General features: G+C 35.6%; 25 protein-coding genes, 2 long non-coding RNA genes and 1 pseudogene across 38 annotated transcripts; 12 read left to right on the top strand and 16 right to left on the bottom strand.

Annotated features, from left to right (window-relative positions):
- Positions 1-3693: 3693 nt before the first annotated feature.
- Positions 3694-7623, top strand: MKP2 (MAPK phosphatase 2). Of its 3 annotated transcripts, none has more exons than XM_059605224.2 (6): positions 3694-3793; positions 4386-4544; positions 4683-4818; positions 5224-5341; positions 5661-5806; positions 7309-7622. In XM_059605224.2, exons 2-6 carry the CDS (start codon positions 4437-4439, stop codon positions 7326-7328), a joined length of 528 nt encoding a protein of 175 aa, XP_059461207.1. In that variant the 5' UTR covers positions 3694-3793; positions 4386-4436; the 3' UTR covers positions 7329-7622. The 3 variants fall into 3 exon arrangements, with proteins under 3 accessions (XP_059461207.1, XP_059461215.1, XP_088369607.1); XM_059605232.2 differs by having other exon boundaries at positions 3726-3778; positions 7309-7623; XM_088513481.1 differs by lacking the exon at positions 3694-3793 and adding an exon at positions 3848-3863 and having other exon boundaries at positions 7309-7623.
- Positions 7624-9417: 1794 nt separating this feature from the next.
- On the top strand, positions 9418-10425 carry MUTE (basic helix-loop-helix (bHLH) DNA-binding superfamily protein). The gene is made up of 3 exons (XM_059578797.2): positions 9418-9527; positions 9624-10019; positions 10333-10425. The coding sequence occupies exons 1-3, from the start codon at positions 9432-9434 to the stop codon at positions 10423-10425; spliced, it is 585 nt and encodes a 194-aa protein (XP_059434780.1). The 5' UTR covers positions 9418-9431.
- Positions 10426-34465: 24040 nt separating this feature from the next.
- Positions 34466-37280, bottom strand: LOC132188233 (heavy metal-associated isoprenylated plant protein 32). Of its 2 annotated transcripts, XM_059602650.2 has the most exons (3): positions 36791-37278; positions 36499-36574; positions 34466-36314 (listed from the first exon to the last, which is right to left on the bottom strand). In XM_059602650.2, the coding sequence occupies exons 1-3, from the start codon at positions 36818-36820 to the stop codon at positions 34873-34875; spliced, it is 1548 nt and encodes a 515-aa protein (XP_059458633.2). In that variant the 5' UTR covers positions 36821-37278; the 3' UTR covers positions 34466-34872. The 2 variants fall into 2 exon arrangements, with proteins under 2 accessions (XP_059458633.2, XP_059458641.2); XM_059602658.2 differs by lacking the exon at positions 36499-36574 and having other exon boundaries at positions 36791-37280.
- Positions 37281-40659: 3379 nt separating this feature from the next.
- Positions 40660-44572, bottom strand: LOC148587729 (uncharacterized). The gene is made up of 2 exons (XR_015911602.1): positions 44123-44572; positions 40660-41150 (listed from the first exon to the last, which is right to left on the bottom strand). It is a non-coding gene; the product is annotated as an uncharacterized LOC148587729 (long non-coding RNA).
- An 88-nt stretch (positions 44573-44660) lies between these two features.
- Positions 44661-59667, bottom strand: LOC132179247 (putative E3 ubiquitin-protein ligase LUL4). The gene is made up of 4 exons (XM_088512783.1): positions 59558-59667; positions 57978-58488; positions 44900-45049; positions 44661-44780 (listed from the first exon to the last, which is right to left on the bottom strand). The coding sequence occupies exons 1-3, from the start codon at positions 59665-59667 to the stop codon at positions 44936-44938; spliced, it is 735 nt and encodes a 244-aa protein (XP_088368909.1). The 3' UTR covers positions 44661-44780; positions 44900-44935.
- Positions 59668-61093: 1426 nt separating this feature from the next.
- Positions 61094-64204, bottom strand: LOC132189322 (uncharacterized). Of its 4 annotated transcripts, none has more exons than XM_059604009.2 (3): positions 63348-64204; positions 62391-63206; positions 61094-62255 (listed from the first exon to the last, which is right to left on the bottom strand). In XM_059604009.2, the coding sequence occupies exons 1-3, from the start codon at positions 64012-64014 to the stop codon at positions 61369-61371; spliced, it is 2370 nt and encodes a 789-aa protein (XP_059459992.2). In that variant the 5' UTR covers positions 64015-64204; the 3' UTR covers positions 61094-61368. The 4 variants fall into 4 exon arrangements, with proteins under 4 accessions (XP_059459992.2, XP_059460019.2, XP_059460010.2 ...); XM_059604036.2 differs by having other exon boundaries at positions 62391-63200; positions 63354-64204; XM_059604027.2 differs by having other exon boundaries at positions 63354-64202.
- A 3129-nt stretch (positions 64205-67333) lies between these two features.
- Positions 67334-72543, bottom strand: LOC132185177 (putative E3 ubiquitin-protein ligase LUL4). Of its 2 annotated transcripts, XM_059598989.2 has the most exons (4): positions 71812-72543; positions 68468-68978; positions 67635-67784; positions 67334-67509 (listed from the first exon to the last, which is right to left on the bottom strand). In XM_059598989.2, exons 1-3 carry the CDS (start codon positions 72351-72353, stop codon positions 67671-67673), a joined length of 1167 nt encoding a protein of 388 aa, XP_059454972.2. In that variant the 5' UTR covers positions 72354-72543; the 3' UTR covers positions 67334-67509; positions 67635-67670. The 2 variants fall into 2 exon arrangements, with proteins under 2 accessions (XP_059454972.2, XP_059454968.2); XM_059598985.2 differs by having other exon boundaries at positions 67334-67784.
- Positions 72544-76552: 4009 nt separating this feature from the next.
- Positions 76553-77420, bottom strand: LOC132185190 (RING zinc finger protein). Its single transcript, XM_059598997.2, has one exon. The coding sequence runs from the start codon at positions 77312-77314 to the stop codon at positions 76760-76762; it is 555 nt and encodes a 184-aa protein (XP_059454980.1). The 5' UTR covers positions 77315-77420; the 3' UTR covers positions 76553-76759.
- Positions 77421-79013: 1593 nt separating this feature from the next.
- LOC132167774 (SNARE associated Golgi protein family) lies at positions 79014-85671 on the bottom strand. Its single transcript, XM_059578800.2, has 9 exons — positions 85263-85671; positions 84367-84428; positions 82614-82668; positions 82400-82498; positions 82014-82100; positions 81169-81285; positions 80198-80290; positions 79949-79979; positions 79014-79448 (listed from the first exon to the last, which is right to left on the bottom strand). Exons 1-9 carry the CDS (start codon positions 85356-85358, stop codon positions 79264-79266), a joined length of 825 nt encoding a protein of 274 aa, XP_059434783.2. The 5' UTR covers positions 85359-85671; the 3' UTR covers positions 79014-79263.
- Positions 85672-90295: 4624 nt separating this feature from the next.
- LOC132167038 (uncharacterized) lies at positions 90296-93131 on the bottom strand. Of its 2 annotated transcripts, none has more exons than XM_059577933.2 (2): positions 92831-93131; positions 90296-92626 (listed from the first exon to the last, which is right to left on the bottom strand). In XM_059577933.2, the coding sequence occupies exon 2, from the start codon at positions 92538-92540 to the stop codon at positions 90708-90710; it is 1833 nt and encodes a 610-aa protein (XP_059433916.2). In that variant the 5' UTR covers positions 92541-92626; positions 92831-93131; the 3' UTR covers positions 90296-90707. The 2 variants fall into 2 exon arrangements, with proteins under 2 accessions (XP_059433916.2, XP_059433915.2); XM_059577932.2 differs by having other exon boundaries at positions 90296-92578.
- Positions 93132-97050: 3919 nt separating this feature from the next.
- Positions 97051-105096, bottom strand: LOC132183954 (alpha/beta-Hydrolases superfamily protein). Its single transcript, XM_059597434.2, has 9 exons — positions 104703-105096; positions 103824-103900; positions 103417-103522; positions 102825-102917; positions 102647-102712; positions 100518-100663; positions 98136-98244; positions 97694-97758; positions 97051-97459 (listed from the first exon to the last, which is right to left on the bottom strand). Exons 1-9 carry the CDS (start codon positions 104958-104960, stop codon positions 97312-97314), a joined length of 1068 nt encoding a protein of 355 aa, XP_059453417.2. The 5' UTR covers positions 104961-105096; the 3' UTR covers positions 97051-97311.
- A 20795-nt stretch (positions 105097-125891) lies between these two features.
- On the top strand, positions 125892-129970 carry LOC132167820 (adenylate isopentenyltransferase 5, chloroplastic). The gene is made up of 2 exons (XM_059578852.2): positions 125892-126861; positions 129633-129970. The coding sequence occupies exons 1-2, from the start codon at positions 125892-125894 to the stop codon at positions 129968-129970; spliced, it is 1308 nt and encodes a 435-aa protein (XP_059434835.2).
- A 2394-nt stretch (positions 129971-132364) lies between these two features.
- LOC148587728 (uncharacterized) lies at positions 132365-134395 on the bottom strand. Its single transcript, XM_088512782.1, has 3 exons — positions 133197-134395; positions 132807-132870; positions 132365-132703 (listed from the first exon to the last, which is right to left on the bottom strand). The coding sequence occupies exons 1-3, from the start codon at positions 134393-134395 to the stop codon at positions 132365-132367; spliced, it is 1602 nt and encodes a 533-aa protein (XP_088368908.1).
- Positions 134396-153273: 18878 nt separating this feature from the next.
- On the top strand, positions 153274-161007 carry LOC132185483 (DUF21 domain-containing protein At4g14240). Its single transcript, XM_059599253.2, has 13 exons — positions 153274-153602; positions 153718-153794; positions 156431-156514; positions 156629-156742; positions 157117-157200; positions 157344-157415; positions 157899-157966; positions 158411-158498; positions 158605-158678; positions 158765-159143; positions 159241-159287; positions 159392-159470; positions 160591-161007. Exons 1-13 carry the CDS (start codon positions 153362-153364, stop codon positions 160624-160626), a joined length of 1443 nt encoding a protein of 480 aa, XP_059455236.2. The 5' UTR covers positions 153274-153361; the 3' UTR covers positions 160627-161007.
- A 1919-nt stretch (positions 161008-162926) lies between these two features.
- LOC148587727 (small polypeptide DEVIL 14-like) lies at positions 162927-163372 on the bottom strand. Its single transcript, XM_088513065.1, has one exon. The coding sequence runs from the start codon at positions 163310-163312 to the stop codon at positions 163190-163192; it is 123 nt and encodes a 40-aa protein (XP_088369191.1). The 5' UTR covers positions 163313-163372; the 3' UTR covers positions 162927-163189.
- A 5590-nt stretch (positions 163373-168962) lies between these two features.
- On the top strand, positions 168963-173795 carry LOC132192024 (Serinc-domain containing serine and sphingolipid biosynthesis protein). The gene is made up of 6 exons (XM_059607209.2): positions 168963-169308; positions 170019-170255; positions 171117-171228; positions 171312-171486; positions 172292-172532; positions 173269-173795. Exons 1-6 carry the CDS (start codon positions 169134-169136, stop codon positions 173565-173567), a joined length of 1239 nt encoding a protein of 412 aa, XP_059463192.1. The 5' UTR covers positions 168963-169133; the 3' UTR covers positions 173568-173795.
- Positions 173796-175334: 1539 nt separating this feature from the next.
- Positions 175335-181441, top strand: LOC132164344 (uncharacterized protein At5g19025). The gene is made up of 2 exons (XM_059574845.2): positions 175335-176087; positions 181006-181441. The coding sequence occupies exons 1-2, from the start codon at positions 175483-175485 to the stop codon at positions 181052-181054; spliced, it is 654 nt and encodes a 217-aa protein (XP_059430828.2). The 5' UTR covers positions 175335-175482; the 3' UTR covers positions 181055-181441.
- Positions 181442-183118: 1677 nt separating this feature from the next.
- MEF18 (mitochondrial editing factor 18) lies at positions 183119-185526 on the top strand. The gene has a single exon (XM_059601967.2). The coding sequence runs from the start codon at positions 183171-183173 to the stop codon at positions 185268-185270; it is 2100 nt and encodes a 699-aa protein (XP_059457950.2). The 5' UTR covers positions 183119-183170; the 3' UTR covers positions 185271-185526.
- A 19-nt stretch (positions 185527-185545) lies between these two features.
- LOC132187612 (mediator of RNA polymerase II transcription subunit 33A) lies at positions 185546-196135 on the bottom strand. The gene is made up of 12 exons (XM_059601979.2): positions 195855-196135; positions 195126-195236; positions 194202-194540; positions 193311-193627; positions 193123-193214; positions 191711-192071; positions 190490-190700; positions 189140-189254; positions 188814-188975; positions 187627-188278; positions 187078-187284; positions 185546-186630 (listed from the first exon to the last, which is right to left on the bottom strand). Exons 1-12 carry the CDS (start codon positions 196133-196135, stop codon positions 185546-185548), a joined length of 3933 nt encoding a protein of 1310 aa, XP_059457962.2.
- Positions 196136-197124: 989 nt separating this feature from the next.
- On the bottom strand, positions 197125-205222 carry LOC132167397 (mediator of RNA polymerase II transcription subunit 33A-like). Its single transcript, XM_059578359.2, has 12 exons — positions 204942-205222; positions 204326-204436; positions 203072-203410; positions 202676-202992; positions 202447-202538; positions 201572-201932; positions 200704-200914; positions 199790-199904; positions 199508-199669; positions 198758-199412; positions 198411-198620; positions 197125-198245 (listed from the first exon to the last, which is right to left on the bottom strand). Exons 1-12 carry the CDS (start codon positions 205220-205222, stop codon positions 197125-197127), a joined length of 3975 nt encoding a protein of 1324 aa, XP_059434342.2.
- A 10649-nt stretch (positions 205223-215871) lies between these two features.
- RFR1 (REF4-related 1) lies at positions 215872-225627 on the bottom strand. Of its 2 annotated transcripts, XM_059593774.2 has the most exons (12): positions 225166-225627; positions 224198-224308; positions 222709-223056; positions 221966-222285; positions 221756-221847; positions 220944-221304; positions 220126-220336; positions 219395-219509; positions 219062-219223; positions 217818-218478; positions 217288-217494; positions 215872-217163 (listed from the first exon to the last, which is right to left on the bottom strand). In XM_059593774.2, exons 1-12 carry the CDS (start codon positions 225438-225440, stop codon positions 216043-216045), a joined length of 3984 nt encoding a protein of 1327 aa, XP_059449757.2. In that variant the 5' UTR covers positions 225441-225627; the 3' UTR covers positions 215872-216042. The 2 variants fall into 2 exon arrangements, with proteins under 2 accessions (XP_059449757.2, XP_059449765.2); XM_059593782.2 differs by lacking the exons at positions 224198-224308; positions 225166-225627 and adding an exon at positions 223480-223975.
- A 3618-nt stretch (positions 225628-229245) lies between these two features.
- Positions 229246-234692, bottom strand: RNR2A (ribonucleotide reductase 2A). 2 transcript variants are annotated; one of them, XM_059594894.2, is made up of 9 exons: positions 234353-234692; positions 232924-232988; positions 232192-232240; positions 231976-232102; positions 231328-231393; positions 231102-231218; positions 230758-230920; positions 230564-230634; positions 229246-229824 (listed from the first exon to the last, which is right to left on the bottom strand). In XM_059594894.2, exons 1-9 carry the CDS (start codon positions 234534-234536, stop codon positions 229710-229712), a joined length of 957 nt encoding a protein of 318 aa, XP_059450877.1. In that variant the 5' UTR covers positions 234537-234692; the 3' UTR covers positions 229246-229709. The 2 variants fall into 2 exon arrangements, with proteins under 2 accessions (XP_059450877.1, XP_059450874.1); XM_059594891.2 differs by having other exon boundaries at positions 229249-229824; positions 232924-233084; positions 234353-234687.
- A 356-nt stretch (positions 234693-235048) lies between these two features.
- LOC132167310 (uncharacterized) lies at positions 235049-235953 on the top strand. Its single transcript, XR_009438675.2, has 2 exons — positions 235049-235531; positions 235904-235953. It is a non-coding gene; the product is annotated as an uncharacterized LOC132167310 (long non-coding RNA).
- Positions 235954-237544: 1591 nt separating this feature from the next.
- Positions 237545-240454, top strand: LOC132179950 (endo-1,3;1,4-beta-D-glucanase). The gene is made up of 7 exons (XM_059592773.2): positions 237545-237762; positions 237857-237878; positions 239220-239349; positions 239591-239681; positions 239786-239875; positions 239937-240037; positions 240189-240454. The coding sequence occupies exons 1-7, from the start codon at positions 237615-237617 to the stop codon at positions 240327-240329; spliced, it is 723 nt and encodes a 240-aa protein (XP_059448756.2). The 5' UTR covers positions 237545-237614; the 3' UTR covers positions 240330-240454.
- Positions 240455-244605: 4151 nt separating this feature from the next.
- Positions 244606-256630, top strand: LOC132179959 (endo-1,3;1,4-beta-D-glucanase). 2 transcript variants are annotated; one of them, XM_088513197.1, is made up of 7 exons: positions 244606-244929; positions 245012-245033; positions 252085-252211; positions 252919-253009; positions 253115-253207; positions 254018-254109; positions 256490-256630. In XM_088513197.1, the coding sequence occupies exons 1-7, from the start codon at positions 244782-244784 to the stop codon at positions 256628-256630; spliced, it is 714 nt and encodes a 237-aa protein (XP_088369323.1). In that variant the 5' UTR covers positions 244606-244781. The 2 variants fall into 2 exon arrangements, with proteins under 2 accessions (XP_088369323.1, XP_059448769.2); XM_059592786.2 differs by lacking the exons at positions 252085-252211; positions 252919-253009; positions 253115-253207; positions 254018-254109; positions 256490-256630 and adding exons at positions 246881-247010; positions 247278-247368; positions 247497-247586; positions 247850-247950; positions 248092-248445 and having other exon boundaries at positions 244621-244929.
- A 9150-nt stretch (positions 256631-265780) lies between these two features.
- LOC132166559 (endo-1,3;1,4-beta-D-glucanase) lies at positions 265781-270902 on the top strand. The gene is made up of 7 exons (XM_059577402.2): positions 265781-265929; positions 266320-266341; positions 266545-266671; positions 268015-268105; positions 268257-268349; positions 268518-268618; positions 270518-270902. The coding sequence occupies exons 1-7, from the start codon at positions 265782-265784 to the stop codon at positions 270656-270658; spliced, it is 723 nt and encodes a 240-aa protein (XP_059433385.1). The 5' UTR covers position 265781; the 3' UTR covers positions 270659-270902.
- A 1370-nt stretch (positions 270903-272272) lies between these two features.
- Positions 272273-272707, bottom strand: LOC148587726 (secreted RxLR effector protein 161 pseudogene; annotated as a pseudogene).
- A 4732-nt stretch (positions 272708-277439) lies between these two features.
- LOC132167590 (endo-1,3;1,4-beta-D-glucanase-like) lies at positions 277440-283567 on the top strand. The gene is made up of 7 exons (XM_059578600.2): positions 277440-277588; positions 277982-278003; positions 278225-278351; positions 280550-280640; positions 280792-280884; positions 281293-281393; positions 283306-283567. The coding sequence occupies exons 1-7, from the start codon at positions 277441-277443 to the stop codon at positions 283444-283446; spliced, it is 723 nt and encodes a 240-aa protein (XP_059434583.2). The 5' UTR covers position 277440; the 3' UTR covers positions 283447-283567.
- The last annotated feature ends 784 nt before the right edge of the window (positions 283568-284351 follow it).

The raw sequence follows: 284351 nt of genomic DNA, 5'->3' as shown, positions 1-284351 counted from the left end.
TTTACAAACCAAGCTTAACAGAAAGAATAACAGTTTTAGTCTTCAGCAGCTTCATCGCGTCATCGCGCTTCAGTATTTTCAGCCTACTGCGAGTGCAATCGATCGCATTGCATGAAGGCGATCGATCACACTACCCGAGAGCTTTTGTTTCTTCTCTGTTAGTGCGATCGATCGCACTTATTAACAGTGCGAGATTGCGTTCAATCGCAGTTACAGAAACTCAAAATACTTTGAGTTCCTGATACATATCTTCCTTGTACAAGTTAATTAGGAGTAGTAGTCATCTAGCCCATCCGTCCCCTCTCTCTATTCCTTCCTGGAAGAATTTTTGGAAACTAAATCTTAATAATAGATTAAAGTTGTTTTTATGGAAAATGGTTTGGAACATTATTCCCACCAAAGATAGGCTCAGTAAGGTTTTTTGTATCCTCCTGATGAAATGTTTTGTCCTCTTTGCAAAACTGCTGTTGATTCTCTTATCTATCTTTTTTTCCAGTGCAGTTTTGTAATGATCATTTAAAGGTATTCTTTCTGGCCTCTTGATTCTTTGGTTTGGTCCAACTTTAGTTTCTGATTGGGTAAATTGTATCACTAACCCTTGTTTTGTTGTAGGAATCCCAAAGTCTGATGTGCATCTATTCCAAATATATGCTACTGTTTTGTGTGACCTTCTTATGTGGTTTGGTAGAAATCGAGCAGTTCATGATGATCGATGGAGTCTTTCCAAATGTGCTTGTTTTATCTAGCACTATAAAGAAAATCTCTCTGGATCATTTGGAAAGGCATCTCGTCTCCTTGTATGGAAAAATGGTCCCCTCTAGTGGACTCCTCCCTCAAGATAAATTTTGATACTGCTATAAGAGATTCTTTCTTGGCACAAGGAGCTGTCTGCCGTGACTCTTCGGGAAAAATCCTAAAGGTTGTTTCTCATATTAGCCCCTTGTGTGATCCCACTTACGGTGAAGCCTTAGCTGCTGCTCTAGCCATCTCTTTGGCTATCTCTTTAGGCTGTACAGATTTCTCTCTAGAAGGGGATTCTCAAGTGGTGATTATGGCGCTGCAGCATCCCTCCATAGTTCGTGACTGGAAGATTGCAGATATCATCTCTGACTCCATTGCTACCATCCCCCTGTTCTCTTCTTGGAGAGCCAAAAAATTCACAAAGTGCAAACTTCTGCGCCCATCATGTAGCGTATTGGGCCGCGACTAGAGTTCATTCTAGAGAATCATTTACCTCATCCCCTACTTTTCATATTTGTAGTGGCAAAGACCCACTTTCTTTAGTCTGATTTTTGTTTTATGTTGTCCTTTGTTCTTGTTTGTTTTTGTTTTTGATGTAATTAAAAAAAAAAAGCATAAATCATCTTGAAATGAATGGCAACAGCATTATAGCAAATACAGGTTATGGTAGGTTAGGTTAAGCAGCATTTGGGCATTGTCAGAAAAGCTCAAACTTTAAGCTAAGAGCCTCTCTATTGGTTGTTTTGTTTTTTTTTAGAGAAAGAAAGAAGGGAAAACCTTTTCTGTCTAAAAGAAAAAGGTATAAGAAATAGTGATATTATTGCACTTGGCGTCACCCCTTTTCTCACTTTATAGGTACCGAAGAAAATGGTTAATATATAATTATATTTCATGTCAATTGAAAAGAATGTTCAGTTAGTTATAGTGTATTGGTATTTTTATCCTCTCAAAAAGTAGAAAGACAAAAATATTTCTGCACTATAACTAACTGAATATTTTTCCATTTATTTCAACTGAATAGGATTCTATTCCTAAAGAATTAGTCTGCACTTAGCAGAAGTCATAATTTCCTCGGCTTTCATCTTTAATTAACCCCATTAATTGCCTTCTCCAAAGGAATCTGCAATCTCCCCTGTTGAATTTACTATATTGACTTATGTGCAATTATGGCAGTCATTCAAATGGTAACTAGGTTCGTTGCAGGGGAGTAGAGTGGAGACACTTCCCTTTGTTTTAAGGTGGAACGGCTAGTGGTTTGGTTGAGTTGTTGTTTTTGTTAGCTCCTTGCTCAACTCAGTTGGCAAGTTGCAATTGTTGTTAAGAAATTTATCCTATTTTTTTAGAATCGGTGATACTTGAAAATTAGGAAGAACGCATTTGAATGATCCCATGGAGAATATACACACAAATGCATATGTTAGTATATGTTAGTATGATCAAGATTTGTTTTTGTCCATTTCTTTTTTTAAATTCACCAATAAATTTGTTGGACTTACAGATTTAATGATGAATTTACTAATCTCTAGTATGGAGATGAACAAAAAATAGACAAAATATGAAAACTAAACATTTCTCATATTAATATATACGAACAACATGTTTTAATTATATATATAATGGCGTAGAGTTAAAGTTAATTTATTTGGTAGAAAAATTGAAATTTAACTTAAGCTCAAACTGAACTTATTTAATTATACGGTTGGGAAGTGGTTGGCCTTTTCTTTTCTTTTTTATTCTGTTAATCCATAAAGTCAATATTTCTTTATCTTCATGCTTAAGTCAATATATATATATATATATATATATATATATATATATATATATATATATATATATTATTCTTTTAGAATTTTTATGCAGATGACATTAATTATATGAGAAATGCAAGTGTTCTTCTAGTGTTCTTTTAGTGTCCTCTAAATTGTGATGTGACTTTTAAAATTACCGTTGAATTTGAAATTATCATTATTGACTTTTAATCTATTGATAATTTTAAAAGTCACATCACAGTTGGAAGGATACCAGAAGAACACTAGAATAACACTTAACATTTTCCTAATTATATTTTATATTAATTATTTAAATTAAAATAGATAGAGATATGTTTGTTTTTTTTTTTATCTTTTACTTATTTATTGATCATCTCCGTAAAAGAAATGAATAGATCTACCATTGAGGGCATGCTTAGGATTACGTTTAAGGGATTTAAAAGTACTTTTAATACTCAAAAAATCCGTTTGAAAAAAAAAATACTCGTTTGCTAAAAAAATTAAAAGCGCTTTTAAGTGTTAAAAAATTTAAAAATGGCAAAAACACACTTTTGATAAAAGTTTAAAAATGAAATTTTTGCCTAAAAGCTCTTTTTGACTTAAAAACTTTATTTCTCAAACGCAATCTCAAACATGCTCTAAATATGTCAACTCATATGTGAGTTTCACATATTCAATGGTAATTTTTTTTTTTTTTAAAAAAAAAACAGATGGAAAATAAATATATAAGAGAATGACAATAATCATATAATTAAGTGGATCTTAAATTTACAAAATTAAAAACCTGGATGTAAATATCAAAATGAGATAAGAACATGTTTTTATATATATATATATATATATATATAAACTTCACTTCATTTCATAATAGAAAAGATTACAAACAGAACAAACAAAGAGAAAAGTGGTGAGCACCTCAACAACAATCTCAAACAAAGAAGACAACTTTAAATATAGAACCGAAACAACCGAACAAACTATAGACGCATAAATGGTTCCAAATGAACCATGTTCGGTCACGAGATAAGGACATGGCTGTATATAATTTTAACAAAAAGGAAAAAAGAGAATTTTAGAATTTTAGAATTTTTTTTTTTTGAAGCGAGAGAAATTTAGAGAAGCCATTCCCGCGACAAGACATTTCACAGCACACCAAACTCTATAAAAGCCAGCTCATATAATTATTTTCGACAGATTGCGAGCGAATAGACGGAGCGAATTTTCTACTCGAATATTCAGTCTTTCACACAGACCCCATTTCCGCTACTGTCAGAGCTTCTTCTGTAAGTTTGTTTTCTTTTTCTCTTTTTTCCTTTTCAAATAATATTCTCGTAATCCATTAATTCATCTTAGGTATGTGCGATTTATCCGATCTTGGTTTTACTTTCTTCATCTACTTTGTTTTGGGTTTTTGGGGTTTACCCAGATGGTTGTTTAGCCTAATTGACGTGATCTTGATCTATCTTGGGTTGTTATTGCTGTTTTGGGTGAGATTGCTGATGTCAAGATCCTTTTTTTCAATCTTGAATTTATAAAAGATATCAATTTTCTATGTTGATTCAATGCGCTATTACTATTAAACAGTCTTCTGTGTGCAAGCGTGTGTGTTTTTGGATATGTTTGTTTATCTTGTCTTAATCAAACCAATGTTTTTCAAGAGTCTGTCTTGAAGTAAATGATAGTGAATTTGCGGTATTATGTGTGAAGGAGGAAGAACAAGTCAGTCTTTTGGTCACATTCTTACTTGTGTTGATAACTTGATAGAATGGGGAATCATTGTTGTTGTAGGAGAAGCACATAGTTCCTTAGCAATTTTATTCCTGAAACTTGTTGGAGAACCACACATCCCTTACAACTTTATTCCTGTTTTTGTAGGGGGGAAAAGAAAAAAAGAAGAAGAAGGAAGCGCTTCAAGTTTCTGTTCCAATGGATCAGTTTGACGAGTCCATCAAGAACCAAATAGCGTCCCTTCTGCGAGTTATTAACTTAACAAGATGCTTTAAAGAGGACAATGTTCCATGCGAAATTGAAGAGGTGATTGAAATTTGACTTCTTGATCCTGTTTCATGTTTTTACTGCTTATTTCCTTAGCATCTTGGTTTTGTTTTCATCCTTTCTGTTAACCTGGTGTTGCTGCTATGATCATTTTGCATTTTTTCTTCAACTTATCAGGGTCTTTTCTTGGGTTCTGTCGGAGCTGCAAATAACAAGAATGCACTGAAAAGCTTGAATATCACACACATATTGACTGTGGCTAGTTCATTGTCACCTGCACATCCAAATGATTTTGTATATAAAGTCATTAATGGTATGAAAGTCTTTCTTTCTGGTCCGTTGTTTAATCTTCAAGCATATATAAATATGTTTTCTTTTCTCTGTTTTTATATCTAATGTTTCTCCTTTAATATATTGTTTCGTAATTTGTTTCAGCTTAAACAATTTGTTAGCAGTTAGCACTATTTATGGCATTGTAAGGTGACTTTCATTTGTGTTTGTCATGTCTACTGATAAACATGCATCCCAACAGAACCTTCTTTTTTGCTGGATTTATCTCACAGGGATGCACATTTTTGTATTACTCAAACCTAATAGAGTTTAAATGCCTTTAAGATATGAGTATTTTGATGCATAAGTTGCTGATGCTTATCTTTGTTCTGAATGCTATTGAGCTTCTGGAACTGAATTTTATCTTTGCCTTTGTAATTTGATGTAGTCACTGACAGAGAAGACACAGATATAAAACAGTACTTCAATGAGTCTTTCAATTTCATTGATGAAGCTAAAAGATTGGGTGGAGTGTTGGTCCATTGCTTTGTGGGAAAATCCAGAAGGTGATTTTTCCTTCCCTATCTAGGTTATTCGCTTTCCAGGGGTCATCTTCTTGCCCATGGTCTTTGGACCAGATAGCATCTCCTCTTCCCATAAATAATATGTGGACCTTCAACTGTGTCGTGATTATACAGTTTTCTTGGTAATTATGTCATATTCTTTTCTAATTTTTAGAGTTTTTCATATATTTTGGTAGTTTTAGTTATTACAAATGATGTATATATTTTCTGATCCAAGCCTGATCTTATGCCTTAATGTGCATTGTTCAAACTTTTAAATAATTGCTTTGGACTTTGATTATTTTGCATGTTTTTCTTGCAGTGTGACCATAGTTGTTGCCTATCTGATGAAAAAGCATGGAATGAGCCTATCTCAAGCACTGGAACATGTGAAGAACAGACGGGCTCTGGCAGCTCCTAATTCTGGCTTTATATCGCAACTAAAGGACTTGGAAAAATCTCTTCAAGGTGCATCAATTTTGTATAATTAGTTTAATTTATATGCATATTTTAAGTTGCAAACTCATCTTGAATTAGCACCCACATGAAGCTTTGAATTGGTCAAGGTAATCAATGTAGTGTAGCCCCTGTAATTTCTGAGAATTCTGCTACATTCCTGAAGTTCACAAGTTCGCCCTTAACCCTTTTGAAACTTTTCAAATCAAGTTTATATAGTTACTTTGTTATTGTAAAAACATTGATGACTTGTTGCAGTGAAATAATTGTTCTATGTCAATGAATGTTATTGTATACACTGGCAAGTCTTTTGTTTTTTTGGTTTCCTTTTATTGTAAATTGTATGCTTCCTGGAACATCTATGTAACATCCTCACTCAAAGAAAATATGAAGAGTCTGTAAACTCTAATGCTTAACAGTCTGCCAACTAACAACACCCCTACTAAATCCACTCTCCAGTTGCACCTCCATGTGAGTCACCTTTTTCTTTTTGGTTATTTTTTTTCCCCAATGCTACCTGAATGGTCAAAAAATTATTCACTGGAAGTATTTATCTTGATTTGCTTTGTGTATATATATACACACACACACGCACACAGACCTGTAAGGAAGGCAACAAAACTGGGTGAGAAATTCTTACAAGGGAGAATGTGTGGATTTGGACCTTCTTTTTGTACTTTTGAGATGGTTTTACATTTGTGGTTGATTGCATAGTTCATTTCTTGTATGCTGTTCCCATAACTGAAGCCATCTGTATACCAACCTTCTTTGGCTTGTTGGTTAGTTGTGTGTTTTTCCATCCCACTATCAAAGGTGCAAAGGTTGGTGAAGGGGAAAGAAAATCTAAACCCATTCATAAAAAGTATTAAAGAGAACTTAAGTTACCCACTGTACCTCAAGAACTTTTTCTCTCAAACAATTTACTGTTTATCAATAGATTTGAAAATATAATATGCTTTACCCCGAAGAAGATAGTTCCAATTCTTGAAGAAAAACAAATGTGTTTTTATTAGATGTGTTTTGGGAATGTGGTTCTTGTGCTGCTACTTCATCACAGTAGAGTCTGCTACACATCACACAACCCAGTTCCCATCTGGAAAGTACCCAAATCTTTGGATGTGATATGTTTTTCAAGTCTTTGTATCTGAAGTCTAATAAAAGTGAAGAATGGAGTTGAGTGGAAATGTTTGTAAGGAATGTAAGATAATGTATGTTCTCATTTCTGGAATTTTTTCAGGTTTTTATGCGGATTTTGTCTATAAATGTGATAATTAAAAATGTATCGTTTTAAGTTGTTAAAAAAGGTTACAAAAGTTCAGTGAAAAATAGTTTATGTTTTGAGAAATAAGGGTAAGAATGGTCAAATTTCATGAATGCTTGAGTTAGTCTGCAACCAAACATCTGTTGTGGCCCTAAATATTCTTTTTCCTTTTCTTATTCTTGTTTATATCTTGAATTAACTCAAAATTAATCTTGTTTTGCATGACTTTCTTTCCATAATGCGTCAAATGAAGATGAGAAGAATACAAGTTGAAATGCAGAGAGTCCTAGCATTACAGATCAGATGTAATCTTCTTTGTAGAGAACTGTTCCATCTTTATAGAAATAGATGGTGTTGATTGAATATATTGCAATATTGGTACGATGTATATATGCTAGTCACTGGACATTATTATGCATGTAAACTAGAGTGAAATACTCTTTGTGCTTTATTATGAATCTCGATTTCATATATTTGGTCTCTTATCAGAATCAGATGAAACTTTGTTTGTAGAGAAATTTGTCAGTTGTTGCAATAGCAGCAGCTGAACCTTGTTTGAGTGATTAAATTATTTGGAATGCATTGGGCGCAAATGGTAGGTTTGTAATTCGAATACAGTATTAGCCATTTGAAGGTGATGCATTCAAATAGTGAGATGGGGGATATTTATTTGAAGCTGAATATTAATGGATTGTAGTTAGAGACAGTTTGCCATCAATTAGTTTCTTGGGATAAATGTGTCTTGAGGCGTAGCTGATCAGGCCAATAGCTTTCCAGCCTGTGCAGTTATTGCCAAAATGGGAAATAAAGCACACAATTTTGTTGGCCGGGCTTGAAGAAGTAGCAGCAGCCACTGCCTACAATCCTGCTCTGTTGTGGGGCTTCGTAGTCAAATCATTTGGGGACCATATGTATATTGAACCCCAGTTCAGATGCAGTTGATAAACGGCCATAAACTCTGTTTGCCGTAGGCTCTGCTTATTTGAGTGTATGTTTGCATAAACCACAATACGAGTAAATTGTTTGAACATATATTTGAGGTGGGATTAATTAATGGGGATTATTGATTGGTTGATTATAATTAAATGATTAAATTCATTTTTTCTTATCAGTTTAAGCATTTGGGATAAAGAGTGATTTAACATAGTATCTGAACAGATCTAGAACGTACTTGAGTTCAAATTCTGTTTATGTCATTCACCTCTAATTTTAATTAAAAGTTTCACATATTGGGCTTCATTAAGGTGGAGTTTGAACGCACATGTAAGGGAGGGTGTTGGAATAATATAAAGTAAATAATTAATTTTATCTTTTCTTATTAACTTAAACTTTTGAAATGAGTGATGATTCAATGACAACATTAGCATTAATAGATTTAACAAATTACAAAAAAAGGGGGAAAGAGCACAAAGTTGCCCATTGCATATGGTACATGTTTTCTTTTACACAACCCAAAGAAAAAAAAAAAAAGAAAATACAAGACCATTACTACAACTTGAAAAATGGCATGAATAGCTAGCATTCTTAAAGCAGCATACGTACCCTAACAACACAGTATTTTGAATAAATTAAGCTGCCGACAACTGCAATGTTGCAAGTTGCTGAGTTATGAGTGACATACATTTCTTTGGTCTCCATTTTTTACAAACTCATTTTCATGTTTACTTATTGCACCAACTCTATAAGCCTTGTCGCCATGGATGATCATGACCTTGTTAGTTTTTAGTTGATATTAGGACAAATTATATATGATTAAAAAAAAAAGTGTTATTACTTTTTCTTACTGTTTAAACGTCCCCTTCCAAAAGGGGACGTGTCTGTAGGGACATTTTCACTGTTTAAACGTTCATAATTTTAATTCTAGTTACTATACTAAAAAACATTTATAAAATGTCACTATTTGAGCGTTCCTACTTAAAGTTTTTTTTTTTTTTTTTTTTTGTGTAGTGGACCAACTTTTGTATGGACGTTATTGAAATCCTCAAGATTTTTGAGGGAAAAAAAAGGGGGGTAGACAAGACGAGAAAGGACTTGATTGAGTGATGAAGGGGTGGACGTGGCATGCATGATGGAGTAAAAAGGAGTATATAAATGTGCATGGGAAAGATGAGAGCAAAAATCCCTCATTTTTAACTCACACGGGGCACGTAATTGACCCCAAGATAATAAACGTGAGACGCGTAGATATGAGAGAGAGGGAGAGAGTGGTTATAAGAAAGTAACCTCACGGGAGTGCAACATGTTGCATTTAATATATATGAACCCCAAGTCATAGTTTGCTACCTCTTACATTGTATCTTATAAATAGATCGAGGGGATCGAGGCTTTGCTTTCCTCATGAACGGGGTAAAAATAGGCCAAACATAAACCATAAACATGTCTCACATAGCTGTCGAGAGAAACCGGAGAAGACAGATGAACGAGCATCTCAAGGTTTTACGGTCCTTAACCCCGTGCTTTTATATCAAAAGGGTAATATTCCTCTCGATCTCTTTCTCTCGATTGCGACACTTAGGGTTTTTATTGTTATTATTATTATTATTATTATTAAGTTTTTTGTTTTTGAAGGGAGATCAAGCATCAATAATAGGGGGTGTAATAGAATTTATAAAGGAGCTGCACCAAGTTCTTCAATCCTTGGAATCCAAGAAAAGAAGGAAGAGTGTAAGCCCTAGCCCTGGTCCTAGCCCAAGGCCAGTAGTGGTGCAGCCAAGTTGTCAAGTGGTTGACCATAGCAACTTTGGGTTTGAACATGTTAAGGAACTAGGAGCATGCTGCAACTCTCCTGTTGCAGATATAGAAGCAAAGATCTCAGGGTCTAATGTTGTGTTGAAAATCATCTCACGGCGAATACCTGGTCAAATCGCAAAGATAATCAGTGTGTTGGAAAGGCTTTCATTCGATGTTCTTCATCTCAATATCAGTAGCATGGAGGATACTGTTCTATACTCATTTGTCATTAAGGTATATCTATTGCAGACAAAGTCTATTGGAGAGTATTTGTTAAATCACCACTTATCTTAAAAACTTAAAATATATATTAGCTCAAATGGCACCCACAGCCACGCATTTCATGCATATATGCATGGCCTAGACACATCAATCAATCAACCCATAATAATAAGACATGGAGGCTGCAGCAGCAGCTATATCACCCCATCAAATATATATAAATCTTATTTGTTTTAATATTGGAAACTGTATTTGTTATTCCTAATTTCGAACTTGCAAAGTTATCATGCATAAATCTTGCTTATTTTTTGTTTTTATTTCTCAGATAGGGCTTGAATGTCAGCTGAGTGTGGAGGAACTAGCACTTGAAGTTCAACGAAGTTTCTGCTCAGACACCATTTATGCAAATGAGATTTAGTTTTTTTGTTTTTTTTTTTTTCATCAAGTGATTAACTTTCAATAAGGTCTGTTAAAATCATATATATATGCATGACATATGGGGAACCGTTTGCTCATTTCTTCAGTTCGAAGAATTTTGAAATATCTGGCGTACTATATATATATATATATATATATCCTAAAGGAAGAAATGAAATGACAGCCTACCTTTACTGCGTTTGTTACTATATATTAACTATTTAACTAGAAGTTTTCTCAGAGTTAAATTAAGCATCTCTATCTGAGTTGATTTGCTTTTGAAACTCAACTATTTGATCATTTGTGTAGCCGATTATTGCTTCTTAAGTTATAAATCACTTTGGAAACGGCATAGATAAACCCTAATTAAGCACCATTAGGGTTATTTATTCTTTCACTTAAAGCAGTGTGTACCCATTAGCTATTGAATATCTGAACCCATTGAGCTGATACTCTAGCTTCTTAAGGACTTTAGAAAAAGCTTTATTATGCATTTTTATTAATGCATTCATTTCCTCTTTTGCAAGCACCAATATTTCCCTGTTTTAGTGCTCTCTTGAATGGGAATTACAACCCATTGGCGTCAAGCTTAGAAACCCGAATTTCCTTCCTCCTTTATTATATATTTCCTAGCACATCAAGATACAGTTATAACCAAGATGGAAAGAGAGAATTGAGCTAATTTTGATTACTTTGATCACAAATGTGAAGTTGCTAATCTTGTTTCTTTCCTTGTATTAACCTTGTTTATCTTGTGATTAATTTATGTTGGGTGTGTGGGTTTAATCTAAAGATTCTAGGTTGATTTTTGAGTGAATGATAATGATCCTAGGGTTGGAGGTTGTAAATCTTGGAGAAATGTATACTATTTCGTTGCTCTATTATGTATGACTTGTTGTTTTAGTGATAATTAAGTGTAGATCCATATGTTTTGGAAAATCTTTGAGAGAGACTTGTTATGATCAGTTGATGTAAAGTTTGGATTTTATTTTTTTTTTAGGAAAAAAGATGAAGACTGTAGTGTTGAAATCTCATGATAAGGCATATTTTATCTTTGAAGTTGAGGAATAATCTCACCTTGCATGTAAACAAGATCTTAGGCATGTTTATAAGGAATGTGCAACTCTTTCTTATAGAATTGGTTTTATGAGATGAGTTAAGCCCATAAATTTTTTTATAGTATCAGAGCCTACCACAGGAGAATGGAGCCTATACTACTTACTCTGTGACAAGGATCCAGAAAAGTATTGGCCTGCACGTGAGGAGAGTGTTGAGGAATAATTTCACATTGCCCGTGCCCAAGATCTTGGGCATGTTTATAAAGGAATGAAAAACCCTCTTCTATTAAACCGGTTTTATGAGATGAATTAGGTCCATAAATTTGTTCAGAAAGTTGTATTAGAGCCCTAGAAAGTGTTAGAAGGGTTAAAGTTAGGGTTTATCATCTTAAGTCGGCAAACCTGCAGCCTTGGGTATGTATAAAGGTCTGAGTTCGGATACACTATGAAGTATGATCTTAGTATGACTAAAAAATATAATCCATCGTTCGGTCCAAAGAATAGAAAATAAAAAAGACCATTTGTAAATGGGTTTTTTTCATTGTTAATCATAATTAATTAAAAATTTAAGAGATTTTTGAAGATTTTATTCTTAATGAGTCTTTTTTTTTTTTTTTTTTTTTTTGGATGGTCAGAATTCTTGATGTGACAACACCTACATATATATATGCTTCTTCTTCTTGATCACTGAATCCCAGTAGTTGAGCCAAAGTTGAGATCGAGCAGATATGAATCGTTGATAGGACATGTCACCAAATCCAAATTTCATGATGGGTGAGCTCAATCCTAGTTCAATCCTATAAAGGCCCATGTTAGGCCCATGGACCTAACATTGGCCTTTCTTTGTTGATTAGCCCAAAGTTTCCTTCATTTCCTGCTTTACAATTTACAAACATCTGATTTTTTCTCTTGAGGTCTTTCACTACCAAAGAATAATTAAATAAACAATCCCAATAATAATAATAATAATAATAAAAAGGGAGTAGAAGGATGAAGAAGCAGAAAGTGGAAACAAAGCCGCAATTAGCTGCGCTTTTTACCAAACATTCATGGATATTGTATAAAATAAAAATAAAAAATAAAAAAGAAAGGTGGTAACATAGCACCCAGATTTTGAACCCAACATGCATGGGCCCTGTTATCTGTCAATCCTGGAGCATTATTATTTATGGTCCATGGACCCATATCCAATCAAACTGTTGCATCATCATCATCACCATCATTATTGCTAATTCACCTCAGTGTTCCATATATATCCTCTCTCTTTTGCTGTATTCACATGCATGAATATCCTAAGTAATGATTAGATGAACTTAAAACATCATTGAGTGAACAAAACCCACATGCCAAACAATTTGATTGTCAATGATTTCGACCCTTAATTTTTGTTACCAAAACTCTGTTAATTTCCTTTGACAACCCTTTTTACTTTTGAATTTTGCACCCAAATTGTTGAATTATAGCTACCAAATCCTTGAAAAATGTAATAAAATAATCCGGTTTTTTTTTTTTTCACTTCTTCTCCCACGCAACAACACCAAACCCTAACCCTCAGCATCAAGTAGGAAGAGTAGCGCTAAGATGTTTAACGTGACAGTGTTTATCTGTTCTTCGATTAATCTTTATCAACAAAAAAATAAATTACTCACGATAAAATAAAAAATTACTCTTGGATTAATGTCAGCTCTTGGATTAGTTACGTTACACCTAACTCTAACCCTACTTCCTAGTTCCTACGAACTTAGCTTCATATCTTTAAGTTGATGTTTAATGCGACAGTGTTTATCAATTTTTGAATTAATTTTTATTAAAAATAAAAATAATTCAAGAACGAATGAGTATTGCCGCATCAGTTTAGTATGATGAGAGTAGAGTATTTAAAATTATTCCGGTAAAACAACTCACACACACCAAATGTCCAAATTGCCCATCAGTAAGGTGATAATAGAGAGGGCATTTTAGGGAAAGCCTAGATGACAGTGTGAAGCACACTTGACCACACCATTGAGAGGACCAATAATGGCAGAGGGTTTGACCACCCAACCCCTATGACTTCACTCATCCAAAATAATCCCACCCATCCCTCTGACAAAAATGACCACACACCCCCCCCCCCCCCCCCCCCCCCCCCACCGGCGGTCCCGCGCGTGACTTTACCCTTATCGTCATCGCCTATTCAAGTTGTACAGAGCACGCATGACACGTGTACGAGCAATTTTTTTTCAGTTAATAAATAATAATGAGGGGCGTGGTGTGTGTAGTGGTACTGTGTACTGTGATTGTAAACGGGAAGGGACCCACACTCAAAAGATTCCTGCTAGCCTCACCCCACCCCCGTTGCAGGCTAACCGACAATTTTCGCCGTTAATTAGCTTCCGTCGTCTCTTTCGCTTCTTCCACTTCTACTGCTTTCTTTACTTTTTTATTTTTTATTATTTATTATTAATTTATCCTTTCACCGTTTTGCCTTTCTTTTTTTCTTTTTTTAACCGCTCCTCTCTCGCGGCTCCACTCGGCTCGGCTCGGCTCAACAAGCTTATTTGCCTCTTCTATTGTGTTTTCAGTTTTTTCTTCTTTTTACTTTCTTTTTCTCATAAGCTGTATTATATATTTGATTACCCTCTTTTTAAAATTAAAAAACTAATAATAAATAAGTGCTAAACCAAGAAAAAAAAAAAAAAAAAAAAGTCCATGACTGATGACTGACTCCATTAATTATGTTCCAGTTTGCAACATGGCGAAAAAGTGCAAGAAAGTGAAGAATTTAAGGATGAACAAGTACTTGGAGTTCCTTAAAAAATGAAAAAATATACCCAGGATTGATGCTATTGAAATACCCATTATGAAGAAAGTATTTGTTCAAAATACCCACCGCTAAGAAATTTATTTTCAGCCATCACAATCTGACGAGTAATTTTATAAGTCTTTTTTGTGTCCCTATTGAGTATCTTAAAAAATGATATGACTATTAAAATTACTATTTGATCAAAATTCAATAATAATCAATCACAAGTCCAATGATAATTTTAATAGACACATCATCCTTAAAAGAATTCAAGAAAAAACATAAGAAAGACTTGTAGCATTACTCTAATTTAACGCCAATTCTTCTTCTCACTTCTCACGTAACAAATATCTAATCCGTCTGTTAATGTTTTCAAAAGGTATTTTTTGTTTTAAAAAAATGTTTGATTTGACATAGAGAGTCACGCAAGTAATGTTATATATATACTTTTGTGTATTTAAAAAAAGTTTTACATTACATCCAATAATAGAAATGACTCCCTTTGAACGATTAATATAAATACATAATCTGAATTTGCAAATAATTGAGAGGTCAGAAGAGAATTAAGAATAAAAATGAGGTTAATTAGCAGATGGAAAATAAATATAAAAGAGATGGGAAAGCAAAAAGAGACAAAAAGAAAAGAGGCAGAGAATGAAAGGCTTGAATGAATTCCGTGAAGAGTAGAGTAGAGAGAGAGCAGACGGTCGTGTCCGGTGTACTTGGGTGGTGTTTGGCGTAATATCTTTTTTCTTTCGTCTGAGAGATCTCACTCATTAAAACCTCTTTGACTCTTTTGTATTTTCTGCATTGCCCACAACTAACCCTACTCTGCCTATCAATCTCTATGGTGTTTTTTTTTGTACGTATTTTGGTGGGCATTGTGGGAAAATTAAAGGATTTGTAGTACCCCCTTAGCCCCAGCTAGGGCACTACACAGCAAAGGTAGGTAGGCAGATACGTACTGGCAGTCTGGTACTGCCTCAGCAAATATTTAATTTAACTTGTGTTTTTTAATTTTATATTTCGTTTCAATACCTTTTTTTGGTGGTATTTCAAGCTTCAACACATTATTGTTGTTACTTTACCGTATCTATCTATCTATCTATAATCTATCTTCTTCTTTCTTTGCAGTTTGCAGTGTTCCAGAAATCATCAATATCTTTTTTAGAAGTCATATAATTACTTTTTTTTGGAGTTTTAACAAACAGAGAACCCCAATGGATGCCATATTTAATACTATGATCAGAATATTTTTGTGCTTTTCAATCATTTTTAATTTGATCAATTTAAGGTTTGACTTTGTCAAGTGTTATTAAATCTAAAAATTAACTTGGCAACCAACTACCCCAATAATAATAATAATAATAATAATAATAATAATGGGGCGATTATGGAATATTTTACCTCATATTAATATTTCTAGTGAGTTTAAGAATAGGTGAATTAATTAATGGATTAAAATTCATAAGCCTAACTTCTTCTTCTTCTTTTTTTAAATAAAACTATAGGAAACAAAAAAAAAAAAAAAAAAAACAAGAGCAAAACATAAAGCTAAAAAGGGGTGAATCTTTTTCATTACAAATGGAGATAGAGGAAAAATAGAGTAGGTGAGTGAGAATGCAGTCAGAGAAGAATCTTATTGCGGGCCAATAAGTCACATGGTGAGAATAAAAGTTTGCACTTTTATTTGATCACAAGATTTACTTTGAAAATGCCAAACGCCAAACAAGTCACTCTCAACTAGTCCGTGAAATTTTCAATTGAATTCATAGAGAGCTGGAGGCGTACGTTCATTGTATTAATGGTCAATAGCTAGAGGTACATTTTGATTATAATAACTTTTTGTTTTTGTTTTTGTTTGTTTGTTTTTTTTTTTTTTCTATACATATTTGAGTTGAGTCATGATTAGCAGCACGTGTCGTGCGTGGCACGCCCACGCACGACAGTGCAAAAAAAAATTTTTTTTTTTTTTAAAAAAAAAAAAAAAATTTTTTTGCACGCGGCGTGCGTCCATCTTTACCCATTTGAGTTATTTTGATTGTAAAATGATAATGCCTATTTTATAGGTTGTACGAATATACAATATAAAGAATTTAAACCACTTTTTCTTATAAAAATATCTTTATATATATATACAAAAACAATTCCACCTTATTTGGATACCAAAAAAAATGTAGAGATTCAAATTGAGTGGTTTTGAGCTCGGCGGAGTTGGGCTATAAACTCGTCGGTCCCCGCTTCCCACAATGATGTCCAAACTCTGCGTCGTCATGCAAGGGGCTGCGAGTAGAGAGAGAAATTGAGAGAGAGAAAGAGAGGAGACTGGTGTTTTTTTTTTAATTTTCTTTTTTTTTTTTTTTATAGTAAAGGGTAGTCAACAAATTTGCTTGAGCACTATTCACACTAACCAAGAGAAGTGCTAGAGAGCCAAATAAAATTGTTCAAAATTTTTTCAAACTGACGTAGCAGAATTTTAAAATAAAAATCAAGGGGTGGCTGGAGTCCTGCCACGTTAGTTTGAAAAAAATTTTGGACGATTCTCTTTAGTTTTGTAACACTTCTCTGCTAGCCAAAAGTTTTAAAAACAAATTGCTAAGAGTGATAGACCGAGGACGATTTGCAACTCTTTCAACAAATTGGCATTTTGGCTATTTTGGTGAGAATTAATCTTAAGATCTTATTTGATTAAGCTCCCATTTTTAGGCTTCTGTCGGGATCTTCATGTATATCTTTGTTAAATAAAAAAGTAATAGAAGATTGGCATCGTGCACGATGAACATTTAAAATATGGGCATGAGAAGAAGTGACAACTGATTTCACTTTGTTTTATTAGCATAGATTCGACTCTTTCAGCCAGTCATGCTAAGCCTATATATAATGCGCAGTCTAATTAATAATTAATCAACAGTTAATTAATTATCTAGCAAAAAGATAAAGTAATCGACCCTAAACACCATTCAAAAGGTAATATCAATCGCCGTATTTGTGTTAATAAACTAAAGCTTTAGTCTAATAATTAAGGAGCATGTTGTCATTTAATATTCATCCATGCATTATGCATATATACTGTGCTCATAAAGATTGAATTTGAGGGCGACTGATTATGACGTCCGCCGAATGTTCCTATAAAGGGTTTGGATCACTGAAGTGCTTGCAATTATAGTGGTGATGGATATTAATAATTTAATGAACCTAGTTTTTTATTTTCTATTAAATAATGGGACAAGGATTGCAGGGGAGAAAACAAACAAAACGGGGTGGACTCTCCAAAGATAAAACCCAAACGAAAAAAGCAATACAAAGATGTTAATGAAAACAAAAGCAGACAATTTAATATACTTAGTTGTAATGGAAGATTTCAGTTTGCAAATGGTTTGCATTTTTATATTCAACGAATTGGGTTCGATCTCATACTTAAGGTAGTGACTATTTTCGATACTAAATTATACAAGCATATTTCAAGTAGATCACTCACCCTTAAAAACTAACTTATAACGATAAATGGTAATCCATAGTTTTTCTATATTATATGTCAGACTGATTATAACTCTTATAATACTTATAATGTACAAACAAATTGATAAAGATCTCAATTTGTAAGGATTGTGATAAAGCTTGAACGACCTTCAACAGAAGGGTATATGTACCCAAAACCGACATAGGTTGGTAGGTAAAGAATACTTAAAGGCACAAGACAACTCTCTCTAAAGAGCTCAGCAAAATAGTCTTGTAACTTTGGGTGAAGGGGTGCCTCAATCACAATGACCAAGCCCAAGCGACTATTTACCAAAAACATGGGCCTCAATGAAGTCGTAGGATTGTGTATGAGGGCCGGCGCCTACCTAGTTAGTGCAGAAAGGTCAAGAAAGTTGATGACCTGATGATCACAGGAGAGTCAGTGACTGTAACCCTAGGCAGGGCCCGTAATTCATAAGCCTAAATTCATACTCAATTTTAATCAAATATTTTACTTGTAGGGCACCACTTATGAGGGAGAGTATTATATTAAAGATTTAATATACTAAATCTATAGGAAAAGGAAGGAGCAATCAACTATAAGCACCACTAGAAGTGATGGAATCACATAACTAATTGCACTATATATGTATCTATTTATATTATTATAAACATGGTTGCACTTAGCATTCAGTGTCGATCCTAAAGCCTGATGCAGATAGGCTGTATATGAAATTAAGGACCTTGTTCCCATCTTATTATTCATATATATATATATATATATATATGAACAATGTATAAGGACCATTAACTTTTCCATTTAATTAGTCTTCATCCACGAATAATATATGCCATGCATGCAAGGGCTAAAGTTTCGAGGATTATGACCTTTGTCTTCACAAGTTCCTTTCTAGGGTTTCAGATATTGTTGAGAGATTCGTTGAGAATTATTCAAAACTCTTCATATATATATATATATATATATATATATATATATATATATATATATAACTGTTAGCATCACCAATATTCAAAGTGGTGTTCAATAGCATATGGATTTTGTGGAATGTGGGTTAATAATATGATAAGAAGGTAATTATTTAATATAGGCACCAATATGGGTGCTAAAGTCACGGTTCCATTTAATTAATCAGCATGGTTTCAACTTGGTATTAAGTGATGACCAAAAGTCTAAGGCAGAGACCAAGAATTCACGGACCATGTCTCCCATTTTGTACATATATTTATTCACGAAGAATGTGTTGCATGCAAAAAATACGAGTTATATATTATAGAGGAGTATGAAATAGGTCAAAGTTCCTTTAGTAGGCGTGGGCAGTGGACTAATAAAATGGTGTCAATTATAGTGGCTGTAAAGTTTCGTAATTGGGACAACCAGCCCCCCATCTTCCCGAATTTTAAAAGGCTAAGCTCACAATGTATTGGGTGTGGTTAGGTCCATGTGTTGTGTTGTGCTATGCTAAGAGTGATGTATAAATTTTGGGTAGAATATATTCTTAAAATTGACTTGTACGGAGTTTATATACACATAGTTAAGGGGTCGTACTTAAGTCATGTGAGATACTTAAGATTGTAACATATCACCATGATCCGCAACCGACGTCTACTGCGATCCACTTTATTGACACTGACCCGATAATAGTTCTTTATCTTTTGGTGGCTCTACTCATCTATCAATATTCAATGATTTTTTTTTTTCTAATATTATTCAATGACTTAATATTGGTAGAATATTAATCAAATAATTAACTCAACCATTTTTTTTTTTATAATCGGTGATTTAACATAGTATTATAGCAAATTAAGGTTATGAGTTCAAACCTTGTTTTCGTCATTCACATCTCATTTCAATTAAATATTTCACATATTGAATCTCATTTATAAATTAAGATCGAGTTTACGTCCACACGTGTAGGAGAATGGTTAGAATAGTAATCAAATAATTAAATCAATAATTTCTTACATGCTTAACCTTTTGAGATAAATGGTAATTTAATAAATACTATGCTCATATATAATACAAAGACATTTTAATCTAACATATAGGTCGCCCCCTCTATGGCTCGACCATAAAGCCACAACTCATTCGATCCTATACTCCACATGATGACAAACACATTTTTTACTCTTAAAAATTGGTTTATAAGAAGAGAGTATCCATTATCCAAAAGACTTATACAGTTAAAATTATAAAATACTTAGAAGAGAAAGACCATAAAATAATACCCATTACCCTTTTTATATATGGTTTCCCTTCAAAGAAATTCTCCTTTATGATGCCTAAAGTTGCTGATCATGTAGAAATGGGCTGTTTATTGTTTGTTTTTGTTTCTTCAGAAGTCAAGGTAAAAATGGGAACCAAGATTCCATCTCAATGATGGGTGAGAAAGCTAGGTAGCTAGAGAGCATGAGCAGGATGTGTTTATGGGTTCTCCACGTATGGAAATTATAGCCCTATTACATGAAAGAGAAGAGACAGCAAGAGATGCACATGTTGATGTAGTACTACTCCTTGGGAAATTAAGCAAACAGAGGGAATTGTCGTGAATGTATACGTTGGAATATACAATAAAATCAGTCCCTGTCCCGCCCGGCGACCGAAATCCAAGATTAGCGTGTGAAGCCTGCCCAGCTTTGGGGCGGGGTGCCACCGGGTTTGGGCAGTGGGTGGCCAACATGGCCCCCATGTGGAGTCGTCGCTGCTCATTCCTTGGTTCTACCGTTTTCAACCTTGAATTTCTCCATTTTGACTTTTTTTCTATTTCTATTATATTTTTTTTCTAATCTCGTCTGCAAAAGTTGATTGATTTTCTAATAGGAAGTAGGTCGCATGAGTCAGCCTAAATGTGGCTGCACCTAACTCTACTGTACTAACGCATGCACGCAGTCCAATGACCGATTAGCTGGAATCTTTTCCCATACATTCTTTTTATTATTATTATTATTATTATTTTTCATTTCCCGAGCAAACGAGAACAAGAAGGGAAATAGAGCGAAACAAATAAATAATTAAGTTAAAACTTAGGGTTAAATACTAAATTAGTCCCTAGGGTTTCACAACTTTATTTTTTCCCCCCTGGGTTTTCATTTTTATCACAGGAGGTCCTTGTGGTTTTGATAAGTGACCAAATTAGTCCATCCGTTAGTTGACCGTTAGTTGACCGTTAAACTGGACACGTGGACCAATCAGACGTCGACACGTGGCACATATATTAATTTTTTTTAAAATTTTTTTTTAATTAAAAAAAATGTTTTTTTTAAAAAAAAAAATTAAAAAAAATATATAAAAAAAAAAAAAAAAAAAAAAAAGAAAAATCGGAAAAAACTGGGGGTGGCCGAGCCACCCCCTTGGCAATTTGGGGGTGGCCTTTGGCCATGGGGGTGGCCAGGCCACCCCCATCTGGCCGGATGGGGGTGGCCGAGCCACCCCCTGGGCACCAGGGGGTGGCCGAGCCACCCCCTTGGGCCCCAAGGGGGTGGCCGAAACCACCCCCGGTTCCCACTGGGGGTGGCCGAGCCACCCCCATGGAGCCTTGGGGGTGGCCGAAACCACCATTGGGGGTGGTTTCGGCCACCCCCTTGGGGCCCAAGGGGGTGGCCGAGCCACCCCCTGGTGCCCAGGGGGTGGCTCGGCCACCCCCATCCGGCCAGATGGGGGTGGCCTGGCCACCCCCATGGCCAAAGGGGGTGGCCGAGCCACCCCCAAATTGCCAAGGGGGTGGCTCGGCCACCCCCAGTTTTTTCCGATTTTTCTTTTTTTTTTTTTAATATATTTTTTTTAATTTTTTTTAAAAAAAAAAACATTTTTTTTAATTAAAAAAAATTAAAAAAAAAAATTAATATATGTGCCACGTGTCGACGTCTGATTGGTCCACGTGTCCAGTTTAACGGTCAACTAACGGTCAACTAACGGATGGACTAATTTGGTCACTTATCAAAACCACAGGGACCTCCTGTGATAAAAATGAAAACCCAGGGGGGAAAAAATAAAGTTGTGAAACCCTAGGGACTAATTTAGTATTTAACCCTAAAACTTATCAAAATTATATAGGTAAAGTCCACTTAATTCTATCAAACTATCACTCTAATGATAATTTACTCTTCAAACTATTAATTGCGATAATTTATCTCCTAAGCTATCAAAACAATGACAATGTACCCCCAATTTTAACAAAATAACGAAATTACCCTTACTAAAATAAAAACAAAAATACTTTTTTTTTTTTTTCAAAACTTTAAGGGTATTTTTGTCTTATTGAAAATTATATGAGGGTAATTTTGTCATTTTGCTAGCATTTGGGGTACATTGTCATTTTTTGATAGTTTGGAGGGTAAATTGTCGTAATTGATTGTTTATGAGGTAGATTGTCATTGGAATGGTAGTTTGAGGGGGTTAAGTGGACTTTACCCAAATTTTCAGCAGACCGCTCACTGAGCTATTGAGGTGGGGACTTAAGGCATTGAAAGTAGTAATAAATACGAGAGGAATGCAATAGTAACAATTAGAATATGTTTCGAGAAGTAGCTCAATCAGCTAGAACCACGCCTAAAAAACCAAAAATCACTAGTTTGAATTTCCTCCCCCTTATTAAAAGTGGTCATCATTATTTGAAGGAAACATATGAAATCATTAATCTCACTTTCTAATTAAACCATTCGTTTAATTTTTCTTTTATAGGAGAATTGGCATAATTGCTACAACTTTCATGATTACCAAAACCTTGAATTAATTGATTATTGTAAGAAGTATGAGCATAAACAAATCCAATTTCTTTCCCAAATTAAGGCGGGATGTCATTGATAATTCATAATTAATTTGTTGATGACATAAAATATGTGTTCAATAGCTTTTCCTTAGAATGATTGTTAGGAGCATGTTTAGAAGCTTAATTTTGGAAACTTTCCAACTTGTAGAATGCATAGGAGAAGGCTAATAACTCCGATTATTGGTCAACTACTGACCAACAAAACCTCAAACATTTGTCGTTTGCTGTGCATATATATATATGTTCCATGCATGAAACACAAAATTAATAAGAAAAAACTATAAATTTAATCACCGAATAATTTGGTAATTTTCATTTACCTATTGAGTTTTTAAATCTCATTATTAACTCTATTTTTTGTGTTTTTTATTCCACTCATTCCATCCAAAATCATCTAATCTGCTTATAATTAGTTTTTTCACCTCACTTAAAGAACATATATTAAATTTTTCTTTTTAAAAAAAAAAAAAAAAATCAAAAGAAAACAATAAGAGGGGGGGAGCCAACCCTCCATCTTCGCAAGGGGGTGGCCACTCCTAGCAAAGGGTGGCTCATGCTGCCCCCTTATAGGCTTGGATGGGTGTCTGTCTTTCTGTTTATTAATCTGTTTTAGGTAATAGATTAAGTGACGTAGCACGACTGCTTATATAACATTAACATGCAAGGCGCTAATAGTCGGATTCAAAAATTTAGAGAGTAAATTGAAGTTTTCTTTTTAATGGAAAAGAATAAGTCGGGGAGATCAATTGTGGCTATCATACCTGAAAGTGATCATAGTAGTATTTATCCATTAGGAGTCGCACAAGAGAGGCCTAGATGGTAGGAACCTCAAGCATTCCCTCAAGTCCAATTGAGCCAGAACCTAATTCAGTCCCACCAGAGCATCAATGGGAATCCAAGACGGCTAATACTAATCACTGTAATCAGGCATATGTGAGGATTCTCTATTGCGAAAATTCGAACTCATACCTTAGTACATGCCCTGATCATTTAAAAAAAATTTTAAGCCATTGAACTACCACCCTTAATGGTAGAAAGTAAATTGAAGTTGCACAATAACACAGGAAGTAAATTAATATTATCTTATCTACGCGTTAGTTCGATCTCGCCAAAACTATTAAGTGTGATTAATTGAGAAATTATCTCCGAAATTAATTGAGATGTTGAAAAATTGGCTTGAAATCGAAAACAAAGAACATTATTGAGTGAAAACCACCGACAAGATTTTCCCTAAAAATACTACAAATGCATCTTTTTCTTTTTTTTAATGGGGTGTGTCTTCATATATCCAATCTATCACACAGCTCATAGTCATAGGGAAGCTTCTCAATATGAAATTTTTTAGTACCAAAAAAGAACCTAAAAGATGTATTTTGGAGAATAATTATGATAATTGGAATATAGACAAAAGAAAAGTAAAAAAGCTATCCAACAACAATAGGTGCTCTTGTCACTCAAGCCACTCATTTTTTTTTTTTTTTTTTTTAAAGATTTTTATGATAAGGACTGATCTTATCTCTCCCACCTTGTCGCCACATTATAACACGTTATAAGTTGCAGTCCACCATGTCGGCATACCACCGACCCACCCACCTAAAAACATCTCTCTCATGCACACACATTATTTGAATTTTGGGCTTTACTTGATGATTCCTATTTGGCCCGTATTTTTTTTTAAATTTAAATTTTTATCGTTCTATCAAATCAAAATTATTGTACGGTCGGGGTCAAGCTCTTTTTAATTATGAAAAATTTTACTAAGGACTTCCAAACTTTTACCCGTTTTGAAATACCTCTTCCGAACTTCAAAATCTCTCAATTTAGTCCTCTGAACTTTCAATTACTCTCAATTTGGACCCTTCCATTAATTTTAGCCGTTAAAAATTCAAAAAAGACCAAAATATCTCTGATTTGTGTTTTTTTAAAAATAAGAAAACATTTTAGAAGTTGAAATTTTATACAAAAGTCAAAGGTATAAACGTCATGTAACGTTTAAAATCTGACGGAAGGGTCCAAATTGAAAGCAATTAAAAGTTCAGGAGACTAAATTGAGAGATTTTGAAGTTCAGAAGTATTTCAAAACGGGTAGAAATTTGAAGGTCCTTAGTGAAGTTTCCCCTTTTAATTAATATTGGGTTTTTCAAGTGAGAAATAAGAGAGTTGGAAAAAGAAATGGATAGAAGATGCAGAAACAAAATCTTGAATGTTATTCCTATCATTGAAAAAAAAAAAAAAAAAAAAAAAAGAAAAAGCTTTTATATGATAATTGCGCCATCGAAATAGAAACACGTGCCATATAATAAGACGTATTAAACGTCTCAATTGCAATAGGTTCAGTTAGTACGGCGATGTCATTGTAGAAAGATCTATAAGAGAGAAAAGAGGTTAGAAGAGTTCACTAGGACTAAATTTGGTGAGATACGCTCAAGTCACTTGGTGAGAGAGAGAGAGGAATTTTATAGAAGAGTATGGTTAAGGCAAATTATGTGTACTTGAGTGAGGGGCTGAGGGCCCTCTTCATTCTTATATAGGTTGTCATTCCTTCCCTTCCTCTTTATGGTGTTTGGGACTCCTGGCCAACAATGTTTTATTATTAATGTGGAGATTTTCTCTCTAAATCTATTAGAAAAGAAAACATGACATGAACGACAGTTAACTGAGCTAGCGAAGAGAGAACTCGATTGCTAGACATCATATTTTGGCAAGAGTGTGCCCAAATCCTTTTTGAATGTTTGGAGTACATGCCATTGGGCATTCTAGGCCTCTGGTTTGCAGGCAATCGGGTTCTCTAATTGTTCTTCACTTGTGGGCCGTCGAGCCTTTTGAACCTTTCAGTGGGTGACCACAAGTGGCTCGACCGTAATCAACGACCTCTCTAGGTTCAATTTCAACCCAAGCATTTACATATTCGCCTAACTTTCATACTCACCAATACTAATTTATAATTGTTTAGCGGTTATAGGATTAATATTGCCAATTTGTCACAAACAAGAGAATATTGAAGATCAAATAGAAACAAACAAGCATAAGTATTGAAAGTGCATAGTTTAAATCTTTAAAACTAGAAAAGCATGAATCAAATTTGAAATGATGGTGAAAATCTGCAATCCCGTGGGCTATGAGCAGAAATTGTTCTCTATTGTCACATGAGGCAAGGAATGGAGTAAGATTCAAGAATTTGACTTTTAATAGAAGCACAAAAAGATAAGTGAAAAATGCTCTATTTTTTCACGGGATATGGATTTTTATCAAATCATTCTTTACCTTTTAAAAGATCTTAATTTATTCTTTAAAGTTAAAAACGATGTCAAATAGATCATTGTGTTTACCTTTTATTAAATTTTTAATGGTAATATTGCATCATATACAATCAAAATGTGACACGTGTTTCGATCATCCTTAAAAAATTTGTTTTTGGAAATTATTTTTTCTTTTTTCTTTTTTTAAATTTTGTATTTATACTATTATTTTTGTATTTTTTATTAAAAAAAAAAAGAACACAAAAAATTACGAGTAGTTTGGTGTTAGACACTTACATTTACCACTTTAAATAGTTCCTATGATTATATTGTACTAATTGACTTGATTTGTTTACAATACATAAGTTCTTATTTATAATTGTATAAGTCGTAAGTAAACATAAATCGACCTATGCTAAAAAATATGAATTTATAATATAAAATCAGAATATATGCAACACAATCGAAACCTTAGTTTGTTATGTAAAATATGAAGTTTGAAGTGGTAAATTTAGATTGATATAAAAATATTACTTTTATCTTGGGGTCGAAAAAAGAAAAAGAAAGAAAAGAAGGAAATCAGAAAAGGAAAAAGTAGAGGTATCTGATGATTCCATTCTTGTTTAAGGGAGTTAGTTGGTAACTTTATCAAAGTAAATCATGATTGTTTTGTTTACATGGTATCTCTTGAAATTCGAAGGGCACGTGAACACACATACCCTTTTGAGATAAAGTCAATAAATGAACAGCTTATAATCATATGCTTTTCTGATTTTTTTTCCTTTGAGATTAATCAAAGTTTTAGACAACTCAAAGCAATCATTCCGTGCTACACCCCCAATCTCTACAAGGCTGCATTTTGGATTATCTCAGCTTTTTCTCATAACCCACAGTACTAAGCTCTTTTCTCTTTTTAGAGACTTAATTGAGGGACCTGATGACAACATCGGCCTATTAGGAGCCATACATGAAGAGTTTAGACAGTAAAAAAGTCTAATTAAATTATAGTTTGACATAATTTTATTAGAGCATCAGTTAGACTCAAGACAGTTAATACTAATAAGATTAAGAATTTTTATTTCGAGAGTTAAACTTTTACCCTATTACATACCCGATTACTTTGATGATTCTTTTGAGATCACTAAACTACTACCACGGATGATCACAACACTAAGCTTGTTTGGACAACTCATTCTTCATTTCTATAACCAAGATGAAATTAGTAGCATGTCCAAATAATTCTATGTCAGGATCTTAAGTATTAAATGCATGAGTCTTAATAAGAGTTACAAATTGCGTGACCGTTCACTTTATACTTATTGCGTTAGCCAGTAAAATATAAACAGTTACGAACGTTACGTAAGTCAGTCTGTTAAGGTAATAAGTGTCTTATAAACTATTATGTAACCGTCCTAACCGTTTATATAAAACTTACAGTTTCATTAAACAAGTAGACTGCATCTGCTTAGCATTCATAGTAGAATAGGAAAAGGTAAGATATATAATTATGGTAGGTCATAAAAACTTGTTAAAAATTAGATATATATCCATCTACATATATTATATCTAATTCTTTTTATATCTATAATGAGTATTTGTGAAAAGCCCTCTGCTTAAAAAAGAAAAAAGAAAAAGAAAAAAGCCGAGTGTTTGAGAAATGGGTTGGAGGTGTGTCATGAACAGGGTGTACCTATCTCCCACTTTGGTTTTGGTCTTCCATTCTGAAACACATGGAAACTAGGGCCAGCACTCAATCTATTTAATATTTATACAAATAAATAAAGGAATGAAGACGACGTGCACTAAATGTCAAGTCTTGAAAAAGCCATTCCTTTGCGTGCAAAAATAGCTAGCTATTCAATGATCCTTCAAACCGCACAAGTTAGAAAAATCAAAGGCTGATCTCATGCTTTCTCCAACTCCACGTCAAATTAAAAAAAAAAAAAAATTATTTTGTTCTCTTCAATTTTCACTCAATTTTACAAGTTTTTTTGAACTTCTAAATCTCTCATTTTGAATCTCTGAATTTTTAATTATTCTCAATATGGACCATTCCGTCAGATTTTAAACATTACATAACATTTATACCCCTAACTTTTATATAAAATTTCAATTTTCAAAACGTTTTTTTATTTAAAAAAAAATGAAAATCAAAGACATTTTAGTAATTTTTTTTGTATTTTTAACGGCTAAAATTAATGGAAGAGTTCTAATTGAGAGTAATTGAAAGTTTAAGGGTCTAAAATGAGAAATTTGAAAGTTTAATAAGAGTTTATAAAATCGGGTAAAAGTTCAGGGAGTCAAAATGAAGTTTTTCCTTACAATAACTACTAGAACAACTTCGAATCATAATGTTAACTTAAAAAATTAAAAGAAAAACCAATAAGAATTAATCAAAATATTAACCGAGAGTGTCGTGTCAGCCTTATTAAATAAATATTAGATAATATTACAGTATTCAACATTTTTCTATAGAAAATTCTAATTCCGCGATGCACGGGACTATCAATTTGGTGGCCTTACAATATCAAATCATCTTTTCAAAGTGAACTTAAGATGTGGATGGAACATGTATTTGGTGAAATAATTCACCATCATAAAAATAAAACAAATCATCTTTTCAAAGTGAACATAAGATGTGGATGGAACATGTATTTGGTGAAATAATTCACCATCATAAAAATAAAAAACTAATGTGATTTGAACAGAAGAAGTGATAGGGTTCAAACTTCTTAAGATTCACTCAAGTGTCACTCCACTACTCTAAGCCGACATGGTGCGATATCTTTGGCAATATAATGGACTTCAACTGTATCCACAGTCAACTATATATTATTTATTGGTCCTACTTAAATACCTAACCTTATGCTAGTGGGCTGCTGATCATAGTATTAATTTATATCCGCAATGCCTTCAATTATCTGATCTCTATCAAGTAAAGTGTGACTGTTTGGACCCCATAATTAATAAATGGTGCAACTAATACTGTAGAAACTTCTTGTGCTTCTTGCTTTTACGACACCTGTTGGTTTAATCATGCAAGAGTCAAGACCAATCTGGTACTGCTCATAGGTTTTTTGTCATGGTCTGGCATATGTCACTAATATCAGTATCAATACTACTGTGTATATATATATATGGCTTACACTGTCGATTATCATGCTTCTTTGAGTGACAATGAAAGGGGCATTGAAAAGTAATCTTGGGGATTCATTTGGATATTCGGAAAAGACGGAGGTGGAATGGTGGAACTCCCACTAAGATGCTCAATGGGGAGATTTTGGTGAGTGTCAAAAGTTGTTGAATTTCTAGGCTGCCTAACATTACAACCCTAGCAAAAAGCAGTGAGCCTGCGGCGGCAGGCAAGAGATAACTAGTCAAAATATTAATATGCCTATGATTTAGTGCTCACATGCTAGCATCTGATCAGGGAGGAAGGCAAAGCAATAGTAGTAGATTTGACATGAAAAATGAGATCTTCTTTGTTATTAAGGGCAAAATACCCTCGTTTTAAAGGTCCTATATAAGTCTTTCTTCGGCTTACCTTTCTATGAGGACTTCTAACAAATGGTATTGGGTGTGTATTACAAACTCGATCTATTAGTGTTGTAATCTACATTGATGTAGTTTTATGTGATCTTGTCAAAACACAACATGTTGTATTGTATTTGTGGATGATGGAGTTGACCACATGGTCGGATCTAGTCAATGGAAACTTACAAACTGAGTAAAGACAGACAAAGACTCGTAGGAGTTGGTAAAGAATTTTTTTTTGATGTTTAAGTTAACAAACGAAATGATGTATCGCTCTAAAGAAGAGAGCTTAGGTTTTTTTTAAAATAGCGTATGAGAATGGTTGTGAGGTTGTACTTGAAAAAATTGTCCCATTTTCTCATGTGGAATGTCCACTAATGGATCAAGTATGGCCTGAACCAGGTGTTGTGTCAAGTTATGCGTTTAGTTGCATGACAAGGCATTAGCCAAATTTGTGCCGGATTCTACGGTCATCGGCATGTTACATCCTTGGCTAAATTATTCGCTTAAAATCACGGGATGGTTGGACCGAAACCATGAAGTGGTTATTCTCTATGGTGCAATTCCAACGTCTTATAAGCAATTATTATGCTTACACTGCTAGTTGAGCTATTTGGATTATCCCTCATTGTCAGGTCTTATTGCTTTATATTGGACTACATAATTTGGTCGAGACTTGTTGTTCGAACTTTATCACCTCACTTACTTGAACCCTAGTCTCTTAGGCCTATTTTTCTAATCCCAATTGGTCAAGCATATATCTCATCTAACCCTAAACGGATGATTGCCACAGAGAGTGGGTGCTTGCATCCGACCAAAAACTACAACTATTCAATACATCACATTTGATCAAAAATAGGAACAACTATACTTAGGACATCACAAAGTTTGTAAACAGTTCCTAATATAAAAACAAAGGGTTTCTGTTTGGTAGGTTAAGTTCAACTGCTTGCAAAAAAACAAAGAAATGAAGTTGACAACTTTGAATCCAAGAAAGAGAAAAATAAGAACTAATGGTTATGTTTAGCAAAGGAGTGGATTTAGAAAGTGGGCTGGAACAGTAACAGATTTGATTGATGTGAAAGAAAAAAGTAATAATGTTTTATATAAAAAAGTAAAAAATTTTGTTTTCTAGTAATTTTTTTTATTTGAATAATAATAAAAAATGATTGATGTGATATAAAAAATAAGTATGTTGGGGTTAATTTTGAGAAATTTTATTTGAAATTTTGGGTCCGATCCGGCCCACTCCTTTGCCAAACACAGCCTATAAGAGTTGACATTTTTCAAATTAAATTTATATCTTATTAGAAAAAAAAAAAAAAAAATCCAAAAAGCTTGGAGAAATAGGAAAAAAGCTGTTTAGTGCTCAAAATTGATGATTCAAATTGCTCAAATATGCAAAATCTGGTGATTAAAGTCAAAATTGGTATATATATATATATATAGTCAAGATAATGGGAAAATATATATATATATATATATATATATATATATATATATATATATATATATATATTTTCCCATTATCTTGACTCATCAGAATATCTTTTCTCGATCCTCTACCAATGATCAAGGACGATTGATGGTGGAGCGCACAGCAAAAGCGTGGGCGTGCGGACAGAGAAGAATCAACTCCTTCCCGCCGTTCGATGGATGGTGGACGATTTGTTTTAATGGTTCGATGGTACGAAATTGCGACTCCATGTTTCGCTTTCCTAAGGTGTAATTATTACCAGTACCGCCTATTTTTTGCAATCGGGAGTTAACGGCGTTAGTTGATAACGACGTTAGATATTTATTTATTTCTTTTTTTTTGCTACGACAAATTTGCGGGTCCCACCCCAACTGGACGGATCATTCTGGCCAGGGGGACAGACAAAAAGAACCAGTGGGACCTACTCACCTAGACCATCGGACATTATTTGGAACCATTAGACACAAGCTAAATTACTCGTAAACCCACATATTTCTTTTTTAACTTTTACTTTTATTATTATTATTTTTTTTTCAAACTTTTCTCTGGGTTCTATTTGGATTATTGATTTTAAATACAAATAGGTAAATAATATTAACATTTTTGCAAATAAATAAAAATAATCCTATTTGGTAAACCCAAAAATATTCCCTTAAGTAGTGTGGGTTCATAGGCCCAAAAAAAGATAGACGTAATAATGCCCATCTCTTGTTCAATAGTTTTATAAGAAAGTTAGGCCATTAGGTCCTAAGTAACAGGCGTATTAGTCCTGGTATTTTGAGGAGTAATATCAGGCGCAGGGATCTTAACATCTTCATATTCTCGGGGCATGAGAAAGCAATCGCCTAACTTAGTAAAGTTTAGGAAATCAAACTGGTTATTCTTGGACCTCTTTCTCTTGAAACAATTATTAAACAAAAATCACTTCACAAAAATTAAATTTTTTTAAATAAATAAATAAATAAAGAAGAAGAGAGGAAGGGAAAAAGGGTTCATTCACAAAACACTCATCATTCTCACAAAACAGCTTTTTGAGTTTCATTCTTTTTTCGACTAAAGTAAATACTGATGATATATGATTCAGAGTGTTATTCCGTGACATATCTGTGAAACTCACATGTGCTTGTTTTCCACTTTACTACAAGTTAGGTTGACTTTGAGCACGGTGTTTGATCAATTGATTCGTTATTAATTCAAATTCAAGTAAAAATAACTAAAATATATTTATTTGGAAGTTGAAATTCAACGACATTTCCTAAACTCTTTCGGTGTACACGAAGATGATAATAGTAATTGTTTCTAAAATAAATTGCTTAAATTTGAAGTGGAGGGAGAAGTTTAATATGAAAAAGATTTGAAAGAGAAGTTTCCACAGACGTTTTATAACGTAATGCCTTCCTCCATGAATCCCATAGACATAGACATTAAACAACAACAACCGCAACAGCAATAAAGGATACGTTTCATTCAACTTTTTGGACATGTAAACAAAAACAACCCATGACGTTTTTTCATCTGGACCGGAACGGGATTTGTAACACCCAAATAAAGGTGGTCGGAAGCTAAAGGTTTTATTATATATCATTTCAAACGTAAGACTTGTGCCCTTCAATGCCCGGAAACATCAAATCAGAAAGCTCGATACTCTGTCCGATATATCAGCAGGAGTAGCACCCAGATATATATATATATATATATATATATATATATATATATATGCAGATGGCTGGCTGGCTAGGCATGCTAGCTTTTTCAGGTTGACATGCATATATGGCTTGCTAGCTTGGGGGGGATGGCAATAGTGCAAACAGTAGGGCCCGTGTGAAAACCTTTTTTCCCAATTCTTGGTCAAAATATTAAAAGGGCCCGAAAAAAGAAAAAGTGAACAAAAGGCCTGTTTTCTGTCGTCTTCCTCATCATTAACCCGCTCCCCCCGCGCTCATCTAAACGGACCGTTTTCTCCCGGATACAGGGTTAAAGCAGCTGAGAGAACAAAACCCAACAGGGAAAAACAGCAAAAGAATGGAAATTTGAAGGATAGATTGTTCATTGGTGGTGCACCAACCAAGCGCTCATTTCTCTCGTTTAATTATTTTTTACTCAAAGTTTCACCGTTTTGTTCCTTCAAAAGTTTCTGTTCCAAACGGAATTTTGTTTAAAAAGTTCACCCCCCCCAATAATTGACAGACAACTTCTTGATTTTTTTACAACATCCATGAACCATTGCTGTCACATAACTCCAAGATAGATTTTTTGTTGTTCTTGGTTCTGTAGAGAGCTTTAGAAGAAATTCTTATAGCATCATTTTTCATGTATTATGAAGTTTATATATATATATGATATAAATGTGTGCAAATTCCATATGCCTCCAAACAAAGCCCACAACCCGCAACCCCCATTCCCATGCAAACCCATGTGATTCCCTCATCACCTGCTAGTCAGTCCAACACCTACTGTTTCCACGTGGCGCCCGGCATGCCTGAAAGCTGGCGTATTTATGAAGCCATATATTCTAGGTATGGCTCGAAACCGGCATGGGAGCAAGGCTAGACTCGCGACCAAACACCCTCTGAAAATTTTTGGATCTCGAGCTGCCAACATTAAATGCCGTCTCAGCACCCGTGCAACCCTAGACTCTGAAAAAACAAGTTGGCGTAAACAAATGTCCAAACACAAAACAAAAGTCTTCCAAATCGGACGGGTCATAACAAGTGCACTAGTAAAGCTATCGTACGTCCACGATTCGCCAAATTCTTATTTTAAAAAAATATATATATGGGCTACGATACAATACAAAGTCGCAAATGTTGTTACTGTGTGTGTGTCTACCACTTATAGAGGAGGGAATCGTATAAAGGTGCGAAAACAGAGAAGTACTTTTGGGGACGTACAGGGGGGGGACCCACAACAGTCCCCATCCGATTAGACAGATGAGTCCCAATGACACATTATCATCATGATCATCTTGTGACAAAAAATCAATCACATGATGGGGCTGGTGGGGTCCCTTGTCTTTGAAGCCTGACGACAGCTATATATATATATACCAATACAACAGCCTACACAGAATTGGTGTCAAAAAAGTGTCAACGCCGTTAGATTTTTCGAAATAAAGTAGTTAGCTTGTCTTTGTCAACACGTTCTACGGCTACGGCGTGATGTTTCCCTTCCCTTCCCTTCCCTCCCTCCCTTCTTTCTGATGCACAATCCGCAATTACAGCGGATGCTTTGCTCTGACTAGCTGACTCACTGATAGTGTACAACTGAAGAGTACGTGAGCTGCAGCTGCAAACCAACAATAACAATAATACCAATAATAATAATAATAATTCTGCCACTGCACGATTAATTAAATTTCACGATGAGGGTGGTGGGTATGTCAGGCCATCAACACCAAGCACACTGTTCAGACAATGGTGGGTCCTCCACTCTCACACTCCTCCAATCAGACCCAACTCATCCTATGCAATGTGCCCCACACATCACAAACATCCATAATCTCAGTCAAATTCTGTGAATGCAAATATGCAAATGCTTGTCATCATTTCTGATTTACACTCTTTCAAATGCCAAAAAACAAGCATTGAAAATGTAAACTAAATAATTTATTATGAACCTTTTATTAAAAAAAATAAAAAACAGAAGAAAAAAGCAGAGCATTTGTAGTCATTTAGGGGGGAGAAACAGGTAGAGAGATGGGCCTTTTTTTTCTTTTTTTTTTGTTTACTCCCATTCTTCTCCTTTTTTTCTTTTTTCATCTTATTTTCGTTTGCAAAATATAAACACATATAAACATCTCATAAAGAAAAGCCCACCCACCACCCCCCACTTACATCTCCATCTCCCCTAAAAGCTTTAATATATTATATCTATCTATAAATATTAAATACTCCCTATGATAGTTCAAAACCCTAAGATTGAACCAAGGATTCATGGAAATTAAAGGAAAAAAGAAAAAAAGAAAAAGGGAAATTAAACTGAAAATTGAAACCCATTTCCAAGTATGATATGATATGGCCTCCCCAAAAGACTGAGAACCGGCAGAGCTCCACCACAAACTTACTTAGCAAATTAACCCACAGCAGCAAGCAACATTTCAAGCCGAATTTTCACATCACATTACAACTTGAGGTGTTCTCATCACTAAAGAAGTGGGTGTATTGAGGATCCGGGTGAGGCTGAGGCTGCTGGTGGTATGGGTATGGCGCCGCCATGTAATTCATCGGCGGAGGCTGCCTGGCATACATCATAGGTTGGAACCTTTCGTTCCCCATTCCTCGCTGCTGCTGCATCAATTGGTTCAAGTACTGCTGCTGTATCATTGGATTGCCAGGCATGGGCTCCGGCCCAGCCCCTTGGAAGTAGGCAGCGGCGCTACCGCCGTTCATGGCGGCCGCCGGAAGGCCTTGGACGGCCGGGATATTACCCATTTGGCCCATGGGCATGCTGGCCATTGGGATGTTCATGTTGGCCATATGATGACCCATATGATTACCTCCAGCCATAGCATGAGGATGAGGGCCACCCATGTTGTGCAACCCATTATTGTTCATAGGATGAACCCCATCACCTACAATCTTTTTACCCACGTTGCCATTACCGTTGTTTCCATTAGCACCACCGCCATGGTGAACATTTTTATTGTTATTTGCCCCACCACCACCGTTACCATTTTTAGCATCTTGGGGCAAGCCACCGCCGATTTTGCCACCATTTTTCCCACCACCGCCGCCTTGATTCTGATTGTTACCTCCACCTCCTCCTCCACCACCACCCTTCTTTCCCCCATTACCGTTTTTGCCGTCATTGTTCCCACCACCCATGCCATTCACCTGAATGGGCACAGCTCCACCACCACCTTTTTTGGCATTACCCCCAACATTCCCACCCTTCTGAGCGTTCATGAGCTGTGGATTATTTCCATTCATCATACCATTCATCATCATGATGTTAGGCTTCTGGACATTACCCATCATAGGTTTCATCTTATTGAGGGGATGATGGGGATCATCCAACTCATCCTCAAAGTCGTCATCTTCCAAATCCTCGTCATCATATTCGTCATCATAATCAAAGTCATCATCGTCCTCAGGCACGTCGAACCTCACTGTCTTCTGGCTTGGGGCCTGGTCCTTGGCGGCGGGCAATTTCATGTCCTTGAATTGGGGCAGATTCAGACCCTGGAACCCTTTCATCTGTTGTAGTTGCTGAAGTTGTTGAAGATGCTGAAGTTGCTGAAGCTGCTGAATATGTTGCTGCTGCTGCTGCTGTTGCTGTTGCTGCTGCTGCGGGTTTGGTGGTTGCCCACCTTTGGGCTGGTTATTACCACCTCCCTTGGCACCTTTGTTGTTCCCTCCTTTGCCATTGTCAATTTGCATGTTCTTGAACTGGTTAGCCATGTTGTTCTGGTTGTTATTGTTGGCCTTTGGAGCACCCCAGAGGTCTGCATGTTTACCTGATTTCGCAAGCTTCCTGATGAGAATTGCTGGGTCTACATTCCCAGTGACTGTCACCTTCCCCTGCTCTGCATCTATGTCGGTGGTGAAAACCCCTAACAAAAGGAAAAATAACCCACCAATTTTTTTAAAAAATTTTTAGAAAAAAACAAATGCAATTATGAATAGCGGAAAAGGCAACATTTTTTGTAAACACAGGACATAAATCAGGACAAGAAGAAGAATTAAGTTTACGATAGAAGAGAAAAAAAAATGCAGGGTCAGAATATGAAAAAATACCATCAATTTTTTGCAAGATTTTCTTCACTTTGTGCTTACATCCATCACAGTGTATGTTCACTTTGAGAACACATTTCTGCATGCACAAGCAACCGAAAGCACAAACATAGAGTAAAGAGAAATACCATTCAATAAGGAAAATATACCAAGCTTGTCACTAGTAAAGGGGCGAGTGTGCAACGGGAACAAACAAAAAAGAAATAAAGTCCTTTTTTTTTCAGAACTAAGCAATGTTCTTGAAGGAAAAGAACAAGTAGGTACAATGGCCGAGTGAGAGATAGAGAGAGAGTACCTGGATCTTCAAGAACTCTTCTTTACTCATAGCTTCCACTCAAATGGTACAAACAGAAGGTTACAAGAACGGAAAGAGAAAAACGGTTGCTAGTAGATCTGTGAAACAGAGGCAGCTAAAACATAAAAGAGTGGCACAAAAGGGGGTCTCCTCTGTTCTTTCTTTTGGGGTGTTTCGAAAGCAAACACAGAGAAAACAAATGGGTCTGGGTCTCTGAGCTAGCAGATAAAAGTTGAAGACCCAACAACAATGCTCAGTCTTGAAATGTGAGAGAGATGTTCAGAAGCGGTGGGTGGACATTAAAACTCCTCTGGGTGACTCTGCTTCCTCTATTTCAGGGCAAGAGAGAGAGAGAGAGAAAGAGATAGAGTGGGGGGGGTGCTATAAGCAGATAATAGGCAAATGAGACTCTGGCAGAGAGAGAGACGGATGCTCTAAGGCTATTACCTTCTTTCTTTAAGGCCCTTTTTATAAAATTGGTATATATATCTTTCACACCATTTTAGAGGGTTCAAAAACATGCCTACATTGCCATGTGAATGCATTTTGGCTTGGCTTAAAAGCCTTCTTACCTAAAGGTCAGTGTGTGGCTACTGGCTTGGCTTGCTTCACCAATGGTTTACTTTGGTAGATTCAGGAGAAAAAGTCAAAAAAAAAAAAAAAAAACTTCAGATTTGTTTCAATATCTTTTGTTAATTTATTATCAGCAGATTTGAATGAAGTGTGTCAGATATTCACCCCGAATTTGGGTGGGCATAATAAATACTGCCATTTATTGAGGCCTAGGTGCCTTGTAAATTATTCATTTACCAACATTTAGTTTTGGTATCCATTTTACCATTACTACCCCTACTTGACCCGCTCCCAAATACTTGATTTGGATTTGGCTTTCCAACCCGATGGACCCTCCTGCAATCTCTTTTTTTTTTTTTTTTTTTTTTTTTGTCGGTGGGGATGCAACCCCATACTAAATATGTAATACTAACAAAGTGAGAGTACGTAACTCGTATTCTTTAACAGCCAGTGCAAAAATAGTGGATAAACTTTCTAAATCAAATATTGATTGACAGATATTTACTGTACATATAGCAACTAATAAGGATTGGAATTTATGTGAAAGGGACAATCTCATTGAGGAATGCTTGAGAGCTTCACCTTTTTCCAATTTTTTTCAGGAAAAGTGATGTGGGATGGTTAATAAGAAAAGTAATTCTGCATTTGTTATTTACTCTTGTATATTACCATTTTGCCATCCCGCATTTCTTTTTCGAGATAAATTCCGAAAAAAAATGATGCTTCCAAGCATTACTCCAATTTATTTGCAATTATAATCCATATACGATTTAATATAGGAGAAAATAAATAAAAGAAGAAATGATTTATTGGATCAATAACTTGGAAGAAAACTAAACAACTAGAATTCATAAGTAAATAGTAGGGAAAATAATTGGAAATGTTAAAGAAAATGGAGTAATTAGAGTACAAGTGAGGTTTGTTGTTGTTGTTGTTGTTGTTGAATGGAGTAATTAGGAAGAAAGCAGAGGTGATAATTAGATGGGGGTCAATATATGCTCAATAAAGAGTAAAAGTTATCAAGTTAAAAACATTCTTTGATTCGTTCAAGTATTGCAATATGTGTCTACCACGCGTAATCATGAATTAAAGTATTTGGTAGGGTTTATAATTGTTTAAATAATAATAATAAAGAAGTAGGAAAACCCAGCAAAACCCAGCAAGTAATTAAATATAGTTATAAGTTCATCATGAAGTTTTGATATTTGGTTTTTATTAATTTATGCTTTTAAGCCCAAAATCAAATCAATCATGGGATGAACATTTTATGCTTGAATCCTACGCCTCTCTTTTCACTGATTTTTATTTGCTGTCAAATGGGAGCAAATTTCTTTTGAAAAGGAGAAGACTTGAGAGGAGGATTTGGCGAAAAAAGTTGGCTCAATTATTCAAGTTATTTGGGTAAAAAAGGAAAGAGAATGTGGCAAAACTAGGGCTAATCAGAGATATTTAGTCTCATCATTCTGGTGAAATCATGTCAAAACTAGCCCCATTGGAAGCAGATGATTAATCACGTTTGTAGGGCTGGTTTATCTTACGTTTGGACCCCCTCTTTTCTTTTCTTTTGTCTTCCTTCTCAAAAGCCTAAACCTCGACGAAACCCTTGGTGGCTTTTTTCCCCTTTACCTTTTCTTTTATCCTCCCCCCTTTGAACTGCTCACTTTACCTGTAAAAAGGCATTTTGAATGGTGACCAAGGACCTAATTAAACCAACATTGCTTTCCTGCTTCAATACAAGCCAATGGTAGCCCCGCTAGATTTGTTCATTTGCTTTTCTCAAAGCCAAAGCCTAATGAAGCTTGTTCCCTAAGATATCAATAATTAATCAAAATATGTGTGTTGGATTCAATAGTAAGAAAGCAATGGGAAATTAGGGTTGGCCAGAGTGATTTTGAGGAGGCTTTTACATCTCTTTTGTCTCTTCTTAATGTTCTTTTAGGGAATGACTTGAGCAGCTAGGCAAAGCCATTGCCATTTTCATATGGCCCTGCGACGCTGATTGATAACAGAAGAATATGCAGATTGAGGGAGGCCATTTATTAAGCCTTAACCTACATGGCTGCTAAAAAATCAGGCTCACATGGTCTCTGGCTGCAATCTTTCCTTGCTCTACATTTTTAGTGTTGCAAGGGAAAACAGTAGCAAGTTCTGACTACCAAAGAAAGCCCAGACTGTATTCTGTTTTTGCTTTGCTCATTCAATGTCATGTATAAATTTTACACTCATTCCAAAACAATTAACCCTCATTGGGTATGTCCATATTTCACAATTGCCATCCAAACCAGATGCGACCATATAAAGAATGAAACCCTTGTATGATTTTTATGAAAGCATCAACTTTAAACCACGGTAAAAAAGTTCATATTGCTTGTGAGAGGAGAGAAAAAAGGTAGTTAGGCATCAATGTTTGGACAAGATACGGCTGAGTGAATATACACGTTTACAGAACTTCAAAGATTTTTAAGTTTGAAAGAGAAGTGAATATTTATTATATAGGCAGAAAAGATAAAGCAGTCAAGTTGGAATTTTTCAGTCAGAAATTTGTACACGGTGAAATTCTTGTGGGGTTGGGGTGGAACCACAAAGTGCCTTACCCATCAACCAGTAGTGTCACGCAAAGAGGGATTTCCGAAATCCTCCAACACTGAAGAGTTGCTGCATACAAGTTATAGAAAATACTAGAAAGTACCCAATATATTTCCAGTTCCATAGGATGAACATCATACAATTTTAACATTTATCAAAAAAAAGTGTAACTATTAGCACAGTAAGGGAAACCATTTCTGTGACCCCAGCTGGCAAGCAAAAATGATCAGAGAGGTCACATACAAAAAGATGCTCAATAACATGCAATGAATTGTAGTGTTATTGCAGGCTATTTTGTTTTCATCGCTTCAAAGGTTCCTTTCATGGCCAGATTCTTGGTTTGTCCCACGTATACCTAACTTCAATGGTAAATATTCCCTCTCAGCCTCTTTTTGGCTGTTAGCCAAGAGGAAAAAGGCATTTACTCAATACCTAGAATGTTCATCCAGTTAACCTCAAAGTGTCATACTTCCTTGCTTTTTGACTCTCCAAACCACTCACTAATCCACAGATATACTGATGAATAAAAGTTCAATCAAGGAGGGGGCAGCGCTAAGAGCTTTTTTTTTTTTTTTTTTCTTTTCCCCAGAAAGGGTAAAGAACATCAAATGGAAGGGAATTTACACTTCGGAAGGATATCATATAGACCTCGAAAACTTTAAGACATCATGAAATAATGTCTGATTTTCTTTTTTTTTTTGGGGGGGGGGGGGGGGGGGGTAAAAAATTATTCCACCACTTAGTGAGATTATGTTACAATCAGAAAAAGGTTGCTCCAACTCATACAAGCTTTATTCTATAACCATGCAGTTCATAACCATACCCTTTATTATGCTTTTCAAAAAAAAAAAAAAAAAAAAAAAATCTTGCAATAACTAGACAAATGGCCTGTTGCCAAGACTGTTGAACACTTACAGATTCACAAACGCATACACTGCAAGTCAATAAAACATCAGATGAAAATTAAATTCAGTTACTATTTTTATAATGATACATGGAAAAATATATATGGAGAGATATAGTGACAACACATACAAATGAAAAAAAAGTTGACAGCCATACCATGCAATCCAACTTTAGTATGAAGAAGAGAATATCTTACTGATCACCATTTTTTATCTTGATCTCTAAAAGTTTCTCGATAGGCTGACAGCATATTGGGCACTTATTTGACTGCATCCTCAATGCTTTTGCACATTCGCTGCACATTAGCTTATAAGCTGAAGAGGCAAGTTTGGCAAGGGCAGTGTGAGAAGTTACCCACTGTGTGCAAGATATTAAGCAAGACCATGTCTGACCTTGCTTCTTTTGACAGAAACTTTTTGTCATTGTAACACCCTTTTTTTAAAAAAAAAAAAACAAAGGGCTAAAGATGGGAGATCACTACCTTCCCATTCCACAGCTGTAGGCCCAAGTGGGCACTAATTGGCTAGCTAATCTAGAGCAGCACTAGTGGTAAGATTGGAGGTAAGTAACCAGGACAAAATGGTTTCTAATTTTTGCTCCATGCCAGGCTCATTCTGAACAGTTTATTCTTTGTTCTATACTTTGCCTGACCTGCCTTGATGTCCAGAATCTATGCATTCAAATGTTCATTCCACCATCAATACTAACACCAGACACTATTATCTCACTCATATTTTAACAAATCCGATGAGTGACAAAATCAGAATTGACATATATCACTTACTGAGAACAAATATCTCTGTATTCATTCAACAGCTCTAACAGGCTCAACAAATGAGAAAATGCACCTTTCATCGTAAATGCATGAATGTGATATACCAAAAAATCTGCGGTTCCTAATGGAATAGGTAACAAAGCAACTTTTCCGCCACTGCCACTAAATCAGCACCAACCCCCCCCCCCCCCCCCCCATGTCAAACGGGTGCTTGTTGTTGCACTAGGGGCTGTTGCACCGGGTGCTATTTTGTATCCATTGAGCAAAGATGGGTTGTAATTGTATAGCGGTATTTGAAAACATATCTTGGGGATGCCCTAAAGTGCTCATGGTATAGAGGACATATTCCCACATTTAAATTATGTGGCAGATGTAATAATACCCTACCCCATCCATCTATAACTCAAAGCCCCAACTTAACAAACATACAATATAAATCCATGTAAAGTTTCAAAAGATGCAGCTTTCATATGAAGCCATCCCTATGATGACAACAGCTGACTGAATCACAATCAGTTTATAAGTTCAAGTCACATATTAATATAGTAACCAACAGTTCACTACTTAGCAGAACCTTTGTTTCACAGCATGCATACACACATGTAGGAGCCAAAATGTTCAACTATACCAATTTGTCACACTAGACAATTCAAAGGCATTTGAATTGCATATTTAAATGAAGAATAACACTTCTAGTATGATCATGGAGATAACCTTGAAATGGTGCTATAATAATCTCAAACTGAAACTGCGATTTGCGATCAAATAATTTGTTTTATTGAAATTGTGCTTTGAACACTTAAGAAAAGTGCATATAAAATGTTTGCAGATCTGATATAGCTTAATGAGTTAATGGCTCACACCAGATGGTTTAAATGGTGGATATTTTATGATAGTAATGCAACAATAGCAAGCAACAGCAAAATGGATTTTGCTGGTAAGCAGCGAAGCAATATGGTAACAACATCATTCATCCAAAAAAGAAAAAAAGAAATTGTAACACACATCCGAAAGTTCAAAGCTCTTTCTTCAAATGGGCCTGTCATAACTAAGTTTTATTCCGAACCCACCAAACACTTGAATGAAACTCCCAAATGATCACAAAGGCATAAACCATTCACACACACTCCTTTCAGAGATAAGGGGATTCCTCTAATACAAGCCTCTTCAATACAATTCAAAATCGACTTTCCTCACTGTCAATACCATGTAAATTTCAGGTAGTAACCTATTACTTGAACCCAATTTTTGCATTAGAAAACTGAATCATTTAATACATACAGCCCCATTTTATATGCACTTAAGAAAAGTGCATATAAAATGTTTGCAGATCTGATATAGCTTAATGAGTTAATGGCTCACACCAGATGGTTTAAATGGTGGATATTTTACGATAGTAATGCAACAATAGCAAGCAACAGCAAAATGGATTTTGCTGGTAAGCAGCGAAGCAATATGGTAACAACATCATTCATCCAAAAAAGAAAAAAAGAAATTGTAACACACATCCGAAAGTTCAAAGCTCTTTCTTCAAATGGGCTTGTCATAACTAAGTTTTATTCCGAACCCACCAAACACCTGAATGAAACTCCCAAATGATCACAAAGGCATAAACCATTCACACACGCTCCTTTCAGAGATAAGGGGATTCCTCTAATACAAGCCTCTTCAATACAATTCAAAATCAACTTTCCTCACTGTCAATACCATGTAAATTTCAGGTAGTAACCTATTACTTGAACCCAATTTTTGCATTAGAAAACTGAATCATTTAATACATACAGCCCCACTAGAAAATGCATGCTTTTCACTCTCTAATCGGTGACAAGCTGAGGGGAGGAATTGGAAATTCCATAGCCCGACCATAGTTTGATCGTGGCCAGCCATTTTAAATCCTTCCACTTCTCTGTGTTCAGGCAAGCCAGATTAGAAGGTTTCCCATCAACCCCTAAATTTATTATTGCATACTAGTTAATGCTTCTTCTTTTTTTCTTTTTGGTATTTTTCCTGTTTTGGGTGCCCTGGAAATGCTCCTCTTCTTTCCTGTTAATTTTCTTCTTCTTTTTTCTTTTTTCCCCTTTCTCATTCATCTTCCCTAATTAAAACACATAGCATCCATCTGGTTGGTTGGTTAGAGTACTGGAGGAAAATAAAAGATTAAAAAGACAAATTCTTAGAGTTTTGATATTTTCTATTGCTTATGTTTCTTAACGATTAACAAACATATTTCTAAACAATGACATTTGAAAGATCCAAAATTTCGTTTCCATTTTTCTCTTTTCCCATAACTTTTTCAGCAACCAAACAAAGCTAACAGTCTCTAATCTAACATATAACAAAAACCCAACTCAAGAAATCTCCTATAAACGCTCATACCAATTTACTCACTACCCTAATACGCATGCATTATGTAGCACCAAATAAAAGGGAAAACACAGTAAAATTCACGAACTTGAAGCATAACATATCTATAAGACAAAGAACTCCCTCACCTCCCATCATACATGGCATCGAAAACGAAAGTGATCTGGGTTCTGCTCATCGACCGCAATCCGCAAGGTGTCCTTATGCACATTCACATCATTCTTCACCTTCTTCGCGCTCTGATGCTCAACGTAACGCGGCGGCTCAACTGCTGGGCCCACAGGCGGCCGAGGTGCGAGCCACCCATTAGCCTTTTTGGGATGAGAAGGTTGATAGGCGAATCGAGCGGAAACAGGCATTTACTCAATACCTATGACTGTTCATCCAGTTAACTTGTCATATTTTCTTGCTTTTTGACTTTCCAAACCACTCACTAATCCACAGATATACTGATGAATAAAAGTTCAATCAAGGAGGGGGCAGCGCCAAGAGATTTTTTTTTTTTTTTGCCCAGAAAGGGTAAAGAACATCAAATGGAAGGGAATTTACACTTCGGAAGGATATCATACAGACCTCGAAAACTTTAAGACATCATGAAATAATGTTTGATTTTTTTTTTTCGGGGGGGGGGGGGGGGGGGGGAGGGAACTTAGTGGGATTATGCAGTTCATAACCATACCCTTTATTATGCTTTTCAAAAAAAAGAAACAAAAAAATCTTACAATAACTAGACAAATGGCCTGTTGCCAAGACTGTTGAATACTTACAGATTCACAAACGCAAACACTGCAAGGTAATAAAACATCAGATGAAAATTAAATTCTGTTACTATTTTACAAGGAAAAATATATATGGAGAGATATAGTGACAACACATACAAATGAAAAAAAAGTTGACAGCCATACCATGCAATCCAACTTTAGTATGAAGAAGAGAATCTCTTACTGATCACCATTTTTTATCTTGATCTCTAGAAGTTCCTCGATAGGCTGACGGCATATTGGGCACTTATTTGATTGCATCCTCAATGCTTTTGCACATTCGCTGCACATACACTGAAAAATGCCAGATATATAACTTCAGAACAAAGCAACTGAGGTTTTGAACATGCAAAGTAAAGGAAAAGAGAAAATTATACCAGCTCATGGTACATAAACAATCACAACTGGTACCAATGTCAAATTTTGCAATTCGTAACAAAAGAATGCAAAGAAGGGGGAAGAAAACTCAAAAACAGATGAAAAACAGAGAGTGAATGAATTCTCTGATGTATTCAACTTAAGTGTTTCAAGTTACATAAAGTTGTTGGAAATAATTTTGGATGGTACACAAATTCTCATTGATATAACATAATACCATTACGAAAATTAACAATAAAAATAAATACATTACAAGAGGTGAAAAGTAAAGTATAGAAAGATCTCACAATGCTATAGAATCATGCTAGAGCGTTGTCCTTAAAGGTTGATTCGTGCCTCCCAGAGTGAAAAACTCGGTGCGATCAAATCCTTTAACACGTAACCTCCCAGAATTCGATTATAGCGTCTACCTTCGTTAAGGACGTACTTTCAAGAACGAAGAGTAATAGAACAACCCAAATATTTTATTGTAGAACAACCATTCGATAATTGAAAAGATAGAAGTAATATATATATTTTATATATATATATATATATATATATATATATATTCTCAAGTGCTCTAAAATTGGCTTAATATATATATAAAGCAAACTCACACTTTTTTGTTCCTAAAGTCTTGAAAGACTTTATGATGAAACGGTCAACAATGATTGAAGAAAAACCGTAAAAGCTTATTAATGAACAATGCCATAAAACCTTGTAAATTGTCAAAACTGTTGAAGAATTAAACACATGGAATTGTTAATGACCAACGGTCATAAACAATAAAAGTGAAAAATCAATGGGTTTAACCACTCATGGTAAAAAACGTATAGAGAAACTAAATGGTATTTAATGACCAAACGGTCACAATAATAATTTCTAAGAGACTACTAGTTGAATATTAATCAAAGAATAAAAGGGCTTAAGAAGAAAGAAAAGAAAAAACAATAGTTTGTAACACATATATTACAACAATCCCCCACATGTTACAAACATTAAAATAAAATGAGATTGAAAGCATGCATCGATGTGGTACTCGAAGGTTTTAACCGCACCTAGGATAAATAAGTAGGAATTTAATGAATCGTAGTAGAGTTAAACTTTTTTAACCAAATCTACAAGTTAAACAAACTTATCATCCACGTAACTTTCTCCAATTACAAAAAATTAAATCAAATCAAATAAACAAAAAGTCAAATAAAATCAAATCAAGAAAATTGGGTTGTTCTATAGCGGGTTGGCGCCTTATACAGGCTATGCGCCTCTGGGCTTCATGAGTGCTCTAGAGACTTGCTAAAGTCTTATAGGAGGCGGCACCACCTCCACACTCACATAGGTGGTGTCCATCAAGAATGTGTGCAGAGAACATCCCATCCTAACAAGTAGGAACGATGGACCCATTAAGAGTTTTAAACTCATCCTTACTCACTCTGCATCTTTTGTTATTACACCATAAAATGGCTTTCATGAGTGCTCTAGAGACCTACCCAAGTTTCATAGGAGATAGCACCTCCATACTCATATAGGTGGTATCCATCAAGAGTGTATGCAGGGAACACTCCATCCCAACAGGTAGGGATTATGGATCCATTAAGGGCTTTAAGCTCATCCTTAATCACTCTGCATCTTGTACTGTCTTACATCATAGGGATAGACTCATCACTAATTTTCCCAACAAGATAGTTAATAAACATAAATTAACAGTACCATACCTCATTTCACTTATGACTTCGTTTCCCATTAAACCTCATTCATGGGATCTCCAATCACAGATGTTGGGTATTAATCACAGTGTCATGATTTGGGTATCAGTCCTATCCCCCTTGATGCTTCTCTCACTAGCCTTCTTGCTAGTGGCATGGTCAAAGAATCTGCAGAATTCTTTTATGACGTCACAAAGTCCATGGACATATACCGGTCTCAATAAGCTGCCTCACAATATTGTGCACTTTCTCATTATAACTTCTTTACTCGAGCTTTGGCAGCCTGACAATCGCAATAAACACATAGATCTAGCTATGTTAGCATATAAAGGCAAATTAAATAAATTAACCAATAGGTTCTTTAGCCATTCATCTTCAGTTCATGCCTTCTCCAAGGCAATTAACTCTGATTCCATAGTAAACCTTACTATGCAAGTCTTTTTAAGGACTTTCAAGAGATAGCTCATCCAGCCAGAGTAAATACATAATAGCCATTAGTAGGCTTTGCTCATCTGAATCAATAATGCAGTTGCATTCCTTTCAATATAGCAGGATAATCACAATAGGACAAACCAAAATTAATTGTGCCCTTTGAGAATCTCAACAATTTAGAGATCACATCACAATGGCTCAATATCATGATTATGAGTATATCTATTCAATTTACTAACAATATATGTAATACCAAGGCATATACAGTTTGTCCAAACATCAAGCTACCAATGATTTGTGCATATTTTTCTTGCAATAACACCATCACCATGATTCTTAACCAAGTGTATTTTTGATCATATGGTGTAGACATAGGTGGATAATAAAAATGCTCAAATCCTTTAAGCATCTTTTCAACATAATATGTATGAGATAAAATAATGCAATCATTATCCCTAATAACTTTAATGTTCAATTTGACATTAGCTTTACCTATGTCTTACATATCAAAATTAGATGCAAGAAATAATCTAACTTTATGCACAACATCAATGTTAGTTCAAAATAAGCAAGTTATCAATATATTAAAAAATAAATAATGATACATTCATTGTTGTAAAATTTGCTATGTATTTACTTGCACCATTAATCAAATATGCAATAGACAACATCACCTTGTCAAATTATTCATGCCATTGTTTAGGAGCTTGCTTTAATCCATACAAGGATTTCACTAGTTTGCACACTTTATGTTCTTGACCGGGAATTACTAGTCCCTCGAGCTACTCCATATAAATCTCTTCATCATTTAGAAAAATAACTTTGACATCCATTTGATGTACAACAAATTTATAAATATAAGCAATGGCAAATAACATTCTAAAAGATGCAATATTAGTAACCGGAAAATAAGTATCAAATAATCAACATATAAATTTACTTGTAGCTTTTATCTACCAAGTCTACCATGTGCTTATCTATTGTATCATCCGGTTAAAGCTTATTCTTAACCACCTATTTATAACCAATTGAATTGGTCTTAGGAGGTAACTTAATAAGTTGCCAAGCATGGTTAGACATAATTGATTTCAATTATTTATAGCTTCTAACCAATTAAATTAAAATAAATAAAATGCATCAAAAATAGATTTAATTGCTTCACCAAAACATATTGGATCATCATCAACAATATAAGCAATAAAATCCATACCGAGATTCCTTTTGTTTTAGCTCGCTTGCTTCTTCTCAATTCTTACACATCATCAACAATTTTATTAGAAGCACCAAAAAATCATGAAATAATTTTTTTCCTTATTTTTCAAAGGAACACATGCTCAAAGATAATAACTTTTTTTTAGATTCAATAATATTTTTGTAAGCTTATCACTCTTGATAGTAGGGAATCTATAGCATGAACTATTACATGTAAAACCATTAAAATCACAATTATAGGTTTTAAAACCAAGTTTCCTCATTTTAGGTTTGGGTAACATAACATTTGTCAAATACCCCCACACTTCGAGGTATTTCAAACAATGCTTATGAATATGACAAACAAAATAAAGGGTTCCCCCCACACTTTGGTGGATAGCCCAAAAATTGACAATCATAGCATTCATCAGTTCTTTTCATTTTCTTGGTGTCACCAAGATTTACATGTATAAATCTATCATACCGAATAAAATAAATCAAGTAATCACACGAAAATAAAATTCCATTAATAGCTCACAAGAACTTCAAGAAATAACTTCTATGAGCCCATTTTTCTAAGTATGATCTATCATTTACTCTTCTTTCTTTTCTGTCAATTGATAGTTCTAAAGATGTTTTAAAAATACTAATCACCACTTGTGATTTTTCAACATAATCCTTATATATTATATATAGGGGTTGCATATTTCAAGTTCTATCAAGATTTTAAAAATAAAATCTTTTTAACTAAAGCCCCAATAAATATGCAAAGTATCAAGCCCAGCCAAATAATAATCAACTATTATTGGCTCATTTTAATAAATATGCCAATGATATCATTCTTATGATATGATAAATTTATCATGTATCAAATGAACCTCAATAATCACATATATTTTATTTTGAACCATCATGTCAGAGAAATTTGAAAGCTGAATGATATATATAAGGAATTACCAAATAACTTAAAGTGGTTATGCTAATCTAGCATGTCATAGCTAACATAAATGCTAGATACTATTTCTTTTTTAAAATAGATGAATCAATAGAAGCCACCACTTATCATATACAAAATTCATGTAATTATAAAATTTTGCACCAGTTTTAATTCAATCAAGGAGCACCATCATAACTTCAATTTTTTTCTTCATTTTAATAAATGAAATGTATATTATGTCTTAAAAAATAAGACCTATGAATCAGAGTTTAAAACTTACAGCGGAGCCAATAGCTTTACTCCAAGATCTTCCAAAATAGATTGTCGTCACCATATACCAACTAGGTGTCGTGAGAACCAATTGACTCAATACACGCACCACATTTCTTCTTCTTACTATGTGCTTACCTGCAAAAATCTTTAGCAAAGTGGTATTCTCTGCACACAATTAGCAATACCTATGTATTTTCTCTATCACAAAAATGAGTAATCACTCACAATTATTATTATTATTAATTGACATGGATGTTTTCCAGCCAAGCTTAGCACAACATAACAAAAAAATGCTAAGTTCTTAAAAATCCATAAAAATGCTTAACTCTTTTTATTGTAAGAATAGTAACCCAACAATAAAAGATTATTTGACAATCAATAAATTGAGTTCAAATAATTGAAAACTCTTACAATCAAAATATTTTCATTTTCAACAACTACACAAGAAATTAAATTCTTTTTCTAATAAATGAATACAAAATCTTTCCACTCAAATATTTGATTTCATCTTTCTCATATGTGAATTGCATACCGCAAACTCTTATAGTATTTGCCTTCTCATAAGTTTAAATACTATTGTTATGATACTAAACAAAATATTTGTGCAACCATCACGAATCAACCTTTAAGATTGTTGAAAATAATTTTGGATGGTGCACAAATTCTCATTGACATAACATAATACCATTATGAAAATTAACAATAAAAATAAATACATTACAAGAGGTGAAAAGTAAAGTATGGAAATATCTTACAATGCTATAGAATCACGCAAGAGCGTTGTCCTTAAAAGTTGATTCGTGCCTCCCGGAGTGAATAACTCGGTGCGATCGGATCCTTTAACACGCAACCTCTCAGGATTAGACTATAGCGTCTACCTTCGTTAAGGACGCATTTCCAAGAACGAAGAATAATAGAACAACCCAAATATTTTCTTGTAGAACAACCATTCTATAATTGAAAAGATAGAAGTAATATATATATCAAGTGCTCTTTTTTTTTTGTATATCACATAGAGAAAGAAAATTGGCTTAATATATATAAAGCAAGCTCACACTTTTTTGTTCCTAAAGTCTTGAAAGACTTTATGACCAAACGGTCAACAATGATTGAAGAAAAACCATAAAAGCTTATTAATGAACAATGCCATAAAACCTTGTAAATGGTCAAAACTGTTGAAGAATTAAACACATGGAATTGTTAATGACCAACGGTCATAAACAATAAAAGTGAAAAATCAATGGGTTTAACCACTCAAGGTAAAAAACGTATAGAGAAACTAAATGGTATTTAATGACCAAACAGTCACAATAATAATTTCTAAGAGACTACTAGCTAGTTGGATATTAATCAAAGAATAAAAGGGCTTAAGAAGAAAGAAAAGAAAAAACAATACTTTGTAACACATATATTACAACAGAAGTAGTATTTATACACTTGATCATAAGCTTAACAAGTTTCTAACAACTAACAACTAACTCCAACCGATTATAACAAATCACCAACAGATTTACAACAAAGAAATACAGTTGTTCACGTGTATAAAAAACTCTTCTCTGGAATTGCGCTCGATGTGCGCTCAATCTGCGTTCGAGCGCACTCGGATATGAAAAACTCCTTGGAACTGCGCTCGATCTACATTTGAGCGCACTCAGATATAGAAAACTTCCTGGAACTGCGACTGATCTGCACTTGAGCCGCACTCTCTCTTAATACTCCCCTTCAAGGACATTTGTCAAGGATGACAAATGTCCTTGACAGACATCTTCGAGAGTAGCCTACTGAAGTCCTTAAATCCAAGGCCCTTAGTGAAAATATCCGCCAACTGATTTTGAGAAGAAACATGCAGCGTTTTAATAAGTCCCAGTTGAATTTTCTCTCTAATGAGGTAACAATCAATCTCTATGTGCTTAGTCCTTTTATGAAAAATTGGATTTGCAGCAATATGTAAAGCAGATTGACTGTTAGAAAAAAGTAATGCAGCACTTGGATGAGGAATCTGAAAATCTTTAAGTAAAGAAAACAACCACATGAGTTCACAGCAAGTTGAAGTCATGGCTTGATATTCAGCCTCAGTAGAAGATCTAGACACAGTTTGTTGCTTCTTAGATTTCCAAGAAATCAATGAATCACCAATGAAGATGCAAAACCCAATAATGGACCTTCAAGTATCAACACACCCTGCCCAATCAGAATCTAAGAAAGCCTTTAATTGAAAATCAGACTATGCTGAAAAGAAAAGACCTTGTGCAGGAGAACTCTTAACATATCTCAAAACTCTAGTAGCAGCATCTAAGTGAAATTGTCTTGGTTTATCCATAAACTGACTTAGGATTTGCACTGAGTATGCTATATCTAGCCTGGTGATGGTGAGATACAAAAGTCTTCCAACTAATCTCCTATAAGAAGTAGAATGTGATAAAAGAATACCCTCATCTTTTGACAACTTCAAATTCTGCTCAATTGGAAAACTGATTGGCTTAGAAGCAAGTAATCCTGAATCTTCAAAAATCTCTAAGGCATATTTTCGTTGACACACATAAATTCCATCAATGGATCTAGCAATTTCTAGTCCTAAAAAATATTTCAAAGGTCCTAAATCCTTCAACTTAAGGCTATCATTCAAAATAATGATGAAATCAACAACTGCTTTAGGATCATTGCTGGCTATGGCGACATCATCAACATAGATTAAAAGAGCAATGTAAGAGGAACCTTGGAGCCTTGCAAACAGAGAGTAATTTGCCTTTGACTGGGTAAAACCATGGTCTATTAATGTTGCAGAAAATTTGGAGAACCATTGTCGAGAAGCCTGCTTCAAACCATACAATGATTTTGTTAATCTGCAAACCTTATTCTCCCCCTTGTTGCCAAAACTAGGAGGCATAGTCATATAAATTTCTTCATCTAAGTCTCCATGTAGAAACACATTGTTCACATCCAACTGGTGCAAAAACCATCCTTTAGCTACTGCAAAAGCTAAGAAACACCTCACTGATGTCATCTTGGCTACAGGAGAAAAAGTTTCATTATAATCCAACCCTTCACATTGAGTGTATCCTTTGGCAACCTAGCCTTGTACCTCTCAATATTACCATCAGATTTCTGTTTGATCTTATACACCCATTTGCAGCCAATAGCAGTCTTGTTTGGAGGTAAGACAGTAACAACCCAAGTGTTATTTGCTTCCAATGCTGAAATTTCAGCCTGCATTGCCTCACACCAATTTTTATCTTTGACAACTTGGTGATAAAACTTGGGTTCAATGTTGAGTGAAGTGTTAAGGCAAAAAAGTTTATGAGAAGAAGACAGGTTATCATAAGAAAGAAAATTAGACAATGGATAAGAATTACCTGAATGAGTAGACATTGCAGTGCATTGGGATGGAGAAGATGAAACCAGTTGACAATGATAATCCTGCAAGTAACTAGGTTTGATTTTGATCCTAGTGGATTTTCTAAGGTATGGACAAGACATCTGATTAGGAACAGAAGATGGACTAAGACTAGATGAAGGATTAGGATCATGAGATGGAGAACTTAGTTCAAAATGCAATTCTGCAGAAGGTGTTGAACCTAAAGCAATAGGTTTAGAAGGTGATGAAATAAATGGTTGTGAAGATGGACTTGACAAAGCTGGTTGTGGTTGACAAATGGGAGAAGGAATGGATACAGCTGGATTAGAAGCAAATTCTGATATATCAGATGAATCAGAACTTGGAAAATGAATGGATGGAGGAATAATGTCATCATGGAGAGTAAATGATGAATGGTCTAAATGAGAAGCAAGAGGGAAAATGGTTTCATGGGAAATAGCATTTTTGGAAATGATGATAGAATGATCATGAAGACTAAAGAATTTATATACTTTCATGGCATATGGATATCCTATAAAGATGCATGGAATAGCTCTAGGATCAAATTTTGTTCTATTTCTAAACAAAGTTGATACATAAGCTAAGCATCCAAAAACTTTAAGATGAGAATATGATGGAAATATGGAATATAGCAGTTCATGAGGTGATTTGTTTGAAAGAAGGGGTGTAGGTATTTTGTTTATAAGATGAGTAGCTGTGAGTATGGAATCTCCCCAGAATTGTAGAGGAAGATGAGACTGAAACCTTAAAGCTCTTGCAACATTTAATAGGTGTTGGTGTTTTCTCTCAACTATGGCATTTTGTTGTGGGGTTTCAACACAACTAAGTTGATGAATTATGCTTTGATCAGAAAAATAATCTTTCATTTTAAATTCAGCACCATTATCTAATCTAAGACATTTGACTTTTGTTTTGAATTGAGTGAGAACAAGTTGAATGAAGGATTTGATAATAAAACTAGTTTGAGGTTTGTGTTGCATCAAATGAACCCAGGTAAACCTTGAATAATCATCCTCAATTGTAAGAAAGAAAAACAGAACAATTTATTGACTTGGTGGCCATAGGACCCCAAATATCACAATGAATGAGATCAAATGGTAACAAAGAAATAGAAGTGCTGACTGAGAAAGAAAGTTTATGTTATTTAGCCATTGGACAAATAGAACAAATGCTAGTAGATGTACAAGAAATTTCAGGAACATGCCTTTGTAATAGCCTTATTCTAGAAATGGAAGGGTGCCTTAGTCTATAGTGCCAAACATCATGTGACGGTTGTTTGATGGAATTATAGGAAGCATGTTGTTGAAATGAAGGAAATGATGCAGCTTGGGTTTGAGCAGAGACCCTGTCTTCTTGCAGCAAAACAAGTAAATCAGCTTCTTCCTTACCCACCCCAATCGTTCTCCAATGGTACAAATTCTGTATAAAATAATATCCAGCAAAGAAGATGAGACAACATCTTAGATTGTCTGAAAGTTTGACAGTACTTATGTGTGTGACAGAAGCTATAGATCCATTTGTTAACTTCACATGTGTTGAAACTATATTAGTAATTGAGGTAAAAAGGGATAGAGAGCTAGGGGTGGGCAAAAACCCGCCCCACCCCGATCCGCTCCGCCCCGCGCGGATTTTAAGTGTTTTTTTTTATGGGTATGGGTGGATTTCTCTCAACCCACGTGGGGTGGGGCGCGGATTTTAAGTGTTTTTTTTTTTATGGGTATGGGTGGATTTCTCTCAACCCACGTGGGGTGGGGCGGGTTGTGGGTTTTGAAATTTTTTCCTTATGGGTACTCACCCCGCCCCACCCAACCCCACATAAGTATAAAACAAAAAAAATCCTAACTCTAATCATTTTTTTCTTGTGCCGTTTCTCCTCTCTCTCGTCTCTCACTTCTACTCTCTCCATCTCCTGCTCTCTATCATCTCTCTTGCTCTGGTCTATTCTCTCTTTCTCGTTAGCGACTCTCTCTCCATCTCTCGTTTGCTTCTCTCTTCGTCTACGCCACCGCTCGACATCCTCAGGCCACAGGCTACTGCGCTGCTCCCACCTCTAGACCATGATCTAGGTTTTTCTCTCTCTCTCAAGATATCTCAAGTTCTTGGTCCAAATTTGAGGTTTTTTTCTCCCTCGTCTAGATTTAATTCCAAGTTCCTTAGTTTAGGTTTGATTCAAGGGTTCTGACGTAGGGGTTGTGTAACTTGTGTTTGTTTAGGAGGAGAAGAAACCTGCAGAAAAGATGAAATGAAAAAGAAAGAAAAGAAGCCGGCGGAGGAAAGAAATGAGAGGATCTGAGGAAGAGAGAACCCAACCTACACAACCCGCAAAACCCTCACAACCCACCCCGCAACACTCGAACCAGTGCGAATATTCTTCATTGTACTCAGGTGGCGGGTTGGAATTTCCAGAACCCGCATTGTGCGTGGCAGGTGAAAAAAATACCGATACCCGCCCCTCCACGACCCGTGCCCACCCCTATGGAAAGCTAATCTTGTGGTTAGTTGCACCAATATCTATAATCCAAGAAATGTGTTGTTATATGAAATGTGATACAACTTTAACAAATGAAGCAGAAAAAACAGAAAATTTTGGATTAAGAGGTTGGAGATAACCTGTTGTGCTAGCAACAAAATTTGTAGCAAAAGATTGAGGAGGATTAGAAATTCCATCAATTGCTGACACTACTCAGAGATCATGGCCAGAGGAGGATTACTCAACTGCTGAACCTTGGTCAAATCAGTTCCCTACACTTCGTTTGATGAATGTGGAGCAGGAAAATTGGGTTTGCTTCGAGTGAACTTAAACCCTAGTGGAAAACCATGAACCTTGTAACATTTTTCAATAGTATGACCTGCTATTCCACAATGAGAGCATATGGGGCAATCCTTCTTAAAGTTCTGCTTAGAAAACCTTGGCCCTGATGAAGTGGCTTTGGTCATGTAGGCAGCATGGTCATGTGAATGGTATATAGGTGAGGTAGCAGGATTAGGCATAGATGGTGCAACAGGGTTAGGCATAGATGATGCAACAGGGTTAGGTATATATGTTCTAGTCATGAGGGCAGAAGTATCATGACTAAGGGAATTGACAATGATTTCCCTTTCTTTTTTCTCTTGAATAATAAGAGAAAAAACCTTATTGATGGGTGGAAGAGGGTCTGTTAGCAAAATCTGTGCCCTAACAGTTGAAAAAGAATCATTCAGACCCATCAAAAACTGCATAACTTTTTCTTGGCTATAGAGCTCAAGTATGGACTTCATACGACCACAATGGCAACAATTGCATATAGAAATAGGTCTATAGTTATTGAGTTCTTCCCAGAGAGCCTTAATACGAGTAAAGTATTGACTTACAGAGGAATTTTCCTGAGTGACTGTGGAAATGGCTTTCTGCAACTGAAAAACACGAGGACCATTTCTTTGAGAGTATCTGTCTTTGAGATCCTGCCACATAACTTCAGAGGAAGTAATGTAGATGACAGTAGAATAAATCTCCTTGGAAACAGAATTAAGGATCCATGAAACTACAAGATCATTACAACGAACCCATGCATTGTAATAACTCTAAAAAACTGAAGGTTTAGGAAAAGAACCGTCAATGAAACACATCTTGTTCTTTGCACTCAAAGCAACAAGCATTGAACAGCTCCAGGTGCTGTAATTTTCTCCTGACAATGGCTGAGGAACTAACAAAATCCTTGGATTATCACCACTGTGGAGAAACAAAGGGCTGAAAGGATCAATGGGGCGAGTGTTTGCAAAAGGATTAAAGAAATTGTTTGGACGAGTGTGACTATTTGGAGGTTGGTTTTCCATGGAAATCGAAAATTTTGAGGGAGGACGTGGGTGAGCAGAAGACGATGGAAGGTCTACCATTGAAGATAAACTGAAAATTGCAGATGAATCACAGTTGTGATTATGGCTCTGATACCATGACAAACTTTGCAATTCGTTACAAAAGAATGCAAATAAGAGGGAAGAAAACTCAAGAACAGATGAAAAACAGAGAGTGAATGAATTCTCTGATGTATTCAACTTAAGTGTTTCAAGTTACATGAAGTAGTATTTATAGACTTGATTATAAGCTTAACAAGCTTCTAACAACTACCAACTAACTCCAACTGATTATAACAAATCACCAACAAATTTACAACAAAGAAATACAGTTGTTCACGTGTATAAAAAACTCTTTCTGGAACTGCGCTTGATGTGCACTCAATCTGCGTTCAAGCGCACTCGGGTATGAAAAACTCCCTGGAATTGCGACCGATCTACGTTCGATCTGCGTTTGAGCACACTCGGATATAGAAAGCATCCTGGAACTGCGACTGATCTGCGCTCGAGCGCAATTATCCTGCACTCTCTTAATAACCAACGAACTCAAAATATGTACAAGAAGTAGATTTTCACCCGCTGGGAAGATATCATAAGGATATTTCCATCAATAGCATGCACTATTCTCAAATTAATTTTGTATGTTTTCATCAGTAAATTACTTATTGAAAATTCTTCACTGATGGTCTGTGTGTGTCTGTGTGGTATGTTCTAACCACATACCGTTCAAGAGCTAGATCTACAACTTTGAAACAGTTCAAACAGAAAAATGGAAATGAAGGAAACAATCAAAGCCAGGGTATCATATGAATGACCCAACCTCTAATGTGAGAACTCTCTTCATGTGTTTGCAATTAACTTGACAACTCATAGCCAACATGAAATTGGTTGGTTTGCAGCAATCACAGATGGGATCCAATCAAGGGTAAACAGGTGATCAAAAGACTCAAGCTCATGCCATTGGAATCAAATCATCCACATTACTTGGCTTCCCGATCATCACTATTAACATACTATCTCATTAGCAATTATGAGTGCAGAAGAACTGGTATACAGTTTCGCTTTAATCATTGTCACGTTTTAATGTAATTAAGAAAATACAGATGTAACTCTCACCATATGTCGACAAGGTAATACAGTTGTATCCTTAGGTTCAATCATGCATATCACGCACTCTTTCCCTGGGTCACTGTCATCAAAGTCTTCCACTACTGAGCTTCCTATTCCATATATCTCACGGAGCTCATACCGAACCCCATCAATCCACAATATTTGCTTAATAACTCTCACTCGGAAAGGTTCTTCATTGTTCTTCTCTAGAATAGCTCGAGTAATCTGTGTATGAGGGTCTGCATTGGGCACAGGCTCACCAAGATGCTCTTCAGTTGAATGAGGCGGCAAACATGTTTCAGCAGATATTACTAAAGGAAATACATATTCTCCAGGCGATGGTTTTGAGAGATCATCCAACTCAAAGAAGCCTAAGTCAATGCCTGTTCCTGAAGGCTGAACAAATTTCTGGCCAAGTCCTTTCTGGAACGGGATTCTCACAGGCATAAAGACTTCAGGAAGTGCTGGAACAAACCTACAGTTCGCCTCTTCCTTGGCAAAGTAGAAAATATTGATGCTGTCAATCAGAAAATAGAACCAGAAGAAAATTAGTAACGAAAAGACATTCCATGCTGTATGCAACACTTATTTAAAACGAGTGATATTTTATTTTATTGACAAATCACTTATATAATCAATCATCATGTAAATTTTTTTTTATAAAAAACTTTAAAAATTGCTTTGAAATTGCATAAATGCACAATGACAAAAAAAACAACAAAAAAATAGGGGCAATTTGGAAAGTTTTGAATACAATTGGTCAAATTGCAAAAATTTAAAACTTTGAGAAGTGAATTGTAAAAATTGAAACTTTAGTGTTCGAATTAAAAAACGTTGTCAACTTTAGAGGGATAAACTATAATTTTTTCAACTATTAACTTAATATTATTTTTTTAAATAAAATACTTTACCGTCATTAATTAATATAAATAGTTCCCATTATAGTAATTTTTTAAAAATACTACTAAAGTTAATAATAGTTAATGGTAAATGTTGTCTTATCATTTAATGCAGGCTGTTGATGTGCCATGTGAAATGGTGGAATTCTGACCTGATCTGGTCCGTATGTCCATATACACATGGAAACAACTGGCATAATTATCCATTTTTGTGGAGGGTATTATGGGAAAAGTAATAGGTATATCATTTTTTAATAATGGAATCATTATTCCAATTTAATCAGAATAACTATTAACTTATAGCATTTTTTTTTGTTGGTAATTATATACTATATACTAAATTACTAATAGTATATTAAATGGGTGGTCCTTGCAGATCAATAAAAACAATACTAATATATTACTTAATTAGTCTAATAGCAATCAATGCATACTAAATAACTAAACGAACTCACAAAAAAAATAAAAAAAATAAAAAGTAACTAAACGGAATTAAAAAAGAAAAAGTAACTTGCTTCCCAAAAAAAAAAAAGAGAAGAAAAGAAAGAAAGAAAAAGTAACTTTAATGGTTTCTGTCGACAAAAGGCCAATTTGACGCTCACATGATCACATCTTCCCAAAAGCTTCACATGGTCACATATTCCCAAAAGGCCAATTTATCGTTAGATCTAAGCATTTCATCCTTGCCGTTCATTCTTGCATCTTATGATCTTATCTTTAGACTTTAGCACCAGTAGCTGCTTTCTCCAGTTCTGTACTTTGCTCTCAGACGGCGCAAAACCCACCCCATCGCACATCTCGTTCGCACTTGAGTCTCTTCTCCTGGACCCCTCATCGCCGAACTGCCATCGCTGTCTCACATCAAGAGTGGATTTCTTAGAAAAAAATGTTCTACCTCCTCAATGATTCGGATTTCTTCTTCTTATTTTTTTTATTTGGTAAAATTACAGTTTACCCCTCAAAGTTGACAACGTTTTTCAATTCGAACACCAAAGTTTCAATTTTTGCAATTTACCCCCCAAAGTTTTAAATTTTTGCAATTTGACCAACTTTATCCAAAACTTTCCATATTATTACTCCTAATTTTTATTTTTTTTATTTTTTATAAAAAAAATTTAAAAAAAATTCAGGGTGACTTTGTTCATCTGATCATTTTTGCACCCCCAAATTTATTTTTTTTTCATAAAAATTTTTTTTAAAAAAAAAAATCAAGGGCAATATGGAAATTTTGGGATGATATTGGTCGAATTAGAAAAAAAAAAAAAAAAATTGGAACTTTGTAAGGGTAGATTGCAAAAATTGAAACTTTGATGTTTGAATTGAAAAGCGCTGTCAACTTTGGAGGGTAAACTGTAATTTTTATTTTTTATTTTTTTAGTCATTCTGTTTTCTGTGGGGTGTTTCTGGGGGACGACATTCCAGCCTTGTCTAGTACTCGAGCCAAGCGAGCCGAGTACTCGATAAGGCACTCGGCTTAACCAATAGGCGAGCTCGAGTTCGAGTTCGAGTTCGCACACCATTTTTTTCTTTGCGGGTCGAACCGAGCTAGGATTTAGGTACCCGACTAAAGCTCGACTCGAGCTCGTGTGAATAAGCCAATCCTGAACATACCCAACTTGCCCAAACTCGGCTCGATTACAGCCCTAGTCGTGGCCAGCTAAATCCTTCCATTTTTCTGTGTTCAGGCAAGCCAGATTAGAAAGTAATAGGGGCGGGTATCTTAACGTCTTGATATTCTCGGAGCATGAGAAAGTAACAGCCTAACTTAGTAAAGTTTAGGAAATCAAATTGGTTATTCTTGGACCTCTTTCTCTTTGAAACAATCAGTAAACAAAAATCACTTCACAAAAATTAAAAAATAAAAAGAGAGAAAAGGGTTCATTCACAAAACGCTTGTAATTCTCACAAAACAGGTTTCTGAGTTTCATTCTTTTTCCGACTAAAGCAAATACTGACATAGAATTCAGAGTGTTATCCCGTGACATATCTGCGAAACTCACATGTGCTTATTTTCTACTTTACTACAAGTTAAGTTGACTTCGAGTACGGTGTTTGATCAACTGATTCAAATTTAAGTAAAAATAACTAAAATATATTTATTTGGAAGTTGAAATTAAACGACATTTCCTAAACTCTTTCGGTGTACACGAAGATGATAAGAGTAATTGTTTCTAAAATAAATTGCTTAAATTTAAAGTGGAGGAAGAAGTTTAATATGAAAAAGATTTGAAAGAGAAGTTTCCATAGACGTTTTATAAACATAGACATGAAACCAACAACTAGAGCAATAAAAGATACGTTTCATTCAACTTTCTGGACATGTAAACAAAAACAACCCTTCAAAAAAAAAAAAAACAAAACAAAACAAAACAAAAACAACCCTTCAAAAAAACAAAAACAAAAAAAAAACAAAAACAACCCATGACGTTTATTCAACTGGACCGGAACGGAATTTGTAACACCCAAATAAAGGTTTCAAACGTAAGACTTGTGCCCCTTCAATGCCCGGAAACATCAAACATTTTTAGCATCTTGGGGTAAGCCATCGCCATTTCTGCCACCATTTTTCCCACCGCCGCCGCCTTGATTCTGATTGTTTCCTCATCCTCCTCCTCCTCCTCCTCCTCCTCCACCACCCTTCTTTCCCCCATAATCCGATTACCGTTTTTGCCGTCATTGTTCCCACCACCCATGCCATTCACCTGAATCGGCACAGCTCCACCACCACCTTTTTTGGCATTACCCCCAACATTCCCACCCTTCTGAGCGTTCATGAGCTGTGGATTAGTTCCATTCATCATACCATTCATCATCATGATGTTAGGCTTCTGACCATTACCCATCATAGGTTTCATCATATTGAGGGGATGATGGGAATCATCAAACTCATCCTCAAACTCGTCATCTTCAAAATCCTCGCCATCAAATCTGTCATCATCATAATCAAAGTCATCATCGTCCTCAGGCAAGTCGAAGTTCACTGTCTTCTGGCTTGGGGCCTGGTCCTTGAATTGGGGCAGATTCAGACCCTGGAACCCTTTCATCTGTCGTAGTTGCTGAAGTTGTTGAAGCTGCTGAAGTTGCTGAAGCTGCTGAAGATGTTGCTGCTGCTGCTGCTGCTGCGGGTTTGGTGGTTGCCCACCTTTGGGCTGGTTATTACCACCTCCCTTGGCACCTTTGTTGTTCCCTCCTTTGCCATTGTCAATTTGCATGTTCTTGAACTGGTTAGCCATGTTGTTCTGGTTGTTATTGTTGGCCTTTGGACCACCCCAGAGGTCTGCATGTTTACCTGATTTCGCAAGCTTCCTGATGAGAATTGCTGGGTCTACATTCCCAGTGACTGTCACCTTCCCCTGCTCTGCATCTATGTCGGTGGTGAAAACCCCTAACAAAAGGAAAAATAACCCACCATTTTTTTTAAAAAAAAAAAATTAGAAAAAAACAAATGCAATTATAAATAGAGGAAAAGGCAACATTTTTTGTAAACACAGGACATAAATGAGGATGTTAGGCTTCTGACCATTACCCATCATAGGTTTCATCTTATTGAGGGGATGATGGGGATCATCAAACTCATCCTCAAACTCGTCATCTTCAAAATCCTCGTCATCAAATTCGTCATCATCATAATCAAAGTCATCATCGTCCTCAGGCAAGTCGAAGTTCACTGTCTTCTGGCTTGGGGCCTGGTCCTTGGCGGCGGGCAATTTCATGTCCTTGAATTGGGGCAGATTCAGACCCTGGAACCCTTTCATCTGTTGTAGTTGCTGAAGTTGTTGAAGATGCTGAAGTTGCTGAAGCTGTTGTAGTTGCTGAAGTTGTTGAAGATGTTGCTGCTGCTGCTGCGTGTTTGGTGGTTGCCCACCTTTGGGCTGGTTATTACCACCTCCCTTGGCACCTTTGTTGTTCCCTCCTTTGCTGCTGCTGCTGATGTCGAACTTCACTGTCTTCTGGCTTGGGGTCTGGTCCTTGGCGGCGGGCAATTTCATGTCCTTGAATTGGGGCAGATTCAAACTCTGGAACCCTTTCATCTGTTGTAGTTGTTGAAGTTGTTGAAGATGCTGAAGCTGCTGAAGATGTTGCTGCTGCTGCTGCGGGTTTGGTGGTTGCCCACCTTTGGGCTGGTTATTACCACCTCCCTTGGCACCTTTGTTGTTCCCTCCTTTGCCGTTGTCAATTTGCATGTTCTTGAACTGGTTAGCCATGTTGTTCTGGTTGTTATTGTTGGCCTGTGGAGCACCCCAGAGGTCTGCATGTTTACCTGATTTCGCAAGCTTCCTGATGAGAACTGCTGGGTCTACATTCCCAGTGACTGTCACCTTCCCCTGCTCTGCATCTATGTCGGTGGTGAAAAATAACCCAGCATTTTTTATTATTTTTTTAATTTTAGAAAAAAAAACAAATGCAATTATGAATAAAGGAAAAGGCAACATTTTTTGTAAACACAGGACATAAATGAGGATGTTAGGCTTCTGACCATTACCCATCATAGGTTTCATCTTATTGAGGGGATGATGGGGATCGTCAAACTCATCCTCAAACTCGTCATCTTCAAAATCCTCGTCATCAAATTCGTCATCATCGTCCTCAGGCAAGTCGAAGTTCACTGTCTTCTGGCTTGGGGCCTGGTCCTTCGCGGCGGGCAATTTCATGTCCTTGAATTGGGGCAGATTCAGACCCTGGAACCCTTTCATCTGTTGTAGTTGCTGAAGTTGTTGAAGATGCTGAAGTTGCTGAAGCTGTTGTAGTTGCTGAAGTTGTTGAAGATGTTGCTGCTGCTGCTGCGTGTTTGGTGGTTGCCCACCTTTGGGCTGGTTATTACCACCTCCCTTGGCACCTTTGTTGTTCCCTCCATTGCTGCTGCTGCTGATGTCGAACTTCACTGTCTTCTGGCTTGGGGCCTGGTCCTTGGCGGCGGGCAATTTCATGTCCTTGAATTGGGGCAGATTCAGACCCTGGAACCCTTTCATCTGTTGTAGTTGCTGAAGTTGTTGAAGATGCTGAAGTTGCTGAAGCTGCTGAAGATGTTGCTGCTGCTGCTGCTGCGGGTTTGGTGGTTGCCCACCTTTGGGCTGGTTACTAACACCTCCCTTGGCACCTTTGTTGTTCCCTCCTTTGTTGCTGCTGCTGATGTCGAATTTCATGTCCTTGAATTGGGGCAGATTCAGATTCTGCTTTCTCTATTTCAGGGCAAGAGAGAGAGAGAGAGAGAGAAAGAGATAGAGTGGGGGGGTGCTATAAGCAGATAATAGGCAAATGAGACTCTGGCACACAGAGAGACGGATGGTCTAAGGCTATACCTTCTTTCTTTAAGACCCTTTTTATAAAATTGGTATACGTCTTTCACACCATTTTAGAGGTTCAAAAACATTAAAGTGAGAGTACGTAACTCGTATTCTTTAACAGCCAGTGCAAAAATAGTGAATAAACTTTCTAAATCAAATATTGATTGACAGATACTTACTGTAAATATAGCAACTAATAAGGATTGGAATTTATGTGAAAGGGACAATCTCATTGAGGAATGCTTGAGAGCTTCACCTTTTTCCAATTTTTTTCAGAAAAAGTGACGTGGGATGGTAAAAAAAAAGAAGGGGGAACTTCACTTATCCCCCTATACTTTCGTGCTTTTTGCAGACACCTCCCCATTGTTCAAAACCTTTCACTTTGATGTATCCAACTTTCGTTTCCTTTTACTTTGCCCCTTCCGTTAGGATTTTCTGTTAAATCCTAACGGAAAGGGTGGAAAATTACAATCGTGCCCTTATTTTTTATTAAAAAATAATTTTTTTAAAAAAATAATTTAGGGGTAGAAAGGTCAAAAGTTAACGATAGGGGGTATTTGAAAGGAAACGAAAGTTTGATACACCAAAGTTAGAAGTTTTGAACAATGGGGGGTGTCTGCAAAAAGCGCGAAAGTATAAGGGAGATAAGTGAAGTTTCCCCCCAAAAAAAAGAAAGTAATTTTGCATTTATTATTTACTCTTATATATTACCATTTTGCCATCCCGCATTTTTTTTTTTTTTGAGATAAATTCCGAAAAAAGTGATGCTTCCAAGCATTACTCCAATTTATTTGCAATTGTAATCCATATACGATTTAATATAGGAGAAAATAAATAAAAGAAGAAATGATTTATTGGATCAATAACTTGGGAGAAAACTAAACAACTAGAATTCATAAGTAATTAGTCGGGAAAATAATTGGAAATGTTAAAGAAAATGGAGTAATTAGAGTACACGTGAGGTTTGTTGTTGTTGGATGGAGTAATTAGGAAGAAAGCAGAGGTGATAATTAGATGGGGTTCAATATATGCTCAATAAAGAGTAAAAGTTATAAAGTTAAAAAGATTCTTTGATTCGTTCAAGTATTGCAATATGTGTCTACCACGCGTAATCATGAATTAAAGTATTTGGTAGGGTTTATAATTGTTTAAATAATAATAAAGAAGTGGGAAACCCAGCAAAACCCAGCAAGTAATTAAATATAGTTATAAGTTCATTATGAAGTTTTGATATTTGGTTTTTATTAATTTATTCTTTTAAGCCCAAAATCAAATCAATTATGGGATACTTGAATCCTACGCCTCTCTTTTCACTGATTTTTATTTGCTGTCAAATTGGAGCAAATTTCTTTTGAAAAGGAGAAGACTTGAGAAGAGGATTTGGCGAAAAAAGTTTGCTCAATTATTCAAGTTATTTGGGTAAAAAGGAAAGAGAATGTGAACCCCCTTTCTTTTTTTGTCTTCCTTCTCAAAAGCCTAAACCTTGACGAAAACCTTGGTGGCTTTTTTCCCCTTTACCTTTTCTTTCATCCTCCCCCCTTTGAACTGCTCACTTTACCTGTAAAAAGGCATTTTGAATGGTGACCAAGGACCTAATTAAACCAACATTGCTTTCCTGCTTCAATACAAGCCAATGGTAGCCGTTAGATTTGTTCATTGCTTTTCTCAAAGCCAAAGCCAAAGCCTACTGAAGCCTGTTCACTAAGATATCAATAATTAATCAAAATATGTGTGTTGGATTCAATAGTAAGAAAGCAATGGGAAATTAGGGTTGGCCAGAGTGATTTTGAAGAGGCTTTCACATCTCTTTTGTCTCTTCTCAATGTTCTTTTAGGGAATGACTTGAGCAGCTAGGCAAGCCATTGCCATTGCCATTTTCATATGGCCCTCCGATGCTGATTGATAACAGAAGAAGATGCAGATTGAGGGAGGCCATTTATTAAGCCTTATAACTTACATGGCTGCTAAAAGAGCAGGCTCACATGTTCTCTGGCTGCAATCTTTCCTTGCTCTACATTTTTAGTGTTGCTGAGAAGAAAACAGTAGCAACTAGCAAGTTCTGACTACCAAAGAAAGCCCAGACTCTATTCTGTTTTTGCTTTGCTCATTCAATGTCATGTATAAATTTTAGACTCATTCCCCCTCATTGGGTGTGCCCATATTTCACAATTTCCATCCTAACCAGATGCCACCATATAAAGAATGAAACCCTATGTATGATTTTTATCAAAGCACCAACTTTAAACAAGAGTAAAAAAGTTCATATTGCTTGTGAGGAGAGAAAAAAGGTAGTTATGCATCAATGTTTGGACAAGTTACGGCTGAGTGAATATACACATGGTTACAGAACTTCAAAAAATTTTAGGTTTGAAAGAGAAGTGAATATTATTATACAGGCTGAAAAGATAAAGCAGTCAAGTTGGAATTTTTCAGTCAGAAATTTGTACACGGTGAAATTCTTATGGGGTTGGGGTGGAACCATAAAGTGCCTTACCCATCAACCAGTAGTGTCACGCAAAGAGGGATTTCCGAAATCCTCCAACACTGTAGAGTTGCTGCATACAAGTTATAGAAAATACTAGAAAGTACCCAATATATTTCCAGTTCCATAGGATGAACATCATACAATTTTAACATTTATCAAAAAAAAGTGTAACTATTAGCACTGTAAGGGGAACCATTTCTGTGACCCCAGCTGGCAGGCAAAAAAGATCAGAGAGGTCACGTACAAAAAGATGCTCAATAACATGCAATGAATGGTAGTGTTATTGCAGGCTATTTTGTTTTCATCGCTTCAAAGGTTCCTTTCAAGGCCAGATTCTTGGTTTGTCCCACGTATACCTAACTTCAATGGTAAATATTCCCTCTCAGCCTCTTTTTGGCTGTTAGCCAAGAGGAAGAAGGCATTTACTCAATACCTAGAATGTTCATCCAGTTAACTTCAAAGTGTCATACTTTCTTGCTTTTTGACTCTCCAAACCACTCACTAATCCACAGATATACCGATGAATAAAAGTTCAGTCAAGGAGGGGGCAGCGCTAAGAAGTTCTTTTTTTTTTTTTTTCTTTTTTTTTTCACCAGAAAGGATCATGAAATAATATCTGATTTTTTTTTTTTTTTTTTTTTGGGGGGGGGGGGGGGGGGGGGGTGGGGGGTGTTCCACCACTTAGTGAGATTATGTTACAATCAGAAAAAGGTTGCTCCAACTCATACAAGCTTTATTCTATAACCATGCAGTTCATAACCATACCCTTTATTATGCTTTTCAAAAAAAAAAAAAAAAATCTTGCAATAACTAGACAAATGGCCTGTTGCCAAGACTGTTGAACACTTACAGATTCACAAACGCATACACTGCAAGTCAACAAAACATCAGATGAAAATTAAATTCTGTTACAATTTTTATGATACAAGGAAAAATATATATGGAGAGATATAGTGACAACACATACAAATGAAAAAAAAGTTGACAGCCATACCGTGCAATCCAACTTTAGTATGAAGAAGAGAATCTCTTACTGATCACCATTTTTTATCTTGATCTCTAAAAGTTCCTCGATAGGCTGACGGCATATTGGGCACTTATTTGATTGCATCCTCAATGCTTTTGCACATTCGCTGCACATACACTGAAAAATACCAGATATATAACTTCAGAACAAAGCAACTGAGGTTTTGAATATGAAAAGTAAAGGAAAAGAGAAAATTATACTCCAGCAAATGGTACATAAACAATCACAACTGGTACCAACGAACTCAACATATGTACAAGAAGTAGATTTTCACCCTCTGGGAAGATATCATAAGGATATTTCCATAAATAGCACGCACTGTTCTCAATTTAATTTTGTATGTTTTCATCAGTAAATTGCTTATTGAAAATTCTTCACTGATGGTGTGGTATGTTCTAACCACATACCATTGAACAGCTAGATCTACAACTTTGAAACAGTTCAAACAGAAAGATGGAAATGAAGGAAACAATCAAAGCCAGGGTATCATATGAATGACCCAACCTCTAATGTGAGAACTCTCTTCATGTGTTTGCAATTAACTTGACAATTCATAGCCAACATGAAATTGGTTGGTTTGCAGCAATCACAGATGGGATCCAATCAAGGGTAAACAGGTGATCAGAAGACTCAAGCTCATGCCATTGGAATCAAATCATCCACATTACTTGGCTTCCCGATCATCACTATTAACATCCTATCTCATTAACAATTATGAGTGCAGAAGAACTGGCATACAGTTTCTCTTTAATCATTGTCACATTTTAATGTAATTGAGAAAATACAGATGTAACTCTCACCATATGTCGACAAGGTAATACAGCTGTATCCTTAGGTTCAGTCATGCATATCACGCACTCCTTCCCTGGGTCACTGTCATCAAAGTCTTCCACTACTGAGCTTCCTATTCCATATATCTCACGGAGCTCATACCGAACCCCATCAATCCACAATATTTGCTTAATAACTCTCACTCGGAAAGGTTCTTCATTGTTCTTCTCTAGAATAGCTTGAGTAATCTGTGTATGAGGGTCTGCATTGGGCACAGGCTCACCAAGATGCTCTTTAGTTGAATGAGGAGGCAAACATGTTTCAGCAGATATTACTAAAGGAAATACATCTTCTCCGGGTGATGGTTTTGAGAGATCATCCAACTCAAAGAAGCCTAAGTCAATGCCTGTTCCTGAAGGCTGAACAAATTTCTGGCCATGTCCTTTCTGGAAGGGAATTCTCACAGGCATAAAGACTTCAGGAAGTGCTGGAACAAACCTACAGTTCGCCTCTTCCTTGGCAAAGTAGAAAATAGTGATGCTGTCAATCAGAAAACAGAACCAGAAGAAAATTATTAACGAAAAGACATTCCATGGTGTATGCAACACTCATTTAAAACGGGTGATATTTTATTTTATTGACAAATCACTTATATAATCAATCATCATGTAAATGCAGCTTTACATCTACAAAATAATTGTCATTGTGCCATTTATGCAATTTCAAAGCTCATTGATTTCAACTCCAAGTGATACTTAAAGAATTAATCATATTTTGGTACTTGAAATGTCTAAACAATTCAAGGCCCAGAATCAAAACATGTCCAGTTACAGACTACCGAATTAACATTCTGATTTTTTTAGTACTTTATTTGAGGCACAAGAAACCTTACAGCTTATAAGCTGAAGAGGCAAGTTTGGCAAGGGCAGTGTGAGAAGTTACCCACTGTGTGCAAGATATTAAGCAAGACCATGTCTGACCTTGCTTCTTTTGACAGAAACTTTTGTCATTGTAACGCCTTTTTAAAAAAAGAAAAAAAAAAAGAAAAAAAAAGAAAACACGAAGGGCTAAAGATGGGAGATCACTACCTTCCCATTCCACAGCTGTAGGCCCAAGTGGGCACTAATTGGCTAGCTAATCTAGAGCAGCACTAGTGGTAAGATTGGAGGTAAGTAACCCGGACAAAATGGTTTCTAATTTTTGCTCCATGCCAGGCTCATTCTGAACAGTTTATTCTTGTTCTATACTTTGCCTGACCTGGCTTGATCTCCAGAATCTATGCAGTCAAATGTTCATTCCACCATCAATACTAACACCAGAGACTATTATCTCATATTTTAACTAATCCGATGAGTGACAAAATCAGAATTGACATATATCACTTATTGAGAACAAATATCTCTGTGTTCATTCAACAGCTCTAACAGGCTCAACAAATGAGAAAATGCACCTTTCATCGTAAATGCATGAATGTGATGTCCCAAAAAATCTGTGGTTCCTAATGGAATAGGTAACAAAGCAACTTTTCCGCCCACTACCACTAAATCAGCAACCCCCCCCCCCCCCCCCTCCCCCCAAGTCAAACAAGTGCTTGTTGTTGCACCAGGGGCTGTTGCACCGGGTGGTATTTTGTATCCATTGAGCAAAGACGGGTTGTAATTGTATAGCGGTATCTGAACATATCTTGGGGATACCCTAAAGTGCTCATGGTATAGAGGACAAATTCCCACATTTAAATTATGTGGCAGATGTACTAATACCCTGCCCCCATCCATCTATAACTCAAAGTCCCAACTTAACAAACATACAATATAAATCCATGTAAAGTTTCAAAAGATGCAGCTTTCACATGAAGCCATCCCTATGATGACAACAGCTGACAGAATCACAATCAGTTTATAAGTTCAAGTCACATATTAATATAGTAACCAACAGTTCACTACTTAGCAGAACCTTTGTTCCACAGCATGCATACACACACATGTAGGAGCCAAAATGTTCAACTATACCAATTTGTCACACTAGACAATTCAAAGGCATTTGAATTGCATATTTAAATGAAGAATAACACTTCTAGTATGATCATGGCGATAACCTTGAAATGGTGCTATAATAATCTCAAACTGATACTGCGTTTTGCGATCAAATAATTTGTTTTATTGAAATTGTGCTTTGAACACTTAAAGAAAAGTGCATATAAAATGTTTGCAGATCTGATATAGCTTAATGAGTTAATGGCTCACACCAGATGGTTTAAATGGTGGATATTTTACGATAGTAATGCAACAATAGCAAGCAACAGCAAAATGGATTTTGCTGGTAAGCAGCGAAGCAATATGGTAACAACATCATTCATCCAAAAAAGAAAAAAAGAAATTGTAACACACATCCGAAAGTTCAAAGCTCTTTCTTCAAATGGGCTTGTCATAACTAAGTTTTATTCCGAACCCACCAAACACCTGAATGAAACTCCCAAATGATCACAAAGGCATAAACCATTCACACACACTCCTTTCAGAGATAAGGGGATTCCTCTAATACAAGCCTCTTCAATACAATTCAAAATCAACTTTCCTCACTGTCAATACCATGTAAATTTCAGGTAGTAACTATTACTTGAACCCAATTTTTGCATTAGAAAACTGAATCATTTAATACATCCAGCCCCACTTGAAAATGCATGCTTTTCAGTCTCTAATCGGTGACAAGCTGAGGGGAGGAATTGGAAATTCCATAGCCCAACCATAGTTTGGTCGTGGCCAGCCATTTTAAATCCTTCCACTTCTCTGTGTTCAGGCAAGCCAGATTAGAAGGTTTCCCATCAACCCCTAAATTTATTATTGCATACTAGTTAATGCTTCTTCTTCTTTTCTTTGTTGGTATTTATCCTGTTTTGGGTGCCCTGGAAATGCTCCTCTTCTTTCCTGTTAATTTTCTTCTTCTTTTTTCTTTTTTCCCCTCTCTCATTCATCTTCCCTAATTAAAACACATAGCATCGATCTGGTTGGTTGGTTAGAGTACTGGAGGAAAGTAAAAGATTAAAAAGACAAATTCTTAGAGTTTTGATATTTTCTATTGCTTATGTTTCTTAAAGATTAACAAACATATTTCTAAACAATGACATTTGAAAGATCCAAAATTTCGCTTCCATTTTTCTCTTTTCCTATAACTTTTTCAGCAACCAAACAAAGCCAACAGTCTCTAATCTAACATATAACAAAAACCCAACTCAAGAAATCTCCTATAAACGCTCATACCAATTTACTCACTACCCTAATACGCATACATTATGTAGCACCAAATAAAAGAGAAAACACAGTAAAATTCACGAACTTGAAGCATAACATATCTATAAGACAAAGAACACCCTCACCTCCCATCATACATGGCATCGAAAACAAAAGAGACCAAGTGGTGATCTGGGTTCTGCTCATCGACCGCAATCCGCAGGGTGTCCTTATGCACATTCACATCATTCTTCACCTTCTTTGCGCTCTGATGCTCAACGTAACGCGGCGGCTCAACTGCCGGGCCCACAGGCGGCCGAGGTGCGAGCCACCCATTAGCCTGATTGGGATGATAAGGTTGATAGGAGAATCGAGCGGTGATGGGGTTGGCGTAATTGCAGGAATTGTATCCACCAGAGTAGATGTAGGAGTGAGCTGGAGGAGGGTGCGTAGGATAAGGATGGGGTTGTAGAGGATAAGGGAGATAGTTATGTGGGGGTGGTGGTGGTGGTGGTGGTTGTAGTAGTGGTGGCGGAGGTGGTGGTGGAGGTGGTGGGGGTTCTAATGGGTAATAGTGAGAAGAGGAAGAAGAAGAAGAAGAAGAAGGGGCAGAGAGGTAGTGGGGAGGTGGCGGGTGGTGGAGATAGTGGGTGTTTCGTCTTTTATTGCTACTCAGTGAAATTCCCATTTGGATTTACAGAGTGGGAGAGATCGGGTTTGTGGGGTTTGGCCGAGGAAGGAAGGGAAAGCTTAATCTTGAAACGAAGAGAATTTTCAATTCCGTGCGCGTGGAATGGAATGGTGTGAAGAAGGAAAAGTAGTCGAAGAAACAATCGCTTCGGATTCACCGCTTCTCTCTGTTGCTGTTTTCTCTCCCTTTTGACATTTCTAACCGTGTCTTATATGTCTCTTCGTATGCGCGTGGCAGCGGTTTACTTTACTTTTATCACTAGTTTTTTTTTTTCAACAGCCTATCAGAAATGGAAAAAAGGCTTCTTCTCACTGCGAATAAGAAATGAGGGAACAACAATACCACAACATAAACAACAACAACCAAAAAGTCCCCAAGAGGTAGTTCAATCGGCTAAGACCACGCCTAATGAAGTGATGATCACTAGTTCGAATTTCTCTCCCCCCTCTTGTGTGGACATGTCAAAAAAAAAAAAAAAAAAAACAACCAAAAAAAAAAAATCAAGCTAGAGAAACTATTTTTAGCTGCGTCCAAAAAGCGATAATATACACGCTAAAGTTTGCGCTTATGTTAATTTTTTTATCTTATCAAAAGAGGAAGTATGGATAGAAGAGATAATGTCCATATTAATAATGGGAGAGATTGGCCAATTTTGTGTGATGGTGGGATGTTAGAACACTAATAGCAGACTCCGTATAGCATATTCTATTTCTTATGTTTAGGAAAAATCTCAAAAAAACTATCAAAAAATACCTACATCAAAAGCCCTACATATAATCAACATCAAAAGACATCTACAGTGTTTTCCAATGCATTGAAAAACATTGTAAATGTCCAATTCATTATTAAATTATTAAAAATTGATTCTCTCTCCTTCACATGTCCCAACAATTCTCTTTCCTTTCTCTTATCTCATTGGTTGCAATAATAAAAAGAAATAATATTTAATTCATATAAGAAAAAAAATAAGGGAATCTATTGTAAATTTTTGTTATAAGGAATCAAAAAATAATTTTATTCTCTAAATTGATGAAAAATGGTTGGAAAGCTGCTGGTAGTGCTGTTATAAGAAAAAAATGACCACATGAGAGTCTCCTTCCATTGCAAAACTTCTTGGGGTGGGGGCGGGAGAGAGGCTGCTAACTTCGCAGTGAAGAGAGTTGCAAGAGCCTCGCCTGTGTTGGGATCACATGGGGACTAATAAGGGATAAAGCTTGGATAATATGGCCTTTCAGAGTTCCTGCGGATAACAACTTGGACAGAAAATGAGTTTCTAATAGCAGTGTCAAAATTGATTTTGAAGGAATCCGAGAGAGGGGAGTAAGTTTTGGATTACATAGTTACCTTCTTGACTATTCTAGTTATAGAGAGGTCGCCAGGAGAAAATGCTTTTATGGAGAGCTTTGTTCTTATGGGGACCATGATAGGTTACGAGCCACTAAGGCAAAGATTTGGATTAGCTGCGTTTCTTTTTTTTTTCTTTTTTTGTATTATAAATATTTTTTTGGTAAAAAATATTATTATTTTTTATTTTTATAAAAGAGTAGTGACACTTGAATAGCGCAAGTGTCACTTTTAGGAAGGTAAGGCGTCGTCCTAAATGTCACCTTGTAATGACGTTTTCACTGTACAAACATCGCTACTATTCAATCCAGTCACTATGTTTAGAGTCTTTTGCCAAATGTCACTAAGCAAACGTCACTACATTAATAATAACTTTTTTGGATTTAAAATGTCATCTTCCAAGAATCACCATTTGATTGTGTTTTTTAAGTGATCCAATCAGCATTGTTGTTGACGTTCAGGGCAAGGGAGTTGAAAGGCCCGAAGGATTCTCTCCAAACCAATGTGCAAAAATGCATGTGAAAAAAAAAAAAAAAAAAAAAAAAAGAGGCAAGGAATCCACATTAGATTTGCAGAGAAGGGGGAGAGAAGAGGAGTGAGATGCAGGCCTTGGTATTTACAATGTTCCAAGCAATCTTCCATAGGAAAAGTTTAAGGAAAGAAAATAATTTCTTAAAAACTATTTACGACTTTGATTCTAAATCCTAAGAGAATTGTGGACTCAATGTTGCATGGAGATTGCTTTGATACACCAAATATATAGTCAAAGAATCTGGTGTGTTTGTCAATCACATGTGATATTGTGAGAAAGCCAAGAGGGAACCCAAATATTTTGTCGGAAAACAAAGACATAAAGAATTTTCCCTTTAGATACATTTTATGGATATTATTCTCAAGACTCTGGCCAAAACATTTTGGTTGGCATACTAAAAAATATATACATGTACTTTTCACAAGTAGGAAAATAACGTAAAATTAGTGACTCAAGGATAAAGAGGTAGAGAATTAAGTATCAGTATCCTTTTAGCCTTAATTCTGCTATGAAATATTTCAAAAAATGATCATAAGTCAATATTGAGTAAATCAAATGGATTAATTGTTTAATCAAAAATATTTATTGTTTAAGTAAGTCCTGAGATCGATCATTGACTCCATCAATTCACCCCCATTTAAATTAAATATTTCACGTGTTGAGCCTCATCTATTAAAAAGGAGTTTCAGTCCACACATGAGTGAGAGTATTAAAGTATTGATTGAGTAATTAAATTGGTTAATTGATGATTTAACAGTTATAATTATTTAGTGGAATGAATTGTAATTAAAATATAGGTGCGTAACAAATGTCAGAGAGACATGATTACAGACATATTTAAGCCAATAATTATTTTTTCTTATAGGTCATTCATCAAGCTAATGTAATTTAACCATAATAAGGTTTTTTTTATTTATTGGGCTGATTGTTTTAATTATTTAAAACATGGACTAGAAATATATAGTGTAATGGTGCATATATTAGAGAATTGAGCTTAAGATAAAACTTAAAGGTCCAATAAGCTAATGAGACGCATAAGGCCAGGGAAAATTCCCTTGCTCTATGCGTTGGAGACTATAGAAGGGCCTGGGATGAAACCCAGGCCAAGTTCCCTAGGCAGAAGGGGCTCATGGACTATTTTGTTTGGCAAAGCCTTTTCCTTAGATACTGTAATTGATGTTGATTGATGTGTAGAAAAAGAAAAAAAAAAAAAGTTTGGTATAAAAAAGTGAAAATGTGAAAATGTTTTGTTTTGTAGTAATTTTTTTTATTTAAATAGTAATAAAAAGTGAATGATATGATAAAAAAATAATAATAAAAAAAAAAAAAAAGATTAAAATGTTTGAATGTTATTTTTTTTTGGAGATGATGATGAACAATAACAAATGAAAAGGAAAGCATGGCTAGGGCTGGGCTGCTCCTTGGATTGGTTTTTGCTCCTAGTCTCGCGTCGTATAAATCTCAACCTCTGCTAGTCTACTGAGCCTATAAATAGAGAAGAACTTGAACTCTCAAATGGCTCATAAAGTTCACTTAATAATTAACTTTTAGAAACACTCTGAAAATTAATAGTTTTTGTGTTAGCTCGCAAAGAACAATATTTAAAGATTTGTAACACCAGTTGGTTTTAATGCATTCTGTCAAATCCTATACCTAGAAGACTGTAGCTTAAAAAAGCACCAAGTTATAATGGTTAAGCCACTGCTGAATTATTTCATTGCTTTAGAATTTGTACCTGAATGTCCCAATTGGGTAATAATATGGTTTTTTCTTTTGTAAGAAAAAAAAAACGTCATATATATTTGGAGACTATTGTAAATATGGACATGTATTTTCACAATTAACAGATTTGGAGGAGAAGGTGAAAGAGACGCTCAAAAGGCATTGACAATGATGGGGATTCTTTGCAAAGAGGGCAGAAATGTAGTACAAGAGGAGGCCGGAGCTCATAAACAGAGTTTGGCAGAGAGATATGATCACCTGGCAAGAGAGCTGCAGGCTATGGCTCTCCTCCATTGTTCATTAACCTAAGATCCTCCTCCTCAACAATAACTCAAGTTCAATATTCACTCAACTATGGTGCCTTTCATGGATTAACCTAAAGACCCAAAAATATAAACATATTCATTCTAAACATGCCAGAGAGATCCCAGTCAGTCACAAATGTTTGGTTGAAACATTATTTTGGCCAATGCAGCATCTCACAATAACAATATATTACAAGTGCTGCTTTTGAGAGCTCCTTTTTTGTGTTTGTGTTTTCTGCATTTCTCAACCACCAAAAGAACAAAAAGGAACACCTTTTATTTTTGGGATCAAACTAAATTTGATAAGAAAACCAGATCCAACAGCTGCACTATTACATTCTGCAGAATACCTTGTGTATTCTATTCTGAGTTCTTCCAATACATTCACATAGGAAGCAAGAGAGGATCCAAAGAAGAAGAAGAAAAGAAAATCAAAGAAGCATCTTTGCTGTCATTACCAACACAAAACATTCAAACTTACAATTAGTGGATAAAAATACTTAGCAAAAATCCAGCCTAGGTTTCTTGCGAACGGATATGCAGCCTCTCTGATGGTCCCTAAAGATTCTGATCTCAGAGCAATCCCTCAGGTCTTCAAGACTAATATACTGTTGCTTGACCATCCTTAAGGAATCACCCCCAGTTTCATTTATCCAAACATAAGGGTGGCATGTTTCATCATAGTAATACAGCAAGCTCTTCATTCCTCCACCCCCACCCCCACTTTTTCCAGGCATATAAGCCTTGTATATGCTCTTGCATTTCAGTCTCTTCGAAGACCCTGGCTTTAAAGTATGAACCTTCTTCAATATTGATCCAACTCTTATTTGCAGCTCCACCGGCCGGTCGCTTAGGTTCCAGATCCTTGTGCCAAATCCTGACGCTTGAGTGTGGTCGCGGCATCCGTCGAAGCACCCACCAAGTGGAAAAATGCTGAATCCTGGCATTTTTCCACCGAGGGCCTTGAATTTTTTGGCTAGCTTTAACTTTGAAACAACATGCATATTTGTGTTACATTTCACTAATTGTAGTCTATATATAAGGCCTACACCCATAAAGTTAAGTGTTTGTACTATTATTCATGTACCAACGGCTGAGATTTTATAAGTTTTGTGGTTCTGATCAGATTAGGGTAGATGAAGATGATACATGGCATTGTACCATAGAAACTTTGGAATATTGTTAACCCTTCCTCTAAGAAATTGGTAGGGTCCACAGAGCCCCAAAAATGGACACAAGAAGTCTATGGGAAAGATAAAATGTCTTAACAAAAATCTATAAAAAAATACCTAAAGAGTGGCTTTTCTGTTGTTTCTTTGGGATGGAAAAGGCATCAGGAACCAACAGTAACCACTTCTCAATTCAAAGGCTCATGATGAGGCAGCATATGATGTTGCTTCACCTTTCATCATTAAGCTTACTTTTGATTTACTCCAACCCAAAGTTTGAAAATAGACGACTTTTCCCTCCTTCCCACAACCAATATTGCTCCAGCATTAAAGTGTCTGCAAATTGGACTGCACCATCCACCATCCAAATAAGTCATAATCTGGACCACACTGAGGGATTATGAACATACTGGCACGGTTGATGCAACCCTGTGAGTCTGTGACACTGAAAACATGGAACCAGATGCTATAAAAAAAAGGTATCAGTTTTTGTCACACACAATGTCCATCTCAAGTGGTGCTTTTTGTTATCCCCCAAACGTTGAATTTACTTCCAATCATGGCTCCTCTCAAACATACTCATTTAACTCCTTTTGTTTGTCAAAAGAAATATTAAAACACCAACATTTACAGTCCACCAAATGTTATATTATCAGGCTGCCAACATTGCAATCCTCCTCCATCATTACATATCCAACAGTCCCACTAATTCAGCGCGAAAGTTTCAATCCACTTTGATCAGGGAAGTTAATTTGATGACTGGAAGTTGATCTACGGAAAAGCGAGGAACATAAACTTTCCTACAACTCAGTCCCTAAAAGTACCATACATCTCTTAACATGTGAAAAACACACATTTTATTATTATTTTAAAAACATGCCCTTCTCACATGATTTTTTTTATTATTAGCATTAATAATAATAAATAATAATAAATAAAACCAGCTTGTCACAAGCTCATGACAAGCTCAAATGACACACGACACTTTTAGAAATTGGGTTCCAGAGAAAATTTATATCCAAAAGCAAGTGGCATATAAAACAAAGCAATAACCAATAACCATTGCAGAAGACACAGATTCCCTTCTATAACATTAAATCGTAAATAAGTTAACAAAATATTTGTTCTTATCTGTCAGGATCTCAATCCAGAATACCGTTGCCATATAAAACAGAAGCTTGCTATAGTTGTAGATTTTTAAGCTGCAGAATCAAGTTTGTGCTTGCGCGGTTGCACCTGATGACGGTCCAGACCAATCAGTACTCACCAATATGACGCAGCCACATGGGCATTTCCTGGAATCCAACAAGAATCATATCTGGCCTCTCTTATTAAGGACAGGTTAACATATTGTTTGTTTGATCTTATTATTTCTCTTGCAGAGAAATTTGAATTTCTACTCAGTTTATTTATACAAAATATAAACATGGTTTACAGTGACGGCCAATTGCAGAACCTGCTCCTTTCAAGTGAGCTGGCCAGAGAAGATGTGCTCTTCTGGGATTTGGTCTGCTGTGGTGTATTTACAAATGCGTTTGGTTAATGTTATAGAAGTACTTGACAAAGTAGAGAGAAACCAAATACATCAAAGTTAAAAGCTATAAATTTTATTGATTCCTTCAATCTTTCCTTTCCAGTTCCAAGGCATGAGCTACACCTAAATTATGCATTCTTAATCTTAAAATCAGTCATTTCTGTCCAAAACTGAAGTGCTAGAACAAGGCCTGTACATATCATGAGTAAAAAGCACCAAAAGCATCAAGTGATGAAAAGAAAAACAGATAATGACCTTTTTAAAAGAAGGTAGGGGAAGAATTTACACACAACATTTAATTTCATTTTTCATGATTGTCTTCAGAAGGGTCTATCTTGATTATGAGAGGCTGGTTGAGATCCACAGTTGGTTCGGCCACAATGGGCAGCTGGGGCGATGCTAAGATGCCTTCAATATCCTCATTTTCAGCCAAAGCTTTTTCCAAAGCAGTCTTGGCAACTTTTGTAACACAAATCATCAGAACCACTGCAGATAAGCCAAAAGAAATGACTGAATATTGGGAAGATTCAAAATAAACTTTATTATTTTATTTTTAAATTCAAACAAACAAGGAGGCTCCATAATTTGGGTTAGTCCTTTTGTCATGTACATGTGCGGGGCCCATCAGTGCTGGTAAATGCTTGCTATGACCACATGTAGACCCACTGGCTTTGTGCTCCCCACAACACATTTACTAGGAAAAGACATAACTTCAGAATGGTCATAGATTATTCATGTTGCAGATCGTATTTCTTACTCTAGTCTCTCAAAACCCTCATTTCTTGAGCACCATAGTCACTCGAAAAACAAGTTGATGATTTTATTTGGATGTGTTTACATGTGCTACTTGACAAATGTGAAGGTGAGTGCTTTTTCATAAACATGATGCAAGTAAGAGGCAAACAACATTTTCCAGTGACGAGTGAACAATAGAAAGGGTATCCCTGGCGTGTGCATATGCATGTGTTTTGATGATTGCAACTTACCAGATACTGCAAGGCCCAATATGATGAATGCCTGCATGAACACAGGGTGAAGATGTATTAGAATGGGCGATGAAGAAAGAGCTATAGCACACATCAGTGCCTGAAACCTCATTTAACATATATAAATCTGCATTGCAATTCCTTTCAATGCCCATTATGAACATATAACTCCGTGGTTTAGTTTCAGCAGTCATGTAATTTGAAAACCTTAACATGCCTAAACAGAGGAAAAGATGACAAGGTCCTTACCCAACGAGTCTTTGAAAACTCACTCCATCCATGTGTCACATCAGAAAGATCCTTGAGAGTTGTTCCAACATAAACTAATGCAAGGGTTATTGGCTGTAACAGAAACCATCTTGAAACATTAACAAACCATTTAAACTGGATAGTATTCTTCAATATCAGGACATGCAAGCCCTCCCCCCTCTTCCCAATATTCATGTACGCATGTCTCACTGTTTCATTAATATGTACAGACACTCCAAAAACCAAGCTTCAATAATAAAATCTTAGTTTCTGCAGATGAACATATGCATAAAAAGAACATATCAATGCATGTTATTCTAATTTATTCATATAACTAAACAGAAGAAAGTTTGTTTGAGACATAGGAAAGCCTGTATATGCATGCATCACTTAGTTGATTGATATGCAGCATGCATTTGGGTCCACCTATTCAGACGAGGCAGCTTTAGCTCTGTTTGATTGTCCTCATGCCAAACACCATCCTCATCAATGCATCACAGCAGTTGATTCAGACAGTACCGGGGAGGACAATCAATGGGGAGAGGCTGCATTGCCTCCGACAAAAAGCTTGCCCCACGCAACATGTTCATCAGCACCCGCATACACTCATGCGTGCACACACACACAAAGATGAGAAACAGATCCAGAGAAAGCAACGCTCCTCTCTCCCCCAACCAAAAGTTTTGTTTTATTTCACAAAAGTCTACATTAACTCCTTAAAAGATTTTCTCCCCACCACCAATATATTCTTATAAACTGTCTCTTGATTGTCATAAATCATTTGTGACTATATATAAGCTAAAATATGACAAACGATAACAGGATCGATGTTATATTCAGAACTTCTGACAATCATAAACCATGGCCAACACATAAAGATATTCATTAAAAAAAAAATGGTTAACACAAACGTCATTTGGGTTCGAGTCACTGAAAAGTGAGAAGTAACAGTTCAAGTGCAAAGGAGATACCATCATTCCCAACCAGGAAGCCAGCATGTACTCCCCCATTGGAACAGGAGTCACGGACAGGAGATAATTCAACATGTTGAATGGCAGTAAGGGAACAAGCCGAAGCAGTAAAACAATCTGTTAAGAAAAGAACAATCAGGAATGCACAACAGAGAATTTACAATGAAATGCAGAACAACAAAAGTAACTCCGGAAATGAGTTATTTTAGGCCAAGAGTGGAATGTTATCTATCAATCATGAACCAGACCTTCCTGTATGCGGTATATATTAACACCATATTAGGATTTAAAAAACGGTTTTTCCCAACTACAAAAGCATATTGTTCGATTAACTTCAGACCAAAATTTACTTCTTCTACATGTAGGGTTTGAGTATCCAATAAAACCATAAGTAAATGACACACTCTTTGATAAATCAGAGATAGTTCAGCAGCTATATCTGGAATTCAAAACTCGAAGAATAAGATTCTATAATTGAATCATTTTTTTTTTTTAAAGAAATATAATTATCACACACAAGTTACAGTCAATGCAATAACCATTAGGCCTCCACATCTTTTATCGTAAAACCAACCCAACCCCCCCCCCCCCCCCCCCCCCCCCCCCACCCACCCCGGGGTAACACCCTGGTCCTATATTGGAAAGATGAGTAGTCCATATAAAGTGGATTATTTATAAAGATAGTCATTATGTTAAGTCCCACATTGCTCTAGTTATTAGGTGAAATTGGGTTTTATAGGAAATTTTAGGAAAACTCCAAGATTAGTCATTTTAGTAGATGTGAGAAAGAAAGAAAGAAAAAAAAAAAAAAACAGTTTTCAAAGAGAAATTTGAATGTTACAAACCTTAAATCCAGATCTATTAATTGCAATTGCAACTGACCGGAACTGCGGATAATCCTTCAACTTGGAAACAACAAACGATCTCCCGATCTGTACAGGAATCAAGATAAATGTATGCAACACATATGCATAATTAAACAAATAATTTTAAAATAAATTATATACCAACTGACAAGGGAATAAAACACCACAGGAGAAAATTCTGAACATTAGAGGAAAGAAACATGCTGAAACAATTTGGCAAGATCCTTTCATTTGAACTTGTAGTATTGACAAAAAAACTGTGATTTTAATATATGAGGTGTTCTCTCTTGTAGTATGCACAAGCTACCATTCAGTGGAACTAAAATACAGGGAAGTACACACCACGTGACAGTTCAGGGACTTACTGTTCTGCCGAGAAGGAATGCAGCCCCTGCACCAATACTAGCACCAATAGAATCGGCAACAAAACCCACAGGCAACCCAAAAAGATAACCACCACCAAGCTGAAACATGGAGAGTAAGCATATGCAATTTATTCAAAAGAAATCTTAATGCTAACTTCAATAAACAAAAAACGCAAAGGGTTTACTGGAGCATTGCAATTGCATATATGCTTACAGTTAGTACTGATGCTGGAACTGCCAAGACTGTCAGAGGAACGTAGGCAACAGCCCTGCAGATTATCCAAAGAAATATGAGTTAAATGGCAAACAAAAATTAATGTTAAGCATAATTTATTTATTTTTTAGATAACCAATTTAATGTTTAAAAGAAGCAACTGGCCACACCTAAATATGTTCCTAATTGACTAAAGGGCTCAAAAATAAATCATCTTTCGCATGAAAATTGTGCATCTTACCATTTCAAACTATGGGTATTGCATACAGACCTCAACAATAGGACTCTTTTACTTCATGCCTTCCATACTAAATAATGCAAATAACAAAAAATCCATAGCTCCCTCGTTCAGTCCAGAGAAATCAAGAAGCAACATCAATGATCAAAGAAACAAATGAATAATCACTGATATATCCAGTCCATATAAACCTCAAGTTCTCAAACCTATTGAACTAAGATGGAAACTCGTTCGCACTCAGACTTGTCCAAGGAAATGTACTCAAAGAACTTAAGCTTAACCATTTTTCTTAATAATAAAAAGAACCGGTCACTCAATATTCTCTCTGTTTTCATTTCTGGATAAAAAAAGAAATAGGGAGGGGTGCAACACCCAGGTTTCGCAAGAGGTCACCCATCCTAGTACTACTCTCAAGAAAAAAATCACTAAAAAAAATCGAATTATGCAAAACTTAAGAGTAGCTTGGTTTTGTTCTACACAATTTCCTATAAAACAGGTTAGATTCAAGCTAGTGTTCTGAACATGTCCAACCAAATTAATAAATGAATTAAAAATAGATGAAGTTTAAAATATACAAAGAGATTGTGGGTGTAATATAGTTTTCTACGTTCCAGCATAATCAAATCAGCAGCATGGTTCAAGTTAGGCACATTTAAACAATCTAGTTCACAGTTGACATTTCATAAAATTATAAGTGGTCAGCTTCAGTTTGGAACATTTTGTCATATAGTAAAGCATGTGATCTAACTAGTACATAATCCAAAAACTCATTACTATTGACTGTGAATCTGCACACAGATCCATGACAATTGTGGGAGAGGAAAGCAGTATTGGTTCAATCAACCCTTTCAAAAGTTTCATATGTGCAAATTTTGTGATGTCTATGGAGGGAAATGAACAACAGAAGTTCTAAGGACTATGAGAGGACTTTTGAGGAGATTCAGTCTTTATTCTTCAATACTTTTATCTTTGGATATTTGCTTTAGTTTATCATTTGGGGATCAATTATCATGATTTCCATGTTCTTTTTGCTCCTAGCTAGGTGTTTTCTCTTGTCTACATCCTATGAACCTGGGGACGCCTTACGCTTTCAATGATATTTCGATTGATTATAAATATGTGTGCGCGTGTGTGTGTGTGCAAGTGCATTGTATTATATGTCAACTATCGTTTGGCTGGCCAGATTAGACTGTTGAACTATCAACAACACTTCAGAACAGGATTACAAATCCTGCATGTAGTGACTATTAAGGACAAAAATACAACAAAAATATACTCCAGGCCGGTCATTAAATGAACTCTGCAAACAACCCTTCTAAAATGCGTCATTTATGACATCGATTTTGGCTTAAAGCATTGCCACTAAAGCAATGACTACGGTCAAAAGGTGATTCACAATTACATCAGAGGAAAGAATCTTATTCCTGTGCACAGGAGTTAAAACCAAGACTACAACCATTTGATGCATAGTAGATCAATAAATCACAAAGCCTTAGAAAGTAGCAATTGACTTACAGCACAAGTGGACCCCAAGGTCCAAGATCCTGCTCAACCCATAATAAGAAGTCCTTCAGAATCTGCAGGAACCAGGTGATTTTATAAACACATATGTAAAGGTTTAAAAAAAACTTGATATAATTGCAACCAACAAACTATAAGAACTAAGGCTAGAGTAGGAGAAAACATACTACACAGTCACGTAACATTTTAATATGCATGACTGAATTTATAGGAAACAAAGTGTTCCATATTACCTAAGCCCCATAGATTTCCGGAAATATTAAACTTAACAACTAAAATTAGTACAAGAATATGAAGCAGGAGTAGTTGTAGCTAGTATCTTACTATCTTTTCTGTTCGCAGCCTGAAAAAACGCAGTGCCTTACGAGTTTTATGATGGAAAATGAATTTTTTGCAAATCAAAAAATCAAACATTGTTCAGCAGCTTCAAAGTGAATAGGGGCATAAAACTGGGTTTCGTTTTCTTTCTTTCAGTTCTAATTTACTTTGCAGGGACTATCAAAAACTGACCGGTGCTAAAAGTACATCAAGCGCATAAATCTAAGCTCAGATTACAAACCAATTCCAGCAAACTGATAACAAAACTAAAAATTCCCGTAATTGATTGAAACCCCAACATATCCAAACCCAAAGTCCAAAAAAAAAAACGACCCTTTAGTGAAATCAAAAAGAGAAAAAAAAGAACAGACAACCAACTCAAAAACCCCTAACAAATGTCACAAACAACAAAATTAAACAAAAGAACCCAATTGGCAATTCACACAATCCGACACAAACACAAAAACCCCAGCCCAAAGAAACCCACAAAACATAAAGCAAAAGGCAGTAAGACAAGCCAATTGAACGATCAAAAAGCGAAACTAACACAGACCCAGATGAAAAAACCGAACCTTTTCGACGGGGAGAGTGAAGCAAGCGGTGACCACGGCGGCGAGGAGGAGGAGAAGGAGGGTGATCCTGAGCGCGGAGCCCCACGTGAATGCCATAAAAAGCCTGCGACGCCAAGGCCTGCACTCCTCGTCGTCGTCGTTGTAGTCGTAGATTGCTTGCTTCAACGACAAGCGAGCCCTTAATCCGCCAAGATTTGCCAGATTTCTTGTCTCGTTTTTTTGGAGTTTGGGCACCAAACCAATCAAAATTCACCGTCGATGATTTTGCTCAATACAATCGCCCCATCAACATCCCAGTAAAAACCCAATAACGATAACACCTCAAAAAGTACTCTCTTGTCTGAATTGTGATCATATGCGGCTAGAAAATGAGTACTCTCTTAATCTCTCTTTTCGGAATTTTTTTTTTTTTTTCTTTTTAATTACTAATTTAAGTTCCAATAAAAATTATCCAAATGTGCGTTTTGGTAGTAAAGACTTGGAAGTTAAGATACCTTTGTTAATTGTGACGTGGGATTTATAACTTATAAGCACTCTGCTTGATTTCAACGACCTTTTGCGCACGAAACTTACAGTTGCAAAACTTATGCTTGACTTACGGGTCTGCTCTTTCCCATTAAATTAAACAATTGGAGAAACTTCAGAAAACCCCCCCTGAAGTTTCAGCCGATTTGAAATAACCCCCCTGAATTTTCAAAACTCTCATTTAAGCTACTTGAACTTCTATTTTCTCTCACTTTGGACCCCTTTAATATTAAACTACGTCGTTTTGAATGTTTTATACCCATTTTACCCTTCCCCAAAACTACGTCGTTTTGTGTCCTAAAATTACCCAGCCTAAAACGACGTCGTTTTAGGTATTAATTTTTATTTTTTTTAAAAAAAAAAAAATTAAAAAATTAAAAAATTAAAAAAAAAAAAAAAAAAAAAAAAAAAAGAAAGAAAGAAAAAAACTGGGGTAGCTTCAGCCACCCCCTGGCCGGTCTGGGGGTGGCCGGACCACCCCCTTGGCCAAGGGGGTGGTCCGGCCACCCCCAAAAGGGCAAAAAAAAAAAAAAAAACGGGGGGTGCATATGGGGTGGCCGGACCACCCCCTTGGCCATGGGGGTCGTTCGACCACCCCCAGATCGGCCAGGGGGTGGCTGTAGCCACCCCCTTGGCCAAAAATGGGGTGGTCCGGCCACCCCATTTTGGCCAAGGGGTGGCTTCAGCCACCCCCGGTTTTTTTTTTTTTTTTTTTTTTTTAATTTTTTTTTTTATTATATATATATATTTTACTTTTTTAATTTTTTTTTTTAAAAAAAATTATGCTTAAAACGACGTCGTTTTGGGCTGGATATGTGTTGTGATTTTAGGATACAAAACGACATAGTTTTGGGGAAGGGTAAAATGGGTATAAAACATCCAAAACGACGTAGTTTAATGTTAAAGGGGTTCAAAGTGAGAGAAAACCAAAGTTCAGGAGGTCTAAGTGAGAGCTTTGGAAATTCAGGAGAGGTTTTTCAAATCGGCTGGAACTTCAGAGGGGTTTTCTGAAGTTTCCCCTAAAAAATAAGAAATGTCAGATATTATATTACACTTTTATTTAATAAAGTTGACGTGATAATCCTAATTAATTTTTTATTATTTTTGTTAAATAAAAAAAAAAAACTATGGTTAATTTAGAATGCTAGATTAACATTATTGAATAATTGTAAGATAAAATATAATATCTAATATTGCTCAATTACAAAATGAGATATCTAATATCTAATATTGCTCAATATAATATCTATATCTATTTTTTAAGAGTAATATTAGAAATAATATTTTTATCCCATAATAATTCTACAAATTGATGTATCAGTTTCAACAAATTCTTAAATCAATGCTCGTTAAAAAAATAAAAAATCAAAAATCAAAGAGTAAATGGGACTCCCATGTCATATTTGTATGCTAAAAATATGATATATAATAAATTTACATAAAAAAAAATGGATGAGCACCATGTCTGAAAAAAATCATGGTTATTTAATTAGCATGTACAAATGGAATTGAAACTACAAGCGTACGTTTAGTACATGATGATTGATTGGGAGTACGAATATGAATGAGTATTACTGGGAATACAAGAAGTTGTAATTGAATGATCATTCATATTCATTTGTTTGATGACAACACATGAATGACCAAATTTCTTAACTGAAATAGAATCGGATTTTAACCAAATTTTATAAAATACCCTTAATTATAAAAATAACACATAATAGCACCCTCTCCTCCTAGTTGGTGCCACCTCCAACTTTCACGCGAGGGTGGTTAGACTACTCGATTTGATGATCGCAACCACTAGATCGGAGCTCACCACATGGTCCCAAGCGAACACCGACCTTACCAACCACCAACCACCGTTTAACTTAGTATATCACCAACAACCATATTTAGTAGCTCTTTGTCGTCTTTTACATCCACTCGCTATCTCTGACCCCACTGACCTCTGTCATCTCTAACTACTATCGGTCAGTCACCATCAGAGTGACTTGCAGCAAGTTAGGAGCCTTAGGGCAGATGATGGCTTGCAATGGGTTGGGGGAGACAATGGCCAGAGACAATAAAGGGTCATCGGAAACCACAACAAAGGAGTGACCCGAAACAATGGTTGAAGACAGTGGAAGACGGTCGACAGATGAAATGCAAAATTTAGACTCACTCAACCAACAGTAATGAAATAAATAAAAACAACCCTACATCAACACCCCAGATTTTCTCTTGGAGTTTTTGGCATACTGATATGGAATCTGACGAGAAAGATTTATGGTTTAAAATTATCTCTCTAAAAGCTAAATGAACAAAGGCTAAAGGGGAGTTAGCATTTCAAGTGGCTTGGGTTCAATTCAACGCAAAGGGGGGTTCAAGTGATTTTATTTTTTTATTTTTTTTAATAAAAAGCCTAAAGTAACTATTGGGTTGACGTGTAAGGCATGCCACGTGGGATCCTTATCATAGTCTCACTCACTGTTGACGTGTTCAATGGGTGGCATATGTTTTGAACTAGTAATCTCCGTTTTATGAGGTGTGATTCTCAACTAATTTAACTACCTATCGAGAATTCAATGAATGTATTCTAATTAAACCAAAAAACATACAAAATGATTCAATTGAAAATTGTGAAAAACTTAAGGTTTCAAATTTAGAATTTAAAAATCGAGGGAGTGAATTGTAGTCGCACATTTACTCTTGAGATTTATTTTATGCTTGCACTATTGTCAATTGTATTTTGTATCATGATAAATGGAGGTTTTAAAGAATTGTTCATGGGACCAGGGTGCCATCAAGTAATCCCAAAGAAAACAAAATAACATGGTAGAGGTCATAGCAGCTACTCTATTTGATTTTTTTTATTTTATTTTATTTTTTGAATAATTTTAATGAGAATGAAATAATATTATTTTCAAATCATTTTTGTTATTTAATTGAGAAAAAATAACCAGAAGTCTTATATTTAAAATCTTTGTAAACTCAAGTATTAAATCCATCAAATTAAAAATTGGGTATTTGTGAAATAAATTCCTGAGAACAAATAACACCCTCAATTTTTTTTTTTAACTCCTTAAGTTCATCGAAAAGGTATTATAAACCATTCCGTTACATTTCCTCCCAATTTCTTAGATGCCCGTCCATTTAACCCAAAACACAGCGTTATGTGTAAGATGCCTCTCTTGATTTACTGCACAGTAAAAAGATAAACACACTTGTTGTCTTTCACTATACGAGAAATAACACCCCTGTTATCGTTTACCAACATTACAAAGCACGAGACACCCGTTTTGGTTGATCGTTGCTCTCTACGGCGCAAAACAACAAGATTTTACGTTGCCGTTTACTGCAATGAGGAACGACATATTCTTTTGTTTGTCGTTTAGGGATTTTGAACGGCTTCCTTCCTATTCATTGTACCGCAAAATGACATGATTTTGATTGTCGTTTACGATCAGATTTGATGCCGTGCTAAGGTTTATTAGAATGTAAAACAACCACGACAAGCCTAGTCACTATGCCACGTTAATGAGAGTTGTACCTCTGCCTTCCAGAATGCAAGACCATAATGACCATACCAACCACATAAGAGGAAGAAAAAAAAAAAATTAATAATCAAAATAATTTAAGAAGTAGGGTAGCAAGATTGGTTGGGATGGGCCGCCAACCACCCCCTAACGCCATTTTTGTGTGGCCAATCACCCTCAAGCCAATTAGGAGGTGATCGACCACCTTTAAAAGGACGATGAAGAGGTGGTCAGCCTACCCTAGCCATGTCTTTGGGGTCGCTCACCACCCCTCAAAAAGTAAAAGAATGGTCGGCCCACTCCAAGTAGCCCAGTTCGGGTGGCATACCCATTTGTTGGCGAGTTTGAGAGACAAATGTTTTACACAACTAACACAGAATCCATTGACATTATTAAAAGCATAATGCCTAGATTTAATGAACCATATGGAAATGGAAACTTGTGTAAAGTGATGGAACTGAGAAGTTTGGAATGCTCTCTCTTGACTCAATTAGAGAGGCAGTAAGTTGTATATACAACAATATTTACATCATGAGACTGTAAACGTTATCTGATACACTGCAATTGCAGGAGTTTGAGTTTGAGTAAACTATTGTCACACGGTTTGGTTGTTTGATTGAGTTGGTTGAAGGTACATTGATGTCTGATATCTATAGCAACATAATCTTAAACTAAAGAATAAAAAATGAGAATAACTTAAACTGTTTAGAATGTTATGAGAATATTTTATAATCCATAGGGTGTGGGGTGGGGGAGGGGGGATACTGATTGCTGTTATGAACTCGCAGACCTTTTGCAATACACAAAACATAAATCATTGATGCCCTCATTAGCTCATCAATTCATCATCATAAATAGAATACTCTGTAAATTACACAGCAATCTGCCCCCAACTATAAAGATTTATCAATTAAGAAAAAAAAAACAACCAGCATAAACTATGCTAAATTTTGATGCAGTTCAAGTGGATAATAAGGTAAGAGAAAGGGCAAAGCAAGCACCAGAGATGTGCAACAGTTGTGATACCATAATAATGATATTACCAACACTGAGATTTTCTATTCCTGACACTCAAGGATCCCTCAAACTCTACAAGCGTGGAAACCAAATGTTTATCTAAATTCATATGGAAGTTTATAAAAAAATAAAGAATACCATCTAATCTAATGAAATATATGGAGCAATATAAAGAACTCACAACCTTGTACTTCTTCCTACAAGCAGCAGCGACATTGTTTATCTGCACTCTAGCAATGGCCTCCAATCCATTTTTCCTTTGGCTCAAAGATATGAACCGCCTGCAATTCGCACTCTCTTTCCGGGTGCTCCACCTCCCATGGAAGAGTGGCAAAATTCATCCACTGCACATGTAATACGTTAACATAAACCTTTCCAAAACTGGTTATCTTGCGCAAAGTGCATTAAGCAACACATGGCTTAACATGAGGTCTACAAAATACTGGTGCCCAATTTGGCCATCCCTCCACTTCATCTTTGCTGGAGCGCGGCCATAATGCACACCATCATTGCACCGGTTATCAAAATGCCAAGGAAAAGTCATATCAAAGTTATCAATCACGCCGGAAACCACCCCGGCTTCCTTCAATTTCTCCAGCAATACCCAATTAAACGCCTCCATCTTATTGGGATTAAATGCCAGTGACCGAGCATATCCACCTGTCGCCACAGTGGTCCTGTAAAAGACCTTTGGCGCAGCCAACCCCCTCCGCTTCACTGACTCCATAACCCCTGCCCAAAACGAAGCTGCATAATCTGCCCCAGCAGCGAATGCTCTTACATTTCTCCACTTCACACCGTCATGTAATCCAGAGTTCATGATCACAGAGTCTGGAACCGTGTCTTCTGAAAAGTACTTGTTTAACAAATTCCTAAATCGTTCATCCTGCAACGAATTCAAGCCTTCATAATTCCCCGTCTCGTTCCAATGCCCATTGAAAATGCTAGTAATTCTAACCGACTGAGTTGGGTCTTTCGGGTTGGAGAAGTTCATATCGAACCGCCTTGGAACTGACGGAATTGCAGGCAAATCTAAAACAAAATTGAGCATGTTTCGTATTGTGTCTACGTGATTGGAATCGCCCCAGAAAAAAATCCAGCGATTTTTCAAGCAATTCCAAGCAGAATCAGCAGAAAACAATCTAAAAGAACAATGTGCCGAGTAGACCCAACCATTACTCTCTAACAGTTCCAATGAACCGCTACACCACGGACTCCGGCATGGAAAGTCGGGCGCTAGGCACCGGTACCGACCATCGTTACCGATTTGGCAATCATCATTCTTACCAAGCCGAGTCCACCTCCCAGACCAAATGTCCCTGCTAAAATCAGATTCGTTACAAGTTTGTAGCTCATGCAACTGACCTGAGGCTTTGTAAAACCTGATTGGAATCTTGCGAAGCTCTCGGTCAAATGCAAACCGCCAAGGCGAAAACTTTAGACCCTCAAAGTGCCTATAGAGGAGGATCAGCGTGAGATTGTATTCCCCAGCAAAATCGGGATGAACCTGAAGCGAAACAGAATAAGACCCATTTCCAAAATCTTTCACTAATGGCCTGGATTTCCAAGAATCCCCTGAAAGATCAGTCTCAAAGTAATCCCCACCTAAACAGCGAGGATGGCCGGACTCATCCAGTGATTGAAAACCAAATTCATGGATTTCACCAGCTGACAAATCAACCCTGTTCCCACCATCCAAACCAGAAATTGAAATCTGCACTGTCTTGGAATCCCTACAAGGTTCACCTCCTGGAGCTAACCACCTGGCGAGAAGATTGGAGGTCAAATTTCGCTCCAGTTCAGCTGAAACCCAGCTCAAATTTCGCAAAGCTATGTTCTCCATTGGATTCTGGGCTAGTTTTTGAGGAATCCCAGTTGAAATCTCAACAGGAAACGGTTCAAGAAGGGGAGAATCAAAGTGGGTGGTATTGTTCTGTTTCTGAATCGGATTAACTAGGTTGTTCGAGGTGTTAAGTGGCAAACTTTGATGGGTTTGGGTGAGATTAACCGGTCGAGTGTTTAGTTTCATGGTAATGTAATCTCGCCTGAGCCTCCAAGCTTCAAGAAAGTTCTTTATGGTGCACCCATCCACGCTCCAAACAACAATCATCCCAACAAAAACCAGAGCCGTCAGCACCCCAAAACGCCAATGAAGCAACTGACTCGACCTCGTCATCAATGGATTCAAAGGTAGCGAATTCGCTGCCTTCTCCGGCATCTTTAACCACCACTCCCACCACCACAACGGCAAACAAACTATACAAACCCAGAAAAAAGAAACAAAAAACCAGCTCAAGATTTTTTCTGCCAAGAAAACAAAATAATAATAACAATAATAATAATGGTTATGTTCTCCAGAAAAATTGACAAGGCACATTCCCAGAAACCAAAAACAAAGAAAAAAACAACCCCTTTCTTTTTCTTGGTTAAAGCACAAGTTTTTATTTTTCTTAGAAAAATATAAGAAGAAAAAAAAAAAAGAGAGAAAAGAAACGGAGTTTTACTTACAAGATACGGTTCAATTCAAGGTAGGATACTTTTGCTTCTCTCTTTTCCTGAGCTGGATACTTTTGCTTCTTCAAAACTGTATATGAGAGCGAAAATATCTCCGAGAAAGTAAGAGAAGGACAATGCAACACTCAAATATTGACCTTTTGTCCTTCTTTTTCGTTCCAATGGTGTCAACAAGGAAAAAAGAGAGGGAGAGGGAGAGATAGATGGAGAGTTTTGTCCCTTTCTCTTCTCCTCTTTCTTTCAAATTAGAAAAGTCTTGCTTACTTGTAAAAGGAATGATGAACTTGCTTTCTGAATTTTTAATTTTTTTTTTTTTTTTAAAAAAAATAAAACCAAAAGAAAAATCTGTCTGTATTTTTGGCAAAAAGAAAAGAGAAGGTAATGGAGGAATGTAGGAGGATCCTTTTATATATTCAGGGAACAAAGCCCTAGAGGAGAACTGGGAGGCCGACAAATTCGGGGACGGGAATACCCTTGAATAATGGAGGGACTGACATTCGTTACTGTCGCATTGATCGGAGAGGTGTCGGTGAACGCGGTGGGGGCATTTATGACACTTAGCAAGATTGAGTGCATTTTTGGGCTTTGTGCATGTGCATGGTGGCTCGTCAAGCTCAGCCACACTGTTTCACGTGCGTTGTTCGATCGATCTGTGGGGGTGTGGCCGCCCAAGCTTTCTCATCACAAAAGCTTAATTAATGCGTACCAATGGTGGCGTTTTTGCATGGGGTCCAAAGGCGAACAGGAATCAAACCCTCTCATATACATTAAAGAAACGACAAGAAATATTATGAAAATTGCAAATTTTTATAATTTGATATTCTAAATTCGTAGTTCATGCATTGTAATTTTTTTATAATAATAATAAATAAAAAAAGGGTTTTTTTTATAATAATAATAAATAAAAAAAAGGGTATTTGGCCGTTGTAAAAAAATTGAGAGTTTTTGAATATTAAAAAGGTAATGTCAAAATGCACGAAAGTTTATGAGCGTTATGTGAAGTTTTCCTCTTGAAAGAACGTCAAGAAAAACCTTCAAAATGGTTCAGAAAAATCAATGCAATTGAGAATAATGGAGAAACAATGTTGTGCAAAAATAGAAAGTCTTTGGTGGAGAATGAATGTAATTTTTGTCAGATAGATGGTATTAATTCTTGTGGATATGAAGTTTGAGGGTTGAGCTGAATGGTAACTTTGACTTATCTTCCCCAAATTGTATTTTTAGGGTACCATGTTTGAGTTAAATAAGGAGTAACCATTCAAAATGAGGAATTATTTTACAGATTTAATACTATATATTTTTATTAACAGGTGATTAAGAAAAGTCTTAATTGGGTGGTTGGCAATTATTGTATTAGCTTTAAGATTGCCTGCTTATATTGATGACATTTGTTTTTTTCTTCTTGATAATTAGCTTAGGGATGTGAACTACGTTATCAGAGAGAAAATAAATGAGTAAAAAAAAAAATCAGAACCAACCGAAGTTTTAATCATATCCATTATTTGTCAATATTATAGGTGGTGCTGGAGAAAGGGACATAAAAGTTTAAGCAGTTTTTATGGCTATTTCAATGCAAATCATTATGAACTTCAGTAATGTTGTATACTGTATTTTTATTCTTATAAAACAGTCCCGACTAACTTTTGAATTATTATTATTATTTTTTATTTTTTTATAAAAATTGATGTAACGGTTGGTTGAAACGGTTCACATCAGCATCGTAAAATAATTATAAAATAAAACTATAGTTTATAGCATTACTCTTATTTATTACATCTGCCAAATATGTATTGTGTACGACGTTATACGGTTATAGTTTGAACTTTTAAATAACGTCGTTGGAATACTTTGAAACACACAGCATGTCTATTTTCTAGAGAGATGATGAACCGTTAAAGTGGGGGTGATTATTAACATTGATGAGCCATTATACTTGAATTAGCGAGAATGCAATTGTCTCAATTTCATCTGAGATGTCAAGATTTTGTTTTGTTGATTTTAAAAGAACGTGGTGATATATTTACTGTCAATGTGACAACTTATACACTATTAAACCTGTAAAATCTAATATGGACCATTGAAATGAAGAGGATCTGTAAAATGTATAAGGGACTCAAATAATTCGTTGTTCATCCATTAATTATCTCATTAAATTTTATTGAATTGAAATTATATGATTATAACACTTGATTAGACAACGATTGATACTAGAGAAAGCTACTGGGATTCTAATTTTTGGTGCCTATATATAATCCATTAATCATTTTCAGCTTTTGTCTTCGTTATACTTAAAGTTTGAAGATTCTGATTATATGTTAATCAACATGCTGCTAATGTTGATGAGGAATATCACAAATCAACGGCAATGTGCTGAAGAGGAAATATTAGAAGCATTCAAAGTTTCAAACACAAGACAAAGATGAAGAAAATTCAATGGAGAACGTTGAGGATGTGATAAGATAAATAACAAATGTAATCTTATTGTAGCTGTCAAAACAATCATACTCCACATTGAATTATATATACCAATACAGCTCCCATAACAATGTATGGGAAGCATATTAATTCCACCACTCCTTTTCAAAATATCTTTTACCATTAAAATATTCAACCTTCTGAAGTTTTTGGAGAACGATGAGAGTAGAAGAAAGATTTTATTTTTTATTTTTTTATTATTAACCTTATTTAAAGGGAAACAAATAAATAAAATATAAACACCATCAGTGATGGTGATTCAATGGTCTCACGAAAAATTTTAAATGATTAACCACCTTAGATTCCACTAATATCTTAACGAAGTTGGATCAAGTTGACTCAATCGAATTTGAATAACTGTTTGTAGTTTTCATTGTCTAAACTTCTTGTGTGCAGTTCTCCATAAATAGATATTATTATCATCGCCCACTCCCGCATTTTTTAATATATATATATATATATATATATATATGAAGGATGTGCACATTTTCTTTGAAATGAAATATAAGAAAGAAATAAATGTAAGGTAATTTCAAAATGTGGAAAAAAGGAAAGTTGACTAGTACTGAGGATGTTTATACGTACGTAGGTGCGTAATCCGGTAATCGTACGTTGTACGTACGAGTGACAGGAGAGCTGATTCATTAACTTTGCTTGTGGACAAAAATTAAATGGCACCACACATTTCAACCAAACCAACCCAACCCAGAAAAACATCATTAAATGATTCATGGCCTCATGATTGAACGTGTGGAAAGAGCACCAACACCAAGGGTAGGAGTTGTGTTTTTTTTTTTTTTTTTTTTTTTAATTTAAAAAAATAATAGAAACTCGTCTGTACGATGAAAACTAATGGCAGAAAAAAAAAACCACAAACGCTCTCTCCAGCACTATTAAGCCAAAGCCTAACACAACCCTATCAAAACATCAATATTTATGGTAATCAGGCATCCTATGTGGGAGTTGTGATTTGAATCCTGCAGGCAACAATCAAAGAAAGCAACAATGCAGTGGCATTCACTGGTTGTTGAAACAAAATGAATGGAGATGGATGGAGGCGAGGGCCGTGGACAAAATGGTGATGTTGAAGTGTGTGCGTGTGTGTGAAGATCTCAAAGGCCTATTGCTTAGAAGACAGCTGTTAGGTTTCTTTTCAAAACCCCCCATGATTTCTTTGGTTTATATGTTACTCTGGAATTTGGCTTTCTCCCAAGGAAAAACTCAAGTGTTATTGGGTCGGCACCAACTCCACCACCCGACAACCAACCTTGCACTTCCACCTGTCTACAAAACGACTTGAACGTTCTGAGGCTACAAGCCTGAACCAGAATTGTCAAAAGCGGCTGCTCATATTTATCAGAGTCCATATCATAAGATGCTTGAAAAAATGGCTTTTAGAACCATTCCAAATAGAACTTTCCTTTGCTGAGACTTGGCACTTTGATTCTATCTGCAAGTCTACACAAGAGGCTCATAAAATAAATGGGATGATTTAATTTCCATCGGATAATTTGTGTGTAAAGCAAAAGCAGTAATGGAGACAAAACAAAAATGAGCACAATTTCCCAGAAGAACATGCAATGACAAATATGGATGCCCACTCCAGTCATAACAATTTGCCATTTACAGTTGGTGTAAGCTCACAAGGGTTGACAAAGACATTATTGGGTATTACAAAGAACCAATTGGAGATGCAAACAACAAACAAAGCCCAGAGAGGGAAACGCTCAACACAGGAATGGTGGACAAGAGGCAAAATTTTTACTGATGAATTAATGCCAACACAAAGTTCTCTCCCTTGAAGAAGTCTAGTAATAATGCAAACTAAAATCATACCTTCATTAAATAGAATAAGATTAAGATTCCCTCACCCTTTAATATAGAAAAAAAGATATTGAAAAAGCTGACCTCAGCTTAAAGAAGAAATATATGAGAATAAAGGGGGGTGGAAAGAAGAAGAAGAAAATGGCAATCATAAAAGAGGACTAAAAGGCACCACGTTAGTTCCATGGATCATCCCAGCCTTTAGGTCCATCTCTTTTAACAAAATCAATAATGGCCTGGACAGCTTCGCCGATTCTGTTAGAGAGGGAGTGATTCCCATGCTCTATTTCAACTTTCTCTGCACCACCCATTGCTCTGCACAATCTGCATGAGTTCAAAATGTAATGACAAGTGCATTTAATCAAATCAAAGATCTCTCTCTCACACACGCACACACATTATAAAAGTGACAATGTTATTGTTTCAAACAAGTATATCATCAACCGAGACCAACTGTCAATGTCTCAACAACCAACTTGCAAAAATTTCGATCAAAGTGAAAAATCTATTAACAAAATTGCGAGCAAAAGTAAACAGCAGCAAGAGTTTCTGTCTTACCTTTCAACCAATGCTTTTTTGTCTACATACTCTGGCACGTATTCATCACCCATGGAATAGATAACCTGCAGAAAACCAATGACATAACTAAATTGAACAGGATAATACCATGCACTATACAAGGGCACGACATCCTTTTGGTGTTAAGGCAAACAAAACGCTCAGCATGTTGCAAGAGGTAAGGATCGTAGAGGCTGATTATATAGTCTATAGTTACTAAGTTGATTGCTTAAGATACATTTCTATGCATTTATTTATTTTGGCGTGGTATCTATCCCCAAAATATAGATCGACTAATTGCAAGAAGAAAATGTTTTATCCCAAATACAACCAAACAGTTCATTTATTTACTTTATGAAAATATTGGATGAAGTTTCTCGTCATATTAGTATACATTATAAATATCTATCTAACAAGAGAATTCAAGAAGGCACATCCATACCTGGCAAGGTGTGTTGGACATGTGGCCAAGTCTCATTCTCAGCTGGTCGTCGCTAAGGTCAGAACTGAACAAGTCATCATCTCCCATATATGCACAAAGGGAGTGATACCTACAGAGTAATTGGCTTTTTAGCAGAGGGAGGAGTATCATTTAAAATCATACGTATGCAGTAGCAATGTATTGTGCCAATTTCCTTATGAGATGGTAGAAATTGCAGCAATATACAAATATTTGAATTCCCAACTACTTGTATTCTGTTTAAGCCAATCTATAAATATATATATATTTTTTTATCTTATCAATAAATACTATCCGTGATGATATCAAACCTAACCAGCAGAGTTAGACAATTGTAGTAATAGAGCAGCAAGCAGTTAGTATGTAACATGTAGGCTCATGCAGGTTCAGGGAATCTAGCATTCACCTTCCAAAATTGATAATCAGGAGAGGATAAATGCAATGAGATATATTTGTTGTGTCAGAACAAACTGATGGGATTGTGCAAAGGTATAGACATGATTCTTACTTCTTACCTAATTAGGCTAAGATTTTCCAAACACTATTTCATGCAGAGACTTTGTCACACAGTAGAGCAGGGTTGCCAACCACAGAACAGCCATGGTCTCATTATTGCAATATCAGGAGTGCTCTTCCACATAACAGGAATCAAGATTGTGTTTTCTTTCTTCATTCTGAAATTTCAAAGCTTACAGATAAAGTCTGGCCCAATTGTTTTCCATATTAAGATTATCTATGGTACTAGTAAAATTTCACTAATTGATATAAGAAATTTGGTTAGGTTTTTAAATTATGATCAGCAGGAGATGCTATCTATGAAACTTTTGATACTTTGTAGTTAAAAAAAAAAATAAACAAAGTTCATGAAATGGAAAGACATTAACAGAAATCCTTATCAATGATCTGTAAATTTCTTTCTACTTATATTAATAATTTAAAAAACTACTCCCAAAATTGTGAATCTTAAACAAGAGTGAAACAAATAGAAAATCAAAAAGGTAGAAAACCAAAAACCAAAATTGGCGGGCACATGGTTGTATATAAGCTTGACCCTATGGTTAAAGAGATTTACTTTTATTGCTTAGCCTTGGATCCAATGATTTTATAGGTGATTGGTGCATCATGAATGGATGAGATTACAACTATGGCTTTATTAGTGGTGTGGATCACCCGGGATTTAAATCTGGTCAGATCACTAACAAAGATGGTACGCAGCAATATCCGGGACATCAATATTGTAAGGTAACACAAATTGTTTTGTAAAATCCCATGGCATTATTGGATTATTAGAGTTAAGAAATGTGAAACATTATTATAGACTTATTGTATAACCAGTTCCATAATAATTTACTTACTAAGTTACTTTTCCATTGTGAAACACCTTGGTGTTTGCATGTTAGTAAATTCATTGGACTATAGAGCTAAGCATTTCACTAGAATGAATATGTAAGGCGAATGGCTCGTATAGTAAGGTTTGCATAAATAGATGGTAGTTGTTAATGTTATAGTAATATTCATTTGGAAGCTTTGAGTTTGTATTGAATAAATGATGTTGTTTAGAGATATTTTAATTTGTCTCAGATCATTTCTTTCCACTTTCCGCTATAGTATACTTTGATAGATTAGTGTTGTGTAGTGATTTCATCTAATTACCAGTTCATTAGTATGAAGACACAACGAGAAACAATCCAAGTTAAGTATTTTAATTATTTAATTTTGGAGGCGTTACACCAAGCTTGTGACGTGATAAATGGAGATTGCATGCACTACAATGGAAATGTACATGGAGACACGAGCAGATGTGTACCTAAACAGAAAGGAGAACTTATGAGTATTGTGGGTTATTTGTGGAAAACTGGCATTGTATAAAGGTAGAGGAATTAGGAGTTATTTTGAAAACTCGTTGCTAATTTGCTCCTCTCTGCTTTCGTTCATTCTTGAGTTTTGCTGGTTTGCTTTGATTGGGACCCGTCAAATCTCTTAGACAGTTCAAAGCCTCTCCAAATTTAAGACAAGAAAAGGAAACAAAAGGGTCTTTGAAGTTTAAAATCTGAAGTAAATGTGAAGATTTCCAGGAAAGGGTCCACAAAGCCAAAATAAAATGCTGTTGACTCAGTTCAGTTCAACAGCATCACAAATATGAACACAATAAAATGCAAGAATCAAGAAGACAAACCAAATATTGCAAACATGATCGCTAATAGATGAGTGCTAAATTTCAATTGAATGGATTCACATTTTGGACTAAAATGGTAATAAAGAAAAAGAAGACATTATGAAGATAAGCATCAGCGCTAACTGACAATAACCAATTCCAATTGTATCTTGTTAGTCCGGACAGCAACAATATGGTCATATACCAACCTGGAAGCAGTAATTGGGGAGGTTGAATCTGCTTCCCTTGGCAGTAATTCTGACCCCCGGCCTTCGCTTATCATGGTAGAAGCCAAGTCAATCATAGCAGCTGTTTCTGGAAGAGTTGCTCTATATTCCCGGTCACTGACTGGAGCCTGAATATTCCAATTGCCATTATGACAAAAGCTGCATTTAAATGCACAACTTGTAGACAATGCAAGGAGTAAAACGCTGCTAAATGCAAGAATAAGTAACTCCACCTATCAATCATCATACATCAAAAGTGAAGGGTCTGTACAAGCAGAAGCCTATTAATTTTCTTTCTCTGCCAATTGGAACCCAAACATCCTTCAAAACGTATGCATAAATTATAAGTCTTTTTTTTTTTTTTTTTTTTTTTTGATAATGAGGAACCCCTCTAAGGTAGGGCCACTTCATATACCCACCCCTGTTAGGTAAACCTCGGACCTGTGTAAAACGCCTCCTCCACACAAATCGGATAATACTCTTGGCTTCACCGGCAAGTTGGTCCCAAGGAATTGTTTGCACCCAAGGGGATTCGAACCTTAGACCTTGTGGACTACCATAAAAACCAAGGCTCTTACCACTTGAGCCAACCCCTTAGGATTAAAATAAATGATAAGTCTTAAAAAATAACAAAACAATTTTTGGATAATATCATCTCAATTTCACAAGAAAATCAATTTTTAGAACTCTTTAATGGCCAAGTGATGAACGAAATTTTGTTTCTATCTTTTTCCTTCACAATCTACTTGGACTCACTATCTTCATGTATATGTTCTTCAAATTACAAATAGGCTGTTCTCAGCAGGATTTTCGCATTTAAACTAGCCAATTAATGAGCTGTCGTTCTTATAATTTTGACCAACTCCCAACAAGAGAATTGTTCTTCTCAGTCCATATAATAAGACCCCATTCTTATTATGTAGCCTGCCTGCTGTATTCTTTCCCTACTTATTAAAAGAAACAAAAAAAAATCTTCATGTGTCCTAGAAAGGTGGTAGATGAAGGTCATACTCATCACAAATTTCATCATCCACTGTGGACCCTACCCACTAGGCAATAAGGCAATAAGGCAATATCCACAGGCCAATGGATACTGGATTCTGAGATGGGAGTTCATGATTAGTACAGAAGAAAATGCTGGAAGCCAAACATACTGATGGAAAGATAGACTTCAAGTTTTTTAATTTCAGACTCAGTATTTCACTTCTAGCATCTCATATTTCATAACCTTCCACTTTTGTTTCATTTAATGTACAAATTTTCATATTATTATTAGTTTGCGGTTATATCTCACCTCCATTGGTATATAATACACATGTTTTGTTGTCAGTGCACTTGTGAATATTGTGTCTCACATTGATAAAGTATAAAAAGTGAGTAGTTAATATATCTAAGTGGATCTAAGCCCATAAGCTTAGGCTTTCGGGCAAGAGTGGTGTCCAAATATGTATATTAATGTATTATTTGTTGATTCCCTAAGTGATTCTCTCCCTAACAATTGATGTCAAAGTCATGGTTAGCTTCTACTGTTGATATGAGTGTCTTGGTTTGACTCTGGTAAAATAGTGTGGAGGCTCTTGGAGTACGTGTGACGCTCTTGGATTTGTAGAGGACTCACATGCGAGAGGGAATTGGGTCAATGTGGAATAGACTCACAAGTGAGGAGGAGATTTATTGTGAGTGTATTTGCAAGTGTTGTGTCCTATGTTGATAAAGTATAAAGAAAGTGAGTAGTTAATATACCTAAGTAGACCCAAGTCCATAGGCTTAGGCTTTTGGACTAGAGGTCCAAATATATATATATTAATGTACTCTTATTTGATTCCCTTGGTGTCTCTCTCCCAAATATGTTCTAAGCAAATTTTCCCCTATAGCTAAGAATATCTTGCAGAGACATATTAGCACCACTAACTGGAAACCGTTACCAGGTGGACAGACCCGAATCCAGATGCAAAGATTAAACAGGGTCAACAATAATAAGCCTCTGTCATCAGCTAAAAGCTACTCATTCATTGCAGAAACTCATACAAACATCAAGATGCCACAACTAATGGCTCACTTTTAGAGAAAGAGACAGAGATCTTTGAAGCTACAGTGCAATGGGTGAGTACCTGCAAAACGGCAGCACGGACTGCTCTGGAGCATGCAGCGTTTGTGCGCATATAATACACAATGTCCTACATTCATATCCAAAGAAGATGAAGGCTAGTTTAGTCTTTAAAAAGTGCTAGTGGTGAATGTTCAATAAAATTCAGATTCACTTCAGTTTATAATACAACCACAACTAACCTGACAACCAGTACTATGCCCCAGTAGTACCACACCTTCAGAATCTTCTTTGTTTATTAAGTGACTGATCAGCTGATCGAGCTCCATCGCATCCTTCAAGTGTACATGGTGCAACAGCATCATTAAATAGCAAAGAGGTAATTCCAAAAGCACATACTCAAAAAGCACCAAAAAAAAAAAAAAAGGCAGACCAAGTTCTATACATTAATTTCCAAGTTAACTCAGTCTGAAATTAAAACTCAGCTGAATATCTAAATAATCTATAATCTGAATATTTGGAATAATATGTTCCCATATCAAATATCCAAGTCAAATGTCTACACTCACTTTGAAAGGAAAATTCATATCTTTCTCTCACTTCAGGGTTTTTATTATAGTGTAAAAAATCCTTTAACATGAATTTTCACATCAGCATTTCCTCTGGATATTCGGAGTTGCATGATCTACAATTCAAATAGAAGAAACAAACCCAACAGTCCATAGGAATACTTGTAATAACCTACAACAGGTCATAATGCAGGAAATAAAACCTAACAATTAAAAATCCAATTGACCTGACATCATTAACATTAAAGAGAATAAGATAAGTTACTTGTTGCAAGCTTGAGGTGCCATATCCACTATATGAAGATGACAGAAGCAGTTGAACAAGTGACCATTTCTCCTTATCCAATGCAATTGCAAGAGGTTCCAAGTATCTGCAAATCACATTATAGAAAGACAAATCAGGAATTTCAAGCGTTTGACTTAAGTTTTGAGCATTCATAAATAGTATCAAAATAGAATGGATCATTGTAAATTAGTTTAAGAACTGGCTCTCAGTGACCATCTTGTAGAAGATATGATGTCATTTTCACCACAAAGAAAGACCGAGAGACATCAGTTCTTTAAGTATTCAGAAATATATGTACTTATAAAAAAATATATATATATTGAGAAATATATCACTTCCATCAAAGTAATTAAGTCAATGGATTAGACCAGCTATGTAAAACATACTCTGTCGCCAGAAAACCATCAGTTAATCCACCAATAAAAATTACTTGTTGCTTATAATCTCCCGTTTTAAATGCAACCTGCACAGTAAGGAAAAATATCACAAAGTCATCGTGTTGAAAACTAAATGCAAGTTCACAGAAGTTTAATTACTTCTGGGGAACACAATCATGGAAACTGAGCTGCAACACAAAACTGATGAAAAATGAGGGCACATGCACACACAAACAAATGTTTTTTTTTTATGTCATGCAAATCATGAAATCAGTGAACCACAAGATGTGCCTTCACATTGCCCTTTCGTTCTACGAGTTCTCTCTCTCTCTCTCTCTCGCTGCAAATGAACCATTTTTAAATTTTCCATTATCCCAAAACTGTTTGAAGATAACCCAAATTAAACTTTACGCCCCAAATTTCCAAGATTAGTATTTGGACAAAACTAGAATCAACAAGACATAATTAGAATTGGTAAGAATCCTAACATCCCTATCTCTCTTACCAGATATTGAACTTAACATCAAATCAAATCACCGTCAAAGAACCCCACTAAAGAAATAAAGAAAAGAATAAATTCCATATAAATTTACACTACCAGTCCCTTTTTTACTTCAAAATTTGAAAGTTTCTAACTTCTTTCATTCTTGAAGCGTTCCACAACAACAACAACCATTTTCCATCAGCTGGAAATGACCCACATCAAACAAAAAAAAAAATTATATTTTTTTGAGTCCCCAAATTCCAAAATTGCCTAAAACAATACTCACTCTGACCGAGTTCTCAAAGCAAATCATCCACTTGAACCCAAAACGAAATAGAATAAAATTTCTAATTTCTCATTCCCATCAAGTAATTAGATTCGAAAATGAAAGATTGTTCACGGACCTGAATGGGCTTGGGCCCGTACTTAAAGAGCACACCCCGCCACTGATTCTTCCGCACGACCGGACCGGTACTGTCAGCGCCACCCCCGCCGGATGCGGAGTTGCTGGCCATCTTGACGCTCGCCGACCGGTCAGTCCGGCCGCGCACAATGCCGGAGAGCCACGACGTCGTCGACGACGACGACGTCGAAGACGAAGAAGAAGAGTGGGCCGATGATAGGGACGACAAAGAAGTGGGGGAAGTGGGTGCGAGATTCATATCAACGGCTCTGATTCACCCACCATCGTTGTCCAGATTGTTTCGGATTTGCAGAGACTTAAGGATTATATGTCTGACGAGGAAAGGTCATGGTACAGAGCCACTGTAGTCTTCGCAGCTCGGGCGTAGAATATTCCAACGCGCAAAATTCCTTCAATCTTCTAATCTAACTTAATACTTAATAGAGATTAGAGACTGATTGGGTTTACTCCTTGAGAAAGTGAGAGATTTTGAAAGAGAAATATGTAATTTTTAAAAATTTAATTAAACGTTTGTTAAAATCGCATTAGAATTTCTAAATTATAATTTATCCTTCTAAAATCCTGTGTTTTAAAAATGCACGTCTTTATCTGTGAATTGTAATGTCAAATGATACATTTTTTTGGGACAAAACTTAGTTACAAACATACTTTTTTTATTAATGTTATTAAAAAAATGTAAAAATTACATGTTATTAAAAAAAACACGTGGGGTATAAACCCAATTTCAATTAGCGATTATTGGCTAAAATCACTAACCGGAACCAGGATAGGCAGTTGGTCAATTTTAAAAACCGAAATAGGTTACCTGGTTATGAAATAACTATTGGTTATTGGTTGGTAACCGGATCGTTAAAAAATTATATATTTTTGGGCCTATTTTGAGTATTAAGCTTACTTTTTAAGCTTAATTTAGCCACTTTTATAAAAAAATAATTAAAACTTTTTTGGTCCAATAAACTAGACTTTGTTGTGATTGTTAAAAAAAAAAAGAAAAAAAAAAAAACTTTAAAGTAAATGATGTTGTTTTACATTTTATATATTTATATACCCAGTTACCGATTATAACTAGTGTATATAAATACAAAAACCAGTAATCGAATCGGTAGGGTTGGTTATCGATTATTTCCAACCGCTTAAAAACGGGGTTGGCCAGTTAGCATGTTACTGGTTGATAGCGGATAACCGGTTGGTGGCCGGTTATAACCGGCCGAATTTACATCCCTACTAAAAGACTCTTGCCAATTATTAGACCGATTTGTAACAACTAAATACAAACCAGTTTATACTTTATAGCTAATTTGTGTCCCATTTTTTCCTATTTAGTTTAAAATTTGAGCTTTTAATTTATAAAATCACAATGTCAAACCCACTGTTAAAAGTGAAAGACTTCTCAATCTGCTATTTTATATTGATATTTTTCATGTTTTATCGCATATTAAAAATTATAAATACTCGCATAATAATAAGATTTTTTTTTCTCAAAAAAAAAAAATAAAAAATAGATCCAACTAAAACTATAACTACTCATTTTCTTTTTCATTTTTTATGAAAAAAAAAAAAAAAAAAAAACGATTAGAAGATATTAATGTTTCTGTATGTGTGCTTTGAGCCCACGAGAAAGGCTGTTCTAAATTATGATTATGAGCTTAATGTGACTCTATGGTATCATTGGACTTCAAAAAGAGCATCCTAATACTCTGACATTATTGTGGATGTTTCAGTGGCACATTTAAAGCCCAATTATAGGTGGGCCAAGTCCAATAACTTAGCTTTAGCTTCTCGGAGAACAAGCTTCAAGTTCCTGGATTTCTTGGGATCCATCGCACTAAATGGGTCTGGCCCATCAATTGCCACAGATAGTTTATTAAATGGGTGTAGCCACCTCCATTGCCTCTTTCTTTTTCTTTTTTTTTTCTTTTTTTTTTTTTTTTTGTTTTTTTCAAATACACTTACAACAGAAAGAACAAAAAGGGTTGGCTAGGGGTAGGTAGATCAACCACCCATTCAATTTTGTTTAAAAATAATTTTTTTAAGGGCATATTGAAAAGTTCAATTAAAAAAAAAAAACCAAGTTTGGCCTTAAGCATTTTTCCATCTATTTTAATGCCAAATGCTAATGGAGGGTATGGCGTGTAACCGGGCAAAGTGTCATATTTTAAAATTCGATGGTCTAAGTGTTAAAGAGGTGATAATTTTGATCATTTTTCTCCATGAGATCAAGATTCAAAACCTACACCCTTTGTTGTTCTTGTCAACTTGACCTAAAATGTCAATATATATACCAGTAAACTTTATAGCTATCATGATGATGAGAATAGAGTGGACTTCCTCTTCTTGGATCAGCTTTGAACTTTGGCTGCCCACCCAAATTTTACAGTTACAAGTGTTAGTAGTAGGTTAAAAGCATGAGTTGGACAGCAAATTTGGCCATTGATTCTCTTAATTTCCTCTAAATGAGTCAGGCAGTAGGCAAGTTTGGAAACAAGTCTGAGTCAATATCCAAACAAAAACTTAGTCCTAATTAATCTCTTGGGTCTGCTGCACTAATCTTGTTTAATTATATATGTCCCCCCATCATGTTCCCTTGTGATATGATAGAGGCCTAATATGCCTGCTATATTTTTATAGTTTTACTTAGTGCCTAAACCTTGTTCCTTTAGGTCTTCCTAGCTTATATTAATCAATCGCTCTCCAGGCTGACAAATTTTATGTAGTTAGGAACCTACTGATGGGCCACTCAAATTGATTATGATAATTGCTTTAAAATTAAATACAGGGCTCAATGTGAAAAGCCAATGCTTATATATTTGCAAGTTGCTAATTAATTAGTTAATTGCACTACTACTGTCTTTTGGATTGCTTTAATCTTCTTACCTGTCAAAAATAAAACATTATAATTAACTGTTTTCTGGGTCCAACAATCTTTCATAAATGGAACTGTCAAAATAAAAAAAAATAAAAAATTATTTATTTATTTCTTTGTCATACTGCTTCTAGAAATGCTGCTCAGGATCGCTGAATACTGAAATCCCTCAAACTCTTATAGTATTTATGTCGTTAAGACACTTGCAAACTACCACTTTCAATATCTAACTTTGAATTTATGTTACTTTGTGGTGGTGAGGAAATAGGTACTGGCATTTCTCGGCAAGTCATCCTTGTATTTAGCAGGAGAGCCTTGGATTTGTACGTGTGGTCAATTATATCAACAATTTGCATCATCTATATATAAGAATTTTACTAAAAATTGATGGAGCCATTTTATGACTTGAAAAATATAGAATTATCCTTTTTTTTATTTGACATTTTTTGTTTGAATGCTATCACAAGCATGTTTAATGATTCGTCTAATTTGGGAGGTTCAAGAGACATCGTGGCTTTTAATAAAAAAAAAAACCAAATAGTGATCACCCACATAGTACTGCAAAAGTGACATAAAATGTCGATTTATGACGTGGATTTTGCAGTGCTAAAAATAGTAGTTCAAGGATTTGTCTTACAAAATAGATGATAGTTTGAGGGATTAAATATAAACTTCTCTAAAACAAATCCATTATGATGTGCCGGGATTTTACTTCTTTGGGCTTGGGCTAGATAGCCCCAAAATGTTGACAAGACCAAACTGGTCTAATTGTATTAGATGAGTGCTATACATCTCAAATTTATTTCCCAAAAGTTGATTCCCAAATGATATATCACCGACCTTATCTCATGAGATTTATTATTTTGGAAAGTGTATCACCAACTTATAAGATTGTGACACATCATTTAAGAATCAATTTTTGAAAAATAAATTTAAAATGTATAACATTTTTCATAGTATTATTTTCGCAAATGCAACGTAACAGAACTAAATTGTAAAGCACCCAATGATGTTAACATTATTTCTAAAAGGCCCATGCCGGAGCCGGTGAGGAAGTACCACGCTCTTTTGGTCATGATGGTAGTGGACATTTAATGCTAACTGAGTTGTAACGGTTGGAATGCAAAAAAAAAAAAAAAAAAAAGTTGTAACGGTTGGAGAGTAATCAGTGACACCTCTTGTCAGAGCTGGTGGCTATAAGTTATGAACTAGACTGCAAAGCACCCTATCATTTCACTCATTTTAATTAGATTCTAATCTTGATGATGTCAGTAATATTTCCAAATGCCCCACGCCATAGCAGTAAGGATGCTCCTTTGTTCACGATGGTAGTTGGCATTTAATGTCATATTCATATCTTAAAAAAGTTAAATTTGAAGAAAAAAAATTAATTAATTTTTTTAAAAAAAATTTAAAAAGTCACTTTTAAAATTAATCAAATATCAAATTCACTATATATTTCTCTACTTTACTTAAATATTATTATTATTATTTTTAATTTTTTTTTAGTTCTTGGTAGATGAGAGAGAAGAAAAATGAATATATAAGATTAAAAAACTAAATAACTTTCATTTTTTGGCACTTGGTATTTTGAGAGTCTTGTTGATCAAAGTTAAATTTGACATAGAGTAGAGAATTTGTTAAATAACTATTTTTGTAAGTGTTTTTTTTTTTTTTTTTCAATTAAAAAAAAAAAACCAAATTTAAAGAGCTCAATAAGAATACTCTAAATGAAAGGTTATCAGAAACAACTCCTATTAAAGTCGGTGGTGGTAAGTCATAAACAAATCACATGCGACTCCAATCAAGAAACGATATGTAAGAGTAGCACCAAAAAAGGATGGCCTTTCAACTAAATTAAAGGAAAGAAAACTAAAGGAGGACGTGTAGTTTGATTTTCTTTTCTTTTATTTTCTTATTCTCTTTTTCAATATGGTATCAGAGCTCCGAGAACATAACTTTTTGTTATTTTTTTGGATGAATGATAATAAATTAAACAAAAAAAATAGCAATACAAGACAAGGGGTCGAACAAACCAGCCCCAAAAACCTACCAAAAGGACACCAACAGCATCATACCATAGAGCCTAGCTACCCATTACATTCTCAGAATTAAGACCTCAAGAACCAACCAACCACCTATTCTGAGGTCATTTGTATGGATTCATTCGATCAAAATTATTTTGTGGTTTCGGGTTTTCATTGTCGTCAACTCGATAGCGTACGTGGACTTGAGCATCATCACATTCCAAAGATCCAAAGCATATATTAATCATTTAAATAAATAAATTCTCCATGACAAGGAAAAAGAAAGAAAGAAAGAAAAAGTGTTGACCGTTGCGTTGACAACCAAAGACTAGAATCGATCGAAACACTAAACCCGCTAAGTAAGCAAAAGAGCACGCGAATCTGCGGAAAATGACGATGGCGTATGCTCATGATTACAATATTAAATCAAACAGTCATAAGGAATTTGGATGAATGCAATTATGAATGGAAGTGGGGTAGCAGTAGTACTACTGTGGAATCAAAACAAGGTGGGCTCAAATGAACAACTGACCCTTCAATAAATAATGCAGAAGCCCCCAGTACTGTGTCTCTTTGAAATGTATACTATATATATACATATCCTCTAGGGTTATTTAATGTAGTTATGTTGGGTTGTATGATAAATAAAGCATGATTGTGAAACCATTATTGACTTGTTCATGATTGTCTTTGGAGTCTTTTCAGCTAGCGTGGATTGTGATTATTGAAAAGATGGACGGTCTAGTTTGGTAACAGTTGACACCAAAAAAATTATTATTATTATTATTTTTCAAACTAGAACAAAAAACCATATTTGAAAACCAAATGCTAAGGAGGCGGTAGGCCTAGATAGTAAGAATCACATATGTTTTTTCAAATTCGACTGTGTCATAGTCTGACCCAACTCTATCTATTAGAGCGACCGTTAATACTAATATGATTGACGATTCTTATTTCAAAAGTCAAATTCTCGTCTTATTTAATACATGTCCAATCATTTTGAGGATTCTTTGAGACCACTGAACCACCACCACTTACAGTAGATTCCCTCTCTCATGATCATCATGCGCACGTGTAATACAATGAAACCATCTTTTAATATTGGCACCAAAACGAAATGGTAATCAAAAAGTGTTCACGCTTACAAAGTAAAAGCAATGATTAGTTTGTAGCTACAGTAAGTCATGACTTTGAATATATAGTTTGATAGAAATTGGGAAATCTTCAAGGGTTTTTCAAGGCCAAGAAAGAGAGAAAGATGTAGGATGGTGGTGGGGTGCTTTCTATCTTCTAGCTCTCTCACTGTATATATATATGGCGCCACTTTCATTCGAAATTTGACGTGAAAAGCAACAATATATCCCTGGGGCCCCAAGCCATGATAGTAAATGATAGTGGTGCATATATTATTGGGATCTCCCTGCTTCCCCCGACTTTCCATTTTCATCGAGCCTGGAAGCCATGGTTTAATTATCTAATCAGAGTATTGTTTATACAAATCTTGATTCTTGATGAACATAATAATAATATTATTATGCAGCACCAAGTTGGTACTAAATTCAGATAATCTTTTATATTTTGTCCTCCTAATGATTATTGAGTTGGTGTCATGTCAACTCGATTTCAGTGCTACATTCTTACTCATGATTTTTACTTTACTTTTCGCCATTTCCCAGGATGACTAAGTCCACCCGGGAAATAATTATAATGCAAATAAATATTTCACAATGTCTACTCACTTCTGTCAGCACCTCTCGACTCTCGTCATACTTTTTTTTTTTTTTTTTTTTAGTAATACACTCAATATATATAATTTTAAGATTAATTATTCAGTTTAACTGTGTTTAGAGTATGATCGAACTTGAATTTATGATTGAGCAAGGCAAAGAATTCAAGTTTAGTTAATTTATTTTTTGGTCTTGTTTTTCAATCCAGCGTCAAAGCTGGATTGAACTGAATTAGACTTTTGTCAAAATATGTATTGTTGGACGAGTAATTTAGCCTACTATAGAGACAACAAGAAAAGATATGGATGACTCATTGGAGGAAGCCGGTAGTGAACACACCGATGCTTAAGTCAATTTGAAAAGGATAATAAGCTAAAAGAATATATATTTGAGATTGCATTGAGAAATATAATTTTTAAAGTCAAAAAGAGTTTTTAAGGGAATATATATATATATATATATATATATATATATATATATATATATATATATATATATATAAGCTTTTTAAAAGTGTGTTTTGGTCATTTTTAGAGTGAAAAAGTCAAAGAAGTGCTCTTGAAAGAGAAAACTTTTTATCAGAACCATCATGATAACATCCCTCTTACAGCCCCCAATTAATAACCGACACATTAGCAAAAACATAAGAAGTGCACAAAAATAAGTTAGACCAAAATACACTAGATTTTAGGGTGATAAAATCCCTAAAGGGTTAACTTTCCACCTTTAGGGTTTAGTTTTGAATCCAAAAACGAGTTTTGAGGCAATAGAAATGGGTTTTGAAGCATTAGAAACGGGTTTTGAGGCATTAGAAACAATTTTTGAGACATTAGAAACGGGTTTCGAGGCATTAGAAACGAGTTTTGGGCATTAGAAACGGGTTTTTGAGGCATTAGAAACTGATTTTGAGGCGGGTCACAGCCGGCTGGATTTGAGGCGTTCACCGCCGGCCAGACCCTTGGGCCCGTAGGTCTGGCGAGACTGCGTCTAGCCAGACGGCATGGGTTCGGCCAGACCCATTGCTAGTTACGGGTTTTTTTTTTCTCTGATTTGGTGTAATTGTTCTCACTTTTATTTTTTGTATTTTTCTTAAATTGATGATGTGTCACATAGTAATTGAATGCTACAAAAAAGGTGCTATCAGGATGGACATGATAGTAGGAGCTCTTCTCTTGAAATATTTTACCAAATATGTCAACTTTTTTGGTACTACAAATACTTTTTAAACTCCCTAAAGCAATTCCACACAGAATCTAAAAGAGTGAATGGAAAAGTATTATCTTGCTTGACTTTTCTTGCTATTTCTGCATACAGGGTTTTAGTGGTGTGCGATCAACTGTAACAACATGTACTAACAACTAAGATTTATTTATAACCTAATCAAAATTGTTCTTATGCTTAACAATTGCTTTTTGAATATATACCTTATTAAGTTCAAGGAACCCCACGGGAAACATAGATATATAATGAAGAATCATTATGAGTTAGCTAATAATAAGTGCATCTATATATATATATACAATTAAGGTTATGATTAACATAGAAATAAAAAAAATATAAAAGGTTATGATTACAAGGGTGGAAAACAGAAGAATCATTTTGACTATGCTTCTCTATGTGCTGTCAACTCTTAAACATGAAGCAAGTGGTCAACGCACATCTTTTAACCGAAAGGACGAAGACTATTTTTTTTTTTGGTAATGAAAAATTGAAAAGTGTTGCATATCTTCAAAACCAGAAGAAGCACTTAAGAAATATAGAAAATAAATAAATAAATAAATCTTAAACGTAGCCTATGGCATTTTGCAGCATTTAGTTTTATTAATAATTAGTATTTACATCCAATCGTCTCCAGAATATATCTATCCATGATACATTTCCTTTAGCACGATAAGTGTATCAATATTTATTCTCCAACTTTCATGCCCATATCTATGATTTGAGAGGATAAAGTTTTCTTTTAAATTGAATTGGAAAAAATTCTTTTAATTTAATTCATTAAATTGATATGTGTTTAAAAACATCAAATACAATGGAAATGAAAACACTATATTTTTATTTCAAATCAATCTCATAGACTTTTCTATTTGTTCTAATTCAACGCTAGGGGTATCAAAAAATACTGGGGAACCGGTTGGAAAAAACCAGTAACCGGGTACTCCGGTTCCGATTTCGGTTTTTGGCACCCGGTTATAACCGAGTAACCGGGTACCAATATATATAATAATATATTTTAATATTTTCTATATATATATATATTTTGCTTTTGTTTTTACCTTAGGTTTATATTTGCTTTTGAGTTTTGATTTAGAGTGTTTATATTTGTTTGTTTGTTTCAGAGCTCCTCGTTAGTCGTTACAGTCCTCTGCCTCTCTGTCTCCTCAAAGAGAATGAAAGAAGAAATAAATAAGAATAAGAAAGAATGAATGAGATGGTGAAGACGCATTAAGCAACATGAGGGAAAAAAAATGGAGAAGATGAAAACCATGGGGTGAGATAGGGGGTAGAGAGAAAAGAAAAAGAAGAAGAAAAGAGGAGGAAGTGGCCGGGGAGCAAAAATAAGACCAAAATACAACATTTTTAAAAAACTGGTTACTTGGTCCGGATAACCAAGTACAAATTGAAACTAGCCGGTTATTGTATAACCGGTTAACCTGAAACCGGTTACCCGGTTCCGATTTTCCAAAATCAATAACCAGGGTTCCCCGGTTCCAGTTTCTGGTTTTGGCCAATAACCGAGAACCGGGACCAGGTTGAACCCCTACTCAACACCCACCACTGACCCAACCAAGACGGTGGTTCCAATAGTTTTATCAATTGGTATTTTGTCTATGATGTATTTTGTCAAGATAATGAAAATTATTTGGTGTGAAGGGTTATATTATTTTTTTGGTGTTTCAAATTAAAGTGTTTGCTTTCTATTGGAAGGTACAAAATGCCTAGTTTAAATCACAACATAATTGAAGTTATTCTCTTAAAATATAAGTAATTTTCAGATGCTTTTTTAATTCTCACATGTAGTTTTAATAAAAACATGTATTTTGAGCATGTTAATTCAATATAGATTGAGTTAAATGAACTCTGTAAATTGTAAAGCTTCTTTTTGTTGAACCCATATAATTCCTGAGGACATGCTACTTGTTTTGTTATTTTTTTAACATTATCACGTAAGGGAAAAGAGATGAGAGATTTAAATTAGTAACATTTGTTTCATGAAATATAGTTTATTACCGATTGAGTTACCCCTTAATAAAAAAACATGATGAACCCATATAAAGCTGCATGTGTTTAATGTTAAGATAATAAAAACAAGTTTAAGTTCGAATAACGTACGTGCAAAAGACAACTTGATCAGATGACGAAACAAAGTCTTGTTGATATGTGGCTTGCCTTCCGCCACGTAAGCCTAAGCCCCATTATTATTTTTTTTGGTGTGTACAAAAGTCTGCTGGTTTTGCATTTTAGAGAAAAAATAAATAAATAATGCTATATACCACGTAATTATTTCACTGATATTTTATTGTATGTACTGAAATGTCATTATCAATCAGCCGCCTAGGCGGCCTAGAACTTTTTTTTGAGCAGTCAAGATCTCACTATGCTAACTTGGTAGGGTACAGTAGCCTTTGCTTTAAAGAGTAAGGTTAAATGTTTTTTTGGTAAATTGGTTTTAAGGCCTTTATTTTATTTTATTTTTTTATTTAAGTTTTGTTTTGTATATAGATGCTACTTTTGTTATTAGTAAATATCGAGTTAGTAATTTCATCTTCATTCTATTAACGAAATTATCGGTAATCTAGGTCAAACCAATCATAATGTGCTACGTGTCATATGCTCCGATAAAAAAATTTAAAAGCTTTTAAAATGAGTAAAAAAATAATAATAATTTGAGGGGTGGCTTTTGTGCCCATTTTGGCTCATTTGCATCGAAAAGGTAATTAATGAGCATCAAATCCCATCCTCTTCAAGCTTCTTCTTCTTCACCATATATGCTCGTGCAAGTCCCAGATACAAACCTATGGTTCAATTCAAAAACCCAATGTGTTTACTCTTTTCAAAACCATTTTCACAAAGAAATGCTTTGTAAATTCAAGCCAAGCCCAAGAGAGATATTATTGCCGAGAGAGACAGAGTCCATGGAAGAGAGCAACAAATTATTACCTCCATTTCTTTTTCTTGCTTCCAGTTGCTGTGCAGAGAGAGAGACAAAATAGGCTTTTTTTAGGAAAGAAAGAAGAATTTTTCTGAGAGCAATTTTCTCTATGGAACCCGAATCTGCATTACCCTCTCTATCCTCTGTCACCACTACCCTCTGGTTTAATTTCTGAATATCCGTTTTGGTACCTATAATAAATGTACTATCTATGATATATGAAGAAACTTAAGTGAAAAAAATAAGGGTTAATTATCTTTTTACTACTTAGGTTTTCACGTTTTTATTTTTTTTAACCTAAGTTTTAATTCGTATCACAGATGGTACTTAACTTATGGGTAAATACCAATTTAATATTTCTATCACTATTTCGTCAGCCAAATTAACGGATTGCAGTTGAGTGATTTCGACCATCCTTGCAGCCCGTCTAAGAGTGGCTGAACCATTTCTAAGGCCTTTTGAGGTGGTTTGGCCACCTCCAATGACCAAAAAGTGGGTGGCCGAAACCATCTCCAAAGGCCTTCGAGGTGGCTGAGCCACCCACAGAGGCCATGGGGGTTGGTTAAGTCACCTTCAGACCGGCCGTAGGAGATGACTAAAACCACCCCCATTATAGTCCGTTAGTTTAGCTAACATAATGGTGATGGGAGTACTAAACTGGTATTTACCCATAAGTTAGGTACCATTTGTGAGGACCATGCCTTATAAAGCGGAAGTCACTAGTTGAATCCCCCATCTCCCTTATGTGTGGACATATCAAAAAAATAAATAAATGTATCATCTGTTATACAAATTGAAATATAAATGGAAAAAAATAAAAACTTGACAACCTAAGTACTAAAAAGATAATTAACCCAAAAAATAAAGGCATTAAAACCCATGTACTAAAAAGGCATTTAACTCTAAAAAATCAAATGTCCAATGACTACTAAGCCTTACCGCGTAAGCATAATAAAATAAAAATATTGTCGTGATGACTCAGCAATTTATAAGCCCATGGGTACTCTTTAAAAAAGGAGAATAAAAATATGATGTATAACATTACTCTTTTACAACCGCTCCATTTCGTGTGTGTATATATATATATATATATATTATCCAGCTAATATCCAGCTAACATCCCCTGCATAGATGAATCTTCTTCTTCTTCTGTTATCTCTTTTTCTCCTACCTCCTCCTCCACTATGTGACTGATCAGGCTTTTCAACATAACTTTTAGTCCAAATCTCTACATAAAATATGGCTTTCATCCAGTAAGCTAGCCAAAGTTGTAAATATATATATATTTGGCTTACAAATATATAGCAGTAGTGAGATTAAAGGTTATCTTGTACTGCCGCGCATGGTTTCTGGCTCTCTGCCTCCAAAAACCCTAAAGAAAAGTTGATGGTGATTTAAGCAGCGCGCTACAGGAATTTTAATTAATTTGGTCTAATTAATCATTACTCACGTGTAAATGGACTGCTAATCTAATGTAACTCATAATTAACCAATAAAGGAAAACTCAACAATGACAGCCGCACTGAAGCAGCCATTCATTCAAAACAAGCAAAGTTTTCATTGAATATCTTATTTACAATGATTATTAATTAATTGCGAGCTCCACTGCATCATAACGGGAAGCAGGAGGAGCGTAGTCGACCCTTGAAAAATAATTTTCCCCTGCTCATCGTCATTATGTTCCACTCAAATCTAAAAGTACAGCCTATGCGCATGCTTCAATTCATTAATGCTCAATGATATCCCTCACTAAACAAGAAAGGACCCTCCATAACAGATGAACATGAGACGAGCTATTTCATCGTTGGGATTTGCTGTTGTTATTGTATTTAATGGTGTAAATGATGTCACGTGATAAATATATTGACAATTCATTTGAAAAGTTTAATTGATGTGGTATTCTATATACTGTTAGATATAATAACGTTAAATTCTGACCACGAAATGACTCTTCTCTGATTCAAGTGAAGTGGTACTGTTACTTGAACACGCTTGGTGTAAATCTCTTGTCTGCGTCTTTAATATCACATCAATTAAGTTGCAACACCTGTAAGTAGTACAAAACATGTTGAGATATATGCAAATTATATTTTTCATTTATTGAAACATGAGTAAGAAATAGTCTTGGGAATGTTGAGTTAATTCCATGTCATCTCTTGTACGTTCAAACTACTATAAAAGAAAGAAGCTATGAAGGTCAAAGTAGCACAAAAAAGAAGAAGGCCAAAGCAAAAAGAAGCCCTTATGCTTTTAGTTTGTGTCCTATGTCTGTGTGCACGGAACGAAAGTTAGGGATGTCACACGTCTCTAATTACTGATATGGCATGGCACCCTCCCCTTTCGTTAGGGATGTCACACGTCTCTAATTACTGATATGGCACCCCACCCCAACTTGCGTCATATATGCACAATACATAACACGTATTTGATGATAGTATATCGACAAATATTTGTGCATATCTTTAAGACTAGTAGTGTGTATAAACTTGGGCTTACTTGTAATTGATCATTTTTTAATGAATTTTAAGCTTTTGAAATAAGTAGTCATTTAATATTTAATTAATATTCTAGTAGTACCCAAAGTTAATGAAAAAGGGGATGAGAGATAAAAACAATAGAGACGACAAGAAAAAAAAAAAATAAAAGAGAAGAAAAAAAATTAATTTAAAGATTCTTGTGTGTCTAGGGTTTTATCCATGCAGCAGGCATGAAGCCTCCCTTTTGAAGGGTTGACATTCTATAAGTCAATTGTAGTTATTTCATATGCGCTTATGGGAATTTGTAATAGAAAATATTGTTAAGATGTAATGACAATATTCTAGTTTATGTTTATAAAGATGTATTTTCAGTAGAAGCTCTAGTATGTTGGTATTATCTATCGGAAAGGAATCTCCACGTACGTGTTACTTGTGCTCATGCGTGGGAAAGGATGGATATTGTTCAAGATCGAATAAGGATTGATCGCGTTCGAACAAGACCACTTTTCACAAATTTTGTCCGAAGTTTAAAACGCAAAAGCAAAGGAAGAAATCTTCTTCCTCCGCTTCTCTTAGCCATCAAGAAAGGAGTGTGAGGGAGCTCATAAGAGAGTAGGGAGAAAGAGAGAAAGGAGGAGAGAGCTAAGGGAGAAGGAGAGAGGCTTGGGAGGAGGAAAGCTTGAAGAGAAAGCTTAAGGAGGTATATATCTTTCTAACAATTTATCTCCATTTTCTCTTTTAGTTGTTGAATGTTATTATTTAGGTTTTGTTAAATGGTAATGTTGTTAGAGTTTTGGAAGGTTTTATGTGATTGTTATTGTTGTTTGAAGTTCTAGTGTAAAGTTTGAAGTGAGGGTTGATTATTTTGGTGTTTAGTGATTTGGGTTTTGTGAAGTGAATAACCATTGGGTCCATGCTACTTGCAAAATCGTAATGGTGACCTATTCGTATATAATGCGCTTGCCAGAAATAACCATTGGATCCAATGCCAAATATAAACATAAATCTCTGTAGCTATAAGGTCAAATAATGGTAGCTCTTGACCCATTGTCATGTGACTAATGTCATACGATACAAGTATTGTTAATTTATTTAAGAAAATCATCATATGTAATAACTTGACCATTTGAAGCAGTCTTAAACATGTTATAAAAATTTGTAGGCTTATAACATAGAATAAAACTTGCTTAGTTTGCTGACATTTCGCACATTAAATATGAATAGTTTCATAATCAATTACTTACCTCAATCGTTCATCGATAATATCGGACATCTTAACTCCAAATGATTGCAATCACATTCTAATTTTAGGCATAAACACGCTAAAAGTCTTAATCCTTACATGCATAACCACAATCGAGTGATAAAACCCTAATCCTTCATTAAAATTCATATAAACCTATTCTGGACAGCAACAATCGCTCGCTCCGTTCGTTCACCAATGGGCGAACATTAGCTTGTCTAGGTTGATCGTTCGTCCCTTGGCATAAACTATAAAATTAACCTAAATACTTATTTTCATGCTATAATCAAACTTCATCAAAACACAAAAGGTTTGAACACTACATAAACCAAATATTTCATACCTCATGTGAGTCGATTCTCATTCGTCTTCCAAAAAATATTTAAAAGTGACAACTCTATCTATTTTATTTTAAAACTAACCCATTGTGAAAACATCACTAAGAGTAGTATAAAAAAAATACAGTGAAGAGGTTACTACTGTTCTTTAGGAAATGTACATCATATTATTAAACTTTCATGTTCTCATGCCAAAAAAATAAAAATAAAAATAAATAAATAAATTCTTTTTATCAAAACCACATGCCTAGACCTGAAAATTGATTGCTTCATTTTGGGACTTGTCTTCTATTAAGATTAGCCCAACCAATCTAATTAATCTAATCACGCACTTTGACTCGAAGTCTTATTTGATTCAACTAATCTAACATAGCCACTTTCTTCCTAACTCAAGCTATCTTCTTTAATAGCAATACCCCTTGAAGGAAACCCTAGCTCTCTTCCCAGAGCGCCGCACAGGTAAGGTAAACCCTGGTTTGGGGAGGAGGGATGGCCGTTGGTTGCCTCTCTCCTCCCCTCCCCCTCTCCGGAGTTAGCCTATTTACTTGATGTCCCTAGCTCTGTTGTCTCCCTCCTCCCCTTTCAGCTTGTGCGGTTTTTCCTCCTTCTCTGCCACCCCTTTCTCTTTTTTGTCCCGTTCTCTGGCGTTTGCCATTCTCCTTTTGCTGCTATGCCCGCCTTGCCGTTCTCCACCGTACCGCATTTTCCCACCGCCATTAGTCTCTGCCGCGTAGTTTCTGGGTCGGGCTTGGCTTTGGATAGTTTTGTCTTTGCTTAATCTCCATCCTCCGTCTGATCCCCTCGACGCGTGCCCCGCCATCCTGCTCTCCGTATCCGGCCATGTCCATCCCACCTTTTGATCTGGATCTGTCACTCCGGTTGTAGTTTGTTTCTATTATGTTTTGTGGTTTTTCCCTTTCCTGTTTTTGCCTGTTATTTGCCCCTTTTTTTTCTCGATGTATTTGTTATTTTTGTTTGTTTGGCACACTCTGTGGGTACTCTGTGGGTACCGCTCATGGGGGATTTACTCAAACTCTCCCCTCAGTTCTTTAAGTGCGCCGCCGATCTCCTCCATGTCTGCTTTGCCGCCCAATGTCCGCTGTCGGGTCTTTTCACGTGTCCCCCATGATGAGCTTCCAACGCCACCTTCCGCGTTGGTTTCCGGCCAACACGTGATTGGCTTCCTTCCGGCTGCCGTCATCCTCATAGTGTGCTTTTTCTGTTATTTTTTCCTTGTATTGTTGGTTTCCTTTTGTTGTATTTCCATTTTCCCTGTATTTGTTATTTTCTTTCTTGTTTTTTGCTTGTAATAAGGCTCTCTCTTTGATTTGCCCATTTGTATCTTGATGCTATGTGGGATATTTGCTTTGGTCCAAACCCTTGGGTTGTGGAAGTGAACAATATCTTAGTTTTCGGGTCGAGGAGGATGAGTTTTGGCTTGGGGATTCTTTGCTTTCAAGGCCGAGGAATAAGCGCTACCTATGCACTGGTTAGTCTGGTTTGTATCTGTTTGGTGCAGATCTGTGGTTAAACCTGTTGAATAGTCATGGATTAGTGAATGATGTGGTCTTTAATTGGCTTTGATTGGTTGATTGTAACTTTAACTTCAGCTATGATTTGCTTCAGAGCTTTTTGTTCTGTTTGTAAGAGTTCTTGCTTGCGATTTTTTATCAATGAATGAGTATGAAATGTTTTCCTTTTCAAAAAAATAAAAATAAAAAAAGCTACCATCTTTAGTTTGAGAGGGATATAATATTATGTAGACCATAGTTTACAAAAAACTATGGAATACCATGGTTTTGAATGATGTGTGCAAAAGTAATTCGAAGTGTTACTATATTTGTCTTTACATGTATATATTGTAGAGTACCCAAATATCAAAAGGTCAGGGGGCCAGCTGAGGGCCCGTCGGCCTAAAAGCAACCTCATCTCAAGGCCATAACAAAGGCTCACCACGCAGTTTACACACATGGTGCACTAAAACCCTCCTTCTCGCATACGCCCCAAATGGTAACAATTCTATAAGAAATGGGGATCAGGCTTATATGTGGTAGTTCAATGCTGTCGTCCAAAACGATCTCATTTTGGGTCGTTTTGGACAATAAAAAATATTTTTTTTCTTAAAGAAAAAGAAAAAGAAAAATATTAAAAAGCTAAAAATATAAAATAATAATAATAATAATAATAAAAGAAAAAATAAAAGAAAAAGGAAAAGAAAAATCAAAGGAGCCACCCATTTGATTTTTCTTTTAGTTTTTTAATAGTTTTAGGTTTTTAATATTTTTTATTTTTTTTAATTATTGATTTTTTAATATTTAATGAATTTTATATTAAACCTTTTTTAAAAAATATTTTTTTATTGCTCAAAACGGGGTTGTTTTGGACTACAACACCATGCACTAGTTTTGAACTACCGCATGTAAGCCTAATCCAAGAAATGGTATCCGCTCCTTTAGTGACTTGTTTATTTAAGGAAAGGAGTTGTTGGAGACACTCCCTTAAATGAAAGTAAGTTATGAGCCTTAAATGCTTTGCTCTTTTCAATTAACCCACTTGATAAGAGAGATAACTTGTTATAATCCTTGTGTCTCACGTTGGTTAATTTTAATCTTAACCATGTATGTATAAGCTCTTGGGTATCCTTCTCTTGTAAGCCGGTTTTAAAATGTGAGTTTATACCATTTGGTATTAGAACCAAACACCACGTTACAGGTTCGAGTCACGAAGAGGGCTACATATGGCCTGGATTAAAATATTGATAGGTAAGTGTCAATAGTGTGGACCGTTGTGGACGTCGACTGTGGAAGCGTGATGGTATGTTACTATCTTCGTGTTCCACATGGGTTAAGTCTAATCTTAATCATGTGTATATAAACTATTGGGCACCCTCCATTTGTAAGCCGGTTTTCAAGAGTAAGTTCTACTCCAAAGTTTGTACCATCCTGCCTAATACTCATGGAGCTAACATCCTTCTCCAAATGTTCCAATCATGGATCTGCTATGGAGGAACTTGGCTCTTATAGCAAATGGTACAAACCTTAGATATAATTCATCCTTGAAAACTTACTTACAAGGGAAGGGTGTCTAAGATCTTATATACACATAGTTAAGATTAGATTTAACCTACATAGGAACACAAAGATCATAACAAAACTATTGGAGACAGCATTCAAAGGGAAGAACATCACAAGAATGCACCACTTTTCATATGGGTCCCTTGACTTCGATACTTGCCTAATTAAGGCTATTTGCCAACTAAAGACGAAATACCTATATATGTAAAGGTAAAGCGGTTCACATTACAAGTATACAAGTTCTCTCACTCTTATTTCTTACATTATGATCATACACCCTATCAATCTTATTCTCGCTAACTTAGTCATTGGAGGTGCTTCCGTCATCACCCTCAACATGCCACTCTGACCCTTGATCTCTTTTGCAAGTCTCCTATACCAAACCTTGGTTTTTGCGGTCACTATATCAACATATTGTAATACACAATGAACAGTCAAAGTCAATATAATAACAATGTAACCCTATTAAGCATTGGAAACAGTGGACATAAAAGATAAAAGAAGGAAGACCCTGAAATATGTCTTCTCTCTAAATATTCTCCCACTTATTTTATTCTATATTTTGATAGCTAGACTAGACAATAAACGAGGTGAAGAGGCAGCAAGGTAAACTTGATAGTGATTCGAGGTGAAATATTCTCCCAATACTAATTTAGGCAAGATTCCACTCCTCAACACTCTATAAACTACGAGCATCAAAGCATTTGCTCCCTTTGTATTGTTGCTTGATTCACAAATGACAGAGCATGAACCTATGGACAGTAAGAATAAAATGACAATGACGAGGAAACTATTAGGAATCAGCTTCAAAATGTACAACCCTTTCATATGTAATTGCAGTATCTAAAAGGCTACATTACCTTGTCTTTTCAACACAAAATAAAAATAAATAAATAAAATATAATTATTTAGGTATCAGGCGGCCTAAAAGGAAAATCCTTTTTGCCCCCTGCTTTGTGACCCACCCAAATTGGTGGTCATTTGGATTCTCCAATTTTAAAACTGATAAGGACATACTAATAGACCCAAATTAAGAAATTCTTTTTTTCCTGAAAAAACAAAGGGAGCTCTCTAGGGAATCCTATCATGAACCACCACCTCCTACTAATTCTTAATTAATTACCTAATTTTAATATATAATATAAGTACCTCCTTAGTTAAGGCATTTGAATGGTGACCCTTAATATTCCCTTTCCCCCCGTTTCCATGTTTGAATAGAAAAAAGAAAAGAAAAGAATGGTGACCCTTAATTACATGAACTTTTCATTAAATATATGTACTAGGGGTGGCCCTCATTTACTATAGGTTTTTCCTTGATTTAATTTTGCATATATATTATTGGAATAATCTCCTCGTATTTGAATACACAAATTATAACCAAAGGTCTTTTGATAATACTTCTATTTATAACAAATTATAACCAATTACAAGATATACATTTGGCTTTGAAATACAAATTTTAAACTTAACAAACTCAGAGCATTTCCAATAGAAGAGCCAAATGTTATTTTTATCTAAAATAGTTTTTCAAATGTTTAAAAAAAACTCCTACATTGGATTAGCCAAAAAAAAAAAAAAAAAATGTAAAATAGATATTTGATTGGAAGAGCTAAAAAAAAAAAAGCTAAATGTAGCAGCACTTTTCAAGGGAGCTATGTTATTTTTCATTTTTATCTTACCTGTTTTCTCTTTTTCCCAAATCTTTTCCTACTTTTTCTCTGTAGGTTCTCTTTTTCCCATTTTTCCTATCAAATGGCTTAGCTAAACTAGATAAAAGTGAGTTTTGAGAAGTCATTTTACATAAAAATATGGCTCCTCCATTGAGAATGCTTTAACAAACTAAATCAATATTAGATAATATATTATCTAATATTGCATTTGACTTAGTCTTCAGCTTTATCTCTACTTGGTTTATCCTGTGTATTCAAATCTGAGGAGATTATTCCAATATATATATATACATATATGAGATACGTTGTGAATATATATCTTCTTGAGATACGTTGTGATGTGGGCATTTGAGAAGTAGCTCATTAAAGTACTATCATGCTTCGAAAAATACTCAATCTTTTTGTTGAAAGGTTAGAATCTCCCTTCTAAGTTGCCTTGTCCGATTTTCGGCACAAACAATGTGAATGAAATTAATATCGGACTTTCAGAACTAGTGAAAAAAAAAAAGAAATTTGAATTTTCGGTCATATATATATTATATATATATATATGACCAAAAATTCAAATTTTTTTTTTTTTTTTTCACTAGTTCTGAAAGTCCGATATTAATTTCATTCATATTATATATGGGGTACATATATTCATCATTAAGGTGGTCCCAAAACATTGTCCTATATGTATTCCTTATTCTTACCATTTTATAGCCCATTGTTTGTATTCGGTATGACCCAACATCAGCACCATTGTGTTGGACTACATATACACCATTAAATATTTGAAATAGAACAATTTCTCCACATAAGACCAAGATACCAGTTATTGCTAAAGAAGAGGAGCATGCAATTACAAGCACCTTTGTGTGATGGGTGGAGTCCAGGCCCATGAAAACAACCTTTTCCTGATGAGACTTTTATTTATTTATTTATTTTCTTTCTTTTTTTTTTTCTTTCCCTTTTTCTTTTTCCCACCTCGATCGTTCTATAAATTCGTCGACAGAAATTTCAAACCCTCATGTTTTGCTGCAGGTGATCACTGAGCTTCAAGAAAATGTACCTCGTGTCATAACTTCAAAAGCCCACAAGTCAATACGATTCTTTTTCCCACAGAGCAAATATATACATATATACCTAGAAGATAAATATTTTAATGCCTTCTGTTCTGTGGTGCACATAAGAGAAAGCTAGCCAAAGTAGAAGCCCTATCTTTTCATTACCAATACAAACCCATTTCCCTCACTAGATTTTCTCTCCATATCTGTCATAACTCTTTTTCTTCTCTTTTTTTCTACCTTTCCTTTACCAGGCTCTCTCTCTCTCTCCTTTTCTTTGCTTTAGTTGTGTAGAGAAAGACACAAATTGTGCACCATTTTTCCACGCAGGTCGCCGCGTTTTTTCTATTTCTCGAAGGTAAGATTGTCCTCGAAACTAACCACGTAGGGTGTTTTACTTTTCTTCTTTCTTTTTATTTTTTTTTATTTTTTTTGGTGTTGTTCATGTTGTTGGTCTGCGTCTTCTTTCTTCATTTTCTCCATAGACTTAATTAATCCTAGTTTAATTAATTAATTAATTAATATACGCTTGGTGATGCAGGTTTAATATGATCAGAATTTCTTCTATCTTTGTCTGCAAACAAGGTGGTGGTGTTTGTAATGGGAATTTACGGCCCCGTGTGGATTTTCCTGGGGGTCTAGACCATTTTATGCCGTTTCGGAAAGATAAGGTGGTGTTTGTAGTGGGAGCTACCGGCACCGGCAAGTCAAGGCTGGCCATCGACCTGGCAACCCGATTTCCGGCGGAGATTGTAAATTCCGATAAAATGCAAGTTTACAAAGGCCTTGACATAGTCACGAACAAAGTGACTGAAGAGGAGCGCCGCGGGGTGACCCACCACTTATTAGGCATAATTGATCCTAACGCCAACTTCACCACCAACGATTTTCTCCACCATGCCCCAGTAACTATGGAGTCAATCACCAACCGAGACCGACTCCCGATCATCGCCGGTGGCTCTAATTCTTATATTGCAGCTCTAGTCAATCACCATACTGAATTTCGAATGAAGTACGACTTCTGTTTCATCTGGGTCGATGTATCATTGCACGTGCTTCGTTCGTTTATATCAGACCGAGTGGACCGGATGGTGGAGGCCGGTTTAGTGGATGAGGTGAGGAAAATGTTTGACCCTAAAGCTGACTATTCGCGTGGACTTCGGCGCGCCATTGGGGTACCTGAATTGGATAAATATTTTCGAGTTGAATCAATCGTTGACGGTAGAACCCGAGCTCGGCTTCTCAAGGAGGCCATTGCAAAAATCAAGGAAAATACTTGCATGTTAGCTTGTCGACAATTGGAAAAGATCCGTCGGCTTGAGAGCCAGTGGGAATGGAATATGCATCGACTCGACGCTACGGAAGTGTTCCTAAAGCGGGGCCAAGAGGCCGATGACGCGTGGGAGAATCTCGTGGCAGGACCTAGCTCAATGATCGTCCGCCAATTCCTCTACAATGAAGATTGTATGCCCACCATTGTATCACCGGTTCCCTTGGCAGCAGTGGCTACAATTGCTCGTTAGTGGTGGCTCCGGTAGAATCTATTTCACCATCACTCCTGATGACATGTGGCAAGCTGGTACCCCATAATTGTTTAACCGTACTACAGCTTTTTTTATAAGTTTTTTTTTTTTTTTTTTAATAAATTGACGTAACAGATTATAATCGATGAAATAATTAAGAAAAAAAATTGACCGGATTTATATTCTTAATTATTTCAACATTTATAGACTAATACGTCAATTTATAAGAAACTTTGTTATAAAAACAATTATATTTTAAAAGATTTTATTTTGTTTTGGAAATTTGTATTTACAGTAAAATTGTAATAATAAAATGGGGGTGGGGGAAATGGCTTGGACTGTGAGAGAGTGCTGCCAGGTCGTTAAGTACTTGCTTTGGAGGCCGTACAATTGGGAGCATTTTAGAAATCCATGCAGGCTCTTCTGGGGTCCACCTGATTTGATAGGTGGGTATTTTACTGTATTAGTTCAATAAGCCGTGAGGGCCAACGAGGTTTGTGCACGTGAGAGTGAGGGGGGCATTTTGGTCATTTGGGTGTGAGATCTACATGAGCTGTAAATTTCTCAGTATGATTATGACATTATTATTATTATTGAAATATCTAAAGTGTCTTTTAAGTGCTTCTTGTGGTATTCTGCAAAACTTGGTAGCTTGATTAATCACCATTCATTTCAAGAAGAAGCGGTTGATTTGACAGATTTGACAGTTGATTTCGGAACCAATGGTTCTGATTGAACCTTATGAACTGTCAGGTTATTCTCTATTAATTTGATTTAATTTTTATTTTTTATTTTTTATTTTTGGGTGGGAATCTTGGAAATGGGAGAAAAGGGTACGCAGTTGTAATTGGTAGGGGCCAATTCAGGAACCATTGTTATCCTGTTGCCACATGATTCCAAGCTTCTTCCCCAACTACATAAAAAAAAAACACATATGGGGGAGCCTTTATTTTATACCCACTCACCACCCCCAATATATGTTACAAAAAAGGTCCTGACCCACCTAAGAAAAAAACATATTTTGTTTTTAACCTTCCTCCCCATTGCAAAAGAGAACGAACATGTGTGTTGTACAAAATACACAAATGGTCAACATCGCTTTTACTAAAGAATCTTGTCTCGGCTTTGCATCCGATATATATGGAACAAAAAAGTGATTTTCAAAAGCTTCTTTCTAGGGAATCTTTCTATTAATGTTTCACAAATTGCATCTACCTATACACCAAAGACATACACATACATACATATATAGATGGCGTATACATGCATAAACAAGCACAGGCCTCCTCGAAGGAAGTGATTGTTATAGTACACATTGGTGTATAGTCTTGGAGAAGAGCAATAACTCAGCAGCATCGCATTGGTGTATAGTCTTGGAGAGGAGCAATAACTCAGCAGCATCATCGCATTCATAAACACAATGTTAAATTATTAATCAAATGATTAAATTTACTTTTTATCAATTTAAATTTTTGATATGCAAGATATGAAAAGTGAATTTATGTGAGTGTTTCTTATTTTTCCTTGGCGTGTTAACACACGGATTTTTGGTGTTTAAAAAGAGCGTTAAAGCTCGCAGTTTTTGTAGTGAGGGAAACCAAAATTGGAGTAGTCGTGCATAAACCAATATCTATCTCGGTTACGGCCATGACATGAGACAAAATGATAAAATGAAAGAGACATTTGAGCATGTTTCCTACTTTTTGTCCTGTGTCGTTTGTGTTTTAGTGGTAGGAAAAATTAAGGTTCAATTCATATAGATCCAGACATTGATCTCCTTTCCTTTGACTTGATCAACGCTTAGCATCGTTGATCAAAGTGAAGACAATATAGAGATCAAAGAGTAACCTATCAATCACCATCTTAATTTACGCCGAGAAAACTCTTTGATCATATCAGTTCATGCATTTGCAGAATCTTGACTGCAACGATACGTGTATGTATATATATATATATATATAAATCACCGTTTGATCGATCAAACTTATCATTTCACTTTCTTCTTTCTAAGTGAAGACAACACACAATCAAAGAGTGGTCTGTCAATCACTATCTTTAGTCTTTATGATGAGCAAATTAAAATACATACACATTTGCACGTACAACTGCAAAATGCATAACTTCCCTCCATAGAATCTTGTGGCTTCGCGTAGTCTCATACACATGAAAGGACAGTTTATTCAACAGACAACACCAGTAAATAGTAGACGTGGTTGTAGTCATCACGTCATGTCAATCTGCTAAAATATTCTTGTGCGTTGCAGGTATTCTTCTCCATCACTGATACATTCATGAATCCTCAAAGGAGCTTCTACTAGCTAGCAAACCGTAATTAACAGCCAAGCTTAATGTTTTGCTTGTTCCAATGGTCTAGCTTGGTGGTATTTAGATTATATCATGTTTGAGCGGAAACAATTTCTTAAGATTACTCTCGCCAATGAAGTTGGAGTCTAACACGATTCATGTGGAGGTGTTTTGCACGAGTTTGGAGTACATAATGAAACGACTCATATAGCAAATTAACCAGGAAAAGAAAAAGGGACTCATAATGCATGGGATGTTGGAAATATGCTAATTTTACATGCACCATATCATTTCTCTGAAAGCTTTTGAGATTGAATAAATTGTATTACTATCAAATGTGTATATTTATACACGTATAGTGAATCAAATAATATCTAGCTATGTATACATTTGAATTTAAACTATAACAATAATATTTGAATAATTATCTTCTACACTATGTCAGCAACTGCACTATATCAGCAACTGCAGTATATAAAGTAACAGAACAGATCTTTGACTTGGTTGTTGAGATAGTGTTGGAGTCTGATGATGTGGTAGAAGATGTATATCAAGTAATAGAACAGATCTTTGACTTGGTTGTTGAGATAGTGTTGGAGTCTGATGATGTGGTAGAAGATGTATATCAAGTAACAGAACAGATCTTTGACTTGGTTGTTGAGATAGTGTTGGAGTCTGATGATGTGGTAGAAGATATATTGTTAATATTCTCTTCTTACATATATATTGCCAAACTGGTCGCTCCAATTGTCATGATCATAAAAAAACTTGCAGAGTTTGGTTCATTGAAGTTAAAGTGAAGTGATTTTCACTCTCATTTTTCCTTTTACATTCAATTGAAGCCATATAGATATATGGAGTATAGTGAGCCTTAATCCTCATTGTATGCAGGCCACACGCGATGAGAATACATACAACCAAAAGTCACGTGTGTTTGCAAAACGAAAGAATTGGAGGGTTTGCAAAAGAGCTGCTAAAGATGTCTCGGTCAGGCTTGAATCAACCTCCCACTTCAACCTTATTCAAAATCATTTTTGGCTACTTCTTGTAACTCCTTAATTTGGACAACTAGTTTCGTGGAATGTACTGACTGTTCATTTGTTTGGTCAAATTTATATACGTACGTGTCGTTGTAGTCAAGATTTTGCAAATGCATGAACGGATTTGATCAAAGAGTTTCCTTGTCGTAAATTAAGATGGTGATTGATAGGTCACTCTTTGATCTCTATATTGTCTTCACTTTGATCAACGATATTAAAGCCTACTGTTATGGCCTTTCTGTTCCTTCTAATTTAACTAGTATTAGAAGGAACAAAAGCACATCAGAATGAAGAGAGAGTAATTCACTTTGGATTCTGTGAAACCAAATGTAAGTAGGGTGGCAGCAAATTTTGTAAACCAGGTCCTAGGTGCCTGCTTGAATCCATAGATGGACTTCTGAAGCTTGCAAACATAGTATCAGAGACAAAGGTCGAATATTAACTCCGTCAATTCACCCCCATTTAAATTAAATATTTCACGTGTTAGGCCTCACCTATTAAAAAGAAGTTTGAGGCCACACGTGAGGAAGAGTGTTAAAATATTGATTACGTGATTAAATTTACGTCTTCCTATAAGCTTAAGCTTTTGAAATAACTGGTAATTTAACAGAAGTTACTCTTATGTCATTCTTGTGTCACTCTAAAAATGATATGGCTTCTAAAATTTTCATTGGACTTGTGATTGATTATTATTGAATTTTGATTAAATTGTGATTTTAAAAGCCATAATTCATATAATGATACAAAAATAACACAAGAATGACTTTTAGAATTACTCAAGATTTGTAGGAATATGAATTTGTAAGGGAGCTACCGGGGGTTGGACTTTTCTTTTAATGAAATGGGCTTAGAGATCCAGTTTGTAAGTATTGAAGAAGCATCCAAGTTGTATTCATTTTTCTTTTGAAGGCCCATGTACCTGAATGTGTTTGTAAGTCAGATGATTTTAATTTGTTAAATTACCATTTATTCTACAAACTTAAATACGAACTTTGACTCGGTCATTTACCTTTTATTCAATTAAATATTCAATGTGTTGGAATTCACCTATTAAAAATGAGTTTGAACCCACATATAAAGTGGAGTGTTAAAGTAATAATTAAGTGATTAAATTTACCTCCTTCTATCAGCTTAAGATTGTCTAACTACGAGGGATAGATTCGCTAAATGGGGTTATAAGGGTGAAATCAGTTGTATTTTTCTGCAGAAATTGAACTAAAAACAGAGTTCACCTATTTTTCAAATGTAGCTTATGTGAAAGAATCTGGCAAGAAGGAATGAGTAACATTTTACTGCTTGTCGCCAGTTTGTTTTGCTTGTTGCCAGTTTTTACTAATGGGTGCCATGTTTTTTGATGCTTTTTGTACAAGGTGCATGGTTATATAACTAGTAATTGTTAGGATGGTGGTTGTTTACTATATGTAGGGCCTGTTTGGAATTGCGTTTGAGGAGCCTAAAAGTGCGTTTAACACTCAAAAAGTCCGTTTGAATAAAAAAGTATTCGTTTGGTAAAAAAATTAAAAGCGCTTTTAAGGGTCTAAAAAGCCTAAAAATAACCAAAACGCAATTTTGGTAAAAATCGCTTTTTCCTTAAAAGCTCTATTTTTCAAACGCAATCTCAAACACGCTCATAGTCTCTTTAAATTTCAGCTGATAGGTTGAAGAGTTGTATTTGCTTGATTTGTTTAAGGAAAAGCTTAGTCATCTTAGGTGTATATAAGACTGTGTATATGGGGTATGCATGCACCAATTTAAGCACATGAAGCCAGGTTGCATGCTTGCAGTGCTCTTGTAGCACAATCAGATATGGCATTGTTTGGACATGGGTTCAGATAGCGAAGAGTACAAAATGCCTAATATATACATGCCCCATGAGGCAATTGAAGAGATTCAAAGAATCAAAGAGGGCTTTTTTTTTTTTTCTTTTTTTTTTTCTTTTCTAATTGAAAGGGGGGAAAGGATACAAGGGGGATCTTTTCCACTCTTGATTCGAATGGACGATCCTATGAGAATGCTTCCAAACACTAGGTGGAAAGCAGTCCATTTAGCCAAACAATGTGCTCTAAAGTAAGCACTCCTATAAACTTTCTCTGCATTCCAACTAAAGAAAGAATGCAAATACAAGGAAATATCTGAAACAACATTAGAAAAATTTCAACCCGCAAACAGCTGAGGCTGTTGAATAGCAAGAATAACATTGAGGGCAACCCCTTTAAGGATGAGAGAGTGAGCACCACAAGAAGCCGTAGTATGAACCGCTAAAAGGGCCGCTTGAGCTTCACCTAAGGCGACATCCTTAGTAAGAATTTTCTTAGTAGCAGCACCAATGATGTTACCATTTGAATCACTTACTACCGTGGCAGCCATTGCAAAATCTGAAGACAAAGCCACATCAAAATTTGCCTTGGTGGTACCTGGCAGAGGAGGAGACCAAATGGAAGACAAAGTGGAATCAGTCCAAGCTTTACAATGATCCGCCGTGGTAGAAGCAATCTGAAAGAGGGACTACATAGGGGAGGGATTAAGAGCATGATGGACAAGTTGGTTCCTGGAAAACCATATATGGTCCATGGTGATGGTTGTATGAAGTTGGAACTTGCGGACTTCCTGAATGGGAATAGTAAGCTTCAAATGAGGCCTCAAAATAGCCACAATCCAATCTGTAAAAGGCTGTTCACAAAAAACATCAGTAAGAAGGGGCAAAGGAGAGCTCCTCTATAAAATCTTAGCAAAGGAGCACTCAAGCATAATGTGAGAGAGAGATTCTTGAGGGCCTTTGCAGAACAGGCAACACCAAGGATCTAGATCAATAGAGTTAACAAATTTGGCCAAAGAAGCACGCACAGGAAGAATATTCCACGCCATCTTCCAAGGAAGATGTTTTAGCCTATGCTGCAATTTCAACCCCTAAAGACATGACCAATCTTCAGGAGAGAGAGTAGAAGAACAGGAAGCCAAATCCTGAAAGGCTAACTCATGAGCTCACCTAACAGAAAATAGCCCCTTCGAAGAAGCAGCCCAAGTCCACCTATCACTGGAAACTTCATGAGATAAGTGAATGTTTTGAATGTGCTGCGCTGAATTAGAGTCAAACAAATCAGCCAAGAGAGACACATTCCATGACCTGCCACCTTCAATCAACAAATCAGCAACCTCAAAATCTGGAAGATCAACTAGATTTGGATTAGGAGAAGGCTTGAAGAGCTGAATGGAAGGAATCCAAGGAGACTTCCATATATTGATATCTTGACCAGAAGAAACTGCCATACAAGCACCTAATTCCACAACTTGCCTTGCCTTTAGAATACCCTTCCATAGCCAAGAAGCCGAAGGGCGAAGAAAAGCATTGAGGAATGAGACTCCACTTTGAAGATATTTCCCAGACAAAGCTGCCACGCACAAAAGAGAAGGTTTTGTAATAATTTTCCAACCCAATTTAGCAAGCAGAGATAAGTTCAAAGTCTCCATAGTACGAATACCCAAACCACCCAGAGCCTTAGGTTTACAAATGTCCCAAGCCAAAAAGGAAAGATTGTGATTCTTGTCCTGAGGGAATCCCCACCAAAATTTCCTTAATAAAGAGTTGAGCTCTTTACAAAAACCCTTGAGCAGCAAGAACAAAGACATAATATAAGAAGGAATGGCATTGGCAACTGATTTAAGGAGAGTGGTTATAGCTGCCTGAGACAACAACTTTGATTTCCAACCAACAATCTTATATAACATCTTGTCTTTTAAATCAACCGAGGATCTCTTCTTGGTTCTATGAAAAAATAGAGGGATCCCAAGACATTTAGCCTTTGCTGAAATATGAGGAAGATCTAGCATGCTCTTAATAGAACCTCTAATCGAAGGCTTGCAATTTTTGCTAAAGAAGATAGAAGACTTGGAATAGTTTATCTTCTGCCCAGACCATCTAGAATAAGTGGAAAGACATTCTTGGATCACTCTAGCTTCAGAAACATTAGCTTTGGAGAAGATAATCAAGTCATCAGCAAATAAAAGATAGGAGACAACATGACTGCGCCTAGCTATTTTGATGCCAAGACGATTACCCAAATTCTCCTCTTTGAAGATGATCTTGGAGAAGGCTTCTGAATCCAGAATAAATAGGAAAAGAGATAGGGGATCTCCTTGCCTAAGACCTCTTGAAGGAGAAAAATTGCCATACGGGGACCCATCCATCATAATAGAAAAAGAGGAAATGGAGATGCATTGCTTGATCCAGTGAGTCCAGGTGGAATTAAAACCCAAAAGAATTAAGATCCGGATAAGAAAATCTCATTCCATACAATCAAAAGCTTTTTTCATATCCAACTTCAAGGCCATGAGGCCACCATTACCCTTTTTCTATTTCATGGAACGAAAAAGCTCATGAGCCAAAACTGTATTGTCATGAATAAATCTTCCCTTCAGAAAAGCTGATTGAGTAGGAGAAATAATCTTGTGAAGCAGGGGCTTAAATCTGTTGGAAAGTATCTTGGAAATAATTTTATAGTTGAAATTGATGAGATTGATAGGCCTGTAATGATGAACCTGAGAAGGGTTGTCAATCTTTGGAATAAGGGCAATGTTAGAATGATTAAATTCTTTCAGAAGAAAACCCCCTCTAAAGAAAGATTGAACTGAGGCAATCACAGAGAGTTTAAAAATAGGCTAGTAGGATTTGTAGAATAACCCAGTCATCCCATCAGGGCCAGGATCTTTGTTAAGCCCTAGATTCACAATGGCATCATAAATCTCTCTTTCATCTGAAATATTAGACAAGTCAGAATTTTCCTCATCAATGATAACAGGCATAAACAGATTACTCAAAGAATCATCCAAAATAGGACCAGTTGAAGTAAACAACTTAGAAAAATGATCAACAATATAAGCACCAATGTTTCCCTGCTATTAAGAACAGAACCATCATAAGCTTTAAGGAAAGTTAGGGAGTTATACCTTCTTCGACAGGCAGTAGAAGCATGAAAAAACTTTGTATTCAAATCAGTGTAGGTGAGCCAGAGCTCTCTAGACTTCTGTTTCCACAAAATTTCTTCTCTTAGAAATTGTTCTTGAAGCTTAGTTTGGAGATTATGCTATAAAGAAGCATTAGAGATGGAATGAGGCCTGCTCTGAATAACGTTAATTTAAGACATTAACTTCTTAATGCAGGACTGAATTCTTCCAAAATGATGATGGTTCCACTCTTTGAGAGCATATTTTGTGCTTTTCCATTTTATGCTAAGGGAGAAAGCCGAAGAGCCAGGAACATCCATCAAACAAGTGCTAGCAACAACTTCGTGGCTGGTATGATCTCTTGTCCAAAAGCCTCAAACCTGAAAGGCTTTGAGAGGTCTTGATAAGTGCCAGCCGTGGATAAGAGAAGGGGACAATGATCAGAGTTGGAGGCAAGGATAATGCTGATAAGAGAATTGGGGAAGAGATGCACCCAGTCCTTTTTAGCTAAACCCCTATCCAGACGCTCCCTAATATTCACATTACCTTGCGTATGATTGCTCCAGGTAAATTTGTTGCCATTGAAACCCAAATGAATCAAAGCATTCGAATGGACAAAATCTTCAAAATGCTTGTGAGAAAGAGAGCCAAACGGACGCCCACCAAATTTGTCCACAGGAGAGAGAATTGAGTTGAAATCACCCAAAAGAAGCCAAGGGCCTCCAAAAGAATTCCGCATATCTGAAAGGAAATCCCAAAAATCACTACGCCTCTGGTATGTATGAGGCGCATAAACACATGTAAGTATTCAAGGGCTATGTGGAGGATCCGAGTAAACAAGACAAGAGATATGATTTGAATCTTGCTGAATGGGCTCAATTTCCACTCCATGCTTCCAAGCTATACAGAGACCACCTTTGGAGCCAACTGGATGAATTTGTAACCAAAAAGGGAATCCAATGTGATTTAAGGCAAATCGGACTCTTTGAGCTTGCACCTTCGTCACAGACAAAAAAATAAACTCTGGCCGATGAAGCATGTTAAGAGCTCGAAGTGTGCGAATAGTCGGGGCACGAGATAACCCCCTACAATTCCATGAAAGAACTCCCATGGAGAGTTAAGGGGCTGAAGGCTTGCCGCCTTAACCAACAAAAGCACCTCCGAGGTCAAAGCAGTTGAGTCATCCACCGACTAGGAGGTGGAGGAAACCAAACGAAGAGAAGACAGGGGAAAGGGCCGGTGCTCTGTAGAACGAAAAAATCACGGGGAGAGAGAAGAATTTTTTTAGGAAATTGGAAATAGCAAGAGCGTGAAAAGATCCGTCAGTTCAATGCCTAAGTTAATTTCTTAGAGAAGAGCAATATATATTATGCACAAATCACAATATTTCAGTCTGTTTGAGTTAGTGTAAGGCCTGGATTAGGTCTCCTACTTCAATTCAACTTGGAGTAGGACTATTAGACCAGATTTGGAGTAGTTTTATTCCCAACAATATTTAACGTCATCTCCCGACTCTGCTGAATTGGCCATGAAAAAGATGAATGGAAAGGTGTTCATCTTCATATATATATATATATGTTTTCACATTCTCAGTAGATTTTTGAAAGCCAGTATCGCCCAAAAAGTCAGGGCAACAACGTACAAGTTCTAGTCTGAATAGGCAAATGGCCTTAAGCTTCGTTTGTCTAGCCCAAAAATCACTAAAAAAATAGTTTTTTTGTTCCTTTTTCTGTAAATTACTTCACATGACATGTTGAGTGTCAAAATGCACGTCAATAATTATTGTTGTGTGATATTTTGCCAAACCACTATTGTATATAATTTAAAGGGTAAAGTTCACGTACTCCCCTCAAACTACCACTTAATTGACAATGTTCCCTCCAAACTTTCAATTGTGACAATATCCCCTCTAAACTACCAAAACATTGTCAATATCCCTCCAATACTAGCAATAAGACAAAAATACCCCTATAAATTCAAAAAAAAAAAATTGATTTTTTAAAAAAACGAAAAATTTTATTTTAAAAATAATATTTAAAAAAAAAACAATTTTTTTTTTAAAAAAAATTTTTATTATTATTTTTAAACGGAAATTTTTATTTAAAAAAAAAAAGAAAACTATTTTTTTATTTAGTTTTAAAAAACAAAAAATTTCATTTTATTAAACGAAAAATTTTATTTTTTTTAAACGTAAATTTTTATTTAAATAAAATTATAAAACAAAAAAAAAAAAAACTAAAATTTTCAATTTAAAAAAAAAAATCGAAATTTTTTAAATTTTTTTTCTTATAAAATTGATTTTTTAAAAAAATGGTTTTAGTTTTTGTTAGTTTTAGGTTTTTTTCTAGAAGTTTTAGTTTTTTATTTTTATTTTACTGAGGGTAATTTCGTTATTGGGGGGAACATTGATAATTTTTGGTAATTTAGGGGGGACATTGTCACAATTGAAAGTTTAGGGGGACATTGTCAATTAAATGGTAGTTTGAGGGGGTTATGTGGACTTTCCCCTAATTTAAATATAATTTTTTTTAAAAAAATTAAATTGAATTTAAATTTAGCAACGTGGTAATTTTTGACACATTATTTATTGACGTGTGGGATGTATCATGTCACTAATTAGTGACATGGCACATTTTACCCGTTAATAAAATTTTTATTGACGTGGCACTTTTGCCATGTCACTAATTACTGACGTGGCAAAAAGTGGGTTAATGTTTGCCACCTCAAAAAAAACTTTTTTTTTTTTTTTTTTTTTGTAGTGATTACTGATAAATTCATTAAATCCCAAGTAACCATTTTGATTTTTACAATCATCTAATACATAAAATAAGTATCTAAATAACACATATCAGAATCCATAATTATAAAATTTTAAGAATTCATGCATAGATGTTAGAGAAACGTTTTTTCTCACTTGATTTTTTTGCGCTTAAGAACAAAAATTAATGGAAGTCAAGTAAATTTATAGGATTGAGAGAAGACCGATTTATATATTATTCAATTATAACTCTTATTTCCGTCAAGGAATTGTTTAATAGGAAATTATTTTCTCATTAACTAATAAAATAAAATGGGTTTAATAAGCTTATAAGTTATAATTTAGTGAAAAGGTGGTTGCGGTTAGCGGTTAGTGGTGAAAACCGCTAACCGCAACCACCTAGGCGGTTAACCACATCCAGCTAACCCTTTTTTTTGGGCTTTTTTTTTTGCCAGATTTTTTGGACCGGTTTTGAGAATTGGGGTTTTTTTTTGGCTCACTTCAAACATTTTTTATTTATTTTCATGGCCATTTAAGCATTAAAAATTGCTATATACCATTTTTTGGCTCACTATACTACAACGACTTATTGTCATATATTATAGAGTAGAGATTTTTGGCTGCCAAATTGAGCCAGCCAAGCGTCTGCCATTTTTTTTTTCTCTCTCTCTCTCTCTCTCTCTCTCTAATTGAAGAGGAAAGATGTTACAAGGGGGGAAGCGCTTGCCAAATTTAAAATCGATAATCATTTATCAGAAATTAACCAAATTATATATCAAATTCACCGACTCCCATGAATCACTGATCATAAATTGGTATCTGCAAAAGTATATAATACCGAGATAGCATTTTGAGGCATTAGCATCAAATTTAGGATGAGCGAATCCCTTTAGGGTGATACCATCCCAAAATGGTTAACCTTTCACCCCGAGATTTTAGTTTTAAATCCAGAAAAAAGTTTTGAGGCATTAGAACCCAAATATTAGCTCATAAAAATTTAGCTAATATCACTCCACTACAAAAGAAAGTGTTATTAGTGACGTGTCTATGGTACATGATTTTTTTCGCACATCACCATTTGGTGATGTGGCAGTTTCTCACATGTTACCAAAATCTTTGGTAACGTGTCAAAGTTGACACGTCACCATTTAGTAACATGTCAAATTTGACATGTTACTAAAGTTGTCACATTTTTATTTTTTTCTTTTTCAGTTTTCGAAATGGTGATGTGTCAAATTTGACATGTCACCATTTTCAAAAACTGAATAAAATAAAATAAATAACAATTTGACAACTTTAGTAACGTGTCAAAGTTGACACGTCACCATTTCAAAAACTGAACTTTGACACGATACTAAAGTTGTCAATTTTTTTTTCCTGAATTAAGATACTAATGACGTGACATAAGTGTCACGTCACCCCATTGGTGACGTGCCAGCTGGACACACGTCACCAATGGGCATTGGAAACGTGCACCAGCTGCTTCCCTCTTTTTGTGTCTTCTTCCCTCTCTTCTTTCTTCTTCTCTCTTTTGCTCTCATGCTCAGTATACCCCCCATGGCAGCTCTCTCTTCTCTCGTATGGGAATAAGAAAAAGAAAAGGAGAAGAGAAAAATAAGAGAAGATAAGAAGAAAATGAAAAAGAGAAGAGAAGATCTGATTTTTTTTATTTTTTATTTTGTTTTTTTTGCTGGGTTTGAGATTTTGATTTTTTTTTTTTTTTTTGCTGCTGGGTTTGGGTGTTTGAAATTTTTATGGGTCTAATTTTTTTTGGTTGGTTTGGTTTGGTTTGATTTTTCAGGTTAAATCCACTTGGGGAACGGACATCGTATACTCTAATGGGTAATTTTTCTAATTTTTCTGTCGTTTGTCTTAGCTTTTAAACGAATTGATTTTTGTGGTTCTTTTGTGTTGCAGGTTTTTGATTTTGGGTACTCTCCAACTCCACACAGTGAGTGAGTAGTAAAATTAGATTCAAAGTTCAAAACTTTTGAAAAATTTTGCTTAAATTAATTTTTGCTACTGGGTTTGAATCTATTGATCTATTCCATGTTCAATTAATTTTTTTTTTTTTCAATTAAATTTTGATTTGCTGTTGGGTTAGGATTTTTGAAAATCAGATTCCATGATATTATTTGAAAAAAAAAAAATTCGGAAATCAATTTGAAATTTTTTTTTTACTACTAATTTTTTAAACTTTAGTAATATGTCAAGTTTGACATGTCACCCTTTGGTGACATGTCAAACTTGACATGTTACTAAATTCCTATTAGTGACTTCCAATTTATTAACCTGCCACACATGTAACTAACGGCACATCACTAAACTTTAGTGACATGTCAACATGCTTGACACATCACTAATGGTTGGTTACTAAATTATTGATTCTTTTTGTAGTGCTCAAATATCTCAAAGTACAACCCAAAAAACTTGCTCTTTCCATGGAAATTTCATCAAATATATAGAATGCAAAAACATAAACATAAACACCAAGGACGAAAAAAAAAAAAAGCAAACCAACAAAAATCTTTCTTCTCATATACACGTGTTTTTTATATAAAAAATAATTTTTTTTTTATGAAAAAAAAAAAAAAAAACAACCGAATTTGTAGAGGCAGCCACGTCAGCATTGGATGACGCTGGGCTGCCTCTAGGATGCCGGATAGCATGACTCCTATTATATGAAATATATATATATAATATAAATATATATTATATTTTAAAAAAAGCGGTTAGTGGTTAATGGTTTTCAAAAACCTAATAACTGCTAACCGCTAACTACCTAGCGGTTAGCAGTTTTTACTAACCGCTTTTAAAAGCAGTTAGTGGTTAGTGCGGTTATAAAAGCAGTTCAAAGCGGTTAATGGTTAGTGTGGTTAAGCGGTTATAAAAGCAGTGGCATGTTTGGTCAAATTTTGAAAAGCATTTTGGATTTTCAGTTTTGAAAATGTAAAAATTGAGAGAATTGATTTGGTTGAAGTCATATTTGAGACAATTTGAAAATTGGTTTGGTAAAATTTTGAAAAAGTTTTGTAAAAAGTAAATTTGAAAATATTTTTATAAAATAAAAGAAAATAAATAAATAATTTTAAAAGTGATGCACCACGGTGATGGCACCGCCACTATGGTGTTGATTTGGTGGCCCTGGCTATAACAATGGTAGCACCACTTTTCTTAAAAAAACATAATGTGTAATGTGAATGGTACATTTTAAATGAATGGTATAGACAATGACAACAATGCAAATAAGAAGAAAAAAAAAAAGGGTGCACCGTTCGTTTGACCACCTCTAAAAAGGGTGGTTTGGGGGTGGTTCGCAAACCCCAAGGCCTTGTTTGGATGGGCCAGATTTTGTTTTTGTTTTGGATATTTTAAAAAACCCATGTAGATTTGGTGTTTGGCCCGTTCGTCACAAAACCCAACTGGAATTTAATTCCGAAATGTGATCCAGGTTCAAATTCCAAAACTGGCCCGTTCGCACACTCGAACCCCCAGCACGACCAGCCCTGATTTTAAGGCCAGTGTTCTACAGTACCTACAAGGGTTCACAAACAAGGCCTTGGTAATTACTGCCCACCGACTCACACGCACCGACATACCAACCCACTGCAGCGGATTTACTACTTGGCGTGAAGATCAACTGAAGTCAGGCGGCTCTGCAACAATGAATTAAAACCACTTGTACCCAATGTCACGCTGAACTCGGCTTGGGAGACGAGATGCATCTGTAAGAAATAAGGTGCTTTAATCCTAACCGTCAGTCGGTATTCTGTAATGCTAAGGATGACATGTGGCAGGTCCCTGTAATTCCATTCAAATCCGCGACCCACGGAATCATGCGCCACTGCTGTCAAAATACTATTAAGAAGGAACAAAATCCACTGCAAGATTTACAACGGCAACCAACGCACGTTCTCCATGCATTGGTTGCCGTGAAAGCTGGCGAATCCAACGAAAAGCAAAACTGATGTGCGGGAATTCCAACATTAGCTGAGCATCGTCTGATTTCTTTCAAACCTCATCTGACCGTCCGTTTTCAAAGTTAGAGAATTTTAGGATGGACTTGCACTCACGGTAAAGGGATGAAATTCTTGACCATCGACTCGTGGATGGACGCCACCTCACCCATCATGTAACCTGTGTCTAACAAACGTATGTGATCTATTCGCGCAGACTTTTGCCATGCACCTACACCACACCGAATCACACCTATTGTGTGAATTGCGAACCGCGTATGTCTAGTGGCATCTTGATTTGTGCATGCTCATCAGACCGTCCATTTTTTTTTGAACAAATGTGGGCCGTCCATACTTGATATGTGAGCACAACGTGCCCTTTCACTCATCGTTGATCTGTTTATTGTTTGAACCATTTTGGCTTATCTCCACAAACGAGAGCTGCGATGCATTTTTTCAATGGGCAATTACACCCGTCTTTTCCAGCGTCCTCTGCAGTACGTATGCCCTCAACTTCTTCCACCCCAAGCCACGCGCTAATGGAGTCCTCATCATTACCTAGTACACTTTCCCTGGAGCTGAGCTGATATGTGAATAGTAATCACCCGTCCATATAATCCTCCTCCACAACGACATGCAGAAGCCCATCTTCATAGACCTTTCTTCAGAGGGGTCTGTGAAATCCTCCAATAGCTACTCCGTTACAACTATTCCCCAGTCACCTCGTAAGCAACGGCGACCCTGTATCATTTCAGCATCTACGGACACGGGCACCCCTTCGAAGACACGGTCTTGGAAGGTTATAATCGCACTCCCTCTCAATTTCTATGCTCTTTTTCGTTCAATTTGTTTAGTTTCTATATCATTTACACACACTGTGACCTATATTTGTGCAGGCGTATTGGACAAGGAGTAGCAAGCGATCTCGGGATCCAGAGACACCCATCTCCTACAAAAGGCGTAAGGTATGCCTCACACGAGCTATTCGGGTTTTTTTTTTTGTTGTTTGGCAGTGAAATGCAATTCTTCATAAGATGTTGACATGAACATTTTTTTTTTTTACGTTGGTATATTTATGCATAGATGGAACCCGCTGAAGGCGAGGACCCATCACTTTGGTCTCCTGAGTTTGAACGTATGTTTGTGCAAATGTTGGTCGAATTGTCCAATACGGGGAGAATAGTGAATGGGTCAGTTAATATGAACTTGTGGTCGCCTATAGCTTCCCAGCTTTCTACAATGACCGGTCGGACCTACACTGCCGTACAGTGTCGGACTAAATTTTCCAGACTTAGGATGAACCACCGTGACTTCTTTGACCTCCTCCAGCACATAACTGGATTTCGTTGGGACCCAGTATCAAACACAGTCCAGGGGACGGAGACCCAGTGGCAGCAGTATCTTAGGGTAAAGTTCGGTAACCCTTGCCTAATATATCAGTTCCCACACTCTAATTTTAGGTCACACAGAAGCGTTCTTATTTTTTATTTTTTCGTCTGTCCTAGATCAAGCCGAAGGCTAGTCGTTTTCGAAGGAAGGGCTGTCCAAACTACGAAATTTTGGGTCTACTCTTCAATGGCTCAACAGCCACTGGGGTCCTCCGCCATTCATCCGCTAGGACACCACCGAGTAGTGACGAAGAGGACGAGTTGAATGAGCAACTCTTACGGTTTGGAATGCATGTTAGTCAAGCAACCAATGCGGCTGTTGATAACAGTGTGAGTGGGGATTTTCTTGGTTCTGTGGGTGGTTCGAGTCAGGGGTGTGGCCAACCTCCTCCTCAAAATAGGGGTATAGTCATTGGGGGTAACGGACGTGGTAAGCGTCCAGTTGATAGTTCTGGGCCTAGCACAGAAAACAAGAGGAAAGGTAAGGGTAAATCTCATATAGATTCTCTTCGAAGTGATGCATTAAAAGAGTTTACCGAGGTTAGCCGTTTGAAGAAAGAAATCTTGTTACAAGATCAACTGCGAATGAGTAGTGGGGAAGGTAGTGCAGGTGCTGGGGGTAGTGGTGCATCTTTTTCCAATGGCATGAGTAGGGCCATTGGCATGTTGGATGAGATTGCCCCCAACCTAGATGATGATAGGTATTTTAGGGCATTTGAGCTCTTTAGGTATGAGAATGTCCGTAATGGTTTTATTGCACTACCTCCACAAAGGAAGAAGGCTTGGATTGAGAAGCTGTAACTATGTTGTTGGGCTTGTGGTTTAAGTTTGTATGCATGCTGACTGCATAGTCCAGTGTTGGACCGTTTCTAATGCTACTTATGGCATTGTTTGTTTTTTCAGCATGTTTCTATGGGTTTGTCGGCTTGTTTAATTATGTTATTTTTCAAGAACAATTCGCATGTAATATTAGTGCCACTGGCACTTTTTTATATTTGCTTATTTCCAAGAACAATTGGCATGTAATATTAGTGCCACTGGCACCTTTATATTTGCTTATTTCCAAGAACAATTGGCATGTAATATTAGTGCCACTGGCACCTTTTTTATATTTGCTTGAACTTCTGGCACTTAACTAATGTGACATGTTTGATTTATCTTCTATACCCTGCTTCTTGTTTACCTCCTGTTTTATCTTCAACTTTCTGCATTTGTTATGGTTTGCTAGTTTGTCTGGTTGGAAATCCTATGATTAATGTTAATAATACTTGTATCCTTCTATCTTCTAGTACATTATATTAATATTAGAATGAACATTGTTGTCTGGTAATGATTATTTTATCCTTTGTATCTCAATTTCTAGACTTAGTTTATGCTTAAAACAATGTAAGAGTTAAGCACAAATTAGGAATAGGTCAAGTTCATAGGAATTATGCCTATTTAACAATATAAGAGCTAAACACAAATTACCACCCAAATAGTTGAAGTTCATAGGAATAGCAAAATATACTTCACTTTGTGTTTAAATTTCTCATTTTATTTTATCCCTTGTATCTCAATTTCTAGAGTTAGTTAATTTATGCTTAAAACAATATAAGAGTTATCTAAAACAATATAAGAGTTATATTAAGACTTTAGCTACGGAGTAATGTATCAATAATCTTAAGTGTATATATGTTAAAATATCTTAAATTTTATAGAAATTCTTAAAAACAGAAAAAAGAAAGATTTGCTACCTTCGTTTAAAAAACCCAAAAAAAAAAAAAATATTTGTGATTTTTAAAAACGAAAATTGACAATATATAATAAAAGATATGCAAAACACTTTAAAAAATTTATCTAATTAACACTTATTGAATATCCAAGTACCAAAATTAATATAAATACGTGGTTTGAAATTAAAAGCTTTTGATTGTAATTGTTTTGAGTTCTACTTTGCATTAAATTTTGTTGTATGCTTCTATTTTAGTAGGTAGAAATGACCACACAATAGTTGAAGTTCATAGGAGTAGGAAAAGTATACTTCACCTTGTGTTTACTTTGCCTATTTGATTTTTTAAAGTGTTTTGTATCTCAATTTCTAGAGTTAGTTAATTTATGCTTAAAACAATATAAGCGTTAGTTTAAGACTGTAGCTACGGAGTAATGTATCAATAATCTTAAGTGTATATATGTTAAAATATCTTAAATTTTATAGAAATTCTTAAAAACAGAAAAAGAAAGATTTGCTACCTTCGTTTAAAAAACCCGAAAAAAAAAAATTTGTGATTTTTAAAAACGAAAATTGACAATATATAATAAAAGATATGCAAAACACTTTAAAAAATTTATCTAATTAACACTTGTTGAATATCCAAGTACCAAAACTAATATAAATACGTGGTTTGAAATTAAAAGCTTTTGATTGTAATTGTTTTGAGTTCTACTTTGCAATAGATTTTGTTGTATGCTTCTATTTTAGTAGGTAGAAATGACCACACAATAGTTGAAGTTCATAGGAGTAGGAAAAGTATACTTCACCTTGTGTTTAAATTGCCCATTTTACAAGATGGGAAAAAAAATTATCGTCTAAACCCGTAAAGCCCAACACGTGTTAATAGCATGAAATCAATGTTCACCACCCCCCCCCCCCCCCCCCCCCCACAAAAAAAAAATACTAAACAAATAATAAATTAAGTTATTTAATTAATATTAATATTATAACAATATCAAAAAATTTATTTTGATATTCATTTGTTAGGATTACTTTTTACCTAAAAAAATTGTTCAAGAACAAAAAGTTAACGATTATATTCGCACTACAAAACCTAATTCAATTTTTTTGGTTTTTTTACTTTATTTAATTGTTGTAATTACCTTAACTCGTGTTAAAATGAGAATAGTTAAGAAATTGTGTAAAATGGGTTAAACCATCTGTACCCAATATTGAATAATCAATACTTACACTGATCATTTGACGAGCATACAACTGTTTTGTCTAAGAATTCGGTTCAAGAAATTTTTTATGTATTAATTTATTCATAAAATAATAACTTATTATATATTTTTCAAAAATTAATGTTACAAGTCACATTATGACTTACTACATATTATTATTTAATAATTTAATTTAATTGTGGGTCACTTGATAGATATAACAGTACCGACTAACACAAATCCATGACATACCACCAATCAAAAGGGAACACCGATCGTTTGTTGTATTTGAAAGAACCATACTTGCACTAATAAATTGTTCTATCTCCTTACTGTGCAGAGGGGAAAAAAAAAAACAAAAAAAGAGAGATAACAACAATATTAAAAATGGCAAAATATTTGGTAATGACCATGTAATTACAATCATTTGTGTTTGACGTTGCCATTTTATACATTTTCCAAACAGGATGAACCCAAATGTCCCAAATTTTGTTTTCTATGGTGCTGTTGACCATGTCATGGATGACGATGACTGGTTTGAGGAGATGTTCTTGAATTTGCTTCACATTGAGTCTTTGTGTGATGAAGAAAACGAAGTGGACAGGATACCCCAGCGCACGTCAGCCCTCACGGGTGCTGCATTCGTGCATGAGGTATTACATGGGCATCCGGACACTTGCTACAAGCTATTTCGCATGAAAAGAGATACTTTTATCTCCTTAGCAGATGTCCTTAAGGAGAACTACATACAAGATACTCGCACCGTTAGTGTGGAAGAATCGCTAGCCATATTTTGCTTGATAGTTGGGCACCGCCAAGGGATGAGGGTTGCGGCAGACAGGTTCCAACACTCCACCGAGACCATTTCACGCCATTTCAAGTGTGTCATGAGGGCTTTATGCAACTTGGGCAAGAGCATTATAAGGCCTAGGAATGTTGACGGTGTGCACCCATACATCCAAGAAAATCCGAAATATTACCCCTGGTTTCAGGTATGAAACAATAGTAATATGTAATTTCAATTATATGCTTGACTTTTGGGCCATACTTTATCATTACATTGATTGACAATTACTGGTATGGTAGAATTGTGTTTGAGCTATTGATGGCACCCATATCAAAGCTTGGGTCCCGGCGCAGAAACAAAATGCCTTCAGGGGGAGGAAGGGGGTCGTGTCTCAAAATGTGGTGTGCGCATGTGACTTCGACATGATGTTCACATTCGTGTATACCGGGTGGGAGGGAACCGCTAATGACTCGAGGGTCTTCTACGATGCTATAACGAGACCTGAAAATGAATTTCCTACAGCGCCTGAAGGTGAGCATTCTTCACTACACGAACCAACTCTATTAACTATGTTTATGTTTTAAACTTTGGTCTCAATCATGACACGTATTGCATGGTAATTTTCAGATCACTACTACTTGGTTGATTCGGGGTTTCCATGCTATATGGGTTATCTTCCGCCCTATCATGGGGAGAGATATCACCTACAAGATTTCCGTAATGGTGGGGACCTGTAGGGGTTCAAGGAATTGTTCAACTACCGTCATTCCTCACTCCGTATGGTGATTGAACGATGCTTTGGAGTGCTGAAAACACGCTTCCATGTTTTGAACGGCATGCCTAAGTACAAAGTCTGTCGCCAGCCCCTTGTAGTCAATGCATGCTGCACACTACACAACTTCATCCGACATGCTGACCGGAATGATATGTTCTTTGAACATGCCCCTCCTGTGATTCTTGGCGATGGTGCTGATTACCCCAACCACTATGACTTCTCTGATGCTTCTGCTTTGAACATGACAAACACTAGGGACCAAATTGCGCAGTTGATGTGGGATAATAGGCTTGGGCCGAATTGACGTGGTGTTGGGTATTGCAATGGAACTATGGTGATATAGTTCATGTTTTGTTACGGTACCTACAGTACCGTTTATTAGTTTATGGTATGTGTTGTGTAATGGGACTATTTCTTTGTATGACTCGCCATTATAGCACATTTACTTGTGCTAAACTACTTTTGTGTGTGCCAACATGCTCGCTATGGATGGCATACGTTATTTTGGTATTTGCTATGTATAATTATGTCAGCTGTGGACGCATATATGACTATGTCATTTTGGTGATTGCTATGTATAATTATCAAAACTTGTGGTCTCATACCTATATCTATGCCATTTTAATAATTGTTCTTGTATTCCGCAATCTGGTCGTACTCCTTATATTGTACATGTATGTCATTTTGGTTGGCTTTATGAATGTGTTAAATAAATTAGTTATGGAGCTTGAGATGCAATGTCCATGTGGTGCTGGACTGATGAAACTACTCGTTTCTAGGACCGACAGAAACTACATGAGGCGATTTTACAAGTGTCCCCTTTACAAGGTATGCAATGTTTTTGCTTCAACTATTAATATGCTTGTATTTATTTTTTTAATACATTGGTATTATATCCATGCTCAATTGGTGTTCTTGCAGAATCATCGAGGTAGTTTCCATTGGGAAGATGAGCTACTACAAAATTTGCCGCCACCCACGTCCCAGTAAGGGCGAGTAGATTGGGAAGATGAGTTGGAAAATGTATCAACACCGTCGGCTGATGTCTTAGAAGAGGGTGAACATGGTAATAGCGGTGCATTGGGCAACCAGTGGCTCAATACTGCAGTACGATGCTGTGTTGGTTCGATCTTGTGCTGTTTATGTTGCCTAGGAGTACTCCTAATATTAGTGCTCTTATTTGCTTGAAGTGCGTTTTGGTGGCATTGCATTAATGGGAACTGGTTGTTGCTAGTCTTTTGCTGTTAAACTTATATGTCGTTTGCTGTTAAATTTGCTGGAAGGATAATTTCTTTTTTTTTGGTAATTGATCTCTTTTTAGTAGGATCACGGTAATGCATGGTTTGATATTATATGTAGCTCGGGCGCACCATTGTTTGAAAATCTATTGAAGATGGTTGCCTATTTGTTGTATTATGTGTATATCTATTTCCACAATGTTAGCTCCTTAACGAAAAAATAAGGGGAATGGTTTTTGACCGTTAGTGTAACGTGTAGTGGGAGTCACCATGACCAAGCGCATTGTAAACTTATTTTTACTTAGAAATATTAAACAGAATAATTTATGAAATCATAAAATTTGGATTTGAAAAAGGGAAAAAAAAAAAAAAAAATGCTTGCCAAACAAGGAAGGGACCACCCCTTTGTTTTTATTTGGCTGTTTTTATAATTTAATTTTTAATTGTAATTGAAATGTGTCTCAATATGATTGATGTAGTTGTGCTACAATTGGTTTTTTTTTTTTTTGGTTGATTTTTTTTGTTTTCATTAAGCTTGCATGTAGATTTGAAAAAAATAATAATAACTATGACATTACGCCAAGCAATATGAGACATAGAAGTTTCAGATTCAATACTGAATTTATAAAAAATCAACCAACATATCAAGTTGAACAATATAATGAGGGAGGAATTATTTATTTATTTAAAATATAAGATTATGAGTTTACACATTTTCCTGCTTTTGCGGATTGTCAAGATCATCAATCAATAAAGCATTGAAGAATGTGATGAGTTTACACCAATTTGGAGAATATCAAAACCTGACGGAAGTGGAAGCTTTACCCATTAAAGACTCGAAATGGATGGCAATTTCAATGCTCCCTGCATGAAGATTTGATCTGATTTCTGGCATCAAATGGGACAATTCACAATAAATGAATCAAATCAAATCCCATCTCAGCTCAGACCAACCTTTTTTACTCCAATATTCTTTACTGTTTTACTCCAAATCTCACTTGTCAAATCTATGACCAACTTTTTTACTCCACTTGACATGGAACAATAAAACTACTGGAATGGTGGTGATAATGCAATCGAAGAAGATGACCACCTATTCAAATCTGGCTGCACAAGTAACCCCATATCCGCTCCATGCCATATCTAAGTAAAATAGGCAAAATAATTATTGAAAAAGTTACCTATTATTTAAAATAAGGGCAAAAGTGGGAAAAAAAAATTAGAATTGCACATGACTTGCACATGATTGTTGACCGTCAATTTTAACCCCTTTGACTGATGAAATAGAAATTTTTATGACGCTATAGTTAATGGGGCAAAAGGTAATTACCCCTTAGTATTTTTTTTTTTTGTTTTTTTTTTGACATGTCTTAACAAGAGGGGGGAGAAGGATTTGAACTAGTGATCTCCACTTTATTAAGTGTGGTCCCAACCGATTGAGCTACCTTTTTGGAGAGCAAAATACATGACATAGCAAAAACTTGCCTCAAAATAGATCGTTATCAAATGCAATCTTTCCTAACCTCACCCAATTGAAAGCAAAATGCATTTATTAGTCATTGTTAGAAAAAAACAAAAATATATCAAAACGTATGCATGCACATTTTATTTGCTTGATAGTTTACATTTTTGCTTAAAAAAAAAAAAAAACCAATTTCTCACTCAACAGCATGCATGAAGTAATGGTTTGCTAGTTTTTCAAAGCCGAAGTTGATCTTCGGTAATCATTTCTTTGAAACATATTAGGACAACATAATTGAACACTTGGGTGAAAATCAGGACCCAATAATTGACATTTAATGTTACCTACAATTTTGGAATTCACATAAAATGAGGATTTCAAAATGAAAATTGTACTTCATGGTCAACATGCAAATTTTTGCATTCCAGAAATTTGAACCAAAAATTTTTACAAAATCGAAAAAGCCTAATTTCAAAACAAATCCAAAAAAAGTGTCATCCAAACAAGCATCAAACCTCCCAACTCCCTTTTTTTTTTTCTTTTTTTTTTTTTTTTTAATATCTTCTAAGTAAAATAAGAAAAATGGTTTCATGTTGTCTTATAAAAGTCTTTTTTTTTTTTTATATATATAATTTTTAAAATAGAATGTTTTAAATATCAATTAAGACTATAGTTGATATTTTATTAATATAATATTTATTATATTTCCAAAACAATAAATTAAAATTAAAGAAATTCTACACATAAATTTTTGTATTACAAATTAATTTATTTCGTACAACCCGTAGTCATTATAAACATCATCTGATCAAGACACCCTGTATATTATTTTTGACAATAAGATTGTTGGCGATTTGACTTTTTGTTGCTAAGGTTTGTTTTATATTATAAATGATATAAAGAGAATTAAATTTTTTTTAAGGTATTTTAAAATGTGATGTGACATTTTTTTGGAAGCAAATAACTAATAGATTGCGAAGAAATTATCAAACACCGGAAGAATTTGTCATTCATGATGACAGAGAAAGTGAAGAGGATTGCGATTGAGAACGCATTTTGGAAATGGAAAATAAAGATAATCATTGTCTAGTTGAGAAAGTTTTAATGAATCGAGTAGTGGAGACTGGAGAGGGACGTGATTTGTCAGAATATAGTGTGGATCTGAAAATTGATTAGGACAATAACATTCAAAGAGTTACATATGAACCATTTCCTCAAGTAGTTAGATATGAGTGTGTTTAATTCTATCATCTTCCCTTCGCTTGTATGACTTGTGATGTGGGGTCTTGCAGAAAATGCTTCTTTTTTTGGTTCAATGTGAAGAGAGCGAAGAGGGAAATTACAAGAAAACAAACGACAAATGCAACAGAAATTTCCTAAAAACAGTCGAAAATGAATCAAATAAATGACTTGACCCATCAAGCTAACTGAAAAGGCCAAAGGAGGCTGTTAAATATGGCAACCTTCCATAAACGGAACAAAACCCCAAACGACCATCAGTAGTTGGTAAAAAAGAACAAAGTCAACCATCAATAGTCGGAAAGGAGAAGAAACACTATGTCAGAAATGGAAAAGGAGGCTAGTACAAAAAACTAGCAAAAAAATGAAACACAAAGAACATAAATATATAGGGAAAAATAAAGAGACAAAAAATAAAATAACAGGACAACACCACCAGCACTAGACAAGGAGGAGGAAGGCAGCCTGGCCTGGTGCATGGAAGCCACTCGTAGGCACGTGAGGGCCACGCGTTGGCAGTGGTTGACGGGGGAACGTCAAAAGAGGTCGGCGGCAATGGTGATGGGTAGAGGAAGGTGGCATGTGCTATGTAGGGCGCTCCACGCGTCGACGCCTATGAGATCTACTGTCGGGCATGTGGAGGTTGGATGGAGGCATGACTGGTGGCCGCTGGCAATGGAGGGACCCATGATCATGGTAGAGTGGTGAGTCTATGTGTGTGGCTTCCTAAAATTGACAGATCTAATTTTAAAAAAAAAATTCAAATCCGAAAACCTCAAAAAGATTGAGGATCTAGGGCTGAGAACAACAAAAGTTGGAAGGAGGCTACAATTGGATGACTAGTGGTGGAGGAGGGGCTGAAAGTACTAGTGGACAAAGATAAGGTCCAAAAAGAGGCAAATAGGACCTCCACAGAGACGAATATGACCTCCAAAAAGGTCAAAAAATGAGGAGAAAAGAGGAAGGATGAGGGAATCGTAACTCCCCCCCCCGCGACTCAAAGGAAGGGAAAAAGGTTTTGTTTGAGGAGAGAAAAGAGAGATTTCGAGAGGGAAAAAAGAATGCAAGGTCCCTACCAATTACTATTGCAATTTGCAGCGGCACTGCTTTAGTTCAATTTGTTTCTATGCAATGCAGATTGTACCTTGCAAACAATTTTTTTTCCTTTAAAAAAAAAAAAGAAATGTTAGGAGTTAATAAATTCTTTATATTTTATTATAATTAATCATTAAATTTGTGGGATCCATTATTAACTTACATGAAATTTACATAAATCTACATATTTAATAGTCAATTATAAAAAAAAATTGACAAAATATAAAAAATTTATTGAACCCTCCTGACATTTCTCTTAAACAAAATTTGCTTTACATAACTAACTTTCCACGGCATTTTGTGCCAGAATCCCATATCACTATTAATTGGGCTCATACCTGTTCAGTACGGACAAACATACAAACAGCCGCACATCACTCCAGGAGCCTTAATAGACTCGACTCGTGTACACCACCCCGCCGTCGGATCCTGGTGTAAGCTTTCCTGATCCCGCCACGTGTACATATCACGGTAACTTATTTAGACCAGTCAATTACCATTCAATGATGCAAACAACTGACGATTACATACTCTGAACTCTGAAGAAGAAGATCATCAGGAAGAGCAGAGAGAGAGAGAGAGAGCAAGCGGGCGCGATGCACCTGTTAAATGCCGTGATGGCGACCCGGATGCTCACCCGAAACCACGAATCGGAGGCGGTCGGGTCCAGCATAGCTTTTGGATCGGTGTGGTTTTTCGTGTACGCGGGGATATCGTGCTTCCTGGTCCTATTCGCCGGAATCATGTCCGGGCTCACCCTCGGCCTCATGTCCCTCGGCCGCGTCGACCTCGAGATCCTCGAGCGCAGCGGCACCTCCTCCGAGAAAAAGCAGGCCGGTATGGTCCCCTATTCCACCATTTCTAACTTTCGCTCCGATTCCAGGTCGTACTGGTTTCGTTTCGGTTTTGGATTTCTTTATACGTGTGTTTGTTGTTTCGGGATTGTGTGCAGCTACTATACTTCCGGTGGTACAGAAGCAGCACCAGCTCCTCGTCACTTTGCTTTTGTGCAATGCCGTTTCCATGGAGGTAACTGGATTGATGAATTTGGTTTTGAATTGGAATTTCTCTATTTGGAATTACAGTGAATATGATTCAAGTTTTGAAAATGCGATAGCATGTTTGAATATACTTTGTACCCGTGTATGTCATATTTGTGCACATTTGTCACTGTAATATGTTCAATCATCAATTAACTTTTTTTTTGATAAGTGACAATCATCAGTTAACTTTAACTCATAAGAAGTCAATTATTCATTCAATTGATATTCTAACATCTTTTCTCACATTAAATTATTTAATTGATATTCTAACATCTTTCCTCGCATGTAGGCCTAAACTCTCCTTCAATTAGTGAAGTTAAATTCGTAAGTTATTTAAGTGAAATGGGAGGTATAGCGTGGAGTTAGGGTTTGAACTTAATACCACTGTTTTTTACCTTGTCAAATCACTAGTTGTTCCAAAATTTTAAGTTTTAACTTATCAAAAAAAGGGTTAAGTTTTATAGGAGCTAATGAATTTAATCATTTAATTAATAGTCTAACATTATCTAGCAAGAAATACTTGACATCATGGGAAGTTAAGTTTCATATCGGGTGGATAGATTGTGAAGGTGTTGCATGACTGCTAAGTCTCATATTGGTTTCTTACTGGCTGAGCTTGGGCTGTATAAGTGACTAAGGAGCTTCAATTTTAATTTTGATTAGTTCTTTTGGGTTTTAGCGCAATTGTGACTACCGCTTTCCTTGAGTTGTAGCAAATGGAATCAGAGTCAATCTAGTAACATCACATGGAGTTATTTTAATTTAGTGTGACGTGGACCTTGATGAAGACGCCAGGGATTTGAAAGGAAAAATTGTGACATCCTACAAAGTTAGTCCCACATTATATGAGTGGATTATCAAGGCATCGCATGGGTACTAAGTCTCACGTTAGTTTCTTACTATTTAAGATTATGCTATATAAGTGACTCTTGAGAGCTCCAATTGTAATATTGACTAGTTCTTTTAGAGTAGTAACATAGATATGTCTAATTCTTTCTTAGGTCGTGACAAAGTATTTGGATAAGTTGGGAAATTATTGAACATTGATAAGCATGTGATTTTAAGGAGGAAATTATACCGGGAGTACGAGAACTTTATATTAATAAAGGAGAATAATTAAAGAAAAAAAAAGCTTTGGTGTTTACATCAATGGTGGAGCATTGAAGATAATGATATTGTTATTTTTTGTTTTTTTGATAAGTAATCGACATATATTATTAAAAGCATAATGTGCCTCTAAGTACACAAAATATACTTGTCCAACGGAGATAGGGTTACCCTTATTAAGAGCATCCTTGCCAATTTGTCAACGTATTTGATGTCCTTCTTTCCTCTCCCGATGAGTGTTGCAAACTATATTGAGAAGCTCCAATTTGATTTCTTATGGGATGAGCTAGGTGAAGAGTTCAAATATCACTTGGTGAGTTGGTCTAAGGTTTGTTTGCCGCTCTCGTAGGGACGGTTGGGTATTCAGAACTTGCAGATGTTCAATCATGCTTTCTTAGATAAATGACTGTGGCGCTATGGGCATGAAAGAGAGTTTTGGTGAAGAGTGGTGATGGACTCTAAATTTGAGAATTCATGGGGTTGGTGGTGTTCTTCTGGGCCTTCTGGAGTGTTTGGGGTAGGGTTATGGAAGAATATAAGAAAGGTTTAGGGGAAATTTTCGTGTCATACTAGATTTAAGGTAGGAGATGGCTCCAAGATTATATTTTGCCATGATCAGTGGTGTGGAGATGTGGCCCTAAAGGAGGCATTTCCAGTTTATTTGGTATTGCTTGTGCAAAGGATGGCTCTATTGTGGCTTACTTGGAGTTTTATGATGATTCCAATTAATGGAACGTGAACTTTGCTAGAGCGGCTCATGATTGGATGGTGGACTTTTTACCTCATTCTTCTAGGTGTTGTATTCAGGTAGAGTGAGACGAGGAAGAGAAAAAAAACTATAGTGGGTACAAAAGAGGGTTGTTCAAGGTTAAATCATTTTATTGCTCCTTGGTATGTAGTGAAGGATGCCGCTTCCCTTGGAAGAGTGTGTAGCGGACTAAGGCTCCTTTGAGGGCGGCCTTTTTTTGTTTGGTTGGCGGCTCTAGTTAAGAACTTACCGTGGATAACCTTAGGAAGTGGCATGTCATTGTGGTGGATATATGTTGCATGTGTAAGAGAAATGAGGAGTTCGTGGACTATCTTCTTCTTCATTGTGACGTGGCTTTTGTTATTTGGATTGCCTTTTTCAATCGTTATGAATTGTCTTGGGTTATGCCTAGACGTGTAGTCGATTTGTATGCTTGTTGGTGGACATTTGGTAGTTCACAGTGTCGCCGTGTGAAAGATGGTGCCTACGTGCCTTTTATGGTGTTTATGAAGAGAGAAAAATGGCGGAAGTTTTGAGGACCGGGAGAGGACATTGGAGGAGATTAAATCCTTATTCTTCAAAACTTTGTATCCATGGGCAGCTGCTTAGTGTCTCCTTTGATGATTAGTTATAGTGATTTGCTTATTTTTTTGCTCTTTCTAGCTAGATATTTCCTTCTTGAGATAGATGTTAGTCAACTTCATTTTGCTATTTGGACTATGCTTAGTTCTGTAAAAGTTACTGGCTTTGATATTTGTAATCTGCAGGCCCTTCCTATATACCTGGATAAACTTTTCAATCAGTATGTCGCGATAATTCTCTCCGTAACTTTTGTTCTGGCTTTTGGAGAGGTATGTATGCTGTTCTACTAAGTGTCCTGCTTTCACTGGTTTAGCTGCGATGTTTAAATCTACATTTTATTGCTTTAAATGTGATTGATTATTCTGTTTTGTTTCACTTGTCAGGTCATTCCGCAAGCTATATGCACGAGATATGGACTTGCTGTAGGGGCCAATTTCGTATGGCTTGTGAGAATTTTGATGATAATTTGCTATCCAATTGCCTATCCCATTGGAAAGGTAACATTGAAGACAGAATTTTTATCATGTTTTGTGAACATGGGATTTACGTGGTTGTTGCACACTAGGGGTGGTTCACAAGAAACGTGCGGGTCCTTAGTTTTTTCTCTACAAGTAGGAAAAGTTGTCTCACAATTTATTTAAAACCGAGTTTCAGAATGAAGCTTTAGTATAATTAGCTTCCTTCGTTTTATGCGTCACGAAATAGTGGTGTATTTATGCATCATGAAATGGGCTAATTGTGGTGTACATATTCCATATAATATCTAGCACCCTTTCACTGAAATTACAGCTAAAATCATCTTCTTAATTCTCTACGGCTGCAGTTTGTTCATTGATGTTACTCCTTAACACTTTAAATATGTGCGTTTCAGGTTCTGGATTGGGTATTGGGACATAATGAAGCGTTATTTAGGCGGGCTCAGCTAAAAGCCCTTGTCTCGATCCACGGCATGGAGGTAAAGCTCTTTGGAGTTAATATACGTAAAGCACTGCGATCACTTGGTAAAACCATGATATTGTGTCTAAGAGTGCTGAAACTTCCTAAATATGTCTTGGCTTTCTTCTTCATACTATATCATGTTTTTCTTGTTATGCTTAGGCCGGGAAGGGAGGTGAACTTACACACGATGAGACGACAATTATTAGTGGAGCACTAGACTTAACTGAAAAGGTAAACAATGTGACTTGAACTGGTATTTTAGAAGCTGTTTATCTATTGCTATTTTGCTTGTCTTTTGAGCATTTTTAGAAGTTTCTGGCTTCAACAAATAATTTTCAGAACATGAAAGGTTCTGGAATGCAGATGACAAAATTTCTTGCATTAACCTTTTATCTCTTATTAATTTTTGTATTCAAGTTATTGGGGCGCAGGGGGGAGGGATTGCATGCTTTAATGGTTAAGAGTACTTTGCAGTGTTATGTACACTTTTTTAAAATGCATCTATATACTTCACTCTCTTCATTCAAATATGACCATCTAGCTATGACTTCACAGAAATTATCATTTCTGAGTTCTTCAAAGTTCATCTCTGTGCACATATTCTCCAATGGCTTTGGTTTGTTGTTTCTATATAATGTCTTTTATATAACCTAGACCCTTGATATTATTTGTGGTCAGCGTCTCAAAGTCACTCTTTTTTTTTTTTTTAATCAGACTGCTGAGGAGGCTATGACACCCATTGAATCAACCTTTTCCTTGGATGTGAATTCAAAGTTGGATTGGTAACTTCTACACCTGACTAAGTTTTGTTGTGATTAGTTTTCTTCTTCTAGATCCATCTTCACTTTTGAGACGCCAAGAGTACAATTTACTTTCTAAATTTCTTTTTCACATTACTGCCAAGAGTTAAATTCATTCTTTTATAATTAGTTTCCTGCTTCAGAAACTTGTTAGAACATGTCAACATTTATTTTGATGGAGATCATTGTTCTGCGTTCTGTAAAAAAAAACAAAGATTGTGATAAATGCATATGACTGAGACTCGTTGAAGTTGGTTTAACGCATTACTTGTACTATTTAAGCTTTGGTATATGTTGGGAAAATTTGAAATTCCAGTCATTACCACTACATTAATTTGTCCATGCTTAGTGGAAATTTTAGAATACTAGTACACAATTTATTCTTTAAATATATTTGTATTTTCTTTTCTCAATTTTATAACCCAGGGAAGCAATGGGAAAAGTTCTTGCCCGTGGTCATAGTCGAGTTCCTGTCTATTCTGGGAGTCCAAAGAATGTAATTGGACTTCTACTGGTGGGTTGGAAATTTAAGCTGTTGACAAAATTTCTCGTTACATATTTAATTCCCAATTTTGAGGTTTGCTGATTTCTCTCTTCTTGCTTTTTTACTTTGGGATTAGGTGAAGAGTCTACTCACTGTACGACCTGAAACAGAGACCCCTGTTAGTGCTGTTTCCATCCGCAGAATCCCACGGTGCTTATTTATATTTAGATATGTTTATAATCTCTCTTTCAGAACTAAGTATGGATATTAACTGTTGATGTGCGGGATGTCCCCAGGGTTCCAGCAGATATGCCTCTGTATGATATATTGAATGAATTTCAAAAAGGTAGCAGTCATATGGCAGCTGTAGTGAAAGCTAAGGGGAAAGGCAAGACTCTTCCTCCAACAGTTGAGGGAGAAAAATCTGAAGCAAACAAAGCCAGTGGTGAGAACTCCCAACTGACAACTCCTTTGCTATCAAAGCAGGACGAAGCATTAGACCGTGTCATTATTGAGATTGACCGGCCTTCGAGGCCTACCAAGTTGAATAGGCCACCCTCTTTACAACATAATGGCACAGCAACAACTGGTTTGCCTCATTCATTTGATGATATCGAAGATGGTGAAGTCATTGGTATAATCACCCTTGAAGATGTATTTGAAGAACTTCTGCAGGTAAAGCACATCCCCTCATTTATCTATTCCTTTTCAGTTGGCGCATTTCTTCAGTTGGCAATAGACTCAATGGTGATGATTTCGTCAATCAATGCAGGAGGAAATTGTGGATGAGACAGATGAATATGTTGATGTGCATAAACGGTAGTATAGAGTTTTTGACTACAAAGATTCAATTGCAGTAAGATACAGGATTGTCAAAAAGAAATTGAAAATGATTTGATGTCTTCCTGACTTCCCTTTTGCAGAATCCGTGTGGCTGCAGCTGCAGCTGCTTCATCAGTGGCACGAGCTCCATCATCTCGGAGGCTAATAAATAAGGGATTAGTAAGTGCTTATTACTCCCATTTTGGTCTTTTTTCATATTGCGCTTCTTATCTATCAGCTTAGTAAAATAAAATAAGCTATGCCCGATGTAAAGAAGTCAACATAAATTTAGAACATTTAAGTGTTTAGACCCAGGTTTCTATTAAGATGGTACTTGCAGAAAATAAGGGGAAAAAAAGAAAAAAAATATCCCATAACGCATGTTTTCAGCACAAGCAATTCATAAACACTTCTTCGAATCATATTATGCATCCAGCTGGAGTGTATTATGGTAGACCGATGGGTTGAAATGATGAACTAGTTATCTGGGTTGCTGTAATGGCTTTAAGACAGCTGAGGCGTGCTTGTTATAGTGTAGTGATTTTTTTAACCATATTTTTGAAATATTTGAACTGTAATTTTCAACTGATCAAATATTATATAAATAAATGAGTTTCTTAACTTGAAAAGAAGAAGTTAATACCTTTATAATGGGCTGCGGGTTGTTAGCCATTATAGACCTTATAATGTGCTATTAATTTGTGGTATACACCCAAGTGGTATACACCCAAGGAGTTGGCTCGAGTAATAAGTTACTTGGCCTTGGTGCCTCATGAATCTATGATGCATCAGGTCTAAGCTTTGACCCCTTTAAGTGCAAACAATTCCTTGGGGCTACGTCTGTAGGCGAAAGCTCAAGCTTTACCCGACCTGTGTAGAGAGGGCGCTTTGCACAATGTCTTGGAGATCTAGTCAGAGCAAAGTCCTAGATACCCCGATTATCAGAAGAAGAAAAAAAATTGTGGTTTAGCTCCAACAAACATGTTAATGGCTGATTAAAAGGAAACTGTCACTAAGTAGATTTTCTCTTTACATTCATGAAACAAAGAGTGCACTTGATGCAAAAAATACAGAACTTCACTTTCAAATAATTGTATAATGTGCCTATAAATGTATAAGAGTTGGCATTGAACTCTTTGCAAAGTTTTTGTACTAACTGTTTAAACAGAAATATTAAGAAGTTTTAATTTTGTTTACTTCTGCAACATAGTGATTGCAAAACATCATTACTTTCCCCATACCCAAGTTTTCTCAGTTTTGAAGCTAAATCTTATCGTCTTTTCTTGCTATAATTCCCCAGGGAAGCCAAAGCAAGCAAGGCCAAACCCCGAAGTAATCAGCGGAGGATGTTTTAATTTTCAGAAGGTCACAAGGGACTTCTGGTGAACTCTCTTCATCGGAATAAGAGATGGACACTGCAATAAGAGACGAACTGTATACTAGTCCCACAGAAAAAGGAAAAGATGGCGTTGCTGGTTGGTGGGAAGGAGGGAGGGAGAGAGGGAGAACAATAAAATGGTGCAATATTTTGTAGATTTGTTTGTTTAATCAGAAGATGCTATGTGGTTCTCTGCTAATATCCACATTGGCTGATATTAGTATGTGTACACAGAGATGAATCTACTTGATATCAGGACTATGAACCTCTTGGGCAAAGGTTCAATTTAGTTTTGAGACGATCGATGCGGGAAAAAATTTCTATCGTTGTTGTTCTCTTCTTTCTTTCTTTCTTGGAGAAAGTTCACATACCTCCCTCAAACTACCACCCAATTGACAATGTCCCCCCCAAACTTTAAATTGCGACAATGTACCCCCAAAACTACCAAAACATTGTCAATGTCCCCCTCATTGGCGAAACTACCCTTAGTAAATTTTAAAAAAAAAAATACTAAAATTTCTGGAAAAATCTAAAATAAAAAAAAAAATCTTTTTATTAGAAAAAAAATTAAAAAATTTCGATTTTTTTTTTTATAAAAATTGAAAATTTTTCTTTTTCTTTTTTTTTTTTTTTTAAAAAGTTTTCTTTTATAATTTTTAAGTAAAAAATTTCCGTTTTAAAAAAAAATTAAAATATTTTAGTTTTAAAAAAATAAAATTTTCGTTTTTTTTAAAACATATTTTAAAAAAATCTAAAAAAATAAAAATTGATTTTTTTAAAAAAATAAAATTTTCGGTTTTTTTTTTAAAAAAAGTTTAAAAATTAAAATTTTCGTTTTATTTTTATTTTTTTCGAATTTTAGGGGTATTTTTGTCATATTGATAAATATATAGGGGCATTTTGATCTTTTTGCTAGCTTTGGGGGGGATATTGACAATATTTTAGTAGTTTGGGGGGTACATTGTTGCAATTGAAAGTTTGGGGGGGACATTGTCAGTTGGGTGGTAGTTTGAGGGGGTATGTTGACTTTACCCTTCTTTCTTTTTTCGGGAGCATATGATATTTTATTGTTGAGCTTTGACTTCATTGTGCTTTGTCTTCGAAGTATGTGTTATATACTAAATGCCCAATGGGAGCCACTCTATTGACTGAAAATTGGAATAAGCGAAAAGGCGAGCAGGGAATTTTGTGGAAGAAGGGAAACCATATGGAAATTTGTTATTTAAAGAAGGAGAAAGCTGTGGGTGCTATTAAAGATATTTTGAATATGGAACTTGGTTTTCATTGATGTCCTAATGGACTGAATTAGGCTATGATTTAGTTGGACTTAAAGGAATGATTGCAATTTTCATGTCTATGCCCCTCATCTGTAACTTCCGGGAAATAGGTGCTAATAGTATACACAAGTGAAATAGTCGTAGTTGGTTTCTCTTGCTTGCCTTTTTAATTTGAAAAAAAATAAAAGATGCTTTGAATAGATTCTCTGTTGTTAAGATAGTGTGCAATCAACACAAAATAACTTATTTTTCTTTTCTTCTGATTTGGTTGAATGAGTGCCTATGGTGTATGACTATGTGAAAGAGAGGGATTGACCAGGTGACCAGGATACATATCCCCAAGCCTCTGGTAATCATGGAATGGTATTGTGGTTGTAAGTTTGATCGAGCCATTAAGGTGCCAAAAAAATTGAAAAAAAAAACTAAAAAAAGAGGAAAATATATTTTAGTTTCCTGAACTATCCACACATTTGCACTTTGACCTTCAATGTTTAAAAAATACACTTGACTCCCAAAACTTTCAAATTGTTGCAATTCGATCATTTTAACTTTTTCTTTTATTTTGAGTTGTTTGAACGAGAGCCCATGGTGTACGACTCTGTGAGAGATAAGGGATTAACCATGTGCCCAGGATACATATCCCCAAGCCTCCGGCAAGCATGGAATGGATTAGGGTCGTAAGTTTGATCGAGCCATTAAGATACCAAAAAAATTGAAAAAAAAAAAAAAAAAAAGACTTAATCATTTAAATTATATTATAACATTTTCCCTCACACTCAAACTCTCATTCAACAAATAAGATTTAACAAGTAGAATTTCTAACTGAAATTGAAAATGAATAACAAAGGCAATATTCGGGATCAAGACCTAATACTATGTTGAATTATACTTAAGCAGATAATTTTTTTTTTTTTTTTTTTAAAGTTTAACTTAATGGTTTAAATTATATTGCCAACCCTTAATTAAAAATAAAGAAGAAAGTAAGTGGAAAATAAACTATATATTATGCATTTGCTAAAACACAATAATTGATCATCCTGTACATATTTCTTACACGAATATCTAGTACTGATCATTCCGGCCATAAATAAACCTCCTTCTAGCTCCTGCATGCACAATTTCAAGTCGCTTTTGAGTTCATGATCAGCCCAGCATTTGAAAAACGTACAGCTGCTGCAGAAGCAGAACTTAGCCTCAAAAGCTCAACTCCCAAAAACTCTTTTCCTGGTTACAATTATCGCGCATCAATGACGCCCGTCCCAGCTCAGAAGAATCACGGTGCACTTCCATATAATATACAGCCGTGCCCGCTGCTCCCGGATTTGCCGCGAACACCGCTGCCACGACCGGAGCTTCGGGAGTCGCATTGAATGTATATAGATCCCGACGACGACGTCTTCGACAGAAAAATTAAGAAAAGCTAAAACTTTGGTAACTAGAAAGCATACGAAAACATAGGCTTTTAAAGACGGAGAGAAAGTGAAATGTGGGTGACAGGTGTTGAGCCCTGAGTGGGGTTGACATGGCAGGGTCCCAGCTAAGCAAAGATGACAAAGCAAACCCATCAGCTTGTCTCCCCTGCCAATTCACCTGGAAAAGGACTCGTCATAATTTATCCTATTTTGATTTGAAGGCCATCCCTGTCTCTACAGGGCTTTATTTTGTCCCCCACTGTACATCTATATATATAGCGAGTGTATATATATATATATACCCAAACGAAACCCACTGCAGCAGTGCTGCCTGCATTTCCGGATGCCTTCGGATGCTATGAACATGTTAAAAGCTACCAAACAAACAGCCACGAATAATTCTGCTACATGTCACTTTTTCCATCTAGTTTTAAGCCTTATTCCTCGTTCACTGCCACAAAAATATATCTTTCTTGTACACCACATCTATATCATATCATATCATATCATATCATATATATATATATATATATATATATAGAAGATGAATGAATGCATGCATGCAGGGATCAAGGATGGTACATAGGATTCATCAGCAAGTCATTTTATATATATAAATATGCTCTATTTACCCTTTACATGATCGATCTGAGGATTTTAGACAAAAATAGCTAAAAAAGAAAAAAGAAAAAAGCAAAAAATGTAATTAATGCTAGCTAGCTTCCTTAAAACGATCGACAAGATGATGCGCTTGAGGGTCTAAGAGTACTTGTGCCAACCAAGTAGCATGGAGATGCAGACCCGCATGATATAGAGCTTCCCCCTCTGCTGTCTCACCATTCTCTTCCACTTGGCAAATCTCGGCCTTCCCATTGTTTGATACTAATTATAATTTGTCTGCTGATCAGACTTGGTGCGAATATTTATTGAGATTGATCATCCCATGTGGCATGCATAGGATTCTACCAAAACAGAGAGATTGGGGCCACATGTGCACTTCAATTAAGGCCACGTCATAGCTAGGGTCCACTTGTACCTACATAGTGCATGGATGTCACGTGCACTTCCTCTCTCAAGAGTCAAGACTCAGCGAGCTTAAGCGTCTTCTTAAAATCAATCCTGCCGGCCATTGACCATTGTGGCCCTCGCTAAAGCAGTTCCAAAGTACAAAAACATGAATCTTATCTAGTTATCTTCAATCTTCATCAACAGTTGCATGATTAGCCTTTTATAGAGATCATTGTCTTTTCCCTTCAACTAAATGACACAAAGAAGCAACCTTTATTAGCTTCACCGCACTGTTACATTTACAATAACTTCACATGACCTCTACAATATCGGATGTCGGATATCGGCCATGTACTTGTTGAGCCCTCTTTGGCTTCAAATTAATGGGTCGACAATTAATGCAACACATTGCTTTGCCAAGTGATCGTGAAACATGGTTTTGTTATTTAATTGCAGACCAATGTTACTATTTGTTGTAGTACGTATGACATGCATATATTGTGTGACATTAATTCGTTTATCGGGTCATTTGAAAATGTTAGTTCTTGTGTTGGTTTAATTCAGTTCCAAAATGCAGAAGCTACTGTTTATGGGCTTAAACATTGGTATAGAATGCTTAGAATCCAATCTCCACCGTTCATAATGTAGATTCATGTGTTATGAACGTCCCTGCAAAATTTCAGCTCAATCGGACCACAAAAACCCATCGATCGGAGCTATTGATCAAGACTGGACAGCATTTCCAGAATGCTGTTTCACCCATTGCATGCCCTGTCCGGACAACCCATTAACTTGTCCGGACACCCCGTAAGTTTTAGGCCCAAAAACGTGATTTTAAGTGGGTTAGGTCTATGGTTTTGTCGGGGGTATATATACATCATTATAGAAGAGAGAATAACAAATTTTCACCCCCAGAGAGTTCATGTGAGGCTGTGCTTGAGTGATTATTTTGTTGTGAGGCAAATTGATTCCTCTTAGAGGATTTTTGTTAGTTTTGATTGTGTGCTTAATTGAAGTCTATCGGAAGGGTCCGATAAAGGAAAATCACGTTGAAGAAGATTGTGAGCGAGGAGATAAGTTGGAGGCTTGTCGATCTTACAGAGTCAAGGTCTTGCAAAGGGTTGTAAGTGTTCTTAGTATCTCTAATCTCTGGATAATCTTTTAATAGTGATTTCCTAAGTTTGGCTGCTCCGGAAATGTTTTACTTTTAGAACGTTTTCTAAAAGGTTTCCTCTTCATCACCAAAATCTTTATGTTTGATTTTACTTGTTTTTTGTGGTTGTTTGCTTAGATTTAAATATTCATTAATTCCGCATAAAATTGTGATATTTATCTGTTTAGAGTTTTTCAGTAAATATTGTGACGTCCCAAAAAGTTAGTACCTACGTGCGTAGGTGAGTGAAGTTAAGAGTGAATAGGAAATTAAAGACTCCATATATACTACTAAATATATGATTATGATATATTCAATGTTAATTTTGTGTCGGGTACGTGATGTCGTGGGTGCCAAGAACAAGAAGAATAGATAAATATCGCTTAGATCTCAAGAAATCTTTTCAAAACACTATAGTTTATATAAGGTTTGAAGGAAAATAATGAAGAAACTCAACTCTGAACATACTTATTGAAAAAAAAACTGAATAATAATCAAAAGTTACTGGACGCTATAAACATGTATTTATAGCCCCAAACTCCTAACCCTAGTAGTAAGAAGAGATTAAGTCGGTTTAGACCTCTACGATGACCATCCAAACGGAACATACCTCTGTCTGGACGGTTACTAAATAATTGAAATTAAAGTACATAAAAACCACTGGTCGTCCAGGCGAGGTACAGGCTCGTTAGGACAAAACTAGGTTAAAACCACTAAACCCTAATTCTCTAGCATGGCGCGTCCGGACGGCTTGCAGACGAGACTTCAGATGAAGCTCTTTGAAATTTGTGTGACTAATCTCATCCGGACGGCTGCAGACAACATTGTAAACGAAGCTCTTGGGAAGTCAAATCAGTCTTCTCTCATCCGTACGGTTTCAGATGAACCTCTCTAGAATTCAACTCGATGCATTGGGAATTACTATGGTGACTTCCTGGGATTGTCTCTTCCTCTTTAGAAATCCCTAGCTTTCTGGTCTACATTAGCTCGTGTAAAAAAATGGAAACCCTAATGTTACGTGTCGGGTTTTAGGTCGTGTCAAAGTATGTGTATAAGACTATATAAAAAAACCTTAGCTCAATCTATTTAATTAAATGAGTTATACTCTTCAACCCTAGCCTATTGAGTTTGTGTTGATTTCGTAGGTAATGTCAAAAATTACTAGCCTTTATATTGCATGTAAGGATCAAATTGTGTCGAAATATGTGTATAAAATATTAAAACTGTATAATAAATCAATCCTAATTAACCCGACTCATTTTTCAATCCTACAAAAATATGATGAGAAAAATACTACGGATATGCAGACAATAAACATGGTGAGAAATCCCGAGGGTACGATGATATTCTGGAGATATTTTAACAAGTACTGGAATTACGTGATAAGGTGATAAAATGGAAGTATCTGGATATGTAACTCACTAGTTATGTCAGTCACAGTCCATATATATATATATATATCAAATTACAGTAAAGTTATATAATTAAATAAAAGATTTTTCTTTTTTGAAAAAAAACTAAACGTGTGTGTCGCCTTCCCCTGTCCAATCATGTTGAATCGCCATGTAGAAGATTGGCATGGAAAGGCTCTCAAACCTTATCTTCCAAGCACAAAAAAAGAAAAAGAAAAGAAAAGGTATATATGAAGATAAGATTATATGGCACGATAAAATCAATGTGGACCTGTTGGATTAATGTGCTGATATCCAGCTAATCTTGTTCCTCTCGATGACCGAGTCTTAGTCCAGATTATGGGAGCTAGGTTTAAAGCCAGCTTGGACCGTTACAAATGTTGTGCTTTTCCAAGCTTAAATGGTGGGGAGCCATTTCTTTTGTTGGGTCATGTTCGGGGCGTTTGGGAAAGTACAATTATATATGTGGAAGTTGCTGATCAGTGCAGTTCAAGATGTGACTAACTGAGACACCACAGTCACAACATTCCCTGTAAAGGAACATCATGGAGAGATTTGTGTAAAGTAAAACTATATAATGGGGGCCCTTTTAGCACAAATCATGCCCCTTTTGAGCATAAATCATGTACAGGATGACAACTCCAACCAAATAATGTTTGGCAGGGTGATCAGTATCACAAAGTTGGACCCAAAAAAATGGAGCCCTTGTAACATGTGTTATACTCTTGCCACCTAGCCTAGAGACTCTGCGATTTGGGTTTATGCGGGTCAGTCGGTGTAAGATCGAGCATCTCCGGTAGATGCTATAAAATCTATAAATTGGGTATATTTTAGCTAGTATGAGGCAAAAATCACTTTATAACGTACTTATCTAAAAAAATTTATTTTACTTTTTAATTAACTACTTTTGAGTAAGCACTATAGCTTATGTATTCTTTTTTCAATTATTCCTGCCTATTCTCTTTCTTTTGCTACAATCATTTCTCTTTCTTCTCTCTTGGTGATGTAAGAAAACAATAAAAACAAAAAAATACTAAAAAAAATTACAAATTCCGTAGAGTTTATATTGAAAAAGTAGTAAGTATATATATATATATATATATATATATAATTTTTAAATTTTAATTAGCTAAAAATGCACTTACATTTTACATCGTTACATAATTTTACTTGTGGGAAGTATATTCAAAGTGCTCATCATATTGGGTTAAAATGGATGTTTATTAGTATTTGATACCCATTGGGCCACAAACAAAAAGCCTACAAGCCTTTTGGTTTGGCAACCGAGCTCAAAAAACAATAAACGGGGCCTACCTACCAAGCTAGACCAACAGCCACTACTGGGCTTATTCTTCTGGAGAGAAATGTTTTCACATCTTCTTAATCCGAAATAGTTGGAGAGGGAAACTGTTTTTTATTAAACACGGGGCTACGAACGATGATGTCGAGCCCTAAGCCACCATCGGCTTAATGGGTGGCATGGACAAGAATTCATACCAAGATCCGTTACGGCCCTCCTCAAAGTTTAAGGAACTTTCTCAACTATTATGTTGAAGAGTAATTTTAAATACTCATCTCTCATTTCACTCTTATACTCAGTCCTTATTTTTATTATTATTGTTTTTTTTTAAATAAAAGTTGATGGACGCTGTCACATCAATAATATAGAAATGAGATATAAGATGACTATGTAATATTATTCAACGCTAAAAGCCTAAAACCATGGTATTAAATCTTAATGTCATCGTGACAAAAAAAAAAAAAAAAAAAAAATCCTAAAAAAAATTTAGAAAACCAATTGAGTAGCCGTGGCCGTGGGTTTTTTTTTTTTATATTATTTTTTTTTATTTATTTTAATAATTTAATTTGTTAATATTTTTGTTATTTTTGAGACATTTTTATCTCGATAATAGAAAGATTAGAATTTAGACATTGGATCATTGGATGAATAGACGGGAGGTTTCGACTTTCTTCTATACCCAAAACGACAGGGAAGGCAAGACAAAATTTCAGTTTTGGCCCAAACTACACAGGTTGCATACTGATAAACCTGATCAGATTCAGATCAAACGCTAAAGAGAGAGAGAGAGAAATTACCATTCAAATCTTAAGTTACGTACGCAGGACACAACACCAACGACTTTCACCAGTCACAAGAGCATAAACCCGAGAGGTTTCGAGAGAGAGAGGGAGAGAGTAGGAGATGTCGTGCTTGGCGTCGTGCTGTGCAACTTTGACCTGCGGACTCTGCTCCTCAGTGGCCTCTGGGATCACCAAGCGCTCGGCCAGGCTTGCTTACTGTGGTCTCTTCGGTCTATCGCTAATCGTTTCCTGGATTCTCCGGGAAGTCGCAGCTCCTCTCTTGGAGAAAATCCCATGTGAGTTCGAATCTCCACAGCCCATTTCCGTTTTCGAGCTTATTTTCATTTGGGTATGTAAAATTGTTGAATATACGAATTGGGTTTGCCCGGTTTCGAACGTTGTTTCCTAGTGGGGCATGTTATGTAACAAATTGGGTTTGCCAGTTGGGTTGGTTGTTGCTTAGTTGAGACTTGAGATGTTCTTATTGGTTTTTTTTTTTTTTTTTTTTTTTTTTGACTTTGATTTGCTATGGTGGGTTAGCTCTTGTATTGTAAGTATGTTGGTAGTTCGTGGTTCTTATGATGGGACTGCCATGTTTTAGTTCCTTTGCATTTAATTTTAAATTTCCTAAATTGGGTTTGTTTTGCTTTCATTTATTATTGAAGCATGTCTAATAAGGTGCATGTTTTTCAGATTTTGTGACTAGTCGAAACGACCAAGCTTAATTGATTGTTTTTTTTTTCTGCATTATATTGGAAATCCAGTAGAAGTTTGGTGAGTTTGACTGATAATGAGTAAGTTGAAGACATACAGGGTTTGAGAAGATTGGTTGTAGGTTTACCAATTTATGCATGGTACAATGGGGCCAAAGGGAGCTTTTCTGATGACACTAGTAGTGTCACTAAATGGAGATTTATTTTCGAATTTAAAGATTGGCTTACTTGAGCAATGACAAAAATATCTGTTCTGATTTTTTAGAACTTTTTCCCGACTTTTGTGTTAACAGGGATAAACACTTCTGCCACTGAATCAAAGGAATGGTTTCAAATACAAGCAGTTCTTCGTGTGAGCTTTGGGAATTTCCTGTTTTTTGCAGTATTTGCTGTTATAATGATCGGTGTAAAGGACCAAAATGACAGACGTGATTCATGGCACCATGGTGGATGGGTTGCCAAGATGGTAATCTGGCTTTTGCTTGTAGTCCTCATGTTTTTTCTTCCTAATGTCGTCATTTCAATCTATGGTAAGTTTTTATTTCACATTAAATGGATTGTTATCTTATGCTGCTTTTGTTTAGCCAAGGTTGATGGAGGATTGTATAAACCTCGTCTTGGAATATTTGTATGCTTCAGATATGCCATACGGAGGACAATTGTCACAGGTTTTTTTGGCTACTTTTAGCAATTTTTGGAGTGAGATAGTTGAATGAGTGTCAATAAATTGCTTGCATAGCAGCTAAAATTAACCTGGCAAGAGTCTTTTTTCTGCTATGTATGAAATGTCTGTAAAAGCTAGAAAATTAAGGAATTTTTCACGCTTGGGTTTTATGACTTTCATGCATGCTGTAAAGTCATTATACTACTTTTCAGCCTGTACAACATACGTGGGATGCATGGGTTTCTTGACATTACCATTCCCATATTTACCTAGGGATCTCTCATAGTTCTAGGCTCTAGGTTGATTAGAATTCCACTAAAGCGAATGAAAAATTGCTTTCCTCCTTGAGCTGTAAGATGGCCCGGTAATGTGATACTGTGTTGTGATAAAGAAGAAATGTGGATCCATCTGATGATGTTGAAAAATTGTTGTACATGGATTACTTTTCCCGGCTTTGATGGGATTAATTAAGTGGCTATATGTTGGCGAATTGTGCACCACATATGTTGACTTGAGAGTGGAGGTAGCACACAAGTGGTAAAAAGGAGAGCGGGAAGGGGGCTGAGGGCGTTACATGTCTACTTTCATTCTGTAGTCATAATGGTGTTCCCCAGGGTTGCTTGATTTGCCTCCATTTCTCTACTTTAATTTATAATGATTCAGACTGTTCATTCTTTTCTGAGAGATGGTGCCTCAATTTCTCTGTGCAAACTTTCTGTACTTGCAGGAATTGTATCAAAATTTGGAGCAGGGTTATTTTTATTGGTTCAAGTGATTATCTTACTAGACTGTACACACTCATGGAATGACGCATGGGTTGAGAAAGACGAGCAGAAGTGGTCGGTTCAAGTTTTTAGATCTTATCAAACTTTCTTTCACTGCTTTCTTTTGGCTTCTAACCTTATATTTGGCATGTTTTTAGGTATATTGCTTTACTTTCGGTGTCAGTTGTATGCTACATTGCAGCATTTGCATTCTCAGGAATTCTGTTCATTTGGTTCAATCCTTCTGGCGATGACTGTGGCCTCAATGTCTTCTTCATTGTCATGACCATGATTCTGGCGTTTGTATTTGGTATTATTGCATTGCATCCTACGGTAAGCATAATATTTATATTTTTACTTGGGGGTAGCACTCCCTTTCTCACAGATAGAAGATGATTCCTCCTCATATGGTTTTATGCCTTTGATGTAATTGTGTTCATCATCCTCATTTTGTCATCAGGCATTACTTGCATCCTCTATACTTGGTGAATTCTCTAAATAAGATGGCTGTCCTATTGCATGTGCAGGAATTAACTATTATTTATGATTTAAATAATCACACCATTGGCAACCATCTTTCTGTGTGATTTATAGAAAATTTTAAAATGTCAAACTTCTCTCAGCTATCTTCCAGACAATGAAAGGGATCTACATTGATATGGGTATGAGACAGATAAAAATGAAACTAAATTTCCAATCTGTACAGCCTAAATGGATAAGCTGGCGTCTCTAACAGTATACCCATTTAATTAGACTTTACAAATAGAAATTTGCAGTACTAAGGATTTCTATATTGTGAGTTTGGCTTCAGAGTGGAGCTATGTTCATTATGTTTTGTAGTATTAGATTGGCATCCAGTGGTTGCAATCTTCAAGCCATGAAAGTATTGTAGGCACATGTCTACTATAGTAGACCTGTCATATGGAGAGTCCATGATTATTTTTCGATGCTAACTAGCAATATTCCCTCGTTAGCGGAATCGCACAGATACCTATTGCCGTGCACTGTAATTCATGTCTTGACAAACTCGAAACTTGGTAGGCATGTACCAGAGGGTGTGACCCCTTTACTGAATGTTAACAGTAGAAAATTGCTTTTTTCAACTTGCAATAGGATATTGATTAGATATTTCAAACAGGTGAATGGCAGTCTCTTGCCTGCTTCTGTGATATCTCTTTATTGTGCTTACGTGTGCTACACGGGTCTCGCCAGTGAACCTCGTGACTATGTATGCAATGGTCTGCATAGTAAATCAAAAGCCGTCACCACAAGCACTCTTATACTCGGGATGCTCACAACAGTTCTGTCTGTTCTATACTCTGCTCTTCGTGCTGGATCTTCGACAACATTTCTATCACCACCATCTTCACCCAAGTCAGGTGCTCATAGTTATATGGAATCCTTTTTAGTTTTTTTTACCTTTTCAATGCAAATTTTAATATTGTTTCCTTAGCAACTTGAAAAAATGGATGTTCACAAAGGAAAATCCAATTATAGTAAATCTTTGTTCTACCTCATTGTAGAATAAAGTTTTGGATGTTTCCTGCCTTTAGACAAGGTTCATATTGAGATTACTAAATTGGAACCATTCTGGTATAGTTGTCACCATTATTTAAATGTGCTCTATGTACTTAAGTATGCACTTTGCTCCTCTGGCCATCCATAGCATGTGTCTGATAGGGTAGTAAAGGCCAAAACATTCTTGTATGGTATTAGGATTTTGAAGGTCTTGATCCTGTAGCTTTTGGTCTCACCTCCTGCTGCACGTTTTGAATGCTGGCTACGTTGAAACATGTTGAGCAGAGAGTTTTTTTTTTTTTTTTTTTTTGAATTCCCTATTACCTACCTTTGCTGGTAACTCTTCAAATTGAATGACAGGCACACAGAAACGAGAAGTGTCTCATAGTACATTTTACAACTGATAATGAATTCCCCCATGTTCCTAGAAGTGTCTCTTAGTACATTTTACATTATCTATCACTTACAGGATGACTTATAAAATTCTTGTGAACTTTAATGAAAATTATGATAAGATATTGTCCTTGAGTTAGTATTCTAATAGTACCTATTTATTACATGTGGTGGGCTTTCTATTATTGTTTAATCCTGTTGCAGGTGAGAAGAAACCTCTTCTCGAAGCAGAAGAGTTGGAAGAAGGAAAGGAAAAGAAGAAGGAAACAGAAGCACGTCCAGTTAGTTATTCCTATACCTTTTTCCATCTGATATTTGCTTTAGCCAGCATGTACTCAGCTATGCTTCTCTCTGGGTGGACCGACTCATCTGAGAGCTCTGACCTGATAGATGTTGGCTGGACATCAGTTTGGGTTCGGATCTGCACAGAGTGGGTTACCGCCGTGCTATATATCTGGTCTCTTGTTGCTCCTCTGGTTTGCCATGATCGCGAGTTCTTTTAGTCTTCCTGTTCATGATATATCTAGCATCCAGTATCTGATTTTTTTTCCTTTTTGGGGGTTGGAAAATGAATAAAGAGACGAGGAGAGGGAGAAGTGGTGCTAGGGATGTCAAGTGTTGTATCTTTATTGTACTTAGGTTTGCATATATGATATACACAATTATGGAACACATTTTGCTGAGAAATCAGTGTCTGCCATGCGAATTCTAGTGTCAAAACTTCTTTTTTCCTTCTTCTTCTTCTTCTTCTTCTTCTTCTTCTTCTTTAAACTTGGTTCCAGTGTCAAGTTTGAAATGATTGAATAACCCTTCATTTCACATCATATGTAAAAGGTTATATTGATGTTTCCTTTGTTATGGTTGGTACTATAAATCAGTGGATTTAATGGGTCTCCTGCAAAGCTATCATCCTGTTTAACAATTGACAATTCATCAGATTGAATGGACCAAATTCATTCTATTTTACATCGATTCCCAGTCAATTTTGTGGGCCATTCAACCAACACAGGCTGCAATACGCGGAGAAATTCGAGTCACCATCAACCGACTTGAGAATAACATGTGAGGCTCCTAGTTATGGCACGATTAAAACTACCTCTCCATGGCAGAATATGATTTCTATATGAACCCCAACTTGCATTTTTCCTCTTTTTTTTTTTTTTTTTTTTTTAAACCGACACATTTTAAACACGTATCAATTTAACAGACACATTTTAAACACATATCAATTTAATATACACATATAATCGGTCCGATTACGTCGATCGATGATGGCAGGAATGTAATTATTAAACTCTTCTCCCTTGGGATTAATAGTTATCAACTTTTGAATTTGTGGAATAGATAGCCGACACGACATAATCCTATCTCTCAGAAATCAAAATGTCGAAAAAAACCATGACCCGCATGTGTTGGCTTTGAGCTCCTAGATTTTCTATTGATGTCATTTTCATTTTTTCTTTTTTTCCGTTTTTGGGTCAATGTTGTAAATCATTACGTAATCTTGTGTTAATCAGGAAGTTCAAACATCGCTTATCCATTTAGGAGTCGTGAATTCCACGCTCTTGTTGTCAATGGGGTTCATTAATTTGGCTTCTTCATTTACCCATCGATTAGATTAGATTAGATCTTCTTGTCACTTCTTTCAAAAATAAATTAGATCATGTTTTAAAGGAATTGCCTTTTTTTTTTCTTTTCTTTTTTTTTTCCTTGTATATATGAATTAGAATAGGGTTCTTTTTATTTTAAGTAAAATGAAAATAGTCATAAAATTATGGTTATATTTAACTGAATAGATGATGTCACGTGATAAATATGTTGACACCTCATTTAAAAAATTTAAATGATCTGGCATAATTTACACAATTCGATGCAACACCAATAAAATGACTTATCTTCATTACAAGTATGGTAAACAATAGTTAATTTACGAGATTTACAACAAGGCACAGTACTGAATTTTGTCAAGAAAATTATTACGAGGTCTCTTGTGTACTCTAAAATATCTCCATCAAGATTAAAATAGATTTGTAAGTTTATTTAAAAACACAACACCCCTCTTCCATGATAAAAAAAATTTCACAAAATAAATTTATTAATTATGAATAATTATTTTTGTTGATTTGTTGAAAAATTAATTATCAATCCCTAAATTCTATTCCGTCCAACTCAGCTTCAATCTTGCTAATTATAAAATGAATTATTATTATATTCAAGAAAAAACAACACGCGCGCGCGCGAGATGCAATTAAACTCCAAGCCCCGAAGAAAAGAACCTTGAAGCTCTCCCACTCGCATCCGAGGCGCGTGCACCATCGACGAACAATCTGCCCCCTCTTTGCCTCTCCTCCCACTACCACCCTTCCACCTCTGCCATCACGGCAAACACGCACTCACTCTCTCACATTCCTCTCTAACATGTGCCACCTCCTCTTCTCCTCCACCACCACCGCCATGCCCTCATTGCCCAAACCCCCCAAATCCTCCTCAAACCCTAACCCTAACCCCACCCTCTGCAAGCACAGCCCCTCCGCCACTCTCGACCTCCTTATCCTAATCCTCGTCCTCTTCGCCGGCTCCTTCCTCGTCTCTTCCTACCTCTCATACCTCTCTCTCCTCCTCTCCCATTCCTCTCCTCTCCTCCTCCGCCACCTCTCCCTCCCCTACCTTCTGTCCTTCATTCTCTTCTTCGCCGCATCTGCCGCTTTCGCAGACCTATGTTGCGGCGCGCGCTCGCGCCGCTGCAGGAATCCGGGCTGCAAGGGCTTGAAGAAGGCCATGGAGTTTGATCTGCAGGTGCAGACCGAGGAATGCGTCAAGTCCGCTTCGAAGTCCAAGGAGATCGACGGCTTGCCGTGGAAGGGAGGGAGCGAGGCCAACCCTGACTACGAGTGCCTCCGATCGGAACTCAGAAAGATGGCGCCGCCGAACGGCCGCGCCGTGCTGCTCTTCCGCGCGCGGTGCGGGTGCCCCGTCGCGAAGCTCGAGGGCTGGGGGCCCAAGCGTGGGAAGCGCCATAAGAAGTGAGTGTGTTTGTCTTTCTGTTTGCTTTTGGATTCGTTGGAATTGAAGTGGAAGTTGAATGCGATTCGATGGAATGCGGTTTTGTTTGTGTGGTGTATGAATGTGGAGTTTTCTTCTTTCTTATACATGCATTGATCATTGATTGTGGAAATGAGTAAACTCCAATGCGTGTGTAGTTTGTGTTGGTCTCGGAAGATTGAGGATTGTTCCATTTGAAAATATTGAAATGGAGGGTTTGATATGGATCTTGATCTGTTATTTTAACTCAGTTGAATGGCCAATTCCTGTTGCTGAATGTGTTTCTATTTACTTTTTATTTCCCTCTTTTGATCCATAATAATCCTACAGAAATCTCCATTTGAGTTTAGCAGACAGAATTTAATTCTTAGAGTTGGGTCCAAGTTCTAGTCGATAAGATAAGTGAACCGTTTAGAAAAAGAGGGATAGTTGAAGGCAAGCAGGTAAGGAAACTTTGTCACAAGAGGTTGAAGCTGGGTGGCAGAATACGCACCCACCTCCCACAAAACAGTCATAAGCAGTTACTAAAGGAACGTATTTTTGTTGCCATAATATATCTATTGCATCTTGGATGTGGCATTTTCTATGCAAAATAGGTTGCAAGAAGCTTTGTTTGTATTTGGGGAATCAATGTTAAATTAGTGCACACACATTGTCAAAAGAGGTTCCTCAGTATTGATGGCGATCTCCCAAAATGTGAGGAAATGGGACAATAATTTGGCATATTATCAATGATTTTGAACCTCGTAAGGACTGCATAAGATGTGATTATATGCTTAAGTCAAAGCAATGATGTTCTGAAGCACAAAACGCTTGTAGGTTCTTCTTTTAGTTAAATGGTTATTGTTTATCAGAGTGTATCAGAGTGCCATCTCTTGTACTTTGGTCTTATGTAATTTTTTTAAAAGTCAATATTTTGCTTCAATTTCTGATGCTTAGTTGTGAGATTTGCATGCAATACCTTTAATGCAATCATAACATGGAACTAGTTTTTGAGCTCATGCATTACCGCCTTAGGAACTTAAAATATATATCCTTTTACTTGGTTCTCCCTAGATCTCCTGTGGAGATACCACTTCATGTTTTTTTTTTTTTTTTTTTTTTTTTTTTTGTAAGGTTTATATGGAAATCTGCATGTATCTTCCAAAAAGTGTCATATTTATAGCTGTTGGAATCAGGAGCTTCATCATTCCTGTATGATCTATATTATGTTGTTGCTTGCAGCTACATAAAACTTAGGTAGATTTTGTTTTTATAAGTAAAAGAAATTCATTAAAAAGCGCAAAGGTGCAACTCAAGTACGCATGAAGTATATAAAATAAACACCTAACTAGAAAAAGAACAAAAGTCTAAAAAATCATGAAAGCTAGAAAAATGAAAACAATCAATGGCATTTGTCCAGTGATAGGGGGTATTGAGGATAAAAGAAAGCTTTTAATTCCATCACTGTTCTCTTATGGTCTTCAAAGTTACGATCGTTTCTTTCTCTCCAAATACATCACATCAAGTGGTCCGAAACCATCTTCCACAAGATATGCAGGTAGAGCCACATGCAAATAATTTGTGCAGTGAAAGATTAAGGAGTCAAAACTCAAGTAACTTCTGAATTAAGTTGATTCCCAATGCTTGCATATAATATTGGTGTCAGCAAGTAAATGTCAAAATTTTTTATCAGTTAATCTAGTGGAACACATCTCTCTCTCTCTCTCTCAACTTTGTTTGATTTAGAATTGGAACTAATGTTTTCCATGAGCTCCTCCTATCTAACTTCAGTTTATTGAAATTACTTGGAGGTCCTTGAAGACTAGTCATGGTAGTTCTAAGTGTTACCACTTTTTTTTTTTTTGAAGTGTTTAAATCCTTTTAATGACTACTTCTCATTTCTTAGTTCATACCAAATTGACCTTTAACCTTTATGAAAACCTGAACTTTTTCTATGGTGCCTCTTGATTTTCTTGTGCCTCAATCTATGACAATCTTCAAGTTATTTATTTAGGGTCCCAACATTCCTTTTATGGCTGAGGAATCTAAACTTCCTAATTGAATATAATTCCCCAACTTTAGTGGCTAGTGGCCTTATCGTGCTGCTGTACCTTTGACTTTGTTTGATCACGTAGTTATTACATATCTGATCTTCAATTTTTATGACATGCATGTCTAGTCTAAGCAATGTTTGTACAAGGGCAAGTTGTGATAATAGAGTTCGATAATATTGTGTATTATGTCGTATACATGTAAAATCATCCAGCTTCCTGGATTTGTTTTGGGCAGTATGATTTTACAACATATAATCATGCACTAGATCTTTGCACATTTAATTAACTAATTGACTCTTCTATTGCATGTTTTTTGATTTATTTGTTTTATTTATATATATAAGTAAAATGTGACTGTTATAAAGTATCCTAAGAATATATATATATATATATATATATATATATATATATATATATATATATATATATAAGTAAAATGTGACTGTTATAAAGTATCCTAAGAAGTTTTGAATTATGTGATTTCCAAGAGCCCAATTTAAATTTTTTTTGTGGTAACTCTTCTGAGAGCTCCACTGTTGTATCCTACAAAATGCCAATTTTTGTGAGCTATTTGAAAAAGAAAAAGGGATGTTCCTCAAGTGTTTTGGAACATACATACAAATTGGAGCCAAGTATATCCTTGATGGTTATAGATAATTGCATATGCTCAAACTTTATCATCCACCAAAACTTGATATATGAGGCCTGTATTTGAAGCTAATGAGGATGTGTGGCCTTTACGTAGCTCCACCCTGATGTTATTGACAGTGTCAACTTTACAAAAAAAAGTAAGAAATTGGGGAAATCCCACATAAAGTCCCCAAACCACTGCAGGTTCTAGTTCTTTCTTTGAGCAACCAGTAGTATTTGGCACCAGCACAGGAGGGAACTCTCATATAATATATTCCTAATGCATTTGGGGATTGATAATGGGAATTAATTTCTGCCTTGTTAAACACTTGACCAACGAGTGCCAAGAGTGTCAAGTGAGGTTGAGAGTTGGAACTTCACCCAAAGTGCGACATCCATTCAAAATTTTATGTAGTCCAGTGTCTCAAGAATGGCTAAGGGTGTTTGTGTATCATGCATGTGTGTGCTTATAAATTAAAGCACCTGTAATGTAAGGAGTAGCTTGAGATGGTGGTCTGGAGGTGACACATTGAAACTCTATGGAGGGCGTTTGAATCACCTCCTGCGCATAACCTTTGGATTTCTATTAAAGGGGAAAATGGAGAATGTTTTCATATAATGGTCAAATCTGCTGTTTATTTATTTATTTATTTATTTTTTTATAAGTAATGTTGTATATACCAAAAAGCGCATAGAGGCGCAACCTTAGTACACATAAAGTATAACTAGAAAGAGAAAAGAGAGCAAGAAAATCAGAAAAGCTAATAACTAATGGAGCTAAACAAGTACCAGTCCAAGTAAAGAGAGAAAAAAAAAAAAAAAAAACAAGGACAAGAGTTCCTCTAAAGTCCTCTCTAGGTCATTGAAGATCCTATCATTTCTTTCCCTCCATAGGCTCCACATAAGGCAAAGAGGAACCATCTTCCACACCATCGCCCTCTGAGAGCGACCCCCTGACCACCAGCATGAGAACAAGTCCATCATGCTATAAGGCATAACCCAAGATAGTCCAAAGCGATTGAAAATGGCGTTCCATAAGGCTCTGGCGGTCTCACAGTGGAGGAGGAGGTGATCGACAGACTCCCCAATCAGTTTACACAAGCAGCACCTATTGACTACGATGAGATGTCTTCTCCTAAGATTGTCCATGGTGAGAATCTTTCCCATTGCTGACGATCAGGCAAAGAAAGCCACTTTTGAGGGGGCCTTGGTCTGCCAAATACTCTTCCAAGAGAAAGGAGGGTCAAATGTGCAAATTTGCTGTTTGACTTAGTGAATTTATAGATTGATCTGGATGCCTGGACATTGATCAAACACTAGATTGTAGGAAATTTTCCATCGTTATGTGTCCGAGCTCCTATCTACTATGCTTATATTGGCCATCAAGTCCCAGTTGCGAATTCCATATTCTAGCACTAGGATAATGTGGTTAGCAGTGTGTGCAAATGTCTCTATGTTTTGGTTTTGTTGTGGAAAGGTTGGGTTATGCCTATATGTATGATTCAGCCACTTTCTAAAGACCAGGTTCACAGTTGGAAAAGATGAAAACTTATTGGCTGTTTTGCTTCATTTCATCGTGTCTCCGCATTCAGGATAGGTCCAATTTCTAAAAGCCGTGTTTAATGCCCTCACATGGTGTTTAGTCCCTTCTTGGATCTTAGAAAGATACAGCAATTACCCTGATTACTAGGTTCACTGGTTTGGTTGTGTGTGCTTAGCTTTGATCCTTTTTTCCATAATTTTTTTGCTTTCTAAATTAAGTTTTATTTGGCTAGTATTCAGTTGATTAATAGAAACTGCTGCCCTTCCCCTTCCCCATCCCCTTACAATTTAGGTTCTTTGCTATGTTTTTGCTGATTAAAATTGAAGTTGCTTTTGGCTATTTTGCCAGTTGATTAATGAAGATGGAAAGCCCTTTTCCATTCTAGTCCTTTTGTAATATGGAACTCTGCTTGCTAAATATTTATGCCATATTGTTGCGTTCTGCTCATATTTCAACTTCATTGCTGCATCAATTAATTCTCTAGGCCAATGGTCTTTGGAACAAGGTGTTGAGGTCATGGGTTGCCCTATCAAAAAGAATTTAGTCAGTTCTCTAGCAAATAACTCCTTTCAATGTCTAAATGATATTTTCTATTCAGGACAACTTCTACTTTATGCTCTCTATGACATGTGGAATATCAAAATTTTATTTTGTTAATGATCTAATCTCTAGATTTGCCGGTTCTTGCAGGGCTTTGGCCAGTCTGGCAGTTAATGGGGGAGGAGGTGATCATCGCTGATTGTTTATGATGACTGATGCGTCATCGAGATCGACCTTATATATTTACCTTTCTCCTAAGATTTGTATGTTCTTTCTCAAAGACTTTTAACTCACTATGGAAACAATATATTTTTTTTTTTAGTCCTATAATCCGATGGCCCTGCTAAATAGGTCTGAAACAACCTTTCTACCTTGGAAGATTGTCTCTGATTTGTGGAAGGATATACCAAATTTAATGCAAATAAATATATGAAAAATGGCAAATGGATATTTTTCTCACTTTAAATGGTAGCTTGGGTAGTTTTGGTGTCCGTTGCTGTTAAACCAGTTTGGCTTGAAATTTCAAACCACCATCCGCCTTTTATATAAATCGGATTGGTTTACAGATTGGTCTGGTGTGAGTACAGAAACTGGACAGAGTAGAAGAACAAAGAGAAAAAAGAAAAAAATATATATATTTTTACTTGGCATTTTCCCAAAACAAAACTTTTATTACTTGTCGCATAGTTGATAACTGTTGTGCCACATGACTTGATATTTTGTGCAATTAAACAATTCAATTTAGAATTAAAGCAAAAAACGTTATTGCCAAAGCTCAAATTGATGCAGGTCGAGTGCTGAAACTCATATGTGACAATTTAGTGATTATCTATTGGTGTTGTAATTTTTTTATTATTATTATTCTTATTACAATCTGACTAGATTATGTCAATAAGATGATACTGGTGATCAATGTGGTATTTTTTTGTTCATCAAAATAATGATTAATGTTACATAATGCGCAAAGTCAAGTTAGTCAATTTATGATTTTATTACAATATTCGCAATATGAGATCATTTCGACTGATAAATGACTAAATAAGTATACTCTCCACATTGTTGATTCAGAATTGAATTCTTGGATTGTTCAAACACCGAGTTGATTATGTGTACAGGATTTTCCCTTGTTTGTTTGTTGATAAGTATGACCGTAAATGAACTGAAATGTTTGTAAACTTCTCAAAAAACCTCTTTCATTCGGTCACCGAGCAGACGACTCTTTAGTAGGGGTGAGTATCGGTTCAGTCAGTGTCACTAGGAACATTTTCACATACCGATTCATGAAAGTCAGTTAAGTTGGTTAATTAACTAACTTCATATTGATAATGAATAGTTTTGACTTTTTCGGTTAGTCGGTTAATATGTGGTTGGTTAAGTCAGCTAATTGTTGGTTACAAGTTTTTATGTTAAAATTTATCAATTTCTTTGTAACTATAGAATCAGTAATATGCTTTATAAATGAAAAAATAATAATAAATTCATGAAACATAGACCAAAAAGACAACTACAAATTAGCTAGACAAACCCAATAAGCAAACCTACCCGATAAAATTCAAAAGTCACTTGAAAAATTGGTTAAGTCGGTTAATTATTGGTTAAGCGACAAAAAAAAAATGTATACCACTTACCGAACCGATTCAATGTTGAAATAATATTTTTATTCCACCTACCGACCGCTGAAAGTCAGTTGTCGGTCGGTGACAATTTGGTAGTGGTTAGTAGGTGGTAAACAGTTAATCTGTCCACCACCTCCATCCTTCAGAGGTACTTCAACTCTTCATCTCCAATTGCGTCTCTTCAATTTTGAAATGCCCAACAATATTTCAGTATTATTTAAATTTGATTCGACTCATGTAAGCTCATACATCTTTATTTGTTTATAGTATTATTTATCTTCCTAATGTGATAAATATAGTTTACATTATTGTGATTGCGAGTTTTGATATAGATATTAATATATTTGTGTGTAAAATAATGTTTAATATTCAAGTTAATTTATTTAATTAATTAAAATGACAAAATCTTAATAATAATTAAGTAATTAATTATTAGTGTGGATTTTAAAAACACAATATAAACAATCACAATATTTAAATAAATAAATTGATTAAATAAGTTCAAGTTCGTTTGAAAAATAAATAAAATGAGTTTAAACAAGTTGATTATAAGCTCAAATTCACTAAATTAACTCAGCTTCCCCTCTGTTACCGCCCTATAAATATACGGACGTGTTACAAAGACAAGCCCAGGAGTAACAAATAGAACGCAACTTTTGCGAGTTCTTTTGCATGCGTTGGGTCTCATGATCTCGTCTCATGATCATTTCTCTCCGACCCAAATCACTCTCTGTTCGATTTCCAACCCCAAATCTCAAATGGGTCTCCACCATAACCTCCAAAAGGGCTCAGCTTCCCCAAGACCATCCAGAAGGTCATGCTGGTCTCTTCTTCGATGCCAAAACCAATCACAACAACTCGGACTACGAGCTCTCGTTGGTCTCGGCGTTAAAGTCTTGTTCGTCCCTTTTGGCCATCTCTCAAGGCCAACAAATCCATTGTTTGGTCTTGAAATCGGGGCTCGGTTCCAACAATTTTATCCGGAATAGTTTGATCAACATGTATGCGAAATGTGGGTTTGTCTATGATGCACGATCTTTGTTTGATTCTTTGTCTAAGCTGGATCCCGTGTCTTGTAATATTATGATTGCTGGGTATGTGAAAATCGGGCAGTTGGATAATGCTCGCCGGCTGTTTGAGAAAATGCCCCGTAAAGGTTGTATCTCGTACACGACTATGATAATGGGTCTGGCCCAAAATGGTTGTTGGCGTGAGGCTGTTGAGGTTTTTAAGGATATGAGGGTTGCAGGCGTGGTCCCGACTGATGTTACAATGGCAAGTGTCATATCGGCTTGTGCGCATTTAGGTGGGATTTGGAATTGCCGGATGCTTCATGTCTTGGTAATTAAGCTGCAGCTTGCGGGTTTGGTTCTTATTTCAACAAATTTGTTGCACATGTATTGCCTTTGTTTGAGTGTAGCAGAGGCTATAAATTTGTTTGAGGAGATGCCTGAGCGGAATACAGTGTCGTGGAATGTAATGTTAAATGGGTATGCAAAAGCAGGACTTGTTGACCGGGCCAGGGAATTGTTCGAGAGGATTCCTGCAAAAGATGTGGTTTCGTGGGGTACGATGATTGATGGCTATGTGCAAGTAGAATTGTTAGGTGAAGCTTTGATGATTTATCGCGCAATGTTACGTACTGGAGTAAGACCCAATGATGTTATGATTGTGGATTTGATTTCAGCATGTGGGCGATTAATGGCATTAGGGGAAGGTCAGCAGTTTCATGGTATAACTGTAAAGACAAGTTTCGACTCTCATGATTTTATGCAGGCAACAATTATTCATTTTTATGCAGCTTGCGGCAGGATGACTCTTGCTCGTTTGCAGTTTGAAGTGGGCATCAAAGATCATCTTGCATCTTGGAATGCCCTCATTGCAGGATTTATAAGAAATGAGATGATTGATGAGGCGAGGCAGATATTCAATGAGATGCCGGAAAGGGATGTTTATTCATGTAGCGCCATGATTTCTGGTTATGCACAGAGCGAGCAACCTACTATGGCTTTAGAGCTCTTCCATCGAATGGTAGCTTGTGGGATCCAACCGAATGAAATTACTATGGTGAGCGTTTTCTCTGCAATTGCCACTTTAGGCTCATTGAAGGAAGGAAGATGGGCCCATGAATATATATACAATAACTCCATCCCTCTCAATGACAATTTAAGTGCAGCTGTCATTGACATGTATGCCAAATGTGGGAGCATCGATAGTGCCTTTAGAGTGTTCTATCAAATTCAAGAAAAAACCTCTAATGTCTCCCCATGGAACGCAATCATATGCGGGTTGGCAATGCATGGACATGCCAATTTGTCTCTTGAAGTATTTTCTGACCTTCAAATCCGTCGAATTAAGCTTAATTCAATTACATTCATTGGAGTCCTAACTGCGTGTTGCCATGCTGGATTGGTGGAGCTAGGGAAGAGATATTTCAAGATAATGAAGAATGTGTATAATCTAGAACCAAATATCAAGCATTATGGTTGTATGGTTGATCTCCTCGGCAGAGCTGGGCGATTAGAAGAGGCTGAGGAATTAGTAAGAGGCATGCCCATGAAGGCAGATATTGTGATATGGGGCACATTATTGGCAGCATGTAGGACTCACGGGAACGTGGAAATAGGAGAGAGGGCTGCAAAGAGTTTGGCAATGTTGGAACCATCTCACGGGGCTGGTAGGGTTCTTCTGTCCAACATATATGCAGATGCAGGAAGGTGGGAGGATGCATTTTCGATAAGGAGAGCAATGCAAATCCAGAGAATGAAGAAATCGCCAGGGTGCAGTGGTGTTGTATGATATTATAACTTGTCAAAAATGTTGAGAAGATGACATTGTCTAAAATGAGCCATTTTGGTATCTATGTATCCTCTTCCAGAGTGAAACTCTTTCATTCAAACAAAATTCAGAATATTCACTAATAGCAAAAGCTTATTACTGCTGAACTTTGCTGCATGGGAAGTAGTATGTCACTGCATTCTCTGTTATACAACTCTCTTCTTAAAACAATTTTAGATGAAAGAGGGAAGGAAAAACAAACGAATAAATAATAATAATAAAAAATTATATGGAAATTACAACTCGTTTTCAATTATCAGCTCAGCAACTGCACCCATAGTACCAAACCCACGAATACTAAGCAAAGCCAGTGCAAGCTCTCCCTTGTTCCACCGCCCCAAACCCCTGCTTAGTCTCTTCAGGACATCTACATCTGCCTCCCGCATCCAAGTTGGTGCACAATCTATCATCAAGCTCAGAAACCGTGAAACATAGGCACGCCAAGTCGCCGAATCGCAACAGAGTGATATCTTCCCATCAAGTGCTCCTGCTATGAATTCCATGTGGCCCGAAAGGATTTTTCGATGACAGCTTGATGCCATTGATGATGAGTCAACTCCCCAAACAAAAGCTCCACATTGTAAGGCAAAGTATGCGAGAGCATATCCCTGTAGCATTTCAACCTTCCCTTCTGACCTTCCTTCCAACTTTGAACTGTGAGAAATAAACAAAGAAGGCAAAAGTTCTTCGAACAATGACCGAACCAAACCTAAGCCTCCGCATAACCATACTAAAGAAGCCCCAAGGGAAGCCACTAGATTCACCTGTGGCAATGCTACAGCAAGTGAAACCTCTCCAGATCTCACTGTGTTCTTGGTTGTCTTCAACTTCTCCAATCTCTCATTAGGAAGTCCTCTACTTGCTATCTCTCTCACAGAATCCATCAAGAGGGACATAATATTTTCTGTCATGAAGATAGCTCCTTTGAAGTACCGGTACACGTGTAGAAAGAGAATTCCAGGGGCACCAGGGGATCTAAGTCCATGGCCAAAAAGGACCCCAACACCACCATTGCTTGAGATAGGGGTGGCATTTAAGCCAAGTGTGGCAGTAAAGCAGCTTTGGAGAAGTTTAAACAAAGCATTATGGTTTTGGAGAAAGACAGTACGAGATGCAGAGAATACAAAGTAGTCACTCCAACGTTTTGCCTTTTGGGTCCAAAGGGAAGCCACAATTGGCATGCAAGGCCATAAGCATCCTGCAGCAAGGTATTCCAAGGCCGGGGTAGCCAAACGGAGAAAACACTCAGAGGCTTTATAGGTTAAGGTAAGGCTTACAAAGGCAGCCAGGGGCAGTGGAAGTGTAGCTGTAGAGCTTCCACCTGTGGGAATCACAAGACAGTCAGAATATGAAGTACCAATTTCAAGAAAAATGTAAGAGAAACCATTGATAACAATTTAATGCTGATGCTCATTTCTGAACGTTTACTAAACATTTATGAGAAGAATTCTGATTCATAAAACTTGAGCCAAAGTATACAACATAGACGTGATGGTAGTGTCTGGTTTTGCAAATGAGTCTTATAAAGCTTTCGACTCTAGACACCATCAACCAGAACCACATCTTTTTGGGTAAATACCGCTAATTGGGCAATACAATTTATTTATTTTTCTTGCTTATACATGTATAATACCCGTGGAGAAGGTCCCAGGATCAAATGACTTGTATAATTCAAGGTTTGGGAAGTTTAGTTGAAAGTTGGAGGCCTAACAATGTGGCCTAAGGTTGTTTTCAAACACACGTATAAGCACATAGTGTTAAAACGAACCTGAAGCAATGCTTGGGATGTCAACACCAGTGGCAGCTATGATTTTCTTCATCTGTTCTTCAACCTTAGATAGATTTGCATTAGGGCTGGGCCAATCTGTTCCATTCATAGAAACTGGTTTCCAAATACCCCTGGTTACTTCAGCAGAGAAGTAGCTTATAACGGATGCAAAAGACGCAGGAAGAATATCAGATAAATTTTTAAGCCCTGAAATATAAAAAGATTTAGGTTACAACACTACATATTTGGTTCAAGCTATACTGAATAGTAATTCTTTCAACCAAAATTGGTTGTCACATCAACTTATTGGGAAAAAAGTACATTTAACTAATTTGAATTCCAAGGTAAAATGAATAACAGCGGATTCTGAAAGTCTAAGAATATCCCATCAGATAGGCTTTCAATGAGATTGCTGACAGCGGCATAGATTATCAGGGGAAGGTTTTCAAAGAAGTAAATCTATAACCAGTTAACTTGTTCACCTGTAGCACCTATATAAAAAGATGAACTCACCAACACAAATCGAACAAGGACATGCATCAGACTGACCTGTAGCTAGTTCACGTGGTGAAAGTTTTCCATTATCACAGGCTGTTAAAACAGCATCAACTACAAAAGGAACAGCTTCAAGTATATCCCATGCGGGTAATTTGGGTGTCAGTAAGGCATCTTTATTTTTAGTTCCAGAGAAACCACTACTTCCAGAAGTAACAGAGTGCACAGACTGACTTCCTTTGCAAATATTTGAAAACATAATTTTAAGAAGCTCATCAACAGTCTGATGTACAGGGGTCTCTTCAAGTCTGGAGAGGGGTGAAGCTATGCATGCAAGATGCCGCTGATACCAAACTCTTAGTTTTGGAAATGAATCAACAAATATGGGGTGTAGAGTAGATGAACTTGCAATTGCTGAGAGTCTCCTTTTATTTTGACCCTGGTGGACATTTCTAGGAGATTCCAGGTGGGAATTACGGAATAGTAGGAGGTATTCCGGAGTTGGTCGGGATTCGACTGCATCTCCTACTCGCCTTTCAAGAGGAGGATGATTAAACCTCCATAGCCTCAAAAGAACAGTAAATGCATTTGAAAACACATTGTGAGCAGAGATTCTTTCCTCTGTTGCAATAGTCCACAACACATTGGGCATACATGACCCAAAAACCTCACAGATTGACATCAATGAACATGCAAGTTGTGGAATCTGGCAATAGAAGTGGAAAAACAAAACAACCTTAGTTCACAGCTCTTTCCTTTTTCTTCTTAATAAAGCTACTGGGTTAAAGCTCAAAATATATTCAACTCCATCATTTCTTATCCGGTAGTGAAAGATGCTCATTTCAAACAAAACCCTTATAAACATTATTTCAACCGTCTGGCTGCAAGAACAGCTTGCAACTATTCTGCTTCACCAGGAAGCTAGAATCGAGTTAAAGCATGACCCTCTTGTTTTCTATCAGTTTTTTAATCTACATTTTTTCTGGCTGTCTGGCTATCCCTAAAGCACCATCAAGCCATATCACATTGGTGCATCCATTGATACTCGTACATGACAGCATCTTCGCAGCAAAGTTTAGCATTTAGGGTAGTATTCTTTGAAGACAGAATATGAGGAGAGATAAATTAACTGTTTAGGTAGTATTCATTTTGTACTTAATCAAAAAATCTATTAAACCAACATTAGTTTCATTTCTTATCCATGTGATGAAGATGTTTGGGTCAGAGGGAGTGGAATTTACCAAGCCATGTAGTGAAAAAATCAGAAGATTATCCGAGGATGCTATTCCAAGAACAAGTTCATTCAGCAATGGAGCATAAGCTATCAAATGACTTTCACTACCAGAGTACTCTGCAGGAGCTGGAGGAGACAATAATCTAATAATAAAATCAGCAGTGTGCTCCTGCATGACATGTAGACCTTTCATGTAAATATGTAAATGGAGACACTCTTAATCCAGTGAAAACTAAAATTATGAAGTGAAAACAAAAAGATAACCAAATAATTAGGAAGAACCAACAGTTCTAAAGAACATGAATTTAAAAGTTGTTTAATTTGATACCATACCTGTAGATTCCAACCCCAAATTAGTGAGGCCCCACAAAGAATCATCGCTACTGATATCTTCTCATCGTTTGATCCATTGATAGCAATCTCGAATATTTTCTTGAGTTCTGCTAAGCTTCCACCAAACCCATGAGCCTAAATTCAGTTGCTTTACCCTGGGTAGATTTACTAAAAATAGCATTTTATATACCTGGCTTCAGGAAAGAAAATGGTGTAACTGAAGACCAGGCCATATTTGTAGAAACTAGGTAATCTAATAGTTATGCATCCATATACTGAACAGAAACACCATTAATGTATTGCGTGTCACAGTGTCAACAGCCAAAGGAAAAACAATTGAGATTTGTTTTTGTTTTGACTTCACAAATTATAAGGTCCAACCTCCATAACTACCATTGTCTTTTACATGTTCAAGACCACAAAAGTTGGATGGAGCATTTGTTGGAGCCCCCCCTAAATGTCACATCCAAGTTGGCCTTGTCAATCAATCCTATGCTCCTGACCTCCAAGATCTCTGCTGGAACAATAAGATTCTAGAATCAATTAACCCTGACCTTATCAGTCTGTGTTCTGCTATTCCACCTTAAACATGTTGTGAGTGTATTTGTGAGGTTTGTATCCCACATTGGTAAAGTATAAAAAGAGTGAGTGGTCAACATACCTAAGTGGACCTAAGCCCATTAGCTTAGACTTTTGGGCTAGAAGTGGTGCCGTAATATGTATATTAACTTACTCTTGTTTAACTCCCTTAACAATTGGTATCAGATTCATGGTTAGCTTCTGCTGCTAGCTTCCGCTGCTAATATATGTGTCTTGATTTGAATCCAGTAAAAAGTGTGTGATGGCACTTGAAGTACGTGTGACACTCGTGTAATCACAAGTGAAGCAGAGATTTGTTGTGAGTACACTTATGAGGTTTGTGTCCTATATTAGTAAAGTATAAAGAGAGTTAGTGGTTAATATAGCTAAGTGAACCCAAGCCTATTAGCTTAGGCTTTTGGGCTAAAAGTGTTGTCCTAATATGTATATTAACTTACTCTTGTTTGACTCCCTTGGTGCTTCTCTCCATAACAAAACCAATTGGTGTTAAGGGAGACAAACTCAAGTCTTTTATTGACCTCGACATTGCGTCCAACCAACCAGTTTTTAAAGCAGTCGCAGTAGGTTGATGGCCAGAAAAAAGACTTTGTCACATCTTATGAGAATCAATTGTTTAGAGAAATGAATCGGGGAGTTCTCTTTCATGCAGAGGACCAAATAAGTTGGATAAAGAAATCATGTAGCAAATTTCAATTATTTGTGTTAATTTCATTTTGGTTGAGATGAACTTAGGAATAAGTGTGAATATACCTTGAAGCAGGCCTTGAAACCAATGCATTTATCATTACTGGCGTAAGCGATGCTCCCTGCATCAATGATGACCAACCAGGTACCTCAGTAGGCACACTATGAGGTATTTGAATGATGTTTCCGTTCACATAACCTGGCCAGAAATATGCTGATGTGTCCAGTAGATTTCTAGCTATACAAGCCTCAACTATTAGATGGTGCATGTTTCCAGCTGAAACCAAGGGCATGTGACTAATATTAGAAACCATTACATATATAATACAAAGACAAACAGAGGTCCCACAGGAAAAATAGAATTGAGCACTATGTTCAAGCTATAATTTGTAGAACACTGTTACACGAAAAGTGATGGGTAGCTATAATCTGTAGAATACTTTTTAAAAAAACTGACGTGTTGAACACTTGATGACATAACACTCATGTCCCTTTGTCTTGAACAATGAGAATTATAAATGGATTGAAATTCATTCACACAGGAAATTCAGAGAACTCAAGGATGTGTTACACATTATCTGTCAAGTAATACCCAATTCTTAAATTTTTTACTATCTATGGTTGTTTTGCATTTGTATGACACTCAAATATGTAATTTGACAAAGACACAAAATAGCCATGTCCTTGCATGTAGATTTTTTGGAGTGGTCAGGTCCAAATTTGCATCTTTGTGTCAAAACATTACACTTTTATCTGCATTTACAAATCATAAGTTTCAAGCTTAGGGAATTAAGGAGGCATTTTAGTTAAAAAAAAAAAGGAATGTCGGCAACATAAAAATACAAAAAGAACTACATTTTGAAATATTTTTGCTCTCTAGAAATCAATTGCTGTTAAGTGTGACTGTGATGCATCAAAATAACTGTCTAATTTTACTGTAACTGTATAGTTTGACTGCCTGAGATTTTCTCTCTCTTGCTCTTGATATATTGGCAACAAAAAAACTAGGAGTAGGTTTAGTCGGGTTTTACACCACTGCAAGGCAAACCTTGGCTATCTTCCTCTATTCCTTTTTTCATTGAGACCACTTTCATCAAATCACCAGATATCAAACACATCATACAAGAATATGACTGAACATAAGCATAGGTATATTTTTCAGACGAGTGAGTTAACTACTGTGCCCCTATACCAAAAGTATCACAATGCTACGCCAATTTGAAATTTACATCTATGGAAAGCTTTGTAAAAATCTTAGATAAATGATGCGAATTTGTTAAAACTTACAACAATTAGTTGGCGTATCTTTCACACTAATGCATTCTAAGTATGCATTTCCATCATCGATGCCTGAAATAAAGAACATCGCTTTTGCAGCAGCCTGGTTTGCTGCAGAAACAATGGATTGGGGTGGAATCAGCAAGCCCTTGTAATCGGCCAGCATCTGTAAGCTGAAGACCAAATCAATGCGACACTTTCCTGGAACTCTTTTCTCTTCCCAGGGATTGGAGGAGCCATATTCTGTTTCATCAAATGTAGCACTTTCTTCTTCCTCAATAAGATCAGCAACCACTAGAGTTGCGATAGACAGTAACAAGCATAAGCGAGAATCAAGACGAGGCATGGGGGCCTCAATGGGATCCCTTTCCTAGCAATTCATGAAAAATTAAAATGGAAATAAAAATTAGTGTAGTTTTTAGAAAGGTAAAAATCTATATGATGCCCATTTGAAATGCAAAAAATAAACTCTCTTTACCGACTCTGGTGCTCCAGTTGATCAATTCAGTAACAAGAAACTTTGATGGTTCAATGGTAATAGAATATAATTCAGACCAATAGGAAACTTTTTTTTTAATAGATAATGTATATTCAAACAACGCGCAAAGTGCTGTATGTGTAAGCATTGTGGAAAATCTATCAACCATTTATTCATGCATTGTGAGGTTGCAACAAAGATATGTAGTGCACTTCTTCAGCTTTTTAGTGTGGCTTGGGTTATGCCTCACAGGGTGAGCAAGTGTTTGGGAAGTTGGAGGGGACAGTTGGGCAACCTTCTTGCGTTGCACATTTGGAGGATGGCTCAGTTGTGTGTGATGTGGTGTCTTCGGCGAGAGTGAAATGCTTGAAGTTTTGGTGATTGTGAAAAACTCATTGGAATGTTTTGTATATTTGACATGTGCATGATGGGGAAGTGGACTAGGTCTCTTGATTCTTTGAGTTTTTGTACTCCCAAAAAGTTAGGTATGGAGGCAAGGATACAATTTGTTGCATTCCATCAAAAAGGAAGACATTTGAAGTGAAGTCTTCTATCAGGTATTGTCTACTCCGGCACAGTCCACTTGTCCTTGGAAGAATATTTGGAAAGTTAAGGTTTCCTCGAGAGTAACATTCATTGTGTGGACAGCAACTCTAGGGAAAATATTAACATTGGACAATCTTCTTCCCCAAAAGTTGAAGCATCCACCATAAAAAGGAGTTATTCTGTTGTTGTTGTTGTTATCATCATCATCACCATTTTAAAAGGAATTACCCCATTGTTGGTTTTCCCAAACTAAAATTATTGAACATCATAAGGCATTAGGATCCCCAAAATGAATGCTTCATTTTTCTGGTTCCAGAGAGTTGAGGGAAAAGCTTAAAAAGCCAAAAAAATTCCTAGACAAAAGAGAAATTGGAGTTTAACCACAACAACTTCTCACCCTTTGAACAAGACGAAGAGCTGCAATCCACAGGTGCAAAAAGGTGTTGTGCCAGGTGGTGCAATTTATGGCTCGAAGGACCTTAATGAAACCTGCACAAAATGACACCTCAATACCTCACAAATACCAGCTTTATAAGCACAAAATTATACCATTTTTAAAAAATTATTTGGAGTAATATTCTTTACCGGTGATAGTTTCAATAGCACTTTTGGCATTAATCTCTGTTGAATCCACAGCATCTTCTAAAACCACATCAAGAGGGAGCCAAAGAGAAGAATGACTAGCCTCATTGCACAGAACATCAGAAGAAGCTAAAGGTCCAATAGCTACAGTGTCATGGAACTTTTGCATTGACTTTAATTTGCATTTTCGAGAGACCATGTGAGTACAAGAAGCAAACTGCAGAAGTGCCTCTGGAGTTATAACTTTTGTATCTCTCAATGCTGATGAGTTTGCTGCAAGCATCTGTAAGCACTTTGTAAAACCTTCCCAATGCTTGGACCTGACAAAGTGGCAGTCAATGTTAAAGCAAAAATCACGCATTCAAGACTATGTCCAAGCAAGAAACTAAGTAATCTACTTGTGAAAAGACGTGTTTTTTTATTTTATTTTATTTTTCTCTTTTGGAAATAATATGGGGTTTCTTCAATAGAATCTGAATCTGTACTTAAATAAATTCTCCCAAAGAACTTAATGATAATTGAATGGTGATCCCTGCTATCATCATCATACAAGGGATTTCAGATATCATATGTTAATTTTGTTCAAAAAATCAATCTGAAATTTCATACATGGATCAAATTATAGCAGATCAATCTTATGGGCTTAAGGAGGGATAGAACGCAATGAGTAGAAAAAGAAAATATATGGAAAATAATATAGAAAGAGCTGTGATCCTAAATGATGTAAAATCGAAATATCTAATTTATGTAGCTGACACAAATAAGTAGGAGAAAACTGTGTCCATGGTGAACTTCTGTTGGACTTTTGTCTGCTTTTTTCACTCACACAAAATAGCCAAATCACAGTAAATCAAGTGTGGAGAACCCCGATTACAAAGAGAAGAAATCATGTACATGTTTTGGCGCGCCAAGTCAAGAATCCCAGAAGTTACTTTATTTTGCAGAAATTGCCCAATTAGCTCAATAGCCATCACAGTGTTAAATTTCTGCATCCTCTCATGATGTTCGGTCTGCTTCTCGCCATAGTTATGTATTTCCATATCATGAGGATTAGTTACCCATCTAGGCTTCTTCTCAGAGGTATTTGCCAGCAACCCTTCATCATCTAATGATGCATCAAGCAACTGCCACACAGTTGCAAAAATGAACTCAACCACAATAGCCCCAGCTTCACTTGTTTGCATACCAAATATCTGGGAAAGCTGAAGAACAGTATCTATTGATTGCATAACCCTGTGTAAAGAAGATACACTAGCTATTGTCAATGAAAACCCACATTAAGTGGGAATAATTTATGGAATCTCAACAAGATCAACTTCACTTTAGCAATTCTAGTAGAGAAATAGAGAGAGGAGAAAACTACACTAAATAACATTAGGATTTTTATGGGCACATGAAGTATTTTCAAGAAACTTATTCTTAATCTGGGAGCCATATCTAAGAAGTTAAATTCCAACGAGATGATCTTAAGCTGAAGAACAGTGTCAAATGAAATCCAGCCTAATTTGGTAAACTTTGACAGAATTTATAATTATTCAAAAGAGGGCATCCTCTGGTTTTCTTAGTAGAACTTGACCAACATTTCTTACTTTACTGGAAAATCTTCATATATATATATATATCCCATATCCTTGAAAGTTTTAAGCATTTTGTGTTTCCTATCTTCAGAATTGTTCCATAAAGCAAGATACAAGCAACATAACACTAACTTATACATTATTTAAAAAAAATAATAATAAAAAAAATAAAAAAAAATAAAAAAACCATAAAAAACTCAGTTAGTCTCACATGGTATACAAAACAAAAATTATATCATACCTTTGATAATTCATCCCATTTAATTGGGATTTAAGAGAAAAAACATGTCTCTTGAGGAGCTCCATGAAAAGCCTATACGCTGCTGGCTGGACAAGTCGACTTGGAATAACCCTGTAAATGAATTACCAGGACTATGACATGAAACTGCAGAATTAATCCACTAGGAAACAACAATTCTTTTAAGATAGAATTAAATTATGTCGGCAAATAAAAAAGAAGCAAAAAACAAAATGTGAAATTTGGGCAGAATGAGCTGCTACTTTACAATAATTACGGCCGAAAATTAACAATTTCACATTAGCTGGCAAGCTACATAAAAGTATCAGGTTCTTTTCTTTTTCAGCAGTCAATTATAAATATTTAAATAGACCATTTTCTTCCCGGTGTTACATTTACATTAAATAGCAAGGAATTTAAAGTTCAAGTTAATTAAAGAGATTTCCATTGAATTTCATATTCAAACAACCTAGTAGTACAACTTTCATGAATGTATGATTTACAAATATAAGAAACAACTTGCTTGATATAATACAACCCTTTTCACCATAATTTCCAAATACCCAGATTTAAAGGTCAAAAAGTTACTTCTGATAGAGATAGATGTTTTCTACTCTGCAAAAACAACACCACACAACCAAGTGAGCATTCCACAAAGACCCACTTCCAAGAACCCAAGAAGGCAAGATTTGGAAAGCATCCAAAACAAAATAAAAACAGAAAAGTTCAAACCTTGTAGAAAGCAAAGCAAGAACAAGCATAGGCGGCACAATGTTGAGCACCAAGGCCCTGTCTAGGAACTTCCACATGATGGGAACGTTGTTGTCCCAGCAAATATAGGAAACCAACACATCCGCCAGCTCTATAGAGGGAAGACTTACACACACTTCCTTCGAGTTCAAGTACGAGGACAACTGCATTGCCCAGAGAAGAGGGTCGCTACCCTTTTCTTGGGCCTCTTTGGTCAGCTCTATCACGCTCCCCCATATACTTCTTTGTGCGGCCTCGGCCATTTTCCGGTGATACAATGCCAAGTTCTTGGTTTCAAAGAAAACAGAGAAAACAGAGTGTCTTTTTCTTTCTTTTCATATATATATATATATTCTTGGTTTTGACGTGAAATTTGGAGTATAATCGGTGAGAGAAGAAATGGTCAAATGGGTTAATTGTAGTGTGATCAAATTTAGAACATAACTTCATTGGTTTATTTACTCTGAATTTGGCAAGCATGCCATTCCAGTCACGTTACATGTATATATCCACGTGATATTTACTTACATCCTTGTTTGTTGGACCCGTACCATAACATATAGAATTAAATCTGATGATTGAAAAAGCTACAGTAAATCTCTTCTCCCATAATTTTTTTTTTTTTTTTTAATAGCACCTAAGACAAATTCGTTTCTTTGAATCAGTATGTTCTAGAGTTTTTAAGGTTTTCTAATACATATAAATTTCTTTAAATCTCAAAAGTTTTTTTTTTTTTATTATTCTTATTGATGTCAGAGATCACTTCACAACATTAAGTTATGGTTGAAGAGTTTTGTTAATATATTTTACATTATTCTCTAGAGTTTATTGTATTTCTTATTAGGGTTTATTTCTTACCTTAATTAGTTTAGGATTACTTACTAATTACTCATAACGTCTTTGTAATACTTCATATATATATATATATATAACATGTAGTCCTTGCATATGCTTCTCCCTCTCTCTTCACTCTCTTTTAACATAATTTTCAATATATTTAACAAAGACAAACATAGAGTCAACCTCTTTTGGATAATATTCCCCAGTCGGCCAGTCTTGAGGGTAAAGTTTTCCATTATCCAAATTAACTTGAGAACCTTTTGCTATAGAAATGGAAGTTTCTTACTGCAAATTAAAGCTTCCCTACGAGACGAGGGATTAATGCACAGTTAAATTGTATATATATATATATATATATATAGTAGAGCTAAAAGAGTAGTGAATAATGAAAAGAGAGGAAGAAGTAATTAATTTACACGTCATTTTCAATTATGAGCTCGGCAGCCGCACCCATGGTACCAACCCCACCAATCCCCAGCAAAGCCACAGCAAGCTCCTCCTCGTTCCATTGTCTCAGCCTGTTACTTACTCTCTTCAACACATGTACATCAACCTCTAGCACCCAATTTGGCGTGCAAGCCACCATTATGGTGAGGAATCCAGAGACATAAGCACGCCAAGTAGACCAATCACAACCAAGTGATATTTTCCCATCAAGTGCACTTGCAAGAAAGTCCATGTGGATTCCAAGGATTTTTGGACGCCATATTGATGTAGACGATGTTGAGTCAACACCCCAAGCAAAAGCTCCACAAAGTAGTGCAAAGTAGGCAAGGGCATACCCCCCAAGCATTGCAACCATCCCTTCAGAATCAGAACCTTCCTTGTGCTCAGATATAAACCAAGAAGGCAAAGTCTCTTTTATCAAGGATTGAACCAGACTGAAGCCGCCGGATAACCATACGAAAGAAGCCCCAAGGGTGGCTGCGAGTTTGACACGAGTCATTGCTGCAGCAAGCGAAAGCTGTGTGTATCTCACCATTCCAATCCTACTCATCCTTAACTTCTTGTTTAATCTCTCTCTAGGAATTAGCCCACTAGTACTAGATGCTATTTCTCTGACAGAATGCATCAAGAGAGAAACAATCTCTTTTGTTATGAACACAATATCTTTAATGGATCGATAAACGCGTAGATAATGAATACCCGGGGCAACAGGAGAAATCCCACCACACAAATGGGATCCAAGTCCATGCCCAAGAAGTGCTCCAACACCACCACCACTGCTTGAGATAGACATAGCATTCAGACCAAGTGTGGCTGCAAAGCAGCTTTTAAGGAGCTGAATCACTGCATCATTGTTCTGGAGGAAGGCAGTTCGAGATGCAGAAAAGATAAGGAAGTCACTCCAGCGCTTTGCCTTTTGGGTCCACAGGGAAGCCACAATTAGCATGCAAGGCCACGGACAACCTGCTGCAAGGGACTCCAAGGCGGGGCCAGCTAAATTGAGAAAATGTTCAGAGGCTTTATAGGTTATGGTAAGGCTTACAAAGGCAGCCAGGGGCAGTGGAAGTGTATCTGTAGAGCTTCCACCTGTACGTGGAAGTCAGAATATATATGATCATCAATTAGATAAATCAAAATGTAAGAAATTAAAAACCATTGATAATAACCATTTATTGCTGATGCTCATTTCAGAATTCTGATATATTCCTAAAGCTTTCAACTTATCTTTTTTGGTAAATACTACTAATTTACCTGAAGCAATATTGCTTGGGAAGTCAACACCAGTGGTAGCTATGATTTTCTTCATCTTTTCTTCAACCTTAGATAGATTTGCATCAGGGCTGGGCCAATCCGTTCCATTCATACAAACTGGTTTCCAAATACCCCTGGTTACTTCAGCAGAGAAGTAGCTTATAACGGATGCCAAAGACGCAAGGAGAATATCAGATAAATTTTTAAGCCCTGAGATATTAAAAGATTTATATATGTTACAACGTACACTACATATATATTTGGTTCAATAATATAATATCCCATCAGATGGGGTTTCAAAGAGATTGCTGACAGGAGCATAGATTATCAGGAACAAGTAAATTCACCTGTAGCTACTTCACGCGGTGAAAGTTTTCCATTATCACAAGCTGTTAAAACAACATCAACTACAAAAGGAACGGCTTCAAGTATATCCCATGCGGGTAATTTGAGTCTTAGTAAGGCATCTTCATCTTTAGTTCCAGAGAAATCACTACTTCCAGAAGTAACAGAGTGCACAGAAGACTGACTTCCTTTGCAAATATTTGAAAACATAATTTTAAGAAGCTCATCAACAATCTGATGAAGAGGGGTCTCTTCAAGTCTGGAGAGGGGGGAAGCTACGCATGCAAGATGCTGCTGATACCAAGCTTTTAGTTTTGGAAATGAATAAAAAAATATGGGGTGTACACTTGATGAACTTGCAACTGCTGAGAGCCTCCTTTTATTTCGACCCTGGTGGACATTTCCAGGAGATTCCAGGTGGGAATTATGGCATAGTAGGAGATATTCGGGAGTTGGTCTCAATGCAGCTGGGTCTCCAACTCGCCTTTCAAGAGGACGATGATCAAACTTCCATAGCCTCAATAGAACAATAAATGCATTTGAAAACACATTACGAGCAGAGATTATTTCCCCTGTTGCAATAGTGCACAGCACACTGGACACACATGACCCAAAAACCTCACAGATTGACATCAATGAACACGCTAGTGTTGGAACCTGGCAATATAAGTGGAAAAACAAAACAACCTTAATTAGTTTCATTTCTTATCCATGTGATGAAGAGGTTTGGGGTCAGAGCAAGCCACATTTACCAAGCCATGTAGTGAGAAAATCTCAAGATTATCGGAGGTTGCTATTCCGAGAATAAGTCCATTCAGCAATGGAGCATAAGCTATCAAATGGCTTTCACTCCCAGAGTACTCTGCAGGAGCTGGAGGAGACAGTAATCTAACAATCAAATCAGCAGTGTGCTCCTGCATGAAAACAAAAATTATGAAGTGAAAACGAAAAGATAACCAAATAATTAGGAAGAACCAACAGTTCTAAAGAAAATGAATGTGATTTTCTTTTTTTAATTTGATAAATATCCATACCTGTAGATTCCAACCCCGAATTAGTGAGGCCCCACAAAGAATCATCGCTACTGATATCTTCTCTTCATTTGATCCATTGACAGCAATCTCGAATATTTTCTCGAGCTCCATTAAGCTTCCACCAAACCCATGAGCCTAAATTCAGTTCAACCTCCATAAATACCTTTGTCTTCTACATGTTCAAGACCACAGAAGTTGGATGGACCATTTGTTGCCCCCCCTCCCCCTCTAAATGTAACATCAAAGTTGGACTACTCAAACAATCCTATGCTCCTAACCTCCAAGATCTCTACTGGAACAATAAGATTCTAGAATCCTACACTAACATTATGGCAATACTAAGACGGCAAAACAAACTAATTGTGATAGGGTTATTTTGATGGTAACTATACCAAGAAAGAGCAGATGAGTTGTAACACCCCACCCTATTGACACACAATATTGTCCGCTTTTGGCTCTCCCGAACCAGACTTCTTAGGAGATCACCTATTCTGGTACTACTCTTGCAGAAGCACACTTAACTGCAGAGTTATGATAGGTTCATTGTCATCATGACTTTAAAACGCATTGTTGTTATGAACGGTGAAAGTGTGGAATGTCACATGAGTCAAGTGGGATGAATCTTGTTTAGGGTGTCAAAACTCAAAGGTTCCCAAGATCATTTCTTGGACTGCCCCCATTACTAAATACACTTAAGCAAAATTTAAAAGAATAGGGCTGCAGTAGGTTGATGCCAGAAAAAGACTTTGTCACATCTTATGAGAATAAATTGTTTAGAGAAACGAATCAGGGAGTTCTCTTTCATACAGAGGACCAAATAAGTTGGATAAAGGAAGGAATCATGTAGCTAATTACAATTATTCGTGTTAATTTCATTTTGGTTGAGTTGAACTTAGGAATAAGCGTGAATATACCTTGAAGCAGGACTTGAAACCAGTGCATTTATCATTACTGGAGTAAGCGAAGCCCCCTGCATTAATGATGACCAACCAGGCACCTCAGCAGGCACACTATGAGGTATATGATTGATTTTTCCGTTCACATAACCTGGCCAGAAATATGCTGATGTGTCCAGTAGATTTCTAGCTATACAAGCCTCAACTATTAGATGGTGCATGTTTCCAGCTGAAACCAAGGGCGCGCATGTAACTAATATTAGAAAGCATTACATATATAATACAAAGACAAACAGAGGTCCCACAGGAAAAATAGAAATGAACATGTTCAAGCAATAATTTGCAGAACATAAAGACACAAAATAGCCATGTCCTTGGACCATGGATGTAGATTTCTTGGTAAATTGGAATTAAGGCTGCAGTTTAGTCAAAAAGGAATGCTGCCAACACAAAAATACATAAAGATGTACATTGGGAAATATTTTTGGTCTCTACTAATCAATTGTTGTTAAGTGGATGCATCAAACTATAACTTTGTCTAATTTAACTGTAAACATATAGTTTGACTACCTGAGATTTTCTCTCTTGTTCTTGATATATCGGTAACAAAAAAATACGAGTAGGTTTAGTAGGTTTTTACACCACTGCAAAGCAAACCATAGCTATCTTCCTTCATTCCTTTTTTCCTTGAGATCACTTTCATGAAATCATCAGATATCAAACACTTCATACAAGAATATGATAGAAGATGAGAAGCATAGATATATCTTTTGGATGACTTCAATAGGAATGCGGAGTATCACAATGCTACACAAGTTTGAAATTTAGCCCTACAGAAAGCTTTGCAAAAATCTTAGACAATGGATGAGAATCTGTTAAAACTCACAACAATTAGTTGGCATATCTTTCACACTGACGCATTCTAAGTAGGCATTTCCAGCATTGATGCCTGAAATAAAGAACATCGCTTTTGCAGCAGCCTGGTTTGCTGCAGAAGCAGTGGATTGGGGTGGAATCAGCAAGCCCTTGTAATCACCCAGCAATTGTAAGCTGGAGACCAAATCAATCCGACACTTTCCTGGAACTCTTTTCTCTTCCCAGTGATTGGTGGAGCCATATTCTGTTTCGTCAAGTGCTGCACTTTCCTCGTCCTCAATAAGATCGGCAACCACTAGAGTTGTGATAGACAGTAACATGGATAAGCGAGAATCTAGACGAGGCCTAGGGGCCTCAGTGGGATTCCTTTCCTAACAATTCATGAAAAATTAAAATGGAAAAAGGAATTAGTGAAGTTTTTAGAAAGGCAAAAAACTATATGACGACACCCATTCGAAATGCAAAATATAAAACTCTGTTCACCGACACCGGTGCTCCACTTGATCAATTCAGTAACAAGAAACTTTAACAGTTCAATGCTAATAAAATATAATTCAGACTACTAGGAAACTTATCACCCAAGCATGAACTTCTTCACCAAAAGTCAAAACATCTACCACATAAAGGAGTTATTCGGCTGCTGATGTTGCTATTGCTGTTATTATTATTATCATCATCATTACCATTTTAAAAGGAATTACCCCATTGTTGGTCCTCCCAAACTAAAATTGTTGAGCATCATAAGGTGTTAGGATCCCCAAAATGAATGCTTCAAGAAAGCTTCATTTTTCTGGTTCCAGAGAGTTGAGGGAAAAACTTAAAAAGCCAAAAAAACAAAATCCTAGACAAAAGAGAAATTGGAGTTCAACCACAAAAACTTCTAACCCTTTGAACAAGACGAAGAGCTGCAATCCACAGGAGCAAAAAGGTGTTGTGCCAGGTGGTGCAATGTATGGCTCGAAGGACCTTAATGAAACCTGCACAAAATGACACCTCAATATCTTACAGATACATACCAGATTTATAAGCACAAAATTATACCATTTTTTTAAAAAAAAAAAAAAAAAAAAAAAAACCAAAAACAAAAATTTGTTTAGAGTAACATATTCTTTACAGGTGATAGTTTCAATAGCACTTCTGGAATTGATCTCTGATGAATCCATAGCATCTTCTAAAACCAGATCAAGAGGGAGCCAAAGAGAAGAATGACTAGCCACATTGCACAGAGCAGCAGAAGAAGCCAAAGGTCCAATAGCTACAGTGTCATGGAACTTTTGCATTGACTTTAATTTGCATTTTCGAGAGACCATGAGAGTACAAGAAGCAAACTGCAGAAGTGCCTCGGGAGTTACAACTTTTGTATCTCTCAATGCTGATGAGTTTGTTGCAAGCAGCTGTAATAACTGGGTAAAACCCTCCCAATGCGTGGACCTGACAAAGTGGCAGTGAATCTCAACCAAAAATCTGCTATCAAGCCAAAATCACACATTGAAGTGAAGAAATCATGTACATGTTTTGGCGCGCCAAGTTGAGAATCCCGGAAGTTACTTTATTTTGCAGAAATTGGCCAATTAGTTCAATTGCCATTACAGTGTTAAATTTCTGCATCCTCTCATGATGTTCAGTCTGCTTCTCGCCATAGTTATCTATTTCCATATCATGAGGATTAGTTACCCATCTAGGCTTCTTTTCTGAGGTATTTGCCAGCAACCCTTCATCATCTAATGATGCATCAAGCAACTGCCACACAATTGCAAAGATGAACTCAACCACAATAGCCCCAGATTGACTTGTTTGCATACCAAATATCTGGGAAAGCTGAAGAACAGTATCTATTGATTGCATAACCCTGTGTATACACGAGCAATTGTCAATGAGAACCACAATAAGTGGAATAATTTATGGAATGGAACAACAGCAATCATCTCAACAAGATCAACTTCATATTAAAGCAATTCTAGTAGAGAATAGAGAGAGGAGAAAAATATACTAATTAATTGCAAACAAGTTTATTTACACGGAAATAATTGCTTGTATGTTAATCTAGACTAGGTTGTAGAGTACTTTATTTTAAATAACATTAAAATTTTTATGAAATCCATATTTAAGAAGAAGATGAATTGTTCGAGAAACTTGATTAATCCATATTTAAGAAGAGGTTAAATTGCAATGAGATGATCTTTAGTGCTGGTGGCATGCAAAATACATTGTCCTTAGGTGTAAAATGAAATCCAGCCTAATTTGGTAAACTTTGATATCCTCTTAGTCATTGTTGCTACCTCTTCAGTTGTTATTTGGCAGATATTATTAAATCACCACTTATTTCAAAAACTTAAACCGATAAGAAGAGGTAAATTAAATCGTTTAATCAACACTTCCCTTCATATGTGGGCTCAAAGTTCCATTAAATAGGTGATACCCAATACGTATAATATTTAATTAAAATGGAGGAGTAAATGACGGAGTTAAATTTAATCATTTAATCAACACTTTTAACATATATGGCCTTTAATCATTTATAATTATTCAAAAGATGGCAGCCTCTGGTGGTTTTTTTAGCAGAACTCTATCAACATTTCTTACTATACTGTAAAATCTTCATATTAGATATATATCCTTGAAGGATTCAAGCATTTTGTGTTTCCTCTCTTCAGAATTGTTCTATAAAGCAAGATACAAGCAACATAACACTAACTTAGACACTATTTAAAATAACCCGGCCAGTCATTCTCACATGGTATACAAAACAAAAATTATATCCAACCTTTGATAATTCATCCCATTTAATTGGGATTTAAGAGAAAAAACATGTCTCTTGAGGAGCTCCATGAAAAGCCTATACGCTGCTGGCTGGACAAGTCGACTTGGGATAACCCTGTAAATGAATGACCAGGACTTTGACATGAAACTGTACGTGCAATTAATCCACTAGGAAACAACAAAGATAAAAAATTAAAAAAAAAAACAAAGAGTGAAGTTTTTGGCAGAATGAGCTGCCACTTTACAAAAATTACGCCAGAAAATAACAGTTTTACATTAGCTGACAAGCGACATAAATTATCAGGTTCTATTTTTCACATGCAGCAGTCATTTTTAAATTTTAAAAAGGACCATTTTTTACATTTACATTTACATCAAATAGCTAAGAACTTAGAGTTTCAAGTTAATTAATAAAGATTTCCATTGAATTTCATATTCCAACAACCTAGTAATTAATAGAACTTTGGAGGATATATATTGTATGATTTACGAAAACAAGAAACAACTTGCTTGATATAATTTCCAATCAATGCGATTTCCACAAAGACCCACTTCCAAGAACCCAAGAAGGCAAGATTTGGATGGCATCCAAAACAAAATAAAAACAGAAAAGTTCAAACCTTGAAGAAAGCAAAGCAAGAACAAGCATAGGCGGCACAATGTTGAGCACCAAGGCCCTGTCTAGGAACTTCCACACGATGGGAACGTTGTTGTCCCAGCAAATATAGGAAACCAACACATCCGCCAGCTCTATAGAGGGAAGACTTACACACACTTCCGCCGAGTTCAAGTATGAAGACAACTGCATTGCCCAGAGAAGAGGGTCGCTACCCTTTTCTTGAGCCTCTTTGGTCAGTTCTATCACTCTGTCCCATATATTTCTTTGTGCGGAGTCAGCCATCTTCTGGTGATACAATGCCAAGTTCTTGGTTTCTAAGAAAACAGAGAGAACAGAGTTTTTTTTTGTTTTTTGTTTTTTTTTCTTCTTCTTGCTATATATATATTATAGTTTTGACGTGAAAATTGGAGTATAATCGGTCAGAGAAGAAATAGTCAAATGGGTTAATTGTAGTGTAATCAATTCTTGAACATCTGTAACCTCATTCCAATCACGTTGCATTAATGCGTGTACACATCCACGTGATATTTACATGCATGCCTGCATGTTCGAACTATACGAAATCTAAGAATATCTAAAATTAATTAATATCGACCATTCAAAATATTATTATTATTATTATTTTGAAGCAGCAGCAGCTAATTAAGCCAAATTCTTTTCTTTGAATCAGTGTCTTCTTGAATTTTTAAGGTTTTTCTATTATATAAACTAGCTCATAACATTTGCACTGTGCACAAGATTTTTCATTATAATTTAATTTTAAAATTTAAATGCATCTTTATTAATAAAAAAATACATATAAAAATATATCTCACATCCGATAATAAAAAAAGACATATAAAGTCTCCAAGATGTAGCTCAATCGGCTGGGACCACGCCTAATGAAGCAGAGGTCACTAGTGTTAAATTAATGATTAAGTGATTAAATTTATCTCTTCCTATAAGCTTAAGCTTTTAGGACAACTGATAACTTAGCATGGTATCTAAGTGATTACTAGTTTGAATTCCTTTCCCCCCTTCTTGCACACAAGAGAAGATCCATTTAGTTACTTTTAAGGGTATTTTTGTCCAAAAAAATATAAAATGACAAAATTGCCCCCCTAAAAATAACTAAATGGATCCCCTCCATTTCAAATTAAATTTGAAAGGGAAGGGATCCAAGTCCCTTGTGTGCGGGCACGTAAAAACAAAAACAAAAAAAGATCTCTAAATAAAAAAACGTTATATATATATATACACACACACACATGTATTTGAATTGTCATGGAATCGCATTACTAATTAAATATTGATCTTATACATTTACAAATGTTACTGTCAATAATGCATAAGAGTGTTAACACTCTTATGCATTAACTAGTGACAAGTTTTGCTCCAACTAGCCGGATTTGGGTAATTAGATGATTTAAAAAAATTTGAGAAATATTTCGTTTACATTTTTTGTCATTCTCTTGTCTATCTCGGTGCACAAGATGGGCAATTAATCCACCATTGAATATGTGGGACTCTGCATGTGAGTCTTATAGATTAAATGGTGAATTTGCAAAAAGATAGACATTAATAGATGTGCAAGAGCATGCATGTATTGTAATTATTTCAACACCTAAGCTAAATTCCTACCCTAGATGTGAAAGGTCTAAATAAGTAGGATTTTGTTTAAGTGTTGGTTGTAGTTTTTTCAACTGACTAGATTTGAATTTGCTATATCACTCTTTTTTTCATAAGAAACTTGGTATTAAGTCGGAACATATCGTTGAACAAATTAAAGCACGTGTTGTAATCCAAATAAATAAACAAAAATCATATTCAATATTGGTTAATGGGTTTGAATATATCTCTTACAGAAAAACCCTATATATATGACATTTAATTCGAATTAAAATAGCTTAGAAAAAAAAATCTAATTAAAATAATCATTATATATAGAGAGAGAGAAAAAAACCCCTAAACTACAATATTAATTAATTAGTAATTAATATTACTAATTAATTAATTTTTGACATGTGAATAATGGCACGTCAATAACGGGTTAACGCGTCATTTTCACACGTCAACAATTATTGACATGTCAAAATGACATGTTACTCTTTATTGATGTGCCATTTTGATCCGTCAATAATTATTGACATGTTAAAATGACACATCACTTTTTTATTGATGTGTCAAAAAATTGATGTGTCATTTTGACACGTCAATAATTTTTGACATGGCATAATTTGCCACGTCACTAATGTATATAATTTAAATATATATTTTTAAAATTAAATTGAATTTAAATTTAGCAACGTGACAATCTTTGACACGTTGCTATTTATTGATGTGTGTAATTTGCCATATCACTAATTTTGACGTGGCAAATTCAACACGTCAATAAAGTTTTTATTGATGTGACACTAATTAGTGACGTGGCAAAAAGTGGGTTACTGTAGACACGTCAAAATTTATTATTATTATTTTTTTTTTTGTAGTGAACATTTAAATTTATACACCAATGTGTATATTACTAAACATAGCGACACAAAGTTACACAAATCATTGCATCAATGTATAAATCATAAAAAAATATTACTATCATAAGACACTTAATTTTATTTTAATCCATAAAAATTAAAACATATTAAAATATTTGTTCACATATGTGTAATTTATAATGAAAGAAGTATAAAGAAAAAAATAGCAAGGGAATTTGAATTCTGATGAATAAAACATTAATAGGAAATTAGAAGAAATTTGTGATGATATTTTTGTGATACCTATTATATTTCAATACAAATAAAATTCATATAATTTTGAACATTTAAAAAATAATACATAGCAAAAAAACAAATCTTTTTTTTATATATAAATAAAAAAAATAAAACAGAATCTTTCACTCAATATTTAATGCAATCAAATAAATCATATCACATCATGTTTAATGCTTAATTATCTCTTTCGTATCTTGAAAGGATTTCTATTCCTTTTCTAGACAACAATCAGGGAATTCATCTCTGACAACTTGATGCCACTAGGACTGGATAGCTAAGGCGATTTCTCTCTAGAAACACCTAGAGGAGAAGGAAAAGTTTTTCCAGGCGATTGCAACTGTGAAAGGAGAAGTTGTAACTGTGGAGAATTTTCAGAAGAGTGGCGGATGATCTATCCAATCTATTGGAAAACTTCTCATTCACGAAGGATGAAGATGCAGAAATAGAGATTCCTATTGGGGAATTCCAAGAAGTTGTGTCTTATGGCAAACCTGTATTGTGGCGAAATTGGTAGCAAATCGGATGGCAAGCAAGGAGACGATCAAAACAACTCTCAGGAGGTGGTGAAAACTCTATGGGAACCTGTCATTTAAGGTCTTCAGAGAGAACTTGTTTTTTACTGAGTTCACAAATATGCGGGATAAGGAGTGAGTGTTGGAGGGTAAACCGTGGGTTTTCGAAGGGAATCTTTTTCTCGTTGAAGACTTTGATGGTACTACCACTCCATCCAAATATACGTTTGATAAGGCTGCTTTCTGGGTGAGAACGATTAATCTGCCACTGGGTTGTATGGGGCAAGCTATTGGACGTAGGATTGGAGAAACCATTGGTATGGTGGAGGTTGTGGATACGGATGCAAATGGGATTGGGTGGGGTGAATTCCTAAGAGTTAAGATTCTTCTTGACTTGACAAAACCTCTGCCAAGAGGTAGGAAAATCAACATCCAAGGGAAATCAGAATGGATTACATTCCAATACGAACGTCTTCCCAAAGTCCGTTTCACTTGCAGGATCATCTGTCATGGGAAGGTGGGGTGTTCTCAAAAAAGGTCATTACGACATCGAGATACCAATCAATATGGCCCATGGTTACGAGCTGCTTCCCCTACACGGAGGGTGGACAAAAACCAAAGCAGGCTTAATCTGACGAAAGGTCATGCTAAGGAAACACATTGGGAAGGGGGAAGGAGAGCAATTGAAGAGAACATAACTGGCGGTAGGTTGGATACGATGAGCGGCGAAGCAGTCGTTTCGTCGGAAGCAAGGAACCCTAAAGCCCAAAACAGAAATTTCGGTGATTTAGGAGTGAATCATGGTGGATTGGGCGGGTTTGTTTTTGGAAAGAATCCGTTTGTACGTGATGATGCTCTAAAAGGGGAAGGGCGTGTGCAAGCTAGCGAATCTTATGCGAGGAGTAATTCCAGGTCAACAAAAAATGATATTTATTTGAAAAAAATTGGAAAAGGAAAGTTGTCAAACATAACCGATGCAGATACATCATTAGGGTCTCCTGGTAATGGGCTTTATTCGGCTGAGGGGTGGAAGGATATGGATGCCATAGGCCAAGGGGGCCTACCTCAAAGCCCCATAAAGTTAAATATGTACACGGGCCCGTTGTTTTTTGATGTGGAGAGGACCCTGCTGGACAAACATGTGGGAGGAAGAGGACGTGGGGGAACTGTTTCAGGGGGTGATGAGAAGACTATGGTTTCTTGGAAGAGAAATGCCACTGGGGACATTGAACACACTAATGAATGGAACCAATCACAGGGGCAACAGAAAAAAAAAAAAAAAAAAAAAAAAAAAAAAAAAAAAGGAAACCAGTAGGGATGTTAACATGCGGGAGGAAGAGGACGTGGGGGAACTGTTTCAGGGGGTGATGAGAAGACTATGGTTTCTTGGAGGAGAAAGGCCACTGGGGACATTGAACACACTGATGAATGGAACCAATCACAGGGGCAACAGAAAAAAAAAAAAAAAAAAAAAAAAAGAAAAAAAAAAGGAACCAATGGGGATGTCCAAAATGGTGGTCCAAGTCCTAGGGGCCACTCGTTGAAGAATGTAGTTGACAATATTAATGGATCGGGGATGGTGTAGGCTGCGGAGGACCGCAATGAATATAATTAGTTGGAACTGCCGAGGGCTTAGAAACCTTCAGACAGTTAGAGAGCTTGGCAGGTTGGTTAAGCAAAATAAGCCCATTTTGATTTTCTTAATGGAGACCAAATTACGTAAGGAAAAGATGGAGAATATACGATGCAAGCTTGGTTTTTCAAACATGCTTGTGGTTGATAGTGTGGGGAAAAGTGGAGGCATGGCGCTATTTTGGGGGGAAGAAATATGTGTTACTTTCCAGAATTTTAAACGCCATATCAATGACGTGGTGAAAGTTTCAGAAAGTGATATGCCATGGAAATTTACTTGTTTCTATGGTCACCCCGACGTTGCGAAAAGAAATGAAGCTTAGGCTTTACTCCAACATCTGGCACATTTAACCCCGGTTCCATGGGTTTGCATCGGAGATTTTAACGAAATAGTCGAAGGTTCAGAAAAATGGGGTGGAGGGCGATGGCCGGATAGCCAAATGCTTGCTTTCCCGCAAGCTATAGAAATTTGTGAATTGTCGGATCTCGGGTTTCGGGGCCCAAAGTTTACTTGAAGTAATTGTCATGATGAGTTGGATTTTACAAAGGAACGTTTAGATCGGGGTATGGCTAATTCGGAATGGAAAGGGTTATTCCCGGAGATGGAAGTGGTGGTAGAAGCAACAACTTGTTCAGATCATACTCCTTTAGTTCTGCATTTATTAGGTGATGGTGCATCCGGGCGTGGGTACAAAAGATTCAGATATGAGGCTAAGTGGCATTGTGATGAAGGCTACGAGGATGTCTTGAAGCAGGCCTGGCTGCAAAGGAATGATGCAGAGAGTGAGTGGTGGGTGATCGGCTCCAACTTATCCAGATGCAAAGATGCTTTTGTGAAGTGGCAGCAAGGATGTGATGAAGCCATTCCGGGGACTATTACCCAACTACATAGATGACTTCTCATTTTGCAGGGAAGTGAAAATGAAGGAGTGGGTGAAGAGACAAAAATTGTTCAACAGGAGTTGGAGCTTTTGTTGGAAAAATCCGATCTCAACTGGCGGCAGAGAGCAAAAATTAACTAGTTACGATGCAGGGATCGAAACACGAAATTCTATCATGCTTGTGCAAATTATCGCAGAAAATCCAACACTATTTATGCCATCTCCGATGCCAATGGGAGACTTTTTTCTTCGGAGGAAGAGGTACAATTGGCTTTTGTCAATTATTTTGTTGGCTTGTTTACTTCTGAAAGTGCAGGAAATATGATGTCGTGCTTACAACCGTTGAATTGCCAAGTTACTACGGCTATGAATAGTTCACTGATGCAGCCCTTCACAGCGGAGGAGCTGCAGTTCGCACTTCATAATATGGCGCCCTTAAAAGCCCCGAGTCTTGATAGGTTCCTTACAGCATTTTTTCAAAAAAATTGAAACATAGTGGGAGAGGATATTTGCAAAGCAATTATTGGGTCGCTCAATTCTAGTATTATGCTTGAATTTTTAATTATGACTCATATTGCTCTTATTCCGAAGGTGAAAAATCCCATTAGTGTGTCTGACTATAGGCCTATCAATCTCTGCAATGTCGTTTATAAGCTGATTTCTAAAGTACTCGCGAATAGACTGAAGAAAATCCTGCCTCACATTATTTCTCCTGTACGAAGTGCTTTTGTTCAAGGGAGATTGATTACTGACAATGTGCTTGCGGCATATGAGACACTCCATACAATGCACATTAGGATGAAGGGGAAGAAATGATTTATAGGGGTAAAATTAGACATAAGTAAAGCCTATGATAGGGTGGAGTGGTGTTTCCTTGAGGAGGTCATGAGACGATTGGGGTTTGATTCACGATTGATAAATCTCACAATGATGTGTGTCACTTCAGTTCAATATGTTGTGGTGGTAAATGGGAAACCATGTGGCCATATAAAATTGCAAAGGGGACTGAGGCAAGAGGATCCTATCTCTCCATACCTTTTTCTTATTTGTGCAGAGGCTTTGGGGGCATTGTTGGCAAAAGCAAATGAGGATAGGGCATTGACCGGGGTTCCTACGTCAAAGAGGGGTCCTCGAATCAGTCACTTATTTTTTGCGGACGATAGTCACCTTTTTTATAGGGCTACTATAGCTCAATGAGATTATCTTACAAATGTTTTGCAGCTTTATAAAATAGTGTCAGGCCAATGACTCAACTTTAATAAGACCTTTATATTTTTTAGCAAGAATACTCTTTGGAGGATAAGGGGGCAATTTTGGAGGCTTCGGGCATTCCATCTACTTAACAGTTTGATACTTATTTAGGACTTCCAGCCTTGGTTGGAAGATCCCGATTGGCAGCTTTCAAGGGTATCAGTGATAGAGTATGAAAGAGGCTTTAGGATTGGAAGCTGAAGTTTCTATCTCAGGCCGGTAAGGAAATTCTTCTTAAGGCAGTGGTTCAAGCAATCCCTACCTATTATATGAGCCTTTTTCTTCTACCACGGGCTCTTTGTTAAGGAGATAAATTCCCAAATGCGTAAATTTTGATGGGGCCAAAAAGAGAATAAATTCCAGGTGAATTGGATGAGTTGGGAGTGTATGGGCTTGTCAAAACAGGTTGGGGGGATGGGGTTTCACGACTTTAAAATTTTTAATAAGGCTCTTTTGGCAAAACAAAGTTGGAGGCTTTGGCACCAACAGGACAGCCTAGTTGCCCGGATTATGAAGGAGAAATATTATCTGGGATGTTCTATTTTAGAGGCAACTATTGGAAGGCGACCCTCTTTTGCATGGAGAAGTATCCAAGGCTCTTGTGACCTAATTAAAGAAGGGTTAGTGTGGAAAGTGGGTAATGATTGCACGGCTAGGATTTGGAAGGATAGGTAGTTTCCGAACCCATCTACTTTCAAAATTGTTTCCCCACAAGCCCTTTTGGACCCGGAGGCAAAGGTTTGTAACCTTATTGATATAAACTCCAAGTGGTGGAATATTCCTCTTTTGGAGTCCCTATTTTCCAGTGATGAGGTACAAAAGATTAAAGAGATTCCTCTAAGCTCTACCAGTCAAGAGGACATTCTTATATGGAGGGGTACTAAGAACGGGGTTTTCTCGGTAAAGAGTGCATATCACTTGCTAAAGGAGGTGGAAATCTGGACAGCGGCAGCTGGGTCATCCTCTAACGGCAGCAGTGAATTTTGGAAGCAGTTATGGGCTTTGCCGGTGCCTCCTGTGGAGAAAAACTTCTTATGGCGGGCTTGTCATCATATCCTTTCGACTCGAGAAAATCTTCACAAAAGAAAAGTTCTCTCAGATCCTCTTTGCTCGGTGTGTGGTTTAGAGGTGGAAACCAGTCTCCATATATTATAGCAGTGTGCTTCAGCGATGGATGTATGGTCGTTGGGGAACGCAAAACTCCAAAAATGCTCTTTTAAGGGACCTGGATTTATGCAGTTGATGGAGTGTCTGTTTGAGAAATGTGACCAAGAGGAACTCAAACAATTCTCTGGAATGGCTAGACGTAAATGGCTACGAAGGAATGATTTAATACATGGGGGTGTTTTTACACATCCGAGAGTAATTCTGCAGCAGACAAATAAGGCCATGCTAGAGTTCAACTTGGCCAACGAAAAAGGAGAGCAGGACCAGTCTTCACGAATGGAGGAAGTACCTACATGCTGGAGAGTCCCGGAGATGGAATGGGTTAAAGCCAATTGTGATGCAGCACTTGATAGGCATCAGGGTCGGATGGGGATTGGAGTGGTGGTCCGCAATTCTTAAGGTACCATGCTGGTGGCAAGGTGTGTGGTTTGAGATGGGTGTCTTGCTCCGGCAATAGTTGAGGCGATGGCGCTCCTACTGGCCATTCGTTTATGCCGTGAGATAGGATTTACACAGGTGCATTTTGAAGGGGAAGCAAAGTTTGTTATAGACTCTGTAAAATCAGATATGATGGACAGCAGCAGAATGGGACATATTATTGATGATATTAAATTGGAGATTCAGGCGTTTCAACAATGGCAGCTTACGTTTATTAAGAGGGGGGGGGGGGGTGTTGGAAATCATGTAGCTCATTTACTTGCTAAATATGCCGTGAAGCATACTCAGGATTGTGAATGGAGAAATGGGCCTCCTGATTGTATTCGTGATGCGTTGTTGGTAGAGCAATTTGCTCTAGCTCTTTGATTTTAATGAAATGCCAACTATTCTATCAAAAAAAAAATAGACAAGAATCAAATACATTTGTGTCTTTTTTTTTTTTTGACATGTCCGCACAAGAGGGGGGGAGGGGGAATACATTTGTGTCTTATTTTGCTTTCAAAAGCAAAAAATTCCAAAAAATGTTCAAATAAATCATACAAATGAAAAAATAAATTCCATAAAACCATTCAAATGAATTAAAAAATAAGACTCTAAATTTTAATTTATTCCATATAAATTAAAAAATAATGTTAAAATATTTGTTCTCGTGTGAGTAGTTTAAAATGAAAATAATAGCAAGAAGAAAACATACGGATTTTGATTATCAAAGCATTAGTATCTAATATTATTGGTGTGATAACTATTATATTTCAATGAAAATTAAAATTCATATAATTCTAAACATTCTAAAAAAATACAAAGCAAACTAAACAAAATATTTTTTTATGAATACAAAATAAAACAAAATCTTTCACTAAAACTTTAACGTAATCAAATCAATCCTTACATAAGGTGCAATGCTTAATATTTCTTTGGTGTTTCAAAAGTATTTATGTTCAATTTATGCTTATTAATCAAATAAATATTTGCCTTGTTTTGCTTTCAAAAGCATAAAAAACACTTTGTCAAAAAAAAAAAAAGAAGAGAGAGAGAGAGAGAGCATAAAAATACTTTCAAAAATGGTTGAAAATCGACTAAATCACATAAACAAAACAAAAAATCCCGTAAAACATAGCCTTTATTTTAGTTTAATTCCTATATATTAAAACATGTTTGAATCTTTGTTTGTATAAGTATATATGATTTAAAATGAAAAGTACAAAAAAATAATAAATAAATAAAGCAAGAAGAATACATGAATTATAATATAGAAAATTAGCAAGAATATTTAATATTTTTAGTGTGATATCTATAATATTTCAATACAAATCAAACGCATATAAATTTGAACATTAATATATATATATATATATATATATATATATATAGTGATCCTCTTCATGCATTTGGTAATCCGTTAATCCGTTTCCAATATCCTAGCACCAAATCACATCAACAACAAAAAAACATATCAGCACTTTGGTAAACCGTTTCCAATTTCGTAGCACCAAATCCTATATATTGTTAAAAAAATTTAAAAAATAAATCCTATAGATGGCTTTTTATATATATTATATACTACGATTTTTTTTTTAAAAAAAAAAATAGCAAGAAGAATGAATACATAAATTATAATATAGAAAATTAGCAGGCATATTTAATATTTTTAGTGTGATATTTATAATATTATACAAATCAAACACATACAATTTTGAACATTTGGAAAAAAATACAGAGGAAAATAAACAATTTTTTTTTTTTTTTAATGAAAATTTGTTCCTATAGGTATATATGGTTTAAAATGAAAAGTATAAAGAAAAGAAAAATAGCCTTTTAAAAAAATGGGCTAATGGCTGATTTTTTATTTATTTATTTATTTATTTTTATGACTTATATATGGCTTAATGTAGTATGTTTTAAAATTTTAAATGTTGTCTTTATATAGTTTTGGAGAGTAATAAATTTTGAGAAAATAATATCGTACATTAAAGTTTAGAACCTAATGAAATCACAAAAGGAAAATTATTGAAATATAATTAAATGCTCTTAATTAAGCTAATTTAATGATCGGTTCACTCTTAAAACTGGTTAAAAAATTATGTCTTAAAAAATGGTTTAGCCTTTAGAAAAAGAGAAATGCTTAAATCTAATAAAAACTCCACATTTTGCCCATAAAAGTCCAAATGGCAAGATGCAACATCATTTTTTTTTTTTTTTTTTTTTGTGGAGGGAAAGGAGATATGCTAGAATCTAATAAAAAGTCCATACTCAGTGAAGACATATGCTTAGCTTTAGCTTCTTTTGGACAAAATTCCCCAGTCTTGAGGGTAAAGTTTTTCCATTAACCAAAGTTCAAAACCTTCTGCTATACAAATGGAAGTTTCTTACTGCAAAAATTTCCTATGAGGGATTAATGTACTGTTAAATTCTATAAAGCAGACCTAAAAGAGTGAATAATGAAAAGAGAGGCCATGCCAGAAAAAGTAAATAATTTACATGTGGTCATTTTCAATTATGAGCTCGGCAGCCGCACCCATTGTACCAACCCCACCAATCCCCAGCAAAGCCAGAGCAAGCTCCTCCTCGTTCCACTGTCTCAGCCCGTTACTAAGTCTCTTCAACACATCTACATCAACCTCTAGCACCCAATTGGGTGTGCAGCCCACCATTAATGTCACGAATCCCGAGACATAAGCACGCCAAGTAGCCCAATCACAGCCAAGTGATATTTTCCCATCAAGTGCACTCGCCAGAAATTCCATGTGGGTGCCAAGGATTTTTGGACGCCGTTTTGATGCAGATGATGTTGAGTCAACACCCCATGCAAAAGCTCCACAAAGTACTGCAAAGTAGGCAAGAGCATATCCCCCAAGCATTGCAACCATCCCTTCTGACCCTTCTTCTTGCTCAGACCTGTGAACTGATATAAACCAAGAAGGCAAAGTCTCTTTTATCAAGGATTGAACCAGACCCAAGCCCCCAGATAACCATACCAAAGAAGCCCCAAGGGCAGCCGCGAGTTTCACCCGAGTCATTGCTGCAGCAAGTGAAATCTGTCTGTATCTCATTCCAATCTTACTCATCCTTAACTTCTCTAATCTCTCTCTAGGAAGTCCACTAGATGCTATTTCTCTGACAGAATGCATCAAGAGAGAAACAATCTCTTCTGTTATGAACACAATATCTCTAATGGATCGATAAACACGCAGATAAAGAATACCCGGGGCAACAGGAGAAATCCCACCACAGAAATGGGATCCAAAGCCATGGCCAAGAAGTGCTCCAACAGCACCACTGCTTGAGATAGGCGTAGCATTCAGACCAAGTGTGGCGGCGAAGCAGCTTTTAAGGAGCTGAACCACTGCATCACTGTTGTGGAGGAAAACAGTTCGAGATGCAGAAAAGACAAGAAAATCACTCCAGCGCTTTGCCTTTTGGGTCCACAGGGAAGCAACAATTGGCATGCAAGGCCACGGACAACCTGCTGCAAGAGACTCCAAGGCTGGGCCAGCTAAATTGAGAAATCGTTCCGAGGCTCTGTCAATTTTATAGGTTATAGTAAGGCTTACAAATGCAGCCAGGGGCAGCGGAAGTGTAGATGGAGAGTTTCCACCTGAGGGAACCATTTCTCAATCAAAACACTGAAAAGAACTATCTCTATATGAAAAGGTCTAGACATGCAAACTCCTTAAAACAAACCTAATTACTAAGAAGTTAAGATGGTAGCAAGAGAAAACCTGCAGCAAGACTTGGGACATCAACACCAGTAGCAGCTAGGATTTTCTTAATCTGTTCCTCGACATTGGAAAGGTTTGCAGCAGGACTGGGCCAATCTGTTCCATTCATGAAAACTGGTTTCCAAACACCTCTAGTTACTTCGGCAGAGAAGTAGCTCACAATGGTTGCCAAAGATGCAGGAAGAAAATCAGCTAAATCTTTAAGACCTGAAAGTAATTAAAACTTATAAATTGCAGTATTACATATCTGAAAAAGACTAACTGTTTTGATCAACAATTGGATGCTACATCAAATCAAACAAAGAACTAGTTTTTATCATTTATTAACGAATCAAATCAAAGATGGCAATTTGAGAATATATTAAATACACCATTGGATAAACTTCAGTTAGTGTTGCAAAGAGCATCTTGGAGTCTAAGGCAAAATTTAAAAAAATGGAAAAATAAAAATGATTTGATTTATTCCCCTGGAATGAGCCTGTATAACTAGCGAAAACCAACAGCAAATCAAAAACGGACACCAGACCAACCTGTTGCCAGTTCACGAGGAGAAAGTTTTCCATGAGCACAGGCTGTTAAAGCAGCATCAACCACAAAGGGAACAGCTTTCAGAATGTCCCAGGCGGGCAATTTAGGTCTTAGAGAGGTATCTTCATTTCCAGGTCCAGAAGAACTACTACTCCCAGATGTAACTGATGTTAAGGATTGGCTCCCTCGACAAATCTTCCGGAACATCATATTAAGAAGCCCATCAACAATCTGATGAACTGGGGTTCCATGAACAAGACCAGATAGGGTTGAAGCTATACATGCTTGATGCTGCCGATTCCACACTTTTAATTTTGGAAATGAGTCCACAAAAATGTGTTCTGGAGATGATGAACTTGCAAGTGCTGAGAGTCTTCTCCTATTTCGATTCTTGTTGACATTCCCAGAAGATACTAGGTAGGAGTTTCGTAATAATAGGAGGTATTCAGGAGTTAGTTTGGATCCAACTGTGGGTGTATCTCCTACTCCATGTTCAAGAGGAGGATGATTAAACCTCCATAGCTTCAAAAGAAGAATAAATGCACTTGAAAACAAAGCATGAGCAGAAATTTCCTCCCCATTTGTAAGAGTCCATGAGACATTGGGCACGCATGAACCAAAAACCTCACAGATTGGCATCAGTGAACAAGCAAGTTGTGGAACCTAGGAAGAAATTTAGAAAAGCAAAAAACATTATTTTATGGCTGACATGGAGTTCTTAGTCACTAACACCCTCTTTTGACTTGAATTGCTCAGTTTGAAAATAAATACAAACCAATTCCAATTCAATTTAATTAAAGACTCAACACTTGGCTAGATATAATAAAAAAATAGTAATGTCGGACAACCGACTTTGTTCCTTGAGCCCCTACCCCTGCTTCCTCTTTTAATTTGATAATTATAATCCATTTCATAGCAAAAGAAGACGCTCAAATGACCTCTTCAATCCTGTGCAAGCAAACCTAGTTGCGGTAAAGCACCAGGCAACATTATGTCTCGCGTCACAGTTTTAGTTTAAATTCTGTTGGCCTTTCCTGATTCTACCTCCTAGTTGAATGATATCACTCACATTGTAGCAACCATTGACTGATTTTCATTGAACATGAAAAAACCATCTGAAAACCAAGCAAAGCACTAAGGGAAAGAGAAATAACTACGCACAAAGTGTCATTCCTCATCTTTGCCAAACCGATAACGAAATCATCTTTTTTCAGAGACTATTTGGATGAGTGAAAACTAAACATACCAAGCCATGTAGAGAGAAAATGTGAGCACAATCAACAGATGCTATTCCGACAATTAGTACATTTAGCATTGGAGCGTAACTGATCAAATGGCTGTCAGTCCCAGAATATTCTGGAGGAACTGGAGGAGACAATAATCTTGCAATGAAATGAACAGTGTGTTCCTGCATGAAATGCAGACCTCAAAGGAATTAGAGTAGTTGAGTGGTTCCGATATCACCAAAAGGCAAATGAAAAAGTAGGAAGGAATGCTAGGTATCAATAGTATGCAAGGGTAATGAGACTACTTATGTTACTATTGAGGAACAAATGGAATGCAATAAATTCAACTTTACCTGTATATTCCAACCCCGAATTAAGGAGGCCCCACAAAGTATTGTAGCAGCAGATATCTTCTCATCACCTGATCCATTGACTGCAATCTCAAATATTTTCTCGAGCTCTGCTAAGCTTCCATCAAATCCATGAGCTTAAATTCAGTGGATTTACCCTTGGCAAAATTTACAAAAAAAGAGCATTTGATATACCTGGCTTCAGGAAAGAAAAACGAGTAACTGAAGACCAGGCCAGTGTCAAAGAAATTAAAAAGTAATCTAAAAGCTGAGCACATAGACATCATCTACATATCTTTTGTATATTGAAACCAATATTTATAAAGTGAATGACTCGTAATTATTAATGGTTGAAAGAATTATACATATTTTGAAAAATTCACGAGTTTAGCAAATTGGAATGTCCATCAACCATTTGACTAGTTATTGAGCGTGTGTTTCAAGACAGAATATGGAATTTACCATTTAAGGCACCCCTCTAGAACAGGCAAATTTCAGAACCCAAATCATATCAATACAATGTTTCCAAATAAAATTGTATTGAGAGGGGACATTGTATGTCAACTGTGGGCTTCAAGAGCTAGCAGAGGAGCAGAGAAAAACCTCTAATCAGAATAACTCAACAGGCTGAATCGTAGATAAATAAATACCTTGCTATAGAAAGTTTCAAAGAGAAAAAAACATGATATAGATTCATTAACTAAAATAAGATTAAGAAGCACAAGCACTTGTACCTTGAAGCAGGAGTTGAAACCAAAGCATTTATCAATACTGGAGTAAGTAGAGCGCCCTTCATAAATGATGACCAACTAGGTGCTTGAGCAGGCACACTATGAGGTATTTGATTGATGCGTCCATTCACATAGCCTGGCCAGCGATATGCAGATGTGTCCAGTAGATTTCTCGCAATACAAGCCTCAACTATCAAGTGACGCATGTTTCCAGCTGAAATAATAGTATAAAACTACAATTAGAGAAACGTAGAGGACATATCACAAAGACTAACAATGGCACCATCAAAAGAATACAGCAGACAGAAACTAGAAGGTACACATGGATTGAGGAATACTGGAGTAAGGAAAGCACTTAGCCAAAAACTAAAACAATTAGTAATAATGGGGAAAGAGTCTGGATGTTCAACTAGAATGCTAGAACAGACTACAGATAGAACAATGGATGGAGTTGCCCTAAAAAGTTCCAAGGGTCCAACCTAAGGAAAATGTTTAGTTCAACTATTCTTTTACTTATTTTTTCCTAAATATCATTTCATTAAATCATTTGAGCAATTGGATACATCATAAATTCATTTTCACAGTAAAGAAAGTATGCTGAAAAAAGAGGTGTTCACAGTACCATTCACAGTGAATTACAAGTACTTTCAGCAGGCACCATGAGTAGGCTTCTCTAGTCACTACCATATGCACCTAGACCATATCTGCAACATTGCTATGCTGGTCCACACTTTTCCACTAATTTTAATTAATCATTGATGGTTTTTTTTTTTTTTTCCTGAGCTCTCATTGATGGTTAATAAGAACCAAAAATTACTTACAACAGTTGATAGGCATGTCTTTCACACTGATGCACTCAAAGTATGCACTCCCCACATTGATGCCTGAAACAAAAAACATTGCCTTTGCAGCGGCCTGATTGGCTGCTTCAACAACTGATTGAGGTGGAGTCAACAAGCCCTGATAATCCCCTAGCATCTGTAGGCTGGAGACCAAATCATTGCGGGTCATCCCTGAATCCTTTTTGTCTTTCCAATGATTAGTGGAGCCACATTCTGTTTCATCAACTGGTGCACTTTCCTCCTCCTCGATGAGATCAGCAACCACAAGCGGTGTGATCGACAATAGAATGCATAGGCGAGTATCAAGGCGAGGCATAGGACCCTCAATGGGATCCCTTTCCTAACAAGAACAAATACTTTTAAGAAAAAGAAATAAATAAGAAATCACAATCAATATAACATGTTTAGAATAAAATACATATGATATCCACTGAAAATCTAGATAGAGATACTCCCTTCACTCTAAAGATTGAACATGGTACTTCACTGAACCAAGACACTTTTTACCCAAACATGTTGCTTAGAAAGTGGAATAAAATTTCTTATTAAAAGTTTTCAGATTGATGATCATTTAGACACAAACTTCTAAAACCATTACCATTTGATTCGGGTCTAATGCTAAGGAGAACAAAGACAAATCAAGGAGCAGGAAGCCATAGTTAGATGCTACAAGAAATCATCGTGTGGAAACAAAAAAGGATTGAAATAATCTCATAGCTTATGTCTAAAATATTTGGCATGCACCCAAAGAAAGAAAAAAAAAATTGAGTACAACTATGATTAATTCTAACCCTTTGAACAAGACGAAGAGCTGCTATCCAAAGACCTAAAAAGGTGTCATGCCAGGTGGTGCCATTTATTGCTTGAAGGGTTTTAATCAAACCTGCAAATATGAAACCCCAAAACTTTTAATTCTTGCAGAGATTGGATTTGTAAGAATGGATGTAACATAATTTCAATTAAAATTACATGCCAAGGACTATGAACAAGATCTGACTTACCAGTAATTATTTCAATAGCACTTGTTGCATCAATTTGATATCCATCCATGAAATCTTCCAATAACAGATCAAGAGGAAGCCAAAGAGCAGAACAGCTAGCTCCTTGGCATAGACTAGAAGAGGAAGATAGAGATCCAAAAGCCATAACTGCATGGAACTTTTGTAATGAGCTTGTTTTGCATTCTCGGGACAAGACTATTCGAGTATCTGAAGTCAACTGCTGAAGAGCCTCAGGAGTTAGGGCTTTGGAAATTCTTAATGCTGATGAATTTGCTTCAAGCAACCTTAATCGCCGAACGAAATCTACCCAATGTGTGGACCTGACAAAGCGGCAGGGGTGTATTAATCAAATATCTTCCATTTAAGTTTTTTTTTTTTTTTTAAAAAAAAAAGAACAGTCTTCCATTTAAGTTGCCAAATTGAAAATTGATTTAAGCTAGTTATGAACAGACACGATAGTTGTGACTTCATGTACTAGTGTTACAACAAATGAAATTGAATGGAATAACAAAGCAGGATTCATGAAACTGATACCAAAGACATAGGACTCTTTTCAAAACTCCTCTAATAGAATATATAGCTATGTCCAAAAAGAATCACATAAAGGTCAATTAATAACACTTCCTATCAAATGCTTGACTAACCAAGCATGATAGTGATCCACTGTGATTATATTTACACGCAATTAAAGTAAAATGCACAACGGTTGAGAGGCAATTTATTAAAGGGAACAATGTACATACATGTTCCGACGAGCCAAGTAAATAATTCTTGAAGTTACTTTATTTTGCAGAAATTGCCCTATTAACTCGATGGCCATCGCAGTATTTACATTCTGCAATCTCTCTTGAAGTTCTGCCCTCTTCTCATCATAACTATCACGAGGATCTATTTCCATTTCTTGAGATTTAGCTGCCCATGTGGACTTCTTCTCTGGGGTAAGTTCTAGCAAACCTTCATCATCTAATGTTGCATCAAGCAACTGCCACACAATTGAAAAGATAAACTCAACCACAAGAATCCCAGGTTCATTCGGGGGAATGCCAAATCTCTGTGAAAGATGAAGGACAGCATCTATTGATTTCATGACCCTGCATGAAAAAAATAGGTTAGAAACTACAAATGAAAAGATGACCCAACATTTCAATGAATAGCAAGCTTTATGATACAATGAGAACAATTCCATTCATACTTGAATTGTGGAGTTCTAATATTGTTATTATGAGATTCATGTGAAAACATATAAATAAACATGTCATAAAAAGTTGTTAAAGAGTTGTGAACTAATTTTTTTATAAGTAAAAAGTTGTGAACTAAATAACGGATAGAAACCTAAAACAAAACCAGAACAACTTCATCACACTTGAATTGTCAAGTTCTTCTATTATTATTATTATTTTTATAGAATCCACGTGTAACGCAAAAAATTGAAATGCCATATAAACATTAAAAATTTGCGATTCTTTTTTTCAAGTGATAAAATTTGTGAATTAAGACATAATGAAATAACGGACCTGCAGTTTCCTCATTTTTATCTTTCCATTTCTGTTATGTACCTTCAGCTTTATATCTCATAAACCAGAACTGTTTACAACGTCAGAGCAGACATGAAGGGATGAAACAATGAGGCCTTGCTGGCTTTTGAATCAAGTAGGTCAAGCACCCATTTAACTGACTGTTAATTGAAAATAACCACAAGAGCAAAAAGGCTTGCTAGCAATAGCAAAGATAATGTTGGCATGGTTTCCTAAATGACAAGAATGTACAATGAGTTTGGCATCTCAAATTCTAGTTTTTTCTTTCCACAGCCATCTTTGGCAATGTTCCGGGGCTAGGTATCCTGGCAGGGGAAAGCAGTGACCGGGTGTTTCCAACGGACACCCTTTTAAGTACTTCTACACTGTTTTGAGTATGAAAGTTCAATGATTATCCAGCATGTAATTTTCAAATAGGAGGTGACTGTCAGTCCTCACTCTTCATGGTGGAAACTGGAACAGCACTAAAAAAAGAGTTGAAAATCTTCAGTTGATATACGACAATAAACTTCAAAGTTTCAAGTATTTAGCTTTTCCTATATTTGACTTTGTTATGTGATGGAAGATGAAATATAGCATTATTCATTGCAACACAATACAAGCATAATGATATTGACAATGTGAAACAAGCAGAAAATAAATGGCTCTGTTCTTCTCATGAACCCAAAACATAAATATGTAAGTAAATATAACTCACTTCCCATAATTCAGCCCATTTATCTGATATTTAAGTGTAAAAGCATGTCTCTTAAGGAGTTCAAGATAAAGCCGATATGCAGCTGGCCGAGAATGTCGACTTGGAATGACCCTGTAGAAAAAATTTGTCACTATGAATGCGAATGTGCCAGAAACAAGATAGTTGAACCACAATGGCATAATTTCTATGTGTGGATCTCTTTTCATAGTTGGCAGATAAATCAACCACTTTGCTGAAGTAAACAGGAAAAATTACAGTGTCTCCAAGAATAAAAATAAGCAGAGAGAAAGATGTTAATGAAATATTTCACAAATTATCAAACCCTCCATTTAGATCTTGAATGCAAGCAAAGTCATCAAAATACTAAGAAAACAGTTTCATTTTTTAAGCAAATATGAATATAGCATTAAACGCAAAGGTCAATTTCCGAATGGAAATAATTTGTTACCACGAGAAAGATAGTTAAGAAAACAATCGGTCAAAGAGGATTTATATAACCAAAAAAAAGAAAGAGAGAGAGAGAGAGAGAATCAGATTCTTGAGGTGAAAAGAAAGAAAAACGGCACCTTTATCCTCTAATTTTCTAAAAATTGAAAAAACAGAGGATACAATAAACTCCACTGAATTGAGCTCACGACAATTGTCCGGCTCGGATACAATTTTCAGCTTCTGGAGAAGAAAAACAACAAGGAGAAAAGAAAAAATAAATATATAAATACAGTCTGAATTTTTAGTCACTCCTTTGTTTTCCTCCTTTTTTCCCGGGGAACCAAACACAGCGCAGAGAACAGACCAAAAGTTCCGCTGAAACTCATCAAATAACACACAAAGTGCAAAAAAAGAATCAAACAGTCCAAAGAATACAAAAGGCTCGAATACCCAACAAAGAATATCCCCCAAAACAGCCAAAAACTCGAAACACTTGCACCAAAAACCAAAACAAAGCAAAACCCAGAAAGCCACAAAACCTGACAGAGAGCAGAGCAAGAACGAGCATAGGCGGCACGATTCTCAGCATCAGCGCCTTCTCGAGGAACTTCCAGAGAATGGGAAGGTTGTTGTCCCAGCAAATGTACGACACCAACACATCCGCGAGCTCCACGGAGGGCAGAGCCACTCCCGCCGAGCTCAAACTCGAAGACAACTGCAACGCCCAGAGCAGAGGATCGCTGCCCTTTCGCTGGGCCACCTGGGTCAGCTCTCTCACACTGTCCCATATAGAATCATGTACGGACACCTCCATTTCCGAGCCGGCTGGGTCCAGATTTCATTCAGGTGGTATAGAGCTAGAAAATGTCTCCTTCTGCCTGGCGAGCTGGTGAGAGAAAGAGACCGTTTTCCGGACGTTGTCTCTTCTCTGTGTGCGTATAAGCAATTTTCAAAACCCAATTTGAGCTCTACTTCCTCATTCTGTGAATGCCGCCACAGACATTAATTTTCTAATATATATATATATATATATATAGAGAACCTTTTTCAACGGTAAATCTCAGATTATTATTAGAATAGATCTTTACAAGTTTACTAAATGATCATATTCTTCCACGCATATTTATCAACAATTTATAAATTTTTTTAAAAAATAAAATAAAATAATTAAGCTTAAATACAGATCTCTACCTCTACACGCGCGAAACCTCCCAAATCTTAATAAATATTTTTAATTAAATAATATAAATTTTACTATATATATATCTCCATCATGAATATTCATGGGAACTGGGAAGTCAACCGGGTAACTGAGTGAGGGACAGTAGTGGGATTTAACTATTATTTTGGGGGTTGATTTGACAACTAATTTTATAACAGTACAGTGAACTCTGATGGGGCTCGTTTCTCTATGTAGATTTGAGTATTGTAGTAACCGTTTGAATGTACTTGTTTATTTAATTTGTTTTTAATTATAATAACATAGGGGCACGGCACGTTTTAGTTATTTAATTAGACTCATAAAATTATCCTAATTACCCTTTTAAAAACCCAGAAGTATAGTTTTAGGCCACCTGTTTTCATTAATGGCATGAGAGACAAACCTGGGTTGGTCATTGATGTAGACTAATGGTAATATCTCTCTTTGTGCCTGTTTTAGATTCCCTAAGGATAAATACAATATGTTTGCAGCCAATAGATATGTTTGTTAGTGTATTATCATTATTATAGGGTATCTTTTTGTTTTTAGTTTAAAAAAATATTTTGATTTGATGGGAAGTTAAAAACCCTTTTCTTTTTTTTTTTTCTTTTTTTTGGGTTATTTCATAACAATTTTAACTTAAAAGCAAAAAATAAAAATAAACTTGATCACAAATAGCCTTTTAAGAATCTCCAGTAATATTAGGTATTTTATCTAGTAAAAAAATACAATTATTTACTTTAATTATTATTTTTTCACTATACATTCTAACAGATTATCTATTTTATTCTCTACTTGCTTTAAAATATTATTTCTCATTTTTTTTATTATATTATTTCCAACACTTAATTTAAGGAAGAAAAAAAACACATATATATAAATTTAATTAAATTAATAACATAAATAATTTTTTTTTTCATCCAACTGCAGTTGATTTGTTTCCATCTGCGTGTTTCCTTGCAATAAATTTTTTCATCCAACTGCAAATTGATTTGTTTCCATCCGTCTATTACTATGAAATAAATTTTTTTCATCCAACTGTGTAAAGAAATTTTGTAAGCGAGTGAGATAAATTTTGTGTTTGAGAGAGAGACATAACAGATGTAAAAAGGTGCTCAGAAAAAATAAAAAATGTTGGGTGAAAAGAGATGAAATAAAAAAATAATAAATAATATTTTATTCATTTAGTGTGCTACAGTGAATAGCAATACTGTAGCAATGTAGTTATTCTAGCTAATGACAAGCTATTTTAATAAAGCTAAAAATAATAATAATAATAAATAAATATAATTAATATTGGTCTTTTTTAACTAGAATACTGGAGATGCTTACTATTCAAAGACAACTTTTCAGTTGAAGAAGATGAGGGATGGGATTGTAATTTCACTTGATTTTTACTAGTCATTTCCACCCTAGACGATGGGTCACCTAACCGTGATAGAATAGGCCATGGTCCACATATGATCACCAAATTCCAAAGGTTAAATGAGGGGGTCACTGCTTAAAAGCAAAAAATAAATAAATATATTCAAAGATGGTGGCCTGGTGTAATTAGCTACTTGTATTGCATGTTATATAGGTAATCAATGCAAAAAGATAGGTCGGCTCTTCACCTATTTTGATTGTTCAAACGTTAACTTGGATAAAGATTTTCTCTATGGTTAGAATTTAAAATTAGAATATTTAACTGTGAATATAAATTCGATTTATTTGTCATTTTACATTAATTGCACCCGATCCCAATGAATTGCTGTTATTTTTTTATTATTATTATTTTTTTTGGGGGGGGGGGAGGGGGGTGGGGGTGGGGTAGAGTTTTGAAAAAGATATATAGTGGTTAGGGTAGGTGGAGATGATGACAGGGTTGATCTTTAATTCTTTTAAGTGGTGATGATGTGTGTGTGGATATTGGCTTTAGGTATTGGGATGAGGCCCTTTATTCCCCACTTTGTCCCATTGTAACCACTATTGCTTCACATAGTGTAGTTGGGGCTTGTCATTCAATGGAAAATGAAACGTTGGGTCCCAATCTTTATCCTCAAACTGACAAACTCAACACTTGGTTCAACCCCCAAGCATTGAAAACATAAATGGATATTCCAACTTCTTTTTTTCTAATATATTAAAAAAAAAAGGGTAAGCAACAAATAATTATTTTACCTACTTCAAGTTGGTTGAGCCATAATTTGGCCTAGTCTTACTAAGGACACTAGTAATATCCAAGCCGGTGGTATGAAAATAATTCCAAACACTTCCAATTTCATAACTCGACTTTTCAGACTTTCTAATCATGACTCATCAAACCATTACAAAATTAGCCTGAATGCCATTGAACCACCAACCTTAGTGGTCCTCTTTCTTGTTTGTTGATACGTGGGGAAAATGATATGAAATGTGTGTAAAAATTAAGTTTGGTAAGTTATGAAGCAAGAAAACTGCCAAGCATGCTATGATGTAAAAGTGGGAGTTAAAATAATTTCCATCTTTCTTTAGCTGTCCACCAATACCATGTGGTAGCTGTGCCAAGTTGGGTTAAACTAATGAGTTTATTGAATCAATGTCATTGCAGGGCTATATGTACTTATAATTTTACATGAAAATGAATTAGGTGAAATGGTTGGATCATCCAAATAACTGCACCATGTGAAGGTCAAAGTTGGTGCGATCTGATTTGAAAGCGGTGGAGTATGACATGCGGTTTAAAACGGCACCGTGGATTAAATAAAAGTTTTTGTGAGAGATTACAGAGTGAGATATTTGATGGGAATTTTTCCATAAATATTCCCTGAGCCTCACATTGGTCCAGGGGTCTCCATCAAAACCAAGACGGCCAAGGAAAGCAATCATGATTGTTAAGTGGAGTAGACACAAAGCCTGCTTAAAATATATATATATGAGAAAACTGCTACCACCTTTTCTAATTCTAATTATGGTGCATGTGATAATGTGTTAAGCTAAGCGTATTAGTGCATCTAACTGTATACATAATTGCATATAGCGTATATATTATCACTCTACCATAAGATGACTTGAAATGAAAAAGAATCTTTTCCATAGGGTAGGTTTCACCCACCCCAAGTAGTTTGGAAACCAAACCCATTTCCCCTGATCTAATGGCAATAGCAGGGACTGAAAAGAGAAACAGAAGACTTTTTGGTGGGTCATTTATAGTAATATAAGGCATGGGAAATGGATGGATGGATGGATGGATGGAAAGTGGGTTTGTTTTTCTCATTTCATACTTGGCATTGCAACCCCCATTGACATGATCCTCCAAAAGCTACTTTGGATCTCAGATATGCAACTTTACGGAAGCCAATAATGCAGATAAAACAGAGCACTCACTTCCTTCAGGAATGAAAACAGCGCATAAAGTAATTAATTCACGAAACAAAGGCCATGTTCCTTCAGCATAAAGCTAGAATTCACAGTTAATCAGAAGAGTTAATAGATTAAACAGCATGAGTTGATTTGTGACACCTACTGGATACCTCTGAAAATGACCCAACACGCATACATAATCTCTATATCCATATTATTGGAGAATTGACGAAGGCAAAAGAAGCGAGTGCCAGGTGCAAACAAAATAATGATACAAATATTCCACCTCTAAACAAACAGTTTTATAAAGTTGATACATAACCACTTCTTGATTATGACAACCACTAAAGATCACAGAAAAGAAAAAGACACCTTGATATAGACTTTCCTATAAACTTTCTCTAATAAAAATTACCATTTCAAACTATGAATTGATGCCTTCGAATTACTTATAAATGGGATAGATTATAGACAAAATGTTACCATGAAGAATAGTAACAAAATTTTGATGCCCACTTCCGGCATCTCAATGATACTTCAGGGAGTCGCAATGATTTATAACTAGAAGTCCTCATCCAGCTTAAAGACATAGTTTTTCCCACCATCTTGAAGGCTTGACATTACAGATGCCTTCTGATATTCACCCACTCTTCTCTCGAAGAAGTTTGTCTTTCCCCTGTCCAATCAAACAAAACAAAAAATGAAAAAATAAAATAAAGAAACCCAAGCTGGAACCCAAGTACAAGCCATCATAATCAGTATGATTTTTACTTTATACCCAACTAGCCAACCATACACTGACCAGCCGACTGACAACAGTCGGTGTCGAGCGGTTGCCGACCGTACACCAACTGCTCTGTTTGAGGAATGATTTCTGAAGGCTGATACCAGTCGATCCAACTGTCAGAAATGGCTGGAAACAAAGCTAAGAGGGTCAGTACCCACCAGCCCTATCTGAGTGACTCATGTCCCATACTTCCATCAAGTCTGACTGCTCGTTTTTCCCACGTTAATCTTTCAAACCTCATTTTTTGTAACATGGTTTGCTAATATAATTCAAGGACCAATATTTGATCAAACCCCAGTGGTACTTATAAGATTAGAACTTAGGATAATATGATGGAGCTCCTTGTATTTTGTTACAATGCATGGGTCAGTGGAAACCCATAAATCAAATGGTTTTCAAATATCTGGCAATAAAAGCCTTCTTAGAGGCACCCTCCAGGGTTCTGCCTACTTGTAAATGAAAAACACATCTTCCGATATGCTAAATAACCTATAGGCCATAATATGGGTCAAAGACTCAATGCAAGATAATCTCCTGCAGATCTCACTCAGTCAGCAGAACTTTTAACATTTGCTTGAGTTCAGAGAATAAAATCAAAACAACCTAACCCATGTTCATCAATACTCACTGTAAAGAAATAAACTCCATCCAATCAAAAGGATTTTCCACATTATACTTCCTCTGGTACCCTAATGCGACCTGGTTACAAAATATAAAAAATAAAAGAAGAATCAATATAAGATTATTTGGAAAAAATACAAATGCCAAACCCCATGCCCTGCGGAAGAATGGAGAGAAACAAACAAATTAGTGGAAATATACCAAAAGTCGGTCAGCAACAAACTTTATGTATTGGCTCATGAGTATTGAATTCATGCCAATCAACGCACATGGGAGGGCCTCGCACACAAACTGCGTCTCAATTTCAACAGCTTCGTGTACAATGCTATGAACCTTTTCACAGTTTAATTGCTTCCTTAACAAACTGTAAGCAATAACAATAAATGAATTTTTTGTCTTTTCCCATAATAGTTATTTTTCATATCATCAGAGAAATCAAACCTATACCAATTATTTCATCAAATATCAAATGTACCAACACCAAGTAAACTATTATTCTCGATTCTAGCCAACATCAAATGTGAAAGTTTACATATAGACTAAACCTGTAAAGAAGGCAAGCAAAGTCACAATGGAGGCCCTCATCTCTAGAAATAAGCTCATTTGAAAATGTCAAACCCGGCATCATTCCCCTCTTTTTAAGCCAGAATATGGCACAGAAGCTGAGAACCACAAAATACACAAAATACACAAATATAAGCCTTGGAATGAATCAAGATTAACATAGAAAGATAATCGATCCTAAGATCGATAATCTCTTAGGAAGACAACCTTCCCGAGAAAAAGATTCCTTCAACACATGCGAAAGCAACAAGTCTCTCCGCAAACAAGGTGGAACTGCACAAGATGCACAATGAGAAATTGTTAAAAGCAATCGCTACCCTGCATATGATGCACAGAGAAGGATTCCAAAAACTAAAGAACTTGTTGAAGAAAACGCATCAAATACATAACTTTATAAATTGGTGCTTGTTACGTTTCCCTTTATATATATCACATTATTAGTCCAACTATACAATCAATACTTCACTAATTTGAGAGTTGTATGCAGCAAAGCTTTCAAATGGTATGATGATTCCATTATAGCAGGCATGTTTACATGGTTGAAAGAAACAAGTGCATTTAGTTCCTTGGAATGCACAAAACTGACACCCCCCAGGGTGAGGGGGGGGGGGGGGGGGGGGGTGGTGTTGGGTTGGGGTTCATCCAATGTACAAACAAAAACAAACTTTGTACATAGCACTCACTCTCTCTACATTTCATTTGGGAGCGGTCATATGATGGTTCAACGCCCTATTTACGTCAACTCATGGCACCAGTTTGGTTTTCTTATTCAATCTCATAATGAATGTAAGGCTTTCTTTACTACAATCTCTAGATATAGGTGATATCAAAAGAATATCGAAAATTCATATGTACCTACAGATCCAACTTAAAGCCCACTTAGCCTTCCTAGCCACACAAGGAATGTTTTCAATCGCATTGAATAATCTATGCTTCTCTTTTGGATCCTTGATATATGTCTCCAGAAGCAAGCTGTACATTTCTGACAATAGGAAGCAGAACACATTTAAGTCAGGTAACCTATACTAGGTTTTAGAAAGAAAACCACAGACATTGCTTACAAAGCACTACCAGAATGAATATTCTCCATTGCCATTTGGAATCCATAGAACGCCCGAGCCTGAGAACAATTAAAAACCTTGATTTTAGATGTTGACTATAAGGAAATAAAAGTTTTTTTTTTTTTTTTAATTTTATTGCTGATGCAACCCTGTGACTTGGCTTAGGCCATAAAGGGAAGGAGTGTGATTGAGGTAGGTCTTCAATTCAAATCTGGAAGATATGAGGATAGTGTAAAGAAATGTTACATCCCCAATCACTAGAAAAAATGGAAAGAGAAAGGGGGGGAGAGACTAGAAGACAGCTTTTATTAAACATTTAGAAGACAGCTTTTGTTAAACATTTTTTTATGTCTAAAATACCAAATCACTATCACAGAATCAAGCATTTAAAAGGCAAAGTTCTTCCCTAAGTTTCCAATATTGTGCAGAAAAAAAAAAAAAGGTACAGCAGAGGACTCTGCCCTTCAAACTCTTGTAATTATTTTTTTGTAAGTCTCTCATGATGGGATAACCTTAAATAACCACAAACTAGATGCAAATATGGAAGCAGCATTGGATGCCACGTGTTCCAATAAATATATATATTTTTTTTGGATGTGATGTGTTCCAATAATTAATGAACAGGATGAAGCATATAAAAGATGAATACCAAAGTAATATAAAACTGTAAAATATTAAGACCTAATCACCCATACTTCACTTTTCTAAAAAAGTTAAAAACCAGCATAATCAAGAAATTCACCTCTGGTACTTGAACATCATTTAGAAATCTTGCAGCCAAATTCTCCAATACTATCCCATCAGATGCTGCAAAAAACGCCAGTACATGGCCAATGAAAAATTTCTCAGAGTTAGACAGAGTTTCCCACTGCTTGACATCCTGGGATAGATCAACCTCCTCAGCTGTAAGCCAGTGAAAAGTTATTAGATATCCTGAGGAAAAGAGCTAAACAGTGAGCATGGACTCATTGAGTAAATCAAAATGACTCATAATGGCTTAACTCATGGCTTTACATGGATGGCTTAAATCCCAACCAAGGACAGAAGCCCACCAGCTTATGTCTTTGAGATAGTCCCCATGTGCTTTGAGCACAGATGATACAGTCTAGTACTGTGCTTGGAAGTGCAAGCATATTCAAAGTGGCTAGATTGTTCAAAGATTTTAAAAGCAAGTCCAATGATGTAACTATTCCCCGCCTGAGACATGAGGAGTTCTCAGTCTGAACATACGTCTTGCGTGCCAAACTTGCATACTTTGGTATTTCTACAAGCTTTCTCACTAGCAAAATTGTTCTATAATGCTCGCACAAAATCATTATAACAATTTAGATTCCTGATGTAATTCATGTAATAGGAACTCACTCAACTTAATAAGGACTGTGCTTATTAGGACATAACATCTCTATATCAACAATGTCTTCATACTATGACATGACATCTGTGTATTGAACAGCGGTGGTAACTGAAGGTTCCCAAACTAATGCAGGAACCTTTATATGCAATCACCCACATATTAATTTCAATTACAGTTATTCTATCAAAGAACCAACAAATTCACAAAACTCATGCAAAACCCAACATCTACCTCGAAAACACCGTAACATGCTTGTATTTGTAGCACTGCATATTCACAGTTGGTCATTTATCAATAGACAAAAGTGTCATATGGGTATCAATTGAGATTTCAAAATTCATCTAAAGCAATGTTCTGGACCAACCAAATTCGATATAGTAAATTAAAACAAATAATTTCAAACTTCTGATATAAAAAAAAAGAAAAAAAGAAAAAAGACAAACATAAAACAGAAACAAAAAAGCAAAATCCATACAGACTGTAAATTAAAACCATAAAGCATATCCTGAAATCCGAATTCCAACTTTATTGCATTCAATTTCAAACATAACCAAAAGAGAGAAAAAAATACAAGCCTTCTATAACCTACACATACTTCCATGAATTATATATAAGGCCAATCCAAAATGCATTCATATTACGCGCAACCCAGTAACCGACTTCAAACTGTAGGTACCCGTAACCATGAATTGCAAAGAGAAATTCGATTTAAACAAAGTAAAACACAGAGAGATGGAAATGAAACTATTAAAAAAAAAAACCAGAGAATATGTTAAAGAAAACAAGAGGAGAGGGTCAAGAAAGACAGAGAAAGTACCGGTCCAAAAACTGGCTTCGGCCTTCTTGTACATCTCCCATAGCTGCTGGTACCTTATGGGGAACATACAAAACCTCTGGTTTTGCTCCTTCAATATTGGCTCCTCTTCTTCTTCTTCTTTCTCCTTCCTATCTTCTGTGCCATTGAGTATTAGTCTCTCTACCCCATATTCCAAGGACCCCATTTCTGCGTGTGTGTTTGACGCTAATGCTGGTGCTGGGGTTAGATAAACCCTACAAAAACCCAGAGAGCGACAAGAGAAAACGACAGAGGGGGTTGAAATGGTGAAAGCGAACTTCACAGCCCCGTGAATTATTTGGATATTTTATCTTTGTTTGCTCTCGTGCATGCTGGGATTAGAGATGCCGGGATTCCTCCGTACGACGACGTTTTTGATGTCAATCCCCATCAAGTTGGTTTTGGACTACTTTTATGGGCTTTGGAGTTTTGGGTTGAGTCATCTTTATATGGTCTGAAACTAGCAGGCTTCTCTAAAAACCATTGAGCCTATAAAAAGGAATACTGTTGGAAAAACCTACCATGCGGCCGGGCTGCAAAACCTAACTTTTGCAGCCCCCAATCAACTACTGCCACCTACGCTAAGTGCACAAACATAACTTACAACCAAATACACCGGATGAAAAAAAAGAAAGAAAGAAAAGAGAGAAAGAAGAAATGGCCGGTAGGGTTGTTGAAATACGAGTTGGATTTGGCCGGTCCGGTTGCGTTTTTCGGTCGCTTTTTTTTTTTTTATTATTATTTTGATTTTGATTTTGATTTTGTTGGGTCTCTGTTGGTTCGGCTAATTGGGGTTTTGAGTTTGGGAAGAAGAGGGGATTTGGATTTGGAGTTTGGGTTTTATTTTTTCTGGTTTGGCTGATTGGGGATGCTGGTTTTGTTTTTCTGGTTTTTTCTGGATGAAGAAAAGAGGAAGAAGAACAGAAGAAAATAGGGTTTGGGAGAAAGAAAGAAGAAACGGTCGGTGATACTGGATTTGGGGTGGGTCAAACTGGTTTGAGGCAAGACCCACGGCGCCGAGGGAAAGTCTTGGGATTTTCTCTTTCTTTGCACCTTCTTCTTCATCATATTCTTCTTATATATTCTCTGCTTGTCATTGTATCTTATATTGTCTTGGATTAGTTAAATCAAGTTCTGAGCTTTGGACCCAGGAAAATGAAGGTGAAGTTTCCTCTCTATGCTAAAATATAGTCCTAGTCTAATTTCTTATTGAACTATGAATCTTGCTATCCTTGAATTCTTTAATCTTTTTCAATGCTCCTTGATGGGTTTATGGATTTTATTTTTTATTTTTTATTTTTATTTATCTCTTCTGGGTTGTTTTCAAATTTTGATAACATAAATTTGCATGGCACTTATCTGCAGATTTTTTTTTTTTTAGAAAAAAAATTTTATTTTTTTATGAGCTTTGCTATTGTTATTTCAGAATTTTTTGTTTTCTTTAATCATTTCTTTCACTGCTCTTTCTCATGGCTCTGCAAATTAGCCCTTCAACGAAGTCCTCTGAAACTATGTTCTTTATTTTTGTTGCAGAGAAGAGGAATTTGGAGTATTTCACAGAGAAGGGGAAGAGAAGAGAAGAGCGTTTTAGAAAGAAGAAGAAGAGAAATCGGAACCCATTAAAGAGAAGAGGAATTTATTACGTGTTTTAATTTTATTGTGTACTGGTGTAATAAGGAGACGTGTCACTCAACTATTGGATGCTGGAAAAGGCATTGTTTGCGGATGGACCGCATATGTTTTGATGTCATTTCATTTATTTATTTATAAATTATACCATTTCAATTTAATCCATAGATTTTCAGTTTTAATAATTAGTTCTTTAGGTCCTTCTTTGGTTTCAAATAAGTCTTTATGTCAATTTACGGTCTAATTAATTAACAATATGTCACGTTGGATCAATTAATCAATGCCAAGTAATTATCGTTTGACATGTTATGTACCAACTATACGTTTCACATGGTATACTTCCTTTAAATTACAAATATATCTTTGATAAAAATAATAATAATAATAATAAAAATAAAAAAAATTGTTTCATATATATGATACAAATTTCAAACTAATAGAAAAAATAATGTTATGTAGTAGGCTATTATATGACTGTAATATAACTTGATAATGTGATAATAAAAAGAAGAATGCTAGGGTACCTCTTGATGTTCTCCTCATCGTACGTAGATATTGTTTTCTAAAAAAAATATGAGAGACGGGTAGAATAAGTTTTTTTTTTTTTTTTTTAATTTGTTTATAAAACAATATCCATTTTGAATGAAGAAAACATCACAAGAAACCGTAGCATTTTTCTAGTAAAAATTAATCATTAAATCAACACTAATAAAAAAAAAAATTAAAAACGAATTTTAACTGTCACCATATAAAAGTATACTAAATAGCATTTTTTTTTTTCTGAGCAAATAAGGAAATGGTATATGAATCAAAAAACAAAAAACAAAAAAGGGTTGGGCTCCCTAACAACAAACCCAAAACAATAATACAATGCAGAAAATACAAACAAATAGGAAATGGACCAAAAAAATGGCCCGGTCCTCTGGATCTTAGTCAACAGACCAAGAAATGGCACCATCAAAGTGGTGTTTTAAGCAAGCCAAAGATCTGATTAGCTTTGAAATAACAACGTCCACCAAAAGGAGGCTGTTGAAGGAAATGCACTGAATTCCCATCTGATTCTGCTACAGGGGAGAACTGATCTCCGGTTGATGAAGCAATCTCCACAAAAATATCAAACTAGAGTAGCTCAAGGAGATAAATACCCACAAAAAAAACAACAAAACACAACCAACAAAAATACAAGACACAAAGCAAAGCAAAATACAATAAAGAAAGCAAAAACCCCTCGGCAGCACGGGCAATGGGAGCTAATAATTTAGCATTATTTTATCATAAGGGGAGCTATAATTTAGCATTATTTTATCATAAGGGGAGCTAATAATTTGGAGGTCCATTACAACCTTAGCTTAATTTTTATTTTTCTTTTTCTAAAAAAATTGTAATTCACATGATGTGGTGGTTTTGTCACCGTAGATCATTCTGAAGAAATGCGATGTAGACTCTTAAAGTTAAAGATCAGTTGAATAGTTTGTGGATGGGTTTCAACGTGACGTAACTGGTGACGTCACTAAATTCAATATTATCGTATTCGATTTGGTCTGTGTCTCTCTTCCTTGTATAAAACCTTCTGATTCCCTCCACTTCTCCTTTGATTCACTCGCATTTTGCAAGAATGTCGAGCTCTCAGTGCTTTGAAAACCCACCGACCCTGAGCTCAGCCTGCGGCGCAGGGACCGTCCAAGAGCTCGGAGGCCTTCAAACCTACGTCACCGGCGCTCCGGACTCTAAGCTCGCCATCCTTCTCATTTCCGATGTTTTTGGTACCCATCTATCTTCTTTCGATGTTTTTGGATTCCAAACACTTTTTTGTTGGGCTGATGTTTTTGTCGTTATATCATATATGATGTTTTGCAGGGTATGAAGCACCGAATTTGAGGTACCATCATCTATGTTTTTTTCATTAGATGAAGTATTGGAAAATTAAGACACAATAAGAAGAGAAACACAGGATAGACTTAGGTGGTAGGTTCTCTTTGGTGTTGTTTTAGAGATTAATCTTGCCTTCTCTAGGATTAGGAAATAAAGAAACCATTTTTGTCTTAATTTTGACATAACTAGTACACAGATTATTAACCTTTTATGAATTTCATTACCCAACAATTTGGTTCTTTTGATCGGGAAAGTCATGATGATATGATCAAGGAAAGAAAATACAATGACTAGTTGATCAAATTGTAGACTCTGCTTTCCAAGAAGAATAAGGTTATGTTTGGTTCATGACTATTTCATTAGTAAAAAACAAATTGCTTTTATTGGGAATAGAAGAAGATATGATAGAATAGCTTTGGAATAGCCATTCTCATATATTCCAAGTGTTAGAGTATATATATCCTTTAACACCAAAGCTATTTTATTATGCTTTCTTTAATTCTTAATAAAGGCTATTCCCTTTTTTTTTTTTTTTTTTTTCAGTGGAATAGTCATTTTGCATACCAAACTTAGCCTAAAAAAATGAAATTGCTAATGTGGAGTAATTGACGAGTTGATGACTCACTTTAAAGTGAACATCCAAAATGTAAAATATAAATAATGCTACTTTTCGAACTCATTTATTACACTCATGTCACACTAGCTGACCACGTCTCATGAAGCGGAGGTCACTAGTTCGAATTCCCCCTCCCCCTTCCTTTGTATGGACATGCCAAAAATAAATAAATAAATAAAAATGTCACACTGGCTGACATGGTATATTTTAAGTAGTTTACAATGCCAACCACTTCAAAAAAAAAAAAGTGTAAGCCACTCAAACCACTTCATGTTAGTAGGTGTGACATACGTGTGATAAATGAGTATGAAGTGTAGTATTACTCGTAATTCATGTTGCACGTCTGGAACACTAAACTTAGTCCACGATGCACACTTCTTCTTTTCCTTCTTTCCTCACCATTTATTTTGTTTTTGTCATTGCACTTAGTAGTCCTTCACATTTTAATGATTGTTCTCAATATCTAACCTCAATCCAAATGATGTCCAATCCTCCATAGTTTGAAGGAAATGTTTTTCACATGCTATTTCATATTTTAGCTTTACCTATTACTTAAGTTGAATGTAACCCCCATCAACCATGTCTTAGAGCTATTTGTAATCTAAATCACTTCCCCATTCGCCAGCACAAAATTTATGTCAAGATAATATTAGACATTCATGATTCATGCATTCAACTATATGTGATTCCTGATTCTATGAAATTAATACTATGCATTGTCTCATTGTGAAGGAAACTTGCGGACAAAGTTGCAGCAGCCGGATTTTTGGTGGTAGTTCCTGATTTTTTCTTTGGCGACCCCATTATTAAGCTTGATGAACCTCACTTTGATCTAGATTCATGGTTGAAAGCTCACAGCCCGGTTAGTTTCTTGCTTCTCAGTTGCAATATTTGGGAGTGGCATGAAAAATTGAGCAAGAACCAAAAAGAAAAGCAGGGAGCGTATCAGTTTGCCTTTCGTGTCCAAATTGACTTACTGTTGTACATGTATGCATTTTTTGTTTGGGACCCAAGTTGAAATAGAATGATTCGTTATCTGTTGGATACAACTTAAACCTTCCTTACTGCTTTGAGCTTAATTTGAATATTTTTTTTCCTTCTAGGATAAAGGATGTGAAGATGCCAAACTTGTGCTTGCGGCTCTGAAGAGTAAAGGTGTTTCTGCCGTAGGGGCTGCAGGTTTTTGCTGGGGAGGTAAGTGATTAGCTCTCAATTTTGATTCTTTCAAAAAGGCTTTTTTGCATAGAGGCCTTAGAGTGTTTCGGATGCTAAGATCCAGCTTGCTGCATATGATTCAGGGGTGGTGTTAGTGAAATTGGCAAGTTCAACCGACATTCAGGCTGCAGTTGTGTTGCATCCTGGTTGGATCACAGAAGATGAAATCGACGGTAAGTCTCCCACTGCTCAGGCTAATGCTAAACATGTGTTTCTGATGGCATGTTGTCTCAGGTGTTAAGGTTCCTATTGCTATATTGGGGGCTGAAATTGACCATTATTCCCCACCAGAACAGTTGAAAAAGTTTGGAGAGAAGTTGTCTGTAAAATCTGAGGTGAATTCTCTCCTCACTATTCAAAATTATATAACTTCTTTTTTTTTTTCTATTTTAAGTAGAGGATGATTTTGCATTTTCTGCTTTGCATGTCAAAAGTTAAAACATACGAGTTGCATTTTGTTGACCTCCTATTATTTATATGTTTCAGTTCAATAGCTTTGTGAAAATATTTCCTGGTGTGGCTCATGGATGGACAGTGAGGTACAGTGCTGAGGATGAATCGGCTGTCAAGAGTGCTGAAGAGGCCCATTTGGACATGTTAAATTGGTTTACCAAATATGTCAAGTGAAGAAGACAACTCTGAGCTCAGAGGACTATGCATAATAAAACACTTTACAAACACTATTGTTCATATTGGCATTGCAGCCTTTTTCTTTCTTCCAATAAAACAGCTCTTATAATACTTTTTCTATATTTATCATTTTTTTTTCTTCTGAAAAAGTTGCCTCCGAAGCTCCTCATCAGCTTCAATGAATTTTCCCTTCGGCTCGGCTACGTCACAATGAGTTAATTAAGCCCTTTTAATGGTGTTGGTCATGAAAAAGGAACAATGAAATATTGGTCCAGTTTTTGAACCTCAAAGTTTTATAAATTGGTGCAAAGGTGAACAATGAACATATGTATCATTTGATTTTCAAGCGTGAGATTTGAAAATATATATATATATATATATATATATATACACACGGTTTTAGAGATTAAACTGCTAGTTTGAAAGCCAAACTGCAATTTTACCATCGCATTTTCAATATCGTATGTTTGAAAATCGTTATCTTTAAATCACATTTGAAAATTGTAAACCCAAACTCACTCTTAATCAAGATATTTTTCAAGCTTAATATATATACTTTCAGAACTACTTACTCTAGATAGTAGATATGCATGCATAATAATACTATAATAGCATGAAATTATTAAGATTTTTTTTTTTTTTGGTTGTAAAGTTCACATACCCCCTCAAACTACCACTCAATTAACAATGTTCCCCCCAAACTTTCAATTACGACAATGTACCCCCCAAACTACCAATATATTGTCAATATCCTCCCAAAGCTAGCAAAAAGATCAAAATGCCCCTATATATTTATCAATATGACTAAAAATACCCCTAAAATTAAAAAATAATAATAATAAAACAAAAATTTTTAATTTTTTAAAAAAATTATTTTAATTTTTAAATGATTTTTTAAAAAAATCAATTTTTATTTTAAAAAAATCAATTTTTATTTTTTTATATTTTTTAAAAATATGTTTAAAAAAAACGAAAATTTTATTTTTTTTAAAAAGAAAATATTTTAATTTTTTTTAAAACGGAAATTTTTATTTAAAAATTATAAAAGAAAACATTTTTTTTTAAAACAAAAAAAAAAAGGAAAAAATTTCAATTTCTATAAAAAAAAAAAACGAAATTTTTTAATTTTTTTTTCTAATAAAAAGATTTATTTTATTTTTTTTATTTTAGGTTTTTCCAGAAATTTTAGTTTTTTTTTTAAAAAAAAAAAAAAAAAAATTTACTAAGGATAGTTTCGTCAATGAGGGGGACATTGATAATGTTTTGGTAGTTTGGGGGGTACATTGTCACAATTTAAAGTTTGGAGGAGACATTGTCAATTGGGTGGTAATTTGAGGGGGGTAGGTAGACTTTCCCCCTTTTTTTTTTAACAAAAATATGAGGATTTCATTGATTAAAGATCACGAGCATAATGCTCTTACAGAGCCGAGCAAAAAACTCTGCAAAATCATAGCCATATGCTATGAAGTTATAAAGTCATAGATTCAAATAAAAATTATTACAATCAAGTGATATCTATAACTTTAATTTTCCGTTAACTCAAATACAATTAAAGAGCAGATCTGCTCCAGGCAAACTAAATCTAAGACATGGGTAACCAAATTTCCTAACAAAATTTATTTAAATTGACTTTGAGAGATGATAACTCTTCACACCGAACTATCCAAGTCGTGAGATATAACTCCTAAAACCTAATTATTCCTCCTTACTCATGAGGGCAGATCTAGAAATTAATGCAATATTAGGGATGCAAAGGCGATTACGGTTAGCGGTTAGTGGCAATAACCGCTAACCGTAACCGCCTTAGCGGTTAGTAGATTTCACTAACCGCAACTGCTAACCGCTAGGCGGTTAGCGGTTAGCGAAATAGATAACCGCCCGCTAACCGTTTTTTTAAAATTAGGCTTTTTTTGGGCTTTTTTGACTTATTTTTTTGGACTTTTTTTACCCTCATTTTTTTTTCTTGTATTTTTAATATCTTCTTGGGCCCAATTGCTATAAAAAGAACCCATATTGAAAAATAAAAAATATTTGACCCAAAATTTATATTTACTTGTACTTTAAAAAAATTTCCTTAAATATTAAATCATAACCGGTTAACTTTTTTTTTTAAAAAAAAAATAATCAACACAACATACAAAAAAAAGTTCAGAATTCAGACATCTGTCACAACATATAAAAAAATATATAAAAAAAGTTCAACACAAAGCATATAAAATAAGTTCAAATAAAACATTAAATGATACAAATACATTAATACTTCAATTGTGATTATAAGTAACACATTGTTGAATCTAATGTCAATTACTTAATTTGATATTATATAATTATATAGTCTCATTAAATTATATCATATGATTCATATGATTAATTATTTAAATTATTATCATATTTACATATAATCTTTTTTCTTTGAATTGAACTTAATATCTAATGGTAAATGGTAATGTTTAAACTCCTAAATCCTAAATTCTTAAAGTATCTAATAATGCTTTAATTAAATTATAGACTTGTAGTTATAAGTAATATATTGTTTAATTCAATTGAATCAATTGTGATTATCATTGTACATGAATCATATGATTAACTTGTAAACTTATGACTTATGAGTTATGTCATATTATATATGTATTATTTATTATTATATAATCATATGATTTAATGATCAAGTCATCATGTGATATAATCATATCAATTATAATGATAATATATAAATTACTAAAATTATAATGATAATACATTAATACTTAAATTGTGTTTATAAGTAACGCATTGATCATTGTTTAATCCAATGTCAATTACTTAATTTGATATTATGCGAATCATATCATCATTGTACATTAATAATATGATTCACTTGAAGTCTTGAATAAAGTATTTGAATTGTCATTGAATCATATGATTAAGTATTGATATTATATATTTATATTATTCATATACATATGTAGACTTATAACATATATAGGCTTATAAGTTTATAACATACATTGAAAATAAGTCTCTAGATATTTAATTGTTGTATTAGTATGAATTGGTATACTTATGAGTTATGTCATATTATATATGTATAATTTGTTATTATATAATCAAATGATTTAATGATCAATTTCATGTGATATAATCATATAAATTATAGTGATAATATATTAATACTGATTTAATTATTTTTTAAAAAAATTGTGATTTAATGATTAAGTGATTATGTTATATGTATAAATATTTTTATAATTATAATTATAAAAATATATTATATAAAAAGGCGGTTAGCGGTTACGGTTAGTAGACCCAATAACCGCTAACCGCTAGGCAGTTATAGCGGTTAGGCGGTTAGCGGTTAATGCGGTTAGACGGTTAAGCGGTTAGGCGGTTGGCGGTTATAGCGGTTAGTGGTTAGCAGACGGTTTTTAACCGCACGCCTTTGCACCCCTATGCAATATCAATCTCTTGATAATTTCTAGAGATCTATAAATTATTAAGATTAATGAAACATCAATGGGTGGTGAGTAGATACATAAGTAATGTACAAATTAATTAAGACGTGGATTATGCCATTGCAAGCACACATATAATCTTTCATTTTCAAATCCCCTCTCTTATTTTTGAGTTGAAGCAGTATTAATTAAAAAAATTAACTACTCGATCATGACACAAATATTACATGCACATAAATGTGTTTGCATAATGGATCGATATATGGTACATGGATTTTGAATTTTTTTTTTTCTTTCCCTAGGGTGTCAAGGGAATATGCTTTATGGTATGTTTGTGTGTACGCTTGAGAGGCTTAAAAGTGTATTTAACACCCAAAAAGTCTATTTGAAGAAAAAAAAATACCAATTTGATAAAAAAATTGAAAGCGCTTTTAAGGGTCCAAAAAGCCAAAATGACAAAAATGCACTTTTGACAAAAACTTAAAAATGAAACTTTTAGTAAAAATTAATTTTTAACTTAAAAACTCAATTTCTCAAACATAATCCAAAACATGCTCTTATTCATGTCTACCATTGCAAACGTCAATTTGCTCAGCAAAGTTAAAAAGATTAGGAAGATTAACGATGGTCCCTTATTTCTCTTACCTAATTTTTAGAAAATAATATCCGATTAAAAGCATAAAAATACCTAACATTTTTCTTTCATTTCTATTCTATTCTATGTGATATGTCAGTTGTTTATTGGAGGGTGTGGCCCACATTAATTGGAGGCTGTAAAGGTTTTCTCATAATGGAAATGGACACTTCACACGCATGTGGGTCATGCGATACTCGGTCGTCAACATTAGATCCTCAGACCTCAGTAGGCAGTTCACTTAAAACAGGGGTTGCCATATGACGAAACTGGTGACGTCACTCAATTCAGCTATCTATTTCGTCTATGTCTCTCTTCTCTTCTCTTCCATAAAGCCTTTTGATTCTCTCCACGCCTCCTTTGATTCACTCACATTTTGTAAGAATGTCGAGCTCTCAGTGCTTTGAAAACCCACCAAGCCTGAGCTCCACCTGCGGCGCAGGGACACTCCAAGAGCTCGGAGGCCTTCTAACCTACGTCACCGGCGCTCCAGACTCAAAGCTCGCCATCCTTCTCATTTCCGATGTTTTTGGTACCCATCTATCTTCTCTCTATAGATTCCAAACATTTTTTTGGTTAGGCTTATATTTTGTTCCTTATATGATGTTTTGCAGGGTATGAAGCACCGAATTTAAGGTAACATCATCTTTGCTTTAACATTAGATGAAGTTTTGTATGTTGCTGAATCACTCAAAATGTAGAGTTTAATTTGGACTGTTCTTGAAGGATTGTTATGACCCAAAATTAAGAGGGTAGAGATTGGATACTGACATTGGAAAATTAAGACACAAAAGAAGAGAAACATAGGATAGACAATGAAAGGACCAGCCAGCTCAGCTGGTAGGTTCTTCTTGGTGTTAATTGTTTTAATCTTGCCTTCTCTAGGATTAGGAAAGGAGAAACCTATTGTCGTAATTTTCACATAACTAGTACAGAGATTATTAACTTTATTTGAATTTCATTACCCAACAATTTGGTTCTTCTGATTGAGAAAGTCATTCGAATGATGATATGAAAATGCGGTCATTAATTAATATGTAGTGATATTGGGCATATTATGGCTTTATCATTTCGAAATCATTGTTAATGAATTTGAAAAAATGAACTTACATATAAGGTAAAATCAAGTTCAAGAAGGCAAACACGGATTGAAAATTTTAGCTTCTCCAATGATGCTATGAGTTGGGAAAAATCAGTTCTATTTGTTGCTATGCATTCAATTGATTTAGGCTTGTTAAGTATCGTGCGTAGAATATGTTAACGGAGAACGTGGCTGATGAATGTTACAAGAATGATGATATCAAGGAAAGAGTTCAAATTCCACTTTGTAAGTTGGTTCAAGGTTTGTCTTCGATCGCTAAGGGAGGGTTGGGGGTTTGAAACTGGTTGATGTTTAATCGTGCCCTCTTAGGGAAATGGCTTTGGCGTTATATGCACAAGAGAGATGTGTGGTAGACTCTATATTTGGCAGTTCATGGGGCGGGGGGCGTTCTAACGAACCACTTGGGTCGTATGGGGTGAGGTCATGGAAGAATATTAGGAGGGATTGTGGTCGTTTTCAAGTCACACCAGATTTGAGGTGGTAGATGGCGCCGAGGTTAGTTTCTAGCATGATTTGTGGTGTGGGGATAAGCCCTTATGAAAGTTTTTTCAGATTTATGTGGTATTGCTTATGCTAAAGATGCTTTCGTAGCAGCTCACTTGGAGCTTTCTGGTGGTTCCAATCAATGGAATGTAAGTTTTGTTAGAACGGCTTATGATTGGGAGGGAAGGTGGAGATAAGCTATGGTGGATCCCCTCCAAAAAAGGGTTGTTCATTGTTAGTTCCTTCTACAGTGTCCTTGTTTGTAATGGTTACATTCCTTTTTCTTGGAAGAGTGTTTGGTGGACCAAGGTTCTCCCAAGAGTGACCTTTTTTGCTTGGTCGACCCTAGAAAAGATCTTTACCATGGATAATCTTTGGAAGAGGCATCTCGTTGTGGTTGATAGGTGTTATATGTGCAAGAGGGATGGGAAATCCTTGGATTGTCTTCTTCTCTATTGTGAGGTAGCTTGTGCATTATGGAATGTGTTTTTCAATCGTTTTGGGCTTTCTTGGGTTGTATCTAGAAGAGATGCTGATTTGTATGCTTATTGCTGGACTGGTGAGAGCTATTATGTGGAAGATAGTGCCTTCTTGTCTCTTGTGATGGTCTCTGGAGGAATGCAATAATAAAAGTTTCGAGGAACATGAGAGGATGTTGGTGGAGCTTAAGTCCTTATATTTTAATACTATTATTTGGACAGCTGCGTTTTTAGCTCCTTTTGTACTTAGCTTTTGTGATTTCTTTGTTCTTTTTTTCTTTTGTATACTTCCTGTGTGCTCAAGTTACACTTTTCATTTTTAATGATATTTTGATTAGTTATATAAAAAATAAAAAATAAAAACTTCAAGTTATTCCTAACTCTATGATATTAATATCATGCATTGTCTCATTGTGAAGGAAACTTGCGGACAAAGTTGCAGCAGCCGGATTTTTGGTGGTAGTTCCTGATTTTTTCTTTGGTGACCCCATTATTAAGCTTGATGACCCTCACTTTGATCGAGATTCATGGAAAAAAGTTCACAACCCGGTTAGTTTCTTGCTTCTCAGTAGCAATCTTGGTGATTGACATGAAAAATTAAGCAAGAACCAAAAAAGAGTAGCAGGGAATGCATGATCAGTTTGCTTTTCATGTCCAAATTGATGTACTATTGTACATATATGCATGTTTTTTTTTTTTTTTTCATTGTCTGGGACTGAAGTTGAAATAGAATGATTCACTATCTGTTTGGATACGACTTAAACCTTCTTGACTGCAGCTTTGAGCTTAATTCGAATATTAATTCTTTCCTTCTAGGATAAAGGATGTGAAGATGCCAAACCTGTGATTGCGGCTCTGAAGAGTAAAGGTGTTTCTGCCATAGGGGCTGCAGGTTTTTGCTGGGGAGGTAAGTGACTTGCTTTCAATTTTGACTTGGACAAGGAAACTAATGCTTGATTTCTTTTAAAAAGGATTTTGCATAGAGACCCTAGAGTGTTTCGGATGCTGAGATCCAGCTTGCTGCATATGTTTCAGGGAAGGTAGTAGTGAAATTAGCAAGTTCAACTGACATTCAGGCTGCAGTTATATTGCATCCTGGTCAGATTGCAGACAATGAAATCGATGGTAAGTCTCCCACTCCTCAAGTTCATGCTAAGGGCTTGTTTGGGTGTGCGTTTGAAGGGTTTAAAAGCGTGTCTAACATTTAAAAAGTCTGTTTGAAGAAAAAAATACCCGTTTAGTAAAAAAATTGAAAACGCTTTTAAGATTTTAAAAAGCTTAAAAATGAAACTTTTATCAAAAATCACTTTTTGACTTAAAAGCTCTATTTTTCAAACGCAATCCTAAACATGCTCTAAATATGTGTTGCTGATGGCATGTTGTCTCAGATGTTAAGGTTCCGATTGCTATATTGGGAGCTGAAACTGACCATGCTTCCCCACCGGAACAGTTGAAACAGTTTGGGGAGAAGTTGTCTGTAAAATCTGAGGTGAATCCACATAAAAGTTCCCTCTTTGATTCTCTCATCACGATTCTTAGATATATGATCTCCATTTTTCTGCTTTTGCATTTCAAAAGTAACAGCATATGATTTGCAATTTGTTGACCTCCTATTATTTATATCTTTCAGTTCGATAGCTTTGTGAAAATATTTCCTGGCGTGTCTCATGGATGGACAGTGAGGTACAATCTAGAGGATGAATCGGCTGTCAAGAGTGCTCAAGAGGCCCATTTGGACATGTTGAATTGGTTTACCAAATATGTTGTCTAGTAGTGAAAAATTGCTTGCACCCAGAAGAAGACAAATCTTAGGTCAGAGGACTGATCTTACGCAACTCCAGTGTATTGTATGCAGAAAACAGCCTTCTTGTTCCATGTATTTGGTGATCATGAACACATGAATATATACATAATCATGGCTGAATATTTGAGTTGTGATATTATTACTAAAAAATGATTTCCCCAATTGGGGTTTTTCCATAAACGTTGTTTGGTTAAGAGCCTGTTTGAGATTGTGTTTGAAAAATAGAGCTTTTAAATCAAAAAATGTTTTTTGACAAAAGTTTGAATTTTAAGCTTATGATAAAAGTGCTCTTTGATCATTTTTAGAGTAAAAATGTCAAAAAAGTACTTTTGGAATTTGTTTTACCAAACATGCTAGCTTTTGTTTAGCACGGCCTTTTAATTATTAAAAGTACTTTTTAAACTTTCTAACACAATTTTAAACAGACTCTAAAGAAAACCATATCACCATTAACCGGGATTTAGGATAGTCTGCGACTCAAGAGATGCATCAGCTTGATTTTGAAGGATTTTAAAGCATATAATAGGTTAGTTTACTGTTTCTTATGAATTAGAGCAAGAGACAAAAGGAAAAAGAGAGCAAAATATGTGGCAGACCTATTATGATTATTCCTTTTCTATGTGAACTAAAAAGTCCTATTCTTGTAAAAAAAAAACAAACAAACAAATAAACTCCTATTCATTCCATATTCTAATAAAACTTCTTTGATAGATATATATATGTTGCCATAGAAATAAAGTCTCAAGGTGAAGGCAACATATAAAAATTTGATATGGAAGCATTTAGTTAGGGTATGATACAATCATAATAATTAGAGATGTTATCTAAAGAATTGTAGATAATGGTATGAGTTATCAATAAGGGTTCTCTCTACATAAGACCACAAGTAGTGGTATTCTAAATAGGATACGTAGGAGTTTAGCGATAATATTGTTCTATTTATTGTAAACATCTATCACTTTGGGATTATTTGTATCATTTCATGGAATTTGCTGATGAATAAAATACAGTCTCTGTATTTTGAGAGTTCTTGGCTCACTTGAAGTAGACAATTGGAGTTCATGGCTCCCTTAAACGAGCTTATCTATCATTTTCTTGTATTTTGTACTAATTGGTTCACATCAGGATCATATCGAAAAATTTGCCTGGATAACATTCAGCCATAGGCGGAATAAACTAATGTAGGATATGAGTTGATTGTGGATATGTACCTAAACCAAATAAAAACTTTAAAATATTAAAAACGTCAATTCGGTCGGCAAAAACAAAAGGATTAGGAAACATCAGCTTTTAAAGATAGAACAAATAATTCTCTTTAAAAAAAAAAAATAACAATAATAAAATAATAATAGATGAGATCCGGTAAACAACTTTTGTTCCTTAAACATCCGGTAAAGATTATATCTAACCTTAAATATTGAATAATGATATAAGGAAGATTAGAATCTCTTTAGAGTCCTTAAAAATATGACGTGACTTTTAAAATCATCATTGAATTTAAAATGATCTATTAATAATTTTAAAAGTTACGTCACATTTGAAAAGATACTAAATGTATTTAGTATTTGATTTTGATCACTCAATATTTTTTTTTTTTTTTTTTTTTTTTCACACTTGACTTGTGCACTGTCATCTTCTAACTTCACACGTATACTTTTCCTTCAGGTTATGAAGCTCCAAACTTCAGGTATGGCCAATTTTCATTTTCCTTTCATTTGGGAAGTGGAGTTGTGAGTTATCAATATATATATATATATATATATATATATATATATATATGGGGGAAAGTTTATAATAAATTCATGAGTCAACGCGTGAAAACAAAAAACTCATTCTTAACTTTTTTTGTTTTGAATTTTTACTCTCTGAGTTAATCGAAAATATGTCATAAACCCTCGTTACATTTTCTTCCAAATATCTAACATCCATCATTCATTTTCAAAATTTACCGTTTTGCCATGTCAACTTTTTTTCCACTTTACTTAAAAAATAAATAAATAAATAAAAACAAAAAATGAAGGGGTGGCCAGTGATGGGGCTACCATCCCCAAAATCACCATGGGGTAGCTGCAGTGTTGGGGTGACCTGCGAGCCACCCCTAACCCCCTGGGGTGGCCGCAAACCACCTCATAGGGGTTGGGGGTGGCTCTGAGGCCACCCCAAAGCCCCCAACAAGGTGGCTCACGGCCACCCATGGGTTGGGGTGCTCAAACGGTTATAACTAGTGGTTATTGGCTATAATTGGAACCGCCCTTTCGATTTTTAATAACTACAACCGCAACCTCCTAGGCAGTTAGCGGTTATTCAATCCAATAATCGACAGTTTTATAACCGCTTTTTTTTATATGGGCTTTTAGGCTTTTTAAGTATTTTGGACATATTTTTTGGGCTTATTAATTTTAAGGATTTAAGGCCAAAATGCTCCAAAAAAGATGGGAAAAAAATATATTATTTTTTAGGCCAGTCAATGTTTTTGAATAAGGCTTCGCCCTAAACATCACATATCACATTATATATTTCACATACATAGTCATAAATAGCACAAATCCATTAATCCAAATACAAATTAAAAAGGCAAAATCCAAATGGAGGCATAGCATGGCCAAATGACCCAAAACCAAAACAAATAATATGTCTCATTACAAACCAAATGGAGGCATAGCACAACCAACTAGTCTGGATACAACCAAAACCAATAAATTCTCAAATGACCCAAATTCCTCCAGCATAGTTTGTGAGCCAAAGAAGCCTAGTTGGAGGCATAGCACAACACCCGTACAAGTACAAATCAATGAAATCATGAAATCAAATAATATGTAAAATATAATGATAATAGAAGAAGTTTTAGTTAATGACAATATATAATAGGGTTAAATGCTATTATAGTATCTGTGATTTACACCAAACTCAAATAGCTTCCTGAATTTTCAAAAATATGGCAAATGGTACATATAGTAAGCCAATAAACCTATTTGATACCTCTGTCAAGATTCTGTTAAGTTTTTTAACAGAATGCCACATCATCCTTACACGTGAGTGACACGTGGCGTGGTACTTGAGTGTTTGGGTGCCATGTCATATTTTATTATTTAAAAAAAAATCCCCCAAAAAAAAACTAAAAACCAAAAAAAATATTTTATTTTTTTGAAAAAAAAAAAAAAAAAAAGTAAAGGAAAATACACTGGGTGGCCAGCCACCCCATGGGTGTTGGGATTGCCTGCAAGCCACCCCTAAACCCCTAGAGTGTTGGGGGCTTTGGGGTGGCCTTAAAGCCAACCCATGGGTGTTGAGGGTGGCTCACAAGCCACCCCTAACCCCTTGGGGGTGGCTTGCAAGCCACCCCATGGTGGGTTTGGGAGTGGCAGCCCCACCGTTAGCTATCCCTTCAAATTTTTATTTTTTATTTTTTTAGATTTAATTTTAAAATTAAATGAATAAAAAAATTAATATTTTAAAGTGAGATGAAAAAAAAAGCTGACATGGTAAAATTATGAGTTTTGAGATTAAATAACAGATGTTAAAAAATTTTCAAAAAAATATAATGGAAGGACTTATAACATCTTTTTGATTGACTTAGAGAGTAAAAATTCAAAAAAAATTCAAAAAAAAAAAAAAAAAAAAGTCGAGAGAAGTTTTTATTTTCATGTGTTGACTTATAAATGTATTATAAACTTTCCCGATATATAAAGCTATAATATATTATTTTGAATAAGAAATATAATAATTAATAAAGAGTTTCTCATACAATGAACGATGTGAATCTGTTGTTGCTTTTTACATCTGAATGCTAATATATATCATCTGCTTTCCATGTTAAAGGAATATTGCAGACGAGGCTGCAGCTGCTGGATTTTATGCAGTGCTTCCTGACTTTATGCATGGAGAGCCCTTTGTGTTGGACAAACCTGATAGGCCTCTACCAGTTTGGTTGAAGCATCATTCAACGGTTGGTTATAGGTTTTAATACTTGCTTGGAATTTGTTTTTTATTTTCCTTTTTTTATTTTCTTATTTTTTTTGTTTCATATCAGAAACTGCTCCATTTCCATTTGGAATTATATTTCCTGGCCTTATTGGTCTTAAAATATTAATTGAATCTTTAAGTTCACCGCTTTTTATGAACTTAAGTTTTTAAGAATAGTGATAATTTGTCATGATACAAAAATAGAGGTTTGAGTTAGAATCTTGCCTTCTCTAGAAATATAACTAAAACTTTTAGTTTGGAGGAGATGATCTTAAAAAAAAAAAAAAAAAATTTCAAAAGTTTATTTTATATAAACAAAAATATTTTTAAAAAAATTAATTTTTTTAAGACCACCTTATGATTTGGTGGACTTAGGGATCAATGGACCTTCAATGTAACAGGTTGCCTAAAGATGTGGTTTCTACTTCCTAATTTTATCATTGTTATTGATGAAAATAACAAGTGGCCCATACTAATTATTTGTGACAGAATATGACGAGAGTACTAAATTGGTCTTTACCCATAAATCATGTACTATCTATTATACAATTTGAAACTTAAGTGAAAAAAATTAAAAAAATAAAGACCTAAATACCGAAAAGGTAATTAACCCGCTTTGAGGTTATCGATTGCTACCTAACTTTCGATTATGCAATAACAGTGTGTGGAGCTCTAATATTATTTGAATAGGACAAGGGATTTGAGGAGTCAAAGACAATAATAGAAGCTATAAAAAGTCAAGGTGTTTCTGCAGTTGGGACTGTAGGCTATTGCTGGGGTGGTGAGCTTTTCTTTGTTCCTATTTGTTCATTTTTCTTTTTTTGCCCATATTCGAAGTTTCAATAAGAAAAAAAGTTTGATTTTGATTTTATTGTATTCTTCTCAGCCAAGGTTATAGCTGAGCTCTCAAAGTATGAGCATCTTATCAAGGCTGGTGTGTCATTACATCCTGTATGGGTCACTGTGGATGATATCAAAGGTATGGCCGGATTCCATTACTTAAATGTTCCACAACTATATATATATATATATATATATATATATATATATATATATATATATATATATATATTAGTTTCACTAGAGTATTAATTTGCATTTTCAAACTTAAAGTGTCTTTTGAAATACCGTCAAGAAACAATTTCTAGAGTATTAATCTTAATCTTAATTTCTTAACCTTATTGTAATATTAATACATTTTTACCTAATTTTGTTAGAAATTATTTTTTGGGGAAAATACACTTTACCTCCCCGAACTATTCACATATTTGCACTTTTAACCTCAATGTTTAAAAACTGACACTTTACCTCCCCTCCCCAAACTTCCAAATTGTTGCAATTCGACCATTCTGACTTTTTTTTTTCTCCAAAATGCCCCCATGCCAAGTTAAAAAAAATTAAAAAATTAAAAAATTAAGGGGTGGCCGAAGCCACCCCCAGGCCCAACTGGGGTGGCCGGCCACCCCTTAATTTTTTAAATTTATTTTTAAATTTTTATTATTTTTTTTAACTTGAGATGGAGGCATTTTGAAAAAAAAAATGTCAGAATGGTTGAATTAATTTGAAAGTTTGGGGGGGAGAGAGGGGGTAAAGTGTCACTTTTTAAACATTAGGGTTAAAAGTGCAAATAAGTGAATAGTTCATGGAGTAAAATGTATTTCCTCCTTATTTCTTTTGTGGTGGTGTTATTTTAGCAAACCAAACCTTGCTAATTTTGTTTATTTATATCTGGATAGATGGCTCTCATAAAACTAATGGTCAATGTTTGGAAATAATTTCAGAGGCTAAGGTTCTACTGCAATTCTAGGAGCTGAGATTGATGATTTCGCTCCACCGGAACTCATGAAACACTTTGAAGAGGTCTTAAATGCTAAACCAGGGGTAAGAGAAAAAGGATCTTTTCCATTTCAAAATCCCTCAATTTCTTTTATTTAGTGCATTTTAAAAGGTAGTGTTGTCCAAAAAGTTTAATGATGGTAGTGTATTAAATGCAATACCCTTCAAAATGCACTAAAATTGAAAAAATGGAGAGGATCCTTTTCCAGATCAAATCTTTGTCTTTTTTTACTTGTCATTTTTATATGCTTCTTTATGGTGTTAGCTTTTACCTTAATTTATATGTTTTTTCCTTTGTAAATATGAAATTTTCAATGACTTTCACACACCTAGGGCTGTTAAGTGAGCGAAGCGTCTCGCGAGCAAGCTCGGGCTCGGCTCGCATAAGCTCGGCTCATGCTCGACTCGAATATTAAATGAAGCACTTCATGAACACAAATCATGGCTCGAATATTAAACGAAGCAAGCTCGGCTCGACTCGGCTAAGCTCGTGAAAAGCTCGTATAAGCTCGAGTGTGTGTGTGTGTGTGTGTGTGTATATATATATATATATATATATATATATATATATATATATATATAAACTAAGTAATAGATAATTAATTATAAATCTCATAATTATTAAAACCTTAAAATTGCATTTATATTTAAGCGTTAGAGAATGAAAAATTATAGACTCTTCGTAATGAAAGAGAAAGAGAGCAATCATTAAAAAAACCTCGATTCAATTAGAACAGATCCAAACGAAAGGAAGAAGAATCAAATAGAAACTATTGAGGGAGATTGCGAAAATGCATAAATTATTGATGAATCAAATAGACCAAAACACTATCACTACATGTCTGGTGAGTGAGAGTGAGAGAGTGGGAAATGGGAGTTCAGGTGGAAGATCTGTTGTGACTGGTGAGGGGGATTGAGAGAGAGACGTTAAAAAAATATTTTTTTGTAGGGGGTATTGTCCCAATGCAGTCTGAATGCAACTTGTTAACTTGTCCCACATTGTTAAGAAAACATCAATCTCCAAGTTTGCTTATCTATAAAAGGATGCATATCCTCTCTCTTTGAAACCAAATGCCTTGCTGTATTGACTCAAGCTCCATACTCGACTAGCCAGGCTAAGCAAATACTCATATGCAAACTAACTTCTTAAGCCGTTTAAGAGTACTTGAAGTTAAAAAAAAAAAATTTAAAACAAAAACATTAAATATAAGAGCCAGCTCGTGAGCTGGCTCGGCTCGACTTATTATTAGCTCGAGCTCGATTTTTTTGGCTCGCCCTTGAGCTCGACTCGAGCTCGAGCTCGAGTAAAATTTAAATGAGCCAAGCTTGAACAAGGGAAGCTCGCTCAAGCTCGGCTCGTTTACACCCCTTGACACACCCTTAGATGGCCCTAATTCTCACCATTGGATCAAACTTCAATAATAATAATTTATCACAAGTCCAATGGTAAAAATGGTCGTGTCACCTGAAGGTCTATGAGAGTGAGAATATGTATAGCATTACTCTTCAATCTTAATGTTTTACATATTGGACTACAACCACAAGCCCTTTAGCCTCAATTTCATGGACAATGAACCTCTTCATTTCATGGTGAGAATTAAAATTGGTGCAATTAGTAGTGTACACGATGCCACATTATTTAAAAAATTTAAAATACGTGCCAACATTAATTTCATGTATGCACAACGTTAGATGCATAAACTTTAAATCATAACTATAAAAATGAATACTACCACTATCCACTTCATTAAATTTTTTACATGTTTTATTGCAAATTGCCTACTGTTCACCAGTGTGTCTTTGACCCTTTTTTTTTTTTTTATAATTTTTTTTTAAGCAAATAAGGAGCGGGTACAAGGATTAAAACACCAAAAAAGGGATGGGCACCCCAACAATACACCCAAAACGAAAATTACAGTGCAAAAAACATGTCTTTGACCTTGACTATAGAGGCAAAGAGATTAGCATGGGTTGGAGTAAGTGTTACGTTAATCAAATATTTCCTAACAAACAAATAAAATATTCATCACGATGACCCCATTTTTCCTTGGAATTCCTGTCAATCTTTCTTGTGATGATCTGCCTATAGTTTCTCTTCATTGCTTGCAATTATCAACCCATATCCTAGTGATGCAGCGTGACGTAATGGGTTTGCAAAAGCAAACAAAATAAGAATCATAACTCTTCTCACAATCAAAATTCTATCAAAAGATTCAAAGTCGAATAAAAAAAAAAAACACAATTAACTAAAGTGTTTCTCATTATAATTAATCCAAATAATATCAAAGCTACGTTTTTAGGTCACTCATAACATGTATTTATAGTAAGAAAACCCTAAACCTAATAAAATATTGAAATAAGTTGGTTACAAAAATTTGCCAATTTGTACATATGATAGTGATGAAATAATCATGATTTTTCGCAGGTGGATTCATATGTTAAGGTATTTCCAAAAACCGAACATGGGTGGACAATTAGGTGCAATGTTGAGGATGAGGGAGCTGTGAAGTCTGCTGAGGAGGCCAATCAAATTCTGTTAGACTGGTGTGTTAAGTATGTTAAGTAAGAATTGTCAAGTTAAATACTTTTTGTTTAGTCTTGGTTTTATATTATTATGTGGAACCAATCAAATGCTAGTTTTTGCAAGTGGTTGACTAGCTAGTATGTAAAATTTGAATAAATTGGTTATGAATAATGGGTGCTTTATCTCTAATCGTTAATTCGCCAATGCATTGACATGGGTTAAGTGGCAAAGCTAATAATATTTTTGGGATCAGACTAATTAATCAAATAATGTTACTATCAATAAAGTTCAAACAAAATAGAAAAAAAGAAAAAGAAAAAAAAGGACACTGATTTCTCTCAAACTAGCTAACACTCTATTGGCATTTTGAACTTGTTTGTGATTGCGTTAGAGATAGTAAAAAGTACTTTTAATGCTTAGAGAGTATATGAAACAAACAGTTGGCATGTTTAGTAAAAAAGTTCAAAAGTAATTATTTGACCTTTTTACTCTAAAAATTGTCAAAACGTACTTTCGAGAAAATCTTAAAATTGAAGTTTTTTTTTTTCCCTAAAATTCTCTCTTTGACTTTAAAAGTCTACTTTTTTTTTTTTTAGACATGTTCACACAAGGGAATGAGGAAGGGGGATTCAAACTAGTGACCTCCGTTTCATAAGGCGTGGTTCACTGCCAATTGAGCTACCCCTTGAGGACGACTTTAAAACTCTACTTGCCAACACAATCTTAAACATACTCTTAGACTTCCAAACTTTAAAAAATGACACGAGACCCCATTCAACTATCATTTTGATGTAATTTATACCCTTTATTAGCATCAGGCATGAAAATATACAGAAAATGCAACATGTGACGCACATGTGACTTTTTTTTTTTTTTTACTTAAACTGCCCGAATTAACCAAAAATTATTATTATTATTATTTTTAAAATAAAAATAAAAAATAGGAAAAAAAAAGGGCTGAGGCATGGTTACTGGTTAGTCCACCCTCAAAACGGTTAGTAGGGTAGTCATAGGAGTTGTTGAATCACACTTACAACGAGTGGGGGTGGCTCGGTCACTATGAAAATGTTAAGAGGATTGCCAAACTACCCCTACTAGGCAGTGGAGGTTGTTTGGACACTCCCATACCAATTTGGGGGGATGGCCCAAGTGCTAGTGTGGTGTTAGCTTCGGAGAACCAAGCGTATTTACCCAACATTATATGAGAGATTCTTTATACATTAATATTACTGGGAAATTACACTTGACCCCTCAAGTTATCTTTTCCTTTTATTTACCAGACTCCATTAGTGTTTAATGGAACTTGAAGAGGATTTTGCAGAAGAAAATGGTGACTAAATTTTTTATCGGTATCATATACATGACTATGATGACTATTAATGTATAAACTATTATCTCTATCATTATAGTTTATCTGAAAATCTTTACCGGGCAAGTTCTTCACCATACTCACAATCACGGACGAAAATATGAATTTTTATTGACAGTGGCCAAAATATAAATGAAAAATATATTAAAGGGAAAATTACATTTTACTCCCCTAAACTTTGCGGCGATTTACAATTTGACCTCCAAAGTTTCAATTTTGGCAATCCACCTCCCCCCAAAGTTGCAAATTTTTGCAATTCGACCAATATTATCCCAAAATTTACATATTGCTCATAATTTATATTTTTTTATAAAAGAAGGAAAAAAAAAAACAAAAAACAAATTTGGGGGTGGAAAAATGGCTAGATGGCCAATGGGGTGCATGGCTACAGCCACCCCAAATTTTTTTTTTTTTTTTTTAAATTTTTATAAAAAAATAAAAAATAAAATTAAGGGCAATATGAGAAGTTTTGGATACAATTTGTCAAGTTACAAAAATTTGGAACTTTGGAAGTCGAATTGCAAATCGCCCCAAACTTTGGGGGGTAAAATATAATTTTCCTATATTAAAATAGGGGATCAAAGAACGAATGACTAATATATTAATGTTAAATATTAAATCAACATATAAAAAATAAAATAAGTATCCATACAATGTTAAAAAAACATAAGCAAAATAATAAAAAAATACAAAATAATTGTTTCTTAAAATATTTCAATTTTCAATCCAATAACATTCCAAACAAAAAATAGATTAGAGACAATACACTAATGTTGTTAGTCGGTCAAGAACTCTACTGTTGGTGCTAGGAAAGAATTGGAAATTTGGGATTTTGGGAGGCAATGAGGCAATCGTGACTCATCTCAATATGAAAGAATTAGGGCATTTTAATTCATGGGTTTGGGAAGATCAGGATCTACTGAAATTTCTTAGGAATTTCAGTTTTTGAAATTTTGAATTTAGACAGTCCATTTTTCATCAATGGTCATTGTTCTGCCATGTGTCCCACTATTAATAAAATAATAAATATTTATTATTTTATTAGTAGTGAGACACGTGGCAGAATAATGACCCTTGAATGAAAAATAGATGGCCTAAATCTGAAATTCCATAAACTAAAATTCCCTTAAGAATTTCAGTGGAGATCCGGTTTGGGGCATAATGGTTATATGTATTTTCTTGTTTGAGAGGCCCAATTCTTTCTTAAAAATTCTGAACTATTTTTTTATTGGTGAAGGGTTGACAAAATATTAATGGATTGCTTCTTCTTTTTAGCCCGGGACCATGTTACTAAATTTTGCCTAAAAAACAAATTTTAAAAATATATTTAATAAAATATTATAAAACCGAGGGTGGGCCGTCTATGAGTACTTCTATCACCGCTCACAATATCCCCATTTGTTAAAAAAAATATTTTATTTCTTTTATTTTCCTTCTTTTCAAAATAAAAATATTAACAAACAACACAAATACAAAATACTCTTAAAAAATAACGTAATTAAGTTTGTGGGGGTATGGGGGTAACGCCCCCGTGATACGGTACGAGGTCTTTTGGAAATTTGCAAAATACGTTTGTACAATTAGGGTTTTCTTATATATATATATATTTTATGTTGTAACCCTGAATCATTAATATTTTATATATTTTATGTTGTAACCCTGAATCATTAATAATAAAATATAACCACACCCTCTATGGACGTAAGTACCTTGACGAACCATGAAGATGACGAGGAAATTGCCTTAGTAGCCAAAAAGTTCTTTAAGTATAATAAGAGATCTGCCAAGCTGATTGGGAAAAAGAAAGTGGACTTCAAAGGTGGTAAGGAAGAACCTGAGTGGAGAGAAAGAGATCATTGGGGTCAGAAATGTTATGAGTGCTCTAGATATGGTCATGTTTTTATGGACTGTGGTAACCTTAAGAGTAACAAGGGAAAATTTTTCCAAGTTACCTTGAGTGATTCTGACAGGGATGACCTTGAAGGAAATGTCAATTATTTGGCTTTTGGTATTTCTTATGATAGTGCTAAGGATTCTAATGATTCTCAATTCTCTGATAAGCAGTATCCTTCTGATAATGAATCTAAAAGGGAGAATTATCTTCAAAACTCTTTTCATAATCCGATGAATAAATTTTATGAGTTGAGAAATCAAAATCTAGAGATTCTGAAGAACAAATTGCTTGAAACTTTGAGTAATTCAAATGTTGTTTGCAATACTCTAAAATCTGAAAATCATGTGTTAATTGCTAAAGTTAAATTCTTAGAGAGTAATTTGAATGAATCTAGAAATCACTTGAGAAAGTTTTCTAATGATAAGCTTGGTAAACTGTTACATGATCAGAAACATTCTAGTGATAGATCTGGGATAGGATTTGATCAATTTGCTACTATGTCTTCTAACCTTGCCTCTACATCCAAGTTAGTTTTTGTCAAACCAGAAAAAATGGAAGACACCTTGGCTGAAAGGAAGATAGCTGCTGCTCCAACTTCAAGAGAAAAAATGGAAAGAAATCATGGTTGAAAGGAAGGAAGCAACTGCTCCGACTTCACAAGGTAAGAAGGGTAAAAAAATTCATGTTGAATCTTATGTTCCTTATCCTAAGTCTAGATCTTTGCACCCTCATAGAAAACTAATGTGGACTTTTTGTGTCCAAAAATATCAATAATAAAAATAACCACTCGCAATAGAACGAATCCTTGTGGGATATGGCTATATAGAGGATATCAAACCTCAAGGACTGCGTAGGTATTGTTATCAAGTTTTTCAAAATTAAATATAACTCAATTTAAAAGATGATTGATTTGTTTTGTTTTTAAACTAAATACAGAAAGGTAAAAGTAAAGATAAATAGTATGATTGTTGTTACCGTGTACAACAATGATGAATAATATGGAATCGAAAAGAATAGATCAAGAGAGAGTTGAAACACAAATTTATGTGGTTCAGCAATATGCCAACATTCACAAGAGAGTGCGGCTATATTTTACTATTTAGATTTAGGGTTACAACATAACATATTTATAGGAAAACCCTAATTGTAAGTATTTTGAAAAACCCCAAAATACCCCCCACAACTTATTTATCCCCAAGCCCATATAAACTAATTACACCAAATGGCCCAATAGTAGAATATGAGCTACTTGTTCCAACAATCTCCACCTTGGCGAGTATTCACTTCTTTGAAGACAATCAAGTATTGGGCCTCCACTTGGAACTAATAAGTTTGGGGATGCCGCCTCCTCTCCTCTATTTTCTAGCACCTGGAGACATTTGTCAAGTCCAAGCAATGTTTGAACTTGTCTGCGGTAACATGCTTCGTCAACATGTCCGCCATATTCTCAGAAGTGTGAATCATTTCAAATAACAATTCATTTGAAGCAACCAATTCCCTGATCTTGTGAAACCATACATCAATGTGCTTAGTTCTCGTATGATACACATGGTTCTTTGCCAAGCAAATTAGACTTTGATTGTCACAATACAACGGAACTCCACCTTGCTGAATACCTAGCTCCCTGACTAACCTTGTAAGCCACAAAGCTTCCTTTACAGCCTTAGCCGCTGCCATGTACTCCGCCTAAGTCTAGGACATTGCAACCGTGGACTGTATCATAGACCTCCAACATATGGGTCTTCCTACAAGAGTGAACACATAACCCGTGGTCGACCTCTTGCCATCCAAATCCCCTGCATAATCTGCATCTACATACTCAACGACTGACAAATCACTTTTACGTCTGAAAAAAGTGATGCCATACTCTGTAGTACCTTTCAAGTATCTGAAAATCCATCTGACTGCATGAGCAAAATCTGTCCTGGAACATACCATAGCATACACCAAACACCTCACTGCACTGACATATGAGACCTTAGACATGTCTTTTGTTTCTTCAACTTTCTTTGGATACTGAGGTAGACAAACGGAAATGATTCGCCAAAGGTGTACTCACCGGTTTCAATAATTTTCATTTTTATATTACATCAAAAAATCTTTTTCAAACCAAAAACAAAAAATACCCTTCAAAACACATTAATATACAAAGCTAGCCTACATAGTTTTTTAGTGATACTAAAATAGATAAGATTATGGCGTAATTACCTTTTTCTCCATCAACAACTACGCATTGTCAATTTCCCCCCATGAACTGCCAACCTTACTATCAGACCACCATTTTCTTCCTAAAATCTCCCTTCTGTCAGTCAAACTCGTTAAATTGGATGAAATATTCTCTTTTAGACGTTAAATATCATTAAAAGACAGAAATAGTCACAAATAAAAAATTCAAACAAAAATATAAAAATATAAATTATTATTTTTATTATTATTATTATTTTTTTAAAAAAAAAAAAAAAAAACAAAAAAATAGGGGGTGGCCAGGGGTGGCTCGCGTGCCACCCCTCAGGTGGGGTGGCCATTGGGCCATTCCCAGATCTGGCTGGCCATGAGCCACCCCTAGGCCATGGGGGTGGCCACGTACCACCCCAGCCACCTCTGGGGTGGTTGGGGGTGGCGCGCGGCCAACCCCCAACCAAATCAAGGGTTGCCCAAAGGCCACCCCCATCTCAAGGGTGGCACGCGAGCCATCCTAGGGTGGCAACACGCCACCCTCAGCCATTTCTGGGGGTGGCTTGTTGGTCACCCCGACCTCTCGACAGCCATTCCTCAATTATTTATTTATTTATTTACTTTTAAATAAGTTATATATTTACTATATTTATTTACTTTTAATTAAGAATGACACGTATCATCGGTGATGACATGATACACTAATGGAATCTGTCAAGTATTTTGACGGAATTTGTTTATAGGGACTAAATTGTTATTTTGGCCTATCCCGATAATCTCTCAATTATTATTATTATTTTTTTATATCACACATAGGGGTGAGCGTCGGTCTGTTACGGTCGGTCTCAGAAGAAAATTTTTTTGTTTCGCCCCAGAGTTGGTAAAGTCGATAAATTCACCGACTTCTTCCGCCAAGCTTTTGTTCCATCATCGACCGTAACTGATAAGTCGGTTAAGATGTCAGTCAATAAGTCGAAATGGATTTTGGTAGACATATTGTTGTTGTCCGCCCATTTTGTAGAGATAGTTGAGGAAGAAGTTTTAACGTTTGAGACGTTTTTGTAGAGAAGGAGAAGATAGCCGAAGAAGAAGACGAATAATATTTTGTTTTTTATTAGGGTAAACAAATGGATGGCAGAGATGACATCTTGGAGTCTTGGGATAGAATTAGGCGTGAATGGGAGTATGGAGTATATGGACAAGTGTTGGACAACATCGTGAAATGAGACAAATGAAAGAGGAAAAGTAGACATTATTTGGGGAAGTGGGAAATAAAATAATACAAATAATAATAACTTTTGTAATAAACAAATGAACATTATTTGGGGAAGTGGAAATAAAATAAGACAACAATAATTTTGCAATAAATAAATGAATAATGTCAGTCAAAGGTCGCATATGCGTTTCATCTTCTTCTTCTACCAGCACCAGTTTCTTTCTCCATTACTTCTCAAATGCAGAGTCATCAAGGATATGCGTTATATATGTATTAACAAGTATTGTCGGTTCGGTATCGGTCGAAAACCGACTTATGTAAAAGCTCGTCTGCCTACCGAACCGACAATGTCGAAAATCTTAAAAGTTTATTACCTACTGGCCAGCCGGTAGTCGGTGTCGGTCGGCGTCAGGGCGGTTACAGTCGGAACACAGTCGGTTGTCGGCTAATCGGTGAATTTGCTCAGCCCTAATCACACATATGTATTTTTAATTTAGACAACCACATTGACTGATTTTGCATTTATATTTTTTTTACTTTAAGTCCTTTTTAACTGTTTTTTAGTTTTTTATATTGACTTTTTTTATTTTTATAAATTAATTTATAAGTGTTTTTTAATTTTTCATATATTTATATTTTTTGTTTTAATTTTTATTTAGTTTTTTAATTTTGATTTTTTTTTATTGAAACTGGTACGGAATACAGATACATTAATAATATATATTTTTTAATTTGTTTAATTTTAACTGTGTTATATGTAATTTTTGTTTATAAAGTTAGGGTATTTAGGTGATTTCAAATTTTTTAATGAGTTTGACTAACGGAATGAGAGTTTTGGGAAGAAAATGATAGTTTGATGGGGTCAGGCAGTAAGGTTGGTAGTTCATGGGGGGATATTGACAATGCGTTATAGTTTATGGGAAAAAACATATAATTGCCCTTAAGATTATAGTACATTAAACCTAAAAGCAAGACTATTAATTTAGGCTTACCCATGTCATATTAACAAAAGAATGAACCTAGTCCATATTTCATGATCTATACCAATTAGTATTTTCGTCCAAAATGAGGGCAGTGTATCTCGATCCATTTGTCAATGTCCAAACGTACTCCGATTGACATGAAATTTTGAGAGAAGATAGAGGACTCCGAGAAAAACATTTTATATTTTTGGCTCGACTTCATCTGAGTTCGTTTGACTCTATTTTTGTCCTGTACAAAGTTTCCAATTCAATTTAGACTTTAACTACTTGCATTCCCACTTAGCCACTTGCCTTATTAAATTATTATTATCATGATATTTCCTATAACCCTCATTACTAGAAGACTTTAAGCTTTCAACAAAGGTGACTAACATTGGTATCTTTTTTTAGCAGTTTTAATCTTATTAGACAGTATGAATATTAAGACACTATTTCTTAGGCTAAAAACTAAAAAGCTTCAAATTAATTTATGCATTCACTAAACACCAATATAATTAATTTATTTACTAAATTGGGTTTAATTATGCCCATAAACATATTAGTGAAGCTAAATTTTAGAATTGAAGTGATATACAAAAGATGTCAAAAATTAATGTAATATACATTTTAACACTAAATAGTTATTTAATATCATTAATCCACATATCATTGTTCTATTTTATTTATTTATTCTTTTAATCTATTTAGTATTATTTAAATGAGAGTTTTAAAATCTAGGTCGTTACAGTAGTTTATAGGGGGATATTGACAATGCGTTGTAGTTCATGAGAAAAAAAATGTAATTACCCTTAAGATTATAGTATATTAAACCTAAAAGTTTAAGACTATTAATTTAGGCTTACCCATGTCATATTAACTATTAATTACCCTTCCCTTTTGTTGTATTTGCTAAAAAAAAAAAACACACTATTAATTACACTTGTGATAATTAACACTTTTCCTTTGTATTGCTTAAGACAAGTCATGCATGAGTCATGAGGTGCGTCACTCAATATAAAATATGTTTAGAAAATCAAAAACAAAAAGATTAGGAAACCTCAGCTTGTAAATATAGTACAAAAACTTTTGTTCCCTTGAACATCTAAAGATCATATCTGACCTTAAATATTTGGGAGAAGGATCCTCGTCATGGATCTATTTAGTGCATTTAGGAGGGCATAATTGTCTAAAAAAAATTGTTCAAAAACTAAATGGACAATTATATCCCTTTAAATACACTAAATTGACGAAATGGAGTGGATCCATTTCCAAATATTTGATATATATTAAAAAAAAAAACAATATAATATAACTACGTACCTTACCTGGTTGTTACCTATAACCTAAACCAAATAAAAAGTTTAAAAACTTTGCTTACGTTGTCGTTTTGCTCCTTTATAAATTCCTAATGCGCGCAGAAAACGTCGATTTCCTGACAATTAATATGAGGTGGCTGTTAATATTAATAAAATAGCAGACCAAATCCACTGTGTCCGCACACTAGAGTACCGTTAGTAGTAGTATTTAAGATCTAGTGTCTGCATTGCTTTTGCTCATCAAATTAATTGGGAAAACCAATGGCAGGCCCTCAGTGCTGCTCCAACCCGCCCACCCTGGACCCCAGCGCCGGCGCCGGCCATGTTGTCCATCTCGGTGGCCTCAGCACCTACGTCGCTGGCTCCCCCGAATCCAAGCTCGCCGTCCTTTTCCTCTCTGACATCTTTGGTACATATATCACGTTTCTTTAACACTTCTCTCTTAATTTACTCTCTTAATGAAATAAATTAGGAAGAGACAAGAGAATTTTGAGGTACTTCGGTGTTTGTTAATTTATTTACCTTAAAAAAAAAAAAAAACAAAAAGGGAAAGTAAAAAGTAGTAAGCGTCGACTACGTACCTTCGATCATTTGAGTTTATTGGTTTTTACAAATAAAGATAAAATATGTAAAAAGATATATATTTGGAGTTCATCTTGGACGGCATATTTTGGAAAAATCACAAATAATTAGTCTCAGATTTTTTAATCTCCTTATATAGTTACCCCACGGTAACTTTTCATACTTGACTTGACCACTACTGTCATCTTCTAACTTCAGATGTTGACTTTTCCTTCAGGTTATGAAGCTCCAAACTTGAGGTATGTCATATATATGGTCAATTTTCATTTTCCTTTCATTTGGGAAGTGGAGTCGTGAGTTGTCATTTGTCAATATATATATATTATTTTGAATAAGAAATATAATAATTAATAAAGAGTTTCTCATACAATGAACGATGTGAATTTGTTGTTGCTTTCCACATCTGAATGCTAATATATATCATCTGCTTTCCATGTTAAAGGAAGATTGCAGACGAGGCTGCAGCTGCTGGATTTTATGCAGTGCTTCCTGACTTTATGCATGGAGATCCCTTTGCGTTTGACAAACCTGATAGGCCTCTACCAGTTTGGTTGAAGGATCATTCAACGGTTGGTTATAGGTTTTAATACTTATATTTGGGGAAAAAAATTTATTTTTTAAAAGTCTATTTAAAAAAAAAAAAAACTAATTAATTTTTTTAAGACCACTTGGAAGGCTTAGGAATTGGTCCTTGAATGTAACAGGTTGTGTGGTTTCGACCGCCCAATTTTATCATTTTTTTTTATGAAAACAACAGATGGCCCATACTTTATGAATTATTGAACTACTTTGACCAAGTCCACCTTTCGTCATCATGTTTTTTATTGGTCACCTGATATTGCATTGATAGTGAAAAGATTTAAGGTGATCGAAGTGATAAATTTTTTAGTAGTTGAATTTTCTTTAAATTATAGTTCAATTGATTGGGACCACACCTAAAACAGAGATTATTAATTTGAATCTCCTTACCTCTCTTATGTGGACATGTCAAAAAAAATAAAAAAATTAGCAGTTGAATTGGAATAGAATTCCAACTCAGATGAAATTTTAAAATTAGTATTAAGAATAAATAGGAGTTCTTATCAATTTCGGTGTCTTTTTATTATAATTTAGGGTTAATTATTTTTTCAGTATTAGGTTTTTTTTTTTAACCTATGTTTTAAATCGTATTATAGATGATGTACTTCTATCACATTTGGTTAGCCCAAACTAATAAATTATTACGTGTCCTAACATAAACATGCCACATGTCCTACAAAAATTTAAAAAATAAAAACTAAATAATTAAAAAAACTAAACCATGAAAAAAAAAAAATGTGGTGGCCGAACCACCCCCTATAGCAAGTCAAGGGGTGGTTTCAGTCATCCCTTTTTTACCTTTGCAGGTGGCCAAACCACCCCCCAGACCGGCTGTAGGGGATGGCCGAAATCACCCTATTGGCCTTTGGGAGTGGTTTCGGCCACATTTTTTTGAGGTAGTTCAGCCTCCACCACCACCACCACCAACGCCCCCCCTCTCCAGACCTAGGGGTGGTTTGAGCCACCCCCAATGGCCAAAATGGAGTGGCCGAGCTACCCCATATTTTTTTTTTTTTAGGGTTTAGTTTCTTTAATTATTTTAATTATTATTATTTTTTTTTTAAGACATGTGGCATGTTTATGTTATCACATGTGGCATTCCATTAGTTTGGGTTGACGGAATATGACGAAGGTACTAAATTGATCTTTATCCATAAATCAGGTACTATCCGTGATATAATTTAAAATCTAGATGAAAAAAAAAAAAAAAAAAAAAAAAAAAGTGAAGATCTAAGCACTAAAAAAATAATTAACCCGCTTTGGGGTTATCGATTGCTATGTAACTTTCGATTATGCAATAACAGTGTGTGAAGCTCTAATATTATTTGAATAGGACAAGGGATTTGAGGAGGCAAAGACAATAATAGAAGCAATAAAAAGTCAAGGTGTTTCTGCAGTTGGGGCTGTAGGCTATTGCTGGGGTGGTGAGCTTTTCTTTGTTCCTATTTGTTCATTTTTCTTTTGTTGCCCATATTCAAAGTTTTATAGTCACTCCTCTCCACATGTTTGGTATTTATAAATCATGTTTTCAATAAGAAAAAAAGTTTGATTTTGATTTTATTGTATTCTTCTCAGGCAAGGTTGTAGCTGAGCTCTCAAAGCATGAGCAGCTTATCAAGGCTGGTGTGTCATTACATCCTGCTTGGGTAACCGTGGATGATATCAAAGGTATGGATTCCATTACTTAAGTTCCACAACTATATATTAGTTTCACTAGAGTATTAATTTGCATTTTCAAACTTAAAGTGTCTTTTGAAATACTGTCAAGAAACAATTTCTAGCATTTAGGTCATTTTCAAACTTAAACTAATGGTCAATGTTTGGAAATAATTTCAGAGGCTAAGGTTCCTACTGCAATTCTAGGAGCTGAGATTGATGATTTGGCTCCACCAGAACTCTTGAAACAGTTTGAAGAGATCTTAAATGCTAAACCAGGGGTAAGAAGATCAAATCTTTTTGTCTTCTTTTACTTATTTAAACCAGGGGTAAATGTTATATCATATGATTCTGTTTTCTTGCACTTTGGCTAATGTTCATTATTGTGTCTTTGGCCTTGATTCTAGTGATAATGAGATTATATAGTATTGGGTTGGGATAAGTGTTAATCAATTATTTTCAACCAAACAAATAAAATATTCATCAAGGTGATTCCATTTATGCCTGGAATGCCTTAACTTAGGTCAATCTACCTTGTGATATGCCTATATATAGTTTGTCTTCATTGCTTGCATACTCATCTTAGGTAACTTTTGTCCTTGCTTGCAATTATCAACCCATCCTAGTGATACAACATGACGTAGTGAGTTTGTAAAGACAAACAAAACAAGAATGATAACTCTTCTCACTATCAAAATTCTAACAAAGATTCAAAGTAGAATAGAAAGAAAACCACTACTAAAGTATTTCCCATTATAATTGGTGTGCATGGAATTAAAAATACAAGATCCCAAAGAAGCAGAAATGAACAGAATAGAAAATAGATCAATCACACACGACACTAAGATTTAAGTTGTTCGGCTTAACAAGCCTACATTCACTGTAGGAGATGACCCGGAAGAAATTCACTAATAAAAGATGAAGTACAAAGATAACGGTGAGAAAATCATTCAAAATCCAAAGTCTCAATACACTCAAATTTCACTCTCACACAAAAGAGAGAGAAACAAAAAAAATTGATAAAGAAAACTCTCTTCTTCTCTAAATGCCATAAGGTACAACAAAGTAAAAAAACCCTAATGAGACGCGGCTTCTAAATTTTTCTCTCACATCACTTCACGACCTATAGCCTCTCTTTTATAGTTAGCAAAGTTGGTTTACTTCTCTAAAATGAGAAGTATTGCAAAATCAAAACCAACTCAAAGAAGGAAAAGAAAAGAGTCGGTTATAACTTCAAATGGCCAAAACAAATAAGAAAAAACTTGATGGGCCCCATGTGAAGGACTTGAGATATTCAAGGCACCAAACAACAATAATTAATCTAAATGATATCAAAGCTACGTTTTTAGGTCACTCATAACATGTATTTATAGTAAAAAAAAAGCTTAAACCTAGTAAACTATTGAAATAAGTTGGTTACAAAAATTTGCTGCAGCAAGTTCGAACTAAGCCAATTTGCAATTTGAACTGGTAAAAGTTGCTTTCATACTAACTGCAATTCAAATAGAAACTTAGGACGTCAGCTTCTATCTAGCTTTTTAGTCTCCTTTTTGTAGCCTATTTTGACCTTATAAACATTAGAATTAGCAAAACTTCATGAAACGTGACTTGGTATGTCTTTGAATTAGCTAGCTTTCCAACCCCACTAAACTTGTCTCCATCCGATATCAGAAACTCAAGATATGGCATTTTCATTAATGTTGTTCTTGTTGAAAACCACCATGCATCGTTTATTTAACTTTTTAATTAAAATATTTCACGTGTTACTTGATTTCACACGTGAAATAAAATGTTAGAATATTAATTAAATTTGTCATTTCCTATCAATTTAATATTTTGAAATAAGTAGAGAATAGAGATTAAACATTTTCTTCTTTCATATATATAAATTATTTTAAATTGGTTACGTAAATCCTTAATTTGCCTTACAAGGCCATATCCTACGTTATATCATGATTCTTTTTATTTTTTTCTTTCTTTCATTTTAGCTAATGTTCACTATATATTGTGTACGTGTATGATCTTGGCACCTCTTGTGTTTGATCTTTCCAAACAAACAATTAGAAATATTCATCATGGTGATCCCGTCACCTTGTCCTTAGAAAGCCTTTAACTTGAGTCAATTTTCCTTAATTTTTCCATATATATGATAGTGATGAAATAATGATGATTTTTGGTAGGTGGCTTCGTATGTTAAGGTATTTCCGAAAACCGAACATGGGTGGACCATTAGGTACAATGTTGAGGATGAGGGAGCTGTGAAGTCTGCTGAAGAGGCCAGTCAGATTCTGTTAGACTGGTGTGTTAAGTATGTTAAGTAAGAATTGTCAAGTTAATTAAATACTTGTGTGTTACGCCTTGGTTTTATATTATTATATGGAACCAATCAAATGCTAGTTTTTCCAAGTGGTTGACTAGCATGTAAGATTTGAATACATTGGTTATGAATAATGGGTGAAACTTGCATGCTTTATCTCTAAGTGTACGTTTGAGAGAAAGAGAGGTGTTTGGGTGCTTGGCAAGATCATTAATTCGTCAATGCTAGTTTTTACAAGTGGTTGACTAGTTAGCATGTAAGATTTGATTAAATTGGTTATGAATAATGCATGGGTGAAACTTGCATGCTTTATCTCTATGTGTGTGTTTGAGATCTCTCTGTCTGTCTCAAACACACGCTTAGAGATAAAGCATGCAAGAGAGAGGTGTTTGGGTAATAATTGGGTGGTTGGCAAGATCATTAATTCGCCAATGCATTGACATGGGTTAAGTGGCAAAGCTAATAATCTTTTCGGGAATCATACTAATTAATGAAATAATGTTACGTACTATAAATAAAGTTCAAACAACATAGAAAAAAAAATAATAATAGTACACTCGTTTCTCCTAAACTAATACTCCATTAACACTTAGAGCCTGTTTGAGATTGTATTAGGGAGGGTAAAAAGTACTTTTAATGCTTAGAAAGTTAGGTGAAGCAAAAAATTAGCATGTTTGGTAACAAATTTCAAAAGTAATTCTTTGACTTTTTTACTCTAAAAATAATCAAAACGAACTTTTAAGAAAAGCTTAAATTGATTTTTTTTTTTTTTTTTTTTTTTTTTAAGTTTTTTTGACTTTAAAAGCTCTTCTTCCTAACACAATCTTAAACATGCTCTTAAACCACCAAACTTTAAAAAATGACACGATACCCCGTTCAACTAGCATTTTCATGTAATTTATACCCTTTATTAACATCTAGCATGAAAATATACAGAAAATGACACATGTGACTTTTTTTTACTTGAATTGCCCAAATTAACCAAAAATTATTATTATTTAAAAAGTTTAAAAAAAATGAGGAAAAAAAAAGAGTTGAAGGGGCTGAGGCATGATTAGTCCACCCTCATAATGGTTAGCGGAGTAGTCAAACCAGGGGAGTTGTTGAATCACACTTACAACGTGTGGAGGTGGCTCGAAAATGTTTAGAGGGTTGCTAAATCACCTCTACTAGGCAGTGGGGGTGGTTTGGACACTCCCATATCAATTTGGGGTGGCTAAACCATGATTATCACCTCATGACCGAGAAATGGTTCGACTACCTCTTTAACTCTCTTTTTTTTTTTTTTTTTTTTAAGCTATAATTTAGACATTTCAAGTAAAAAAATTAGCAAGTGCACATCACCTGCTGCATTTTTTGTTTATTTTAACACTAAAGGTTAATATAGAGTGTAACTCACAACAAAATGATAGTTTGACGGGGGATAAGTGTCACTTTTTAAAGTTTAATAGCCCAAGTGCTAGTGTGGTGTTAGCTTCTGAGAACCAAGCATATTTGCCAAACATTATATGAGAGATTCTTTATACATTAATATTACTGGGAAATTACACTTGACCCCTCAAGTTACCTTTTCCTTTTAAATGAGATTCTGATCGTCACAATACAACGGAACTCCACCTTACTGAATACCTAGCTCCTTGACTAACCTTGTAAGCCACAAAGCTTCCTTTGCAGCCTTAGCCGCTGCCATGTATTCCGCCAAAGTCTTGGATATTGCAACCGTGGACTGTATCATAGACCTCCAACATATGGGTCCTCCTACAAGAGTGAACACATAACCCGTGGTCGACCTCTTGCCATCCAAATCCCCTGCATAATCTGCATCTACATACTCGACGACTGACAAATCACTTTTACGTCTGAAAAAAGTGATGCCATACTCTGTAGTACCTTTCAAGTATCTGAAAATCCATTTGACTGCATCCCAATGTTGTCTCCCTGGATTTGCCATGTACTTGCTCACCACACTGACTGCATGAGCAAAATCTGTCCTGGAACATACCATAGCATACACCAAACACCTCACTGCACTGACATATGAGACCTTAGACATGTCTTTTGTTTCTTCAACTTTCTTTGGATACTGAGGTAGACAAACGGAAATGATTCGCCAAAGGTGTACTCACCGGTTTCAATAATTTTCATTTTTATATTACATCAAAAAATCTTTTTCAAACCAAAAACAAAAAATACCCTTCAAAACACATTAATATACAAAGCTAGCCTACAGAGTTTTTTAGTGATACTATAATAGATAAGATTATGGCGTAATTACCTTTTTTTTCATCAACTACTACGCATTGTCAATTTCCCCCCATGAACTGCTAACCTTACTGTCCGACCCTATCAGACCACCATTTTCTTCCCAAAATCTCCCTTCTGTCAGTCAAACTCGTTAAATTGGATGAAATATTCTCTTTTAGACGTTAAATATCATTAAAAGACAGAAATAGTCACAAATAAAAAATTCAAACAAAAAATATAAAAATATAAATTTATAAATTATTTTTTTTTTAAAAAAAAAAAACAAAAAAAAACAAAAAAAATAGGGGGTGGCCAAGGGTGGCACGCGTGCCACCCCTCAGGTGGGGTGGCCGTTGGGCCACTCCCAGATCTGGCTGGCCATGAGCCACCCCTAGGCCATGGGGGTGGCCGTGCACCACCCCAGCCACCTCTGGGGTGGTAAGGGGTGGCGCGCGGCCAACCCCCAACCAAATCAAGGGTTGCCCAAAGGCCACCCCCATCTCAAGGGTGGCACGCGAGCCACCCTAGGGTGGCTGCGGGTGGCCGTGCGCCACCCCAGCCCGTGGGTCAGAGGGTGGCAGCACGCCACCCTCGGCCATTTCTGGGGGTGGCGTGTTGGCCACCCCGACCTCTCGACAGCCATTCCTTAATTTTTTATTTATTTATTTTTTTTAAATAAGTTATATATTTAATATATTTATTTACTTTTAATTAAAAATGACACGTATCATCGGTGATGACATGATACACTAATGGAATCTGTCAAGTATTTTGACGGAATTTGTTTATAGGGACTAAATTGTTATTTTGGCTTATCCCGATAATCTCTCAATTATTATTATTATTTTTTTATATCACACATAGGGGTGAGCGTCGGTCGGTTACGGTCGGTCTCAGAAGAAAATTTTTTGTTTCGCCCCAGAGTTGGTAAAGTCGATAAATTCACCGACTTCTTCCGCCAGGCTTTTGTTCCGTCACCGACCGTAACCGATAAGTCGGTTAAGATGTCAGTCGGTAAGTCGAAATGGATTTTGGTAGACATATTGTTGTTGTCCGCCCATTTTGTAGAGATAGTTGAGGAAGAAGTTTTAACGTTTGAGACGTTTTTGCAAAGAAGGAGAAGATAGCCGAAGAAGAAGATAAATAATATTTTGTTTTTTATTAGGGTAAACAAATGGATGGCAAATATGACATCTTGGAGTCTTGGGATAGAATTAGGCGTGAACGAGAGTATGGAGTATATGGACAAGTGTTGGACAACATTGTGAAATGAGACAAATGAAAGAGGAAAAGTAGACATTATTTGGGGAAGTGGGAAATAAAATAATACAAATAATAATAACTTTTGTAATAAACAAATGAACATTATTTGGGGAAGTGGAAATAAAATAAGACAACAATAATTTTGCAATAAATAAATGAATAATGTCAGTCAAAGGTCGCATATGCGTTTCATCTTCTTCTTCTACCAGCACCAGTTTCTTTCTCCATTACTTCTCAAATGCAGAGTCATCAAGGATATGCATTATATATGTATTAACAGGTATTGTCGGTTCGGTATCGGTCAAAAACCGACTTATGTAAAAGCTCTTCTGCCTACAGAACCGACAATGTCGGAAATCTTAAAATTTTATTGCCTACTGGCCAGCCGGTAGTTGGTGTCGGTCTGTGTTAGGGCGGTTATAGTCGGAACACGGTCGGTTGTCGGCTAATCGGTGAATTTGCTCAGCCCTAATCACACAGATGTATTTTTAATTTAGACAACCACATTGACTGATTTTGCATTTATATTTTTTTTACTTTAAGTCCTTTTTAACCGTTTTTCAGTTTTTTATATTGACTTTTTTTATTTTTATAAATTAATTTATAAGTGTTTTTTAATTTTTAATATATTTATATTTTTTGTTTTAATTTTTATTTAGTTTTTTATTTTTGATTTTTTTTATTGAAACTGGTACGGAATACGGATACATTAATAATATATATTTTTTAATTTGTTTAATTTTAAGTGTATTATATGTAATTTTTGTTTATAAAGTTAGGGTATTTTGGTGATTTCAAATTTTTTAATGAGTTTGACTAACGGAATGAGAGTTTTGGGAAGAAAATGATAGTTTGATGGGGTCGGGCAGTAAGGTTGGTAATTCATGGGGGGATATTGACAATGCGTTGTAGTTTATGGGAAAAAAATATAATTACCCTTAAGATTATAGTACATTAAACCTAAAAGCAAGACTATTAATTTAGGCTTACCCATGTCATATTAACAAAAGAATGAACCTAGTCCATATTTCATGATCTATACCAATTAGTATTTTCGTTCAAAATGAGGGCAATGTATCTCGATCCATTTGTCAATGTCCAAACGTACTCCGATTGACATGAAATTTTGAGAGAAGATAGAGGACTCCGAGAAAAACATTTTATATTTTTGGCTCGACTTCATCCGAGTTCGTTTGACTCTATTTTTGACCTGTACAAAGTTTCCAATTCAATTTAGACTTTAACTACTTGCATTCCCACTTAGCCACTTGCCTTATTAAATTATTATTATCATGATATTTCCTATAACCCTCATTACTAGAAGACTTTAAGCTTTCAACAAAGGTGACTAACATTGGTATCTTTTTTTAGCAGTTTTAATCTCATTACACAGTATGAAAATTAAGACACTATTTCTTAGGCTAAAAACTAAAAAGCTTCAAATTAATTTATGCATTCACTAAACACCAATATAATTAATTTATTTACTAAATTGGGTTTAATTATGCCCATAAACATATTAGTGAAGCTAAATTTTAGAATTGAAGTGATATCCAAAAGAGGTCAAAAATCAATGTAATATACCTTTTAACACTAAATAGTTATTTAATATCATTAATCCACATATCATTGTTCTATTTTATTTATTTATTCTTTTAATCTATTTAGTATTATTTAAATGAGAGTTTTAAAATTTAGGTCGTTACAGTAGTTTATAGGGGGGTATTAACAATGCGTTGTAGTTCATGGGAAAAAAAATGTAATTACCCTTAAGATTATAGTATATTAAACCTAAAAGTTTAAGACTATTAATTTAGGCTTACCCATGTCACATTAACTATTAATTACCCTTCCCTTTTGTTGTATTTGCTAAAAAAAAAAACTATTAATTACACTTGTGATAATTAACACTTTTCCTTTGTATTGCTTAAGACAAGTCATGCATGAGTCATGAGGTGCGTCTCTCATTATAAAATATGTTTAGAAAATCAAAAACAAAAAGATTAGGAAACATCAGCTTGTAAATATAGTACAAAAACTTTTGTTCCCTTGAACATCTAAAGATCATATCTGACCTTAAATATTTGGGAGAAGGATCCTCTTCATGGGTTTATTTAGTTCATTTAGGAGGGCATAATTGTCTAAAAAAATTGTTCAAAAACTAAATGAACAATTATATCCCTTTAAATTCACTAAATGAACGAAATAGAGAGGATTCGTTTCCAAATATTTGATACTATCAAAAAAAAAAAAAAACAATATAACTACATACCTTACCTAACCTATTACCTAAACCAAATAGAAAGTTTGAAAACTTTGCTTACGTTGTCGTTTTGCTCCTTCAGAAATTCCTCATGCTCGCAGAAAACGTCGATTTCCTGACAATTAATATGAGTAGGGGTGGGCACGGGTCGGGGCGGGGCGGGTATCGGCCTTTTTCCCAACCCGCCCCGCACCCTGCGGGTTTCAAAATTTCAACCCGCCACCCGAGCACAAACAGCAACACCCGTGCGGGTTCGGGTATTGCGGGAGGGGGCGGATCGGGGCGGGTATTGCGGGTTCTTCTCCAGATTCTCTTTCTTCTCCTCCATTTTCGTCTGATCCTCTCAGAACGCCAAGAAACAAACAAACACACACAACCTTGCAGAAAACCAAAGAACGAAAAAGAAAACCAAAGATCGTGGATCTACAAGATCGTGGAGAGAGAGAAAAAAAAACTTAGATCTACAAGATCGTGGTTTGTGGAGGTGGGAGCGGCGCAGCAACGGTGATCTAAGGAGGTGAAGCGGCGACATAGGCTAGAGAGAGAAGCTTGAGAGGCGGAGAGAGAGCAAGGAAGACGAGACAGAGCAAGGGAGACGAGAGACTGAGAGGGAGAGAAAAGGGGGAGGCGGCAGAAAAAAAAGAGAGAGACGCTTAATGGAGTAGGGTTAGGGTTTTTTTCGTTTTATACTTATGCAGCGGGTCGGGGCGGGGCGGGGCGGGTACCCGCATGAAAAAATATTTAAAACCCGCAACCCGCCCCGCCCCGCATGGGTTGAAAGAATTCTACCCGAACCCGTAAAAAAACACATGAAACCCGGGCGGGGCGGGGCGGGTTTGCGGGTTGGGCGGGTTTTTGCCCACCCCTAAATATGAGGCGGCTCTTAATATTAATATTAATATTAATAAAATAGCAGACCAAATCCACTGTGTCCACACACTAGAGTACCGTTAGTAGTAGTATTTAAGGTCCAGTGTCTGCGTTGCTTTTGCTCATCAAATTAATTGGGAAAACCAATGGCAGGCCCTCAGTGCTGCTCCAACCCGCCCACCCTGGACCCCAGCGCCGGCGCCGGCCATGTTGTCCATCTCGGTGGCCTCAGCACCTACGTCGCTGGCTCCCCCGACTCCAAGCTCGCCGTCCTTTTCCTCTCTGACGCCTTTGGTACATATATCACGTTTCTTTAACACTTCTCTCTTAATTTACTCTCTTAATGAAATAAATTAGGAAGAGACAAGAGAATTTTGAGGTACTTCGGTGTTTGTTAATTTATTTACCTTAAATAAAAAAAATAAATAAAAAAAGGGAAAGTAAAAAGTAGTAAGCGTCGACTACGTACCTTCGATCATTTGAGTTTATTGGTTTTTACAAATAAAGATAAAATATGTAAAAAGATATATATTTGGAGTTCATCTTGGACGGCATATTTTGGAAAAATCACAAATAATTAGTATTAGATTTTCTAATCTCCTTATCTAGTTACCCCACGGTGACTTTTCATACTTGACTTGACCACTACTGTCATCTTCTAACTTCAGATGTTGACTTTTCCTTCAGGTTATGAAGCTCCAAACTTGAGGTATATAATATATGTGGCCAATTTTCATTTTCCTTTCATTTGGGAAGTGGAGTCGTGAGTTGTCATTTGTCAATATATATATATATATATATATATATATATTATTTTGAATAAGAAATATAATAATTAATAAAGAGTTTCTTATACAATGAACGATGTGAATTTGTTGTTGCTTTTCACATCTGAATGCTAATATATATCATCTGCTTTCCATGTTAAAGGAAGATTGCAGACGAGGCTGCAGCTGCTGGATTTTATGCAGTGCTTCCTGACTTTATGCATGGAGAGCCCTTTGCGTTGGACAAACCTGATAGGCCTCTACCAGTTTGGTTGAAGGATCATTCAACGGTTGGTTATAGGTTTTAATACTTGTATTTGGGGAAATTTTTTTTTTTTTTTTTAAAAGTCTATTTTTTTTAAAAAAAAAACCTAATTAATTTTTTTAAGACCACTTGGAAGGCTTAGGAATTGGTCCTTGAATGTAACAGGTAGGGCAAGCAATTTTGACACGACCCGCCAACCCGACACGAACACGACACGAAGTTAATAGGTATTGGGTTTGAGCTTATCAGGTTCGGGTCTTAATCGGGTCTACCCGATTAAGACAAGATTAAATTCGTGTCTGGCGGGTCGACCCGTCGAGTCCACTGGTCGACTTACCAGACACGTTTAATAAATGGGTCTGGCGGGTCAGTCGGATCTAGCAGGTCAATCGGGTCTGGCAGGTCAATCAGGTCTGGCGGGTCTCGGGTGACTCGCCAAACCCTTTTTTAAAAAAAAAGAAAAAGAAAAGAAAACCCTATGTCTAAGTTCTAACTAAGTTAATCCTAACACTTACCGACTCACTCACAGCTTCATTTCACTCTTCACTTCACGACTTCACAGTCTTCACTTCACTGGCCTATTCCTTGTTTTTCCATTACTTTTTCTATGTGGGTCTATATATGAAAACATTATCTTTTAAATCATTATTTATATATTAAAACATTATCTTTTAAAACTTTTTATTCTTCTTGGATGGTTAGGATAAATTTGACTAATCATTTGGCCTAAGAGATTCATTTATTAAATTATTTTTCTCAATTTTGATTAAGGGTTTTTTTTTTTTAAAAAAAAAAAAAAAAAACGGGTCGGGTCGTGTCTACCCGATATGACCCGGTTATGCTAAACGGGTTAAGCGGGTCGTGTCGGGTTACCCGGATATTTTTCGTGTTATAATCGTGTCAGACCCACTAACCCGTTTAGCTAAACGGGTCGTGTTCTTGTTTCGAGTAATCAGGTCGCGGGTCCTAACGGATCCTAATCGGGTCTACCCGATTACCCATTTTGCCGGCCCTACTAACAGGTTGTGTGGTTTTGACCGCCCAATTTTATCATTTTTTTTTTAACGAAAACAACAGATGGACCATACCTTATGAATTATTGAACTACTTTGACCAAGTCCACCTTTCGTCATCATGTTTTTTATTGGTCACCTGATATTGCATTGATGGTGAAAAGATTTAAGGTGAAGTGATAAATTTTTTAGTAGTTAATTTTCTTTAAAAGATAGTTCAATAGATAGGGACCACACCTAAAATAGAGATTACTAGTTTGAATCTCCTTGTCTCTCTTATGTGGACATGTCAAAAAAAAAAATTAGCAGTTGAATTGGGATAGAATTCCAACTCAGATGAAATTTTAAAATTAGTATTAAGGATAAATAGGAGTTCTTATCAATTTCGGCGTCTTTTTATTATAATTTAGGGTTAATTATTTTTTCAGTATTTAGTTTTCTTTTTTTTTAACCTATGTTTTAAATCGTATTATAGATGAGGTACTTCTATCACATTTGGTCAGCCCAAACTAATAAATTGTTACGTGTCCTAACATAAACATGCCACATGTCCTACAAAAATTTAAAAAATAAAAAATAAAAACTAAATAATTAAAAAAACTAAACCATGAAAAAAAAAAAAAAAAATGTGGTGGCCGAACCACCCCCTATTGCAAGTCAGGGGGTGGTTTCAGTCATCCCTTTTTTACCTTTGCAGGTGGCCAAACCACCCCCAGACCGGCCGTAGGAGATGGCCGAAATCACCCTCATGGCCTTTGGGAGTGGTTTCGGCCACATCTTTTTGGGGTAGTTCAGCTTCCACCACCAACCCCCCCCCCCCCCCCCCCCCGACCTAGGGGTGGTTTGAGCCACCCCCAATGGCCAAAATGGAGTGGCCGAGCTACCCCATATATATTTTTTTTTTAGGGTTTAGTTTTTTTAATTATTTTTATTATTATTAATTTTTTTTAAGACATGTGGCATGTTTATGCTATGACATGTGGCATTCCATGAGTTTGGGTTGACAAAATATGACGAAGGTACTAAATTGATCTTTATCTATAAATCAGGTACCATCCGTGATATAATTTAAAATCTAGATGAAAAAAAAAATAAAAAAGTGAAGATCTAAGCACTAAAAAAATAATTAACCCGCTTTGGGGTTATCGATTGCTATGTAACTTTCGATTATGCAATAACAGTGTGTGAAGCTCTAATATTATTTGAATAGGACAAGGGATTTGAGGAGGCAAAGACAATAATAGAAGCAATAAAAAGTCTAGGTGTTTCTGCAGTTGGAGCTGTAGGCTATTGCTGGGGTGGTGAGCTTTTCTTTGTTCCTATTTGTTCATTTTTCTTTTGTTGCCCATATTCAAAGTTTTATAGTCACTCCTCTCCACATGTTTGGTATTTATAAATCATGTTTTCAATAAGAAAAAAAGTTTGATTTTGATTTTATTGTATTCTTCTCAGGCAAGGTTGTAGCTGAGCTCTCAAAGCATGAGCAGCTTATCAAGGCTGGTGTGTCATTACATCCTGCTTGGGCAACTGTGGATGATATCAAAGGTATGGATTCCATTACTTAAGTTCCACAACTATATATAATTAGTTTCACTAGAGTATTAATTTGCACTTTCAAACTTAAAGTGTCTTTTGAAATACTGTCAAGAAACAATTTCTAGCATTTAGGTCATCTTCAAAGAGTCACTATTTGATGTTTTTTTTTTTTTTTTTTTTAAGTACTTTTTTCCTTTCCCTTGAGGTCAAAGGACATTCTTTTGCTATTGGCGAACTGATTCAAAATGATTTAATCTTAATTTCTTAACCTTGTTGTAATATTAATACATTTTTACCTGATTTTGTTAGAAATTATTTTTTTTGTGGTGGTGTTATTTTAGCAAACCAAACCTTGCTAATTTTGTTTATTTATATCTGGATAGATGGCTAATGGTCAATGTTTGGTAATAATTTCAGAGGCTAAGGTTCCTACTGCAATACTAGGAGCTGAGATTGATGATTTCGCTCCACCAGAACTCTTGAAACAGTTTGAAGAGATCTTAAATGCTAAACCAGGGGTAAGAAGATCATTTGTCTTCTTTTACTTATTTAACCAGGGGTAAATGTTATATCATATGATTCTTTTTATGTGTTTTCTTGCACTTTGGCTAATGTTCATGATTGTGTCTTTGGCCTTGATTCTAGTGACAATGAGATTAATAGTATTGGGTTGGGATAAGTGATAATCAATTATTTTCAACCAAACAAATAAAATATTCATCAAGGTGATTCCATTTATGCCTGGAATGCCTTAACTTAGGTCAATCTTCCTTGTGATATGCCTATATATAGTTTGTCTTCATTGCTTGCATACTCATCTTAGGTAACTTTTGTCCTTGCTTGCAATTATCAACCCATCCTAGTGAAACAACATGACGTAGTGAGTTTGTAAAGACAAATAAAACAAGAATGATAACTCTTCTCACTATCAAAATTCTAACAAAGATTCAAAGTAGAATAGAAAGAAAACCACTAATAAAGTATTTCCCATTATAATTGGTGTGCACAGAATTAAAAATACAAGATCCCAAAGAAGCAGAAATAAACAGAATAGAAAATAGATCAATCACACACGACACCAAGATTTAAGTTGTTCGGTTTAACAAGCCTATATTCACTGACAAAAATGACCCGGAGAAAATTCACTAACAAAAGATAGAGTATAATTAAAGATAACGGGAAGAAAATCATTCAAAATCCAAAGCCTTAATACAATAAAATCTCATTCTCACACAAAAGAGAAAAAAAAAAAAAAATGACAAAGAAAACTCTCTTCTTCTCTAAATGCCATATGGTACAACAAAGTAAAAAAACCTTAATGAGACGCGGCTTCTAAAATTTTTCTCTCACATCACTTCACGATCTATAGCCTCTCTTTAGCCTCTCTTTTATAGTTAGCAAAGTTGGTTTACTTCTCCTAAAATGAGAAGTATTGCAAAATCAAAACCAACTCAAAGAAGGAAAAGAAAAGAGTCGGTTATAACTTCAAAAGGCCAAAACAAATAAGACAAAACTTGATGGGCCCACGTGAAGGACTTGAGATATTCAAGGCACCAAACAACAATAATTAATCTAAATGATATCAAAGCTACGTTTTTAGGTCACTCATAACATGTATTTATAGTAAAAAAACCCTAAACCTAGTAAAATATTGAAATAAGTTGGATACAAAAATTTGCCGCAGCAAGTTCGAACTAAGCCAATTTGCAATTTGAACTGGTAAAAATTGCTTTCGTACTAACTGCAATTCAAATAGAAACTTAGGACGTCAGCTTCTATCTAGCTTTTTAGTCTCCTTTTTGTAGCCTATTTTGACCTTATAAACATTAGAATTAGCAAAACTTCATGAAACATGACTTGGTATGTCTTTGAATTAGCTAGCTTTCCAACCCCACCAAACTTGTCTCCATCCGATATCAGAAACTCAAGATATGGCATTTTCATTAATGTTGTTCTTGTTGAAAACCACCATACATCGCTTATTTAACTTTTTAATTAAAAAATTTCACGTGTTGCCTGATTTCACACGTGAAATAAAATGTTAGAATATTAATTAAATAATTAAATTTTTTATTTTCTATCAATTTAATATTTTGAAATAAGTAGAGATTAAACATTTTCTTCTTTCATATATATAAATTATTTTAAATTGGTTACGTAAATCCTTAATTTGCCTTACAAGGCCATATCCTACGTTATATCATGATTCTTTTTATTATTTTTTTTTCTTTCATTTTAGCTAATGTTCACTATTGTGTACGTGTATGATCTTGGCAGCTCTTGTGTTTGATCTTTCCAAACAAACAATTAGAAATATTCATCATGGTGATCCTGTCACCTTGTCCTTAGAAAGCCTTTAACTTAAGTAGTCAATTTTCCTTAATTTTTCCATATATATGATAGTGATGAAATAATGATGATTTTTGGCAGGTGGATTCGTATGTTAAGGTATTTCCGAAAACCGAACATGGGTGGACAATTAGGTACAATGTTGAGGATGAGGGAGCTGTGAAGTCTGCTGAAGAGGCCAGTCAGATTCTGTTAGACTGGTGTGTTAAGTATGTTAAGTAAGAATTGTCAAGTTAATTAAATACTTGTGTGTTACGCCTTGGTTTTATATTATTATATGGAACCAATCAAATGCTAGTTTTTCCAAGTGGTTGACTAGCATGTAAGATTTGAATACATTGGTTATGAATAATTGGTGAAACTTGCATGCTTTATCTCTAAGTGTACGTTTGAGAGAGAGAGAGAGGTGTTTGGGTGCTTGGCAAGATCATTAATTCGTGGGAAAAATGCAGTTTACCCCCCTGAAGTTTCAAGAATTTTTCAATTTTAACCTCAAAGTTCAAAAATTGGCAATCTACCCTCTTGAAGTTTCAAAAATTGATAATTTAAACCCTCCGTTCAATTTTTCCGTCAAAATGGACGGAAATCTATGAAATTACATCATTACCCTTATGCTTTTTTAAAAAAATTTCCGTCGAATTTAACGGAAAAATTAAACAGAAGGTTTAAATTGCCAATTTTTAAAACTTCAAGGGGGTAGATTGCCAATTTTTGAACTTTAGGGTTAAAATTGAAAAACCCCTGAAACTTCAGGTGGATAAACTGCATTTTCCCCTTAATTCGTCAATGCTAATTTTTAAAGTGGTTGACTAGTTAGCATGTAAGATTTGAATAAATTGGTTATGAATAATGCATGGGTGAAACTTGCATGCTTTATCTCTATGTGTGTGTTTGAGATCTCTCTGTCTCTCTCAAACACACGCTTAGAGATAAAGCATGCAAGAGAGAGGTGTTTGGGTAATAATTGGGTGGTTGGCAAGATCATTAATTCGCCAATGCATTGACATGGGCTAAGTGGCAAAGCTAATAATCTTTTCGGGAATCATACTAATTAATGAAATAATGTTACCGTACTGTAAATAAAGTTCAAACAACATAGAAAAAAAAAAAATAGTACACTCGTTTCT

The sequence above is a fragment of the Corylus avellana genome, chromosome 2, assembly GCF_965113065.1.
Source record: "Corylus avellana chromosome 2, dhCorAvel1.hap1.2, whole genome shotgun sequence".
Taxonomy (NCBI): Eukaryota; Viridiplantae; Streptophyta; class Magnoliopsida; order Fagales; family Betulaceae; genus Corylus; species Corylus avellana.
Note: the sequence above shows the minus strand (reverse complement) of the source record. Positions and strands in the feature narration are given on the sequence as shown.

What these genes read in the sequence shown, in the direction of transcription:
- LOC132167820 (XM_059578852.2), top strand. Translation starts at nt 125,892, where the DNA reads ATGATCAGAATTTCTTCTATCTTTGTCTGCAAACAAGGTGGTGGTGTT. An exon ending in AGCAGTGGCTACAATTGCTC is followed by an intron (nt 126,862 to 129,632) that starts GTTAGTGGTGGC and finishes GCACTATATCAG; the next exon opens with CAACTGCAGTATATAAAGTA.
- LOC132188233 (XM_059602650.2), bottom strand. Translation starts at nt 36,820, where the DNA reads ATGAGTAAAGAAGAGTTCTTGAAGATCCAG. An exon ending in AAGAGTTCTTGAAGATCCAG is followed by an intron (nt 36,575 to 36,790) that starts GTACTCTCTCTC and finishes TTGTGCATGCAG; the next exon opens with AAATGTGTTCTCAAAGTGAA. An exon ending in AATCTTGCAAAAAATTGATG is followed by an intron (nt 36,315 to 36,498) that starts GTATTTTTTCAT and finishes TCCTTTTGTTAG; the next exon opens with GGGTTTTCACCACCGACATA.
- LOC132179959 (XM_059592786.2), top strand. Translation starts at nt 244,782, where the DNA reads ATGTCGAGCTCTCAGTGCTTTGAAAACCCACCAAGCCTGAGCTCCACC. An exon ending in TCTCATTTCCGATGTTTTTG is followed by an intron (nt 244,930 to 245,011) that starts GTACCCATCTAT and finishes GATGTTTTGCAG; the next exon opens with GGTATGAAGCACCGAATTTA. An exon ending in GGAAAAAAGTTCACAACCCG is followed by an intron (nt 247,011 to 247,277) that starts GTTAGTTTCTTG and finishes CTTTCCTTCTAG; the next exon opens with GATAAAGGATGTGAAGATGC.
- LOC132185177 (XM_059598985.2), bottom strand. Translation starts at nt 72,353, where the DNA reads ATGGGAATTTCACTGAGTAGCAATAAAAGACGAAACACCCACTATCTC. An exon ending in GATGCCATGTATGATGGGAG is followed by an intron (nt 68,979 to 71,811) that starts GTGAGGGTGTTC and finishes TCTGATTGACAG; the next exon opens with CATCACTATTTTCTACTTTG. An exon ending in TATTACCTTGTCGACATATG is followed by an intron (nt 67,785 to 68,467) that starts GTGAGAGTTACA and finishes GGTATTTTTCAG; the next exon opens with TGTATGTGCAGCGAATGTGC.
- LOC132167397 (XM_059578359.2), bottom strand. Translation starts at nt 205,222, where the DNA reads ATGGCTGACTCCGCACAAAGAAATATATGGGACAGAGTGATAGAACTG. An exon ending in AGATATGCCAACTAATTGTT is followed by an intron (nt 200,915 to 201,571) that starts GTGAGTTTTAAC and finishes CCTTGGTTTCAG; the next exon opens with CTGGAAACATGCACCATCTA. An exon ending in GTTTCAAGTCCTGCTTCAAG is followed by an intron (nt 199,905 to 200,703) that starts GTATATTCACGC and finishes GTTTGGTGGAAG; the next exon opens with CTTAATGGAGCTCGAGAAAA.
- LOC132167774 (XM_059578800.2), bottom strand. Translation starts at nt 85,358, where the DNA reads ATGGCATTCACGTGGGGCTCCGCGCTCAGGATCACCCTCCTTCTCCTC. An exon ending in CTTCCTGGTTGGGAATGATG is followed by an intron (nt 80,291 to 81,168) that starts GTATCTCCTTTG and finishes TTTCTGTTACAG; the next exon opens with CCAATAACCCTTGCATTAGT. An exon ending in AGTTTTCAAAGACTCGTTGG is followed by an intron (nt 79,980 to 80,197) that starts GTAAGGACCTTG and finishes GTGTTCATGCAG; the next exon opens with GCATTCATCATATTGGGCCT.
- RFR1 (XM_059593774.2), bottom strand. Translation starts at nt 225,440, where the DNA reads ATGGAGGTGTCCGTACATGATTCTATATGGGACAGTGTGAGAGAGCTG. An exon ending in CTTGCTCTGCTCTCTGTCAG is followed by an intron (nt 224,309 to 225,165) that starts GTTTTGTGGCTT and finishes TTTTTTCTACAG; the next exon opens with GGTCATTCCAAGTCGACATT. An exon ending in TTCGGGGTTGGAATATACAG is followed by an intron (nt 219,224 to 219,394) that starts GTAAAGTTGAAT and finishes CATTTCATGCAG; the next exon opens with GAACACACTGTTCATTTCAT.
- LOC132185483 (XM_059599253.2), top strand. Translation starts at nt 153,362, where the DNA reads ATGCACCTGTTAAATGCCGTGATGGCGACCCGGATGCTCACCCGAAAC. An exon ending in TTGCCTATCCCATTGGAAAG is followed by an intron (nt 156,743 to 157,116) that starts GTAACATTGAAG and finishes TGTGCGTTTCAG; the next exon opens with GTTCTGGATTGGGTATTGGG. An exon ending in TATTTGAAGAACTTCTGCAG is followed by an intron (nt 159,144 to 159,240) that starts GTAAAGCACATC and finishes CAATCAATGCAG; the next exon opens with GAGGAAATTGTGGATGAGAC.
- LOC132189322 (XM_059604009.2), bottom strand. Translation starts at nt 64,014, where the DNA reads ATGAAATTCGACATCAGCAGCAGCAACAAAGGAGGGAACAACAAAGGT. An exon ending in GAAACCTATGATGGGTAATG is followed by an intron (nt 63,207 to 63,347) that starts GTCAGAAGCCTA and finishes CCACCGACATAG; the next exon opens with ATGCAGAGCAGGGGAAGGTG. An exon ending in GAAACCTATGATGGGTAATG is followed by an intron (nt 62,256 to 62,390) that starts GTCAGAAGCCTA and finishes TCCTTTTGTTAG; the next exon opens with GGGTTTTCACCACCGACATA.
- LOC132179950 (XM_059592773.2), top strand. Translation starts at nt 237,615, where the DNA reads ATGTCGAGCTCTCAGTGCTTTGAAAACCCACCGACCCTGAGCTCAGCC. An exon ending in TCTCATTTCCGATGTTTTTG is followed by an intron (nt 237,763 to 237,856) that starts GTACCCATCTAT and finishes GATGTTTTGCAG; the next exon opens with GGTATGAAGCACCGAATTTG. An exon ending in GGTTGAAAGCTCACAGCCCG is followed by an intron (nt 239,350 to 239,590) that starts GTTAGTTTCTTG and finishes TTTTCCTTCTAG; the next exon opens with GATAAAGGATGTGAAGATGC.
- MUTE (XM_059578797.2), top strand. Translation starts at nt 9,432, where the DNA reads ATGTCTCACATAGCTGTCGAGAGAAACCGGAGAAGACAGATGAACGAG. An exon ending in CGTGCTTTTATATCAAAAGG is followed by an intron (nt 9,528 to 9,623) that starts GTAATATTCCTC and finishes TTGTTTTTGAAG; the next exon opens with GGAGATCAAGCATCAATAAT. An exon ending in TATACTCATTTGTCATTAAG is followed by an intron (nt 10,020 to 10,332) that starts GTATATCTATTG and finishes TTTATTTCTCAG; the next exon opens with ATAGGGCTTGAATGTCAGCT.
- MKP2 (XM_059605232.2), top strand. Translation starts at nt 4,437, where the DNA reads ATGGATCAGTTTGACGAGTCCATCAAGAACCAAATAGCGTCCCTTCTG. An exon ending in TTCCATGCGAAATTGAAGAG is followed by an intron (nt 4,545 to 4,682) that starts GTGATTGAAATT and finishes TCAACTTATCAG; the next exon opens with GGTCTTTTCTTGGGTTCTGT. An exon ending in TTTGTGGGAAAATCCAGAAG is followed by an intron (nt 5,342 to 5,660) that starts GTGATTTTTCCT and finishes TTTTTCTTGCAG; the next exon opens with TGTGACCATAGTTGTTGCCT.
- LOC132187612 (XM_059601979.2), bottom strand. Translation starts at nt 196,135, where the DNA reads ATGGCCGAGGCCGCACAAAGAAGTATATGGGGGAGCGTGATAGAGCTG. An exon ending in AATGGGATGAATTATCAAAG is followed by an intron (nt 194,541 to 195,125) that starts GTATGATATAAT and finishes TTCTTTACACAG; the next exon opens with GGTTATGCAATCAATAGATA. An exon ending in TTTTTTCACTACATGGCTTG is followed by an intron (nt 188,279 to 188,813) that starts GTAAATTCCACT and finishes TTCTATTGCCAG; the next exon opens with ATTCCACAACTTGCATGTTC.
- LOC132192024 (XM_059607209.2), top strand. Translation starts at nt 169,134, where the DNA reads ATGTCGTGCTTGGCGTCGTGCTGTGCAACTTTGACCTGCGGACTCTGC. An exon ending in TGTCGTCATTTCAATCTATG is followed by an intron (nt 170,256 to 171,116) that starts GTAAGTTTTTAT and finishes CTGTACTTGCAG; the next exon opens with GAATTGTATCAAAATTTGGA. An exon ending in GAGAAAGACGAGCAGAAGTG is followed by an intron (nt 171,229 to 171,311) that starts GTCGGTTCAAGT and finishes GCATGTTTTTAG; the next exon opens with GTATATTGCTTTACTTTCGG.
- LOC132183954 (XM_059597434.2), bottom strand. Translation starts at nt 104,960, where the DNA reads ATGAATCTCGCACCCACTTCCCCCACTTCTTTGTCGTCCCTATCATCG. An exon ending in GATGGTTTTCTGGCGACAGA is followed by an intron (nt 103,523 to 103,823) that starts GTATGTTTTACA and finishes TGTGATTTGCAG; the next exon opens with ATACTTGGAACCTCTTGCAA. An exon ending in TGTCCAACACACCTTGCCAG is followed by an intron (nt 97,759 to 98,135) that starts GTATGGATGTGC and finishes GGTTTTCTGCAG; the next exon opens with GTTATCTATTCCATGGGTGA.
- LOC132166559 (XM_059577402.2), top strand. Translation starts at nt 265,782, where the DNA reads ATGGCAGGCCCTCAGTGCTGCTCCAACCCGCCCACCCTGGACCCCAGC. An exon ending in TGTAGGCTATTGCTGGGGTG is followed by an intron (nt 268,106 to 268,256) that starts GTGAGCTTTTCT and finishes TATTCTTCTCAG; the next exon opens with GCAAGGTTGTAGCTGAGCTC. An exon ending in AACCGTGGATGATATCAAAG is followed by an intron (nt 268,350 to 268,517) that starts GTATGGATTCCA and finishes AAATAATTTCAG; the next exon opens with AGGCTAAGGTTCCTACTGCA.
- LOC132179247 (XM_088512783.1), bottom strand. Translation starts at nt 59,667, where the DNA reads ATGTGCGATGGGGTGGGTTTTGCGCCGTCTGAGAGCAAAGTACAGAAC. An exon ending in ATAAGATGCAAGAATGAACG is followed by an intron (nt 58,489 to 59,557) that starts GCAAGGATGAAA and finishes TCTGATTGACAG; the next exon opens with CATCAATATTTTCTACTTTG. An exon ending in TATTACCTTGTCGACATATG is followed by an intron (nt 45,050 to 57,977) that starts GTGAGAGTTACA and finishes GGCATTTTTCAG; the next exon opens with TGTATGTGCAGCGAATGTGC.
- RNR2A (XM_059594891.2), bottom strand. Translation starts at nt 234,536, where the DNA reads ATGGGGTCCTTGGAATATGGGGTAGAGAGACTAATACTCAATGGCACA. An exon ending in AATGGAGAATATTCATTCTG is followed by an intron (nt 232,103 to 232,191) that starts GTAGTGCTTTGT and finishes TCCTATTGTCAG; the next exon opens with AAATGTACAGCTTGCTTCTG. An exon ending in TTTGCTTGCCTTCTTTACAG is followed by an intron (nt 230,921 to 231,101) that starts GTTTAGTCTATA and finishes TATTGCTTACAG; the next exon opens with TTTGTTAAGGAAGCAATTAA.
- LOC132164344 (XM_059574845.2), top strand. Translation starts at nt 175,483, where the DNA reads ATGTGCCACCTCCTCTTCTCCTCCACCACCACCGCCATGCCCTCATTG. An exon ending in CGTGGGAAGCGCCATAAGAA is followed by an intron (nt 176,088 to 181,005) that starts GTGAGTGTGTTT and finishes CGGTTCTTGCAG; the next exon opens with GGCTTTGGCCAGTCTGGCAG.
- MEF18 (XM_059601967.2), top strand. Translation starts at nt 183,171, where the DNA reads ATGATCATTTCTCTCCGACCCAAATCACTCTCTGTTCGATTTCCAACC.
- LOC132185190 (XM_059598997.2), bottom strand. Translation starts at nt 77,314, where the DNA reads ATGGGTGTAGGCCTTATATATAGACTACAATTAGTGAAATGTAACACA.
- LOC148587728 (XM_088512782.1), bottom strand. Translation starts at nt 134,395, where the DNA reads ATGGATGGGTCCCCGTATGGCAATTTTTCTCCTTCAAGAGGTCTTAGG. An exon ending in AAGGGGCTATTTTCTGTTAG is followed by an intron (nt 132,871 to 133,196) that starts GTGAGCTCATGA and finishes AGCCTTTTACAG; the next exon opens with ATTGGATTGTGGCTATTTTG. An exon ending in CCCATTCAGGAAGTCCGCAA is followed by an intron (nt 132,704 to 132,806) that starts GTTCCAACTTCA and finishes TCCCTCTTTCAG; the next exon opens with ATTGCTTCTACCACGGCGGA.
- LOC132167038 (XM_059577933.2), bottom strand. Translation starts at nt 92,540, where the DNA reads ATGCCGGAGAAGGCAGCGAATTCGCTACCTTTGAATCCATTGATGACG.
- LOC132167590 (XM_059578600.2), top strand. Translation starts at nt 277,441, where the DNA reads ATGGCAGGCCCTCAGTGCTGCTCCAACCCGCCCACCCTGGACCCCAGC. An exon ending in GGTTGAAGGATCATTCAACG is followed by an intron (nt 278,352 to 280,549) that starts GTTGGTTATAGG and finishes TTATTTGAATAG; the next exon opens with GACAAGGGATTTGAGGAGGC. An exon ending in TCTTAAATGCTAAACCAGGG is followed by an intron (nt 281,394 to 283,305) that starts GTAAGAAGATCA and finishes GATTTTTGGCAG; the next exon opens with GTGGATTCGTATGTTAAGGT.
- LOC148587727 (XM_088513065.1), bottom strand. Translation starts at nt 163,312, where the DNA reads ATGCGACTCCCGAAGCTCCGGTCGTGGCAGCGGTGTTCGCGGCAAATC.